Raw genomic sequence first — 288358 nt, forward strand, 5'->3', positions numbered from 1 at the left:
TTGAAACCTTTATCTTGTGAGCACCTTCAACTTTTGAGCAATTTCTCTTGTGGGCTCTTCATTATGCAAGCCCTTTGTGTAGTGAGTCATCATCTTTTGAGCCCTTCATCTTCCAAATCCTTTGTCTTAAGAGTTATTTATTTTGAGAGCCCTTAATTAAGACATTCCTATCCCAAACTCAATGCCTTGCAAGCCCTTCATCTTGTAAGCCCTTTGTCGTACATGGCCTTGGTAACCCTTCATCTTGAGGGCCCTTCATCTAGTGAGTCCTTAAATCTTGCTAGCCCTTTGTCTTGTCAACTCTTCTTCTTGCAGCCCCTTTGTCTTAACTGCCCTTCACGTTACATGGCCCTTCACCTTGCAAGCATTTCATCTTCCAAACCCTTCTTCTTTTTGGGCATTTGTCTAAAAGGATCTTCCTCTTCAATACTCTTCATCTTCCAGGAGCTTTGTTGTGTGAGCCCTCTACTTTACATGGCCTAAACTTAGCATTCCTTCATCTTCCAAGCCTTTCATTTTGCCAGCCCTTCATCTTCTGAGCCGTTCATCCAGCAAGTCCTTCATCTTCTTCCACCTTTGTCTTGTGAGACCTCCATCTGGCCAACCTTTCCTAGCGCTTTGTCTTGAGAGCCCTTCATCTGGTTAACCTTTAACATTGCGAGCCCTTTCTCTTGTGTGCACTTGTCTTTCTAAACCTTTATCTTGTGAGCACCTTCAACTTTTGAGCAATTTCTCTTGCGGGCTCTTCATTATGCAAGCCCTTTGTGTAGTGAGTCATCATCTTTTGAGCCCTTCATCTTCCAAATCCTTTGTCTTAAGAGTTATTTATTTTGAGAGCCCTTAATCAAGACATTCCTATCCCAAACTCAATGCCTTGCAAGCCCTTCATCTTGTAAGCCCTTTGTCGTACATGGCCTTGGTAACCCTTCATCTTGAGGGCCCTTCATCTAGTGAGTCCTTAAATCTTGCTAGCCCTTTGTCTTGTCAACTCTTCTTCTTGCAGCCCCTTTGTCTTAACAGCCCTTCACGTTACATGGCCCTTCACCTTGCAAGCATTTCATCTTCCAAACCCTACTTCTTTTTGGGCATTTGTCTACAAGATCTTCCTCTTCAATACTCTTCATCTTCCAGGAGCTTTGTTGTGTGAGCCCTCTACTTTACATGGCCTAAACTTAGCATTCCTTCATCTTCCAAGCCTTTCATTTTGCCAGCCCTTCATCTTCTGAGCCGTTCATCCAGCAAGTCCTTCATCTTCTTCCACCTTTGTCTTGTGAGACCTCCATCTCCCTTGCCTTTCGTCTTGCAGGCAGTTCCTCTTACGAGCCCTTTTCCTTGTGAGCCCTTCTTTCAACAGCTGCCCTTCGTAGACCTTCATCTTGCAAGCCCTTGATCCTGTTAGCACTTTCCTTTGTGACAACCTCCTCTTTCAAGCCCTTCATCTTAAAAGTCAATCTCACAAGCCCTTCTCTTGCAAGAACTTTCTCTTCCGAGTTTTTCATCTTACAAGCCCTTTATCTTCCTAGCCCTTCATTTTGTGGGAAGTTCCTCTGGTGAGGCCTTTCCCCTATGTGCCTTAGTCTTGTGAGACCTCCATCTTACACGACCCTTAGTCTTGCAAGTCCTTCATCTTCCAAAAATTCATTGTGCAAGAAGTACATGTTGCGAGACCTTCACTTTGTGAACAATACATCATGCCCGCCCTTCTTTTTCCAAGTGCTTTGTCTTGAGAGCCCTTCATCTGGCCAACCTTTCCTAGCGCTTTGTCTTGAGAGCCCTTCAGCTGGCCTACCTTTCCTAGTGCTTTGTCTTGAGAGCCCTTCATCTGGCCAACCTTTCCTAGCGCTTTGTCTTGAGAGCCCTTCATCTGGTTAACCTTTAACATTGCGAGCCCTTTTTCTTGCGTGCACTTGTCTTTTGAAACCTTTATCTTGTGAGCACCTTCAACTTTTGAGCAATTTCTCTTGCGGGCTCTTCATTATGCAAGCCCTTTGTGTAGTGAGTCATCATCTTTTGAGCCCTTCATCTTCAAAATCCTTTGTCTTAAGAGTTATTTATTTTGAGAGCCCTTAATCAAGACATTCCTATCCCAAACTCAATGCCTTGCAAGCCCTTCATCTTGTAAGCCCTTTGTCGTACATGGCCTTGGTAACCCTTCATCTTGAGGGCCCTTCATCTAGTGAGTCCTTAAATCTTGCTAGCCCTTTGTCTTGTCAACTCTTCTTCTTGCAGCCCCTTTGTCTTAACAGCCCTTCACGTTACATGGCCCTTCACCTTGCAAGCATTTCATCTTCCAAACCCTTCTTCTTTTTGGGCATTTGTCTAAAAGGATCTTCCTCTTCAATACTCTTCATCTTCCAGGAGCTTTGTTGTGTGAGCCCTCTACTTTACATGGCCTAAACTTAGCATTCCTTCATCTTCCAAGCCTTTCATTTTGCCAGCCCTTCATCTTCTGAGCCGTTCATCCAGCAAGTCCTTCATCTTCTTCCACCTTTGTCTTGTGAGACCTCCATCTCCCTTGCCTTTCGTCTTGCAGGCAGTTCCTCTTACGAGCCCTTTTCCTTGTGAGCCCTTCTTTCAACAGCTGCCCTTCGTAGACCTTCATCTTGCAAGCCCTTGATCCTGTTAGCACTTTCCTTTGTGACAACCTCCTCTTTCAAGCCCTTCATCTTAAAAGTCAATCTCACAAGCCCTTCTCTTGCAAGAACTTTCTCTTCCGAGTTTTTCATCTTACAAGCCCTTTATCTTCCTAGCCCTTCATCTTGTGGGAAGTTCCTCTGGCGAGGCCTTTCCCCTATGTGCCTTAGTCTTGTGAGACCTCCATCTTACACGACCCTTAGTCTTGCAAGTCCTTCATCTTCCAAAAATTCATTGTGCAAGAAGTACATTTTGCGAGACCTTCACTTTGTGAACAATACATCATGCCCGCCCTTCTTTTTCCAAGTGCTTTGTCTTGAGAGCCCTTCATCTGGCCAACCTTTCCTAGCGCTTTGTCTTGAGAGCCCTTCAGCTGGCCTACCTTTCCTAGTGCTTTGTCTTGAGAGCCCTTCATCTGGCCAACCTTTCCTAGCGCTTTGTCTTGAGAGCCCTTCATCTGGTTAACCTTTAACATTGGGAGCCCTTTCTCTTGCGTGCACTTGTCTTTTGAAACCTTTATCTTGTGAGCACCTTCAACTTTTGAGCAATTTCTCTTGTGGGCTCTTCATTATGCAAGCCCTTTGTGTAGTGAGTCATCATCTTTTGAGCCCTTCATCTTCCAAATCCTTTGTCTTAAGAGTTATTTATTTTGAGAGCCCTTAATTAAGACATTCCTATCCCAAACTCAATGCCTTGCAAGCCCTTCATCTTGTAAGCCCTTTGTCGTACATGGCCTTGGTAACCCTTCATCTTGAGGGCCCTTCATCTAGTGAGTCCTTAAATCTTGCTAGCCCTTTGTCTTGTCAACTCTTCTTCTTGCAGCCCCTTTGTCTTAACTGCCCTTCACGTTACATGGCCCTTCACCTTGCAAGCATTTCATCTTCCAAACCCTTCTTCTTTTTGGGCATTTGTCTAAAAGGATCTTCCTCTTCAATACTCTTCATCTTCCAGGAGCTTTGTTGTGTGAGCCCTCTACTTTACATGGCCTAAACTTAGCATTCCTTCATCTTCCAAGCCTTTCATTTTGCCAGCCCTTCATCTTCTGAGCCGTTCATCCAGCAAGTCCTTCATCTTCTTCCACCTTTGTCTTGTGAGACCTCCATCTGGCCAACCTTTCCTAGCGCTTTGTCTTGAGAGCCCTTCATCTGGTTAACCTTTAACATTGCGAGCCCTTTCTCTTGTGTGCACTTGTCTTTCTAAACCTTTATCTTGTGAGCACCTTCAACTTTTGAGCAATTTCTCTTGCGGGCTCTTCATTATGCAAGCCCTTTGTGTAGTGAGTCATCATCTTTTGAGCCCTTCATCTTCCAAATCCTTTGTCTTAAGAGTTATTTATTTTGAGAGCCCTTAATCAAGACATTCCTATCCCAAACTCAATGCCTTGCAAGCCCTTCATCTTGTAAGCCCTTTGTCGTACATGGCCTTGGTAACCCTTCATCTTGAGGGCCCTTCATCTAGTGAGTCCTTAAATCTTGCTAGCCCTTTGTCTTGTCAACTCTTCTTCTTGCAGCCCCTTTGTCTTAACAGCCCTTCACGTTACATGGCCCTTCACCTTGCAAGCATTTCATCTTCCAAACCCTACTTCTTTTTGGGCATTTGTCTACAAGATCTTCCTCTTCAATACTCTTCATCTTCCAGGAGCTTTGTTGTGTGAGCCCTCTACTTTACATGGCCTAAACTTAGCATTCCTTCATCTTCCAAGCCTTTCATTTTGCCAGCCCTTCATCTTCTGAGCCGTTCATCCAGCAAGTCCTTCATCTTCTTCCACCTTTGTCTTGTGAGACCTCCATCTCCCTTGCCTTTCGTCTTGCAGGCAGTTCCTCTTACGAGCCCTTTTCCTTGTGAGCCCTTCTTTCAACAGCTGCCCTTCGTAGACCTTCATCTTGCAAGCCCTTGATCCTGTTAGCACTTTCCTTTGTGACAACCTCCTCTTTCAAGCCCTTCATCTTAAAAGTCAATCTCACAAGCCCTTCTCTTGCAAGAACTTTCTCTTCCGAGTTTTTCATCTTACAAGCCCTTTATCTTCCTAGCCCTTCATTTTGTGGGAAGTTCCTCTGGTGAGGCCTTTCCCCTATGTGCCTTAGTCTTGTGAGACCTCCATCTTACACGACCCTTAGTCTTGCAAGTCCTTCATCTTCCAAAAATTCATTGTGCAAGAAGTACATGTTGCGAGACCTTCACTTTGTGAACAATACATCATGCCCGCCCTTCTTTTTCCAAGTGCTTTGTCTTGAGAGCCCTTCATCTGGCCAACCTTTCCTAGCGCTTTGTCTTGAGAGCCCTTCAGCTGGCCTACCTTTCCTAGTGCTTTGTCTTGAGAGCCCTTCATCTGGCCAACCTTTCCTAGCGCTTTGTCTTGAGAGCCCTTCATCTGGTTAACCTTTAACATTGCGAGCCCTTTTTCTTGCGTGCACTTGTCTTTTGAAACCTTTATCTTGTGAGCACCTTCAACTTTTGAGCAATTTCTCTTGCGGGCTCTTCATTATGCAAGCCCTTTGTGTAGTGAGTCATCATCTTTTGAGCCCTTCATCTTCAAAATCCTTTGTCTTAAGAGTTATTTATTTTGAGAGCCCTTAATCAAGACATTCCTATCCCAAACTCAATGCCTTGCAAGCCCTTCATCTTGTAAGCCCTTTGTCGTACATGGCCTTGGTAACCCTTCATCTTGAGGGCCCTTCATCTAGTGAGTCCTTAAATCTTGCTAGCCCTTTGTCTTGTCAACTCTTCTTCTTGCAGCCCCTTTGTCTTAACAGCCCTTCACGTTACATGGCCCTTCACCTTGCAAGCATTTCATCTTCCAAACCCTACTTCTTTTTGGGCATTTGTCTACAAGATCTTCCTCTTCAATACTCTTCATCTTCCAGGAGCTTTGTTGTGTGAGCCCTCTACTTTACATGGCCTAAACTTAGCATTCCTTCATCTTCCAAGCCTTTCATTTTGCCAGCCCTTCATCTTCTGAGCCGTTCATCCAGCAAGTCCTTCATCTTCTTCCACCTTTGTCTTGTGAGACCTCCATCTCCCTTGCCTTTCGTCTTGCAGGCAGTTCCTCTTACGAGCCCTTTTCCTTGTGAGCCCTTCTTTCAAAAGCTGCTCTTCGTAGACCTTCATCTTGCAAGCCCTTGATCCTGTTAGCACTTTCCTTTGTGACAACCTCCTCTTTCAAGCCCTTCATCTTAAAAGTCAATCTCACAAGCCCTTCTCTTGCAAGAACTTTCTCTTCCGAGTTTTTCATCTTACAAGCCCTTTATCTTCCTAGCCCTTCATCTTGTGGCAAGTTCCTCTGGTGAGGCCTTTCCCCTATGTGCCTTAGTCTTGTGAGACCTCCATCTTACACGACCCTTAGTCTTGCAAGTCCTTCATCTTCCAAAAATTCATTGTGCAAGAAGTACATGTTGCGAGACCTTCACTTTGTGAACAATACATCATGCCCGCCCTTCTTTTTCCAAGTGCTTTGTCTTGAGAACCCTTCATCTGGCCAACCTTTCCTAGCGCTTTGTCCTGAGAGCCCTTCAGCTGGCCTACCTTTCCTAGTGCTTTGTCTTGGGAGCCCTTCATCTGGCCAACCTTTCCTAGCGCTTTGTCTTGAGAGCCCTTCATCTGGTTAACTTTTAACATTGCGAGCCCTTTTCTTGCGTGCACTTGTCTTTTGAAACCTTTATCTTGTGAGCACTTTTAACTTTTGAGCAATTTCTCTTGCGGGCTCTTCATTATGCAAGCCCTTTGTGTAGTGAGTCATCATCTTTTGAGCCCTTCATCTTCCAAATCCTTTGTCTTAAGAGTTATTTATTTTGAGAGCCCTTAATCAAGACATTCCTATCCCAAACTCAATGCCTTGCAAGCCCTTCATCTTGTAAGCCCTTTGTCGTACATGGCCTTGGTAACCCTTCATCTTGAGGGCCCTTCATCTAGTGAGTCCTTAAATCTTGCTAGCCCTTTGTCTTGTCAACTCTTCTTCTTGCAGCCCCTTTGTCTTAACAGCCCTTCACGTTACATGGCCCTTCACCTTGCAAGCATTTCATCTTCCAAACCCTTCTTCTTTTTGGGCATTTGTCTAAAAGGATCTTCCTCTTCAATACTCTTCATCTTCCAGGAGCTTTGTTGTGTGAGCCCTCTACTTTACATGGCCTAAACTTAGCATTCCTTCATCTTCCAAGCCTTTCATTTTGCCAGCCCTTCATCTTCTGAGCCGTTCATCCAGCAAGTCCTTCATCTTCTTCCACCTTTGTCTTGTGAGACCTCCATCTCCCTTGCCTTTCGTCTTGCAGGCAGTTCCTCTTACGAGCCCTTTTCCTTGTGAGCCCTTCTTTCAAAAGCTGCTCTTCGTAGACCTTCATCTTGCAAGCCCTTGATCCTGTTAGCACTTTCCTTTGTGACAACCTCCTCTTTCAAGCCCTTCATCTTAAAAGTCAATCTCACAAGCCCTTCTCTTGCAAGAACTTTCTCTTCCGAGTTTTTCATCTTACAAGCCCTTTATCTTCCTAGCCCTTCATCTTGTGGGAAGTTCCTCTGGCGAGGCCTTTCCCCTATGTGCCTTAGTCTTGTGAGACCTCCATCTTACACGACCCTTAGTCTTGCAAGTCCTTCATCTTCCAAAAATTCATTGTGCAAGAAGTACATGTTGCGAGACCTTCACTTTGTGAACAATACATCATGCCCGCCCTTCTTTTTCCAAGTGCTTTGTCTTGAGAGCCCTTCATCTGGCCAACCTTTCCTAGCGCTTTGTCTTGAGAGCCCTTCAGCTGGCCTACCTTTCCTAGTGCTTTGTCTTGAGAGCCCTTCATCTGGCCAACCTTTCCTAGCGCTTTGTCTTGAGAGCCCTTCAGCTGGTTAACCTTTAACATTGCGAGCCCTTTCTCTTGCGTGCACTTGTCTTTTGAAACCTTTATCTTGTGAGCACCTTCAACTTTTGAGCAATTTCTCTTGCGGGCTCTTCATTATGCAAGCCCTTTGTGTAGTGAGTCATCATCTTTTAAGCCCTTCATCTTCCAAATCCTTTGTCTTAAGAGTTATTTATTTTGAGAGCCCTTAATCAAGACATTCCTATCCCAAACTCAATGCCTTGCAAGCCCTTCATCTTGTAAGCCCTTTGTCGTACATGGCCTTGGTAACCCTTCATCTTGAGGGCCCTTCATCTAGTGAGTCCTTAAATCTTGCTAGCCCTTTGTCTTGTCAACTCTTCTTCTTGCAGCCCCTTTGTCTTAACAGCCCTTCACGTTACATGGCCCTTCACCTTGCAAGCATTTCATCTTCCAAACCCTTCTTCTTTTTGGGCATTTGTCTACAAGATCTTCCTCTTCAATACTCTTCATCTTCCAGGAGCTTTGTTGTGTGAGCCCTCTACTTTACATGGCCTAAACTTAGCATTCCTTCATCTTCCAAGCCTTTCATTTTGCCAGCCCTTCATCTTCTGAGCCGTTCATCCAGCAAGTCCTTCATCTTCTTCCACCTTTGTCTTGTGAGACCTCCATCTCCCTTGCCTTTCGTCTTGCAGGCAGTTCCTCTTACGAGCCCTTTTCCTTGTGAGCCCTTCTTTCAAAAGCTGCTCTTCGTAGACCTTCATCTTGCAAGCCCTTGATCCTGTTAGCACTTTCCTTTGTGACAACCTCCTCTTTAAAGCCCTTCATCTTAAAAGTCAATATCACAAGCCCTTCTCTTGCAAGAACTTTCTCTTCCGAGTTTTTCATCTTACAAGCCCTTTATCTTCCTAGCCCTTCATCTTGTGGGAAGTTCCTCTGGCGAGGCCTTTCCTCTATGTGCCTTAGTCTTGTGAGACTTCCATCTTACACGACCCTTAGTCTTGCAAGTCCTTCATCTTCCAAAAATTCATTGTGCAAGAAGTACATGTTGCGAGACCTTCACTTTGTGAACAAAACATCATGCCCGCCCTTCTTTTTCCAAGTGCTTTGTCTTGAGAGCCCTTCATCTGGCCAACCTTTCCTAGCGCTTTGTCTTGAGAGCCCTTCATCTGGTTAACCTTTAACATTGCGAGCCCTTTCTCTTGCGTGCACTTGTCTTTTGAAACCTTTATCTTGTGAGCACCTTCACCTTTTGAGCAATTTCTCTTGCGGGCTCTTCATTATGCAAGCCCTTTGTGTAGTGAGTCATCATCTTTTGAGCCCTTCATCTTCCAAATCCTTTGTCTTAAGAGTTATTTATTTTGAGAGCCCTTAATCAAGACATTCCTATCCCAAACTCAATGCCTTGCAAGCCCTTCATCTTGTAAGCCCTTTGTCGTACATGGCCTTGGTAACCCTTCATCTTGAGGGCCCTTCATCTAGTGAGTCCTTAAATCTTGCTAGCCCTTTGTCTTGTCAACTCTTCTTCTTGCAGCCCCTTTGTCTTAACAGCCCTTCACGTTACATGGCCCTTCACCTTGCAAGCATTTCATCTTCCAAACCCTTCTTCTTTTTGGGCATTTGTCTTACAAGATCTTCCTCTTCAATACTCTTCATCTTCCAGGAGCTTTGTTGTGTGAGCCCTTTACTTTACATGGCCTAAACTTGCCATTCCCTCATCTTCCAAGCCTTTGATTATGCCAGCCCTTCATCTTCTGAGCCGTTCATCCAGCAAGTCCTTCATCTTCTTCCACCTTTGTCTTGTGGGACCTCCATCTCCCTTGCTCGTCTTACAGGCAGTTCCTCTTACGAACCCTTTTCCTTGTGAGCCCTTCTTTCAAAAGCTGCTCTTTGTAGACCTTCATCTTGCAAGCCCTTGATCCTAATAGCACTTTCCTTTGTGACAACCTCCTCTTGCAAGCCCTTCATCTTAAAATTCAATATCACAAGCCCTTCTCTTGCAAGAACTTTCTCTTCTGAGTTTTTCATCTTACAAGCCCTTTATCTTCCTAGCCCTTCATCTTGTGGGAAGTTCCTCTGGCGAGGCCTTTCCTCTATGTGCCTTAGTCTTGTGAGACTTCCATCTTACACGACCCTTAGTCTTGCAAGTCCTTCATCTTCCAAAAATTCATTGTGCAAGAAGTACATGTTGCGAGACCTTCACTTTGTGAACAATACATCATGCCCGCCCTTCTTTTTCCAAGTGCTTTGTCTTGAGAGACCTTCATCTGGCCAACCTTTCCTAGCGCTTTGTCTTGAGAGCCCTTCAGCTGGCCTACCTTTCCTAGTGCTTTGTCTTGAGAGCCCTTCATCTGGCCAACCTTTCCTAGCGCTTTGTCTTGAGAGCCCTTCATCTGGTTAACCTTTAACATTGCGAGCCCTTTCTCTTGCGTGCACTTGTCTTTTGAAACCTTTATCTTGTGAGCACCTTCAACTTTTGAGCAATTTCTCTTGCGGGCTCTTCATTATGCAAGCCCTTTGTGTAGTGAGTCATCATCTTTTGAGCCCTTCATCTTCCAAATCCTTTGTCTTAAGAGTTATTTATTTTGAGAGCCCTTAATCAAGACATTCCTATCCCAAACTCAATGCCTTGCAAGCCCTTCATCTTGTAAGCCCTTTGTCGTACATGGCCTTGGTAACCCTTCATCTTGAGGGCCCTTCATCTAGTGAGTCCTTAAATCTTGCTAGCCCTTTGTCTTGTCAACTCTTCTTCTTGCAGCCCCTTTGTCTTAACAGCCCTTCACGTTACATGGCCCTTCACCTTGCAAGCATTTCATCTTCCAAACCCTTCTTCTTTTTGGGCATTTGTCTACAAGATCTTCCTCTTCAATACTCTTCATCTTCCAGGAGCTTTGTTGTGTGAGCCCTCTACTTTACATGGCCTAAACTTAGCATTCCTTCATCTTCCAAGCCTTTCGTTTTGCCAGCCCTTCATCTTCTGAGCCGTTCATCCAGCAAGTCCTTCATCTTCTTCCACCTTTGTCTTGTGAGACCTCCATCTCCCTTGCCTTTCGTCTTGCAGGCAGTTCCTCTTACGAGCCCTTTTCCTTGTGAGCCCTTCTTTCAAAAGCTGCTCTTCGTAGACCTTCATCTTGCAAGCCCTTGATCCTGTTAGCACTTTCCTTTGTGACAACCTCCTCTTTCAAGCCCTTCATCTTAAAAGTTAATTTCACAAGCCCTTCTCTTGCAAGAACTTTCTCTTCCGAGTTTTTCATCTTACAAGCCCTTTATCTTCCTAGCCCTTCATCTTGTGGGAAGTTCCTCTGGCGAGGCCTTTCCCCCATGTGCCTTAGTCTTGTGAGACCTCCATCTTACACGACCCTTAGTCTTGCAAGTCCTTCATCTTCCAAAAATTCATTGTGCAAGAAGTACATGTTGCGAGACCTTCACTTTGTGAACAATACATCATGCCCGCCCTTCTTTTTCCAAGTGCTTTGTCTTGAGAGACCTTCATCTGGCCAACCTTTCCTAGCGCTTTGTCTTGAGAGCCCTTCAGCTGGCCTACCTTTCCTAGTGCTTTGTCTTGAGAGCCCTTCATCTGGCCAACCTTTCCTAGCGCTTTGTCTTGAGAGCCCTTCATCTGGTTAACCTTTAACATTGCGAGCCCTTTCTCTTGCGTGCACTTGTCTTTTGAAACCTTTATCTTGTGAGCACCTTCAACTTTTGAGCAATTTCTCTTGCGGGCTCTTCATTATGAAAGCCCTTTGTGTAGTGAGTCATCATCTTTTGAGCCCTTCATCTTCCAAATCCTTTGTCTTAAGAGTTATTTATTTTGAGAGCCCTTAATCAAGACATTCCTATCCCAAACTCAATGCCTTGCAAGCCCTTCATCTTGTAAGCCCTTTGTCGTACATGGCCTTGGTAACCCTTCATCTTGAGGGCCCTTCATCTAGTGAGTCCTTAAATCTTGCTAGCCCTTTGTCTTGTCAACTCTTCTTCTTGCAGCCCCTTTGTCTTAACAGCCCTTCACGTTACATGGCCCTTCACCTTGCAAGCATTTCATCTTCCAAACCCTTCTTCTTTTTGGGCATTTGTCTACAAGATCTTCCTCTTCAATACTCTTCATCTTCCAGGAGCTTTGTTGTGTGAGCCCTCTACTTTACATGGCCTAAACTTAGCATTCCTTCATCTTCCAAGCCTTTCGTTTTGCCAGCCCTTCATCTTCTGAGCCGTTCATCCAGCAAGTCCTTCATCTTCTTCCACCTTTGTCTTGTGAGACCTCCATCTCCCTTGCCTTTCGTCTTGCAGGCAGTTCCTCTTACGAGCCCTTTTCCTTGTGAGCCCTTCTTTCAAAAGCTGCTCTTCGTAGACCTTCATCTTGCAAGCCCTTGATCCTGCTAGCACTTTCCTTTGTGACAACCTCCTCTTTCAAGCCCTTCATCTTAAAAGTTAATTTCACAAGCCCTTCTCTTGCAAGAACTTTCTCTTCCGAGTTTTTCATCTTACAAGCCCTTTATCTTCCTAGCCCTTCATCTTGTGGGAAGTTCCTCTGGCGAGGCCTTTCCCCCATGTGCCTTAGTCTTGTGAGACCTCCATCTTACACGACCCTTAGTCTTGCAAGTCCTTCATCTTCCAAAAATTCATTGTGCAAGAAGTACATGTTGCGAGACCTTCACTTTGTGAACAATACATCATGCCCGCCCTTCTTTTTCCAAGTGCTTTGTCTTGAGAGCCCTTCATCTGGCCAACCTTTCCTAGCGCTTTGTCTTGAGAGCCCTTCAGCTGGCCTACCTTTCCTAGTGCTTTGTCTTGAGAGCCCTTCATCTGGCCAACCTTTCCTAGCGCTTTGTCTTGAGAGCCCTTCAGCTGGTTAACCTTTAACATTGCGAGCCCTTTCTCTTGCGTGCACTTGTCTTTTGAAACCTTTATCTTGTGAGCACCTTCAACTTTTGAGCAATTTCTCTTGCGGGCTCTTCATTATGCAAGCCCTTTGTGTAGTGAGTCATCATCTTTTAAGCCCTTCATCTTCCAAATCCTTTGTCTTAAGAGTTATTTATTTTGAGAGCCCTTAATCAAGACATTCCTATCCCAAACTCAATGCCTTGCAAGCCCTTCATCTTGTAAGCCCTTTGTCGTACATGGCCTTGGTAACCCTTCATCTTGAGGGCCCTTCATCTAGTGAGTCCTTAAATCTTGCTAGCCCTTTGTCTTGTCAACTCTTCTTCTTGCAGCCCCTTTGTCTTAACAGCCCTTCACGTTACATGGCCCTTCACCTTGCAAGCATTTCATCTTCCAAACCCTTCTTCTTTTTGGGCATTTGTCTACAAGATCTTCCTCTTCAATACTCTTCATCTTCCAGGAGCTTTGTTGTGTGAGCCCTCTACTTTACATGGCCTAAACTTAGCATTCCTTCATCTTCCAAGCCTTTCATTTTGCCAGCCCTTCATCTTCTGAGCCGTTCATCCAGCAAGTCCTTCATCTTCTTCCACCTTTGTCTTGTGAGACCTCCATCTCCCTTGCCTTTCGTCTTGCAGGCAGTTCCTCTTACGAGCCCTTTTCCTTGTGAGCCCTTCTTTCAAAAGCTGCTCTTCGTAGACCTTCATCTTGCAAGCCCTTGATCCTGTTAGCACTTTCCTTTGTGACAACCTCCTCTTTCAAGCCCTTCATCTTAAAAGTCAATCTCACAAGCCCTTCTCTTGCAAGAACTTTCTCTTCCGAGTTTTTCATCTTACAAGCCCTTTATCTTCCTAGCCCTTCATCTTGTGGGAAGTTCCTCTGGCGAGGCCTTTCCCCTATGTGCCTTAGTCTTGTGAGACCTCCATCTTACACGAACCTTAGTCCCGCAAGTCCTTCATCTTCCAAAAATTCATTGTGCAAAAAGTACATGTTGCGAGACCTTCACTTTGTGAACAAAACATCATGCCCGCCCTTCTTTTTCCAAGTGCTTTGTCTTGAGAGCCCTTCATCTGGCCAACCTTTCCTAGCGCTTTGTCTTGAGAGCCCTTCATCTGGTTAACCTTTAACATTGCGAGCCCTTTCTCTTGCGTGCACTTGTCTTTTGAAACCTTTATCTTGTGAGCACTTTCAACTTTTGAGCAATTTCTCTTGCGGGCTCTTCATTATGCAAGCCCTTTGTGTAGTGAGTCATCATCTTTTGAGCCCTTCATGTTCCAAATCCTTTGTCTTAAGAGTTATTTATTTTGAGAGCCCTTAATCAAGACATTCCTATCCCAAACTCAATGCCTTGCAAGCCCTTCATCTTGTAAGCCCTTTGTCGTACATGGCCTCGGTAACCCTTCATCTTGAGGGCCCTTCATCTAGTGAGTCCTTAAATCTTGCTAGCCCTTTGTCTTGTCAACTCTTCTTCTTGCAGCCCCTTTGTCTTAACAGCCCTTCACGTTACATGGCCCTTCACCTTGCAAGCATTTCATCTTCCAAACCCTTCTTCTTTTTGGGCATTTGTCTACAAGATCTTCCTCTTCAATACTCTTCATCTTCCAGGAGCTTTGTTGTGTGAGCCCTCTACTTTACATGGCCTAAACTTAGCATTCCTTCATCTTCCAAGCCTTTCATTTTGCCAGCCCTTCATCTTCTGAGCCGTTCATCCAGCAAGTCCTTCATCTTCTTCCACCTTTGTCTTGTGAGACCTCCATCTCCCTTGCCTTTCGTCTTGCAGGCAGTTCCTCTTACGAGCCCTTTTCCTTGTGAGCCCTTCTTTCAAAAACTGCTCTTCGTAGACCTTCATCTTGCAAGCCCTTGATCCTGTTAGCACTTTCCTTTGTGACAACCTCCTCTTTCAAGCCCTTCATCTTAAAAGTCAATCTCACAAGCCCTTCTCTTGCAAGAACTTTCTCTTCCGAGTTTTTCATCTTACAAGCCCTTTATCTTCCTAGCCCTTCATCTTGTGGGAAGTTCCTCTGGCGAGGCCTTTCCCCTATGTGCCTTAGTCTGGTGAGACCTCCATCTTACCAGACCTTCATCCGGGGAGCCCTTCATCTTGTCAGCACTTTCTCTTGTAAACCCTCTTGTTAGCCCGTCATCTCGCCAACACTTCCTGTTGCGACTCATTTGTCTTGGGATACCTTCATCTTGTGAGAGCTTTGTCTTTGGAACTGTTTCTTTAAGGTGCATTTCTTGATTGCATTTTTATGAGCACTTTCTCTTCTGAACTCTTCATCTTGCGAGCCCTTCATCTTAACAGATTTTATCTTGCTTACCTTCTGTCTTGCATGCCCTTGTCTTTCCTTCATTTTGTGATTCCTTTATCTTGGGGGCAGTTCCTCTTCTTAGCATTTTTCCCTGTGAGCCCTTTGTCTAAAGAGGCCTTCATATTGCAATAAATTCATCTTGCGAGCCCCTCCTCTTTTAATACCACTTCCTCTTGTGAGCCCTTCTCTTCCAAGCCCTTTCTCTTCCGAGCTTTTCAGTTAGTGAGCACTTACAAAATTCGCATCTTGCAAGTCCGTCATTTTGCATGCCTTTCAGATCGTGAGCACTTCATCTTGCTAACACTTCCTCATACAACTCGTTTGCCTATTTATCTTAACAGCATTTTATCTTGCAAGCCCTTCATTTTTGTACCCTTCCTCTTCTAAGCAATCCCTTTGTCTTGTGAGTTCTTCCTGTTCTGCACCTTTATCCTTATAAGCCCTTCACCTTCCAAACCGCGAGTCTTGCTTACCCTCTGTCTTGCATGTCCTTGTCTTTCCTTCATTTTGTGAGCCCTTCATCTTGGGGGCAGTTCCTCTTCGGAGCATTTTCCCCTGTGAGTCTTGAGAGATGTTCATCTTTCGAGAAATTATCTTGTCAACCCTTCATCTTTTAGTACTTCCTCTTGCAAACCTTTCCTCTTGTGAGCCTTTCTCCATGGACTTTGTCTTCCTTTGTCACTTGAGACCTTCACCTTACATGACCCTTAATCTTGCAAGTCCTTCATCTTCCATAAAACTTATTGTGCAAGAAGTTCATTTTGCGAGACCTTCACTTTGTGAGCAATTCATCTTGCCATCCCTTCTTTTTCCCGGTGTTTTGTCTTGAGAGCCCTTCATTTGGTTAACCTTTCATATCTCGAGACCTTCCTTTTGTGTGCACTTGCCTTTGCAGCCCTTTATCTTGTGAGCCCTTCTTTGTTATGCATGCCCTATGTGTAGTGAGTCATCATCTTGCGAGCCCTACATCTTCAAAATCATTTGCCTTAAAGAGCCATTCATCTTGCGAGCCCATCATTTTACAAACCTTGCTCTTTTGAGCCTTTCTCTTGTGAACCCTTCTCTTCTAAGGCCCTTTCGCTCCTGAGCTGTTCAACTTGTGACCACTTTGTCTTGCAACCCCTCTGTCTTGGGAGCCCATCATCTTGCCAGACGTTTATATCTTGGGAACCCTTCATCTTGCCAACCTTTAATCTTGTGAGACCTTCGTTTTACTAGCACTTCCTCTTGCCACCCATCTGTCTTAGGGGCCCTTCATCTTGCGAGCCCTCTGTCTTGAAAGTCCTTTGTTTTACATGCATTTCTTTCTTGATTACCTTTTTTCTTGTAAGCACTTTCTCTTTAGAGCCCTTCATGATGTACTTTATCTTGCGGGCCCATCTTGAATGCTCTTTCTTTTATGAACCCTTCCTGTTGCATGCTCTTCATCTTCCAGGCCCATTGTAATGTGTGCCCTTCACCTTACATGGTCTTCATCTTCCAAGTCCTCATTTTTAAAAGCTTAATCATCTTGAGAGCTCATTATCTAGCCAGACTTTCATCTTGTGAACCTTTCAACTTGCAAGCCTTTCATTTTGCCAACCCTTCCCCTTGCAAACCCTTTCCTCTTTGAGCCTTTCGCCTATCTTGAGAGTCCTTCATTTTACATACCTTTCTTGATTGCTTTTTTCTTGAATGCACTTTCTCTTCAGAGTACTTGATCCTACGGCCACTTCATCTTGCGAGCCCATCCTCTTTTGCACCATTCTCCTTACAAGCCATCAACCTTCCAAATCCCGAGTCTTCCTGGCTCTCCATCTTGTGTGCCCTTCTCTTGCCATCATCTTGTGAACCCTTCATCTTGCAAGCCCTTCATCTTTCTAGCAGTTTGTCTTGCTAGCCCTTCATCTTGCGAGCCCTTTCTCTTGCGAGCCCTTTCTCTTGTGAGCCATTTCCCTTAGAATCCCTTTGTCCTGCCAGCCCTTATCTTGGTAAACCTTCATCTTGCAAGAACTTCACATTCCTAGTACTTCATCTTCCTCACCCTTCATCTTCCTAGCCCTACATCTTGTGGGCAGCTCCTCTTGCCAACCATTTCCCCTGTGAGCCCTTCAACTTCTGAGAACATCTTGCTAGATCTTCATCTTGCAAGGCCTTAATACTGTTAGCACTTCCTCTTCTGAACCCTTTGTCTTCTGAGCTGTTTAGCTTGCGAGCCGTTTGTCTTCTATGCAATTCATAATGCATGCCCTTCATCTCTCTTGCCCTTCAACTTCCAAACACTGCATGTTGCAAGACTTCATCTTCCAAACCCTTCATCTTCCCAACCCTTGGTTTTGCAAGCCCTTCATCTTACACTTAATCTTGCCAGCCTTTCATCTTGCCAGCCCTTCGTCTAGTGAACCTTTCATATTACGGACCTTCCTCTTCCAAACCCTTTGTCCCGCAAGCCCTTTATCTTGCAGGACCTCTGTCTGGTGTGCACTTTATCTTGCTAACCTTCATCTTGCTAGCTCTTTGTCTTCCAAGCCCCGTCTTGCATGCCCTTTGTGTTGTGTCCCCTTCTTGCAAGCCCTTCTTCTTACCTTAAATTTATCTTGCTAGCCCTTCGTCTTGTGAGCAATTCGTCTAACGCGCCGTTCATGTCGCAAGCCCTTTTTGTTGCAAGTCTTCATCTTACAAAACTTTCCTCTTCTAACCAGTATGTCTTACTTGCCCTTCTTCTTGCGTGCCCTTGGTGTTGCGAGACCTTTATCTTGGGAGTCCTTCATCTTTCACACCTTTATCTTTCTTCATCTTGGGAGCATATCATCTTACATAGCCTTCATCTTGTAAGCCATCTGCCTCACAAGCCCTTTCTCTTGCTGACCCTTGATCTTGCTAGCCCTTTGTCTTCAATGCTCATTGTCTACAAAACCCTCGATTTTGCAAGCCATTCATCTTTTCAGCATTTTGTATTACATGGCTTTTATCGCCGAGCCCTTCATCGTGCTAGCTCTTCGTCTTGCAAACCGTTCGTATTGCAAGCACTTTCTCTTGTGAGCCCTTTCAGCCATCTTTCCCTTTGCAAACCCTTCTGCTTTTGTCAATCATCTGCTCAGCCCTCCATGTTGTATGTTCATCTTCTGTACCCTTTATTTTGTATGCCATTCATCATCTTGCAATCCCTGAATCATGAGTGCTCTCCTTGTTGCACTTGGACACTTCTTGCAGTCCTTTGTCTGGTGAGTCCCTCTTTGTATTTCATGTTCTTTAATTTATGAACCATTTATAACTACATGCACTTATCTTCATGTTCTTCTCTGGCGTGCCCTCAATCATGCATAATCTTGGATGCTGTTCATCTTGCGAACCCTTCCTCTTCAATCCTTCATCTTTTGAGCCTTTTATTTTGCATGCTTTTCATCTTCTGTGCCAATAATTTTCCATGCCCTTCATTAATGTTCATCTTGCCTGCTCTCAATCTTGACGCTCATTATCTTGGGTATGCTTCATCTTTAAGCCTTTCACCTTTCATGCTCAACTACTTTTGCGGTCATCTTCTTGGGTAGCCTTCAACTTGCGTACATTAATCATGCATGCCCTTTAGGCTAATGACCTACTTTATGCATACCCTTCATCTTGCAAGCCCTTCATTTTGAGTGTCCTTCATCTCATCACATGGCCTTCATCTCCTGTGCCCTTCATCTTACAAACCCTTCCTCTGGCACGCCTTTTGTCTTCCGTGGTCTTTGGGTTGCTTCCCCTTCATGTTGCAAGTCTTCATCTTGCGAGCCTTTTGTCTTGCGCGCACTTCTTGCAATCCTTTATCTTGTAAGCCCTTCTTGCAGTCTTTCATCTTATGATCCCTTCATCGTGTATGTTTTTCATCTTCTGTCCCATTTATTTCATCTTTCATGCCATTAATTTATGATTTTTTTAATTCTGCATGCTCTTAATCTTGGGTGCACATCATCTTGCAAGCCCATCTTCTGTCAATCCTTACATACCTTTCATTTTTGTGTGCCCCTTCATCTTGAAAGCCCTCAACTTCCTTGCCTTTCATCTTGCATGTCCATCTTCTGTGCCCTTCATTCATACCTGCCGATATAGGACAACAAAAAAGAAAAAGGTGCACTATTTTTACGCACACCACAAAGTCCATTTTAGCCAGGGTTCAGTGCCTGCTGAAGTGCCCTGGAAGCTCTGGGTTTTTAGATGCTCTCTGGTGCAATCTAGCCTGTTTCATAACATTTTTGCATTAAATTTCAGACCAAAAAATGATCAAAAACAATTTTGCTTGAGTCAAGAACATACAAAGAACATTATTGTCTGATACTTCCAATTATGCTTTCGAATTTCCAACATCATGCCAGTACCTGAACTATGTTTTATCTATATTCTTCCAATTCAAAGCAAGTAAAAAAATGTGTTTTCATATACATGTACACGTATATTTTATGGCAGACAGGTATTATGGGAAACTCAAAATTAGGCAGCCACTTTAATCCTAAATGTGCCTAGTCTCACATGACACATGCCAGTCTTCCAATGCCAAATTTATTTTGAGGATGGCGGTGTCTTATTCAGGGACCTGCACACCCGTCCTTTGACTTTGTACAAGCAGTGAATGATTTGCACTGGTGCTTTGCAAAAATGTCAATATAAAGCGATGGGCAGAACTTTGCTAAATGATCTGAAAAAAGACGAGAAGATTTGGGTAAATGTTTATGTATATTAGGAGCAATGCAATGGCTACATATACATGTACCGGTACCTCCTAAATTGCACAAATGGCCGCCCATGAGCAGATTTGTACCGGTACGTGTCAAATCATTCGCATGCAGGCTAAATCCACAGTGCACCTCACACAGACATTGATGTGTCTGTGGCACTACACAGTACTTACATAAAGCTCGTGCCTGTAACCGCTTTACGTCTTCATGCGCTACACTAACGTATCAATACCAGTGTATTAGACAGACACCCCTGTACATGTCCTTGTCAAATGGCCCTTAGTGCTGCCACCTATTAGTCGGGGAACAAGACTACTTTTTCCATCGCATCACATGCGTGAGTACCTCTACTCCGGCCATTTTAAAATTTTAATGAAGAAAAGATTGGAAAAAAGTCGTAATTTCGGGACTAACATTCATAATTCAGAATCAGCTTTGAAGATTTATAATTCCACCAAAATCAGAATGGTTGGTAGATACATGTGTACCTTGATCTTGTACATGCTTCATCTTGCATGCTTATGATCTTACCGGTACATGTTCTACATGTACATTTAATCCCACATCGTTCAACTTCATATGTTTCATCTTGTGTGTGCTTCATCACTTTGCATGACTCATCTTGGGTGCCTTTCCTCTTCATCTTTAAATACATGTACCTTAATTTGCTCTTACTTTTCACTCGCCTGACATCTGGAGTTGACTTTATGTTTCTGTAGGTTGAGAACATGTCACAGTGCAGCTCTGTTAACATGCCCAATGAGTAGTTCCACCAAGTTTAACTTGCATTTAGATGTGTCTTCTTACGTTGTTTCTTCATCACGTAGGATTTTTGGTAATTTGCCTGACTTTTAAAAGCATTTATTGCTCAACTCGGAGCATAAAAGGTCTAAAATTTATCTAAATCTTGCAAACTTGGTGTCGTCTGAAAGGGCACATGCTCCTCTATCTATTTGTACAAGTTTCATATCCAAATTTCCAGTATTTAGGGATATATCTGCAAAAGGAAGTGCGAGTTCTTGTCTGACTGCCTCCTATTTTTGCGTAATTCTGACTTTGCGCTATACCGGTGCTGTTCTGTAAAGAGTATGCCTTCTTAGGTTATTTCTTCATCACGTAGGATTTTTGGCAATTTGCCTGACTTTTAAAAGCATTTATTGCTCAACTCAGATTGTTACACATACATGTCCACGTAACATTGTGTGGAAAACTCGTTCTCATAGGAGAGTTGTTTCTAGCTTGACGAATTATACTGCGGGGGACTCATTTGGAGAGCTGGCCCTCTCGTGAAGTTATCTTCACCAGGATGACAATGGAGGTTGAACTTTTATGCTGTTTTGCAATGAACTGTCTGGCTGTTGGCTGAATACTCGATATCAAAACGAGATACATGTACATGTAGAAATGCATGTGGCCAGTCAAACTTGGCACTGGTGTCTGATGCTATGTGAGATTCTAAAGGATTGGTGGATAAGTGAGAGTCCTGTGCACTGTCTCCTGGTGATGGCACCACATTAAATGAGAAGTTTTCTCCTTGAAGGGTTTTAGCACGGCGTCCAAACCAGGACAGCCTGGCCGTTACTTCAGCACAAAAAGAAAAAAAATTGGCGCTTATACACGGAAGAAAAATGAGGAAAATTAAATTCAGCATACTCAACAAAAAATGGAGATTTACCAGTATGTGCATGCACATTTATAAATGGCAAGTGAAGGCAACAAGCTTTGCAGCCCATTGAAAATGTACAGGGTCACAGATTTCAACATGATTTTCTCTCAGCTTCTGCACTGTTTTCACTTTTGTCTTCAGAAAGCCCACTAGATCATTTTACAGTATAGCGTTTACTTTCTGTCTAAAGGGATTTTACACTGCAATGAATAAAACAAATGAACTTACTTTTTCAGGGGGCTCCTTTCCAACCGTGTGAAATTAAATAAATTTGTACATTCAGGGTACTACCGGTCTATGTATGCAACACTTATAGGCACCTGTGTGATTTAAAATTTTGTACAGCGAATCAGACTTAAAAAGCTTAAAAGGGGGTCATCAGAAATACCGGTAACTTCACATGGATAGGCCCTACCCCCTTGATAGCATTCATCAAAACCATTACTATCCTTCTATAGTTAGATGTTTTGCCACTTATATTTTCGACTGAGAAGGTGTATGGTACCGTGATGTATAGAGCACAATTTGTTGTAACTTGTACAGCTCACATAGAACGAAACCATACTGATTTCTTTTAACCTCATGTACTGGTACTTCGAACAAAAGTTTTCAAGTTTAATTTTCTTCTCCAAAATTTCCTCTCACACCAGAATGTTACTGCTATGATTTCAGAGGGGTTTCTGAAGACAAAAGTGAAAAAGGTGCGGAAACTAGGAGAAAATGTTGAAATTTGTTTCCCTGTACATTTTCAATGGACCACTTAAAGCTTGTCGTCTCCACTTGCCAGGTAAATTAGAAATTACCATATTTGTAAACTGGTCTAGTAGGAAATGCTTGTCCTAATAGCCAAATGTCTGCAAATGCATTTATAAAACAAAAAGGAAGCCTACATGTATTTGGTACCATAACTGTTACAGAGAGTGGGGTCTCATTTACATCCTATGCAAATGAGGTGTACAGATGATAAGTGGTTTCTATACATGTACATTGCACTGCCAGCAATTCATCATCAGTAATGCATGGTTTTGACAGCGTCGGATTTACAGGGTGTCTAACTTGCACATCTGACACCATAGTTTTGAAGAGTTTGAAAAAAAAAGGGAATTATGCTGATGTTTAGGAAGAGGGCGCTTTTTGTGATTTGTAAGGTACGCTTGACACTCTTTTCCCAAAGGGTGTATTGTGGGGATAAATAAGTACATTGGTGTCTGATGTCAAGTACATTTTCTAAAATGATATATAAATACAGTAATATTACATACAATTTCAGAAGGAAAATGGAAATTCATTTCAGTCATTCTTTACTTGCTGGGGCACTCTTCAAACTGGAGCAAAGAAATTTCGATCAGCTAAAAAACAGAAAGAATTTCAGTAAGGAAATTCTTACCCAATTTCTTGGTACCCATATTTAAAAATAAATTTTTAGTGTCAAATGAAAGTCAAATTCTTGAATGTTGTTAAAAATTATGCACACATATGGACGTTTCAAGAAAATAAACACCTAAAATGATATACCAGGTATAACATTTCACATTTGGACCCTTTTGAAATTTTGACCCAGTTAAAATCACTGGTACCCAAGTAAGAAACTCTAAGATTTTTTCTGAATTGATAAATAGTACGTGTTGGGGATAGGCAGTTTAAGCTATTCCATAAAATTGGGCCTTGGTGTCTTACAGTTGATTAGGAGAAACATGTTCATGCACTAAAGATGTGAAACTTGGATGACAATCTTGTATTATAATCATGGACTGAACTGTTTAAAGTTACCATAGTTTGTACATGTATGGCCGTTGGAAGGATCTGGCTCTCAAATTCATACATCAAAACGCCCAAGTGATATTAAAGATAGTGAGACATTTGAATTTTGAGAGGAGAAGTCTAGTGTGTGATCTATAACCCAAGTTATTAAGGCTTTCTTTTGAACAATATATATTTTGTTGAAGTAAGTTTGACAAGTATTGCCCCAAGCTACCAAGTATGTATATTATATTAAGATAAGACTCTGTGAGGGTAACGCGTGTCTCAGTTTTCAAAGAACACCAACATTTCTAGGGATGGACATGTGCACATTTTGGCAGTGGTTTTTCCAAGAATACTTGTCGTCAATACTTTTTGAATTAAAGAATCTTTAATATAAATATTTAATTCAATGTCTTTATTTGTATTAGTAAAGTACACACAAGCAATTTATTTACATTTATGGATAATTTGTTACTGGTTCACAATGTGGAAATCATCTGCATCAATTACCGTATAGTTGTAGAGTCAGCATGGACACTATCAATTGCTCTACTAACACTGACCAAGCGTCATAAACTTTACGACAAGCTCACAATGCCTCAGAATTGTTGCCAGATTCAAAACAAAAACTTCAAATTCTACATTTGAAACTCACGCTTAGCTTCAAACGTCCTGAACATCCGTCGTTTGAATCACATCGTCAAAACAGCGCTGACACATGACTGCCATGCACACAAGGTTCTTTTTCTCGGTGCATGCGCATTGGTGGTATCCCTAGAACTCCTTGTGACTAGTGATGTCGGGACCATTTTTAGGCTACAGGTTCGAGGCAACCACAGTAACTTTCTTTACAACTGGCAACGAATGCCCAGTCAACACGTATTCGACGAATACCATCGTGAAAGTTGGACACATGATCCCATTTGATATACATGTATATATACTGTACATGTACAAAAAAAAAACTAATGTGCCTTGTTATCGTTACTGCTGACTTTGACGTTTGAATGCTGCGCTTCATTTCACTCACGTGTACCGTGTTTTGACATAGCGCCACTAGTGTAGTGTAGCGCTCACACATTAAAATTTCAACTCTGCGCTTGCGCTATATGGCTGGCATGGGCATGCAACGCACAATGCTGCTATATCATGTACATGTTCAGTACATGTACAGCTTGAACAAGCTGGCTCGGCGCAAGTTCCAAAGTTAGTGTGGAATGGTTAAAGCCGATTGATTCTAGCAGTGTGCACGCGGTGGATTTTGCAAACTGGTCATGGATGTCGATCGTGCAATTCAGGCAATCTTTAGCCTTTTCGAGCGGTACGGTTCGTCTGACTACCTCGGTGAGAATGTCACCCAAACCGAGCACATGGTGCAATGCGCAATGCTTGCTGAACAAGAGGAGTGCCCAGTGCCGGTAGGTACGGGTGCGTGGTGGAACAAGGTTGAACGACTTACAATAGAGCAAGGGAAGGGGCGGGGCAGGTTGCGTGCACACAGGATGAAGTGAGGTTGGAGTTGTTTGCCTCCAGTTCACAAAAAACAATCAATGCATAATATTTACTTTTAATGAAAGGATGGTGTATTGTTTTCCTACTTCCGAAATCAATGTCTGTATTTGATTTATTACACCGTTAACAGAACTTGATTTAAAGTGTTCACCTCAAAGTTTAACATGCTAAGATTGATGTACCAGTACATCAGTCTTTAATCTCTACAAATGGAAATGTCATCCATCATGCAGCAAAGCCTCAACCAGTAACAAGCTTTTATCAAGCATTCATCAGTCACTACTCTATTAATGACCAAGGAGCTGCATCACAAATAAACCTCTTGTAACAAAATTACTTTCGCAAGCAGAGCAAGGTGAAATATTGGGGGGGGGTGCACCTACATGTACAACTACCATGTAAAATAAGTACATGAGATTGATGGCATTTTTTCATTCACTGATCCTTAAGTTTGAGTTCATAGTTAAATTTCTGTGAAATCTAGTTTTAAAACTTAAAGCCCCATTTCAAACACGGTCCTATATGCTGATATGTGACTTCAATCAAATTTAATACATGTACATGTTCTTGATTTAAATCCTTTTAATTCAAATTCCAATTTGTGTAATTTTTTTAAGAAAACACATATACACAGCTACATTTGCTTTAAAATGGATAACAGTGCCTGCTTTTCTCTTACTTTTACAACAAAATATTCAAAATCCATTTTAAATTTTTCACAAGTTGATTTGACCAAAACAATCTTTTTAAATAAGAAATTACTAACCTTGTTTAGATTAAAACAAAGAACTGCTCCAAAATACTTTTAAAAATGGCAGAAATAAAAACTGAAAACAGGGCTATAATGTGACACAAACATAAGGATATTACTGGAAAAGTTTTGTTGTGTAGATCTTTAATGGTATGCAAAGTGAAGAAATGTCTGAATGTGTAACACCCATGTCACTGCATGTTTTCACCGTCTAAAGTTCTTAAGACACTTCGCTAGTCATTCCATGATCAGGCTCAAAAGGCCATAATTCTAAAATCATTATGATCAATCCATGTTATAAATGCTCAAACTGGTTAATCTGTTTGATCCAAGGTTATTCTGGGAGCGCTCTTCCATGACATTGGACACTTGGTTGGCCTACAGCAGGAAGCCAAGCACATGGAGACAGATGGGGTGGTTTTGGGTGCCCGAGGGCATGAGATCATCGGCCAAGAGTTCTTAGAGAGTCTCGGCATCCCACACTCCATCAGCATCTTCTCAAAGGGGCATGTGGATGCCAAACGCTACCTCGTCTTCAAAGACACGGGATATTATGACAGTAAGTACTGGTTGGGGAAGATCAACATACGGTGAAACTTTTATACCAATGAGAACAATAATAATGGGACAAGGAACTTCAAAAGCAGACTAAGATGAACAAAAACTTCAGTTGTCTTCATATTCCCCATTGCTTTCTTCTCATCTGTACACAACCATTTGTCTTGGCCTATTCCAGTTAATATTTACCCTTTTCCACTTTCAGGACTTTCTGAGGCTAGCAAAATGACCCTGGTACACCAGGGAGGACCAATGACGGCAGAGGAGGCCAAGGTATTTGAAACGGAGCCGCAGCTAGCTGCTATCCTGAAGATGCGACAGTGGGATGAAAGGGCCAAGGACCCTACCGTCAAGACTGAGCCACTGGAGAAATACCAGGAGATGTGTAGGCAGTTCCTTCTGACAAATGCAACCTAAGAATTTGTTTGACTTCAAGCAAACTGAAACTGAACGTTCATGGTTCACAGATAATGGATGCCAATTGGACAGCAATAGATCTCATATTACCTCCTTGATGTTGCTCGATCAGTCTACTGCAAGAGCAATACACGGGTACACATACCACTTGACATTATTCAGCCACTCTGCCTACATTCTTGTCCAGACTGTAACAAGAGAGACTGGAGCAACACTATCTCTCAGTCACTGTCACTCCTTCATTGAGCACAGATGTGCAGTAGTAACCAAATAATGCCGATCAACATACAAACACTATTACCAGAAGCCACTGTTTTCCTCATAATGATGAGTATCGAGTACCTCCAGAGAGCAATCCATGGCCTATGTTTTGCTCTAAATCAATGCAAATTCATCCAGTAAGGATGTACCCCCTCTTGGCCATGTCTTAGCGAACTACGATAAAGAGAATATGACTGTTAGTGTAATCAATAGTGTTAGTATAATCAATATAATGCATGATGTCCATAACACTAACCTCAGTTACCTATTTGTACTGAAACCCACCAGGATAGCAATCTGTTTGTCAAAAAGTGACTTGATTCATCTTTTTTGAGGATTATGTGCATTTACCTTAAAAGGAATGCTTGATAAATTCAGAACTCCATGTAGCTTCTTCCGAAACATGGAGAATGAAGTGCATCTGTGTCCCATGTCCTCATGGCCTTTTAGACAAAACAAATGTGTTTACACTTACTGATTTATTTTCCCATAACTACACCGGCTCTTGTAAATGGAGCCATTCACATGTACATGTAGTTTGCAGAAAAATCAAAATGTGGGCTTTCTCCGTTATGCTTCAGCAATGTAAGACAAAATTTAAAGGAACCACGAAATAGAAATATTTCTATAAATTTTACTGAAACTCCTTGAGATTGCACCTTTGGGTTTCAATTAACCTGAATTTAAATTTTTCTTTTGCAATTTTAACCTATATTTTGATGCTTTTCTTGTTTTATGCTAATGCACATTTGCATATTCATGAGCAGAACTATGATGTCATCCAAGGCACTGAATCACAGTTTTGCAATCATTTGTGCACAGAAAATTTCTACATTTTTAACCACTCCTATGGCAGATCTTATTTTCTTTGGCAATTTATTGCTGTGTAAGTATATGGCAATAATCCAGCAAAAATCCTCACAGAAATGTCCCCAGATTGCAAATTTGGGATTTACAATTTGAACATGAAAACATGCAACCGGAAGAATGTCTTCCTGGATTTACATAAAAGCAAAAGCGCCATCACTTGTCCAGAATTTTTAATGCTTGAAAAAGTGCACCGTTCAGTTCACGTAACTCAAAAAAGATATCAAACAGCCTTCATACAAGGAAGAAGTGTACAGAGATACACAAAAAGTGATTCCAAGAAAATTCATTTCCTGGTTGCTTGAAGTTTTTTATACCAATGGAACATTTAATGAAGCAAATATATATATGTGTAAATTCAAATAAAACAAAAGTCAACAAATCAGTAATCTGCATGAGTTTATAATTCTTACAATTAGCCAAATGCTCAGAATTTATTATAATACTTTTTTAAATGCTTCAAATACCGCCACATAAAAAATTAATTATTGATTGTTCTTTATTACCGCCACGTTGGGTAGGGACGGAGGTTCACACCCCTCATGGCACCACTTACTTGACTTGAGACAATCAATATTTCACAACTTACAGATATTATGGGGTCATTTTACTGCATGGAATGAAAAAGAAATTAAGAGTGAAACCATTTCAGCTCAATAACAAGCAATTTAGAATACTACAGAGAAAAACGAGATTGACAATATCCTGTACTGCACTGCACGGGGAAAGAAAATGGCCAGCAGGGATGGTGTAACACACCGCATGTTATTTCAACATTTGTCCTGTTCGTTCTCAAGCGTATTATAGCATGCAGTACCATCACAACACAAACAGAGGTTTCCAAAGATGGAGACACTTAAGGTTTGGAATTTACTGTCTGTTTATATGGGGGACATTTTGTTTATAAACTGAAGGCTTGGAAAATGAACATGAAATACAGTCAATTTATAAAGATTTTTTTTTCTTTTTCCTTTTTTTTTTGGAACCCTGTTTTCAACCAGGAATTTTGAAAATTCAATTTCAGGTCATGTCTGTTCACATTACTTCAGCTTTTTAATCAGTGAAAAGTAAAACACCTGTCAAACCTTTAATTATCAATCAATATTTTTTAGGGGGGAGGAGTGGGTGGACAGTGGTGTTGGAGGGAAATGAACTTGACAACTAAATAAGATTTATGCAAAATTCTCATGAGAATTCCCCTTTTTGCAATCTACCTGAGCAAAAACCCACTTCCAACTGGGTCATCCTCGTCGATGGTATAGGTTGCCTCTCCGGTGTAGTGAGCTCTACCTGAGACTTCCACTATCACCGCATCTACAGAGCCGCACTTGGTCATCTTGATGGCTTTACCGGTGAATACTGTACCGCACAGGCCACTTTCAAAGCTGCGGGTCTGCTGAAGGGCTATCTGGCCCTTGGCATGCTGCAGAGCGACACGAGCTGTTACACCAGATCCTGTGGGGCTCCGGTCAACCTTTCAAAGAATTTAACATAGTAGGGAGAGTTAGGTCAAAGCCAACATGAAAAATTACTAGTACTACCATGTCATGTCATACGAGTTGACTTCAATCCTGAAACAACTTATGCGTCTACAATGCTCACACTGAATGAAAATATTTTCATCTTAGGGTCAAGAGCAAACATTTCACTGCTCTCTAGCAAACAAGACTTTCAACCGAGCTAAAAAATCAACAGTCAGTGGGGGTGACCTAGGCAAAGCAAGAGACAAAGTAAGGATTTGGGAAAACCCCAGTAATTACCGCTGCATCAGCGAAGACACAGATGTTCGCAGTTGGCTGGTCACTCCAGGCATCCTGCCCATCGGTCACAATGACACCATACAAGAAATCAAGATCAGATCCCTCGCTGTCGGGATGCTTTATCTGAACCTTGGCCTTGATGGCACTGGCGACAGCAGTTGCAGCATTCACAATATCCTTGACACAGCTCCTCCTCACGTCAAGTCCAAACTCATGGGCTGAGATGAGGGCATAGAAGGCACCACCATAAGCAATGTCCACTTTGAGACTGCCGTACCCCTCAACTTGAACTTCAGTATCTGAACATTCAATTTCAAACAGAACATCGGTTTAGTTTTCATTGATAGATCACTTGGAAACTTATTACGAGGAGTTTTTCACTTTCCTTAACATCCTTAATGGAGTTCAGGTCAGACCATAAAGGCCAGTATCAAAAGCCACTGCACATTTTAGAATTCATTCCAAACTGCAGGTTCAGAACAGAAAGTTGATTTTATAGCTTTTCACAAAATCAGCCTCGTGAAATTACATGGAATGTGCATGCATAGTGGTTAATAGTTATGTTGGCTGGGTTTTTCTTGTTTCGGACTCACATACATGAACATGTAACTTGCTCTCCCCACAAGCTCTGACGGATCCCCCCACCCCTCTCCTTGCCAAAGTCGGTCCCTTCCACCCCCCCTTGAAGTTTTGAAATGTACAGAAAATGCATGTTTGTACAAAAGGTTTGTTTTTAGTGCCCCCCTTGAAAAATGTGTGCCTCCCATACTATTGTTATACTCCAACTATAGCGTCTGTCCCAACTATAGTGCTGCAGTTGGCCCAACTATTGCTGGCTAATGTCTGTAGAAAATTTCTCAACCTTCTCCAACTTTATGCAGTTCACTCCATGACATAATTAATCAAATTAATGACACTTAATCTGTATACAAAATTTCTTCTAAAAAAAGCAAAGTTGATGTAAACAATAGCACATGCACACGCTGGACTTCTGTCATTCTGAGCCCAACAATAAATAGCACACTGTAGTTGGGACTGATGCTCTAGTTGGGGACAGTGGCCTCAGGCTAGTAACTTGTAGAAACAAAATTCCTTAATATTCCTTGCCTGAGTCTTCAAGTTTAGGAAGTTGGTGCACCACATGGAAGAAATAATCAAGGGTAATAAATCATAATTTATTCCTAAACTAAAGTTGCAGATCGCACTACCTAGTGCAAACACAAATGCTGGCACACTGTTGAACCTCACTTGACCGGTCTTCTTCCTTTCCTCGTTGTACTCCACGAATGCCCTGACCAAACCACAAGGACACTGCACGGCTACTTCAGTCTCTGGCTGCTGGGGCTTAACGAAGCCATGATCCACGGCAAATCTTCCCAGGGCAATGACTCCGTGGCCGCACATTGTGCTGTAGCCCTCGTTGTGGGTAAACAGGACTGCTAGATCAGCTCCCGGGAGGTCTGGTTCCACCAGGATAGCGCCGTACATATCGTGGTGACCGCGTGGCTCGAACATCAACAATTTGCGCAGGTGGTCAAGCTTTTCCCTTGCAAAGCGGCGCTTTTCTAGGATAGTTTCCCCCTCAAATTTAGGGTAGCCCGATACTACGATTCGGAAAGGCTCGCCTGCTGTGTGCATCTCGACTGTTCTTAATTTAATGTTCCCAAAAAGTGATTTTTCAACGGCAGACGACATATTGCTTGCTACGGCAGTCAGACAGCCTACGTGGTATGCATGTGGCATGGCATATCACGGCAAACTTTGGGGGTGGCAAATCTAGAGGGTGTACGTCTGAGGCGCCTGTTCTGACTTTCTAGAAGTAAACGCCAGAAATTGGAGTATACAAGAAACTTCAGTCAAGCATAACACCTGTCTCCTATGTCTACTACACGTAGTAATCTAACCAAGTTCAAGTACAGAATCTCGCCAGATGTATGCCCAACAAAGATGCTACCTATCCGCTTTATATACATGTGTATGGCAGTACACGTACGTTGGATCTCGTTTTTTAAAGGGTAATAATACGACTTTTTCAGACAACTGTTGAAAATGGAACTCTGTGTCTCAACCTGATTTTCAATTTATTTCACTACTTAAAAAGGGTATTTTATAAATAAGACTGTCCATATTTACGAGCAAAACTGTTTTCAATGTTACACTGATTTATACTTAAAAAAATTGCTGGGATAGTTTAATATTTTGCAGTCATAACTTTCCTTCTGTTAAAGTTGTGCAAATACATATCATACATAACGGCAAAATCAACAAGCACTGCCCTAGCTTTCTCTGAAATGTTTTCACTTGACAAATTTTGGGTTTATAACAGCAAGAAAAATGCATAACTGAGCAGTGTTTTTCTTGAATGACACCAAAATTAAGAGCCCTCTCAGCTGTGTGTAAAAGTATGAACAATTTCAAATATTTAAAACAAGAACTTTTAAATACAAGTCAAACAATTTTCTTACATTAAAGACAAGTACGGGCTTGCAAACAAGTGCGTTAAAGAAAATTTCATCACTTAAACCCTTGAAAGTTTTTGCGAATTAAGAATTAAATATAGCCTATTCTGGTCAGAGTATATGGACCCAAAATGCAATATTTGTACTGGACCAACAAATACAGCATGCTTGTATGGGAATAGATCTTGAAATCATCAAGCAAAGATACATTTATAAAACCCAATTTATTTGTGCTGCAAAATGCTAAATCCCCGCAAACTGGCTTAGTGACATTTTTTGACATTCTCATTGCATCATGGAACTGGATAGCACACAGGCAAAGTACAGCATCCACGAAGCTATGGAGGAGGTGAACCATTCAAACACCAATTACATGGAATAATTTCTTCAGAATGTTCCAAAGTACCTTCTTAACAAGTAACAGATGAATGCATAGTATGCCAGAAAGGTTTCAAAGTAAAAAAATATGCTTCCAAAAATTGACCGATTTCAAAAGGAAATTAGTTACTCTAGGTTGTAACATGAATGCGATTGGTAAATTGGTAAAAAACGTCAAGTTGATAGTAAATTGACCATTTTACCTTCTTTCCATTAATTTTTAGATTCTGTGTGCACCAAATTGTACAAAAGGAAAATCATTAGTTTGCAACAATCAAACCAAGCAAAAAATGCCTGTCATAACCCAAATGTGATGACTCACAACACTTCAAAGATATTGATGGGGCAACTTAAAACAACAGCAGGAGCACGAGCTCAATGTGAGCTACCTTCAATCATCTTGACACAGGCGGCCTTTAAACATCGTAACAATATCCATCCTTAACCAAGCAAAACGTTGAGTAAACGTCCCTCTCTGCATGCTGTAATGTCCATAATGTTCTACAATTACTTTACAGTTTATAATTTAAGTAAAGGGTGTGTAGCAGGTGGGAGCATCATTCCCTTGTGTCTCTCAGATTCGTATCGTCATCTTCCGAAGAGGAGGAATCAGATGATGACATGGAAGAGGAGAGGAAGGATGACTCATCATTGGTCTCTGGAGGAGACTGGAGATGGTCTGGAAGCTTTTCCAGTGCACACTGAAATTGTATCACATAAAGTAACAGACTTAAACTTCAAGAGAAAAAGACAAAATGATCTAAATAACATCAGTTTTGGCTACAACCCATGAACATCTTTCCAATACAATGAGGACATAACTCTCCCCTTTCTCTCGAGACTGCACATAATGGTCTTCACCACAATACAATAATTACAAATATAGCAGCCTATGAAAACTAAAACAAATTTTGTGCTTGCATACTAAAACTTGCACAGATTCAATTCACTTTTAGTCAAATGCATTTCAAAAAAGTTAAACCGAATCACTTACAAACGTTGTATGCTTTTTATAAGCTGTATGATTTACAAGTTTAAACACAATGAAGCAAGTCGTCAGTAGCAATTTGGGAGTGGTGAGCCATCCAAGAGTGTGTTGAACATTAGATCTTCACTAACAGTACAAAAAGTACTGACAGCTCTGTAATTTTTTCAAACAATTCAACTCTTAGTTTCTGACAATCTGGCAAGTTTTTCTACTTTATTTACAACTTCATAGCACTTGCCATGAAGCATCAAACAAAATTTTCCACACTGTAAATATCATACTAGGGATAAGTGCCATCCATCATCGTTTGGAAATTACCAGTAAAAACTTGATAATTAGTTTTGAAAACTTTGATGTACCTTTGTCACTTTCAGAGCCACCCCTTCTGGTAGATTTCTCTCCACATATTCCAAGAAAACATCTGCTGTGCTTCCAGTTATGTGCTTGAACTAGACAGACAGAAAATTGCAAAATAGCAGCAGTGTTGTATTTGAATCCATCACTAGTGCCTGCAAATCATTCAGTCTTAAACCAGTTCACAAGCTGAAAATTGCAAAATAGCAGCAGTGTTGTGTTTGAATCCATCACTAGTGCCTGCAAATCATTCAGTCTTAAACCAGTTCACAAGCTGAAAATTGCAAAATAGCAGCAGTGTTGTATTTGAATCCATCACTAGTGCCTGCAAATCATTCAGTCTTAAACCAGTTCACAAGCTATTCAAATGAGCTGTGACAAAAGCATTCTTCTGTTACTGTTATGGCTGGCCTTGTGAAGGGACTTGTGAGTGGACTTGTGAAGGGACCAGTGAGTGGATTTGTGAACAGGTGAAAGAACTTGTGAGTGGACTTGTGCGTGGACTTGTGAGTGGACTTGTGAAAGGACTTGTAAGTGGACTTGAATACAACACTGAATACTAGAATTATGAAACTGTGATTGACCGCCTACAATCACAAAAATAATCTTGAAACCTCACCATTAACAAGTGAACCTTTAAAAATTACCAGTTAGAATACTTATGTACATACATGTGCTGAGAATTTCCATATGTGCATGCAGCCTGTTTATTTCAACACATTAAACAGAAAAATGCAAAAGGTTTTCTGGTGAAATCTCAGATGAACAGTTACCTCAAGGATTCTGAAGTGTGTTCGTATCTCATACTGTACTCTGTGCTTCTTGTAGATGTGTCTGGATTTCAGTAAGGTTAATCGCTCAATTTTCCTCAGCGGTTTGGATCTGGGAAACAAAACGGGAGATGTTTCAGAAGTACCCATAAAATTGTAAACCTGCACCATTTTGATTTAGAGTTAATCACATTGTCATGCATATTTCTGAGTGAAATCTTCCTTATCCTGTGTGGTTTTGAAGAACTAAATCAAATAAAAGCTTAAACATTGTTGTGAAAGAGTAGACCCATACAGGAGCATGTAGTTCTCCTAACTACATGTACTTGCAGTGCTTTTTGATATGTTACTTCTGTTCCCACTCCATCAAATGAGTAAACCAATACAAACTGCAGATAGGGTCAACCAGGTGTGAGATTCACCATTTTCATGAAATGTCCATCATGGAAAAAGGTACACAGGAGCAAAAACTGAGCAAAAAAACCCCTTTTTACACTACTGAAAGTACTGATCCATCAACACTGCTCAACAGATATGCTCATCTTATCCATCCCACTTTGAAAGAACATTTAACACTTCAAAATATATTTACACGCTGTGTAGAGTAACCCCAAGTTCCTTCGCTGCCATAGACACAAATGCCTTATAGCTGTCAAGTACGGCTTCATCATGACCTTTGACCTTCAACTCAATTGATTTGTATAGGGTGTCCAACTCTTCAGGCTTCTCCTATTAGCAGTAAGAAATTGTGAAAATCAAGAGACAACAGTAAATTAATGTGAACCACATCAAAAATTTCATTCCTATAGTGTAATTCGACCAGCAGAATTAGAAGCCATTACTGCGGTGGCACAACTCTCGTGGACAGGTGGCACGCACGCGTTACATGCCTCTTGAACCAATAGGGTGTCGTGATATGCCAAATGTACGCACGTGTCAAGTTGAAGAATGTACGTGTGAGTACGGTGCCCCCTCAGTTATGGCTTCTAATCGGATTAGTCTATATTATTTCCAACAAAGTTTTACAGAGTGCAAACACCATATCTTTATTAGCAAGTAAATTTAACCAAAATCACATTTCAAGCCAATTATAATCACTTAATGAACACACTAAGGAAAATCCCCCTTCCTAGAATTTGAAAAAAGTGCATCATCACCACTGGATTACACCATGGACCATTTACCCAGGGATGTGCAACTTAAGCTCAGACCTGGTTCAGTGCCTGTTACGGCCGGCACAATATCAAAGCAGAAATTAAGTTGGATTATGTAACACTTTCTCTCATAATAAACCATATATTCCTGTCTACCACTTTGTTTTCTTGTAATATTTTAAGTCAGGGTACACCCTTTCTAAAAATATGCTGCTCAAGATATTTCATCCTATACATTCTGAGAAAAGTGTACCACAAAACTGGGGAATTTTGCCTCATTAAAACTACGTTTCTCCTTGAAATTGATAAATGAAGAAGATTTATCCATCAAAACGAATAGATTTAAGCACCGCAATGGCTTGTCTTCTCGTCATAACCACGGCTGCACTGTACATGCTGTATGCTGCAACGCGTATCATGTGGTCGCAAGTTTTTTCGAGAAAGTTAAGAGCGCCTGCGGGGGTAATAACAATCCGTAACATGCATGGAACCAAGGTCGCACATGTGTTTGCACTGGGGCCTTTCGCAGTTGCAAATCCCTGGGTAAATGGTCCGTGATTACACAATACATTTCCTCCGCACCAAATCACTTGAAAGCTGCAAATAGCGCTGATGTCGCAATCTGACTCCTTGATCAAATTCAATGAATGTTCACATATCTCCAATGTTCTCCTGCACATCTTCCTAGATGACTGAGTGATAAGATAATTCACCTCACTACTGCTACCCTCTGGTGCCTTCTGTTCAGTTGGGGTACTGAAACATCGACTGCATGGCTGGCAAAAGCTTGCTGGTAAACATGAATGGTTTACTGCAGTGATCACAAGAAAAAAGACTTTCACTTTTGTTAAATGGTTGTATTTCAAGTGAGTATGGTAAATATAAATTTTTGGGCAAAACTAACTAACTAAACACGTGAACAGATGTCCATTCACCCAAGATTCCTGGGCTTTTAGCATGCACCCTTCTTGAATCCTTCACATCCTCCAGTGCAAAGGGAAAGCAACGACCCAAGTAAGTGTACAAGATCCATCAAGCCCTGTGCGAAGTACTAGTGGCTGGGCTCTGCCTGGCCATTCTCGGTTTAATGTGTGTGCCAAAAAATTGGGAAATCCTACGATGCAATCCTTCCTCTCCCTCTGAAATTGGCCCAAGCATATTCCCATTTTGCCATTAATATAAATATACTGACCCCAGTTTAGAATTGTTAATTTTTTCTTTTTAACTTTTTCACTTCAGGTCAGAGGTATAAGAAATGTCGGTTCATGGGTGATATCGGACAGAAACAGGTTTTTATACCAAGTTATTTTCTAAAACCTCTTTTAAACTGGGGTCAGTAATATTAATGGCATAATGGAAATATACCTGGGCCAATTTCAGACGCCGAGAAAGGATGTCAATCATAGGATTTTTTATCAAAAATGTAACTGAGAATTGCCCTGCCTTCCAGACCTCCAACATCCACCAGAATCTTAATGCTGCTTTTAAAAGGATGAGACAGGGCTATTCAAGGTAAAATCAGTAATCAGCAGGGAAAAATTTTAACATTTGTGTAATTCTGTTATTTTGTGATGGGGATATCCGGACAATGTCACCAGAATGCAGTTGCATTTCAGAAAAAAATCACAGGATAAGCCTCATCTGTTCATATGTTAACTCATGGCTCGAGATTGAGTCCATTTAGTTTCAACAATTTTTTGTCGGGGTCAGTTTTCACAGAGTTCTTATCTAATGGCACATCCCAAAACTTTACAGAATTTTGTGAACCCCCCCAAAAACACACACACACACTTGTCACTGCGCAATGTTCTTACACTTTACATGTACAGCACCAGGAGAATGTACGTGTCCTTCGAGTGGAAAGATTTAAAGTAGCAAATTAAAGTGAAAACTGTATGTACCACTCACAAATGTATCACAAAAAAATCATAAACATCAACTTTAAGAGATCAGCTGTTCTGACAGCAATGTAAGATAAATTTTTCTTTACTTAGATTACAGCTGAAATTACACTTACATTGAGATTTCTGTGCTGAGAAGTAGAGTCTACTATGCAGTGTTAGACTGGATGATAAAATGAACAAAGAAACATAAAAAGGATTGAACTGTGCCAACAAATGAAGAGAACGTTGCAAAATGGCTGGCATTTAAACCATGCCGTTCCGGAACAATTTCTCACAGGTTCCCTTTCCAACATGCCAAACATCCAGAAACTCTGGTTTTGTACATGTATGTACAAAAGAGGCATACATGTAAACATGGGCATCGTGGGGGGAAGGGAGGATGGTGACTTGCCCCCCTCCCCTAAAAAAATGAAATGAGGAAAACTAAAAAGAAAAAGGGAACCAATTAGCTAAACAACACATTGCCACTGACCACCCTTTACTACTAATGGCACCCCAGCCTGCATCCACAAAAACCTGGCAACAGCCACACATGTAAATAGCAGCACTACTGTAAAAAAGGTACCTTAAGTTATTCTGATAGTGGCTGCATCTTGACAAAATTCCAAGTACCACAGCTGGATTCCTCCTCTTAGTAAACTGCAGAATATCCACCTGAACAAATGAAGCAAAACATGAGTATGGTTGGTAATAGTTTAAACTTAATACTGATTATCTGTGTTCTTCATTAATGTGCGTAATGGTATAGGACGCCAGGACCCTAATTTTTGCCACCTATTGCTCAGTCTGATTGGTTTTCACAGTACGCGAAATTAGTGCAAATGGTGAAATTAGGGACCTGGCGACTATACCGTCACGCACGTTAGGCATATATCTTATATTTTAAGTTAAACACAGCCTAGCCTTAGGTTAACATGGGCCATGCTATTTAGGGTCAACGAGTGTCAACAAAGCATCAGCAAGTTATTCAAGCATATTTATGCAAATATTTTTTAATCTAAAATGTTAATTAGGATCCTACATATCAAATTCAATGTATTATATCCATCTGAAATATTTGAGTGTTTAAATTTGAGTGACAAAAGTCGGGCCTGTTAGTACAGTCTGACCGGCCGCCATCTTGTTTCTGCGTGGAAGAAAGATGGCGGCCCACCTTTACCCTACTAGATGAATGAATAGGTCTAATGCTATTTTAATAGGCCTACCTAGTACTTTTTTAGTAGTACCCCCAGAACTATGGGGTCCGACGTCCACTCCAGAGCAGACGAAGGACCCCAACGCCTCACAGGTGACAGTTCTGCAGGGCCAAATTTCATAGAGCTGCTAAAGTACAAAATTTGCTTAAGCAAAAAAAACCTTGCGTGATAAACCAGGTAACCAGCCAAAACTCCATGTAGTGTATATTGTTTTGGAATGGTATTTAGCTGTCCTATGGTTAGCATGACAATCACATTGAGTTTGAGCTGGTAACCTTTGTTTATTAAGTTTTTTCGCGCTGAAACAGATTTTGTGCTTAAGCAGCTCTATGAACATGATGAAATTGGCCCCAGGCCTGGGGGTACCGGTAGGCCTAGCTAGGTTAAAAATTACACCACACTGCCACAGTAAACACAGTAAGTTACGTCAATCTCCCCACGCGTGGCGCACAACTAATACAGTTGGTGTGATGTGTCCTCTGGATGCTTTGCCAACAATGATTATACACATAGAGACACACTAACCCTTTTGAATGCCTGAAACATGCGGACAGTTTTCCGCAAAATCAGATTCGGTGCGCTGACGGGGGCTGCCATTTTAAATGATAACACGTTAACATATTAAAAATCATACGATAAATAAATTTAGGCAAAACAACACATTAATAGATAATAATAAATATTTATATCTAAAATTAATTTTGTGAAGAATTTATATGTGAACAAATATTGTAATGCGTTGATGTTGTTGAGCTAAGCTTTAATCATACCTGAACGAGGATGCTATGGTCACCATAGCGCCGAGTGATATTATCCGGTTTAAGTCCACGGTCTGATGGTCGAGTTGACTGGACTGATTTTCTGAAAAACAAGTTCACTAAAGTTTACATTAACTTGACACTAAAACTGAAATGATGCCATATCTATGAAAAATTGATTCAACAGCAGTAGATTTCAGCAGAGGATCGCAGTTGAAGGCAAAATGGTACGTTTAACCAGGCCGAGTTAGGCCTAGGCCTGTCATGCCTGTATCAACTATCAGTATCATGTCCAAAAACTTTTCTCTGGTCATTATGCCCTTTGCTGTCGATTTTTCCGTATCTATCCTGTGTGTGAACTTCATCTTACATTGAACTAGGCCTAACGGACGGTTTGTACATATTGTACATAAAAATGCCTTGGCTTGTTCGTCTTAAAATGTGTTCAAGTGTTTTTGTCTGTTCTCTTCATGCAGGGCCTATTCTGGTTAATCATGTTCCTACCTAGCTTTTTCTTCCAACTATTTCAGAGCTTGAATTTAGTGTTAGGGTCTTTGGCAAGGTCTGTAGTAGGTATAGGCTTCCATAGCATAGGCAGGGCTCGGACAGCTTGACCGTTTGCCAACTCTATGCCTTAAATGGGCAGACAACTTGACCGTTGCGTTGGGACAAATTGTCGCTTAAGTTGAGACAAGTCATGCAAGTGGACTTGTAATGAGTGTGCTTGCAGTTTACAGTCACATCGCTTCCACCTATTCTCAATGTAAAAAGAGAAAGGACTGAGGGATGGATTTACGATCTCCCATGTTGGCAGCAACTGATCATTTCTCGCGGCCGAGGCACCTGTGCACCACGGAATGTCACTGTGCATGCCCCGTCGCATTACGATCATGCACCATGCTGGTCAGGGTAGCTGACGCACCTTCACTATTCCTTCCTTCCCCATGTTGCATTACTGGGTCCCCATGCATGCCATGTAACACACTGATCTGTGATCTGTATTAAATGCCTCAAACTCTGGCATGTTCACACTTTAAGCAGTCAAGTTGTCTTTGTAAATGATCAGGTTGTTCCACCGGTGGATTTATCTCAACGGTCAAATTGTCCCGTGTCAAGTTTGTAAATTTGTCTGACATCTGCTTAGGCCCAGCACTAGTTACAGAAGGATTAATGTCTATCCTTCAAGTTGCCTCACATACATGTACATTGGAAACAGGTTAATTCATATACAGCTTGTACAATGACCAACTCTTTTGCAGGTGGCCAACTTGTGCACATGTCTACTCGTACACAGCCGAATCATACGATCTTGGGTTCACTCATACCCGGGTTAACTTGTATCTCATGGGAGTCAGGTTGGGGTAGTGGTTTTTTCCTCACCTTCCACCTCTGAGGACCAGGTTTAAATCCCATAGCGTTCCACATGTAAATTGGAGTTTCAATCCCTACCTGATTCTAAGGGTTTTAATCAGAACATTCCTGTGGGATTTTCCTCACACCTCTAAAACTGTAACTTCTTCACATTGTCTCCTCTCTACAGGTTTCTTCAGGCTTTTGAGCTGAAGTGCCTATAGGGCACTTTTGAAGAATCCTTGATGTCCTTACCAGAAATGATTAATAGTAATAATATATATATAATGTTACCTAGGTTAAATCATACTCCAATTAACTCATACCTCGGTCAACTTGAACCTGGATTAAGTTGTACCCAGTCAACTCATACCACAGTCAACTTGTTGGATGTCAGACAACTTGACCATTTACCAACTTGACCATTGACCAAGTCGTCCAATATGACAAGTCAACAGTGCAAGGCATGACAGAGTGCGGGCAGTAAACACAGACTGCATATCAGTGTGTTAGGGCAAAATGAAAGTCTGCCACATTTCATTGCGACTTGACTTGCCAGGCATGACGTGCATACATGTATGCAGAGGAATCCGCCGACGTAGCATTCACAGGACCAATGGGTGGTGCATTGGCCACCCCAACCAGCACGCTGTGAGGCCACAGCCACAATGGGGTGTGCACAATAATGCTGCAGTGATCTTGTCCGTTTCCAGTGCACCCGACAGGTGCAAGAATGTAGACGGAAACCTGTCTAAACTTCCGTAACAGCAGCAACTTTAATAAAGCTGCATGCTGTGCCTCACTGACATTGGTAAATGAATAAGGCCTAAATAGTCTCCTTTTCTCCTGGTAATGTCTGTCTTTCATTTTTCCTTCAGTACATGTTTCCTTTTTCTTAATACCAACAGTTATTTAAAAACTATTTGTTGTCAGTTGGGTGCCCTTGAAGAATTGATTGCAAAAAAACTGTTGAAAACTACAGCATACATGTGTGTTCTTACTGTGACCAAAGTTGTGAATTAAAGAAGAAAAGAGACTTTTCTATTTTGTTATTTTGTATGCAGTCAAAGGGAACAACAATAAAGGATGCTCTTGCCAAATGGGTAAGTTCACATGTAATAATTATTGCACATCTTACATGTATATGACCATTCTATGTGTACGTTTACCGCATGACTTTGGTAGGAATGTGATGTGTTCTACATGGGGTGTTGGGGTCAGTTCAAGATTTAATTCTGGAGGGGTTTTATTGACCACTTCATGATTTCAGTGTTGATAAACTATATTTTGCTCTCTTTTCAGGCACTATGAATTGTTTTTGCAAGTAGTTACTGTTAGCTTCAGAAACGTAATATCAATTAAAAAAGGGAAGATCTTCTAATTCTGTCCCATTCTCTTCAAAGCAAATGGTTATTAGTCTTATTTATAGATGTTTCAGACTAAGTAATTAAGAAACGAGGCATTAAACCCAGGGATGATGCCAATGAGGAGCATTCTAGCTGAAAGGTGTGCATTCATGGATGTAAATACGATTGTGTTTGTATTCATGAGAGGCAATTGTATTCCCACATTTCTCTGTTCATCACTGAATTCTGGATATCATTTTACTGAATACATTTATTTCCTGAAAAATTAACCAGTAAACTTAAGATGTATAAGACCTTGGTCCTGATTGTGTTTACCCAGTGAAATGTACAAGAGGAATAGGACGGGCTGAATATGAAATTCTGATTGAATAAATGGTTTAATATCTGGCTGCGGTTACAAATTCATTAATAGGAGTCATCTGTATTTATCTTGATATGTGATCATTCATTCCCACTAGGCAGAGAAGGAGAAGCAAGAGAAAGGAGAAGATGTGAAGGTTAGTGAGGCAAAAGAGGTCAAGCTGTACTTCCAGATACCACCTATTGACAAGATGGATGCGTCCCTGTCTACACTCACCAGTTGCGAGTAAGTGCCATTGGCCTCCATGCTTGAATAAATGAAGGTTGAGTGAGGACTTGATCAACAGATCAATGTTTTTGTCCAACTTGATGAACCTATAGTGTTATTTGAATATGACCTTCCTTAACAAACCACTTTCTGCACTTGCTTGTCATACGTGTACATGTAGTCCGTTGTTCATGGTGGTGGTCATAACCTGTCAAAGTTTTGACTGTTTTATTTTGTTTAGCACATCAAGTAGAAAACACATTTTGCAGTCTTAGTGCTTTGAGTTTGGTCATGTTATTCATGAACCAAAAATGTTGTAATTGGCTAACGTTGACAATTTGGAATGGAATGCTTGTCACAGGCTCAAACAAAGAGACAAAGAATGTACACATATGTAACTTGTAAGCCCGATAATGGCAAATCACTGCATCATCAAAAGACCTGCTATGGTAGATTGTGCCTAACACGTGAATGGTACATGTACATATGTCTTTGCAGGAGACTCTCCTTGTCAACCAACTGCATAGAGAAGATAGCCAACCTGAATGGCCTGAGTGAGTTCTCTACTATCTGTAGTTATTTGGGTTTTTTTTTTTTTTACTCACCTGTGAATCTCTTTCTCTTTACGGGAGCATGCACAATATAGATGAGGAGAACAAGTAACACTCCACCACATGGCTAATGCATCCTAGCTCAAAGTGAGCTTCTGTTCACTTTGGTGGCAGCTGAAAGGGAAGAATCCAAAGTATTCCAGCTGCTGAGAGTTGAGGGATGCCATTATGAAGCCCAGTCATCGGCTCATGTAGATGCAGCTTGTGTTACAGTACATTAAAAAATGTCTGAAAGAATGAGAGTCATGGAATGACAACGTGTGTCCAGGTTTGGCCTTCTGGCTTATGCAAAAGTTATTTTTACTTACAGAAAACTTAAAGATTCTGTCCTTGGGGCGAAATGCCATCAAGAATCTCAACGGAGTGGTAAGTTGACCATACCTCATCATTCTCATTGAGATATAGAATTATGAGGCTGTTTTCTTGGGTTTGTAGCAAGTGGGTGAATCATGCAAACTCATTAAGACAATATCACCTGTCTTTTGCAAATATGACAACTTTTCCATTTGAAGTACCAGATCTGGTAGCTGTTCTGTCTGGTACCTTTGGTCATTTCTTGGTGGAGTTTGTGGGTTCATATTACATTGCGGTCTCAGTCCCTACTGAATTTGTAGTTTTTGCCCCACCCCATTTCCCACAAACAATTTCTAGAGTTCCGAGTTTCCACAATTCCAAAAATCCACATGAAAACATGTTGACATGAAGATGTTCTTCAGAAATCAATTAGTGTATTCTGAATTCTTTCCTCAACTTAGGAAGCAGTTGCCGAAACACTTGAACAGCTGTGGATTTCCTACAATCAAATTGAGAAGCTCAAGGCATTACAGGCACTCAAAAAGCTAAAGGTACAGTAGAAAACCCCAACTTTCATTTTGGAATTATTCATGAGTGATTGGTGCCTAATTGAATCTCACATTTTGTAGAAGATCAGTTCAGCCGGTAAGACATTCCTTGAAATAAAATTTGACGAGTAGGGTTATGATTAACCACTTGCTGCCGGGTGGTTTGAAAAACGCAGTGCACATAATCGGGACTTTTTCAAAATTTTCAGTTTTCAAAATTCTTTAAAAATTCATCATTTCAATTAATGGACGTTTACATCCACACAAATTACTGTCTGGTGGCCACAATAGTCTGACAGACAAAATCTATTGATGCCCGAGTATTTCAGCTAGGCCTGCAGCCTTGTAAAAAAAGCCCAGATTGTGCGGTGTTATGTAACTTCTTTTTGTTCTCGAACCTGGTACAGTGTGCTGTTGACCTCTTTTCAATAGGGGCCAGATAAGCATGCAGCGGTGCTGTGGGGCTCATCGCTGCAGTGGTGGAGTGCTTTTGTCCCCGGTGGTAATCCGCTCACTCTAAATGCCCCAAACAGTGGTATACTGTTTCAAAACAAGGCTGGATTATCTCCACTATTGAGAGTGATAAATGTTGGTAATGCCCAGCAGCGAGGTCTTTTCTTCCGAGTACAGTCTTTTGTTACAAGGCCCAGTTCCCTTTGTCCCGGGCCGATTTCGGAGACCCCAGCCACGCATGTAAACACATGGTGCCCGAAACCGGAGTCCCCGGCAGCAAGTGGTTCATGGGTTGTCTGAGCTCAGGAGTTAAAACAAATGTGGCTTTACCCTTCCCCTTCTCCTCCATTCCACCCACGGTCGCAGGTGCTGTACATGTCCAACAACAACGTGAAGGACTGGGCCGAGTTTGAGAAGCTTCAGACCCTGAGCAATCTGGTGGAGCTGCTGATGGTGGGCAACCCCCTGGAGGAGAAGCACACACTGGATGGGGATTGGCGGGACAGGGCCACCAAGATACTGCCCAATCTCAAGAAGCTGGACGGTAAGGAGGGCAGGCTGGGGGGAGGGGAGTAGGTTGCTGATGGAAAGATGTGGTTGGGGGGTGCAAGTCCTCCAAGGTAGCTGGCATGGGGGGAGATACTTTAAATAGGTACTCTTGCTGACTACATTGTATATTACGTGCAGAATTGAAATGGGAATGAGATGATCCCAGGCTTGCTTCCTGGCTAGAAACCTATGTGTTTGCTAAGTCAACCTTTCAGAGATCAGCAGGTTGATCCATTGAAGCTTTTTAGGAAGAAGCGTTTTTTTTGGGGGGGGGACAGGATGGACTACAGCTATACTCTGCTCTTTGTAACTCTTAAACCTTAATCATGTACCCCAAGAGATGACAGAAGTGGTCCCTATCATAATAGGCCTGGCACTCAAGTCAACATACACACATGGAATGGAGTGCCCATTCTCATGGATTCCCCATCGTCGCACGTGAATATTTACTCGAGTTGACCACTCTGGGTCATACAGTAACTGCTTGTTTCTGTTCCTTAATCTCAGTGAGCATTACTGGGGCGCGAGTGAAGAGTTGAGCTTGCATTACCTTTTCCCTCCTGCTTGGTATTTTTGGAACAGGTGAACCGGTTATTAAACAGGACGATGAGGAAGAACAGGAGGATTAAGTCAGCCACTCTCTGTACTCAACATATTCCATCCAGCTGTGAACTGTGCCAACCTACCTTTGAAGAACTAGCAGTTTCTTCCTATAACTGCACATATGATGCAGTCACTGTGCATGCAAAGGTCTATCTGCATTTTGAACTCCCCAAAGATGATGTCACTGCCAAGCGAGGGCTCACAGTTATAATTTATGCACAGCCTTGTTCCTTTGAGGGACATTAGTGGCACTTAGTTTACCATGTGTACAGTATTGTTGTGTTGCAGATTTTATCAATTTCCCCTTTTTGTTACTTCTGCTGCTTTTTCCCATTTTCAGTCAAAACAATGGTGTGGTTGATTTGTGCCACATTTTATCAAATGCCCAATTCACAGATTATCATGTCAAAACTGCCAGGAAGAATGTCGTCTTCCCCACAGATTATAAATAGATCATAGAATTTATCAGACAGTCCGCTTGCCTTTTTTCCCATAAAAAAGCATTTTGGGGCCCAAGTGTTTTTTAAATCAGAAATTTTCTGTCTTCACGTTGCCTTCACTATCACAGAACAGTCTGTAAATATCTGTACAGGAATGATATTTTGAGGGCTCTACATTGGACTTTTCTGTCGCATTGGTAATGTAAAGCCATTACATTTGAATGAACTTCACAAATGAAAATGAGGAGCATTTACATACTCGAGGTTGCCACTGCAAGCGATACCGTCCACATGGGTGCAATAGAAATGCTGTGTACTAATTGACAACAGTACATGGTGTATACTGTGCGTCATTTGTATGGACAATATACATGTATAGTAGTATGGAAGTACACTCGTTAAATTTTATGGTTTGTAGAATTTGTATGATTATACATTGAAACCAACACAACTATCAGTTAGCAGTTTACATCGCATTGCCTCTTTGCATCATATATCTGTGGAATTGTGATAAAAGTTCTGTTTTCACCATGGCATTTGAAGTTCGCATCGTAGCATTCCATTTCGAAGGCATTTTTAGTTCAGTCACAGCTCTAGTGACGACTTGTTCGGAAAATTGGAGAGCTCGCCAATTCATTATTGAACAAAACTCCAATTCAATCCGTCCTTAAAGGGTAAGATTTGTATCTGTAAATATTAAACAAACGTATTTGGATTCGCGCCTTGTTCCTTGTGTAATAGCATCTGTCCTTTGTGTGTATTAATTAATAAATTTGTGATTTATTCGAAAGCCTGAACGTTAAGGTACAATAAATACATTTGTGTTGAAGTTTATACAGAATTCATGTTCTGTCAAACTACATCAGACTACAGAGGAAGAAAACCAATGTTACTATAAGTGAAGAGTAAAAAATATTTTATTTACGGATTATTCTCTTTAATATGTACAAGGTATAGATATTTAATATAGATATTTCACAGCCTGCTGCTATTTACCAACAGAAGGCCTCAAGAAAGTAAAACAGCTGAAGTATTACAAACTATCAGCAAATATCCTGTCCTGAAAATTAACCGCTTCATGCAAAGAACAAGAATTGAGCTAGAATTCATCAAATCAATTCATGACCTACACCCACTGTTAATTAAAAAATCCTGTTAATGGAAAAACGTGGTTGTTTCACTATCAATTAAAATTTCATTTGAAAATGTTAAAGGAAAAACTCAGTGGTTGTTCCTCCACATTAACTTACTCAATGACTTAAGAAAACAGACTTATGGACAAATTCAGAACAATTACAGCAGGCAAGAACTTTTCCTGCTTTGGCAGAACAGCCTGTCAAATATATGAAAAAATATTTGATCATTCACTAGTTTTGTAATATCTAATGCAGCCCAGGGTTAGGAAAATATCATACTGCATGAAGTGGTCATCTCAAAATAATCCCATTTCTCGAGAACTGTGAGAAGCCACATTAAATGTCTAGGCATCCAACAACCAGCTGGTTAACTTCCATAAACCAACTACAGAAACTTGACTCTGAACACACTTTAAATGAAGGAACCCGTAAACACAAGGCACATCCTGTTCCACGAAGGTATACATGTATAAAGCACCCAAGTCTCCACTTTCAGAATGACTGAGTCACCACCTGGCCTGCTGTGTGTGTTGGTTGTTGGTTTATTTGACCCGTCCAAACCAGAACAAATGCATTCCATTTTCTGTCACTTCCCAAACTCTCCATAAACTGAGCATCCCCCAAGAACAAGGGTTTTATGTCAAAATGAGGCATCCTCTTCCCTGGCCCTCAGTTTTCCCGACAGGGAGGACCATTTCAATACAGCTTGCTCCATCTACTAGAACTCCAACTTGCCCATTTTAAGTACACAGCTGTTGATCCATTAAAAACTGTAAAAAATATTTTTTGAAAAAATCACAAACTAGTCTCAAAAGACTGATTAATTTATACATTGATAGCACTCCATCCCACACCATAAAAGTGGAACAAAAATCAGTTGCTGTGGTAATTTCCCTTAATATCACCTGTACTTTCAATAAAAGTTCAACAAAAGCTTTTTAAAAATCCAGTGACACTAAAATTTCAATAAATACAGGAGGGGGATGCAGAGGATTGTAAGCAAGTACAAAATTAGACCTTATCTCTACAGACATTGGAAAAACTTCATCATACCAAAAAGATTGTGGACTGACACCGTTTTCCCCGACTACATTACAATATCATACGTATGTCAGAGAGTTACAAATATTTTATTGGTTTGGTCCACGGTTTGCACCATACAGCAGAACACCACACTGACAAACATCGCAAAACTGACACTTGATTATTAGAAAGGAGCATCCTCTTCTAATGGGAGTAATTTTGAGAAATGTGCATACAATTTGTTACTACGTGGTACAAAGAAGGGCTGTAGAAATTTTGTTGCTCAAGCCCAAAGGTTTCATTGCAGTCATTGCTGTGGTGTTCCACCATACATGTACTCCTAAGGCAGTGACGCACAGAGGCAGACAACAAAACCAGCAGTTTATACATGTAGAATATAGGATGCAACCATTTGGAGTTTTATGAACACCCTATCACACTCCAATGCGGATCAGCTCTAGATACAAATGTGTGCTTGTCAAAGCGTACATTTATCATTCAGGGCGAAAGCTTTTTTCTCCCTCCACACCGGCAGAGACACAAGGGAGTTGTTAACCTGATAACCTATGGCAGAATTTAAAAATTAAATCCACATTAAGACTAGCAGAAGTGTACATCTCCTGGCAAGCAAGTTGTTCTTTCTCCAGTCTCGACATCAAATCCCAACATCACTGTGAGCCAAGCTTTGGTCTGTATCACACACACATAAGACAGTGATCCACTTCCACCACCACCTTCCCCCTTTGAGGTCCATCAACCATCACAGATTCTGGAACCCAAACCTGTATGTCATTATTTACACTCAAGATCCCTCCAGAAGCCACAACAATCCATAGAGCTGTATGAAATAACTATAGCACTCCAATTAGAGCATCCCTAAGTATGGAATACTTTAGAGCATGCCTAAAGTGAAATTGTACATTGTGTTGGAGGAACACATCAAATGGAATGGAACTTCCGAATAGTTCCCTCTAAATCCTACACAAATAAAACAAACATTGACGATAGAGTATGATCAAAAGCCAAGTTAAAGATCATCTGCAGCTTTTTTGGCCTTGTTTACATAAAATTCACCACTGGTCTGCTGATTTTGCATTCCAATGTTAGGATTATTGGTTTTAATAACACGTTAATACAGAATACAAATTTATACAGATATGCAAAAAGACAAGCAAAATTTTGAGCTTTCAACAGGTTTTGTACCCTTACACAGATTTCTACCCACTTGGATTCAATTCGTACAGGAAGTTTAAAGTACTCTAGTAATATCATAGAGCTCTATGTCATAAGTATCATTTGGCTTTAGGGAGGGGTAAATCGAACACGTCAAATCTTGCCACTGCAGTGTGGCAGTGTCTGGGGAAAAATCATGAAAATTATATTTGACAAGGTAGTAAGTGCCACTTTTTCTTGTCAAGTTTCTTGGACCTGTCTACCAACCCACTGCGACTAAACAATGGCTGACCACACTGAAGAAATATTCATTTCTCTTCCCCCCTCCAACCAAAACCTTTAACAGGTGTGACCTGACAACAAATGCAAAGAAGTGGTCTAATTATGAGATATCCGTGAAGAACAGTACAGATGTATTCAAATGAATAGTGACACAGGACTTCCTGTAACACTGCTCTGTTATTACCCGCAATCAACTAGATTGCAACCATATTTAATCTCCATTGGTCTTCTCTGCCATCACGGCCATAGGTTTCTGCATGTGGGTAAACATCAAATATCGTGTGGCGTAATGCTTTCTGTCAATGCTTTTAGTTATCGCTTGTCTGCGTACTGGGCCCTTATTCTGCCTGGGCTGTAAAATGGACAAATGCCCTTGGCCCCCCTTGCAAGCAAGAGGGGCCAACTCATTTGCAATGAACGTAGCTGCACTCAAACCAAACCAGTTACAAGATTACATGTACATGCAGGGTACTACAAATAGCATCGTGTTGTTCACAGCAACTCTGCACCATCTGATTCCAAACCAACACTTTACAACTATCTCATAAAGAGTACATGTACATTATGTTACACTTCATAATTGAATACGCTCTGTTCTAGTATCTTAACTATTTTTACACTAATAAAAAAAGAGACATTCTCTTATATATTTTTATGAGATAGAGAAAAATGCACATTTTATGCACATTAAGACTTAATATTGTGTATTGTTTTTAGAGTCAGACTAAAAAGATGTTTTCCACAACCGCACAAAAATTTTTTTTCATCATACAAAATAATGACAATTCTGTATATTATTTTATCATACAGTTCATAAACCTTCGATCAAAGCTCAGTTCATATTTCCAATATCACATGATAAAATAGTCATTTGTCTCACACACTTAATTAATAAAAAGGTAGTATATGTGAAGATACTTTTTATTTACAAGACATGATCAAATATTTCACAATGAGGCCGTTATTAAGAATCAACTGAACACTAACACCAACACCCCCCAAAAAAGTCAGCCATCTTTGTCACTGGAAACTCACTGGCTCCTAACACCCAGTGACATGTCAAGAAAATATCTGTCAAAACTAAACCTTTAGGTAGAAGTGAGAGACTGGCATAAAAGTATTCTTTTCAAGCAAATTTTCATTCAATTCTTTTTACAAATTATTTTAATACTGCGGTAATTTTGTAGGGAAGCCAGAATGTGAAGAATAAAAAGAACCAAGTGATTAGTTATGATTGTTGCTTCAAACATCCAACGGAGGTGAGAAGTAGTAGGGCTAAGATAAAGTGGGAAAAAAGGGGAGGGGCCACACTGAAATTTACTTCTTATGTGATACACAGGGTTTGAAGGGACACATGCAGTGTTGCATTCGAGTCCATCAAGAGTCCATCGCAAGTCCCTGGAAGTCCATAACAAGTCATTCTGTCTGAAGCCAATTCACAATCTCTTTAAATGAACTGTGACAAAAACATTCTTTTGTCATTATCCACCGTTACTCATGACTGGTCTTGTGAAGGGACTTATGACTGGGCTTGTGAAGGGACTTATGACTGGGCTTGTGAAGGGACTTATGACTGGGCTTGTGAAGGGACTTATGACTGGGCTTGTGAAGGGACTTATGACTGGGCTTGTGAAGGGACTTATGACTGGGCTTGTGAAGGGACTTATGACTGGGCTTATGAAAGGACTCGTGATGGACTCAACTCCAACACTGGATACAGATACTGCAATTCCATTGCTCAGGAGTGTCCATTATTCAATGGAGACAGACACTGTAATGGACAGCCCCAAATCAGTCTACATGTATGTTTTCTATAAACCATCAGGCACAGTTAAAAAAACATGCAGCACATCAGCAAAAACTACAATTGACCGAGGCAAAGACTGTAAAGCCAAAAGGTGCGAATTTTTAGAGCATGGGGTCGCCCGGCTATGTCTTCAAACAGACATCTTATTTATCTTTTTCTTCCTTTGAAAGAAAGCATTTAGCTTCATTACAGATTGTTAGTTCCACTTTCTGTACCCATCTTATTTAAATGCCACCAAAAGGTTTATGTATTACTGTATAGCACCATCACTTCGGAAACTGGAGAGCACTGATACGTCAGAGAGACTCATACAAGCACGTCATGTCCAACACATTTGGAAGGCAAAAATTTCTTGGGGCATTTACACGAAGCTGCTCAGTCTAAATAAGCTGGTAATTAGCAACACAAATTTCTGTACACACAATTTGCCTGGTGGCCTGTTCTTTCCGAACCAAAAAGAAAGAACAATTTTAATGCCTGTGCTAAGCAGCTCGGCGGTATAGGTCGATGTGTGCCGTGCAGGACTGAGTACTACACGGATTTGCAAGATAACAGAAAGCTATTACAGTCACTGATCCAGTAACCAACATATATCTGCTGGTTGTTCTGTGATAACAGAAATGGCCGCGCTGAACCAGAGTAGCAGAGAGACAGTCGCAACCTGTGGCTAATTTCATGAAAATGGCCAAGGGAGAAATGTTAGCTTAGCAAGAACAGGTTACCAACCTGAAATTCATGTTGATGCATACAGTGCTTCTGAAGGTTTCCCACTGGTTGCTAACCAACCATTCTGCAAAGACGCTCCAAGAAATGCAGCAGCAGCAGTACACAATGAATGTTACTATATACACGTATGGGCTTTTTGGCTTGAGATGAGATATGTGCAGTATTTTGCAAAAAAATCGGTTAAAAACTAGATTGCCAGCTTTACAAAATCATTTTTCAAAAGTCTGTTGGATTATAAACAGAATAACACTATGAGAAAATGTAAGAAAATTTTTAAAACAAAACTGCGCTATGTACTTCTAAAAAAACAAAACTGAGCAAGAAATATTGCACAAAAAGGAGTAATTTGCCTAAAAAAAAACATAAATAAATGTATATGAAGCATTGTGCATGTTTCCCTACTATGAACATGAGCAATCTTGCTGGATGCCTCAGATGCACTCAGTTATCTTCACCAGCCTAAATCACGGAAACCTTGTCATGGACATATTATGCACACATGTATGTATGATGTATGTCATCCCACATCCATGAACTAGAAAACTAAATGTAAAAACAGAGCTTTTCTGAGTCTTACAAGCAACAAACAAAATACCAATGTGCAAATTTCCATCCAGCAAACTCAATTCTCTGAAAAAGTAACTTTTTTACAATCTCCTGACCCAAATTAAATTGAAACAATTTGGTAATCTACCTGGAAGCAATGATTCATGTGATTCTGGTTTGCTCCGATATAAGAACTAGCGAATATGTACTTGTTACTGGAGACTGATAAAACTCGACGGAATTTCAACATATACAGGAGCGTAAAATAAAAAATTGTAAAAAGGAAAATGGCCTTTCCTTTTCATTGTCTCAGGCAGTTTCAAATTACACCTCTGAATGTGCCAAAGTTCACCACAGAATCTTTATGCTCTCAAAGTACAAAGGACACGGCATGCCCTGAATCTGAATTTCCCCCACGCTGGTCGAACCATTTAGCCACAATGCCTTTTATCTGGAATTCCACTCTGGCCTGTCACCACACCACATCCAGCACAGCCTCTCAACACTGACCCAGCCTCTCACTCCATGGAATCCATCCAGGGTACAGCAGGTCGATGCCCTGTCCCTCTCTTTGTCTTAGCTATTGCACAGCAGTTGAAAAACCACGTCCCAGCCAGCTAGGACTCAAATCCCGTCCATCTCATCACACCACCGTGGCCAACTCCCCTTCTCTCCCCTTCACATCCTCATGGGCTCCCCTGCCTCCGAGTTTCCCGACTCTGATTCGCTCTCGCTGCTGCCCCCATCGCTGCTGCTCTCGCTCCTGCTCCGGGAGCGGCCTGTGGAGCTGCCGACGCTGCTGCTGCTACTGCTGTTACTTTCCCCGCCTCGTTCCTCTTCCTCCACTTCATTCGGGTAATCGTCTTCCTCTTCATCCATGTCCTCCTCGTTGTCATCCTCCTCCGAGTCATCTGTGTAGTGGTTCAGCGGCTCGCTGCCAAACTCAGGGGGTGATTCCTCCTGGCGCAACGGGCCAATCGGCTTCTTGATGGCCTCTGGTTTGCGATGGGACTTCATGTGGGCGCTCCGGCTCTTCACTTTGATAAACACCCTGGAAACACAACAGTAGATGTGCTATTCACTTCTACTCAACCTTTTCTAAAACAGATACCTTTATGTGCAGTCAACTTTCATTTTAATAAGTTTGCTACGAAAGAAAATTAGTTCTTTATGGCAGTTGACTGCATATAAACACCAAAAAGTAAGTAAAGTTGACTCTTGTTATAAAGAACAGTTATAACAAAATACTGTTGTAACGAACAAATTCTGGGAATCCCACTTTCTTGAATTCTTATGCTTTTGTTTTACCACTCCTCTTGTAACAAAGTCCAGGTTATTAACAAAGTAATTTGTCTAGTCCCTGCAACTTTGTTATAACGAGGGGCGACTGTACGTGACTTTCTATTGACATCCCTTATTAGAACAAAGCGCATGGAAAACATGGACTGACTACCACATCCATCCTTGCATTCATTGTCAATCTTTTCCTACGCAAAGCAACGGAGTGTGTACCGGGATAATATGCATAGCAATGATTCCCTTTTAGCTACGGCATTAGTTTCCTTTTTAGATCAGGCTTTGCCTTTCAATAATGTAAAAACAAATTTCACAAGCTCACTTGGGTGGGACCTGTACCCATTACCCAAATGCTTGGGTACCTGGCAAGAATGCTTTGGAAGATCCAAATCAGGTCTGACTTACTTGCCACATATTTTGCAAGGGTATGTAGCAGGCTCCGGCTCTATGCTCTCTCCCGAGGAGTCCTCGTCAGTGGACATCCTCCGCGAGCCACCGGAGGTGGAGGTAGCAGACTCTGAAGCCGGGGAAACACTGCGCTGGACCACCGGCCGGCTCTCCTTAGCAGCAGCCGCCCCGGCTGGCTGCTGGCACTTGTAGCTGCCGCCATGCACGCGGATATGGCCATTCAGGGCTTGGCGCGATTTGAAGGTCTAGTAAAAGGTGGGCAGAAGACAAAGTTTTTACAAAATGATCGAGGGAAAAGGTTAAAAATGATAGGGGTACTGCAGCAATGGGATTTGAGGGTGACATACCCCCCATCATGGAGCACAGTCAAATCAAATACAAATCAACATTATTGTGCATTCATGGATCATCTTGCTTACACCCAATAAAGCATGTTCTTGTTGGAAAAAATTACCCCACACGCAAAGTGATACATGTTTAGCATGAAACTCATTATTGGTACCAGATTGCGTGAAGTAAGATTGACTTCAGGCCCATTCACAGTGCAAGAAACTGGTGAAAGGAAGAAAAGGTAATTTTTAAACACACAGTTAACATGTTAACATGGTTGAACACAGTGCTTAAAAATTCATATTGCAGTAACATTCTTAATTGATGCGGTGAAAACTGTAAAATTATATAACTACCAACAGTAGGTTTTTTATACAAAATTTTAGATCTGCTTTCCAGAATACTCAGGGTAAAGGCAGAGTAGTTAATTTTTGTTGTTTTGTAGGTTTTTACATCGAGCATCAAAGTAGAAACAGGAACCTTGTTAATGGGTTAAGCCACGGAGCAGGATCCATTACAGACAACAGATCCCAATGGCTAATGAAGCACTACGAACCCACTGAAGCCCCTTCTACCAAAATGCATATTCCTAAATGGGTCTAATTCTGTCACTCTCGAGTCAAGATAGGAGACTGAACAACATGCAGGACTTGGTGGTTTTTCTTGGAAATCTCTATACCTTTGCGTAACCAGATCAAAATACTGGAGTTGCCTTCGGTCCATCTTGTGGCCAATGGGCTATAAAACTGCCTAAAAAAGTATATTCTTTCTTCGAGTCTCTAACGGAGGAGATTTTTTTATGAAGAGAGCTAACTTGTTCTTGCATGAGTCGCCAACAAGACAGATGCAAGCATGAAGCCATGGGCAAGGTAAACTGATCTTTCAACACTTTGAAGTTCAACGTGCGGCCATGGAAACAAGTTCTCATTCAATTGTCCACATTAGCATAAGTGGAATAAAACACACACTTGTTAAGCCCTTATGGTGGTGGAAATGACATGATAATTTCGGTGTTTTTGTAATTTTTTTTGGTGCTGTAGCAATAGTTTACAATGGTGAAAAAAAATAGGTTAGAATGATCATCATTTTCACTCGTACAAACCACACTGCCCTGCATAGTTTGCAAGATTGAGCTGCTGGGTGAACTGCAGGTAGATCATGTACGTGCATGTACGGGTACAGCTGCTTTTTAATGGGAATCATGTGGTGTGAATTTATTTGAAATCATGATGGCTCTTTGATCAGGAAATACATGTATTGCAAATACTTACATGTATAAAAATACCTGCATAAACCACATGCTCTTTACTCTTCCATGAAATTTGTCAGAATTCATGTAATTATTCCAATGACCATCAAAAGGTCGATGTCCTCAGTTTGGCAAATTTTGGGCTGATTTCACAAGAATGTTCCTTGAATTTCATCTGCACGTGCTCTGATTTGTCAACATCCCAAGAATGTTCCTTGAATTTCGACAGGTGCTATGATTTTGTCGACATATAGCAAATCCCTCATCAAAAAAAAAAAAATTGAAATCTTGCTGTGTGCACAAACAGTAAAAAAACTGGACTATTCACCAGTCAAAAGCATTCAGAAAGTCCACTTTACTGTGAAATTGTGATGCACATTTTCTTACACTACCTATGGTTAGCAGCCAGGGAATATCAGTAGCTGGCTAACGCCTTGTATCAGTGCACTGCAGCTACAGCAACACAACACAGGAGGTGGAACAAAACAGCAACATGACAGGAACTATGTGCAATGCTACTGTCGTTACTCAAGGGTACATTAGATGAGTGTTAGAATTGACAGCAGATCCCTTGGAATCAAACTGTGCTTATTCTCCGATGACTTGATACTACGCTGCCATCGCTTGCCTGGCACTGCAAACCTTAACCATGCCAAATCGAACACGATTCAAATTTCAACCTCTCAAACCTTGAATCGTTTTAAAAACAGGTTTAGTCAGACGACTAGTGACGGATGATCAGTACTTTTTGTTTGGCTATGCTGTGTACTATCTGTATACAAAGTACTCAGCGCACTTGCCAAAAGATAACGCAATTATGTGAATGAGTACCATCAGGAAAGTACACCTGTGAGGTCATCTAATGGACCTTTCCCATGAAATATGCAAATTGGATGGGCGCATGCGCGCTACTACCACTGGTTGGCAAGTGCAGCTGTCAACACTGTCGGTAGCGTAGGCGAGCTGCTAGTAACCATAGCCTGGAGCGTTGACGGTCTATTATAACCGTATTACAGCCTTTTTCTGATACTTGAGCACACTTTTCTCAAAACTAAGTGAAGTTTTCAGTGTCCTGAGCTTGGAAAGTATACAGTTCCTTGTCTTAAGTTTAAACCATGTCAAACTATACTAGCACAGAAACGGCAATAGTGATGCGCGCATGGAGATTTGTACTGTTACGTCAAAGATTTAAGCAACTTTGTCAACCAGAGTAGTAATGTGCATGCACCTGCCTTATTTGCATATTTCATGTGAAAGGTCCATTAAAGGTCCATTATGGGATTTCCAACGCAAACTATGATTGACTGTATATGCAGTACACGTTTACACTAACATCTCCACAGGAGCTCATATGCAAATAGGGAGGACTGCACCACTGCAAGGTGCTTAGATAGCTGTGACCCCCCCCCCGACAGAATGAGATGTTAACGATAGAGAAATGAGAGTGAATGATTATCAATACGCAACACTTAACCCTTGCTCAGCCACACCCTTCAAAACACCTTGCATGTGAGTCAGAGGCCTGTAGGCGAGCAAGGGTTCTAAATAAATAACCATACCTCATACATATTCACGATCACAAGCCCAATTCTCACTCGTCCATTATAACTATCACATGACAGGCACTATCTTTTGCTCATTACAAGGCGCGCACGTAAGGATCCATGCACAAGTCAAATACGCATGCCTTGGAGAATATCGCTCAGGTTGCCTAGACTTTACACTCTACAGCACTTGCCCTTAAGGAAGCCATCATGCTACTACTGCATGGGGTGGCATTCAAGTGTGCACTTGCACAGCTGCAGCTGAAAAGATGGTGGCCCACATAAGTGTTCTCACCCACAGCCTCGTTCAGCACTCTGTGATACCATACGTTTTGAGGTATGGTAAATCAAATATGAAGGATTATTTTGAGTGGACAGTCCACAATAGTTCCCCTCACTACTGTTAGTTGAGAAACCAATTCCTTCAGCTTCGGTGCTAGTTTGACAACGCTGACCATGTTGGCAAGCTAGTACCGACTATCCACCCTAAATAGCCCACAGCACAAGAAGAAGGTAACAGCTGCGTAACTCACCGCGTCACAGTCTGGGTGGTTGCAGGTGAACGGCCCCTGGTTGACCGGTTTCTCCTCCTGATTAGAGGAAGTTTTCACATGATTATTGTTCCTAGTCTGCCCACCCCCTCTATAGTACTTATCGGGCCTATACTCCTTGAGAGGAACATAATCTATGAAAGTCTCTTCCGGATAGATGTCCTGGTGGATGGTGGAAAAACAAGAAATCAGAGGGGGAGGTGAGGGAGAAAAACAAAAGGAGAGAAAGAAATAAAGACAGGAAGTCGGGATACAAGAATTAGTCGGAGAACACACAAGTCTAGCAAAACAGACCAAGATCTCACGTTTCACATTTTCAAACAGGGGAACAATGACTTGTAATTTCTTCCAAGTGTTGACTTTTCAGAAAACTATCAGTTCAGGTTTACACAAGAACGTGACATCTGATTGTGGAGCAAAGACTAGACGGAAGAAGTGCGGCCAAGTCAATCTTTTTGTTTGAATATGAAAAGATCGTTAATGAAGAAAAGTAAATTCAACGTGTGAAACTCAACGTGGTGCTTCCATGAACTGACCTTGCAAATTTGGATGAATTAAGCGGTCAGCATTTAGCTTGGCCTGTAAGCCAAGTAAATTCCCATTCAACTAACAGACAGAGACCAATAATATACAGCACACCTACAGTAACTTGAACACAGTCATATCAAAGTAATTGTTGAACTTGTTGAATTTTGCTGGACTTGGTAGCTAAGGCCCAGGATGATGGTGTTGGATTCTGTGTGAGTTGTGACACACAGGGATCATTGTGTGCAGTGTCTGGCTTGTGGAACCAAGTGTTGAACTATGCTTGATGTTTTCAGGTTTGGTACCACTCAGGTGCAAGTCATCCTATACTGTACAGACCCATCCATACTATATCACTCAAACTCCAATGGGCGTTTGGTACAGTGACCTGCTTGTACGTGTACAAATACATAGACAAGTAATCTATAATTGTCCCTACTGCATCATCTTCGTTCCCACACGTTAAGTTTGTAGAAAATTTATAAAGGGATCTGGAGAATAAGGCTGATTGTCTGAACACATCCAAGGTCTCAGAGATGTACATCAAATGCACAGGAAGTGCTGGGAGAGCTACATGACCCCAGCCTGTGCTTCCATTTACAGCAGGAAACCCTAGACGCACCTCAGTGACCAAGGAAGGTCAACATTTTCTGTTAACTTCAAATGACTCTGTAAAAACTCAAAATGCAGGGCGCAGAGATTACCCAACTTACACATTCACTCCTGCGCATTTCCTCTGTGGGATTAATCCTACTGTGATGGCAGAACTTCTGCATGTCCCTGTTGTACGGAAACAGTTTCTTCCAGCGGTAGTAATATTCCACAATCTCCTTGACTGTTTTGGTTTTGAGCTTCGGAAAGAAAAAAATGATAGACAAAATAAGATCGTACAAGATCAAGGGGTTTGACCTTAATGCTGGTCCGCTAGCCAAATTAGAGTAAAAACCGCAGCGGTCTAGCGAAAGCCCTCATCTGGGTAGTCCGGCAGTCTAGTAAAACAGTATTCTGAAATAAGCAGAAAAATAGTTGATTGTGATGCACGCCCTCTAGCTGCTGCTGGTTTTTGAACCAAAGAAAATAGAACCTTTCGCAACCAAGAATAGTTCGGTCCCTGGCACCAGCCCAGCAGAAGTTATGCTGAAGTCTATGAATGTAGCAGCAGTAAATTGTCTGAAATTTCTGTTCCGAAACGCCTTTGAGGCGCAATCGCACTTTGTGGGCCGTTTACTGTACTACTGCGGGTGGCCGGTACGTCTCGACAATGCTATGACGTGACGTTGGTTTTGCATGCAAGATCTACATCAACACGTGCTTTCATCCATTGCGTCATAGAGGTACATGCAAGTCATGAATATGATGCCTTTTGGGGATTTCCCATGCTCAATTCTAGTTACAGCAGACAATGCATACTTACATATTTCTGGATTTCATGGAAATCTTTCCCCTTGGCTTTGAAGTAATCCCGAAAGATCTTCCTCTCTCCTTGTGACCAGGAAGAAGTGACTGCAAAGAAGACAAACATCATGCCACAGGCTCATTCCACTTAGAGTGAAGTGATGCAACTTGAATACCCCTGACTCTCCGGAGCCTTCTAACTCTAACCAGACATTTTGGGGGATTGGGCAGGAATGGGAAAGTAGAACCCAGACACTCCTAAAGCATGTGGTGTTTAATGCCAATTAAACATAGAAAGAGCAAGTCATTGGGTTCCTTTACTGATTTATTAGTTTACTGCATTGATAATCCCATCAGACATTATGAACACGAAGCAAAATACACTACAGGTAAACAAGTAATATAATGGATCCAGGTAAAAAGCAACAGCTTGTCCAAGACCTGGGGGCCCAGTCAGTGGACCGTGAAAAGTTCAGTAATTTTCCAGCAAAGTACCAATGGAGTTAGGAGTCAAAAGAATGAAATCGGCAAGTCTGAGCTTTCAATTCAAGGTAATTCTATACTCTGAGAACACAACTAGAGACGGCCTCTGTACAGGAATGGCAGAGATCACTGTGTGGACTACTCAGGAGAGCCAGTAAATGAAACAGCAAACTACAGTTTGATGATCCTCAGGCAAACTATGACTTTGCATTGAGCTACTGGTACTAGCTCAAAAGAGTAAGGGGAGCAAAAAATCAGGCAATGCCGCTATTAAACAGAGACAACTCTTGGATTTGGAAAATCTTCCACTGTGCCAACACATTCTGAGAACCTTCTGTGAACAGACTTATCTTGAATTTCTCTAGATTTCTGACCATCCAATATGTCACTCAGTACTCACAATTGTAGTTGTAATCGCTGAATGGATTGTTTTCAACATCGCGGGACTCTGGATTCATCAACATCTTTAAGGCAAGCTAGAAATTTAAAAAAACAGATTAACGTAAATCTACCAAATATAAGGCAAAATGCCCAAAACAGTGTTTGCTGTTGCACAGTGTTGCACATCGCAGGTTTCTTATTTCAGCTGGGGCAGAATACCTACATGTAAAGGAAACCTACAAGGTTCACGAAATGTTAGGAGGGCGACAGAGAGCGAGCGTGTACTCGCTACTCTTTGTTCTACAATTCTGCAATTAGAAGCACTTGATGCTGGTGACTTGTCTACAGCAAGAGAGAGAGAGAATCACAGTTTAAACCTAACAATCCCTAACCAGTCAAACTTCTACACCAGTAAGGTGTTTGAATTTGTGGAATTAAGTCCTGGGAACTTGCTATATGGTGTTGGATTTTGACAAAATAGGTACTGTAGAACTGCACATACCCTGTTGAATTTTGACTGAATGGTACTGCGGCCCTCTCACTTTAGTTATCATCAAGAATTTTAAATGAGGGGAGATTATCTGCGATTATCTAAGGACTGTATTTTTAAAGTTAATGTAATAATAGGAAGCTTCCCATTGAAATAGTAAGTACATGTATGTAAGATGTAATAATCACCATAACAAGGACAAATGCCCATTATCTCACCACAATGATCCCAGCAGTTGGGAATGCATATGCAGCATGATGGTGTGTGAGTTTATTTGATTAGGTACTGCCTGTCCATACTCTTTGTAATGTGCAATGGGCCTGCTGTATCCAAACAAACAAAATCACACAGGTAAAGACCTGTTGGAATTTGTCTGGTTGGGTACTGTTGCAGCAAAAGTACTATTGGAGTCTCTGTGATTGGGTGTGTAACGTAAGAGTTTGATTACAAGGTGTTGGAGTTTGTGTGATTAGGTAGGGATACCACCAACGGTCCTTGGGCAGTAAGAGTTAACAAGTAGGTTTGGAACAATGTGATTTCCAAATTTCTCACCTGTATGTCTCCGTCTGCTTTGTATAGACAGTGATGGGCATACTCGATGTTCCGTGCCCCACCGGGTAAGGCTGCAGTCGTGGCCAACATCAGAAAATTGGTGACTGCCAGCAAAGGTAAAAAAAATTAGCTGCTCATCACCAACTGTGATCTTCTGCCTGCACATTCAAGGCACACTTTGGCAGAGATTCTCGGGCTGACCATGAAGCAGCATTGCAACACTGGTCATAAAAACAGTGCTTCTCTCAATGACACTTTGGAGGGACATTTAATGGCCACAAAGGACACCACAGGGTAACTACAACAGAGTCCAACAGTGAACTCAAGAGACTTTACAACTAAAAACTAACAGTGACATCCGATAATGTCTCAAACGTAGCCCTGAAAAGGGGCCGACGGAGTTTGTGTCTAATTCTCTCTACTCACCTTCGCTGATGGTATACTTGTCATTGACAGAGGGGTCCCAAGCCAGCCAGCCTAATCTGTGATCAGGCTCTAGAGATTCGTCCCAACCCTCTACTGCAAGAACAGAACCAAGAAGGACACAAGACTTGAGAGGAAGAGCTGTGACAACTCAACTGAGCTCAAATTCAACTGAAACTTAAAATTCCCAAACATCTGGCTCTTGCACTCTCCAAACTGTAGATGTGGACCTCCCCCCCCCATCCCAAACCTTCTCAATCCCCTGGCTGGTTTTGGAGGATTTTTGAGGAGACCGAATGGCAAAATGGTGTGGGTGATTGCAATAAAGGCACTGTGTCAAGGTTCTGGGTTAGAAATTATGCCGTTTATGCTTGGCCTTGCATAAATTCATGCCTAGATCATGCATGTATGTAAAGTTATCCCCACTGCTCCAGGATACCATTCACACTGCTGGAACAAATGACAGTACTTGCTAGAGGATTTTGAAGGACTAAGACAGTCGTTACCCCTCTAAGAAAAAAAGAAATGTAACACTGGAACATTTGGGGAGATCTAGGCTGTATCTGACTTGTCCATAAAGTCAACACGATATTTACCTATCAGGTCTGGAATCCTCGCTTGGAATTCTGGACCGACATTGATGTGGCTGATGAGAGGGAAAAAAATAGCTCACTAGCAAATTAAATGTGCATGTACATTATCATCGGTTAACCCTCACGACTGTTATAGTCGAGTCCATCTGAAGACCCTCCAAGACCATCTCAAGTCATTCACTCTCAAGCCAAGTCACAAGCTTTTCAAATGTAGTATGGCCAAAAATCTCCTTTGTCACTTTTCAACCTGTTACTTATAATTGGTGTCGTGAAAGGACTTGTGACAGATTCGACTACAATACGGACCTCTAACTCTCCCAAAGCCTCCAAGATCCACACTTGATTTGTGCTGGATTGGATGGCTTCAGGAAGCTCAAGCCCTGACATCATCATTCTGCATTGAGCCCCCATGTTCCACTTTCATGTTTTAAGAAAGGGAAACTAAGACCAGGCTTAAAGAACAGTGTCTGATTTTGGCAACAATAGAAAGGTTCGACCTACAAAATGTCTCAGAAGTTAGAATTTAGCAGCATATTTTCTCCAACCTGTTCAATTCTTCAATGCCTGCCCTAATGGGATATTTGTTGGCGGTGATTAGATCTTACTGCATCTCTGAATCACTAACGTTTGAACCGAATCCTAAGCTCCTGTTTTTCTTGAGGCATGGAATTTTATGCGCAGAGATGCCAAATCCACAAACTATTTGTATTACCAATGTGGTCAGGTGCATCAAATGATTTACATGTACATGGTCCAGTTTAAAGAATCATTGTCACTTACGGTTCAGCCGAGGAGAAGACAAAGTTGGAGGATTGTTCATCAGCTGCTGAAGCACTACCTACATGTACACCCACAAGATGGAAAGAGAAATGCTGATAACATGAATGACAAAGGCAAACGTTTCTAGAGAATTGTATAACAAGCAGTAAAAACCCAGTACAGAACAGTGAACATAAATGAAGTTGACTTGAGTGTGAGGAACTCAAAAGGAAAATTGAAATGTCACTTACTTCTACGATGCATGGAGATCATGCTTGGTGTCTTCGGAGTCATTGATGGCAACTGAACTGGCCCCACATTGAAATACAAGCCGGGCCCACTGCGGATTGGGCTCAGCATGGGTGGAGGGGTGTACGGCGGAGGGGTGGTCCCAGAACCGGAACTGCGGTAGGAGTGGTGCTGGTACAGCCCTCCTAATTCCCGAGGAGACCTCATCTGTGACTGATAGGTTCCGGGGATGATACCACCAGGTGTTCCTGTGTTAACGCATGAGGGGATGTGCAATGGCGATGGGCGAGGCCGCTTTTTTGTCGGGCTGGGCTGCATGGGGGGTGGGGGATTCCGGAAAACGTTCTGATCTTCAGGCGGTTTAATAGCCTCCAGTCTGGGTGGACTGAGGTCTTGCTCTGCTGCACTGATTGAAAGTGGGGCCTGCTGCATGTTGGCCATGGTTGTGACCAGCTCCGTGGTTGTCATTGGCTCCGACTTCAGGAGTTTCTGCACTGTTTGTGAGGTCACTGCTGGGTAGCTCATTGGGACAGAGTAAGGCATATCCTTGACACGGCTGATGGACACGGGCATCAGCTGAGGGTAAGAGCTGGGCAGCTGCTGGTGGTGGTGGTGGGCAAAGGAGGTCTCAGAAAAGAACGGGTTACTGGGCTTGGGCACACTGGGCATGTTGTGCTCCCGCTTCACCGGGGCACTCAAGTCCATCTGCTGGGGCCGGAGTTGATTCAGGAGGGGCATCTGTGTCACCGAGGGCAGCTGGGGGAGTCCTGGCATCGGCATGGTGAACGAGGGTGCTGGCATGGGCATGTGAAGGGAGGCTGAATGCGTCTGGCCGGGCCCAGTGGCCTGAGTGACAGGCAGGGACTGGTGGTTGGGGAGGGAGTGAGTGGTAGGAATAGTGGCGGAGGACCCTCTGGTCTCGAGAGGAACCCTGGCCTGAGTGGTGCGTGGAGGGGTGGAAGCTTGCTGGCGGGGAAGAACTTTGTTGTCTACTTTCACAGAGTCCATAGCCTCCCCTCGGGCATTGTTGTAACCCCCATGGAGTCTCATATGCCCATTCAATGCTGGCATGCTCTTGAACACTCTCTTACACACAGAGCACTCCACAGGCTGTTGGTTCTTCTCTTTGCCATCAGTACTGCCCAAATAATAACATGTCAATGAAACAAGCTGAGTGGCACCAATGGACTCACATGCAATGTGCGAGCCATGCGACTCTGATCTTTTAACAACGACTGTGGTTCCACAGGAATGCAACTATACAAGAATCAAGCACCAAGTGCCATCGTACGAATAAATAATGTTCAGAAGTGAATCATGATGACAAGGTGAAAGGTGGAATGTTCAATTATATAAAGTGAAGTCAAGTAGAAAGCAGCATTCCATTTGTCACTGATTGAGATTATTCTTTCAACCACACGAATTTTGAAACATTAGCTCTCTTTTACAACATTTGAATAAATTCCTACATCATCTATATAAACACAAGTATATCCTTGCACCGTCTTGGAGTCCAGACATTCATGTTCAAAAAATGTAATTTCCGTTACTGGTGGCACTGAAATTCTCATATTTTACAGTGGCTGTGCCAAGTATTAGAACAAAAATTCAAGAACACATGATGAAGGGTTTTTCCGATCAGGCGAGAGGGGCTTATTCTGGGCACTGTATTGAAAAACACTGTATCATTCATTTCTTCCCCTTACCTCTTCGCAGGTGATGGCCCCCTGGGAGAAGGTTGCCTTACATCTACAGACATGGGAGGGGTAGTTCCTAGAGGACGCCTTACGCTTGGGTTACTCAATGGATTGCCTGACAAAGCAGACATCGTGGTTGACAGCCTGGGGGCAGGAATACCCTCCATGATCAAGTTTCTGGAGTTGGTCAGGCCCTCATACTGGGAGGTTATATTCCATGAGGAGGCCGGCAGCTGGTTGGAACCAGCAGGATTGATTAGGTCTCCAAAGCGTTGCAGTGAGGGCACATCCTGAGGCACAGGCACCGGTATCTGAGGGTTTAGGGTCAGACCTTCTGACTGGTTGCTGGGCGAGGTGGCAGAGATGGGAAGGCTGGTCTGGGCACGCTGAGCGGCCTGGGCGAGGAACTGCAGCGCTGCACTGGAGCTGGAACCCTGGCCCTCAGAGGTTTGGCTGTTTGTGTTGTTCATCCCACCCTGGTGTTGGGACTGTTGTTGTTGCTGTTGCTGTTGCTGCTGCTGTTGCTGCTGTGAAGGCTGCTGCATCAGCCCCGAGGTGAAGTTGTTGGCAGTCAGACTGCCCATGACCGGCATGCTGGACAAGGTGTTGACCGTACTCATGTAGGCGACAGAGTTTGCCGGAAGTCCCGAGGGGTGGCCTTGACCCTGGCCTTGGGTCTGGGCCTGCGCAGCCGCCTCCTCAGCTGCTATGAGTTCAGGATCTTTCTCATCTCCCGTGTACTTCATGTGCTCTTCCATGACCAAGCCATTGTGCTGGGATTCAAAGTGCCTCCGCAATGAGCGGATGTCACAGTAGGACTTGCTGCAATCCGGAACTGTGCACTCATAGGGTTTTTTGCTACGATGCGTCAGCATATGGCCAGCCCTTAAAAACAAGATTAAAAAAATCACTTTAACATCTTACACTGCAGTTGACAAATATTTCTTACTGGATATAAAATGCAATGCTTTCTTCTGTAAAAGCCCCTCTGTATGAAAAAATAGAAACCAAATGATCACGGACATCTGGTTTATACGGCTCCCTGTTTGCCTTTCAAAACACAGAACTGAGGATTTTCTCTGAATGCTTTTGCTTAGGTACAAGTAGGTTAAAGTCTATCATCAGCTCGTCAGGCCAATGTTAATCTCTGGTTTCACTGGCACAAAACTGGAAAAATCTGGTTCCTCCTGTATCGGATTCTAATCTATCACTGGTTACAACCAGCTTAATGTATATCAGAACCATTTATGCTCCTGGGTAAAGAGTGGCAAGTGGAACGTTAAGAGACTTTCCCAAGCAGAGTCCTAGCTGTCATTTGCCACTGTCGTCACATGGCAAATACTGTACTAAGTTTGGCTATAGTCCTAAGCAATTGTTGAGAAAACAGTTGTCTTCATCACTGCACCAAAAAAAAGTAATGCAGCTTCAAACATGTGTTTTTTGCAAAACGAACTGGCTATTATTGAGGATATGCCAGCTTCAAAAATGAAGGACACAACACATTTCCAAGCAGCTGGATCAAACCAAAACAAAGGCCCATGAGTGACAAAATATACAAGTATCCTTCTAATTTTGTAACGTGTATACACCAGATACTGTAGCTACAGGAATTTGTGTTACAAATGTTAAACCATGACCTGAACAGAACACGTTACAGGCTGACAACACTGTGAAGATGAGGGTACACATGTCATCTTTTTTCTTTCATGGGAAACTGACTAGTTGGAAGAGGAACCAAACAACCCCACCTTTGTCTAAACCATATCCTGTCTTTCACACACTTTTGCAGTCCAGTCGGAAATGTGAGGTGCCATCCAATTAGGTTGCAAATTACACTTTTATTTTTGACAATTTACATGTACTATGTGCACATTTACCAACAAATAGAGGAGAGGTCAGAGGTGACTGCAAACATGTGCAAGCACAACTTTTACTTTTAACAAGTACATGTATTTAAAGGAAATAGGCAGTCATATTTGACCTTTAAATGATCTCAGGTCATGAATGTGAACTGATATTGTGGTTTAATTGGGACTGCTTCTAAAAAATCCCATCTACGGTAGCTACTAATTGAAGTACATGTACTTTTGGAACATTCAGTTCAAAATGTTGCACCAGATGCACTATGGATGACGAGCTTCACACACTGGAGATCAACAACTCTCTCTGTCAAAACAGTGAACATAAATCTGCACACTACCGTGTTTACAACAAGATCTGAAATTCATGTTCTTCAACACTACATTGTATCATACAGACAATCTTCATTATCTGAACATACCAAAGGCTGTCAGAATCCTTTCCCACTAATCTTCACCACTGCCAATATGTGACAGTACATGGCTCCAACTACATGTACTGTACATGTACAGTCTACAGATCTTGATGGCCATGAAAGTGTGATGCACAGGTACATGCATAAAACCCTGAAGCAATGCATGGTTGTGCTGGACCTGGCTTTATGCAAATGAAGCACTTGCCTCATTCCACAGACCCTCTTTCAAGATAAACTTCTCTCAGCACTTCATCTACATGTACATGTGCCTTTAAGGCAAGCTATGACCACCAAGAATGTGACTATGAAAGTATGATAATTGTGGTTGTTCATGTAAAAAAAAACCTCTTTCTCTAAGCAAAAAATTAAAAAAAACAGATCAACATGGTCAAAGCAAATTGGCAACAGAATGGTTATCAGCCATAAGCAGTGTGTTCACCCTGGACAGACACATGCATGACCTTTACCGAACCACCACATAATCAATAGGACACAATAGAAGTTCCAACCACAGCATTCTAAGCGCACTGACTGTTACACACCTGGCTGAGGCAGTCCCTAATGCAGAATGGGGGGACCCTGGGATCACAGCGGACTTCCCAGGCAGGAGAATCAATACTGGTGTGTGTGTGGGGGGGGGTGTTATGTAACAATTGAAATGTCCCTATTGTTGTTTACAAAAATAATGAATTCTGAGTTTGACTAAGGAGCTGATGGAAGAGGTACTGGTACATGTAGGTTTGACCTACACAGCTGTGATCTAGGATGTACTGTACATAAACAAGTACATTACAACTGCAGAGGTTATATGAGTACTGCATCATTAAATGCCATAACATCTACCGGTAGACATCTCAAACCTCTTTGGTATGGACAAAACCTCTGGAAGCATCCAGATTTTGAGCTAACAAAGGTTCCCAAGTTTTACACAGTCAAGTCATAATTATACCCACACACACAAAGTACAATATACATGTACACGTACATATACATGTATAGCTGCAACTCACTTCACATTGGCTATTGACAACATTACTGTGGTTACTTTTCTTTTATCTATTCTACAGGTGCATGTTTTTGCACACACATCATCAATTTATTGAGACTTTATGTTTTTACATGTACCTAGAAGTTCAGCAAAAAACAGCCATTTAAACTGTGTACCTTCCTGTGGCAAAGTTTTCTTTCGTGTCATTCACTCTATCCTGTCTATCACACGATGCGCAAGGCAGGTCAGAGGTTTTCACTCACTCAGATTTTCCTATGTTTGGTCATATAACCTTCGCTTTGCAGTCACAGCTGAACACTAGACAGAATTAATGCTTGGACTCCCAATACGCAGGCTACAGCTAGGCCCACAGCAGCAAGCAATTAGGCTAGCTTGAAGGCCAGGTTGTGTTGTGGTTTTATGGAGGTTTAGGTGACAAGTCCACCACAACAGCAGCATGTATACAAGTGTCCCTGAGTGAAAAGATAAACGTACATTTGGTAATACTGACTGTAACTAAAGTCTCATATTCTTTTGACACTTTTTGTGTTTTAGCAATGGCTTCTTTTGGATTTGCCACAAAAAATCTTTGAGGGGCCGAGTAGGCATTTAGAGTTATCGAGGTATCTTTGTACATACAGGCTTATTTGTTTGGAAGGAATAAAGTCTTTGAAAGAGAGTTCTGACTTAACCAACTTTTGAGCTAATCAAGATTTTACTGTACATGTACTTCAAGACTTTTACTCCGATGAATATACAGTATACTACATTTGAAAGTTAACGCTGCGAAAAGGAATGGGAAAAAATGCAAAAGGAATTTGCATTCACATTCGCATTTCGCATTTTGACCACAACTTTTCTCCCTGCAAATTCACAGCGAATTCACAGCAAATCAGACGCGAAAGGGACAAAGGACGTGCGAAAATCGTGCAAAAACTGTGCAAACACATTGCAAAAACAATCAGTGTGCAAAAACAGTGGGAAAGTGGTGTGAAAATTTTGCAAAAACAGTGCAAAAGCTTGCTAAAAAAATGCAGAAACTTGCAAAAACGAGGAGCGTGGTGCAGTGAAATGATCCACACTGGCCCCACACGCAAGACTACTATGCAGTGAAGAGTCCATTCCAAGGCTGCGCTGCGCTTTGGGCCGGGGCCGATTCACCACGTGGAGTGTGCTGTTTGGCACCAGTACACTGTAGTCTAGTACTAGTAGTAGCGATCACACCATGCAAACAAGCACTAGGCCGTCCATGCAGCGCGATCGCAAGCATGTGCTCACCACAGCCAGCCGCGCCCGCGTGGCGCAGTTGTTTTCAAGGATTACCATAAATAAACACTCGTCAACGTCAGAGAATAAATTCTTAAAAACTGGTTCTACTTCCGATAACATGCCTTCAAAAACAAAATCGGTAGGTCAGAATTTTGGGGAAAAGGGGAATATACTTTTGTGCATATTGAATGGGGTAATCAAGTACATGCCGAGACTCTTTCGATTAGTACAGAAAAAGCTAAAGGAAAAAAAGCCAAAAAAGTGATGAAACCTAACCTTAAATAATTTAAAAGGTTCATAATTATTTAATACAATGGAGAACTTGCGTTGCGCATACCCCTGTGCACAACTGCAGTCGTGACAGGAAACTGGCGGATGATGTCCTTATATTGCTACGGAGCATGCGTAATGCAATGTGGGGAAGGCAATGAACCTCGTATTGTGGCGTGAAATTTTGTGGAAACACACTTGCTTCACATGCAAGTGGTACAACCTCAAATAAATTCCTAAACACAGAAAATACACACAGAGACAAACGAGATCAGGTTCTGCAAATTAATTTGCAGCAATCTTTCTCTATCGATGTTTTTTGACCTGCAATTGCAGAACAGAATGCATGTACCAATCCTGGTGGTGTCATAACGCTATTTGGCCAGTCAGATCCAAAGACTGATTAGCGCATTTCCAACATGCCCTCTTTTTTTTTTAGTACACTGTACCACACTACAGGAACCAGTAAAGCATTTGCTTAATAAAGCATTATTACGCATGTGTTTTCATCACAATAGCAAACCCTGAAGGGAAATCGTGACAATGGAAGTTTCTTCTCAAATGTACATGTAGCAGTAAGGAAGCACTTTAGGTTTTTAAGCAAAAGCAATTGCATGAATGCACGTATTTTCCCCATGTACATCATTATAGAGACTTTGCATGGTAGCCAATTTTCCAGGCACTTCTTTTGTCCCACATGGAAACTTACTCTGTGCATATCATGTGAAGCAAAAGAACTGTCCTGCAAGATGGCTGCCATGCAAAGCCTTTATTGAAAAAGATGTCTCTGCCACATGTGACCAGCTGCTTCGGGTACCTACATGCACCAGTATACATCATCTTCTTAAGTTACTCTTGTTCTGTTCATACCGAGTATTGTGTAAAACAGGTGAGCCTCTGGAGCAGGAAAAAGCATGTACAGAACATGTACATGTACTTAACTGCAGACATACGGTACATGTACGTGTACATATAACAAGTACACAAAGTACTGTACCAGTACATGTGCACGTGAAGCTAAGCCTACATAATACAAGTGTGACTTCCAAGATCTGGTTTCCATCATGTAAACATCAACTTGATACTGGTTGTGTTTACATTTTACAACATGGCATATACGTGTAGAAGCTACCAGTAATAATTTAATTTCCAAATTTATTAACAATGCATCTAGGCAGATTCTGCTTCACTGACCTCTGTAGTTTAATAGTGTTCCTTTTTGTACTGGTAAGTTTCAAGACAAAAAGAGAAATTCTTGTCTGTTTTCAACCATTAAAAAGCTTCACCCCTTTAGCTAAAAAAAACAAAATAAAATGGAATCATTCCGGAATCAATCATTCACAAATAGGACTACTTCTGACCAGTTACAAGATTTGTCTGACCCAGCCAGTAGTGCCACGTGTACACAACTCTTACTGTTCTCAGCAAACATTTTATGCGTCAACAACTGATCGGTTATTTCTAGCGAGTCTTCTTCAAAAAAGGTGATTGGTCCGATCTATGACTGCTGGTAACGACGCCCCTTTCTTTGGAGCAACAGTTGAAACCATTCCATAGGATTCTTAATATTGTTTCTGGCCATCAAGTCAAACATATCGGAAGTTGTAGAAGCATTAATGTTTTGAATGTTTGCAAATGTGACCGATGCTATGCTACAGGTGTGTACGCTATTACAGGTGTATGTACCATACGCTGAGTCTGAACAAGCCATGGTTGATAGTGAAGTTCAAGCGCTCAGACACCTACACAAGAAAAGAAATGCAAATTCCACAACACCATTACTTCTGTGCATGCGCCAGTATATGTAATTGACAATGCATTCCATCATCCATGCAAAAACTGTTCAATGAATCAGTCTAAATGTACTGCCTTAAAAGCTTTTCATCCGACAACTTTACAGCTAATTTTCAGAACTGAAAGTACAGGTGTCAGGCTGACTTGAGGGTGGCAGGTCGCAAATTTGAGGTAAAAATATGGCATGTGCACAAACAGATATTATATGTTATGCACCTAATGTACCGGTACCTGGTATTTGTTTACTAGGGAGTGTCTGCTGCAGGCTTGGGCAAATCCATGCTGGAATTGGGTAGAATCGATTCCAAATTGGGAATCAGAGTTGTGATTCCACTTTTTTGAGGAATCGAATCCATACCACCGCCGATTCCATAACCTTGAGATCCGATACCAGGAACAGTCCAGCGATTCCAAAAGACTACCGTATAAAATGATCCGTCGATTTTTTAAGAACTGTGTGGTTTTATACCAAATAAAGGAACCTAGAAGTAAAGCACGCAGCTTTATTTTCATTGCCAAAAATTGAAGTCCATGACGAGACATGGCCCACATGCTTTGCAGAATCATAGCGGCGCTGTGCACGGCGTGCAGTAATCCGACCCATTCGTCTGCAGCATGCACACCGATGGCCAACCGTTGGCTTCCTGCCAATTGCGATTCCTCAACATGCTGAGCATTTGGGTGCTACATTGTGTGCAATGAAAACGACAGTGTTTCCCACACGCCAAATTCCTCGCAATGATAAGTAGGCCTACTTCGTCACATATTACAAAAATTTGCTCAGAACTGAAAAAACCTAAACAATGCAGCCCTTAGCCTGACATTAATTCTTCCTTTACCATGAAAAACTCGAAATGCAAGTAATTGTTGAAGTATTTGAAAATTCTCATGGTGCCAGCTTTTTGAAAATTCCCCAAATCCCACTAACCTTGGCAGTGTAATATCCCATAAAATCAGCAATCCAAAGTTATTTAAAGTCAAGCAGGGTTTCACAACTAAACCTAAACCATTCATAAGAGAGAGAAGCTGGCGAGATCTGCAATGGCAACAGTCTGGGTGGAGATAAGTGTTCATGCATGTTTCTAATAGTCATGCATGCATCGACCGCTCTGCGTTGGTGCATGGACATGTGGTTGCAGGCTGGCTGCAAGTGTTTCTTTGCGGATGCTTCGTTTTCGAGTCTGCAAGATATGCACCACAATTACCGTCATTCACTCTGCTAAACACAAATCTTTGACTACTTTTCATCCTACACTTCTGCCATAACGGAGAGAAATGCTACTCAACCTATTGAGTGGATTAAAGGTCAAATGAGCAATTCTCAAAGTTTTCCATCTCTGCCTTGAAACAAGACTAACGGCCACGTGTTGAAGCTGGTAGTCGGCACACGCATGGGAAGAATGTAGCTTTAGGCATGTTCACCAGCGATTACACGGACAGACGCAAGCGGTGCAGTGCAGCGCGTGAGTAGTCCAATTTCTGATGTACTTTACAATCGAAAGATCAAGATTTGGGGGGGGGGACTTTTAAGGAAATGAATATTTTTAATACCTTTCTGGCAGCATGAAAATAAAGGTATATGTACATACAGTAAGTTTTTTTCTTGTCAAATACACATTTTAGAACTCTTGGTCACTTCTATAAAAACTGAAAAAATTGAAAGACGGCGGGCTACGTAGATTGATATTCTTTTCCCATAATTGGCGTGCTTCTATGAAGTTAAAATTTCCAATTTAAACATTTGTAATGATAATAGATCTTTCACGTTTCTGACGCACTAAACGAGGATAATTTTAATGACACATACGAGTGTTTAGGAAACAACTTACAAGTGTAATTTCGGGCATGCTCAACATGGCATTCGCACAAATATGTAAAAATTGGAATCGCAATTCCTGGACGGAATCGGAGTCCATTCCAAAAATGCTGGAATCGCCCAACACTAGTCTGCTGTAGAAACATTACATGTATTATAAGGAGCTGTATACATGTACAGGTACAGTATAGATGGATAAAGAGCATATCAGCCCGAGAAGTAAAGTCAAGATGATCTGAGCCACAATGCTAACAAAACTAGCAATGGATTTTTCTCTTCTCAAATGAAAACTACCAAGTGACAAAAAGCAATGCCTGGCACTGGCATACCGGTAGCAGAAATGCAATGCGCGTGCTATGTAATAACGTACCAGGTCCTTTGTACCCCCGAAAATGTCACAGGTTTATTTACTGAGCCATGTAATGTTAAAGTACAACAGACAAAGCAATGGCAACCAAACATGAACAAATGTAGGGTGTATGTACATACCGGTATGTGCATGCGTAACACTCTTTGGGGGAGGGGGAGGCCAATTTCATAGTGCTGCTCAAGCGAAAGATTTGTTCAAGCGTGAAAAAACCTTGCTTGATAAATCAGGTCACCAGCCAAAACTTCTTGTGATGTACATGTATATTGTTTTGGAATGGTATTTAGCTGTCTTTTGGTTAGTATCACAATCACATAGAGTTTGAGCTGGTAAACCCTTTGTTTATTAAGCAAGGTTTTTTGTGCTTAAGCAAATTCTGTGCTTAAGCAGCTCTATGAAATAGGCCCTAGATGTTAATGCAATTTATCGGGAGGAGGGTGTCATTTTATTGCAACCCCTCCCCCAATTTTTGTTGATCGGAAAGCACTTCTTTTAAGGCTACACACCAGGTTTTTTTCTGTAAGGTGATTATAAAACAGAAGTGGCAAAAAAAGTCAAAGTGCACACAGTAAATGCAACCACTGCCAACAACCATGCAACAGAGCCTGAAAAAAAACATGTATAAGGATATACCTCACATCCATCTGTATATACATTGTACAAGTACATCCATTTCTTCTACACTTAAGTAAACCGATCTTGCATTGTGAAGTCTTCTTTGTTACAGCAGTCTGATTGTGAAAAATTCTACAAATCACTCAAGTTTCTGTCATCTATGCTCACTTCAATTTTTTATTTTTTTTTTGTTAATGCCAGGTGGCAATGTTACCCCCAAAAACTCTGAGAGCCCAGGTGGTCACTGCAATTGAGGTCAGCCACCCCAGTCAGGGGAAACACAACCATATGCTGGGGGGAGGGGGCACAGGGAATTTATATGTACATGTACAAGTACATGTAGGGGATGTATACATCTCCCCTGACCCCAATCTTTGTTAATCCTAACCCTCCATAATACTACAAATTACTACTTGTAGTAAAATGTAGTACCGAGTGCTGTCGCCTGTAAGAGGACATGACTTTATTGTTCTGTGAAGCCATAAGTTACATTAGATAAGACAATGTACCATACAGTGCTGTGGCACTATGAATGCATGGCTTTATTGTTCTCTGTACAAGTAACAATGGAAGTAACCTAGCCAGAAGTAGTAATTTGTAGCGCCAGGTCCTTCAGGCTCAGACTATTACTTAGTATTCTGTAGTACTGTGTAGTGTAAGCCAAACAACATGCTTGGCGGTTTGGGTTAATCAATACTGTGCTCACACTGCTCACCCAGGGAATACTTTTCTCGGTGTCGCATCGCAATTCACAATGCATTTTCAGCCAAGTCGCAACGCACTTTTTATGAATTGCAGTTGCTGTGATGCAACTAGAAACATGAAAATAAAAGTGTTCGTTTCCGTGGCCAAGAATAACAATCAGCAATTTGACCTTCGATTTGTTGTTTTCCTCTTCACAAAAGCTTGTAAAACGTGGTAAAAAGTAAACAGCTATGTGGTGGCATGTAGAGAACATTTACTGATACATGTAACATACTAGCGTGTATTAAGCACGTGGTGCATTTAGTAGGGCACCTTTCCACACAAGGGAAAACGTGAATACAAATAAACTGTAAAATACCCCTGTGTCTGGGTACCAAGCCCATTGGTTATTGCACACGAGGCGCAGCGGAGCTTTGACGGCCGGCAAGCACAGCTCAAAGACTGTTTCCTGACTTCAACATGAGTGAATTTTACCTGATACATGTACATGTGTGTGTACTTGAATTATAAGACACCAGGCAAAATCGTCGAGAGGTTAAGAAAGAGCTGTTGCTTCAGAAGCGTGCGCACGTTGGGGTGATGTATATTCATGTCGTATTGTGGTGTAATCAATCAATTGGTTGAAGGAAGGAACTTCCTGTCTCTGCGATGCCTACGGGCGAGAAGATGGCACCATCTGCTGGGGTGCTTACTAAAACTCAGCTTAGACCAACTTATTAATTGTGCCATTTTCCAAGTGATATAAAACATTAAAAGACGAACGAATCAATTCAAAGGAAAATCCTGTTTCTCCATAGCACAGTTTGTGCAGGAAAGGAAACTTACATGAATGGGCCTTCAGCTGCTAATCAGTCTCTACTATTTCATTGACAATGTTTATGTTGTAATTGTGTGCTGTAAATTTGCACTGCAATTACAAGGGAAAAAAGGGCTCTACAAGTTTATCCAACTGCTTATTTTGCAAAGCAGATTTGCTTTGCCAATTTTTTGCTGAAATAATTTTGAAGCTGTGACTCTTGGAGTGGGCATTCTGAATTCCTGCAGTGCAAACTGAAAAGAGTTTTCTTTTGTTCAGCTGTCTGTGTGGCAATGGGCACACATTAGAAGGGTCTACAGAAAATGTGCAGTCCAATTGGCAGCTTGTCAACAGAAGAATAAACAACCAGCCTAAAGAATGTTCCCTCCACCAGTTAGTTTCATTTTGTCCCTGGGCTGGCTTAATGGTTTGTGGGAAAAGAGCAATTTGTAAAGTATGCACCTGCCCATGCATTCTAAGCTAGTTCAGGTTACAAAAATGTTTAAACGATGAAAGGCAACATACATCATCTAATTTACAAAATCCCCAAAACGGGACTGCCAAATTATCTTTCAAATATGTAACTGCACAGAAAGTAAAATAAAAGCATCAGACATGGAATCGTATTTCACTGTTCAAGGAAGAGACAGAAATTGAAAATAAATTTGCCAGCCACTATTTGATGCCTTTAAAACATGCACTTTTAGGGGACATGTTTGATCTGCAGACCTACCTCCCCTTTGCATTATCCAGCCAGTCTGGAACATCCAATTGTCCATCGATTTTTGGCAAGAAAAATTACATGCGCTGCACTTTGAGTATTAAAGTGAGCAGGGTTTTCTTTTGAGTTTTCTCTGAGCAATTTACTCCAAAGATGGAAGTACATATACGTAAAAAATGCCCAAATCTGCCAATTTTGAAAAATCCTTTATCTCAGATTTATCTCAGTAACTGGCTCAGTCCACAAAAAGGTACCCTGTTTGCCTCATACATTATGCCATGTTTACTTTAATTGCAAAGTCACAAAGAGATAAACAAAGACATGACAGGGTGAGATTCTAACCTGTGACCTCCACAACACTCTACCGGAACCTGATGATCTATTAACTGAGCAACCCAGCCCTACCGGTATGTTGGAAGTCCTTCACATTAGTCAATATCTTTGATGCAGGGGCATGTTTCCATGACCCTGACCAGAGAAATGTCATGACTTAAGTTATGACTGGGTTAGGTCACATTCTCTACCAAATGAGAACCAAAAGTTGGAGTCGCTTCAGCGCCAGTTCACAATGGCAGAAAATAACCAGCCCAAATTCACTGTTACACGTAGCAAATCAAAAGATGTTCCCGTACTTTATTAAAGAATGTGAAAAGGGACAACAGCACTGGTAGAAAACATGCCAAACACTGAATGAAATTGATGTTCATCAACAAGGTCATCTGCCTTCCTTGATGATGTAACTGTTTCTGGTTCTGCGTTTTTGAGGGTCACCTTAAACATGCTCCTGGTTATTGCTTTGATGTCTGAAGCGTATTTCTTGTTAGAGGCTGCAAACATACGCCCCAGGCACCACGCCACCAATACACGATGCAACCTGGGCAGTGGAAGATCACTCAAGACACTTTAGCTTTTTCATCAATATCCTTCAACAAACCACCTGTCTGGAAACTGACCAAGTACAAAGACTTGTGGTGTTAACATTCTTGTGTGTAGTCTCCGTCCAGTTCCACCCAATTATGTCCACCACGCTGTGGGGGACAGCCCCGTCAGTTTTTCAGAGAAGACAGGAAAGGAGGAGTTACTAAAACAGGAAAAAACCCTACATTTCAGACTTACAAGTGGTCCTGTCGCTTGAAGCTCTTGGCACAGAGCACGCACTTGTGCCGCCGCTCACTGCTGTGTATCAGCTTATGCTTGGCCAGGGCACTGGAGCTGCCAAAGATCTTACCGCAGACCTGGCATGGCTGAGAGTAACGATGGCCAGGGTTGCGTGATGGCGGCCGCCCCTTGCGACGGGGTGGGACATCGGTACTGCAGCCATCATTGTTGACCCCTGTGACACAAAAAAAAGAAAGCACTGTTGACTAGATCAAATGATTAAAACACATAGTTACTACGCTTAGTAATTTACCATGAAAGAAGCGACGCATATTACACTGAAAGTCGGACCTGTTTCAGCAAACATGAGACTTCCTCCCGACTACGGTACCGACGGTCAATTTGGGAGATGTTGGGATTCGTAGGGCATCTGTCATACATGTGCCATAGGAGGCTGTGATTTTGCAAAAATAAAATGCCAGTCGTAGCTTCAACCACTGGTGCCTAACATTTACACCTGCCTAAATGTGCTACTGGTACTTCTGTGGGTCACAGTCACAAACTGTACAATAATGAATTGGCTAACTCCGCAGTACTGCTACATGTACCGGTATATGTACCTTCAAGTACATCCTTTCATTTCGTGGCAAAATGCACATGTATGCAGCTTCACAATCAAGCTTTTACTTCCAACAACTCTAAAACAAAGTAACAAACAGGATGTACTGTACACTGCACATGAACAGGATGTCAAGCGGGCACCTGCATTGACATTTTCAAAGAACTTCACCGAAATTCCACAATATTTGGCATGTAATTTCCAAACAAGTAACAAAACCTGGCAGTCACATGTACACAGCACTGTGGGGAAAGAGACCGATGATTAGTAATAATGCATCATTTGAAACTCGACATCAGAGTACCACTTAAATGACATCAGGAGCAGAGCAGATAAATACTTGTACATGTGCTAGTACCCTTGACACTGTATGTCAATCCCATTCAAATTGGGTTGAGATTGTGAGAATCCTAGGTTTTGGTCACTTACAGTATCATCAATCAACCTGGCGTTTTTATCATGTTAATTTGTCACACATAAGAAGCTTCTCATGCATGGATATTGATCCACGTGTGCATGAACATGTACATGTGTCAGACACTACTCATACTGGTACATAACATGTATGTGACATTTTAACCACGGAGGTACATGTACATGTACATACCCTCCATGTACATGTATTAACTTACATCAGCATGATGTGAGCTTCCTTTTGAAGGAAATATCAAATTTTCCAATCTTCAGTTTGAAAAACTCTGGACAATGGATTACAAAATCTCTAGTTTATCCATGCAGCAATGAATAGGCCTACATGGCACTTCATCCCACCCCTAACAGGATGCACCATACATGCACAAGTACATGTTTTTGACTGCAGACACTACACATTTAAAACCTCCAATCAAACAAAATGTACACCACAACAAATATACATGTAATGAACATGTACCGGTACCTGAGGCCATGAACTCTGGTGTAATAAGTCTCATCAGTCAGTGTGCAAGCCCTTCATCGTTGCAGTCGCCATTACACCCAGTCAGGTATGGAAATCCAACAGCTTTCCTATCTGCAAGCTTCCTGGCCCTCATTTAAAATCCGCATGACACCCACACAACAAACAATGTCAATCACTGGATTACACCACCGCACATACACACACACACGCTGTACCTTGTGACGCAGCACTAATAATAAAAAAAAAAACCTGGGCACATTGGTAGTGGTGACACCAAATGCCAGTCACTTGACTGGTTCACTCACAACACAAAGGATTATGTACATGTATGTAGTAACTATGGTAGAGCTAGAAAAAGATGCAAGGGCAACACCACCGACAGCTTCCTGAGCCTGCAGAGTGCAAAACAACACAATTCTTCCCCAGGATTGCATGTACTAAGTAAGTGCAGGGTGAGGTCACCACGGAGCTGACAATACCAGATCAGATAAAACAACTTCCCGGGGAACAAAAGGATACCGCCTCTGTGGTATGGAACAAGTGTGCATGCGTGTTGTGTAGCAGGTCGACTAAGGCAGTCCAGAATGAAGGGGAAAAAAACCCAGTGGCGATGAACTTCATGTAAATGTGCCGGGGTCATGTAAACAGGGTTTATTCCCCGGCATACCAGCCACCTTGAAACCAGCCCAACAGGCCTTGGTCGGCTGTGTGCGCGCAGGGTCATGTCCTAGACTAGACCTCCTACCAACAGACGGGCACAAAATACTGTTTCTTCCTCCAGACCTACCAAAAAATTTACACCTGCTAAAGCTCTTTTTGTTCAAGCTCTCTGTGTTGAACACAGATATTTCCCCCCAAAATGAATGGATGTCTATCAGTACTGTAAGTGGTGGTAGTTCTCATCACTTTTTAAATTCAATAAAAAATTCAAGTAGACAAAATAAAAACATTGATACTGGAACATATATGTACAGTAGGAGTCTTTGTAAAGCGGACATGTACATGTACATGTACCGGTATGCATACATGTACATGTGTACATGAAATGCCAGTACATGTTTCTGAAGTGATTTCCACATGTACATAAGAAAGTCTAACAAGCCAAGTGCTGCGCCTGTAACATTTGCTTTGGTGGGAAAGGGGTGTTTTCCGGTTTGTTTATACTTTTTCGGAGTTATAAAAAGTATTTGGACAATGCTGGAAAATTGAGATCCACACACGCGTGCATGCCCAGATATGAAATGCCAAGAGAAAATGAAGATCTTGAAGATACACACATAAAGTGCTGTTATAAGCAAGAGCACAAGAATTATACCTTTAAACCAAAACATCTATATGTATTCTTAAACATATGTATTACTGTATCAAGTACATGTACCTGTGTAAAGTAAATTCAAAGACTAAGTTTAGGTTTATCCTCTTGTAAACATAAATCATCCTTCACTTGATCTGGTTTGATAATTACTGTGTAGAGAGGGGAAACAGAATGGTCAGAAAACTTTTCCAGTACAAATTTACATTTGCATGTTCACTCGTCCCACAAAAACAGCCAGGTTGAATAAAGACCTATAAAGACCTTAAAAATGTACATGAATGGTACACGTACCTTTAAGCCAGCACATGTACATGTATCTATGTATCGTAACTGCCAAAAAAATGTGCTACACCAATTGCAGTATTCTCAGCACTATCTGGCTTGACAAACAACTTTTTTTTCTGTCCAGATGCAGGAATGAGCTCACAACAATGGCACAAGGCCAACTGCCTAGGGACGGCTGACATGCACAGGCTACGTACAGAAAGCCCCCCCCTGCCTGGGAAAAAGGGACTTCCTCTCTGCTGTGGTCTAGACAGAATAGCGCCCTCTTGTGATTGTTTTCTAACCAAGGATGCCAAACAGCATGAGTGTGTCAGAATGGTGGTGATGCTGGCCAAGCTGGTCATTAAAGCAATTCACTAAATGCCCTGAAAAAAATTATCTTGATGAATTGGGATGGCTCGTAAAGAAGCTGGGCAAGGATGCTTTATATGTACAGTATCTACACGTAGATGCCACATCCTTGATTATGTACAAAGCTTAGATTAAGAGTGGACAACATTCTCAAAGAACTTTCGACCAAAACTGGAAATACTTTCCAGACTCAGATTGTTGTCTTTTCAATATTCTTGCAGTACATGTAACTGACCAACATATACCGGTACCAGTAAATATGCATTGAAATTAAGGGTGAAGAAAGTCACATTGTCAGTGCTCCAGGATGCAACTACGTGTACTGATTGACATGTGCTACCGGGACTTGTGCGACAGGAATTAATAATGCATGGCTGCTGCGCTTTACACGTACCACATGCACAATGAACAACTACACATACTGTACATCAATTTTGAATGCTACTCTAGTGCATGTACATTTGTACAGGTACATGTACATCTAAAGACGAGGAGTGTTGGGCAGTAATGACGCATAAGACCTCAACATGTTTCACATGTGGACCTGGATAAAAAAAATTCTCATCTAAACAGAGGTACCAGAGTACCATTTCAAGTTCCCATTGGATCTTTCGTTGTGTTTTTTGTAAAACTACTAAGGCTTGATGAATGAATTACAAAATTTAAGTTGAAATGGAGAGTGAATTGATGCCCCGTTAATTTCATTTCACCCTCAAAACAACATAAGCCAAAACTGATCCAAAAAAAATCCCCACAGCCACAGTACATGTAATTTAACAGAGTCTTCAATTAATCCAACAGGAACAGCAACAGGTGCACTAAGATGCCTCTTGTGAAGAATGGTTCCCTGACCCCTTTGTGTGTACCTGTACATGTATGTCCGTGTACATACATGTACTGTACATAATTCAGTACTGATTGCTCTCTCTGCTGGCATGGCACATGTACATTTTCTAGCAATGCAGTTTTGTCTTCCAAAATACATGTATTACGACAAATCTATTTAAAATGGTAAGAAACACGACCAGGATTTGTGACAGTAAAACCAGCATTGGTAGCAGGAAAGAAATAGGATACCGTACATAACATAGCCATTCAAGCAGAATGCTACATGTACAATGTAGTTGAGTTTTGTTACTACATGTACAGGAAGATACATGTACACTTCAGATGTCATCGCTGTGGCACATTGGTCCACCACACACGGAACATTAACATTTTGCCACAGAAAAAAAAGGGGGTGAAAGGGGAATGTATGGAGATTTTAAAAACATAAATGCTAATGGTACAGTCCTTCATCTGTCATTTGTCCACTTTGTTTGTTGAAGCAGCAAAGGGGCTCAAAATCTAAATACTGTTGCTTTACAACTACCAGTAAGCTTACAAAGTTTGAGCTCTATATTCTGATAAAACGATATTTTGGGATCTCAATTTCAAATCAAAAGTTGCAGATTGCTTTCTTTATTGCACCCAAATTCATTTTCCAGTAGATGCTCTCATTCAGCCAATTGCAGCGACATGTATGCAATGCGGTGCATTTAACCAACGAATAATGGCGAGCACTCCAGTGTTTGCATCTGTGTATCATGGCTGGCATGCACTTCGCAAAAATTAAAAACAAACTACTAACGGCAATTTCCAATAATGCGCCTTTAAACACATCGTTGGAAGTTCCCTTTTGGACTTTTTTTGGCTTTAAATATCAGCTTGCCAGAAAGAATACACATACTCCACAGGGAGCTTAATCCCATCATAACCTTTAAAACAACTATCCTTCTCAACAATAATTATGTCGGTTACTTTAAGGAGAGCCGCAAATGTGGGACTGTAACCTTTAACAGAATCCCAAGGGTACAGAAAATATATAATAATGGGAACACAGCTTTACAGCGTATTCATTTACAAAATACAGAGATGCCACAGGGTCTGCCTGAAAAAACCTGAACTTTTATTCGATTCAGCGAAGTGACTGAGCATAGCAAACGAGATCCCAAACATCTCCGAAGGTATCCCTGTTGATTCTGCCCAAAAGGTGTAATTACCATGGGCGCCATTTGAGCAAGCGACACGCCTGGGCAGTTTACGGTAATGCTTCGGCGCAGGCTCACCAGGTGCACATGCCTGCTGCGGCGCCTGCGCCTGTTCATTAATGGGCATTGCGCAGGCGTATCGCTTGCTCAAATGGCACCCACGGTAATTACAACGTTTTACATGTATTCATGGTGAAGTTTGCCATCTTGTGCCGCATAGCAAGATGGCACGATCTTTGCTCTCAACAACCTTTTTACAGCCAAAACATCTGCATTGTTTGTTTGCCTACTTCCTATTTTAGAGCAGAAACGACAGTTGTTTTTACAAGTTACATGTACCTTCAAGGTTCGCTGTCATGGTAAACAAGTGTGTAACAATACCCAATGAAACCAATGCTGTACTGGTTCACACCGCATTATGCATTAAAAATGCTGAAAAAGTCATGAAGGAAATGCAGCAACCAGTCTGTGCATACCAGCCAATAACATGTTTACACCACAGACTTGCTGCACTGCAGTTGAAGGTCGAAAAACATTGATGGAGAGAGAAGATTCTGCAAGTTCATTTCGACAACTTGATCTCTCTCGATGATGCACTTGTACTTGTATAAATGTATTTTGAGGTTGGACAGCTCAAACTTGAAGCAAGTGCATTTCAACAAAATTTCCTGCAGGGGAACCAAGGTTCCCGTAGTGACTAGCCTTGTGCAGTGATACATGTTCGCACACAAACCATATTTTTAAAAGCAGTGTAATTTGAAGCAGAAATTTCCTACTCTTACAGTTGTTAAACCATGTAGAGAGAATTAAACTGGACTGGACATTTCATTACACCTGTATTGATCTCAAAGCTTTTAAAGGTAATACAGGGTATTTTCATGATACTTAGACACTGTTAAACAGCTTGAGTGCCGTTTTTGACAAATTCTGTCCCAAGGCAAGTGTCAAGTATGGTAGGATTTTTTTACTCACACCAATCCCCTTGGGACCATCGCAATTATGCAGAATCTTGTGGGTTCAGCATAGTTTGGGTTGACGATTTCCTAATTTTCCAGGAGATGAATAGCAGGCTAAAGGAAAATTAACAATCGGTTTTAAGGAAGGGAGACTGCTCTGATAAGATCAGGGTTCAAGTGGTGCACGTACATGTATTCATGTTCACCAAAAATACACCATCTGGATGATCACTTAACCAAAGTGACAGCCAAAATAACCACGTGGACATAGCACCTACCATATGGTATTTGAAGAAATACAACATACTGCACACACGCATGTACATGTACATTTACATACTGTGCAAGCCGCATGTACTGGCGCAAGTACATGTGGGACCACCTTATGCACCAGCACACAGTACCAGCACAACGGACGGCTACTTTTACATACATGTACATGTGTACATGTAAATAAACAGCTACCGGTATCATTCAAAAGCACTTACACATCTATAAATCAAACAGTGATGGCATTTCTATTTCTCTTTCTTTTGCATACAGAACACTGAACTGGTACACTTTGCAAGTCCTGTTGGTACATGTACATGTACATGTATGTATACACATGCGGTCAATGTACCTGTATGTGGCTTTTGAAAATGCCTTCTCTTAAATCTTTCAAATGTCACAACCTTTTGCAGAGCTTTCAAATATCTCATTCACTTTGAGCCACAATCCAGGCAAACACTAATTCACACTATCATTTTACACTATTTTTGTATGATGTCTTCGGTGCTCCAACACACATGCACAAAATTTAATGAATGCAACCAGCACATTATATTACAGGGCTACCCTGTAAATTGATCGACGAGTCTGACCGAATACAATATGATTGCAGCTAGCTCCCAGGGTCTCCCAACGGACAGTGGCAGTGACACTGTGTGTCCTGGCCTGCTGAGCTAATACATGTATATGCTTGGTTATCATAATCACTCCTGTACAAAATTCAGCTTTGCAAGGCCGTGCCGGTAAACTTTGATCACTGTCAATATTATAAATCCATGCCTACCATTAACGATCGGGACAATCCACAAGGCACCTACATGTACATGTAGCTAAATCTGACCTTCAGCCTGCTACAAATGTATGGCTGTAAGGTCAATTAATGTTTGGATGCACACCATCATTTCAACCAGCATCTTTCAATGTACAAGTAACCATGACATGCACATTCCCAGTGCAGACAACAGCAAATTACAGTTCCATCAACAGTTTCTTCAGTAAAAATGAAATTTCTAAAACAATTAGAATGGTAACAAACAACGGTAGCGATTTTATCATTCAAACCTTTTCAAGTGCCTCTAAACTGTATAATCTTGATAGTTTTTAACATTAAAAAAGTCAGCAACTCCAGCAATGTTCAAGGAAGAGTCCAATATCCTGAAATGGGTTTCAAAAGATCCACAAACTGCAGAAACTAAAAGGTTTTCATGTCTAAATTTCAGCAGAATCAGTCAAATAATGTGCATCACGTTCATCTGCATTTCACTGTCTAGGGAAAATGGAACCCCAATGGGTCACACCAAGAGACCACAGGTACATGTACATGTACATCTAGTTTTTAAATTAAGCAGTTAACATTGGTTTGAAGGTGCCTAACCCGAGACATCTGCCCATTTTCATAGATCTACATGCATGTTACTGGTATACCAAAAACTCACACAGAAGGTCATTATTTCATTTGTTGGAGTATTTTTTAATTTACTTGTGCATTCTTTTGGAGCAGCACTTTGCAAAATGGACAATAGAATACATACACATGTATACGTGTAGAATGGACAGTAAAAGTGACAGGTGGATTTTTGGTATAAATTTACATGTACTTGAAGCAACTAAACTGTATTTTTGTTTAGAATTCAATAAACACAACAAATACCTCCTACATATAAAGTATATACCGTACTTCACAACAGACCTGTACTGGCCATCATGGCCATGCTGATCCTTACTGATTTGTCTTCATGTGCGCGTTTGTACATGTGCCAACACACATGTACATGTACATGTACATTAGGATCATGATGTCCAACTTAACCAGTACCTGGTGCCCATAACCGCTTAGCCTGTTCATAAGCAGCACTGTTGATACCACTGCATTAGACAGACACCTGTCGAACATCCCACTGTATTGATGTTTGTTGGTATGGGAACCATACCAACTGTTTCCACTGCTTCTTGTGTATAAATTTGGCACGTGTACTTCTGAACGGCAACCCTGGAAGATAGGCTGTTTGGGAAAACCTAGATGAAAGCCTTATCTACTGTCAACGAAGGAGGAACAAAGTTCCTATGATACCGCGGCATTAAGATACTTTCTCAGTTCAATCAATTTAACCATTACCCTCCCATTCCAATTACTGTTTTTGCTGATTTCGTTGGACGCAAGCCATAGCCAGTTAACATCAGATTTTCTTACCCGAAAAGCTGCTGGGGACGGGTTTTTTTAACTCCCAAATTCTTCAACCTTGCAACTGTGCTTTATAATAATAATAACAGAGTTTTATCTAGTGCTTTCAACCAACCTAGATCAAACTGCTTTCCATTAAAATTACCCCTGCTCACTGGGCCCATGAAATATTCCATGTACATGTACCGACTCAGCTCCTTGGGGAGTATACAGCTCGATGCTGCCATTTCGGCACAACAGCTAAATCAACCACAATAACCATCTCTAACCTCACAGGACCCAATTACTCCTGGGTGGAAAGAGGCAATGAGTGAGAAAGTGCCTTGCCCAAGGGCACATGGACTGGTACTATGACCCTAGGCTGGATTCGAACCCACAACCTGCGGCTTTACCCGCCGACTACGAATCTGATACTCTTAATCACGAAACCACGGAACTCCTTTTGACTCAACCAAGCACAATGCGTTAAAACGTCAGCCGAGTAAATGAAAAAAAGAATTCTTAAACAAGTATACAAATATGTGTGTTAACAAGTCATCCTGCATCAGGTGGTTAAAGAACCCTGCCACTAGCTTTTTTTTTACTGTCCTTTAAGGTTAAGCACCTGTGAAAGAAATCCCCAAAATTTGAAGAATTTTCTTTTATTCAAAGCAAGTGTGACTGTGCATTCAAACTGCTAATTCTGTCTCAAAAAAATTCTCTCATGCAACTTGTGGACACAACCTTACATGTGCACGCACACACAAAGTCTTTGATAGCATTTCATGTAGGCTAGTTTTTACATTAACTTTTGTCTTAAATTGTTAATAGGTGGTTATGGGTACCTGGTTGAATATATTGTATCTGGGTGCAGTTCGTGGTATAATCAGTCGAGTATTACCACATACATGTATGGGCATAGTGACCTTTCCCTACTGATACAGCAATTTTTGTCTAAATTCAACGTTAAATATCTCAAGTTGGCGACCACAAATTTTAAATCCCATCGGTACAAACGTGTTTTACAGCTAGTTAATGTCTATAGTCAGGTTTTTTTTGCACAATCAATCAAATTTTTGCAATTGAAATTTTTCGGGGTTTTTTCCATATGCTGCAACGTCTAAGAAAAGCAACCCATAACATGGAAACACCCACACTATCCATTGCAGGCTGCAGGAGCAAACCTTGTAATTGGTCAAATAGCACACGATTTGGCCGTCCAAGTATGGTAATACTCCAGACCGATACACATACATGTACCTGTATCTGATGTGCAACCCTAGTTTCCTACAGTATAAGTCGGAATTTTAGCCGACAAGCTGAAATGGTCAGCGAACCTGACACACTGTTCAGTACATGCTTTGCGGTTTTACTGTGCAAATCCACCATAAGCTAGACCGCAAATGTCACCAACATGTACTGAACCACTGCACACGCACAGCCGTCGCTCTAGCTTCGTGTATGCATGTACATGTATGGCAGTGCACTGAAAAAGTGAAATCATGTAGCGCCTGGCCGGCAAGATGACCGTCCTGAAGTATCGAAATATATGATGCAGCCGTTTTCCTATAGTTTTGGATTGGGAAAGTGATTCAGTCGGATTACATCTGAAAAATGTCAAATTTCAGTGAAACTGGCCAGTAGTCCACCGTGTGTTTGGATACTACTAAACTTTTTCCAAATGGAAGCTTTGAATTTAAACTCATGGGATCGACTGAAGTGACGACGACGCTTTTCCTGCTGGTCCTAAGGCTAGATTGGTTTAAAGCAATTTCAGATTGCACAAGAAACTTTTTCACAAATAAAAAGTAACCATGAAAGAAATCCATTCCTCGGCCAGAACCATTATAACAAGCTGATTTTCCAATGAAGTATTTAATTCAGGGAAAGTTCATTAAAGTATCAGAATTCCAGTAAATTAAACAACACCCACTGAATTTGCGTAAATTTTAACTTGACTTTTTCAGCTGCCCGCATCAACAAGAGACGTAGTGCTGCAACCAAGCAATCGCAAAATTACAACCACCTCATTGCTTTCATCCCAACCATATCATAAATCGGAACGACTGTATTGCAAATAGGTGATTCCATAAATGTGGGACCCAATGTGTGACACTTTTCGTGTCCCCCTTACACGTGGAACAAATTTTGAAGATCGGTTGACACCACAGCAGAAAGACACTTGGAAAAAGGAAAGTGGTAAAAATTACAAGCTTGTGTGGTGCCTAATATACTGTTAAATGGACGAAATATTTCATTTAGTTGTTACAGTATAAGGTGCGAACAAACTGATTGGTTTCATGCGTGAGGAGGACACCAAAAATGTCCCAAGTTGGGTCCCAAATTTATGGAATTACCCATATATTCATTCCAATACAGCTCTCGCAAATGCAAAGCTACAGCCCTTACAGGTCACACGGCATGCATACTTATGAAATTCACATGGGTGCTACTTTGTCCGTTGTGTGCAGCCGGTGCATGCCTCTGTAGCCCCGACTTCGTTTCATTTCAGTACAATCTTTGCCGTTTAGTTTGGTCGTAATTTTGTCACAATCTGAGCAATTTCTTTTGGTAAATTTTCCAGCTCCAGGGTCAAAAACTGATAGGAAAAATCCCCATCTCACATCCAATTTATATGTATATTCACGCGATTTTGAAAATACTGAGCTTGAGTACGGCGAGTATGGCAATAACTTTCTATGAGTATGCTAGGATCACCGCCGTGGGGGCCGTCTTGACTAAAATTTGGCCAACGGACTGGCGAGGTCAAACCCCGTTTATATTTTGTGGATTTCTTACAAAATAGATTTCTCTAATTTAAGAAATATTTGTCATAAAAACTGCTAGTTATAGTTGTCTCGGTTGAAAAATTGGTTTCTCCTTCGAATATTTTCAAAGCCTGATTCAGCAGTTTTAGAAACGATTTAGACATAAAACCACAAATGTCACCTGCATGGTACTTTCAACAATCCTGTATGGCCAAACAGAAAGCTTTATCTTCAAAATAAGTTTGTGATGCCAGCTACATTCAAGGTAAACTACTGACCACATTTCCCTGGCATTTAGAAATAACAAGAGCTGCAGTCAAACTGAACACTTTTCATTATGGGAAACTAGGAAAATGACTGCTTCGGTCAACAACGGTCTGGCTGTTCTGGGGTTTGCGTGTAGCGTATGTATGTTTATACTCAGCAGATCCGATTGTGGTGTCGGCATTCTCTGTTATGCAGGGGTCAGCGTGTCTCATGTTTGCAGTTAACTCTTTTTGTGTCTGTTGGACTCGATACACGCTGACATGCTAAGTGTGTTAGCGTGGCCGCTAAAAATAATTCTAACCTGTACTATATACTGAAACTGGTGGTAACCATTTCCAATGTATGTATGCAAATGTATGCAAATTTGTGACATCCTTTTAAAAAAAGTGTTTCAAGACCATGTTTGTTTAAAATACGGTTGTTTGAACTAGAAAAGGAAAACTAAGCTCTTTGTTTTCATGTATCACTAAGTTTGGCATCCAGATGAAAAAAGGGATGTATAGGTAAAATGTTGGGGTTCTAATTGATTCACTATGTACAAGCTTATTTCTAATGACCTATTAATTCAACAGAGGCTCTGGCAAATTCTGATTCACCAGATTGGGTCAATTTTTAAGTGCTGCTAGGCCTGACCATTTAGTTGTGACAGAAACGCAAACATTCCATGTCAGACTTTACCTGTTCCAGCAGGTACTTTAAGATCTGGTGGATTTTTGCCTCCCCCAACTCCATACCCTCCTCGTTCAACAGATCTAGGTAGACTTGTCAAAGCATCGGTTCCTGACTGGGAGCCAATGCTGGGCAAAGAGGTAGTAACATGCACATCTGAGTCAACATTACCAGCCAAGGGCTGAGGTGAGAGCGAATCAGTCATGTAATTGGCTTCGTCCACATCACCGCCTCCATCAAAGAGATCAAACGTTTCATTGTTCACACTCGGTGGATTGGAGTCCATTCCTGTGAGATTGGAAGAATCAGTGAGACGGGAGCTGCTGGGATGTCCAATTCCCATAGAACTGCTCAGGAAGTTATCGTCCAGTGTTCCAGTCACCGTGTTATCTGTAATCAGCCCGTGCTCCTGGAGGAGCTGGTCCTCATTGTAGTTGATCATGCTCAGCATCTGATCTGCTGAGGTTCGGTACGGCATGGCTGGACTGTTACTGTGACGAGACAGTGAGGCTGGGCTGTCCTGACTGGGCTCTGTGAAGGCAACAGACACGCTCACTGACAATGGCAGCATGGATTTATCAGCCAGGTGGCCTCCCACATTGTCAGAAAGTGCCTGGATGTTGGGAGACGTCTTGTCATTGTTGTTTTCATTGTGGTGTTGGTGCGCATGCACTAAGTTGCCCCTCCCGTCCTTGGTCAAGTGTAACTGTCTCTCACCTTCTTTAGGCTGTTTCCCTTCAAATTCACCCTGTTGTCGCAATGGGTTCATGTTCATGGGGGGCTGTCCACTTGGATAGTGTACATTTTCACGTCCAAATGCAAGGCTCTCGCTGATTTGGAAGCCCAATGCCTTATCCATAACCTTGCTGTAGATGTTTGCAACACTGGGGTTAAAAATGGCCTGGCTCTGAGACATTCCTGATGAGCCTATTGTCGGGAGACTTGCCATGGTGGTTTCTGCTCCCCTAAGCTGCAGCCTCCCCCCTGGCGAGTACCCACTCCAGTCGCCAAGGTGAGGAATTAGATTCCTGACTGGTCGACTCACCATGTTCGGTCTGGGCACCATGGGCTGCTGAAATGTTCCCAAGAACTGCTTAACATCAGCTGACTGACTGAGATTCAGGGGTTGCTGAGTCAGCCCTGGAAACTGAGAGGGACTCAGGTAGTCCCTCTGCAAAAACTGACCTTCCTGAGTGTTGGACTGGCTTGTGGCCAAGCCATCTTCTAGGCCCACTGAGTTGTTACCCAACAGGTTACCTCTTTCTGACGCCGTGAGATCGGCGAGAAGTTCCGGGGGAATCCCTTGACTGGAATCCAAGAGGGGCAGGCTGCGACTGCGCTGTACTGGCTGGCAAGGTGGTGACAGTGAGTTGTTGGCATTGGTGGCTGAAGACATTGAGGCGGGAAGCATCTCATTGTTTCCAGGCAGAGCGCTGACAGGGTTCTGCATGCTGTCCAATGAGGAGCTCCGCTGAACAGCTGCTGGGCTTGCCTGCACTTCGTTCTTCACCAGAGGTAAGCTGCTGTCCATCCCAGATAGGGCCATGCCTGTGCTTAACTGTCCAGTGGTTCATTTGACAAAGCATCCCTTTCTGGCTGCTTCTTCTTTTGATGCCTTCAGGTACTGCATAAAGGTGAAAAAGAAAGATCTCAGTGACTAATGTGAAGCCTAATGGAAAGATTCCGAGTACACACATGCATATTGTCAAACAACAGAGGGATGACTTGCACCAAACTGAATTGTTCACAGTATCCACCATTGTCTGATATGGGCATGGTGTTCATTAGCAGAGGGGAGTGTTAAGTATGTCATGTCACACGCCAAGACGCAGAATTTGGGGACGTGAATCCTAACAAGTGCAAAGCATTTTTACACAGAAACTTCTGAAATTCTCCCCAATTCTTCACTTTGTCACAGAATCCAACATTAGTTCAAATCCATCACTACACCACAGTGTGCCGGTACTTCCCCTTTGGCAGCAGGAATTCTCTGTTTTCAACTCAAAATCCACACTGTACAAAGTGCATCTTGAAGTTTGGTAAGTTCTACACTTGACATATGTATGAGGTCAGCCTCTCCTTTCCTCCCACTGGAGGTAAACCTGGCTAACGTCCATGCCGGCAGACACAAAGTGATCAGGGGATGCTGTAACTTCAAGCCTCATAAAAATTCACTTTTCAAGATGATGTTGGATTGATGGGACCTTACGTTCGTCGTGTCTATCACACAGCACTTTTTCTCTGTGAGGACCATCTATAAATGTACTTATGCATCTATAAAATTCTCCAGAGGAGAATTACTTATACCTCACAAGCTACAAGTACAAGAACATGTACCTCCATGTATAAACATCACACGGGCATGGTACTGAACTTTCAGTTACAGAACACGTATTGAGAGGTAGAAACTGATACCTCTATTTTTCAGTTTGCCATTTCACATGTTCTTTTGTGCTTGGGGCATTCAACAGAACACAACTGGAAGGTGTAACTGACTGTTGCATGCCTTTATTAATACCTGGAATTGACTGTGGTTGTGGCATTGCTCACAATGACTAGTCAAGCACAGTAAATTCCCACTGAGTTTCCAACGTGTCCACACAAGCGGAATATGATGCATTCTAATTACAAGTAGTATGACCATACGTTTTACATATATGATTCGATTGTAACACACACTAGGGGGACTATTTCACTGCGTGAACCATGTGGCTGTTACTTCTTGCATTTTACTGATCAATGCTACATCATAATTGAAACTGTAGATTCCCTTGAAAACCGAGACAAAGAGAATGTAAAAATAAAGGACTGTAAGTTGCCACAATTGGTTGGAATAAATATTCACACACGGTATAAGAAATTTTCACATCACAATGCTCAAACACGAACACTTATCCTAAAATGCTCAAATACAAACACTTATCCTAATGACATGTACGACAAAATGGTTTTTAACTTGTCATTGTACCGGTACATGTATTTGACACTTGTATCTTTTCCAGATTATTCACTTCCTGGTTCTTATCGGTTCATCTTTTGAAGAAAAAAAGGGTAATGCAAGTACGTGGGTTTTCTCCCTTCATCCATCCCTCTTCACGTTTCCTAAATATGCACTCAGCGGAATATGACAAACTCAAGGTACAAAAACACCTTAAACTGCTCAATCTTAACAAAAGATTTGCGTTCACTAATCACCAACTCAAAATTGTATCATCCATGACAATGAGCACCAACATGTTTGTGAAGGGAAACGACGACTGATGACACTGGTGTGAAAGACAATTTTAAAGGGACCTGTCTGTTGGCCTGTGAGCAATTCATGTTAACACCAATTTCCATAACTGCAACAAAAGGGGTGACATCACTGACATGCACACAGCAGAACTGCATACAGCAGAAATACATGTACATGTAGCAGTAGCTGCTTCAAGTAACATAAGTTACCAGAACAAGGAAAGTGTTCCACTGTGCAACATTTTGGGTCCAAAATGACTCAATAACCCTCAAATGCCCAAGGCGACAGATACCTAAAATGTTAGGAAATGACATACTGTACTTAATGAATTCCAAGGGATTTGTTGATGTCCCAGTATTATTATACTCGGAGAGGCATGGACATTTCCACAAAGCATGATTTATTCCGACATTTATTTCCTGGCCCATCATTAGCACAAAGCATAACATACATGAATGTGTCCCGGGGTTCATGAACCGGTATGTGTGGTGCATGCAGTGGAGCACTAAGCCTTCCTTTAGATGTTGCTTTCTCCACTAATGTACCCGTTCAATTCAGTACACAGTTGCTTGAGAATCATTTCACGTTGGGATACATGTTTGTTTCAACACTACTGAACCTGAAGCTTATGGAAAAGTTTGACAAGTAGGGTACATGTACCGTCGCCTTTAAATTTCAAGAGCAGAGAGTGATCTTACTTGGATGTACACGGACAGCACTGGTTTGGGAAAAAAATGTTAGTTCAACCTAACTGAACCGTGGACTATACACACAAGTACATGTACATATCGCTCAGGCTGAAGTTGTACTACCCTGTAAGGTACATGTAAATATATAAATATCTTGTTTGTGTTTTTTAGTGTCATTTTACAGGTAATTCTTTGACGGACAGGACAGGTTCTTCTTTGACAGGAAAATTTGGAGGAGACAGAAACTGCCGGTATGCAAAATCACTTACATGTACATCTGTCTTCAGGACAAGACCCCTTCAAAAGTGCAGCAATTTCTGGTGGACTGAGATACATGTCAATCCATCTCCTAAATTCACCAGCTGTAACCACAAACTTGCACTAAAGAGAGTTTCTGTGAAGTTCAGAGGTACACGTATGTAAACGCACACTAACGACGAGTATCCGCATGCAGTTACACAGGTATGAATGTATGTATGTCAATGGGTCACAAAACCTTTCAGCTAAAACCTGAATTATTACTGCTCAAGCGTGTACAATAAATGTTTCATTACACAAGTTGAAGCCTCAGTCTCAAGGCACTTGAATGTTCATGATTAAGCAACGAGTGTGACATGGACACCAGAGAGCCAATGAACGCACATGTTGGCAGGAAATGGGGAGGTCAAGCTGCAAGGAAACGAAGCTAATGTGATGACTAACGCTCAGATTTCTGTACACACGTACATGTATATGCAGTCTCAACACACACACAGACAACCCTACACAGTTAAAATGATGAGTGGAAGTATCATAGCACAGTGTACACGAGCAGTGCCTGTGTGAGTAAAACAAACTGGTTGAATGCAATGCTGCTATAATTTGACCGGGCTGCGACACCATGCTATATTTGGCATCTAGTGAGCAACGCACAAAATCCCACAGAAACGGGATTCCCAGGGACCAGCACTGCAACTGCTACGCAGTGCATGCACTCTGCGGAGCAACACATACATGTCCATGTACATTCTTGTACACTGTGACTACACATCAGGTAAAAATGGGGAAGTATTGGAAGAAATGCATTCCTCTATGAAGGATGGCTCGAGGCGGGGGGGGTCTACGAAAAACTTGCTGTAGATTTTCAAATTTCTCACATTCACACTTTGGTCTTCAAGTATTAATCACAACTTGTGTACACAAACCTGGCATTACGTTCCTGAACACACTCTATGTACAGAGCAATTTCCCCTGCATCTCATCACAAAATATGACACAGACAATCTGCAAGGTTTTCAAAATGCACAACAGACTTCAGCAACACACTTTGTGATAAATCCTTTCAAACATCTTGACTTTATTCTAGCAAGTTACTGTACTTCCTGATCCTCAGTGACAGCCCTCAGCACACACTGCCGTCAACATCCCTACATTGCCACCCAATGAAATCGTGGGAGACAGCCTGCCCAAAAAAATCTGCTCTCATACACTAATATTCAAAGTGTTGGCAAGTTTCAGATGCAAGACCACCTTTCTTCTCATCTGGTCCAACACTGAACTTGTATGCAAATGTTTAAACATCACTGGGGAATGGTATATGTACATGTATCTATTACTACACAATTGTATGGGGACCCAAAGATGCCACATGCAGTGTACAATGTAAGTTCTCGTACCCCGCACAGGTTTCCCAGTTGATCCGGCAGTATTGGCAGTTCTTGGACACTGTTCCATACTGAACAACAAAATCCCATGGATCTGTAGCACCAGCACACTGTAGAGACTTTTTGTGAGACCAATGAGCTTGCCATTTTTCATGGCAAAAAGAGAAACTAATTTAGGGAGGCATTCAAGAGACAAATGGGCACTCTTTAGCTACCAGCGCCCACTAATTTCGAGCCTTATACATGTACATGTAACTGCCCTAAAATCAGGGTTTCCCGTGGGGAACTGATATGTGTGAGGTGGGTCAAAAATTTTGCCAAAATTTTAGTGCCTAAAACAAAAGCGAGTGTTTTTTAAAAAGCCAAAAATTAATTCTATATAGTCTAATAGTACATTTACTCCAAATTTCTCTTCTAAAATAAATCGATCTTGTATTCTGTGTCCTTATCATTCTGAATGATTTAAAACTGATTTCAAAATATCTAACTTATTTTGCTTTTTCCTTCCATCTTTGTCTATTTTAAGCGCGAGGCGGTAAAATTCAACAGAAAAGCCAGAGGTGGTCACTAAGATCAGTGAGGTGGGCCGCCTCACACTTGAATAGACAGGGGACACACTGCCTGAAATGATTAGCAACGTGCTTTCTAAGGGAATAAAAGTGTGGTGGAGCATGTATAAAGGGGCCTGGTTGCCAATAATGGCCCAACCCACAGGCCAGCTATAAATCACAAATTTATACACAATCCACCACACTTTTATTCCCATTCATAAACACCTTTTTGTTAAAAAAGGGTAAAAAGATTGCAAAAACAGACAAAATACTTCACTTTCATTCAGCAATCTCGGATAAATTTACCAATCCATATGGGGCAGTTTTAAACGTAAATTAGATTATAAGTGGTCTCTAATGTTAAAGCTTTACCCTAAGTTTTCCCTAACTTTTAAACCAACCCACTTTCAGGGAAACATTGAGTTTCTTTGATAGCAAAGTATTTGTGTTTACTGTAGAAACATGACATGCATATGTACATAAACCGGTATATTACGTGACAGTGAACATTCTCGTAACCAGGTCCCTTTTTTACACAGCGGGCATTTTCAAATGTTAATACACCTTCACGTCCCAAGTGTTCATAAATGCATTTCATCTGTAAACAACTTGAGTTTCTGGTTTCTTATAGTTTATTAATTTACCATGCTCCTCCACAAACTTTCCTTTCAATGCAATTTCTCTTACAGAAGAAAAGGTGAACGGTATGTGTTTTGTTACTTTGATAGTGATAACCCTGGCTAATTTCTTATGTTATTTTGAATCCAGTTGGACGTATAAACATTAGGAACAGTGCAACTGGAATTACCAAATTAAGCCTCAAAACAGTGTTTTACTATGTACTTTAAATTTGCTATACAAAACGACTGATTCGATACCCCCAAAAAGATTTTTTGCTATACACAAAAAAAAATGGCATAGCAAATTTGCAATCCAAAACTTTGGAATTTTGCTCACTGTTATAACTATCACTGAAACGAGTGCTGCAAAATTCATCAACTGTAATTCTTCAATCTTCATGAAATTGGGAAATGTGCATTGCTAAATGCCATATGTGAAAGTTTTCAAGGAGATCACGAAACCATACATGTATTTACATAAAAATTACCTGTAACACTGAGATCCTGAAGGTTTAGGATTTTGAAAGATTGTGGGTGATAGTGACAAACCAAAACTATACGTACTTTACAGTGTTTGTCCTGGAAAAACGAAGTATGGTACCTGTACTAAGGATACGTCATTTTTTTTAACTGAGAATTTTCAAGGAGACAGGTACCGGCACATGTACATGTAGCTTTCAGACAAAAGCGCTAAGGCAGTTCATGCTGGATCCTTCAACATTAAATTGAACAAATGAAACTGGTGATTAGCACCAGAGTAAGATAGCAATCCTTAATCCACCTGTATGCCTATTAATCAACAGGGTCACTGAAGTCACTTTCAACAAAACAGATGTGCATCCAAGCATACAACTGCTGTACTACAACTGTACGTGTACATGTTTACATGTAGGTTGATACGTGAATTGAGCACAAGTTCTAACATATATGAGGGTTTGACATTTACAAGTGTTCCATTAACCCTCCTGTTTTAACCGTCAAAAACAGTCAACAATGCCTTCCAATTGATTTCCCCGAGTACACAGACACATATGGGAAATTTGACTGATATGACAACTGTGTCAAGAATGCATCTTAGCATAGGAGGGTTAACCCTTACCCCCTAAACACTTTTTCTAGAAGGCTGACTCAACCCGTCAAATTCCAACAACCTTTTGCTGCTGGGTGGGGTATATGTACTCAATCCACCAGATCCCAACAGTCCACTTGCTATATCAGTGCACAGCCCTACAAACTCCAACAGGCAGTGAACTGTTGGGTTTTGGTAGAGTGGGGATACTTGGTCATATACTATGTATAAGAATGGGGACACAGTGTACTCATCCCTTCAGGATCCAACAACTGCACGGCTATACAAAATTTTATTTGTGGGAGGGGGGCTAAAATTTCTTTGCTTTATCTGAGACTTCTCTTAAAAAAGCATGGCCAACAAATACACTAGTGCAATTTATTCTACTCCTTAAGTACAGGTACATGTACATGACCTAATGACCCCACTGTTTACAGGCACACACACACACGCACATGTAAACAATGTAATGTGTATGCTGAGAATCATGTCTTCGCTGATGATGTTTGGTGGCCAATTTTGGTGAAGTATTTACAGCAAATATGGTCGCCCAAATGTGACACAAATGATTTGATAGCACCACATGTACGTGTATCATTAGCAGGTTTGGGATTGTAAATTTAGGTGCTGTATTTTGCACGCAAAGTTGGATTGATACCACTTTCTCTGGCTTTCTTACGGCTGGGTAATCTGGTAATAAGTTTATACGTTACAGCTAAGACTGACCAATGTTATTTCAGGCATAGGTTGTTCCTTATTGAATTTGTTCAGTACTGCGTGCTGAATGTATGTGTATTTGTTTAGCGTTTATGTAGTGTAACTTAAAGTCTATTTCGGCCTTACTTTGTGCATTGTCAGGTCTTGGTTGCTTCTTTCAGTGAGAAAGTGTGATAGTGGTACTTTTATTCATTATGCAGTACAGAAAATAATGCTAAATCCTGCTCCCAGTTTTGTCATTATCTCAGCTCCAGATATGCCAAAAAGACAGGAATCAAGGACAGATTTTTTTTCCAATTTTGTTAGCGTTTGTCAATATGCACAATTTTGGAGTCGCCCTTACTTATTATGAGCTTCTGCAGTTCAAGAAATTAGCTTTTGTTGCAACAACAAATAAAAAACCTTCACTTACAGGATTTAAGGGGTGGTGGTATAGTACCAGTTGTTTTGAAAACTTTGATGCAGACCATGGCCAACATTTGCATTAGTGAACATGACATGGCCAAATCAGTTGAATACAGCATACTGGTAAATAAAGAACATTACCAGCCATGCCAGGGGTCTAGAACTCCAGAACTGGCAAAAGAGAAAAAAAACTCAGAAGTCTGTTTTGCCCTTAAAAGTGGTGGCACATGGAGTCACTGAAGCCCATAGGGCAATGCAGAGGGGTTTGTCTTTTCAACATGCACTCACCTAAAGAGACCTCCCCAAAATTTAATGGGTACAATACCATGCTTAATTGAGAACAAGGTCAAACATCTAAAGCAAAGCTTCCTGCCATCTCTGGATATAACACCATCAAATCCTGATACACAAGAGGACAGGTTCGAGTGAAGCTGAACAGTTGACAGCTCCAGCTGGACAAGACTTCACCTTGTTCGCACTTGAAGTGATCAGCAATTGTAAAGAGCTCGTTAAAAAGTCATTGTGACATAAGTGTACATGTACATGTATACCCAGATGGGAAAGCTTTTCAGTCAAACTTTCCTAAGGAAAATACGCCTATAATGTGTATTACAGTAAAGCCTTTAAATGTGGAAAAACTGTTTATTAGCCAATAAGACCAATCCCGCAAGAACATTTCCATTTTAAAGTGCAGTGTACCGGTATTGATGCAACAAAGAACCTTGCTTCTATTCTTGGAGAAACAGTTCTATTAACATTTCACTTTTAGTGAATATATAACATATTTAGTTTAATTTGGAACAAATAGTTGCCTTACCCCCCCCCCACAAAAAAGCCCCAGTAACTCAATACCTCAAGAACCTTTTCTTAGTCCAATGATGTGTCATGGTCTTTAGTAAGTTTAGGTAAAATATTGACAAAATTATGGCACTAGAATTAAAGGTTAAATACATTTATCAACAATATTATTGCTCTCTTACATTCAATCTGATATCCAACAAATCATGGTTCACCCCTCAGGCTGCCAGACTAAACACTTTCTGTTAAGTAGTAAGTTTCACATGAAAACAGAACTCAACCCATCAGATGAAGAAATTCTGTAAATGATGGTTTTGCTTCTAGGGAAACTAAATGGGTTTTCAAATGATGAGAATAAATTGTAAGACACACAGGAAAGTCTGAAAGTACAATGGTGGCTTGTTTAAAACAGATTTGCTCAGGCATTGGAAATAACAAGTTGCAATGGTGAAATGGAAAGAATAATTCCACTTGGCTTCGCCTGATGGAGAAGAATTTGATTTGTCACCTCAAGAAATAATTCTTACCATTGTACTCAAACATTCATTATTCAATGACTGGCTCATTATTCATTTACGTGTACCAATTTCAACATGGACCATTACTGGAGGTTGCTCATCTTTGACTGTACCAATACCAGTACATGCGGGCAAGTGTTATCAGGGTTATACATGAACATGTATGATGGAACTACTTTTTGCTATCAAAATGTATCCCTGTACTGACTTCATTAATGATACTAGTGCAACCAGCTTATAATTTGATTATCAGTAGTGACTGTCAAGGCTTCCGTTAGCATGCCTATTGGCGTATTTTACACAATGAAAATGGAGAATACGAAAATAACTTTGCGTAAAAAATGCATTCATTTTGACCCTCAATACTTTAAAACGCTACATTTTTTACTGTAGGACGTCAAATAAGGGGCAACTGTTCAGCCGTATCATGCCACTCAATAATGCCGATACGTCGTCCTCACCACTTGATGGCAATCCTTCCACTCGCTCGACCAAGCGCTCGCTCGATGTCGCTCGGTGAAAAAGCACGGCGACGTGCACGATGTCTCACTATAGCAAGCGTCTACCTATACATGTGCAATACAGTGTGCTGTGGCAGCACGGAATGCAGCTGTTCATGTAAATGGCACCTGTGCGGTGTGCACTTTGGATTCGATTACATCAAATTGGTACTGATCAAAACATTGTTACGCCTTGGGTGTAGCACAGCCTAGAGCAGCATGCAGTGCCGTCCCATGCACTGATAAAGTGATCGATCGTTTGAAAATAGCCCTCTTGCGGCACACACAGCAGAATTAGTGTTGTCAAAATGGCGTAAAGACAACTTAAACTGTCAGAGCTCTTCCGTAAAACTAGCCATGACGACAATGACTCGCCTTCCAATGTCATCAGGAGCATCCTTGTCGATCTTATTGAGAAACTGCCCTTGCAAGCACAACCTAACTTGTTTTATGTTTAAGATGACAATGTAGACCAAATCTCATGTACTGAGTCTGATTTCATAATCATTTACTAGAAGACATAAAAATACTCCTTGCATCACTCCAGGAAGTGAAATACTTCCAGATTCTTACCTCAGGAGCTGCAAATACTCCTTTCTACAAAAGAAGTGAGTATAATGCTCCTTTGTCAAAAAAGTTAATGAAAGCCATGGACTGTGTCAAAATTGTGGGTTTTTTTAAGCAAACATACCGGTATATGCATTATGCAGCACAATGCACACATCACATGTCCAACAAATGATGCACATCCTGGTACATGAATAAATGTACATGTATACACCACCATTGGAACGAGCGAGCTGTCAATATCCTACACTGGTATTTACTGATCATCTCAGGCAATGAGAAATAACTTATAAATTTCATAACTGTTTTGCAGCAGCTGTGACCTGCCTATTTATGCGAGAATCAAACTCCAGTGTAATTTGGTCTAAATCCCAGTAGATGAGTCTCAAGTCTGACAGCAAGTCATGACCTCCTATCCTGTGTCTCGACTCAGGTCCAAGTCATGAAAATAAAGTGACTGGAGTCTGACGCAAGACAGACTACATGTAGATTCTACTGCACATGCTGGAGTGAGGTACGGCTTCCACAGCTAAAACAGACATATGTACATGTACAGATGCATGTACATGCATCATTCAAATGTTACTACTGGACAGGTTTAAACAAGTACTTGTACATAAACAGCAGTCATTTGACCTTTGAAACTAACATGCACTTTATCAGTGTTCCAGAACTGATGCACCTTTTCAATCAGAGTGTCAATATTTCAATTGAAAGGAGCATACAAGTTGACACTGATAATGTGTGAGGACTGCAAGACATGTAAATGAATTTCCAGGTTTTAGTAAGATCTCATGAAGTGTTGTGATCAAAATTTTTTAAAATTCTATCAAAGCATGGTGATGTAAACAATCAAAACAAAACAATTCAAATGATTTAATTACAGAAAGATTTTTCAGGAAAATTATCTTGACTTTTGACCGTCTTCTATACACCTTCTGTAAATCATACAGAATGAACCTACATGTACCAGTATGATTTTCCAAGTCAACGTAAGAAAATTCTTTTGAAATAGAGTTTTACTTTTGAAAGGATCGCTAAAATGTTTAGGCTGATGTTATAAATTCATTTGTCTGACGAATGATTTTGCAATTTAGAATTATGGAGAAGGCAAACATTTATTTACCTTAAAGTTTGTGTCTCTTCCTTCAACAATGCAACACTCTGAATTTGTTGAATACATAACACTTCATCGTGCAGCAAAGTGGCTAGTCAGGGTGCAGCCACACGTGCGCTAGGGATGAGTCAATTCGAGTAATTCACTGTTCAAATATTCAACCTTTAATTTGATTGAATACTCGAATATTCAGTCATACCGACCAGTAGATAGTTGATGAACAAACCATATACAAAATCAGTTGCAATTAATGCACACAGTTGTACATTTCAATCACTATTATAGCTTCTCACGTCTAGGAATAAACATGTATACAGCCACAATTTAGGCCTATAAAAATGAACACAGAAATCAACTGGAGAGGGATTTGAACCTGTGACCTCTATACAGCCACAATTTAGGCCTATAAAAATGAACACAGAAATCAACTGGAGAGGGATTTGAACCTGTGACCTCTGGAATACCATATATCGGTGCTCTACCAGCTGAGCTATCCAGCCCTACAGTGGAGGCTCTTCCCATTTGTCAATACCTTTTTGGGGGGGCACTTTTTAGCATAATTTAGCAAGATTTAAAAGACAAACAATACTTCTTGCCCTGTTTCCATTCCTTTTTACACTTTTTAATGAATCATTTACGTGTACTTGTTGAACAATTGTAAGATTCCTCTCTCTTTTTATTTGAATCTGCTTGACACAAGCCTTCACAGTGTAATTTTTCACATTAAAAACAAAAGAAAAATCTCCCTTCTTTTTCATGAATTTTGCATTCGAATAATCAAATTCAGAAACTAATATTCGAATATTCAATAATCAATCGAATATTTGGCACAGCCCGAACGTGCACATGTATGCATGACCACATGTTCATGGTTTGTGCATGTTACATGTACACTGTACGTATCAGTACGTCAGTCAAAAACTGTCCACATTCTGTCAGTGTACATCATAAGCACTTTATAAATAAACAAGTCCAGTTTGGTAACTACATACCCTTGCATTATGTGAATAGAAGTTATTGCAACTGAAAAACTTCTAAAGACTGTCCATCCGGACAAAAGTTGGAAAAAGAATAAAATTTCTCTTCATTCAAAAAATGACAGCATTCTGGGTAGAAAGATTTCACAGATTGTCTGACATTGTTATTTACTTACTTTACAGTAAGATACATTATCTAAAAAACACTTCTACAGTTCCTTTTTTTAAAGACTTTACAAATGGTGTACACTACTTTAAAATAAAAACCTACCTGCATATATTGCTACGATATAATTACATTACAGCAGATGTCACCTGAACTGGGCACAATGCCAGCCTCAAACTGGATCAATTCAAAGCAATAAATAATCAATAATCAGAGTAACACCTACGTGTATCAATGACCCAAACATACTGGTAAATGAACTTTCGCATCAGTAAATCGTCAATGTTATCATTTCCATCTATACACGTACCGTTCAATCGTGGTGAGGCCTTCAGGTGATCTCTGCCTGAATCTTTTCAACAACGTATCTGCAATGTCCATCCCATACCAACACAGTAAAATCTCGATAACTCAAAGTCGGTTAACTCGAAACTTCGCTTTACTCGAAGAATTAATTCCCGCCCAAAAAATAGGCTTTTATGTACAAAAACATATCCATAACTCGAACTGCTCACATTGCCGGATTCGTTTACCTCGAAGTTTTTGTGTAGCAGATCCAAAAGAAACAGCCGCCAAAATAATGCCATAAAGTGTAAACAGAACACGGGTCTAGTTATGAATCATTTCTGACATGCACACTTCGTCTTTTCACACCGGAACACTTGCAAGCGCACTACAATGATTATCGATCCAGACACGTAAACCACACCGTGACCACAAAATTCGACTTGCAAGAATTGGCCCAATTGTTACCGTGGGCCCATTGTAGCCATTGCGTCGGCAGGCCAACTGATGGCTCTTTGCAGTGGCTGCGGCAATGCACTGGAGATTTTTGAGTGCAGCACGCACCACACGCACAGAAGTTAAGTCTGACACCATTAGCATTTTTGTTTTTACAAAATTTTATTGAAGCACAAAAAGGTGTGCCCTCGTATGATGAAAAAAGTCGTCTGACTCATCGGGAAACCCCACCCGAGTACGCACGTGCAAGGCACTGCGTTGCGGTGCAAGGCACTGCGTTGCGGTGCAAGGCACTGCGTTGCGGTGCGCGGTATCAAAAATGGGACCACCACAATGCATCACACATGCACACCAACGTATAAAATAACCACAATGTCATTTCAAAAGTCATCGTAGGGAGATTTATGGTAACTATGCTTCAGCGTATAGGTACATGTTATGATACACATCGTAATAATGACTTAACTTCCAAAGAAATCGGGACCTGCTTTTAACTCGAATTTCGGATAACTCAAATTTTTGGTCCATTCCTCAGAGATTCGAGGTATCAAGATTTTACTCTACTTATAAATGTAAACTAAATGCAGTCTGCAAGTACATATACATGTATGTAGGTTGATGGCCAAACTGACAACTTTGCATGAGTGTGAAAATGACACAAAAGGGAATTAGAAGTAGCAACAGTTTGCAGAGTAGCCTAAATTTGTTCTTGTACATATAGTCATTTTACACTCAAGATTTCATAAACATGGGTCCTACAGAGCGAGAAGAGAGGGAGTGTTTACATGGCCACAATGGTCTTTCAACAGAAACTCACCACATGTGCACATACATGTAGGTTTACAGGCATTTGCGTGGAATGCTCTAAGCAAGCCTGATCAATCTTTGTGTATGTGCGTGCACGTGCATGTGCCCCGTTGATACACTTTCCACCAGCCTGTCTCTTTCTTGCAAGTGTACATTAGTAGTCATTGAATATATGACTTGCGAAATACATGCACAAGCAAAGACAGGTGTTCTGAGATGCATACCTTTCTCAAACATTCAGGTCGTCTTCTTGTAATTCAGGTAAACTGACAAGATTCATTTCAGTTGAGTATTCAGAAAACTTACAGAATCTGCAACCTGTGGAGTCCAGCAGGTTTACTTATAAAACTTAAGAACCCCCGTACATCGCTGACTGAAGCAGAGTTGCCACAGGGTCTGCTAAAAAAAAAATGAACTTTTCTAATTGTGGCAAATAGCATCAAAGCGCACGACCGAGCATAGAGAGCAGAGTGCATAACAACCAGGGTTCTCTTCTCTTACAGCCGTGTCCTGTTCCTCTTTACATTCCACCTTTGATTTGATGGATTTTAAGTAGTCCGTTCTTTCTAAACATTTTCATTTTTTCTATATTTGGACAAAATCTGCAGCATGATACACAGTACATGTATGAAATCTTTTTTTTAGTCCTAACTGTGCATGATTACATTGCAGACATCAGTTGACAGCTCTTCCTGTGAAATACACATGTACAATTATGATGTGCACATAGTTTGTTCCCGGCTTCTTATGTACAATATTCATATGCATACAGTCACTGCGACTGGGAACCACTGACTGACATGACAGTCTCTAATTCAAGGCTGTGTGATAAATGTGCTCAGCATGCAAACCACCCACATACGGTGCACGTTGCAGCAAGTACATGTATGAAATTGACTTAGATGTACATGGGGTGCACGTTCAGACAGCATTGCGCAGCACTTGGTACTGTACATAGGTGCGGCACTGCTGAAACTCTGGTTGTTTCGATGATCATAAAGACATGCAGGTGCAGGCAGTGCGTGCTGCTTTGCATGGAAGCTTGGCAGCCTCATTGTTAACCCTAACTGCCCAAAGCCTGCCATACAGCAGGTTTTGTGAGGTTTTGGCAGGTTTGGTACCATACCTGATGAACTTCTTGTTGAATTTTGTGAGACTTGGGATGAAAGGCCCAGGGAGATGGTGTTGGATTCTGTGTGAGTTGGGACACACACGGGTCATTGTGTGCAGTGTCTGGCTTGCTGTACCAATTGTTGGACTATGCTTGATTTTGTCAGGTTTGGTATTGTTCAGTGCAAGTCATCCTATACTGCATAGACCCATCCATACCATATCACTCAAACTCCAACGGGCTCATTCTGTTGGAGTTTAATCAGGTTTGGTACAGTAACCTGCATGTACAAGTACATAGGCAAGTACAGAACCTGTTGGATTTTTTTAGGTTCAGTATACTTTCTAGTGCAGGAGCCGAGGGGGTTAGGGTTAAGGCTATTAAAGGACAGAGCTACATGTACACAATGTGCATGCAGTGCGCCACCATCACTGAACTCAAGATGCACAGAGGTGAAATAAACGCATTCCCGTTTGTGTTTTCTTTCCAGTCTTTTCTTTTGAGCCAGAAGGGGGAAAAAAGGAAAATCTGAATTTGGGGGGTCTGTTAAATAATCCGGAAATCCGAATAAAACCAGAAAAGTGGCATCTCTAATGAAAGTACATGTACATGTAACACAGGTAAGATGGCCTGACTTTTTTACAAAACAAAAATCATTCTCAAAGGGTAAGATTCAAATTCAGTCACAAAATGAATTTATGAAAGCCACAAATTAAGATAATGTGAGATATGACAAGTGCTGAGTGCTATATGCAAGTAACTCACAGCGTGAAACAGTGTTATGGAGTGGTTTCAACCCTAACCCTCCTCAATCCTCCAAAATCCTTTGGTCGGTTTTGGAGGATTTTGAAGGATTGAAGGTGAATGCCAAAAGTGCATGGCTGATTGCGAAGGATGCCATGAGTGAAGGTCGTAGGTTAGACCTTGTGTTGTTCCTGCTCAGTCATTCATAAATTCAGCCCGATATTCCTTTTGAATCAACCGCACTGCTCAAGAATGCCATTCGCACTGCCTCAACCTGACAGGAATTTAGGATTTAAGGATTGAGGCAGTAGGCACACCTCCAAATAACATTTTCCAGAAATTTTGGAGGATTTCGGGGGATTGAGGAAGAATCCAATTTTTTTCACCCCCAAATTGGAGGATTCTGGAGGATTGAGGAAGGGGCCTAGCAAAAAGGACCTAGGGGGTTACGGTTAAACTAGACAGGGCCTGATGATGAAAATGGACAGAGCCAAGATTTGGGCAATCAACATGTACACACACTAATTCTCCAATGAAAATCTACAAACACATTTATTTCAACCACTGTCGGTTAAAATACGGGCATTTCACAACAGTGTACTTCCAAGAGTTTTCAATGTGTTGGCTAATCAAAATGCGCAAAATTTGTTGACCCGTTTCCAACCACGCATTGGATTGACAGATTTCGCACACTCGGATTGGCCAACACATTGCAAACTTTTGTAAGCGCACTTTTGTGGATCACCCATATCATCATAGTCTGATCACTCTGATGTTCATTATCTGTGGTGCATTCATTATGGATACATTTATGCAAGTATTCCCAGTGACCAAGTGTTTTGATGAACATGCCTACATGTTCATACGTGATGCACAAATAATGATGAAATTCTAATCTTTACAAGACTGTGTATAGTACACATATTTTCCAATTTCCAGTGGCATAAGTGTGAGGTGAAAAAAAGAGGAAATCAGCTGATCTAAGAAAAAGTTGCAAGCCTGCACAAAAATCAACTCTTGTAATTTCTGGCTATGATTTGAAGGCAGAGGTAGGTCATTTGACAGCTCCCATAGGAGCCCTTCAGCTTGACCATGTAGCAATTTAATGTCCTCATTGTAAACCACATTTGAATATAGAGTCCAACCTCATTAGTAAGAGGTCCTTCGGACTTTGCAGATTACCTTGTTGTAACAGGAACCTTTATTATCAGAACTGAAAATGATGGACATAGGATCAGTTCCTAAAAAATTTCCTTTTTATAAGCAGAAGGTTGTACTAACAGTGCTCTTATTAACAAGGTTTGACCGTTATTGTATGAAATTTGTACTTTATAAATGAATAAATTACTGTTACAATTTTTTTTATTTGGACTAATTAACCTGTGATATACGTACCATATTTACAGCAATTGAGTGTTAACAGAAGATCCAACACGTACATGGAAGCACCTGCTAGCAACAACTGAACTCCACAGTTGCCATGGTTAAAACCCTAAGGGTTTGCAAATGTCCAGATCATACAATTATGCACATCCACTCATTGCCTCGCAAACAAATGCACTGCCAGCCCCAAGGGATGTTGTTGCTGGATAATAAAGCGCCCCCGTGAGTTCCCTGCACCTAATCCACGCAGCAACTCGCCAGCAAACTGGGGGGCAGGGCTAAAATGTCATCAAATACTGCTGCTAATGTAAAAAGTAATCAAATGGCAAATGTAAGCTCTGCATGTGTGTGAAAAATATGCACATGTACAAGTGATTAAACATGTAACTATAACAATTAGCCCTAACCATCCCAGATCCTCCAAAATCACCGGGCCATCTTGATAGATTGGCAAAGGTGCACACACAAGGTGATAAGGATGAACCACTGGTGACCCGCACACTTCTTGATATTTTTGATCACTTACAGCCATTGCAAATGGTGTATACCACCTTTAAACTTCATGCATGAAAGTGTGTTCTCATGTGACTTAGTCCAATTAAAATGTGGTAATGGCAAAAAAATTGATCAAGCTGGTATTTTTGGTCTGACCACTTTTTGATCTAATTTCACACACTGAGGCCCTACCCTGTATGTCGTGGTGACTAGAATGTGCTTTCTTACAAATCAACTAATCTAACCTGACCCTGGGTGGGCACAATGGATTAAAGTAGCTTTTAGAAGGACAAAATACTCCTACACTGTAGCGTCAAGTTAGGATTATACCCACACAGCCTCTCCCACCACAAGACACATAACTATTAATTGGTAGCTTGAATAACTCTAGCTCTAATGCTTCTGACATCGAGAAACCTGCATTTAGATTAGAGCTAAAGCCGAGTACATGCCCTTTGCTATACAATTCACTCAGTTCTCTATACAAAAATCAGTTACATCATGGCACTTTTACACTTTAAAAGATAGCAGCCGTGTACCAACTGTCCAGGAGCTGGGCACAAATTTTTTTTCCATGCTGAAGTAAAATCTTCAACTTACAGTAACTCCTATGCTCCCTGAATGTCAACCACAAAATACTAGGAGTTTTGTTGAGGTGGATATCAAATTTGGAGAAACATAAGGCTCAGCCATGATTATGAGGTCCGACATCTGAGTGAATTCTGCAGCAAATGGTATGTACTGTGCTGGGCTCCTGCCCTGAGCACAATTTTCTGATGTTTTGAGCGTTAGGTTTAAGGTGTAATTCAAGTTAGTTAACTGGAGGATGACAGCTTGGGTTACTACACTGAACTTGGGTTGCTTCAGTGTCCCTTTTATTTAAGTTCTATTACTACACCTTTTTCAATGAAGTATGTCTTTCCTTTCACACATTGTGGGGCATCGAAATTGATAATTTATTAATAGCAAGAAGTAATCAAGCACTGTCGCACTGCTCTTTACAATTTATGATTTTCTAATGTTAAGTGGAATTGTTAGTTTTTGATTTGACATAACTGAGACTGTATTCAAGTATGGCACCTTGCATTCTAATGGTCTGACAGCATGAAGTGGAATTTCACCCCTTTGCACTGAATTAATCCTAACTAGCCCAAACCTGCCATACCCCAAGAGCAGGTTTTGTGAGGTTTGGGCAGGTTTGGTTCCATATCTGATGAACTTCTTGTTGAATTTTGTGAGACTTAGGATGAATGGCCCAGGGAGATGGTGTTGGATTCTGTGTGAGCTGGGACACACATGATTTATTGTGTGCAGTGTCTGGCTTGCTGTACCAATCATTGGACTATGCTTTATTTTTTCAAGTTTGGTACTGTTCAGTGCAAGTCATCCTACAGTGCATAGACCAATCCATACCATATCACCCAAACTCTAACGGCCTCATTCTGTTGGAGTTTATCAGGTTTGGTACAGTGACCTGCATGTACAAGTACATAGATAAGTACATGCACCTAATGGATTTTGTTAGAGTTAGTATGCTTTCTACATGTAGTGCAGGAGCCTAGGGCTAAAAGGCCATAGTGTCCTCATGCTGACGACGAGAATAAAGTTGAGCCATTTGACGGTGATTGTACGACTGGAATTTCTCTAGCTTTATTTAAATGAGAGTGCTTCTTGTCACTCAGTCAAAAGTCACGAGAAGTAGGGAGTCCAGTGAAACAAAGCTTTTAAAATATGCATGTACCATATAAAAAGTCTTTGTAAAGAACTACTCATTAACCCTGTCAGGGCCCTTTTGGCTAAGATACACCCTCAATCCTTCAAAATCCTCCAACTGCCCCCATGAAAAATTAGATCAGTCTCAGTCCTCAAATACTTCTTGAATATGTTCTTCGGAAGAGTGCCCACCAGCTCAATCCTTCAAAATCCTCTGGCAATTCCTCTCATTATGTGGAGGCAGTGTGAATGGTATCCTGGAGCGGTGAGGACCATTTCACATACATGTATAATGTGAGCATGAATTTATGAATGGCTGAACATAAACACGTGGTCTTACCCACAAACTTGAGACAATGCATCCTTCGCAATCAGTAACGCAATTTTGCCATGCAGCCTTAATCATCCAAAACCTTCCAAAAGCGTCCAGAGTATTTTGGAGGATTGAGGATGATCAGGGTTGAAGTAGGCCTACTTCAATTTATTGGAAACTTTCTTTTAAGGCATTATTTGAGTTGTTAAAACACAAACACTTGTAGTATTGAAATACATGTATTTTCAATTGCAACTGAATGTGATAATGTTGTAAAATTGCGAGACAAATAATATGGTGTACCTTCGCAAGACTATTTTGCATGAGTATGAGTGTATGAGTCCGTAACTTAAGTTTAGTGCACAGTATAAGCAATAAGCCTTCTAATTAAGCCTTATTGCTAATACAATGTGGGTGATTTTGCACAATGGCAGAAAGGCATTGTGGCAAGGAAAAGGGAACAATGTTTGCTCCTTTTTCCTTCCCATAATGCCTTTATACCATTGTGCAACATCACTCATGCAGGATTAGCAATAAGCAGGCCTTAAATTTCATTTTTTTTTCAGGGCACTGCCATTTGACATTGGTGGACTGGCTGAAATAAAGGGCACTAATGCCAAACATGAGGGCATTAATGCCATCCCGATTTTTTTTTATATCGCATAAAAATGATTCAGGTCTAAGAAAAAGTAGGATACGCATTATACCTGAACATGTAGGTGGTAAGTGCTGAACCAGCAGCCAAGTGTTGAAAGGCTTCGGCATGTTTTGACTGCAGCCGTTCTTTCCTCAGCATTTTGCATACGTGTAAGGACACAATACTGGCTAACAAAAATGGGACACATAGGTAAAAATTCAATCTAGTGAAAGGTGTTTAATTTACTTTTAAATTATGACAATGGACCACCCTCTATCAGAAAATAGCAATGGGAAGATAATCGGCCCAAGAAATTTTCTTCCATGCAGTGCTTTCTGTAGAGGGGGACCTCATAAGTTAACGTTGGTTACGGTGTCCACTTTGCAGTCAACCATGCAATAATAAAAGTCAAAGAAAAACAATGTGGAGTTGTATTGTTGTGGTTAAGCTTTTCCTCCTTTCTGAAAGTCATCTTTAAAAAAAATGTTAATTGTTACTAATTTTACGATATCTTAATAAGGTGGACACCGTAACTAACGTTAACAAGTGTACTTTTTCACACACAACAATTTTAAATGATTTGCAGTTTGATGACTTGAGGAAAACAGCTGGTTGCGAAGCTTGCAAGTACTTCAAAGAGGACATTATCATTGACAACAAAAGAACAGATACCCTCAATTTCAAAGATCTTTGTCCTGTAGTTTAACGTTAGTTACAAAAATGACACGGACACCAAAAATTTCGAATCAAAGCTAACATTTCATTTGACAAGTTTATTAATACATGCACATGCTTTTTCATTTCTTGGGAGCATCTCTGTGATCTACATATCTGATAAGCCACTTCATCTTATTTTTAGATGCCCTATATGCATGCAAGAAGGTTGCATGTGAGCTTCACAGAAGTTGAAATCTTTGACATTGTGAACTTAAGTACATGTATGTATATTTAAATGTGCACCATTTCCAACATAAAACAATTCTGAGGAACAAGTAAATTGAGTCAATGACTATTTTATTTTTCATTCTAATCTTGTTTCTTAGAAACTGTATTTCATTGTGGAGGCTATACACTGACGATCCCATCTTAAGAACATGGCACATCTCATTAAATGAATTTCATTGAATTTATTCAGTTCGTGCCACCTGGGTGACTTATCTTTGCTGAAAAACTGATGAACTTTTGACTACAGACCTTAGACAAACCTCTGATGACATACTTAGACAAAACTACTTTTGGCAATAAACGTTTAAAAACACTTATTAGCATAGACACTGTATAGTGCATTAATTTTACCTACATGTACTTCTTTGCTGTCCAAGTGAAAGTAACGCAAAGATGGATCTGGAATAAGTGAACTTAGATTAACAACACACAGAATGAATTTCCTGTTAACGGTCAGATCTTTTTCCCAAACAAAACTTTGCTTATTTTTATTTGGACGATCCATGCAGTATATAACTGCCAGTTCATCACTAATGATGCGCTTGATGGCACCTGGATACCATGCACCCTCAAATGCGACTACAACTATATCCCCTGCAGTGAGCTGGCGTTTTCAGGAAGGTCTGCATCATCTGATCCAACCATTGAATCTTTTTCTCCTTTCTGGCTTCTGAAATAAGATAGAAGAAAAATAAAATTTAAATAGAACATAACCGGCAGTGGCTTGATTTGTAGAAACATAAAAAAAACTCTAACAAGACCCCAGGGGTTCCACAAAGGCAAGTTCCCCTATCTGTGTAAACATCACTTGCCTACGTGTTACATCAACTTCGCTCCATTTACTTTTAATTCACTGCGAACTCGCCCCCACACTATTGCATGACAAATGGGGCGAATTTTAATACGAATGGGGCGAAGTCGAAAGTGCCGGTGTGTAACGAACGTGAAACACTGATGATTTCGTAAACTTGGCAAGGCTATTCTTTAAGTTTGTTCATTTTTGTGATGGACTTTAGCTTAAAAAGTGTAAATTATTTGTCGTTTTGCAATTTCAAGCGGGACTTCAGATGTTTACTATTTTTTTCTTCCGTTCGTTAAACATGGACACGATTCACACGAAACCATCCAAGCAGTCCGCTACAAAGCCCAAAAATCACCCACTGACTATCCATTAAAATCTTCCCTTTTACAATGCCATCTGACCTCTTTTCACAAAAAAATACAGAAAATAAAATCTATTTAAGTTGATACAAACCTTTTGGCTGCTCTTTTTCCGGATATTGGCTGCTCTTTTCCTGATTGTTGGAGGGAAAGCTGTCGCGCGCAGCAACTTTCTCCGTTCGTTACAAAGAGACGTGAAAGCGGCGCGCGGTGGACACGGTGCTTAAAATAGCTTTATCTCGGAAAAGACGTAATCGAGCCTAAAACACTTGACCTTTAGGTCATCCATGCAGGGTACCATTGCACGTGTACGACCACTAGTCAGACTGCGTTGATCACCAGTTAAAACATGTGGACATTTTACGTTAGTTACAAAATGGACACGAAAATTATCGCGATCGATATGCTGATGTTTTCTCATCCTCGAGGGTAATTATGGTCTAGCACACATTTTACACGATGTTTATTAAGCTCATTTGGAATAAAAATGGCTTTTACAGGTAAGGGTGAGGCTTGTAAATGATGATTCTGGCCCTTTTCGTCATGGTATGGTGTGGTGGACACGATGTGAAACGAACGTTAACGCAGGTTCAGCTGCCATTTTGGAGCGTGGATTTATTTATTTTTTTTTTTTTAAAGGGCCAAAATATTACTTCATTGCTTAACTCAAAAAATATGACCATTGTGATAAAATACGTGAGCTATAAGTAAAGTAGTTGAGTTCATTAAATTTTGTTCAAGCAATGTCCCATTTTTGGGCGCCATTTTGAACTAAAATTTGCTCTTCAACGTGAATAAAAATTATAGACTCGCATTTACACTGAATTATTTATCTTTATTTATCTCTCAAATACATGTACAACTATAATCTCAAGCAAACATAGCTTGAAAATGGTTACATCATCTGATAAATTAAAGTTCATTTTTTGCATCATGAAAGTTGGCCAGTATTGTGACCTTACACATATACCACAAACCTGGCCTGGCCAGTGATTTTGCAAACACTACATGTTAGTTAAAATACTGCCCTGACCATACAATTGTCCTGTGTACACGAAAAACATGGAGCTCTCGATATACCAATAATGCGTACATGTTGATGAACACTTGTTCGAGACTGACATTATTGCATGGTACATTAAAATACTTGGCTTGGGCATATGCAGTTATGTTAAGTCGCTGGATAGGCCGGCGGGTGTCGCCTGTGCTGTGCTATGCTTGCGATCGTGCAGTGTGCATGGAGTGGGCTGGGCACGCCCTGCTTTATGTGTGCATGCCATGCATTTGGGTGGTGCAGAACAGTGTTCCGGTCGAATGTGAGCAATCAAGGAACGATGTGTATGCCGCTTTCCATGCCCCTTTCCGTGTACCTCCTGAACAGGGGCAGTCGATATGCACGTGTAGGACACTACCGCCAAGAGAAAAAAAGGGCACTGCCATCTTGGCGGTAAAACATGATGATGCATCTCACAAAGCGGGATTGGAACTACGTTTCCCATGCTTCATATGGGCCCTTTGATAATATCTGGTGGCTCATCACTGAAGGTCACAGACTTTTTAACTTTCTAAATTTTTTGTGAGGTAGTCCAGGAAAATGTTATAATTTAGTGATTATGGACAACAAAATGAATCAAACATCACGGTTTTATATATTAAGGCTAAATTTGATATAAAAGAATGGTTTTGTTTGGCATTTAGCCTACGGTTACAAAAGTAATAAAGGACCTTTTTTCTCTTGACTTTCAGGTTAACATAACTTTTTGGCCTACATCTCCAAATTACAAGCATCTACGGGAGTGATTTAAACAATGTAGGATTTGTTTTTTAACCCTCTTTCTAATGATACTAAAATTGTCAGTCACTTCTTGAAAGACCTGAAACTGTCAGACTAGTGCTAGGCCTACATACAACTTTGCAAGAGGGCCCTAGTCTGCTAGTTAGGATTACGCCTCGGCCTACTTAATACTTAGGTCTACCTACATGTACACTGTACTTCACTTGATCTTGAGAAGTTGATGTTAGAACACAGAGTCTGTGTGCAATGTCACCTAAATCATGGTTGTACTTCCAATGTCACACAATCCTTTCCAACAAACATGACAAAAGCACCTTAACCCGTCATGCCCACGTCAATTCAGCCAGTCGCGTGCGTTAGATATGCACATTGCATGCAACAACCACACTTTGACCAGCGCACCACACACAAACACATGTGAGTAACCCGTGAACTATAGACTTTGTACACGAACACCAGATGGTTTAAATTGGTGGGTAAATTTGCTTGCAAAATGCACCATTTTTCCCGAAATAACATGTTTAGGAAATTCGCCCAGTTGCTCTAATGACATTCAAGAATCACACTGTAGCTCAAAATAGTTTGCTTACCAATGCTTTTAGGTACAAATCATCACCGATTTTCAGCATATCACAGATATTTCGACCACGGAAACGAAAGCTACACCAAAAGACAGCTCATTATTATGCATCGTGTAAGACGCTTCACTTTCATAATAAATATTATGTGCATCCGCCAATTAAAGTTGGCCAAATAAATTTCTTTCACAGGTATTTCGCACATTTTATTCCAATTTTCTATATCAATCAGAACAATTCAGGCAAGATACATCTGTGTGAGCAATTAAACTAATTACTGGGATAAACTTGGAAACACTGTACTTTTTGAAAATATTCATACGCCCGAACCGGTGCATGTAGATTTCAGTCCATGACGTCACGGTGCCCGTATTGTCTAGTACCCAGTCGCAATTCCGTGAATTAGCAGCATGGATTTAAGAAATTTGCTCTAGAGCCAGTTTAATATTTAGGCCGCGTCCGAATTACTTTTGGCTGAGGCTTGAGATTACGCATGAATCGAGGGAAGTGGCTGCGGCGTGTGTCATTTCAAGCCGCAGCCAAGTGATTCAGACATGAATCGTGAACATGACATGACATGATTAACTTGAAAAGCTCCCGGTTTTAGTTTTACATGTACATATTGATAAAATTTGTGCAGTGCAATACATCAGAATAATCGACTGTTTTATAGCGTTAGTTTTTAATCTTTTGGTGGGGCGGAGCTAATTGCTGGTTGTGGGGATAACACGTGGAGGCAAAGAGTGCGTCTCAGTACCGGTCCGCGTTCGCCGGTAGATTTGACCTGAAAAGCTCAAGCAAAGAAATCGTCTCTTTTGATTATTAATCTTTGAAACAGGATTGCCTGTGTATTCCAACCATATCATTTCATTAGTTTTACTTCTACGTGTTTTACGAGAAATAATGAATATCAATGGCACATCCCTGAATCTCGCCCCATGGCATCGAGACTGACACTGGTGCCCTCTTCGTCATGAAGAACTCAAACAGTTTGTGTCCAGTCAAAGGTTATTTCAATGGTACCAAACTAAAGCAACTTTAGATTCGACCATAATCGCGTCGGGCAACACATAATACACATTGATATTTCTATAATTACGATGTGATAAAAATAAAGTAACAGTCACGTACAGTCATGTACAGTTATGTTCAAACTTAATTACATGTACTCAAACAATAAAGGAAAACACGCGACACAATGAAAGAAGGAACAGTGATAAAGGTACAAAAGTCGAAGTTTATGGCCAAGACGCCCTTATCAAAAACAGACAATGAATAAAATAGAAAACGAGCAAAATGCGATATAATACATAAATAAAAAAATTAAAAACAAGAAAGAATCTGAACTTGCTATAAATGAGTATGGATTTCAAAACAGAGCATGACCAGCAAAGCGAACAGCAAATGATTCCCGAGGTACAACGAAAAACTTGAACAAAGAAACAAAACCAAGAATCGCTACTGTAGAAAGTTATGTTACGTAATGAGAGATACTCTTCTTGTATGGGCAGATTTGAATTTACCCACGAGAACTGAGAACGAGATGAATCTCACGTCAGGAGTTCTCTGTAAGGGCTTTCGGGATGAGTAAAACAAAACTGCATCCTGAAATAACCGCCTACCATCAGTTCCCAGCACCACGATACGCACTGCATGCACAGTCGCGAGCCACCGTCGGCGGCCGGGTTTTCAAATCGGAGGCACACGGCCCGACCCAGCTCTCAACGACTAGGGGCACGTTATGCAGGGCACCTGGCGCGGCCCGGCCTTTACCTCAAGAGGCTCAAATTCAGCACGAGAAAGACCTCTGCGAGTGGCAAGCCAAGACAAGAACTCATTAAAAAATCTCGTGGAGTTACTCTTTTTTATGTTACCAGCACACTAGTATCTAGTATCCGGTTCTTGATGTTGGTGATAATTTTGTTTATAGCTCATGACTAAAATAATGTGCGCGGAAGCGGGTGGAAATAATAATTATTTTACTTTTAAAGACCACTAAGCAGCCATGAGTCGATCGAGTCCGCAGTTGGCATGTCAGTTATTAGTGGTTGTTGGATCTACCTACCTTTACCTAGCATAACACCCTCAATAGCCCATCGGGCACTGAAATTATGTTAAAACTGAAAATATGTTATACCTCAACGCAGTTCATTCGAGTCGGTCACTGTCCGACTTCTTGTGTAGAAAAGCTTGACCTTGATTTATTACATGACAACATTAACAGTTCACGAAGATCCATTTACCGCCACGGGGGTGCCGGGAAGGAGGAGGGGTTATCAAAGTCTAAGTGAATGATGATTCATTTGATATAGTTCACAGCCCTGTCTTTAAAAACCTCTGGAGTTGGCGTATCGACAATTATGTAGTTTTGGTAAGCTCCAGCCTTTAGGCCTATATATATGAATAAAAGAATGTTTAGACATCCGTCCTCCCAAGGGTTAATTTAATTGTTTTGTACTGCAAGTTGTCGATCTATGTGTTTTTGTTGGTGCTGATATGGGTAATAGATGTTGGGATTCATCAAAGTCTGCTAAGTTACTTTATCGCGTCTCTGTTGTAGCGTATCCCATTCTACATGTGAGTTCGGTCACGCCGCATCTATCTCTGTATCCCATGACCACGAAGAAGGTCTCTCTATCTCTTTCAATCATTGATCCTCCACTGCACTCTGAGAATCAGTAAACTCCAGGCCAGTCCACTCTTTGATGTTGTGTAAAAAGAAATAGATCATCATGTCTCAGTTAACTAAATATTATGAGTCATTTAACTTTTTCTTTTAAATTGGGGGTGATGTTTGCAAATTGCAAGCGTCTACACGTTTTAGGCGATGCGCAGCACTTAAAATGCGCCACCTGGCGACTTGTATGATGTACAGTTATTCATAACTTTAGGCCGATAAAAATAGGCCCTATATAATCTGAATGCACATGGTCCAACTCACGATTTCCATGATGCAAAAATTTATTCCGCTGTTACAGCATTTTCTGGCCCGTGGGAGCTGTAGGGTTTGGAAAGACGAAACGAAAAAGGTGCAGGCCACCAACAGGACTGCCGGCTTGTATGAAAAGGCTTAGGCCTATGACATTTTGACCAAACGAGCCTTCCAAATGGATTACATCGGTGTGAAGGCATCAGTTTCAAAAGGCAAAGGGCATCGGTTTCAAAAGGCAAAGGGCTTCATTGCTTTCTAGGATCTCATCTTCGTTCGAAAATCACTCACCAAAATTGAAAGAAAAAATATGTATGATGAGGAAATGAGCTTAAGTTTGACGCGTTTCTTAAACGCTTGAGAATTTTGTGAGCACTTTTACTTTTCTTGCAAGTAGTAGTATTTATCATTGTCTATAGCAGCTTACTAGTAATTATTGATCTGCAACCTCAAGTCTTGATTTCTTAAAGGCGCGATAGAGGACGTTTATTAGTAAACGGGGTTTCCAGAATAAATCTTGCTTGATTGTGGTATTTTTAATGAAGCATATTGTGCAATCAGAATGGTGGAGCTAGGCTTATCTATAACACGTGTGAAATTTTGCTTATTGATCAGATCGTTTTATTTTTTTACACTACATGTGTGGTTGTGGCCAACTTTCGGGGTTTTGTGATCCGTGATGTAATCTTTCTGCAACGGCGTACAGCTTCATTGAGCTAGCTGGAACCGGAATTAAGAATTAGCGCCCTCTATAGTTTTGATTTAAAAATCTTAGGCTTAGAAATGATCGCCACTCATCACAAGCATCGTTGAAATCAAGTGAGCCAATTTATTTTTTATTTTTCAAAATGCAGTGTGACTGTTTAGAATGTGTAAAGCATAATTTTGTGGAAAGGTGCCACAAATAATTTTGATAACGTAGTTGGTTTGAAACTTAGGATAGTTAGATAAATTGTATCCATGAATTTGCACCTTCAAAATTGTGGCGCAAGTGACTAGGCAGGACAGGTGACAATGCATAGGCCTACACGTACGTTTACGTATATAGGCCGTACATGTACATGTACATTGGCACTGTATCACATGATGTAGTCATGTATAATACACAGGCCCGAGTACGAATAACATCCGGTACAGTTGTGCAGCAAATTGTCGTAGTTGTAGAACTGCAGCTGAAGTACAAATATTACTATTAGTGTACTAGAATAGAATTAGACAATGCTTTTCAATGCTTGAAGAATATAGGCCTACAGTAACATGATGAATTAAATTTGATCATGTTCATGTGGAGCCCATGGCCCTGCCATGTCGGCCTGTCATGCCTGTTTTTGCTTAATAGTACAACTTACCAGGGTGTGTTGGCTGTTGGTGTCTTATTGGTATTAAAGTGTACCAAGTTGTGTGCTGTGCCGTAACCGAAGATTGTATAGCGTCCGTTGAGGTGCTGTACCGGTGTGTGATAGTGCCACTATGGGGTGCTGTACTGTAGGCCTAACTTACGATCTTTGGCCATGTCGGTCACGACTCGTATGCTAATTTTTCCCTACAGCCACCTATTAACCACCTGACAGCAATAACTTGACCTTGCAATAGTCGAATTTCTGAATTTAGAAGGGAAAACATTGAGGTATTCATGTAGAAAACACCGTTTTTCAGACCAGTTTCATTGGATTTGTGCTGGGTGTCAAGTGTGTCTGTATTCATTACGGAACTCTTTCCCATTTTACATGAGTGTAGATTTACATGTATGTGTGATTATCCAGCATGTCCGGAGGAACAGTGATTTAATTTCAAACAACAAAGCATGCATGTACTAGAAAAATTTTGCCAATGTCATTGAACAGATAGACCTACATGTACATGTACGCATGGCCAGCAATGATGGCATACATGTAGTTCAATCACTGAGTCAGATCAGCAGATTACAAATTTTTTTACTCAAAAAAATCCAAAATATCAATTTTCATCTCACGTTTCAATCAAATCCAACATTAACCAATCGGTGCCGGGGTTCCCGGTATTGGGTACGTTGGGTTTGTACGTTTGGTTTTGTAGCTGGGATGCTTGAATCGGACAAAGGATCTGGACGTAACAAAACACCGTACTCAGAACAAAAAACCAAGCTGCTAGGAATTGCCATCATTTTTCAGCTGGCGTTAGCGGAGGTAATCCGTCCTTGTTTTGAAACAGTGTACCACTGTTTGCAGCATTCAGTGCCCGCGGATTATCAGCGAGGACAAAAGTGCTCCGGCACTCCAGCGATGAGCAATGCAGTATTGCTGCATGCTGACCTGGCTGCACATGAAGAGACTCCACTGCCATTCAGCAATGCACTGGGCCAATTTCGGGAACAAAGGAAATTACGCAACACCGCACAATCTGGGCTATCTTTACTGGGCAGCAGGCCTGGCTGCAATACTCGAGCATCAGTGGAGGTTGCCTGTCAGATTAGAGTAGCCACCATACAGTCATTCGTGTGGGTGTAAGCATCCAGTAAATGAAGTTATGAAATTTTGAAGAATTTTGAAAACGGAAAATCTTGAAATCCCGTGGGAACGCATCCCGCGTATGTGCAAATTCCACCCAGCAGGAAGGGGTTAACAACGGGAATTTTTTTGTCTAGCCGCCTCCCGGCGGTTAAAGTGTAAGATTTGTATGTTTTTTGTTATCCATTGCTCTGTGGGATTTTAGGGAGAAAATTCAGAACCACATTAGGTTTGAATTCCATCTGTTGAATACACACAATGACAATCTAAACATACATGTACTAGTAGAGCTGTAGAAGATTGGAGCCTAAAAGTACAGGTACATGTACAAGGTCACACAGCGAGCTTCCAGAATCCATGCGTGGTCGCCTTTGGGGATTTTACATTAGGCCATCCTATCACGTTCGATAATTTATGGAAGAATAATTCCTTGAAACCACCCTGAGAAATACTCAATGCTAATATTTAGGAAAAGTTACCTGGAGATGGGTAAACAAAACCAATTTCATCAATGACCATTCACGTCTGACAATATCGTACCTACTGTAGGTCTCCAAACATGCATGTTTGTTCATGCATGTTTGTTCATGCATGTTTTAGATCTTGTACATGTACCTGTATGTGGGAAAGATTGTTTCATCAAATACACGTGCTGGGCACAACAGACCGTATTTGCAGCGTCGCCAATTTCAGCCGTATTCCTGAACGTACAGTATAAATTTTAAAGCCTTAATGGGAGAGTACCAGGTGATTGTGGGGGTCGGAATGAAATCGTAGAATATAGTCTGGTTCTTTGACTTTAACATTTTCCAATAAATACACTACGTTGGGGAATATGACTAAAATTGAGGACGCCACGAATATGGTCTATTGCTCAATCCACTTCATTATCAGTTGGTCGTGTAAGAAATTGGTCAAACCTGACTGCCATCATTTGATCACCTATTCTTCACGCCTGTAAAAGATGATGTAAAAGGGCAAGTAAAGCTGTAGTCTTTGTCTAGAATTGATCACTCAACTTGATTGACTTTTTGGCATATGCAGTGATCGCATCCAGTGCACGCATTAAGGGGGAAGAAAAATTACATCAGGCAATTACTAGTGCTGTGATGCCAAGCAAGCCTTGTGCCATGACCCTCAGCTCTGGAAAGGTCTGATGTGCCCATGCCATTCTTAGCTTGCAATGAACTTGGCTAAGAAGACAAAGCACACATGCACATGTACAGGTGTATTAATTTGCATGCATTTCAGTGGCATGCACTGTATACATTTACCCTGATGAGCCAGCTCAGTATTTCAAGGTTATTTGAGCACAGAGCACCTGACTGTCTCATGAGTTTGAACATGTTCAGTGCAGGTACGTTGGCATACAACTGCACTGATAGGGCTGACATCGCCAGCAACTGTTCTTCAATAAACCTACAACCACAGGCTACATGTACATGTACTAGAGTGCTGATTATGTACAAAGTGATGCCTGCAGGGCGCATCCATTTTTGTGCACAAACCTACAGGAAAGATTGAAATTTTGTACAGCTTTTGTATGGCCATTTGCATACATGTATCTGCATTCTAAAACGATAGGTCAACCAAGCCGATACGTAAATGACCTGAATGCACCTCAGTAAATGAGCGTTTCATTTTGCTCTGCGCCAGAACACACAAATGCGTGCGCGTATGTGTGAATTTTGCCATGACGTTTTTAATCGGATTTTATCGGTACCCAATGCGCATGACAGCCACTGCTCAAGAGCCGTGAACTCACTTAACACTGACTAAATTAAATAGCTGAACTTAAATTCATTGAAAGACAGCCATCAAAAGGAATGCATACAATTTGCAACAGCAGACAACCTTGGTCGAATGTTAGGGAAACATTCGTTTTAAAATAATCCGCTACGGATGTAAAGAAACATGTGCCACTGCTCTGTACGTGTGCATCTCATTCAACAGATGCACAGACATGTGCACATGTTGCACTTGTACGTTGCATTTAGAATACATTATCCGATATCTGATTTTGAATGTTCTACAAGTACACACATGGGTCCAAAATGTCTGCGCCCAGGATGGGTCAAATTTTCTCCGCGCAAAGAAAGACAAGTTAGCACTCTAGTTTATATAGCTCTATGTCTACAACAGATTTCATTTTGCTTGAGCTCAGTTGAAATCAAAATTATGACCTTAAACAAAGTACTGTATGTGAAGAATCTGTAGACGATGATTGAGAGGACACTTACATGTACATGTACCTAGCCAGGACGTACGGCCATCTACTCTTTGCTGTCGCTCATTTTGTGTAAAAATGGATGTCAGGAAACTGTTCCTAGTCCCTCCATTGTTGCTCTAGCTGTCGCAGGAGTCTTGTGCGGGGAGCCCATAACTGAGCATGTGGGCACATTCAAGACTGAACCTTCCAGGGACCTTCAAAGACAAATTGGTATACATGTACATGTACATGCTAGAGAACAACTGAGTACATATACATACACTGTATGACCATGATGTTTTCTATGAAGTCAGAGAGAATAATAATGAGAGGAAAAAGCACATTATCAGTTTCGTAATTTTGCACTGAGGTAGCCAAATTCCAGTGGACAGGTTCCAGGGTAAACCCTCAAGTGTTTGAGGCCTCAGCTTTTTCGTTCCATTCAATAAGACACTGACCTTAGGCTTTCAAGTCGACATATTGCAAAATAATGTTATTGACGAACGACAAGTTTTAAGATACCTGACATAATGTACATGTGCACCTTTACAGATCTTGTAACCTGTTTCAATCCTTAAATCATGTTATCTGCTCCAAGCAAAAACAAGGGAAAGTGCAGTTTTTTCATCTCCAGGACATTGCTATTTTGGGAGCTCACCTTACCGTATGTGTGCACACAAGTTTGTGCGTATTTTGAGCAGAATGTGTGGAACGTGCACTAACCAATTTCTGTTCGTATGAACAGTCTTCCTGTGCGTGCCAGGATGCCTGGTTGAGCCCAGTTGACAAGCTTCCCACCAGCCTGTCTTCCACCACCTACATGTACATACTGGTACATGTACAGGTTTGTCATTAGTGAGGGTGCACTTCAACTCTCAGTGGATTTCAAAAAGGCAAACTCCTTAATCTTTGTGAACATGTACTTTTTGAAGACGTACATTGTAATTGATTACCAGAAGGCACCTTCATTGTCATACAAACATGTAGCATAATGCACATTCCAGTTAACTGTAGGCTTTTAGCATCAACCCTTAATTAGAAAAGATAAGAAAAACCAGGATCTTTTTTTCTGATAATGGCAACTGGTACATGTACTGTATATATTGTACGTAGATGAACTCATGCAACTGAATGCGGTATGCATCTGCCATGTACACAGGCAGTTTCGAAAACCAGTATTAATGATCTTGTCCAAACATTTAGACACCTGTACATGTAACATATGTTTGAAACTAAACGTGGAGTGACATGCTCGGAATTTTCACGAACTGCTCATGTGAGCTTTTTCAGTACCGGGTACATATCATGTACAAGGACATATCAGTGGGCATGATTGCAAGTACACGTGTACATGTATACATGTTCCATATCTGTGCCTAATTTTATGCCTACTGGTACATGTACATACCAGTACATGTAGTTTACATGTACAGGTTGTGCACATTAAAAGACTGTACAAAACATTTTGTATACAAATGATTTAATAAAAACGTAAAAGGTTTTTTGCATGTAGCATTTGTTTGATGTTGACATGAATGTACTGTTTGCACGTGACCTACATGTACATGTACCTGAATCTAGCGAAGTTTATGTACAAATTAAGGCATGACCTACATGTACATGTACTCCCTCCTGGTCTTAAAGCCTGTTTTACCTTGACATCAACCATCCATGATTACAGAACATGAAGTAGCTCAAAAGGAAACTTGTACTTCCAGTTTAACAGAACGTCAATGTCAAAAATAATGTTATTCACCAAGGTGCCGGTATGTTATACAGTATTGGAATCACTTAGAATTCTATTAAATCTTTACCAGTCTTTGCAAAAAACTCAAAACCCTATTTTTTTTTAGAAATATACGTAAATATTCTGAAGTGCTAAGCATCTTGCCCGTCTCACACTTGTCAGCAGTACATGCATGTATGCTTCCTCGTCTGTCTGTCCATACCGATAGGTTAAGGTAAAGTAATAGGGTACATTTATATTGTAATCCTTCCTTACAGATGCAATGGTTAGTAAATGACATGCTCATGTATAACTGTAGATGATGTTCCCAGTGAATTACCCATTCCTTTCATCACTCAGGCAATCACGTACGTACATTTGGAGGCATTCGTAGTGTGGTTGCATGTCACACTGAGCAGCTTGTACTAATACGGGTACAGGTACGTGTACCGGGTGCATGATACCGATAGGTGAACGTGCCTGCCCACTAGGGAACTGCACACATAATGGCAGTGATGGAATTCATAGAAGGATGGCTCAGCAAATGGCCTAGGTTCCAGGGGTCATGTTTACATGTATAATGCTACTGGAATTCAGCTTCACACAGTCCCCCTCCCCTTGCCACATATAGCATGTTTCATAATTCATTATTCATCTGTCAGCCAAGTATCAGTCTAGACTGATAAACATTTATCAGTTGCTGGCAAAATACTGGGAGAAGTTGGTGAAATAATCCTGATGCCAGTCATACCCGGTTCAGACATATCTTAAAAGTTTTGGTCTGAATGAAAGGAATATATCAGTTTGCCCTGCTTTGTGGATATTCCATAGGAGCACTTGATTAATTGCCATTAATTTTCAAGCATGTTAAGAAGAACAGATGGTGCAGAACACTCTGCATTATAATCTCTTCCACAGCGTCCAGTATACTCTTGATTTTATTGGCTGGGAGCCTGGCACTCGTGATCAGTTCATAATTGTATTTGGTAAAAGCGCCATTCACATCTACAGTATATGTAATTGAACATCTTTCTGGAGGCATGTATACAAAAACTCCCCATATGCAGTACAAGCACATGTAGACTACATGAGTATTTTTAATTTGATTTTGATTCAGTATTTGACATGTAAGGGAGAAATGTGTGTCCTTTATTTACTGAGTGCCACCTGACATCTGTGTTGCAAATACACATGGCTTTTACCACTGGAACCAAAGTGGTAGGCTCGAAATTTGATGCATCATTCTGAAAATATTGTTACCATTACAGTGTACATGTATGTGTAAGTTAATATCGACTCAATTTCGCACACACTGAGGGGTTGAAGGTTGACCAGTGAGAGACTTTGAGATGCTTGGTGGTGGCAAACATACCGGTTCTGAGCATGCGGGGGTTGTCCTGAGCGTGCGGGCATTGTTCTGAGCATGCCTGCATTGTTCTGAGCATTGCCTGCATTGTTCTGAGCATGCGGGCATTGTTCTGAGCATGCCTGCATTGTTGTGAGCATGCGGGCATTGTTCTGAGCATGCCTGCGTTGTTCTGAGCATACCTGCGTTGTTCTGAGCATGCGGGAATTGGTCTGAGCATGCAGGGGTTGTTCTGAGTGCGCACAATGCTGTAAAAAGGACTGGTATGTCTGCTGCCATCAGCATCTCAAAATCTCGCATTTATTTTATTTCTGGTTATGAACCTTGGGCTCTTTAAAGGCAGCTGTGGCACTGTGCATGGTAACTCACAAGCCTGAACAAACAGTAGAGAACAGAAAATGAAGAAATGTCCAGTAATAGAGGTGGAGAAATCACTACAGCAAAATTAGTGTGAATAGTAGAATTATGCTGGGACTGAAAATGCAATCGATGTAATGGCACATGTACAGTATGTATGTTAACCTTGGAAGGATTTGAAGCCGGGCCACAGAGGTGGAAGGCGATGAAAGTCTGTACAGTGCCAGTCCAACTCGAGCATTTCTTGCCAGACTGAGAGGATGTATTCAACTATATTTTGCTTTTTCCTAAATTGAAATATTCGGCCAGAAGTAATACCATGAACAAGTGGCTCGATGTTTGTCTCGCTTGTTGCAGGTCCATCCACCAACCATGCCGCCGATACCAGACACATTTGGTGAGCCGCTCCAGATAGTCACCACATCCGACGGGCATGGTTTTGAACTGAACGAAGATCTCCTGGCCCAAATCCTTCTGGACCAGAGAATACGAGACAAGAAGGTGTGTGTGCTGTCAGTGGCTGGGGCCTTCCGCAAGGGCAAGTCATTCCTGCTGGACTTCTTGCTGAGATACCTTACCAAACAGGTTTGTGTCATAGATGTAAGTACGGTACTTTGAAAAACTACCGGGGGGGAGGTAACACTGCACTATCACTCATTGTGCTTTACTCTTACTTTTAATGTATCAAGTTCCGTCCCTTCATTTCCTTGGTAGACAGGTACACGTTGGTACACGTATGTCATCAAACCTTACTCCGGAATGCTCTCTCTTGATTGGCTGCGGGAGTATCGCATGGATATTCAGTAGTTATACTGCACAGTCAAAAGTATACTTGTACATTGTGCATGTTTTTGAGTGGTATGACACACTACAGAGTTTACTAGTGCAAACATTCTGGTGGTAGAAATTTTTTAAAAATGTTATTTGGACTTTACCAAGATGAAGTGAATGGAACTTATGGAGTACCCGTACATGTGGATCAACTGCTTTCAGTTGTGGTGCATTCAAAAACTAGTTTTCTTCAGTTATCATGAAGTGGTCTAGTTTACAGTGAACATGTATTATAATGTGTACCAGTACATTGGCTTTATCCATGGAAAGCAGAGGAGTCTTTGTGTGGAGTGCCTTAAGGGCTGTAAATGTTTTCCACTTGAGAGACAGTTTTATAAAATATGAAACAGCACAGGCACAGTTCACAGATATCTATTCATGTAATGCCTCATGTACATGACAATCTCACTTACTGTACTCTACATGCATGTACATGTACATTCACTGTACGTACAATAGTATTATCATATATGTAGCCATGCGTTTGGCAGGACAAGTGCGGAAACCATTCATTGCCATCCACACCTATGCATAAAGGAAAGACATGAATTGCATTTGGTGAACCTTGCTTGTGTTACCTACAACGTACATGTAAAGGATAATGAACCTCCATTAATGCTGGCTTTCCTGTTGAGAGGCTAAATGTCGTGAGTGTGGGATATACTGCACATGTACCATACACATGTCTCCAAAGCTTGAGAGCAAATCAAGAGTAAATCAACAGCAGAGTGAAAGCATCAGGTTTGATGGGTGTCCCCACGGCGTTGAATTCCTGAGGAATCTCTTGCCACCGGGGATGGAAACCATATTTGCCTTGATGTAATGTTTCTTGATGTACAGTGTACATGTACTGTATGTCTGTGTAGGTGTACTTGCTCATGTGCAGTGCACAGCAGATGGTGCTCTGAAGAAGGATAGTGTATGTTGTAAACCCTAGGCCCCCAAGGGTAATACAGCTATTTGATTAATCAATCCATACAGTGACGCTCTTCTATTTGATTAATTAAAATCCAATTTGTGGAAATAAAGGTTTCCATTCTTCAGAGGGTACAGGTGAATAAACAAAATCTTTAACCACACTGTCATAGTTTTGAAAAATATTCTACCAGTTCTGTGTTTAAATATGTGCGATGTCATCCTTGTAAGTACCGTACATGTGTAACAGCAAGACAATGGACCAGTTATACATGTACATGTATGGTTTGAGCAATTCCAATGCCATGTAGAAAAGAGTAAAAGCAAGTACATGTAAATGAATTGACTATTTTGCTTGGAATTTCTTGCAACACCCTCAACCGCCGCACATCGCATTGACATGCATACACCTGTACACTGTAGGCCCTACATGACATAATATGCTTTGTACTACGGTACTACATGTACATGTATACAGCAGTTTTTGATTTCCCAGTTTTTTAAGAAAATGAAATATTACATCTCCAAGTATTCTGAAAGACCGGTAAATGTGACATTTTAGTGGACAACAAAAACTTCAACTTTCAGTAGATCAGTTGGCATACGTGTACATTGCATGTAGGCAAAACAACCCAAGCAGTAAGTCACCATAAGCTTCATTGTTTTGTTCCAAATTGCTCTTAAAAAAATGGGCTTAAGGTCAGGCAATTTTATTTGCACATTGCATTCTAGAGTGGTTTTTCATGTTGAAGTACCGTAAGTGAAAGAATAGAGTGGAAAGTTCAAGTGTGAGCCTGTGAATTTTCTTTCCATGGTCATCCAAACCACACAGTAATACTGAAAGTTCAGGTATAAGGTTGGACGAGGAAGAAAAAGTTGGATGATGCAAGGATTATCGATATCTCTTCAAAGAATTGCTGTAGTATTATCATCAATTTTTTGTCTGTCCTGTTTGGATGGCAGGGTGTCCCTGATTGGCTGGGAAGGGAGGACCAGCCCTTGGATGGTTTTTCCTGGCGGGGCGGATCAGAGAGGGAAACCACCGGTATATGGATATGGAGCAAAGTATTTCTGTGCCCCGGACCCAATGGAGAACAGGTACCAGACCTTGCTGTGTGTTACCAATGGTGTAGGGAAGGCATTTTCTTTTAGGGCATGTACTAGAGTCAATTTGCTGACTTATAACTTGATCCCTAACCTTTGTAAAATTCACAAAGTGATCCACAGTACATGTACATGCATACTACATTTTATGCTTCAGGGGAAATGCCAACGGCCAGCTAGTGTATGTTGTTTATATATTAATTTGGATTCATTTGCCGACCAAAGCTGTATTTACTGCATGGAATTAATTATTGGGGGCATCCCCCTGTCGTTACACCCCTTTGTGGTACGGGGAAGAGGAGGTTGGATCGGATGGTTTCTTCTCTGGATTTGGTTTTAGGCTTCAGTTTCAAGAAGTTAATAAGAGTTTCAAGATGAGACACCATTGCCCAAAAACACTCTACACGTATTTTCCTTCTGGCAAAAAAAATTGTGATCACATGTGACATGAGCAGTTTCATTTGGTTTCTACACTAACTGTATAATTTGAAAATGACTCTGGAGAGCGAGAGGAAACTAAAGGTGGAGAGCTTTGGCAAGTAGGGCAGTATGAGAAGTAAATTTATAGACATGTACGGTATGAATGTGCGTATGCAGCTCAAGCTACTACACTATTGTGGTCTTGGTCAGCCAAAAGTGGCTACCGTTGATTTGGGACAGTACATGTATTTTGTACATGTTGCTGCTTTGCTCTGACCAGATTTCGGACATCTTTAGAAATGAAACCTGTGAGTTTCAGTTGTATGCCTATACTAGATAAATGATGGCGGTTGAACAGAACTGCCCAAGTTAGATCAGTGACCATGGGTCAATTTTTATCTGGTACTCAGGATGTAATTTATGTAATGGTGATTACTAAAGAGAATTGACCAGTGGTTGATGAATGGTTACCCATTGAACTTGGCCTGTGATACATTAAATGTACGTATACTTGAATGCATGTGACAGTTAAAATTTCTTGTTCACCATAGGGCAAGTTCTATCACTGGCCACATGTTAACCACTTGTTAATTATGCCGGGCACCTGTTATAACATTATATTACATGTACACGCATATATGTGGGGTACCTGTTGAAATTGACCACTGGTTGACAATTTATTGCTGATTGAACTTGCCTTGAATGGCACATTCTATTGTTTTGTATGTGGTATTTTCACTGTTGAGACACGTGTAGCGATCAGTGTCATTTTCAGTGTGATGTAATATCAGTTCCTCCGCGGCATTTACTTGGTAAAGCTTGTGCTTGCCCAGTTAACAAATGATCTTTGATCAAAATTGGGTACGACTGTACTTGCAGTTATCCCTTGAACTGAACAGCACCAGTGCCCCAAAAGACCAGCTGCAATGGTACAAGAGCAGTTCAAGTTTGCAAGCTCTCCCCTAACTGTGTTCACTGTTTTCTGTCTTCAGGTTGCCGTTATGTTAATGGACACCCAAGGAGCATTTGACAGTGAGTCTACTGTCAAGGACTGCGCCACCGTCTTTGCTCTCAGCACCATGACAAGCTCTGTTCAGGTACGTATATGATGGTAACGATTGATATGTTAGCCTTCCCAGACTTTTGGTGTGAATCACTGAGTGCATTCAATGTGGGCAGAGTTTTTGTCTGTAATAGGGGAGCAATAGTGTGATGGAGAATTTGTAATCTACTCTTTGTGACACCTGGTGCGCATAATAACCTCAATCTATAGTCTGTCAAGTGGCCTTGTCTTTCTATAGATACCTGCATGTGTTACTGCTGGTCACAGCCAAAACATTTGACATTGCCTTACATCAAAATCAGTGATATACACTTGTGTTAAAATGTGCATCGTTGGTACAAAACGGCATAGGAGCCCACTACATACTACATTATAATCGCTATATAATACTATATACTACTTGTATATAATACTCTATAATACTCATATTATAATCGCTGATATCCACCGAGAAATCATATCAATCTGTTCCATGGGAGAGCAAGAGACTGCATGCGTTTACATACAAGTAGCATGATGGGAACTCACCACGTGTGTCCCACGTTTATGCGCACGTAGCACAGGATACACTGATCTCAAATGACCAGTTGATATTGGAATGTATGGTCTCCATTTGTTTGGCAAGCTCTCAGATGAACCTGTCCAATCTCTCTCTGCTTTGCTGGTGAGCAGGTGCTGTTTGCAGGGTGCATAAAAGAGTGTGATAACTCTTTGAACGAGGGAATGTAAAACTGAATAGGGCCTTCTGCTGATAATAGGCTGAGCCAAAGTCTGGCTAGTGGCTGCAGCAACTTTTCATATAAAGCTAACACTTCAGGACATAGCTTACATCAAACGAGTGATAAATGTTTGTTAAATCCAGGTCTCTTGTTTTTATGCTGCACAGTATTTGCCATGCCCACTACATACATGTACATTTATTGTGATCGGTACTATCCATTTGTAAAGGACAGTGTGTTACTGGCTGCACTCAGGCACCTTTACGTCTCACAGTTTGAGAAACCATCCTCGACATTTCATCCCCCTCCATTTGTTCTTTTAGGTGTATAACTTGAGCCAGAATATACAAGAGGATGACCTGCAACATCTACAGCTCTTCACAGAGTATGGTCGCCTGGCCATGGAGAACAGCAGTGACAAGCCATTCCAGGTGGGTACTAGACCTGTGACCCAAGACCTGCTTGCCCAGATTTGTGTGTAACAGAAAGAAGACTTTTTGTCCAGTCATCTGGATTCAGCTGGGAGCAGCACACAGCTAGAGGAAGTAACTGTTGCCAATCCGCTCCAAGCAAAACAAGAGTGGGCATGTTTTTACATGGAAATGATGGTCCTTTTGGTGGGCGCTCACTGCGTAAGCGTGCAGGTTTATACCCATTTGGCACAGGGCATACCGAGCGCACGCAGCCAATTTATGTTCGAATGTATTGTCTTCGCTTGTGTACTAGACGTGTGCATTAGCTCAGTTCAGAAATTTCCCACCAACCTGTGTCTTTGCCTATCAGGGTGCACTTCAGCTCAGGGCAACGTCCATTGGTACAGGTACATGTATTGTCTTTCAGCCGGTCGTGGCATTCGGATGCTGGTTTTGTCCAAAATTCTCATCACTAGGTGTACATGTATGTACATTGTACATTTCCAAGTTTCAGGCCAATTCATTTATATAATAGACTATTTTAAATTGGATGTCATTTGGACAAATACATTTTCTTTGAAAGAGACCTTTGCCGGATTTCTGCTGGCAACTTTCAAATAATGGCCACTTTTTTCATGCCAAATACACAGGATTATAGCCCAAATATGTAAATACTTCACTAGTTGGTAACTGGGAGCTGACAGCTGAAACCCTACATGTACTTAATAATGGTTTATTACATTGGTTCATATGCAAAGTACGAATATTCATGAGTTATTGAGTTAGCAAATGATCAGAAAGATCACAAACACTGGCAGTCCTTACATGAGCAGAATACAGCCTGGGCTAAACTTCAAGCTCAGTTGAGTGTCTGACCTGGTTCCATTGCCAACTTAGTCATATTTAGGTCATGAATTCAACAGAAGGCCACATGACACTAAATACTGCATGTGGACTGTATGTGTGAACTTTCACAGATGGCCACAGGGCCAAAGCTCGGTCCAGGCATATTATGGCTCTTTGTTGTCAAATTACATGTTACTAAGTTCCCTGCGGAGTGTGCATGGGGTAGTCTGTGACATAATTGCAGTAAATCACTTCCCATTATAGGAGGCTAGCTTTAAACATATTGCAAGCAACCACAGGAAACTTTGTTTTACAGCGTTGCTTTTTCATAACCCCTTATCTCGTCTAGAAGCATCCAACAGAGTTCAATTTGTGCTGAGTCTGAGACTTAAATTCGCAATATTTTGGATAAGCTTAGGGTATCACCAAAAGGGCAATAAGTGTAGAGATCTGTGATGTATGTGCACAAAATGTAAGCCAAATAGCAGATTTGTTGTGTATTTTGAGTAGTCTTTTAACAATGTCGTCCTCTGAAGTCGTCGTAGGATTTACTGTCTTTTTAATTGCATGGATGTTCAACTCCCAGGTGTAAGTTATAGCCTGGATTTGTCTTATTGCAGTAATGTCAACAAAATCACACAAATGACAGCCTGGCTCTTTTTTTGTAAATGAAATAAGTTATGACAGTGTGTGGCGCCATGTCTTTGTTTAAACTAAATAAACTTATGGGATAATTTTGTTCCCTTTTGGTTTCTAGTCTTTAATGTTCCTTGTACGAGATTGGAGTTATCCTTACGAGTATAACTACGGCGAGCAAGGTGGAAATCAAGTTTTAGAAAAACGAATCAAGGTAAAGTGATTGTTCTGCTTTCCGTCTACATGAGTCAGAGATGCCACTTTTCTGGTTTTATCTGGATTTCCATTTCTTTATAAAGAAAATTCCTGAAATTCCATTTTTCCTTTTTTTTTTCCCCTTCTGGCACAAAAGAAAAAGGCCAGAAAAGAAAACACCAACTTGAGTGCATTTATTTCACCTCTTTGCCTCTCATGTTCAATGACAGTCGTGCACTGCATACATGTATGCGCATAGCTCTCGTCAGTAGTCTTAAAACAAGGCTGTTGGGCTTGCATGCGAAGTGGAATGTGCTCCCTGCCCCTGCATGCCTTTATGATTGTCGAAAGTAGTTTGGTTTGGTTATCTCTTTGCTCTTTTTCGTTCCCCCAGCAATGTGGGAACAAGCACGAGGAGTTGCTGCAGGTCCGTCGTCACATCCACTCCTGCTTTGAGAAGATCGGCTGTTTCCTGATGCCACACCCGGGCATGGCCGTGGCGAGGAATCCCAAATTTGACGGGCGGTTGTCCGGTGAGTCCACAGGATCAGTCTCATGGGTGCAGTGGGTTGCTGGCCTGCAGTGACAAGCTAGAAATCGTTTTGTTTGTTAAGTTTGTGAGGGGAAGGATTACATAAAATCTGATGTCAGTACATTTATGTGTCTACATTTCTGAGGGTATGGATTCTGGAGTTCAGACTGAGATAGGTATGGGAACTTTTCTGTTTTGTAAAGCCAGGCATAAGTAGAGAGTTGAAATTCTATTCTATCGCTTATACAGCAATTTAAAGGGTGATACTTAGCATGCAAGTAAAGACATTCATTATGAATACATCTGTGAAGTTTTATTTCAATTTAACCCTCCTATGCTGAAGTCACTCTTTGGGTCACTTGGTGAACAGCTCAAAGATGCACAGCTGAGTTGTGTTGTGCGCTGCACCAACAGTCCCTCACAGGAATATCAGATTGCACTTTTGTGCTGCCCAACAACTGTGCTTCACTGTTTCATGTGCATAATTGTCCAGTAAACCAAATGCAGTGAAGAGGACTGCACAAAAGACCCTGGGTCATTTTGTACTGGCAATCTACTGTGTACACACTGAACCTGTGCATGTTTGAGCTCCCTATAGAAACTACATGCTCACCAGTGACTGTGGGCATTTGTGCACATTTGTGCTGTAAAACCAAAGGAGGGTTAACATAGGGTTTTGGTTTTCTGGTCATTAAGAGTTTACACCCTTATTTGCGTTTGTTTTGAGCACGTCAGAGGGAAATGTTTAATTTGGGGGTGACTTGTCGCGAAAGAATGAGCAGTTTGTGTGAACTGTACGCCCAATTTTCTCAGAATCATCTCGTCCCTGGCTCTCTCCTGTGTCTCTTCAGTCCAAACAAGTCTATGTTTTCTAAAAAACAAGAAATCTGCCTTTCCTAGGCCCTAGTATGTAGCTTCACAATAGCATAGAAATTGAAAAATTGTATGCCATTCATGTCTCTGTATAACCTTTTGTGTCTGTGTAGACATTGATGCAGAGTTCAAAGAACAACTGCACTATCTAGCTCCTCTGCTCCTGTCCAGAGAGAACCTTCTAATGAAAGAGATCAACGGCACCAAAGTCACATGCCGAGCACTTTTAGAGTACTTCAAGGTACATGTATGTAGAAAGGGGAGTGTGGCCTAGTGGTGAAGGTTTGTGGCTCCTGACCAGAGGGTCAAGGGTTAGAATCCTGCCACTGGCCGTCGGTTGTGGCGTTGGGCAACCCCTACTTGCCTCTGTCCAACCAACTAAGGAAGAAGAAATATATTCTCTGTCATTTCATGCCAAGAAAACCAAACATAAACACTGGCCTAATGAACTAAATTGGCTCAGAACTGACGTGCTTCTGTGAGTGAGTGGTAGTGGCCTTCTCTGTTCCATCTGTAGCCATGAAAGAGTGGATACCATAGAATCTCCCACAAACTTTTTGTAGTCCTACCCCTTTCCTTTCTCTATGTTCATTAATATATCTTTTTTGTGTTTGTAGGCTTATATGAAGATTTATCAGGGGAACGAGCTACCTGAGCCCAAAACCATGTTACATGTAAGTTCATATCATCATGCACCTTCCACAAATTTTGGTTTTAGTTGATTTCATACTAGTTCTTGTCTGGTAAATGGAACCAAGGATTCTTCACCCTAGGTTTGAACCCAGGTCACAGAAGTGGAAGGCAAGGGAAGTACCGATTTGCCAACCTGACTCCACCCAGCATTATGGCTTGATATACTAACTTTTCCTCTGTATTTGAGATACTAGCCTTTTATCAAAGGCTTCTTGCTTCAGTCATGGCCTCTTGTGAATTTGGTTACTTTCTTTTCACTTAGGCAACTGCCGAAGCCAACAACCTGGCAGCTGTGGCTGGTGCTAAGGACAAGTATGTCAAAGAGATAGAAGAGGTGAGCACATTGTCACTCCCATTTGCCCAGGGTGTCAAAGGTCATGCACTCATCCAAAGTTGAAATTAAGATGCCAATGGTTGTATCGCTGACCAGATTCAGATGCGTAGTTTCTTTAGGTGTAAAGCCCAAAGTCACATAACTTTTGAGCTCAGTAAGCTCAGCTTAAATCGGCTGGGAACCCGTCGCTGACAGTACAGTCTTTTGGGCCTTTTAGCAGAGTTTGAAAAGTAGTTTTTGCACATGTAGATTGCTTTAAATTGTAATGCATTTACTTTTTGACACCTGTCCTTTTAGGGTGGGAACAAGAGAGGGCCTGCTTTTAAATGATAACAGTCCTTTGGTGGCCCTGGTGGGAACTCATCTTGTGGACCTACAGGTTCATGCCCGTTTGGCTCAAGGCATGCTGAGCATATGTGACCAATTTCTATTTGAATGCATAGTTTTGGTGTATATGCCACTGATGCACAAAGCCCACTAAAAAAACTTCCACTGGCCTGCTGGAAGTGTATGTCAGTGTCCAAATTCTGCGCCTGAAATATCCTGGGCAGACGTTTACTGTGTTAAGTTTTCTGCACTGGCTACTGTCTTTGAATTCAACTCCTGTGGCTGAATGTCAAGGTTTTAATGTAAGGTTACATCATTTTAAGCAGCTGTGGTCGTGTGATTTTGACAGGTTTGTGGTGGAGAGAAGCCCTACCTGAGCCCAGAGGAGTTGGAGAAGCACCATGAGCGGATCAAAGCAGCGGCCCTGGCCCAGTTCAACGAAACCCGCAAGATGGGCGGGGAGGAGTTCAGCCAACCATACTGCGACAGACTCATGGCCGACTTGGACGAAACCTACGAGCAGTACCTCAAGCACAATGACAGCAAGAACCTTTTCAACGTGGCTCGCACCCCCATCACGCTGGTGGTCACCATGCTGGTCATGTACATCCTCTCTGGCCTCTTCGGACTCGTTGGACTCTATTCCATGGCCAACATGGCCAACACACTGCTGGGTCTGGCACTGGTGTGCGTCACAGTCTGGGCCTACATCCGTTACAGCGGAAAATATAGCGAGGTTGGGGTGTACATCGACAGCGGCGCAGAGTTCGTCTGGGTGCAGGTAGGCATTTCATTTGATTCAGGATAATGGATTCAGTGCAGGAAGTGTTAATGCAGGTCCTAAGTATGGACATGTCACGTGCATGCACCAAACAGCTTGTCCATAGAACTTTCCACAGAAAAATTCACAAACCCATGGTATCAGCCCATGAAAAAATGCACAAATCCATGGTATCTGCCCATAAAGGAATGAACAAACCCATGGTATCTGCCCATAAAGGAATGAACAAACCCATGGTATCTGCCCATGAAAGAATGCACAAATCCATGGTATCTGCCCATAAAGGAACGAACAAACCCATGGTATCTGCCCATGAAAGAATGAACAAACCCATGATATCTGCCCATGAAAGAATGCACAAATCCATGGTATCTGCCCATAAAGGAACGAACAAACCCATGGTATCTGCCCATGAAAGAATGAACAAACCCATGATATCTGCCCATGAAAGAATGCACAAATCCATGGTATCTGCCCATAAAGGAACGAACAAACCCATGGTATCTGCCCATGAAAGAATGAACAAACCCATGATATCTGCCCATGAAAGAATGCACAAATCCATGGTATCTGCCCATAAAGGAATGAACAAACCCATGGTATCTGCCCATGAAAGAATGAACAAACCCATGATATCTGCCCATGAAAGAATGCACAAATCCATGGTATCTGCCCATAAAGGAACGAACAAACCCATGGTATCTGCCCATGAAAGAATGCACAAATCCATGGTATCTGCCCATAAAGGAACGAACAAACCCATGGTATCTGCCCATAAAGGAATGCACAGATCTTTAGTATTTGCCCATTAAAAATTATCATTTCTATGACGCACCAAAAAAATACATCTTTGAATTGTTGTGCGTGATTCAGCATTACATGTATATTAAAGTTTTTTTTATCTTTCAATTTTGTTTGTTGGTAAGTGACTTTACTCAAGGCATTGCTACTGTATAATTTGTCTACGCTCAATTCTTCTTTTTTTTTCAATCTTTTCTTTGATATTGTGATTGCTATTTCATTTCCACAGCAGGGAATTGTATAGCAAAGAGCAGTCAAGCAAAGACATTTTTTAAGTAATTGAAATTTTTTGTTGGTGTTTTCCAACACTCCTCGAAATACATTGTGTTCAGGAATTCTCTGCATCATTTTGGTGAAGAGGGGTCCTGTTATAGGGTCACCATTATAATTGTAAAAAATAGTGTACAGCTGTATGCACATTTAGGCACACCTACATGTACATACTTGTATCTGGTGTGCATGTAGAATACAGTCAAGACAAGGATAATGGTTACCCTGGTGACAGAGTTTGACAGTTTCTGGTAACATCTCAATAAAACAACCTCCATCAGAACATAATTAAAACACGAAATGCCCTTCAAATTAATTTTCAGAATAACTTGCGCTCCAATTAATTGTCTGGTTATCGTTGGATTCACAAATTGAATTGTGAAGCAGTTCAGTGATTTCCCTTATTTGACATCATCTCTTTTTGTTTTGAAGTGTCATAAGTATTGACTAAGTTCCTTTTTTCCTGAGGTCAGAGGAGCAATCATGCAATACTTAAAACTTACTGACTTCATACACTTGTTTCATAAAAGTTCATTATATTTTTGTGTCAATCAATTTGTCATGCACTTTTTGTCAATCAATTTAGCAAGTCTTTCATTGCTTGGTACGGCTCACTGAACATTCCTCAGGTTTGCGCTAGCACCATCCAAAATATATCTTTTGTGAGTACGTGTGGTTCTTAAAAAGAACATTTTTGTTCTGAATTTTCCCGAATCCTGCAAACTTCTTTACCCCACAAGAATTTAGTGGCAAATCCTTGCAGTTTGCTCTGTTACTTCAAGGGGCATCAGGTTGTCCAGATCCTTTGGGTTTGGGGACTTTGTGGGATGACAAAAGGGGCAGGGTTAAGAGTAAAAGACCATCTAATTTGACTTCCCTGAAGACTGTCACACTCTTGAAGTCATTCATTTCTCTGTGCATTGTTTGCTTTTACTTTGAACAGATTTTTGGGCCAATCTACAAGCAGGCCATGAGTCAAAAGAAAAAACAGGATAAGAAGAAGAAGTAGACAAGGAAATCTCCACCCGGATGGTTTGGTATTGTAGTCTTGCCTTGTCGTAATACATCAAAGGCTCAATGACAGAGATTCAGAGTTGTTCCCAATCTGACACAACATTTGGTGGTTAAAAGGGGGCTTGTAGTAGTTGCTGCCTTGCTTGCAGCATTTCTTTAACCCTAACACTCCTCAGTCCTCCAACAGGTGAAGGATTGAGGAGGGTTAGGGTTAATGGTGATTTTTGCCATCACTTGAGCTTAAAATACTATAATCACTTCTACAGTTGGATCATTATGCACGGTGTAAATGGAGCGACACCATTTTTTCCCCTTTTGTTATATAAAAGCACCTTTAATATTCAGTCAAGAATGAAAGTAACTGTTTGTCCATTCATTTTTGACTGTGGATGAGAGTAAAATGGATCAAAGACAAAAAACTCTGTAGTTTCACGCCAATTGTAGCCTGCAAGCTGATTGTGGGGAAGTTCAAATGATGGCAGAAATTTGTAACCACCATGAATGTACACAGAGATAATGTGACTTACCACCTGTATCAAATTTTATGTGTCTTGTGCATGCAGGACACTAGCCAAAACAGAATTGCATCAAGCCACCTGTCTGCCTGTCGTGGGAAAGTGCAGAAAGTATTTAGGACAGGCACTTTTTGCTTCTACCAAAGTTACAAACCCCCAGTTATTTCATAGATCTTTAACACTGGTAAATGAATCTTTATTCCAATCGAAGCATTCAGCACATTGGAAATATATTTTCTGATAGCACCAGTGGGGTGACAGTTTGCTGGGAGGGGACTGCCAGGTTTTAACATTTATGAGAATGGACAGGCAGATATTGTAATCCTAGATGAAACCCTGGGCCGAAGGTAATCAGCATTGAAACATCTATTGAATTAGTACAAATGAAAGGGAAACCCCTGTAAAGTGTTTGAAATAACAGTAACCTGCATCACAGCAAGAATGACCATGAAATCTCTGTGATGGATCCTTGAGAGCTGCACACTACTGATGAGATTGTTTATCAATTGTTCCAAGTCTAGCACAGCATGGACAACCTTGCTGTGTTTGCCTTCAGATAGTGAATTGATATCTGGCTTGAGTGCTTTCAACAAGCTTTGGTATGCTATTTTTTCAAGTGCAGTGCAGTGCATCTTTGCCATACTTAAATGGCACAAAGGCACCTGACATGTCTGAACGTTTCAAAACCCACATCCAGTGGTTTCTTGTGTTTGCTCAAAATCACTCGACACAGCGACTGCATACTTTGATACATGTATATGGAATTCAAGATTTGAAGGTGCACCCGTACTCTAAAAATGACAAGTTGTCCAAAGACTCCAAACTGACTGTTGACTCTCCTCAACAGGTCAGCACTAACAAAGCTTGGAACACAGCCGACTTACAAACTATCAACAGTAGAGGGAGGTCATTTCTGAGGCATTTTCATGACAATGCCCATGGTTCATTAAAGTCAATAGGACCAGACCTTTACGTTACCCCCACTCCCTGAAGTGACTGAAAGGGATCGGTTTTGATTATATTGAGAAATAAGCCAATTAACTGGAAGTGTGCAGCTTCTGTATGAATGGTAACAAGATCTCACCAAACCCATAGAAACAAGTAACAGTTAGGTGTTTAATGATGAACTGATAACAAAAATTATTTCTTACATTTGTATGTGTGGAATTTTGGCAATCTGCCATTGAAATGCGTTTGCATCTTTATCAAGATTTGTTCCATGTTACACAATTGATATATTTTGAATTTCTAATTCACCTGGCCTTTCTTGTCATGTATGTATTTTAAATTAAAATTTAATTGCTGTTGCAAACATTTGTTGTTTATGTTTTACTAGCCCCGAGAGCTGGAGTTTAATTAAAGCGTTCTTCCAACTTGTATTTATTACACTGAAGGAGTGAGTATGCCGGATGCTGTATCATTGAACTCTGGCAAACTGTATTCATCTGCCCCAAAATAAAAAAAACATTGGGTCTGTAATCACATCCTCATTTGGGTTTCACGTTTTTCAAAGAAGGTGTTCAAGTTGGGCCATGTTTGTTTCACACGGATCTGGATCACGATCAGTGATCCATCGTTGGTTTACGAACACCAAGACCCGCATAGTAGATGATGCGAATCTACGTTGGGATCACTGGTCAAGATCCAGATTTGGTGAAACAAACCAGCCCATAGGTATATAGACTATTCTGATCAGACGCCATAACTGGGGTGGCACCGCACTCACACGCACATTCTTCAGCCTGACGCGTGCGTCCATCTGGCAAATCACGACACCCTGTTGGTCGAAGAGGCATGTAACGCACGCGTACCACCTGTTCGCGAGCGTTGTGCCACCGCAGTTATAGCTTCTAATTCTGCTGTTCGAATTTCACTATAGGGAAAATCATTCTTGGTATTGTCCAGACATGGCAGAAGCGCATGCACGCTGACGTGAGGTGTGTGTCATGTTGTGTGACTGTGTGAAAGCTACATGTAAGTACAAAATGTAGGGCTCTGGAGAGGTCTGTACAGTAAGCCTTTTGCAAGTTAACTTTGACCCAAATCTGGTACACTAAGTTCTTTAAATTTACGTGAACAAAACAACTTGAATTCTCCATGCTAAAACTACTGTTGCTACACCTCGTGATTCGGGGCAAGCTTTTCCTTAGTTACATAAGAGACGCCTTGCAACAATACACTGTTCTCTATGGATAAGAAGGGCACAAAGGAACCAGTCCATTTCAGAGATGGCGGTCACCACGTGAAAGCTTACCCCGAATCACGAGGTATAGCAACAGTGTATTTAGTCTGGGGAATTGTAATTGTTATGTTTGTGTGCAATCAGATAACTCAGTGTACCAGATTTTATTCAAATTTAACTCACAAATGGCTTATTGAGTACATTCACGTATGCAAATCAGCCTTGTGGTGTTGTTGATGTTGTGTAGTATTGATGATCACATTAACTTTGCCACAAGATGGCATTATAATCTGATTATCGGCATCATATGTGGCTTTGAGTTGTGAGCGAGACAAAAAGTCAGATCAGCCTGTTATCAAAATTCTGATTTGTGGAAAACACAACTTGCAATCATGAAAAACATGAATCGTTTACAAAAAGTACTTGGTTAGTGCAGGTTTTGGAACAAATGAGCAAACTCTGTGATAGTATATCACAGAAAATGAAATCCAACCCTAATGCATTTTGTTTGTGAAATAAGATACTGAAAGATACTGAATGTTTACACACAACCTATAGACAACTCATGGGTATGCATGTGTGCATAATAGTGAACTGCCGTAACACTGTCACGTGTTAAGTTCGTAGTAGGCCTAGCGCAATACACATCACATCATGACCTCTTTGATGTGACACAGAAGTGATGTCCTTGTACTCCTCTCAGTGGAAAAAAAGTTGTTCAGGCTATTCACCCTTCATCTCTTCGTTCTGGTTTTTGGGTTAATAATGTGTCTTCTACCCAGATAACCCATTTTTAAGCTTAGAATCAGGACATCAAATTATTCTATTCCGGGTACCCAGTCACAAAAGAATTGTCTGAAGTAGTGAAGAGTGCATGAGAAGTCATATTGAGTCGAATATTATTTCATATACTTCAGGCAAAGGATTAATATTTTTCTCACAAACTTGGGTTCAAGTTAAGGCTTTTGTCCATTTGAAATGGTGATATCTGTGCCAAGGATATTGGTTGCTGTCTAACAGTTACAGGTGTTGACCGATGACGAAATGGTATATCATTGTTGTGAGCTCAAGGGAAGCTGTGTATCGATGTAGCAATCATATTGTGAAATTGACAGGCAGTGTGTAGAATCCCGAAGTAAGTTTCCTTGGAATCTTTTTTTTTCAGAATCACTGTATATGTTTGGTTGTTGACGTCAGACTTATACATACCTAATTTGTCACTGTACAATTTTTGTGTATAATTTATATATATAAATATGCATGTGGGGAGGACTGTATGTATTCTGTTAAAACAGAGTTTGACCAAGATTTTTTTTTATCACAGAAGAGATGAATTTCTGAACCATAACTTAGGCATCATCTTTTTGTTTACGTGGATGGAATAAACTTTCAAGTTACACAGGGAAGAGAGATAGAATTTCAGGTTCAAAGTTTAAACCCATTTTGTTGGCAGTAATTAGTTGGTTGCACATATATAGTCAGTGTTAAATTGGAACCCCTTGAAGTCAGTATAAATCTGAATCTGCTTGCCCTGAAGAAGGTACATGTACTCAGTTGCCGAAAGCTCGGCAATCACATATTTCAGAGCACTGATTTGATATTATATTCTCGTTGTAAATCTGCAGGGTCTTGGGTGTTAATTAAAGCCCCCTCCCATCAAATTAAAACTGCCTGTAGTTGTAACACAAAAGGATTTTTTTCCAGTTCTTATGCAATACATGTATATTGTGACCCCGCATGGTGTTGTTATGGTAGGGGTCAAGGGCTATGACTTTGGGGCTGTAAATCTTAGCTAAATGGAAAAGTTTAGGTGGAGTTCATTCATAATATTTGGATCACAGTGCTACGTTTTGTGTTGCCATTTTGTTAAAAATTTGAAGCTAGTAAATTTTTACTGAAGTGTTTCAGCGATCCACGCATACCATGTACTCTCATTTTTTTGACTGGTTAATAAAGCTGTAATTTATTACACAGTAGAACCAAATTAAACATCACAAACATCATCTTCTTCTAGAAAATACCTGCAGCATGCCCCCATTGTTATTCTGGAGTACAAAGTTAGTCACAGTTGAATGATACATCTTACGTCTTAGGGGTACGACATTAAATAGTACAGGAGCATATCATCAGAAATCTGATATAAAAAGACAAACTCGGACTTTCGAAATGACCACACAGAGGCAGCGAAAGTCAGCAACCACCTCAACCCCGTTTGAAATACATGCGTTTCGTTTTCCACTGAAATATATCCTGCCCATTGAAATATTTTCTACGAACTGATTAGCTGAATTCTTCAATAGTGACTCTGTAGCCTGCTGATTTACAGATAACCGCTGATTTTTTGTTCCGCCAAGGTACCTTGAAGCAATTTCCAACAATATGTTGCTCATTGTTAAATTCTGTGGATTCCACAGAGAAGGAAACCAGCAGACTAGTGCCAGGGGTTATTATTGGTCAGATTTTCAGGATCTTTTACTTCTGTACATAGGCAGGCAGTAACCGAAAGAATTGTATGCTCTTCACGCACAATAGATAGTCGAATGATAATTGATCGCCTAACAGGGGCATGTTTGTATATGCTGTGTATTTAAGTTATGAATACGGGCGTACACTTACTTTTGGAACCAGTCCCGTGGTCCAAAGTTCTTTCATTTTTGTGGGGACATTTAATATTTCATCAGTTTTATTTCTCGTGGGGAAGCCCAGTACACGCAATTCAAGCTTTCCATGCATGGTAGACTATAAGTAGAAATCAACTTCATCTCTGACAACAGTATTATTTTGATTAATGTCTGCGCTGACGTTTGTTATTTGTACAGTTTATTCAATAAAATGATTTATAATGTTCACGGAATATATACATCATGCTCAGTATTATTAGTTCGCATGCACGTAACGTCTTGAATCACACGTCATGATCTTTCCCATCTTTCCCTATGCATGTTTTTTTCTTGGTGAATGATACTTGGCCCCCCCAAAAAATAAGAAACCACATCCACACATTGACATTTGTTGCTCAAACTTGTCATCCAACGTTGGTTGGAACCATCAACTTTGTACAGTTTTGGGTGGAGCGTCCATTGAGTTGGTTAAATATTTACTTTGGTCAACTGCTAATTTGGTAATGTGTCTGAATAACAAATGGTTTCCATTGCGCAGGTCATTGCAATTGACGGATTGCATCCCCTCAACTTTTCCCATAGGATCGCCTCACGTTGAAGTACGTCTCCATTCTGCGTTGGTCACAGTATCTGAGGGAACACAACCACCACCTAATGTGACACAACAGAACTTAATTCGACCAAACTATCTTAAGCAAAACGAACACAGACGGATAAACAATATTCATTTATAGCATGCAAACATGAGTTCATTTACCCAGGCATTTTGTTCCGCAGCATGTCGCCAAACGATTCACGGTAAATTACAACAGAGCATATTACTTTACCGACTGAAATTTTGTGTTTCTTTTCCAGCCCATTCCGACACATTAATATTACGTTGCATGAATTATAAGTAATCCATCAAGTCTGCGTCCCCTGGAACCGATTAACAAAATTATACCGTACAACGTATAAAACTTGCACAACTTCTTTCACTTTTCCATAGTCTATTTGCCAGTTTGAGAGGTTGCATGGGGGGCAAAATAAATTTCTATTTTTCGAGTAAATTTGCTCTGGCACCGAGAAGAAAAGTGAATGAGTAATGCGTGTTGTAAGTGTTTCTACTCTTTGAAGGTTCTCCATTAGATCCGCTCGGTACTGTAAGTAAACGGCCATCTAATCTGAGAGCAAAGTGCATATGTATTCAGGGCAGGAGATTTTAGCAAAATGACCCATCAGGTTGACACCAGTTTGTAGGAATTATTTGATACGGGAAAGGGGAATCGACTTATGAGTAGACGACATGTATTTTGCAGTTTGTGCGAATTCCAGGATTTTGTCAGGTTTCGAGGGAATTTAATGAAACTAAACGGCACCAATATATAATGTTTGCTGTTTAACCGTCTTCCTGCATAGCTGTCTAAAGTGAATTAAAAAATAAGTGATGGTTTAATGATGTAGTTTTATTCAGCTGGAACAGTAAAGTGCTATCTTCGAAACTATCAATTAAAGAGCACCTCTAAGGAAAATACGTTTTCTCTTATTTTATCTGTTCAAATAAAGTTGGAAGCGTCCATATTGAATGCAGTGTCATTTGTCCTCAGAGCTCAACTATAACAAGCTTAAATGGGTTTTTTTTTCTGTTCATGCCAAGATGCGAGTTCTGAATGTAGATTGCGTCATTCTGAGAAAGAGAAAAGGAGGAGGAACCCTCGCCCTGTGTTCGCAGTGGATAAACCCTTGTGCATGCCGAACAATGCATGCGATTCCAAGTCGAATCAAGTATACATTGTTTAACGACCAGGACAGAGTAAACAAAAACTTGTCAATTAAGATTAATTCGAACATGTAATATGATAACACACAATAATTTCATGCTGTACACGATTGTCAGAGGCACTTGCTTTTAAAAACACTTTCACACACCGCATCTCCCATTATTGCTTCAGGAATGAACAATAACACTGAAGTTCGTAATTCTGGCTGATAAAACGTGGAATGACTTTAAAGAATGAGAGTCAGTAGACTAGCTTCTAACAAGTACAAATGCACATCTTGCAGGCACAGACGTCAGCACAGACCAGTTTGAACAGATGAACCCTAAATTGCCGGTGGAGCACAAAGGCACATCGCTGAGTATCTTTCTTTAAAAATCGCCAATTGCGGCGTTAGCATATATGTGCAGTAGTTTAGTGTACATGTACAGTACATGTACGTCCATAGGACGCCTGGGCACAGTTCAAGTGACTATCCGATAGCAAGATTCTGCTCTAGTCTTTCCTGCTGAGGGGATGAAGTCACGACGTTGGACTGTATCGTTAACAAGCTGGCAGACTTGTGTGCAGTCTCAGCATGGGAGCTTTTCTCAGTCCTTCCGATGTCCATGTTGGACATGTAAAGGCTGATTTCCTCTTCAGAGCTGTCCAAGTCTGATTCGGAAAGGTGGTCCCCCCGTTTCAGAGTCCTCCTCTTCCGCAGGAGTGCACCCTCGCTGGACTTGGTCCTCTTCAGTAGGCGCATGGCGGTGCGTTCGACCGAGCGGAGTTGCTCGTCCCGTGGACTGCCCATGGACACCGCGCGCCGCGTGCTGTCTGTACCGCCGCGCCTGGGCCGCTTCTTCCCGGACCCGCTCGCCGGGGGCAGGGCCTCGTCTCCACTTTGTCCGGAGTCGCTCGAGCTGCTGTCAGCCGACACGTGCACCTGCCCGAGACGCTGAGCCAGTTCTCTCTCGATGTCTGTATTGATGTTGTTGTCTTTTACAACGACATCCGTGAGTGTTCTCGAAAAACCACTCAGAAGTGTCAGAAGAACCTAAAGACAAGAGCACGATATCAAATTCAGACTGGCCCGTTTGTTAATTTTTAAATCCATACTGCCTGTAGAGAAAGTAGTAAAATATGACAACCTGAAGGTCGTGACCGCGTTTTAAATTTCCGAATACCAAAAGGCACCGTCATGTTCGGGTACCCATCAAACTTGCCTGAAGGAAACGTCAGATGCGGTCACACACCCAGGTAAGGTCTAACCACAGCGCGGTTTGTGTACTGACTTAAATCAACCCCGCAGTGTTTCAGAAAAGATTTGAACTTCAGTCACCTGAGGTGTGTGGCATTCAAGAACCACTGCGGAACAGCTTAAAAACAAGTGGTAAGCTGAGTCTACTTTTACAGTGACAATCCATCATCAGAACGTAAACACAATACAGCAAAGCAGCGCCAAAACAATTAATGTAATGAAACAATAAAATGGCGTAAAACAGATCTGGCAATCGCAGGAGATTCCAACTTACCCTAGCTCCTTGGTCGGATGCTCCAACGCTCTCCAAGTCCATCACCTCCAGGGTCTTGCACGACGCCGCCGACACCGCTAGCATGCAGACTCCGGTATCCCCGAGGCGGTTGTAGTCGAGATTGAGAACTCTCAGGCAGCTATCGGACGAAATGGCCACGGCTAGGTATGCCCAGCCCGCTGGGGTAACGGCAGGATTGGCGCTAAGGGTCAACTCCTTCAGCCCTACAGGACAACATAGTGACGCAATGTATAATGAAACATTGAACGATGTGCCAAAGTGGTGCGTGATTAGTTTTGGATTTCTTATAGCACAGTTACGGCCCTGATTGATCACAAACATCACTTGTTGGGGCTCAACTAAGCATTCGGTCTATTCCGAAAGTGCCCCAGGATTTGATCCCAATGGACGAACCTACTAAAGAAATAATACATCCGATAGTGCAAGGTAATTGAGTTGCAATAGAGAATACCACTAACTGGTGTTAGTTATCTATCGGACCGTATAACCGCCTTTCAAAATGGTTGCACTCAAACTTCCTTGAAAATGCTCATTGCTGAAGCATTATGAGTGGGGTAGCCGAAAAAATAGGGTTGGCATTTATAAATGCAGGCTTCCATTGACTTAAACCGTTGATTTTTTTTCAAGGCATGGCAGCAACTGTATTGGTCAGATCCTTCAGATGCGCCTTTGCGGACAACTCCAAAAGAATCGAATGCATCCGTAGCGGTGGTTGTATTCACTACACGCACGAGGCATTAATATCAAATATGTTTTTCGCAACCCTTGCAACAGTTATGTTGCAGCACAAAACAGAAATATGATGCGTGTGCATGTAATCGAATAAACTTACATGTTGAGCCTCAGGGTATTAAAAGTACTAAATACCAATTATTCCATTGTACATCAGCCACAGTGCAGCTGCAAAACACCGCGGTCTGGTTCCAGTGTGTGTATGGGTGCACTCACCTGATCTGGCGCCTCTCGTCGGAAGGAGACGACATAACATCTGGATGCCTCGATCGCCAAGGCGACAGTCTCCAAGATCGAGGGAAGTGATGCCCGGATGCAGAGACAAGGAATCTATTAGCAGAGCGAGACCATCGTCCCCGAGTGGGGATCCGTGGAGACTGTGTTGGACAGAAAAAAACATGTTTGTGTTTGAATAAAAGATGCATTTGGCACAAGAAACAATCACCAATAGGAGTTGCTTATACTAATACTTATTATAGAAGCCAGAAGGACACCAAGCTTAATTGCAATTCTTTACTGCTCAAATTCACTCCTCGGGAACGCACACTGCGATCATGCATGCGATAATGGGCCAGAAGTTGTTTCTGTTCTTTTCAAACACAGTTTTCGGATTATTGCTTTTCGGTGAGCATAAAGAAATGATCAACGAGGGGAGGGCCTCATGTCAGCGTTGAATCTTTTTCTGACGTTCCACTATGTAACACCACAACGATGTCGACAATTTCAAAACATGACTTTCAATAATGTACAATCTAGTGACGTGCTAGCCTATATTGTTAAACCAATGCTTTGATATTAAATGTTCAGTTTGAGGTTTTGTGGATTTTTGATCACTGGTGTATCAGTTGCTATTATACGGACTGAATGTTGTGTCTGGGTCAGGGTAATAACGCTTAGAGACTGCGTGGAAGCAACTGGTGGATTTTGGCGTCCGTCTGACAGGAAACACCACACAATGTAATGGTCCGGCAACTGACATTCAGGCTCGTGTGCCAGACATGATTATACGCAAACGTTCACAGTAGGATATCATCCGTGTTAGATGGAACTACGCAGTATTACTTTTTATGTAGTATTTAGTAGTGTTTGGTGTTTCGATGGCTTCGAGAAAATAATGTATCCTTTTGCTTTTATACTGACGGCCAGACACAGTTTAACCAGTGTCACCAAACTTACAACTGCCATGTAGAATGAGCAGAGCATATTTGACCTCTCGGTTTACTACATGTCTACATTTTTGACCCCGTTCTATTCATCTCAAGCCCATTCAGTAGCAATGTCGGGTTCATATCGACGCTTGATGCGGGTTGACTGTGACGCTTCAGCTGGCACTTTCACGGGCAACAAACCGTCATATGTAAGCCTATGACGGTAGGCAAGCAAGCCGTAGCCATGGCAACGAAGCACATCGCCGGTTAGTTGCAATATGTTAAGTATTTATGAATTTATTCGGGCTCATTACGAATCGTTAATGAGTTTTTCAAACGGCCAAGATGCCCATGTGAAATATGATAGCTATTTCCACGGCAGTGTTGGTCCGAAGTGGGTTGTTTTTCGGTCTAAGCCTCTAGTAATAAGTACTCTCCAGTGTTATGTCCGAGTGACATGCATTCAACGTACCGGTACACGTAAACTAATAATGTAAAGCAGCAACGCAACTTCCAACAAGAGGGGCAACATATATATATGTCTATTTTACATAATATTAAGTTGCCAGACATAAAATTTGCCTGTGATTTGGGAAGAAAATGAGAAACGTGGTTTGGACCTCACACACACGTATAAGTGTACATGTAGTTTAAAAGCTCGTCTGTTTTAATTTCCTGGTTAATTTAAAACATAACGCGATTTATATCTGTTATTTGGTGAATAGGGTTGCTTTGTTGAGGCCCCTTGATTGATGCATTATTGTTGCGATATGACGTCCGCGGGCATTGCGAAAGTCGCAGCTTTGTATCAGTTTGTATCATTAAGTCTTCCCGTTTTGTAAACGCATGTTGCCTATATTTTGACACGCTTTCCCGGCTAAACCACATCTTAATTACGCGCTTTTGTCTGTCTTCTTCGTATTCTATAGTTGGCTCAATTACTGCATGTTTAGCACTTGGATTTAATGAGGTTCAGCAGGTTATATTCCGCCATTTTATGCAGGTTACTTATTGATTTGTTGAAAGCCAGGGAATGAAACATTCCGCTAGAGAAATAAGGGTTATGTAAGAGTACACAAAGGCTGGGTAAACTCTTGCCCATCGATTCGCAAGTCGAAACAGACGTGGGTGATCCGAGTGGGGTTTTCTTGAGGGCATGGGTGTATTTCCAAAACACAATGTAGCAAAGGGTGCTGTCCCGTTTCTCTGCCTCCTCCTTTTTGTCAAAATTTATCGAGGGCTCGTGAAATCCCGAGGGGATGGGGTATACATCCCCCAATTTTTGATGGCGGTAGGCTATTGAATCCTCCCCCCACACATGTGCACACAACCTTTTTCGCGGTGAAAAAATAAAGTGGATTGTGAAGATGTTTTCGGACTTCCAAACAACCAAAATATATTTAATAGTATACTCAAAAAGGCGGAACGACCAAAAAAGTCTTAAATATGCCGCTTTGGTGTTAGATTCTGCAGAAGTGTAATACATATTATTACAAATGTACATCTGTATATCTGTATCAGGAACATTGCGCCCTATATGGTGTCAGCCCCCCCCCCCCGGTTTTTCAAATGTCCATGGCCGGGCAAGTCACACCACCCATTCCCCATCTCCCCCAACTTCCGGCACAATTTTACGCCGCTGCTCCGCTCCTCTGCTCAGTGCTTGCACCAAGATACAGTAATGATCCAGTGTGTTAACTTTAGAAGTGAGGTGGTATTTATGTTCCGAGGTGAGGCGACATGAATTTCTCTTTTGAAAACAGTGTCAACTTGGGAGCATTTTTAAGTATTCATATTACATTTGCCTTTTTTGTGTGTGTTGGGTTGGATGTAAAGCAGTTTTCTGCTAACTGTACTCTTAAGGGAAAAGGTCAGATTTGCTTAGAATCTGAATCCAAATTTGCGCTCTCCTTTGCCGGGTCAATTGGAATTCTTATCTGGGTCAACGCGACATTTTCCGGCTCAAACTGACCTAAAAATATTTTGCAACCCGGGAAAGAGTCCAGCAAAGCATGATTCAGATGCTGCATGGTCAATTTGACCCACCTGTTTCACGAGGAAGATTAGGTTCATGTAAAGCATGGGGGGTTAAGATGTCACGTGGACTCGCAGCTGATAGACGTTTGGAAATTGGGGTCATTGTTTGGCCGGTTTTATTTGGAACAGTTTCGGTTTGGGGCAGAGTTGAAATTTCATTCTATTTCAACAAGTAAAAAAAATGCTGGGCGGGGAATGGGATAATGCTCCCTGAAAAGTGGGAGGACATTTCCAGATGCCACAATTTTTGAATGTCCTTATATTGGACCCATTTTTTCTTTAATTTCTTTGAACACAATTAGTTGAATTAAACATTACAAGAAAAAAGCTGCATACATGCAGAGTCTACTTACTAAAGTCCAGTCAGAGACTTGTTGGTAGTCAGTGCCGAAGCAAGAAGTCTGACTCTCTCTCGGCTGCACACCAACCCCAGATTGAGGTTGAGTTGGGAGATAGACCTGCACTCGGCCACGGCTTCCATCATCCGACGGTAGTGCCTGTCGGCCACCCGGCAGCTCCTAAGCGACAGGAGCTTGATGGAGTTCTGCTGGAGAGACTCGCAGATGTCCCGGGCGTCTGCTGACGAGATGTTCTCGCCCGACAGTTGGACCGTCCCGAGGAGCATCTCGGAGATTGGTAACACAAGGTCTCTTTGTGAGTCGAGGAGCAACTCTGTGTGATCTCAGATAGCCCAAACCTTTTGGTGTTAGAGCGCAGTCAGTCTAAAATGAGCAAATATCTGCACTTTTTATGATCGAGACCAAATTTGATGTGCAACAGTGGGTCGATTAAAAGTGCAAAGTGACAAGTCAGCAGTGAAATGAAGAATTGCTCCTGTTTTATCCCATCAGGGTGTTGATACGAGCTAACAAGTAACGTCATTGACACCAGGTGTACATTCAGCAATGCTAAGTGTCAAAATGATGAGCCATCGGAATCCCTTGAATGCTGACAGATTTGGATGTTCCGAAACACGCACGATGGGAATCGGTCTGAACAGAACACCATGCAAGCAGCAAATTAAACCATCCCAAAGAAGCTGATCGTTCTGATGTATGTGTACATCCTCAGTGTTCGTCCGCAGTGTGTTCCAGCGAACGCTCGTGCCATCAGTTTATACTAGGCCTACTCCTATCTTGCTTGTCGGTACACAACATCAATTCGCCCACGGGTTTTCACCAGTATCGTTATGCCGTATTTCCAGCCGAATGAACACATTGTTGTCATCACTGCACAGTCCCTAAGTCCAACGAGCCTCATGCTCCGCTAGGTCGATATCCGTGCGTCACCGACACACGAGGTGCCACAGAACAGTCAACAAGCGGGTATTGATTCTGGGGGGTATACAAGCTTCCATATTGTATCTACAGACGCTCAAAGAGCCAGCGTGCTCAATTCATTGATGCAATAATAGTCCATAATGAAATACACAGGAATGGACTGTGCTACACAACCCTATGGCAAGAGAAATCCAGTTTATTAAGTGGTCATGTGATGGAGATACCTCCAACTTTTGATCTTCTCGTGATGGACACAGTATCCCTATAACACCCATTATGCACTGACACAGCAAAGGTCTATCTTGGCACACTGGCTTATCCTGAAAAGTGGGGGGCGGGGACTGCAGGCATACCACTCCCCCAAAAAGAAGTGCATTTTTAAACATGTAGAAGCGACTTTCTCGTCTAGTTCGTTTCTTTTCCTTCCAAAAGCCTGGATAAGCCCCAAGATGTTATCCCCAAACCCCATAGTTCTGGGGGTACCCAAATGTAGCCTTACCCCTCAGAAAAGGCCAGGGGTGTCATTATAAAAATTCCAATTTGGGGGCCTCCAAAAACAGGTTTGCCCCCCATAAAATAGTTTTTGATCCGCCTTTGCCTTTTCACCCTCTTGTCAACATGACCGTTCAAAGAAGTAAATTAATTATGAAGAACGTTCCCAGAAATCTTATATTGAAGTTAAAAAAGAAATCACCAATCTAAACCACCGGCAAGAAATACACACAATGTACATTTACAAGTTTTATCGTGAACAGTGCTGCCTGGTGTACTACCCCACTTCCTCGAATTTCGTGAGTCCGTATTGTCTCACGTTTCTTCTACCACCACACCCTAGGACCAGCCGGGGGCTGTAGTAGAACTACCGGGGACAAGCCCCCCCCCCCGAAAGTCCGTGCCCCTGAAATTTAACATTTGAGATGTACGCAGCCAACTTGAAGGTACATACCGCAGTTTAATTTCACTTTCAGTGCCCCTTGAAAATATGTGCACCCCTGGGTACCCCCCTCAAAAATTTTACCTTGTATTGTTAATTTGTTACGGAACTGGTTGGAGGGTGCACGCATACGCGCAGTTTCGTCATGGGCCACTGGAAGCAAAGGAACTGTGACTTGTGGGTGTTCTTTTTTTAAAGATTTCAAATGGGGGTGACTGACTAAATGGGGAGACTGATACAAAATATGATACAAATCAATGGCCTTGCAAAGAGGGGTTGGATGAAACATAATGCATCGACACATCCCTGCATAGAAACATCCCTCTTTCGACAAAAAGTAACACTTGACGCAACTCCATCCAATATAAACACTGCAATTAAAAAGGGGGAGTCCCGCCACTTTCTGCAGTTAAGAGGCATGGATATTCACAATCTCTTCCGAGAGCGAATATAAACAATGATTTTAATTTTAACCTCCTTACGACAAAGTAATGTTTAATTCTACATGTACACTAATGAGCTGAAAATATTTCTCCATTCATGGCAGCTAGTCTACCTTGTCACTGTAGACAGATTTCCCCCTTTCAAGGTTAGACCAGGGACAGAATGTTTTTTTCTTTTTGATGTCAGGAACCAACAGGTCCGAATCATGTGTTCTTATTCCTCCATAGTTCAATCGAACTTTCGGGGTTCCATAACCCTGAAAAGGTTTGCATCGTACATTGCTCAATACCCGCCTCACAAACCTATTTCCACTGAAGTTCAGCGTCGGAGATCATTGGCATGATTTGCTGAGATGTTAAGTAAAGTTAATGAATAACCGTAACGTGACGAGATACTGTTCACGGTACATAAATTATTGCATCTATGAGTAGATCTATATTGGAAATATATAATCGCAACCAGCCGTCGAGACATACATTCAATGGGGGTAATCCAACGACTTTGGCGGTAAATTTCCCTCCTAAGATAATCACCCTACAGCATTATAAAAGTGTCCAGGCTATCTGAAACGAATCACTATTTTCAAAAGTGATATTAAATAACACATATAACCCAGTGGCGTAGCTAGGATTTACTGGGGAGCACAAAGAGGGCACCAGCATCTTATGGGGGCACCAGCTTTCAGTGGTGTGGTTTTTAGGACAAGTTTTGCTAGCCTTGTTCAATATCATTCGTCCTTTTTTCTTTGGGGGGGCACCTGGGGGCACTGGGAATTTGAGGGGGGGCACGTCCCCCCACCCCACCTCCCGTATACGCCGCTGATACGACCCAGTTTCTTCAAATTTGGCAGTAACACAAGTTCGTGGTCCTGTTCATAGCTTCCACCCCTAAACTGTCCAGTTCACATCGCCCATAAGAGCAATAAATTATAAATCTGTTATACGACCACCGTATAAAACTGCCCCGGTATGTGTAAAACAGTAATAATTTGTCAACGAGACTAGAAAAAGATAAGATTTTTCAGTACTACTGAAATATTCATGTGTTTGTACGTGTTTTGCATAGGCCTATTCTTTAATGCTGATAAGCTTAATCGAGAGTCATGGTTTGCACGCCGCGGGCCCCAGCATTGCAGACAAAAATAAGGCGGTCCACAGGTAGACGTTAAAAGAAATTTTCATTGAGAGCCTATGCTTGAATTCTCGTAGTAAAATCTTGATTTGTTGATTGTTCGTTGCCCGATAGCCACAGTAATAGCTAAATTAAATAACAGACTGTTAGTATTTCTTCAACTGAATGATCGGATACTTTCAAGTGGCCCGACTATCGAGCTAGAAAAGTTTAGCCCCAAGAGCCGTACTCCAAGGTATGGTTTTGCCCCAAATTCACCCTTTCGACGTGGCGCCCTCTATCAATTGGTGCCAGGCGCCCTCTATCGATTGGTTGCACAAGCTTGTGGCACTCACACACGTCACAGAGGCCGAGGCCGTACGTATGTATGTACACGGTTCCCCGGCCCGAATATACGTACACACGTGCATGAGTTGAATATGGCAGAACTACCCAAGGTTTCGAAACGAAAAAGGGTTGCTAAAAATCGAAAGAAAGCATGGAGAAAGTACTCCAATATTCAAGACGTTGAAGACTTCCTGGAAGAGCAGAGGCAACAGTTGCGTACCGGGTAAGTTACCACCAGACGACCGCGACATCATAGTTGCAAAACGCCAATTTGACGTCACGTACGAATTTGTACTGTGCATGTATACGAAGTCACGTCTGAATATACACACATCATACAGTCAGGTGGGCAAAACAACATGCTTTTAATTAAATCTTGAATGTCTTGCTACAAAGTATTGAAGGGAGGCTGTGGATACAAGTTTAAGAAGTCTCCCTCTCACCCTTCATGCCCTTCCAACGCTAACACTAGTATTTTGGAGCCAAACAATATATGCCTGTTGCAAAATATTTAAAGCATGTTCATCCATGTTCGCATGTTTATTTAACATTTTTAGCATGTTTCCTACACTTTTGCATGAACAGGAAAATCTTTCAAGTGTTGAAAGAGGTTTTGCCTCTCAATTTAATGACCCAGCTAATGAATGATGGAAAGAACACAGTTTATCATGGTTTATATTTCTTTTTGTTGTCATCTGTCAGCCAGACATTTTGCTTAATTTTTTTTGTGCAGTGGTTTGGCATCCGAGAAGAAAGATCAAGACCTGTTCTTTGAAGACAAGAAAGCTCCAAAAGCCGTCAAGAAAAACACAGGTTTGGGTGTGACCATGATTGCAACTTTCCTTGTGTAAAGCATGCAACAAATTACTTTGGATACTCAACGTCCCCTGTTCACATTGACAAATTCACATTGAAATTAGCTATCGAGCTGGAGACTGGCTTAAAAGAACAAGGAAACGAATTTTCGTTAGAGTCACTTTTTGTGTATTTCTGTATTCTCCTTCCATGTAATAAGACTGTTTGACATTTTGTCTAGTTACGAACGATGCACTTTTTTTCAAACATTAAATATTGACCAAGCATTTCTGGACAAGTGAGGGCACTTTTGCTTTGATGTAAATCCAGGAAGACATGGTTCAGGTTGCATGTTTTCATGTTGAAATTGTGAATCCCAAATTTGCTATCTGGGAACATAGCAGTGGTTTAAAAAATCTAGAAATTTTCTGTGCACAAATCAGTGTAACATTGAGATTCAGTGCCTTGGACGACATCATAGTTCTGCTTATGAATATGCAAATATCATTAACATATAAACCAAAAGAGCATGAAAATATGGGTTAAAATTGCAAAATGAAAATTTAAAAATCAGGTTAATAGAAACCCAAAGATGCAATTTCAAGGGTTTTTAGTAAAATTTATAAAAAAATGTTCTTTTCCTGGTTCCTTTAAGTGGCCAACCCCTCATTAACATTATTAGACAGGGACAAATGGACCCAACTTGTCATGTTATCATGAAAGTAAATCAATGAAGAAGGAAGCAGGAAGTCTTTTCATACTTGTATTGTTGTGTTGAATTGAATATTTGGTTCCCAATCACCCAAAATCACAATATATTGTTTCCTTCGTGCCGTCTCATGTTAACTTAATCTGAAAATATTGGAAAGTTGCTTTTAAAAATTGAATTGAGACCTCAAACTTGGCTGTTGAAATAAAGAGGAACATATCTTTGCCTCTTGAAAATTTGTAGAATTTTGTCAGCTATGGACATTGAGTGAGTGAAGTTGACCTAATTTATTTTGTATTTTATCTGCAACCAGAATATTTATACTCCGTGGTAAATTTTCCTTATTCTAAAACCACTGTTGGATTTGATTCCATAATAAGTCCCTTCATAAGTCTGCGAACAAGGTAAACAGACAGCTTTTCCCAGTTCAACCGATTAGCTTGTGACTGGAGTTGTAACCGGATGGTTTGTGATGGCCTTGTAGTGAACTTGCAGAGACTCAACTATTGCTCGGTCTGTTTTTGGTTGAGTCAGGGTGATACAGCCCAGTCACCCTTACCTCTATTTTTCTCCTTAAATCTTCCCAAATCCTCCACTGTGTAAAGTTAGACCAATAACACATCCTAATTTAACTTTCAAAGTTGTTGCTAGATTTCAAGGGGGGGGGTTGGGTCACATGTAGAATCATAATGGCTTGCAGGCTGGGCTCTACAAGTTCATTCATCAATCCTGCAAAGTTCTCAAAATCTCCTGTTGGCCGTTGAAGGATCTACCAGAAAGTAGGGTTAGAGTTGTACATGTAGGTCATAGAATGTGCGTTAGTTTGGTTCCCTGCGCAGTGGTGGTGCTACATGTACATTTATCAGTAAGAATGTGCACCTCTTTGAGGTCATTCATTTTTCATTCACTGGCCCTGACCCTCCTGGATTCTTCAAAACCTCAGACCTGTCTGTAGGGTTTTGAAGATTTTGAAGGACTGAGGAGGGAATAGGCCTGCATTGTTGATACCCTATGCAAGTTAAAATGCTGAGAACATGCAGTGTGTTACCTGCAGTGGAAGAATCGTGAGGATTCTTGGAGGTTTCTAACCTCGTTAATAGGGTTAGAGGTGGTTTGTCTTACATCTGTGTTTTCTTCGCCTGTCAGTCAAGAAGAGAGGTCCTATTCAGCACAAGGTAGACTGGCGTCTTCTCCCAAATCCCAGGGTCCCGCCTGCTCCAAAGTAAGGCTTACCATTTTTTACGCGGGTGCATCATTCGCATTTGTGAGAAGGTTGAAATAGGACTGGGTTGGTGAAAACTGACCCAAACTTTCGGTACTGTGCCTGACTTTTCACTGATGCAATGATTAACCCTGGCAGTTTTCAATCCTCAGATTTCAATATATGAATTTACCTACACCCTAAGGGGTTTGGGTTAAGTACTGTACGCTTGATGTTTTCCAAAAGCTTGTAAGTGACAAACAGAAAACATGTGCTTACTTGGCTAGGACTCGCGGCATGCCCATGACTTTCTGCTTTCTACTGCAGACATTTCTTTGTCAGTGTTGGCGGGCTACCTTAACATGTAAAGGGGACTTCATTGTTTGAAGGCAAACCCCAGTGTTAAACTTGATATTACCCAGTGCAATTTTACATCATTATCTGGTCAGGCATCTGTTTAAAATTAGTAGAAAAGTAATTTCCATAGGATTTTGGCAGATTTGTGGAGGTCCAAACAGGCCAACAATCCAGCATTACGATTTTTGTACCTCCCCCGACTTTTTGAACAGAGCATTTCCCCGTAAAGCTAAAAGGCCGGGCAAGCGTGTTTTAGAAGTCCGAGCCAAAGAGAGCCAGGGACTCGTCAGTGCCAACAAGCGAAGGAGACTCAAGGAATCAGAGGAGCAGCGCTCATTGTACCAGGAGACGCGGCAAAGAGAGAAGACGAGACAAGAGATTGGCCGAGCGACGTATGACGTCTGGGGTGAGTTCAGGGACAATTGGCACATGGTATCTGCATCCACTGGGATGTTTTTCAATTTTTTGGATTTGGCCAGCCTCCTCTCATGCTGTAGGCAGGGGTACATGAATCCTTGAACATCCAACTGACAACCTTGTCCCATTGGTATGATGACAGAGAATATTTCTGAGAGGTCATTGGTCGGTTTATGTTATGATGACCATTCTCTCCTGCAGTGTGATTGGGTGGACTGTCACCAGTGCAGGAAGCAGAACCTGTGTGTACTCCATTTCACTTGGAAATTATCTTGACCTAGGACTGTGACTAGCTGTCAGAGAAGCGAATGTCAGTGATTTTGATGGCCACTCTGCTTATGAATGGCCATGAGGGGTCATGTTGCATTGGTATGGTCGATGTGCCGTTGCCTGTAATTGAGGTTTTGCCATCATTTTTGTCCATTGCCTTCGCAGGTGACAATGCAGCCAAAGTGATCAAGAAGGGAGGTATAGAGGCAGACGAGCACTTCCTCAAAGTGACGAAGAATAAACGAAAGAAGGTGACTTGTTGAACATCAGGAGAAAAAGAAGAAGATGGCTTTGTAGGAAATAGATAGGCCATAGCAGTACTACAGTACATTGCAATTGATAGTTGACCTGGGAATGGGGAATGCTATTCACCCTTGTTCCCTTCCCAGGCAATTCATTTTCATTTCACGAAATGTAAAAACAATTTCTGATAGTGGTTAAACATCATCACACCTTTTCACACAAGTTGGAAATCATTTTCATACCATTTTTAGACAGATAAACGATGCGTTGTTCAGAAGTGCTAAGATAATTTCCCCTCCATTGGAAAATACAGAATATGAGGGTCTCTTTCATCGAGTCTTTTTTTTTAGGGAAGCAAAATGATTGAATTCCGTTGAATGTCACTGGTCTCACTCTTGCTTCGGATTTAAACCGACAAGTTGACCCAGACAAGCTTGGGGGTAGAGTGGTTAAGACGTCTGCACTAGCATGCACATGGTCGTGAGCTCAAGTCCCACCGAATAAGCTTGTCAGGACTTTTTCTGAACATTTAACCATCTCCATTGTTTCTTCCAATTCACAGCTACCGCCCAGGTACCAAGACAAGCCCAGCAAACTCCCCGCGGTGGAGATCGTGGCCCCTGGTGCCTCCTACAACCCATCGCTGGAAGACCATCAGGTAGGCGTTGAAGATGGAACATTATTACCGACAGCCACTCTGGAGAATGGGAACATCTTAGCAATTGGAAGTCCCAACAATTTGGACATTCCGTGGGAGAGTATGATTTCCAGCACTCATAGATGCGAATGCCTAGAATTTTTCGGGTTGAAAGCAGACTACAAACACTTTTCTGGCCAGGATTGGGCTGTTCCAAATGGATCATTTCAGTAGGAGTGAGTTTCAAATGCTCTCCATGTGTTTCGCATACATTTCCCATGTTTTTTTAAATCGTTTTTTAAATCACAGTGTGAACTCAGCAGATGGCTATTCAATTATTACACACGTTTACTTTGACAGGCTCTCATCAATGCTACCTACGAAGAGGAACTGAAGAAACAGAAGGATGAAGATAGGTTAGAGCGATGGCACAAGATTCCAAAACTCACTGCTCAACAAGTGCAGGTCAGTCGTGTCAGTATTACTGTTTTCTTGGAGCAGGCAGAACAGGTTCAAACGAGATTAAATGGACATCAGTCTGAGAATTTCTGAGCATGTGCATTCTGTTAGCACTCTGTTGCATGGGAAATGCATAGAAATGATTCAAGATCTACCGCTATTTGGGTTTATAGTGGAGTAACTGGAGTTTATTCATTCTTCCAAGCATTTACCTACTCATTCCATCAACTCTTCTTATCCAAACTTGTGGTTTTATTTCTACTCTATTTTCTCGGCACCTGATAATGGTTTCAGGTTTCTGAACAAGTTGTAAGTGGGTTTATAATTGCCCAGTTTTTGATAACCACAAATGCTGATCATCTTTTACTGCATCAGATATTTCTAGGTTGGTTTTCTGAGCATTCTTCCCATGTTTTGGAAGTTAGAAAGTGCTGCATACAAATTGGAAAAAGAGGCCAGGTTGTGTTCCCACTGTGATGATAATATATTCTCATATATCCAGAAATGTACAGTTTGATTTCCAGCCAACAGTTGCATTCAGATGAAGGATCTTTCTGGAAAGTAAAATAAATGTAATGCTTGGATCAAAACATGCACTTTTCACAGAAATGTCATTTTCTGTTCATAAAATAGCAATACATTGATCAAATTTCAGGAAACTTTCATCAGTGAGATGTCAGCTGGTCTCTTTCCTGAGGAGGCAGATTGTGGGACGGGGCCTGTGACAGCCGGAGGGGAGGGAGACGATGTCCTCCCAAACCCACCAACAACATATGAGAACCGTAAGACGAAGAAACGGAAGAGAAAGGAGAAAGAACTCAAGGAGAAGGTCAGGAAAGTTCCTGAACTAGGTTGGGAACAGTCCCTTATGATGGCTACATTTAGCGGGAAAAACAACTGCTTTTCTGTAGGATTTTAATACCAAAGTGTGCCTTGACCCGTTTAAAACAGTAGCCAGTCTGATATAAGACGATTTGACATGGTCACTGCACATTCAAGTGGAGTCCTTTTCAGAAAGGAGATAAGTTTAGATAAGTGTTGTTTGAAGCTTTGCATAGTGGAGTTGTGCACAGAGAAGAATGTTTGTGGGTAGGTCATAGGAACAATGTTTTTGGGAAGAAATATTGACATTTATGACAATATTGTATTTTGACTTTTGTGGGTTATTTGTTTGTATCACATAGCAGATACAGTCTTAGAGTAGCCAAGATGAAAATGGGCAGTTACATCTCCCGTAAAAGGAATTTTACGTGATTTATAGAAAAAAACATTTCCGTGAAGGTAAAATGGTGCCAAAGGATAACTTGCTTTCGTCTGAGGCCGCGTCTCACTGCGCTTTGCTGCCCCCATAGGAAAAACAAGTCAAGGCGGAAAAATTACAGAGGATACGACAGAATGAGGTATATCGGCTGCGCAGCATCAAGAAGGAGATTGCCGAGGAGGCAGCCAAGTCTGAGGCTGAGAGGGCAAAACGTGAGCAGAGGAAGAAAGAGATGGAGAATGTACCAAAGGCATTTGGCCATCACAAGTATCCTTTTGTTGTGAATTCTGCAGGTGCTGGACACCACGTTACTGTACAAGGCACTTATGATGATGAATGTGTATGTCTCATGTACACGCGCGTGTATGTGACTTGCATGGAACTTTCCATATATGAGAACGGAGTCTTCAGAGTTACTGCGCCGTTTGTTCCTTGTTTTTTGCCCCTTCCCCAAACTACACCCATGCTCTGACTTGTCATTTAATCATCGTTTCTATGTTCACCTGGTGAGAATGTAAATGGAATGTAGGAGTTGTCCTTATCGTTGCCGCTTCAGATTGGAGGAAGAGCCTATGGTGATTAAGCTGAGTGACGAACTCGTGGGCAGTCTACGGGAACTCAAGGTACGCGCGGCTAAAATGTATCAGCGGTTGGGTCACTGTTTGGTGTTGCTCATGGCTGTGGAATGTCTTTCATGGAGACAACACATTCTTTTCTGAGATTGCATAATTCTTTCATAAGAATGTGGGCGATTCACAATAGTGCGCCACCAGGAGTTTGCAACGCGTTGGCCAATCACAACGCGCGAAATCTGTTGACCCTTTCCAAACGCGCATTTGGTCGACAGATTTCGCGCATTGTGATTGGCCAACACGTTGCAAACTCTTGGTGGTGCACTTTTGTGAAACAGCCATACTGTAGACAGTTTGGAGAGGAGTGATGATATTTTTCTCTATAAGTAAAATGTTATTTTTGAAAGACGTCATTTGTGGACAAAAATGAGCAATTTTATGAAACATGGCGTTGGATTTCATTTTGGTTTGTCATTGAGTGAACTGGACAATTGTCGTAGTGTCTTTTTTAATCTGTTAATGATCTTTCAAGATTGATAATGACAAGACATTCAGCCACATGTACATGTAAATTTCAGTGCAAGCTAATTGTATTTCATATCTAAATATTACACTTTGTAGTCTCTAATAATTATGTGTACATTTTATTCCTCTGAAGCCGGAGGGCCATCTACTCAGGGACAGATACAAGAGCTTCCAGAAGAGAAATATCATCGAAACCAGAACGTGGAAGAGGTGAGTATGAGCTCCCCAATCTGTGTACGTTGATAGGACACTGCAGTTATGGCTGTAGCATTGCGGCAGCGCTTGCCTCAGTGTAATTGGGTTACAGGTGCACATGCTTGGATTTATGTGGATGTAATCTCATTCTGTAGTCAGTACTGAGAAGGAAATGGGAGAAGAGCTTTAACCTTCTGTTTGGCCTGAAGTGTTTCCACAGCCTCTCTGTCCACTACTTTCTCCTGCTGAATGGTCAATGATGAACTTCTTTGGGGCACTCATGTTCCTTTAGGAGCATGATTGTTATTGGCACTCTGGTATTGTAAAGCCATTTACAATGCAGAGAGGTATTACCAGCGGCATAAAATCCCAAATGGTCCAAGTCTCTGAGACATTCCCTTGGCCAACAGCATGTACAGGACGCCCAGAAATTAAGAACACACCAGTCTGTCTCTTCTCTTCCTCATGTTAAACAACATTCCAGGCTTTAGTTCAAGCACTATTCCCATGCCACATTCAGTGGGTTGATTGTTGGGTATGAAAAAGTGTCTTCCCTGCCAACAGTCGATTTAAACAAACAGTCATTTCTGTTTGCTTTGCCGGCATGCCCGAGAACAAGTGTCTACAGCCAAATGTTAAGGGAATTTCTTTTCCTTGCATGGTATTCATGACTTAGCTGTTACCTTTTTTTTCTCCCAATAGGGGTCAGAAAGCACAGTATAAAGAGTATGAGAAGAAATCGCACAAGGAGATCACGTAAGTCAAGACACTTTGGCGGTTTGTGTCAGTATGACAGCTTACAAGCAATAACGGAAGAACCTAGATTGATTCTGTAAAATGATGCTACCTATGGATGGATTTATTGGTCAAAATGGATTTAGTGATAAGAAACGTGAATGGATATTTAAATTCCACCTGCAGAATGCGGCAAACAACAGCCAATAAAAGAAAATTAAACAAAATAAGATGCAAAACTACATGAACTTCAAAAACTAAAACAGTTCTTTCAAGTTAGTAGAACACTATCATTTCATTTTCTTTTAACCCTGTCATTTGCTGGTGTTCGTGCAAATATGAAGTATCATTTCAATCACATGCAATATTTCAGTGTGTCAAGTTTATCTGTCTTCTCTGCATGTCTTTGCAGAGCTTAATCACCAGGAAGTGGGTCAGTGAGGTGGTCATCAAGAATGCTCTGACCTGTTAAAGTCAGTGGAATGACATAAAGACAGAGAGTTCTGAAGTCAGGGTACCATACCCCACCAAATTATCCACTGCCCGCTGAACATCAGAGGGAACGTTAGTTGAACGTTGAGAGGATGGAAGTTGAACATCACCTGGAATTCTAGTTCAGTGTAGAGAAAACTAACGTTCAACCTCTGCAAGAACTAAAGTTCGACTCAAAGAGGGAACCCAAGTTAAAAACATTTTTAGGAAGCGAAGTTCGATACAGGAAGACTTGAAGTTCAAATCGAGCGGGGAACCAGAATTTACCATTTAGGGAACCCAAGTCGAAATCAGTTTGGAATCCAACTTCCGTATTGAGGAATTGCTCCTCAACAGTGGTAATGGATGCTCAACATCTTTATCAGGAACGAAAATCCATCAACTGCAGTAACTTGAGTTCAGTCTCATTTGGACCTCACACAGAGGGAACGTGCTCATTGGTAGGAGCACACATGAAACATCAGAAAGAACTCAACTTGTTCTTTCTTCCCACCTTGAATATCAGGACCACTCTTTCAGAGGCTGACAGTCATCTGCAGAGTCCTGGCCTTTCAACATGTTGAAACCGATCTGGAAATTCCCACAGCCTCAGTTTTCATAGAGCAGCCGAGCCAAAATATTTTTTAGTAAATGTGCAAGGCTAGCAGCAGTCTTCTGGGAACCAGTCACAAGAAGTGCACAGTGCTGAACATGTTGGATGGTAACCTGCTTTCACTGAGGTTTTCGGTGCCTATCAAATTCTGTGCTGAGCAGGCACATCCAATGAACCCTCCATCGTGACACATTCTGCTGTTAGTGACTGTGCTTATCAGCTTATAGTTATGCTTTTATGTACACTGACCCCACAAGATGGCACTTCAAAAACTGTTCTACATATTTTCCATTTTATTTTTCATCGCGTAGGCCTGTGATCGGTGTATTGCAGTCTACCAGACAAAATATAATGCTATGTGGGACAGTGAACAATCCGAAAATAACACTTTGGGATGTTTCTCGTTTAGTGTTTCCAAGTTTTGTTGACGCAAACATGAGAAGTTGTGTTTTAAGGCATTTCACAATAGATCTTACATGTACATCTCAGTATGTCACAATTCCAATTCTGCATGTTTACCTACTAGCCTATGGACGATAGGCGATACTAGTGCTAATGGTTCAATTGGGCTGAGTGCAAGGGAGTCATTGAAATCTTGACCCAGGCCATTTTCAGGTGACTTGAATCCAGTTATTAGGCCAAGATGGTTAAAGTGCTCACAAATGAGTAAACTGTACCGTAACAGTTGCAACAATAGTACACTTCAGGAACTTCAGCATGATAAACTGTTTACTTGTGTCAAGTCTTCTCATGAGGGAAATTGTACTCGAGACCCAGACTTTAGAAATTGCGACAAGTTGAACTCCACGTTTCAATTCCGTACACACAAGCTATAGCTAGTCACAGTAACACTGGAACAACACAAAAGAACTAGAGAGTCAGTCTCGCGTTTTCAATATCACTTTTTTAATATTAATTTTTCCTCTTTTTGAAATAGTTTTTCGGGAAAATACAACACAGTTGATGTTATTTCAAAAGTACAAAGCCCAGAAACTAATGGAAAAGAATAATAAATAAAGACTTCTTTTTAAAAAAAAATCACGTAATTAATCCATTAATTATTGTGGCAGTTTGTGTTAAGAACCCTGATTCAACCAAAATGTAATGATAATAAAGAATGTTCCAACTGAAAACATTATCCAAGACAAAGCAACAATGTGGTATGTGGGGAGTGTATAATTTTACCAAAATACTTGTTCGGGGGCATTCTTATGGCTGTAATGGTATGATTTAGGCTAACCCATTTCCAGTGGCATAATTATATCGTGACAATGGACCAAGCCGAGGATAGATAGGAACTCTCTCTGCAGACCCTTGCCGACTCACACAAGTAAACTTTCTTGTGCTCGTTTGATGTGTCCACGACTTTAAATCTGGGGGCCTGTCAACATTTTCAGAATAAACTCTGAAATTCTTTTCAATTTTTTTTCCAAACACTGGCTACTTTTTACATTGCTGACGGCATTGCATCTGTTTGATTAATACAGTTATGCCTGCCGTAAGGTGCTTAGACTAACTCATGGTCCTTCAGTAAACTGACAAGTTGAAGGACAAATTCAACTCGAACCAGTGTCGAGCATTGCATAATTGCTTGCTGTGACTTGAGTCCGGAAAGAACTCACAGATCTCGTCTGCAGTGAGCAGGCAGTAATACAGATGTTATTTCAAGAAAAAAAAAGGAAAAATACACAAAATTGTCTGGAATCAAATGCAGAATAGCATACAATCTGTCTAAAACAATCACCAAGAAGCCTGACTATTGTACACAGCCTCTTCCAAACAATATTTGTTTCAAGTTCAAGAATGACTTAGCTAATGTATACAGATACTCTTGTCTGTTCCATGCACATGTGGCTTGGGTGCAAGTTCCTGTGAATGAGCGATGCCAACTGGAGTGGCAAATTGAAAAAGAAAGTGAATCGATTCGAAATACAGCAAATGCATTTTCTACAAAGGGACCAAATGTGCTCCATTCGAATGACTTGGAAACTAACAGGATTAACTTCCGTTCCAACTGATGTAACGTTACACCAGTCATCAATTCAAACCTGGTTGCAAAAAACTCTGTACAGTAAACTCGGATTGGAGTCCATCTCAACTTGTCCCTAAAAGTCTCAAATCCCTCGTACTCTCTGTCCATCTCTCCAACATGCTACCCTCATACTTCTAGCCAAATACATGTTTCACCCATTTGGGATATCTCCATGCATATCTACCAAACGAGTCTGAAAACAGCCTGACTACACTCTGTTTTTGTTTACAGCTACAACAGCTCTGAGACAATTCACAAGACTCCACCAGAGGGGGAGAGAGGCACTCTGGATTTACAACATTTCATCAACTCATTTCTTGACTGGGTTATCTGAGCAAACTAAGGTAGCCTCTAGCACTGGCACTACTCCAGTGGCGAACACTTGTATTCTGTGCTCATGCATAGATGAACAGCACTGTCCAGATAGACGAAAGTCTTGAGACATGCACATTTGAGCAACATGCATTTTTTTGTATCTTGAATGCAACTTTGTCACAGTGAGCAGGCTTTGCAATCATTAGAGAACACCACATTTGAAGAAATGATGCAACCTTGAAAAAGTATGAATTATATGTTCATCAAACACGTAAATCTCTACCTTTTTTCACAGTAGTGGATAACATACAAATGTAATTACTGGCATTAAATTTTACCCAAATGTCCATACATTTAACGGTACAGAAATGAATGACTTCTAAGCATCAAATGAAGATTTCGGTTTGCTATCTCCAGTTTCATATTCTGAGTTGTACTGTAGTACGAAAGGAAAATATATTCAATGGATAAGTGGCTACAAAAACTGCTATTTCAAACCTATTTTATGAGGGGAAGATAATTACATGTGGATGTAATGATTCTAACGAGGTTTTTCTTCAGTGGTACATATACAGGGTTAGTTTTCAAGATGTCAAGTTATCTGGAAAATGTTTCAAAACATTCTTCTCTGCCTGAAACAGATATAAGGCATTAACAACATGAAAACCAACAAAATAAAGGTTATGTTAAAGATGAACCACCTTACTACGTAATATCTGCCACAAATAATATTCTTTTAAAAACAGTCCTGCCCTTTTGAAGCTCTAATGGGACAATTCCACAGTAGAACAAGCCTGTTATCTTCTTAACTAGATCCTAAGTCTAGATGCCAGACCATGAGAACGCTTTACCCTCTTCTTTGGCATGCTAAGTCTACAGCCCAAAGTGAGGCCTTAAAATAACAAAATGGTCTGGTGCCACAGCAAGCTTTGTTAGTCAGTGCCCTCTAAGCCAAGCCAGACAAACATGGTGCCCTTTTCAATGTATAATGTACACCTCAATGCCCAGCAGTGCACTATGTTCATGGACCCTGGCACCGATTTATCCCAAAGCAATGAAATACTGTGGAATTGCCTCTCAGAAATTAGTTACTGAAGAGTTAACTAGTAATTCTTGCATTACCAAATACAATTTGCAAAAAACATTGATTCTTTCGGTAAGTAACATCATCTTGTTACATAACGCTTTACAAGAGTTACCATACTACTGCTAGGCATTGTCATTTTTTTCTATTTTACAAGTTAACTTTTTTTTAGAATTTTCTTAGCAAAGCAAAACAAAAAATGTTTCGGCAATCCTGTGATCATACAGGCTAGCAACATAAGGTGTTCCATACCACCTTACTGGAAGACCAGAAAATAATTAGCATATTCAAAACACTGTCCTGTGTCTCTACTTGCAGGTTATTACACAAAGATCAATTATGCAAAGAAAACTGTTTTAAAATAATAAGCACTGCTAGGTCAAAAATTTGGCTTCGCTTTTAAAGTTTGTGTTCCAATACTTTCAATCGACACACACGGTACAAAGAAATTCAATCCTTTTAATTTGATACGATTAATGCACTTTGCACATGCCGTTCAATATGCACACCTACATATGCAAAACATGCATTAATTATGCATAATTTACAGTCACAATCAGGCCAATTGGAACCACATCATATACCACTACATTATGCATACGTTTAAACTTTCTGTTATTTCACCTATATGAGAAACCACAGGTGGTTTTTTTTTTTTGCTTTTGTTTTCCAGCGACCCTCCCAAAGCTAACTTCATTCATCTATCCTTTGTTTTTTATCTACAACCATTCTTTATATATTTAGATACAAAAAACACCGACCTGTTTAAAATCCTTGGAAATAGCAGAGGAAACACACACATTGTGTGACCTCCGGTCACGTCTTCTTACAAACCATTTCAAATACACTAAACCATTCCGGCAAATATACAGTATTGTAACAAACCTAAATGTAGACAAATACATATTAGTGAATAGTAGCTAAAAACAGGATGATAAACCTAAAGAAATAAAGAACACAAACCCATATATAAATGAAAAGCTAATTTAAATAATTTACAAAGACAAGGAAAAAAAGTTTGCTGCACTTAACAAATACACATCCAATTTACTAAAAGTTACTTCGGGATAAACCTGGCTGGTAACCAACAATGTTTGTTGCATGCATGGTACCAGTGATCTAGGAAAATAATCCCTTCTAAAGTATAGCAAATAATGTCTGTGAATTGCCACTTCTATTAGGAATTCATTTTGAGTAATGGATTTAAGTAGTTAAGTAGTTTTTTAATATTAAATAGAGTAAGCCTGTTATATACAATTGTTCCAAACAGATGTTTCTGTTTTTTTTCAACAGAATCTGCAAGGGTATATCTGAAATGCTCCAAATGGAATTTTCTCCCCAAATCATGAAATTTTTCACACTGAAACCAATTTTATGTACAGGTACATTTGCCTACACATATGCCCCCCATGTCTTTGCATTTGACTCATGTTTATCTAACTAAATGACTGTTAAGACCTAAATTTGTCACAGAAATCTGCTGAACTGATTAAGCGAAGGGTGGACTTTGATTTCACCAGTCTCAATGCACTTGCCAAGTCACAACTATGCAATAGTCCATTTGATAGCTACTGCTCACTTCCTTGGGTTTCTCGAGTTCAACCAGAGACAATATCAAGCTCATGTTCCATAGTGTACACCCCGCCACAAAATTCAGATTTCTGGCACCATGAGGACAATGGAGAGAAATGTGGATTTCTTGGCAGAGAAGTTTGATACCTGGGCGCAGCATTTCTACCACTGCATGCCCACTTTCATTGTTGTATGCCTGTATTGGTACCCTGAAAAATGTCTGGAGAACCAAAGCCGATAAAAGGCAGGGCATACAATATCCGACTTGTATGCAGACTTGACAAAGACAGAACACTTAACACTGGTGAAATTGACTTCTTTTTTTGCTAAATGAGCATTTCTTGCACTGTGGTTGGAGACATGGCTTCGTAAAACAGCAAAAATCTTTTGTACAGCCCTAGTCAGTACCTACATGTAGACTACCATTACCAGTAATTTAAACTTCTTAAATTTACACCAAGGCAATAGAGTAACTTGTCCAAATGAGGGCTGTTTTCATTCACCGTAGTACACTTGGCTTTAACTTTTAGTTTCCTTTGAATCAAACACATCGACCGGTAGACCACACATCGAGAGGACATAATGTGCCTTGTCAATGCAATGGCATGCATGGTACCCACAGCTCCATTGTTAAAAAATTCAGTGCAAAACCAACATGCTTCAAGGGGTGATGGTGCGCAGGGGACCTAACTAAATTGGGTGAAAAAAATGAACAGGTGCCTTCTATCTTAAGCACAATTTTAGAAAACTGTCTTCCTTGTTTTGTTTCAGGGCTCACGTGGTTTACATCCAAGTGAGCTGCAACATGGGATAGTAAGCTAGTTTAGACACTCACGAACAACATTTTTATTTGGCTAAACAGCTGTACCACAGAGACAAATCTTGCTATCATGAAACAACATTGGAGAAATTAGTACTGTTTTCACCAGTGAACACCTTCACAAAGCATTCCATGTCGTTGTATCAAACCTCTCTTATTTTAAAAATATTACTCTATGCTTTCCACAGTACTCAGCTTATTTTGGCAAATGCTGATTCTAAATGACACACAGGACTGAGGAAATAAAAGAAAGAAAAAATACAAAAATAAAATGAATTTTGTGCCTAAACGAATGGAAAAATCTGCTAGTCAACTCAGACAGCTAGTTGATTTGATACCAAAATGCTGGGCAGTGCTTTGCTTGGCAAATTCACATTTTGGACACAAAAGGGTTTTTAAAATCTGAATCAGAATCATGTCAGAAGTTTCCTGAAAGAGCATTCAAGCTAACAATAAAAATTCTGGCACCTAAGTTGAATTGGAAGAATTTTCCACTCAACAAAACAGAACAAAATTATGTTCATGTGCATGGTAATATTCTTGATGAGTTTTTAAGGATATGCTACAGACGGCAATTCAACTCTGCCTGGTTAGAATGTCCTTTTACAAGTAAATTGCCACGTGGGGACCAGGTGGGTTCAGTGGTATGAAATTCAATTTTGGACACTTTGGAAACTGCAAATTAACGGGAGAGTTCTGCGCTTACCTTGAATGCTCACTCAAAATGATCAACCTAACTGCTTTCAGCTAAAAAGCTCAGAACCTTGATATGAATCTCAGAACCTTAGAATTTGATTCTTTAATATTGAGCCTGGATATATATTTTTTTTCCACATATCTGATCCTTTTCAAAACACTGCACTTTTTTTTCGATCTTATACAGATTTGCTAATGAAACAATGCATATGCATGTTTTAAGGGCTTTAAATACACCACATCCATCTCAGAGTTACTAAAATTACTGGGAATTTTTGAAATCACCATTTGACAAATGTAACTACCAGCAGAGGTACGAGAAGATAAAACGCAACCCTTAAAAAACAGAAATTTAGCGTCCAATAACAACATCCTATGGTTACAGGTTCTTAGATATTACAAATGTACACTATGTCAAGGTTTGTTTTTATAGCAGAATGCCCCATCAATCTTAAGTACTCCTCTCAACATATCCATGGAGAAAGAGAACACGTGTATTCATCAGCCTGTGGTACAAGAATGTTCAAAAGCATGCTGTGGAGTGATCGGACCAAGGACCATTGGTCAAACTGGGGTTTATCTCTGCCTGCATGGACAGAGTTAGTCAAGCCTGAAGGAGTTCTAGAGCGTTTTCGAAATGAGTGGGTTGGGCTCAGACTTCGGTTTTGCTGGTTCCAGTCAGAGCTTGAACATGTGGTTTTGAACTCCATTCAAAGTGGCTGGAACCAGCGAAACTAAAGTCTAAGCCGAATCCACTCATTTCAAAAACCCTCCTAGTCTCCACCTCAGGTATGTGTCACTGCCAAAATGTAAAGGTCCCGGTGTCCTGCCAGGCTCTGCAACACAAAATGGCTGCTGATAACCCATGATGTAACCAACCTCTGTGGGCTTGGCAAAATTAACTAGACATGGCTAGACCAATCATCCTCAACTGGTCAGCGTAGGCATTCTATTAAAGTCCAACCATGATTAATCCGAGTTCTGGATCAAATTATTCTGGCTGCATAACGTGATCCCCGACGTGTTCCATCTTGCAGCAGAAGTCAACACTTTGTGACTTCTTTCCTCGTTTCAACACAGTGCAGTGGTCAAGTCCGTTGCAAGTCTGGTCACAAGCAAGGCCCGTATCAATTCACTACACTGTAGTCCGGTCACAAGAAACAGGGGGATGAACCTAAAAAAATGCCCTTGGACACCCTTCGCTTAAATACCATGTCTCTCGACTTCAAGGGATGACTTGCAATAGGCCAGTGCTGGACTCGACCATGACACTGTTGCACAATCTTCATGAAAGGGGAGCATGCTGCTTTATATGCAATTGGGCCGTACCAGAAACCAAGAAGACGAAAGATTGTAACCACCTGTGCCTGTTCATGTGTGGTTGTAAAGGGGCAAAATATTCTCTACACTATTAACTGAATGGGACTGCAGGTGACGTAAAACTGAACACATGCACGTCCCGCGCTCTCTGCAACAACCTAAGGTTGAAGCTACCACCATGAGCTCCTTGTGTGACAAGCACGCTAATCCGTGAGCGGAGCATTTCATGATGCTTTCCTCTGTAAGCTGTCATTGTCGTAATTTAGTTACCAGTGAGCGATGACAACAGTAGTTAGTACGCTGATGTTCCTTTGGCTTCCCCGTCCCAGCCCCCAGACCCACCAGATAGCTGATCGGGCTCCACTACACTCGTCCGGTGCGGTGTGGGAGGAGTACTGGAACTAGAACCTGCAACCAAACGAGATTACACCGCAAACGGATCACACAAATGCTGGCTGCTATTCAGTCTTCCAGATTGTTCACCCGCCTTTAAACTTCAAACTACTGACACATATTTATTGCTTAAGCAGCGCCATGAAATTGGCCTCTCAGAACTAGATGCCTACCAGCCGGAGGAGGTAAGCACGGAATGCCTCTTTGGTAGGCAGGCTGCTAGTAGGTGACTCACTAAATGTTGTGCAACAAGTGGTGTAACGGCCTCTCATCCAAATTACCTATACCGATGATCTATATACATGTACACTGACTGGACAGTGCATTGAGAGTGAGGGCTAGAAGTCACTAGGTGTCATTTTAGGAGGCCTAAGGTTTACACAGGTGAGTGTTGGGGACTGAGAGAGAGACCGGAAATCTTAGTCACAGTGGGCTGCCACATTATGACTGTTACAGTTTACTTTGAGACAGATGGAAGTCTTCTTTGGAGGCCCTCAAGGAGGCTTCATTTGTTTGTACATGGCAAAAGGCACACAAGCTATGAAGTTAATATACAGACATCAGTGGTCTATAAAACTGGAATCTTAAGGCTGATACCCACCTAATGAATGCCTCGGTGAGTGGCTGGACGGGGGTGGTGAATCATCACTGTAGCTACGCTGCCCCCCATCATGGCTCCCGCTGCTCCCATCGCTTGCTGTCAGCCCCGAGCCTGTCGGCAGTAGGCTTCCCCCGCCGTTTAAGTCACCTCGGCCAGCTGAGTGCATGGAAGCAGCTCGCTCCCTAGAGCTCTGGCCCCCAGCCCGTAGGCCAGGCCCTGTGGGCTGGAACATGCTGCGCACCCGCTGAAAGTCACGACCTAGTTGCTTCTCCTCACGCAGTTGGATCTTTCGCTGATGGGATAGCAGAGAAACAACCATATCAATATAAAAACAAGGAAAAGAAGAAAGAAATCTACATTTTAAGTAATTGCCACTCTCTAGGCCCAAGTTTTGGTAAAGCTGCCAAGCTGAACACATTGCTAACAAATTTATGCACTAAGCAAAAATTAGCCGAGTACTAGTTGAGCGGAATAAACAATGCATGGCATTTTGACTGGTAGCCTACAGGTAGGTTTGCTGAGCAAATATTTCAAGTGCTTAGCAGCTTTATGATGTAGGCTCCTGAGCATTTCTGCACAGCTTCTTGAATTCAACAGCATCCAGCAATGCAAAAGACCAGGCCTCTGTACTGATGATGTCACTTTGTTTACATGTACACCTTTGTGTGGGATCACCGGGAGGGCCTACAGTCTACTGAGTACCACAGGAAAGCATGAACTGTAAACAGAGCGTGGCATCATCAGTATGGAGGTCTGCTGATCATTGTTGGTACATTGCTACAGAGCGCTCTTAACCACTTGCTGCCGGGTGGATTTTTCTTGAGCAAGACAAGATGACGGCTCATTTTCAAGATTTTCCGTTTTCAAAGTTCTTCAAAATTCATCATTTCATTTAATGGCCGTTTATACCAAAATGAAGGACTCTTTGGGCACTATTCTAAAGCTGACAGGTAAAATTCATTGACTCCTGAATATTTTAGCCAGGCCTGCAGCCTTGGAAAAAGAGCCCAGATTGTGCAGTGTTACGTAAGATTCTTTTCTTCCCATAACCGGCACAGTGCACTGCTGACCTCTTTTCAATAGGGGACAGATTAGCGTGCAGAGGTGCTGTGTGGCTCATCGCTGCGGTGATGGAGAGCTTTTGTCCCCGGTGGTAATCCGCTCGCTCTAAATGCCTCAAACCATGGTATATTGTTTCAAAACAAGGCTGGATTTTCTCCACTATTGAGAGCGAAAAAATGTTGGTAATTCCCAGCAGCTCAGTCTTTTGTGCTGAGCACAGTCTGTTGTTCTAAGGCCCAACTCTTTTGTCCCAGTTCCGGGCTCCCCGGCTCTGCATATAAAGCCTATGTACTCGAAAACGGGTTGCTCGGCAGGAAGTGGTTAATGACCCGCTAGAACACAAAATCATGTGATTGAGCAATTGGCTGCTCGACTCAGAAAGTAACAGACATGAAGACTTTGGTGGTGCATCTTGACTATCTTCAAATAAAATGCATATTTTTGGCTATTTCTGTCAGTACACACTGCTGTAAACTGCAAAAAAAAATACTCAAAAACTTGCATGTGGTTGTGAATCTTCATAAAATATATGATTGTTGTGTCATCTATAGTCAGTGCACATCACAACTATCTGCCAAAATTACTACCAGAACTTCCAAAACATCAACAACACTCTGGATGAACATTACACTAAATGGCACTGACAGGGTTTATTGGGGCTTGTCCAACTGTGCTACACCAGCACAAATGGAGTTTTACGTATGATTCTTTCTTTACACATTCTGCTCTCGGTTATGGGCATCTACTCATGTTTACAAGCAGTTTGTCCGATAAAAAAAGTCCATCCTGTCTCCTACCCAAGCTGCAGTTTGCCTAACTAAACTGGGCACTGTCACAGCAATAAGCCAATCCATTAACTCCCGCCCTCCTCCTACCCACCCCCCTGCCCCCGCCCCCGCCCCCACCTCTGTCCCCCCTCCCCCCCCTTTTGCTCTGACCAATCTTGGTCATAGTTTATGTGGAACAATCATGCACACCCTTGTGACACCTGATCAACCAGTGTGGCATTGCACTGGGGAAGGAACGTGTGTGCAGTGGGCGGGAATTACTGGATCCCTCTACAAAGATGAGTCTAAGCTTTGCAATCAACATGATTTTCACCACAGCACCTTTGCCGAAATGTGGCAAAGCAAGGGAAAAAGGGAAGAATGGAGTGTTCATGCCAGCAAACACCCGTGCCAAGTTGTCAGTGTAAAAAAAGATGCCGCAACTTACCATGGCAAGAAATGGACAGCCAATTCAAGGGTGCATTGAATAGAATGAAATGAAATGATGGGAACAAATGAGAATGCAGGAAGATAAAAACCTTACAGCCAGAAATTCCAATTACAAAGGAAATCAACCACGACTTCAGCTCAGTAAAAATTCACCAGGCTGGCCATTCTGGAACGGGTCTGAGGCCACGTCCCAATGACTAGATTGCATCTGAATATACCACCCATGCCTATGGAAGCAGCCTGCCAGTGGCTTCATGCATTTCCCAATGGAACTCTTCTTTTTCTTGAGCCGTAGCCAAGAAATTGGGCATGAACTTGAGCTGCATCAGAACCGGATGCATGGCTTTAGGTTTTGACAGTAACAAGTTAAAATTATAATTTAGAGCAACAAAAAAGGGCATTTTGGATGTGGTCTCACGCAATATAATCATATCCCCCGTGCCTATGACGTAGTCAGAACCCATTTGGGGATTTGAGCCAGGTCTGTAGATACTATGCAAAGAAGCCACGCAAGACTCCAAATACATCATTCTTTGCATGCTGAATTGAAAAATCAATGCATTTCAATCATATGCTGAAACGAAATGCAAAGGAGGTTTGAGAGAGGTTAGACATTTTGTTTCAGGGAGGCAGACAAGATCGGGGTTGTCTGAGATGCGTTTAGGAATGTGAAATGCAATCATCCTACTGGTGGCAGAGAATGTTTCAAACAAAACTGAATGCAGAAAGCACGCCCAGACAGAACACACAGCGCTGTGAATCTGGTTGTTTGGAAAAGATGAGAACATAACCTTGAATTTCAAGGTTGCACTGAGAGTAACATTACAAAGGGTTATCAACATGTACATGCATGCACCAAGAGAACGAATTTATAGATTCGTTCAAAGACAAAATCATTGGGGAAAAAATCTCCGTGTTCATGTCTGTCTTGGCAAATCCTCAGAGCAACCGGAAGGCTGAATGAACCAAACAGACGAGACACATCTACTGAGCACAAATGCAAGTGGAAAGAAATTCTCTCACAAAAGAATTAAAATGGTAGGTTGAAGGTCTAGCCTTGCTTTCTGTTTCAAACAGTTGGAAGTGAAGATATAAACTTGCGAGACCAGGAGTGGGACAACCACTGGTATTTGTGGCCCCTACTGACCTCATTAGGTTCTCGGGTAATTTGTCGTTACCTCAGTGGGGAAATTGTGGGCATTACGGCACGGCTATCTACTCAAAAGTATGAAAGACGTGGAAGGTCAACTGTATATAGAGTAGACTGAACAGAAAGAGTTGGCAAATTGTCCTCTATGAACAATTCAATCACTGTGCGTACATCCAACCCAGTTGATAAAGCTAGGGGTACAACACAGGTCTCCACATTCCTACAGAGGCCAGCTACATGCGTTGAGAGTGATAGAAGGTCAAGGGTCAGTCCATGGGGGTCAAAGGTCACCTACCTGCGGCAAGTCCTTGAGCATCTGCAAACCATCCCCTGGTCCCATGTGGGTTATGTGGTTGAAGTCGGACGGCCCTGATATCATAGACTTGCGATCTTTTGTCCTTGGAGTTTGGAGGTGAAAAAATAGGGTAAAACATTAATAAACTTGAAGAGCAAATATAAAAAGGAGAGATACTAATTGAGCCGAAATTGCTTTTAGTTGGATATGTATGGACATTTTTTAATTTTAACCACTTGCTACTGGGGGCAGTTATCAATGCTGATGATGCTGGTCCGGGATAATTATCATTTTTTTTTTCTGTTTTCAAAATTCTTTAAAATTCCTATCTTCATTTACTGGACACTTACAAACATGTGAAGGACTGTCTGGTGTCCACTCTAGCCTGACAGACAAAATCTATTGACACCCGAGTATTTCAGCCAAGCCTGTATTCTTGTAAAAAGAGTCCAGATTGTGCGGTGTTATATAACTTTCTTTTGTTCACGAACCTGGCTCAGTGCGATGCTGACCTCTTTTCAATAGGGGCCAGATTATCGCGCAGCAGTACTGTGTGGCTCATCCCTGCGGCAGTGGAGCCCTTTTGTCCCCAGTGGTAATCCGCTTGCTCTAAATGCCCCAAACCGTGGTATACTGTTTCAAAACAAGGCCGGATTATCTCCACTTTTGAGAGTGAAAAAATGTTGGTAATGCCCAGCAGCCTGGTCTTTTGTTTAATACAAGGCCCTGTTCCCTTTGTCCGAATTCGGAAACCCCGGCCACGCATATAAAGCAAACGTGTCTGGATCCGGAATCCCCGGCAGGAAGTGGTTAAGGGCTCCTTTGGGAATTTTTTTAGGACACTTCCATTTTGCAGAAATTTCAACACTCAATGGAAAATTTCACAGCTAATTCCAAGCCGAGACGATCCAATGAAGTCCTTGACCTCTGCAGCTTGAGGTTGCATTCCACCAAACGGCAAAGTGCGGGTCATGAAACTCAGCACAACTCTGGAACTTCCTGAATGTGGCACAACCATTCCACGACTTAAACAAACAGCCCTTCCAACTTCCAACCTGGAACTGGGCAAAGGGTCAGCATTCATTCTGGTGGTTACTGGGTCTCAACTTACTTCTTGATTTCTTCCCTGTTCTTGAAGGAGAACCTGCCTTTATCTCTCTTGATGTTCTGTTTGTTTGCGTGTGGGATCACCAGGTCGTCCTTTTCTGCTTCAGAAAGGAATCCAAATTGAAAGTCATTTGAGAATTAAAAACAAGTTTACTTGGTCAGGATATTGGTATTTGTTTTGAAAAATGCACCATGACATTGGAGCGTTTCAAAATGTTCTGGTTGCTCTAGAAGGTCCCGTTAGGCAGCAAAGGCGAGATTAGGGGGTGAAGAAATATCATGCAAACATCCAGTCCCCAAAAGGTTGTCTCAGAGACATAGCCTGACTTTTCAGGGCTGTAACAGCGAAAAAGACGTGAGTTCCCATTCCAACAATGGCTACGGATATGTGAATCTTGTAATGTGCTTTTGACACAAAGTGTCAAACATTAGCAAAACTGTAATGAATACATTTCTAAAAATCAAGTTTCTTTTTGACAGTCAAAAACCCTGAACTCCAGAAAAACCCTTGAGCAATCGCACCCCTGTGGTACACAACACCATGTTTGAACAATGAGTGGACCGTACCAGAGGCAGCACACCAAAGAACAAAAGGGGGCAAACACAGGAACACAACTGGTTTTAGGAGCTCTACCCCACGTCAAAACAATTTGCCAACTACTAACAGGCAGAGCTCCAATCTTTCCCTTGTTTGAGACACTTTCCCTTGAGAAACCGCCAAGTTTAACACAAAAGCGGCAACACTGTCTTTACTGGGCACCTTTTCGAACTGTGGAATTCAGGTCAAATGGGCCCCCAGTTTGTAACAGTCAACTCAATGACTTATTTTGGTGCTGCTTTGGTAGGGGACCACATTATTTGATAGTGTTTTACCTCCCTCGCTGTCGTTGTTCTGAAGGTACATTAGCCTGGGGGTGTGCAGGTCGGTGACGTAGCAAAGGTTGAAGCTGCCATCGCGGTTCAAGGGATGCGTCTGTGCAAAGCAAAACCAGAGAGGACTGAACACATCAACAATTCTTTCAACAATCACTCGTCAACCCTAGCTCTCCAAGCTCCTTCGTAACCCTAGAGAACTTTTTGGGGGATCAAGGAAGCTAGAGCCCCAATGTATCTTGTTTACATTCAAACCAGAGTGCATGTACATGTTATATTTAACAGGCAGTCAAAGTTCTGGGGCAAACATGTACTCCGTTTTCAAGTAGACTTTCTCATACGCTCCACAACTGCTTACATTTCTCTTCACACCACATAGGGTTATGCACTACAAGTTCCTCACCCCTTTGATTGGTATTGTCTGAAACCATTCCATGTGATTAACATCGACAATGTCGAAAATGTCCACGGAAACCTCACTGTAGACCACAAGGTGGGGGTGGTTGTAACCTGTACCAAAAAATCAAAAAATGTCAAATAAAAATGACTCACCGAACAGAAAATTCCAATCACAATTAAACAGAATTCACGGGAGACCCATTCAAACAACTCTGATCAGAGAGATGCAAATGAAAACAAATCAGGACAAAAAATCCCAGCATTGCACGGAACTGAAAAACCTGCATCTGCTTCAATGTACATGGGTACACCGACACCCCAGGAAAAGTGGACAGGTACTAAGTTTACTGCACAGAGAGTTGACTGCCGTGGAGGAAAGGGAGGAGTTAGAAATGAGATGGGGGGGGTATGAGTCCAATTTCAGACTACTTGGATCTTTTCTCCAGGAACTGGCTGCACTGTGTCTGCTGACAATATGCTGTCTTCCTGGGAGAGGCCATTTTCAAAGAAACAGTGAAGAGCAGTACCTGGACTTATCAATTTTCTCGGTGAAACCACAAGATCATCCATTTCATCAAATTTTGACCAAGGTAAGTGAAGGTGCTCATACAATGAGGTAACTGACCAGTGTCGGCCATTTATTCATTTCACTCACATATAGCAGTGGGTACAGCAGGCCACATGAGTTCTTGTTTTCTCGTCCGTCGGCCTTGGTAGTCCACATACACACCAACGGCTACAGGAGAGATTCCGTCAAGATTTAGTTTTAAACCAGCATGTCACGGGTAATTGTTGTTTCGCTTAAGAAAGTGCAAGGGACACGTTATGTTACTTGGGCACTGTGAGAAAATCTGGCCTTTTCTTTACTTTTATAACATCTCCAAAGCAGTCGGACAAATTTTTCTGATTACTTTCATTTCCCTCAACAATTTCACAATATGAACGCTCCAGCACTTTCCAAGCTAGACAGAATGTATAGGTGTCTTGTTTTTTTAACAGATGACTTCCAACACAGTCAGACGCATGAGTATTTTGGATGTCGTGACACACATCAACTGTGCCATACTTCGAAGCTGTTTGGCTCAAGACACGCATGTATAGCATGTATTTTCACATACTGAGTGACAAAGGCACCTGATGGCGTTGAAAATGCAGTAGTAACTGTCCTGCAAAGACGATGTCCTATGAGAGAGACCCATACTCCATTATACAAGACTGGCTCCACAAATACGGGAAAAAAATGCACTACGTGAAGTCCCCATGAGGCTAAAGACTGTTTAAAAACATAAAACTCTTCTAAGAGCCCCACACCCTGATGCCTATACTTACTCATAAAGCATAATAAATATTCTTTATTGCTGATCTGTACGGCAGCCAGCGCGTCCACTGGTGTTTTCTGAAGGTAGGACAGGGAGGGATCATCCACATTCAACAAGGCTGTAAAAATGCCAACAAAAGGAGTTGACACGTCAATAAAACACACCTTTTCATTGCTGAGTGCAACGAACGACACTCTGAGTAATGACAGGATTTCAAGTTGGAAGAATGTGCAGACTCAAGAAATCAAACCAACTCAAGCGTGTAATTTGAATTTCAAACATAAAACTCCAGTACTTTTTAAGGAGGGAGGGGAGGTGAAAGGCTCTCGGAACATCTACCCCTCCTCGACCCCCGCCCCACGCATTCAAGCTGGTTCCACAAGGTCAAGAGAACTTACGCTGGATGTGCTGGCCATCCCCTTGTATGCTGAAGAGGCCGAAGCCGGACGTGTAGCCGGCGCACAGCCGCTCTTGGAACAGCTCCAGGCAGGAGCAGGGTGCCGGCAGGGTCAGCTCCTTGATCTTGCGGTGGCGCAGCTTGGTGCGGTTGAACTCATAGACCACAACGTGGCGCTTCATGGCCACGCACAGGCACATGGTGGAGCCCTGACGGATGCGGCCCGTGGTGAAGAGGGTGCTCCCCTTGGGATCCTCCACTTTGATGGTGTTGGTCTCCTGGTCTAGGGCCAGGATGGGGATCAGGCGAACGTGACGACCCCTGCCTGCAGGTTGAATTCAATGGTGAGAAATACAACCAGTAAGATTACATCCATGTACATGTATCTGTGAACGTTTGTTGGCACATAAATTTTCAAGTACATATTTGCTGCTTACTGCAGCTAAGCAACTGGGAATTCAGGGGAAACAAGAGGAAATTCCAACTGCATTTTTGTAGAGTGTTTCCAATTTGTAATGGTACAAATGAGAAAAAAACATAGAAGGAAAACAACGAAAGCAAGGGAAAGTTGCGAGCCGGTAAGAAGCTCTATAAAGATTGCTCTGCACTCTTCTACAAAGGTTCACTAATAACACCTCTACATCAGAATGCCAGGCATTGCTGGAGTGTTTCTTAATCAGATCATATAGTATTCCCACTGGATTACTCACTACGTTCAAATTTTTCCTTGCTCTATAAAGAGCCTTAAAACGCCAAAGATGAAGATCCACAAGGTCCACTTTTTCCTCCCACAAGGTTACGGGCCAAGAAAAACAACCAGAACGTAGACACCCTGAGAGAGTGAATAGCTCTCAAGGCGACTCACCGACACCTACCTGAGATGACAACAATGAGCTGTTCGGTGGGCACAATCTCAACCTGGAATATCTTCTTGTTATCTACCCGCACAATGAAACCGGTGGACAGCTGAAGGCAGTACAAACCCTCGTCCGTCCCAAGCACAAACCTGTCCGAATCTGCACCACCAAAAGACATTGAGTTCCAGATGAGTCATTCCATGCAACAGCTCTACCAGCACTTTTCATATCTAATGATTGTGAGTAAGATCTCTTAGGCCGTGTCCGAACGGGCTTCCAGAGCTACGACTAGGTCTACTGTCTACGCATCTCCACGCATCTTCTAATGGAGCGAAGACCTAGACCTAGCTCTAGACCAGAGATTCGGATGCAGCCTTACTTTGTTGGTTGAATGCTCATGCGCTCACTATATCACTCAATTCCCCAACACTCCCATGTTATTGATTTATTTGATAGCAGTTTTATTATGAGTTCTTGAATTTGGTTCATACTCCTATTTCTGTGTAACTTATGCATCTATTATGTCTATTCTCAGTTAAACCTGTTCAGAACACATATGGTCAGTTGACAGAGCAAAGCAAACTGAGACAAAATGAAACGGCGTTCAGAATTTCTCTGACAGGTTAAACTTGTGGGGTGCAAGACTAACCGATGATATCTGCACAGTGAGCCATCTTGATCAGCGACATGCTGGGGTCGCACACCTCCTTGGCCAGGAAGACGGGCTTCTCTGGCCGCTTGTTGCGCCGCAGAATGCGGTGCAGCTCGTTCAGGGCGTTCACCCACTTCCTCTTGTCGTTCTCGCTTGAGGCCAGGAGGAGGAACTGGGCGGTTATGCCTGGGGGATTCAGCTGAGATGCTGCCACCTGTCAGGGGCACAGACCATTGGTTAACAAAGACATGTCATCATGGATGCCAACCAAAAAAGTTACGATTTTCCTGTACTGCTGTATTCCATAGGAAAATTTACAACTCAAATCACAAGGGTCCTTCTTGCTTCATTTCAAGTGACACCAGGAGGTTTTGAGGTTTTCCAGGACCACTCATTATTACTTGGCCTTGGCCTACTGACCTTGTAACTAAAATTTGTGGTTTACGAGCATGAAATTAACAAAATAAGAGCTATCTACACTGGAGAAAAAGTCCACTACTCTCAACAGGATTTTTTGCCATGAAGACAGAATTCCTGCAATTAGTAGGAAAGATACAACAGTTTGAAATGCAATTCAAAGCACATATATCACTGCTCAGTATGACCCTCACCTTGAAGATGCAAGGAACATCCTTCCGATCAGCATGAATTACATCTGACTCTTTGACAGTGCTGACCTGGAAGTCCTCATCCCTAAAGAAAAAGACAAACGACATTCTAGTCTTCGATTTAAAAAGGAACATGAGGCCCAGAAATGATACTCAATTTCGAACACTAATATCTAAGAATTAATACGCCCGAGACAAGAATCACAAGATCAGAGACAGTTGATTACAAGTAGAATAAAGGAGGAAGCATGAAGGATGTCCAGTAGGTGCTACCTATCTCTAAGTGGAAGAAAACGCCACGTCACCACAGTCAACAATAGACAAATACCTTACATGATCAAATGCAAGCTTTTCCAATACATCGCTTTTGCTTCTTGCCATCCGCAATTTCATTTTCAAGTTTTGGACTGAGAATAATTACTTCTTTCTACAATCCATGAAGTACAGGCTTTGAGCAAAATCCCACCTTCAGTGGCAGGAAGAGAGAAAAAAATACTGCTGTTGACACTGTGCCTCTCACAGGATGTGATAAGTTCTTGCACTTTCAGTCAAATATTGGTTTAAAGAGGTTAAACCTGAATGTAGGAACCAATGCCCACATGATAAATGGCCTTTCTTGGCCCTCACAATGCACCACCCACGATCCCCCCAGAGAGCCCCTAGTGCCAAGGGTGGCCTCCCCTCACCTCATGTCAATGATGTGGGAGGGCTCCAGATTGCTCTGGTTGCTCTTGCCTTCCACCATGTCAAACAGGAAGAGCTTGAAGTCGCAGACCACGGCAAACTGCCGCATCCAGCCCTTGCGCACCCCGCCGGGCTTGGGGATCCTCAGGATACCCTCGTAGGCCGTGCCAATGCCCCGGTTGGGATCAACCCCCAGGGGCTTGGCGACTATGGAGGAAAAACAAGGCAAAACAATGACTGGGTGCAAGGTTGGATGCAGTTGTATGAACGAATCGTTTCACGTGACATTTCCGATGGCCCCCTTTAATGGTAGAAACATTGCATTGGGTTTTGTGTGGAACAAGCGTCACGGAACAGTGGCAATGCACAATAGTTACAACAGTGCTCACTGCCATTGCTAGGGACCAATGCAACTGATCAGCAATACTGTTTACCATGATTACTGGATTCATCAATAATATTATGGTTCACAAACATCTCCTTTTGAGTGTTGACCAATTATTTTCATGCAGGGTCCCCTTACTTTCCTCAAAACGCATCCTATCCCTAAGCATAAACTTCAACGGCTTAGAGGGTCTTACTTTGATCCGCTGGAAGGGGACACACCGGAGCGGCCTTCTGGGAGCAGGAGACATGACAGGAGTACTGGCACACTGCAAGAAGCAAAAAGGGTTCAAATATTGAGATCATTTTAAAGGCTATAAGCACGTGTCAGTGTTAACCACTACCAGCCGGGGACTCCGAAATCGGAGCCGTATGGTTTATATGTGTGGCCGGGGTCTCCGAACTCGGACAAAGGAAACAGGGCCCTGTAACAAAAGACCGTACTCCGAACAAAAGACCAGGCTGCTGGGCATTACCGGCATTTTTCACTCTCAAAAGTGGTGATAATCCAGCATTATTTTGAAACCGTATACAAGGGTCTGGGGTATTTAGAGCAAGAGGATTACCACCGGGGACAAAAGCTCTCCACCACCGCAGCGATGAGCCACATAGCACCACTGCATGCTAATCTGGCCCCTATTGAAAAGAGGTCAGCAGTGCACTGAGCCAGGTTCGTGAACAAAAGACAGTTGTATAACACCGCACAATCTGGGCTCTGTTTACAAGGCTGCAGGCCTGGCTGTGAAATATTTGGTCGTCAATGAAGGTCACCTGTCAACTTAGAGTAGTGCCTAAAGATTACTCCGTGCGGCTATAAACGACTGTTAAATGGAATGATCAATTGTTGAAGGATTTTGAAAACGGAAAAAAATGATAGTCATGCCGGCCCAGCATCCTCAACGTTGAAAAATGCCCCGGCACGAAGTGGTTAACCTTCTACACTATTGGGACTCAGGAGTGGGGTGAAAATACTGCTGCTTCTGCTGTGAAAGCCCACGCTACATGCCCCATGACTTTCCCTGTTCAGACAAGTTTCAGAGACTTCTTACTTGTCACTTTCACTTGATAATGAAGACTGTGACACAATGATTCCTTTCTACCCAAACGCCCCACTGAACCTGCAGCTCTAACCCCAAATGCCATTGTTTATTTTCCAAATGGCCTGCACGGAATCCGCCCCGAGTTGAAGTGCACCCCCAAGTGGCCAAAGAAAGACAGATGGTTGTAAGTATTCCAAAAACACGTCCTCTTTTGTTGCGCTCGGAGCGGATAAATCAATAATCCTTCTCGTAAAGATGGTTTTTGATGCGTGCATCTTTCAGGATTAGATCTGAAAGAGGGAGTCTCACATGTAGCACTCATGACAGAAGCACCTTTTAAGAGGTTTACTAACCTAAGCCCTACCAGGGTCCGTCAGCATACAACCACAGGTTTAAGACGGTTTTGCAGAATTGAAAAAGGTACAGATGGATTACTCTGACCATGCATGTTAAAGAACAAATATTACGTTGTTAGTTTTGGAGCAAGTTCTAAAAATGTCTATGGAGTAAGGATATACTGGGAAAAAAAAAATCAGCCCTGTACTGACCTTCACATCTCATTCCCTGCCTGATACGGCCGAGCATCAGGGATGTACAGTGGGCACATTTGAGAGGCACGCTGAACGTGCATATGACAAATCTGTGGGGCTTGGGTTTGGGCGCAAGAGGCATGACTGGGGTGACAGTGGCTACCGGCTTGGGGCTGCTGGCCTGGTCCACCTGCTTGAGTGATCACAGAGACATACCCCAGAGGTTAAAATTAAAAACAGCGAGCTTTGTTTAATTGGTAAAGGGCACAGGGCATGAATCTTACCCGAGGACCATATTTAGCGCGACTTTCTAATTCTTCTGAAATGCACGAAAATTGTGTGAGGTTCCTTTTTGGTTAATCTTGCGGAAGTGTAACTTTCATTTACCACATTTTTCTTGACAAATGAGGGTGAAGTTGCTGTGATGTATCATTTCAGGAAGGCATTATTTATTACATGGAGTTTTCTGTTCAAGATGTAAACCTACAGCGTGCAAATGAACATAATGTTGAGAAAATTTTTCTTATTTGCCGACCTTCACATACTGCTCAAACATGAATTAGCAAAAAAGTAAACTCAGCATCATCAAAGAAATTCTGATGTATGCTTTTGCTGAACTAATTGTAGTAATGAGCTTTCTTCCTGGAATGACACTACACTTTTGCTCATGAATATGCAAATTTTCACAAGCATAAAAACGCTAAACCTAAAATTACCTTCAAAATGGAAAAATGAAAATTAAAATGGGATTAAATGAAAGACAAGGGTGCGTTTACAAGGACTGCATTCAAAACATTTATTGCATGGAATCTACGGATGAAGTTCAGGGAGCTGAGAAGCACAAAAACTGGCTAAGTGCAAAGAAATTTTTTCGGGGTTCCCACAGAAAACTGGAGACCAAATTCCAGAACTTTTCCAGGACTTTCCAGTGCTAAATTATCCCATTTTTCACGACATTTAATGACACTATGCAGAGAAATATGTTTGGTACTATGAAAAAGAAGACTGGCATAACCACAACTACAGATTGACGACGATGCAACCTGTAAGTTAATTATCATTCCCCTATCACAACAAAGGTACCCCATCAGAAATAACTCCAGCATGACCTTGATTTGCCACGACCTTTTCTACAACTTTTCTCGCCTCTCACAACAGGATTCCAGGGCACATTGTTTTCCCCCTAATTTTCCATGACTTTCCATGACCACTTTCCCTTCCCCCCCTCAAGATTTTCCATGACCTTGGGAATCTTGTTTCTTGCCTAGCACGAGCAGGGTATCAGCCACAATGCCGTGTGATGCATACTAGCTGTGACTGGTTCTGCTTTACATGCTTGGTATGCTCAACGGATGAGCAACAATTTCTGCTGAGAAGCTCAATGAAATGAGGCAATGCAATTATAGGAAGCAACAGAATGTTGGGGAGATATTGTGTTTACTAATGGAGCAGGTATGGAACTGGGAAGCTAAATGGGGTAAAAAACAAGGAAATTCCCAGCTGTACCAGACTTCCCACAGACTTCCAAGTTTGATGGCATACACGGGAAACATAAATGTTGAAGACGCCAAGTTTCGAGGTCCGACCATTCAGTTCTTGCTCATACTTTTGCACTTCATCGAAAGCGTACGATTACCGAATCACAGCCCTCTGGGAGGGAATTCAGGCCTTGGAAAAGCTTTACAGAGTCACTGCGTTCTGTCACCTATGTATGTGACTCCTTTGTTGGGTGTTTTGTGCTTTTTTTCTTCATTTTGTAATCTGATCTGAGAAATGTAACAACTAATGGAGGGTTTGTACATGTCAGCTTTTTATTGGCACCTTGGGATTCCAGCTTTAGTTTTATGGATTCTGGCTTCCAAAAGATTAAAAACCTGCTGCCAAAAGCCATTCAAAAAAGTATCAACTTTGCAAAACTTTATTTGTAACGGTGCACGTACAACTTAAGTCTGGTTTGACACCCCTGAGGTGAAGCCAATGCTCGACACAAAAAAACATGATCTTTAAAAAAAAGTCAGCTGATATGTATCTGGTCTGGCACACTGAGCATTTTATGCTTGAATTGCATTACATTGATGATGGAAACTAGACTACATCCCTGACAAATATAGCTTTCTTCTAGTGAGGCGTTGCACATAACAGGTGGGGTGCGATTTCAATGTAAAAAAAAGTACTGAAAATAGTTTGGTGAAGGAAAATAGCCAGATTGGTGCATGCTAGGGGCTACTTTCTTGCAATGGTCAGAAGTTTTAATACCTTGGCAGGTTGCTTACGATAGCGCGAGTTTCTGTCCATTTGTCCTGCGACATGCTGCGAAAAGGCGAACATTAATGCACACACATAAACATCATGCCTTGGACATAGCTTTGGACGTAGAATATGCCAACTGAAACGATAACAACAGACCTCTGGGACAACAGGGAACAAGGGTGGGCGGTATGGGCTGAGGAGTTAGGGATGGGATAGGGATGGGTTGATGGGGTTAGAGAGGCAGGTGTACTCACCTCATCTTTGTAGTTCTCGGTGTACTTCTCTTCGTTCACATCATCCTCCTATAAAGACATAGAGAGGCAAGGTCCAACTGGTTTGAAATCTGAATGAATTTCGAAACATCTATCTTCTCTTCATGACAAATTGTGAAGAGATGCAATACAAGCACAAAACCAGTTCTGGCTTGCATGTCCAGTGCAGTTACATAAAAGCTCTACAAACTTGTGAGGGATGGATTTTTACAAAGCAAATAGAATGTTTGACTGTCTCAGGCCATGTTGCTGTTGGGCCACTGGATAAAAACAATAAACCAGAACCTAGGATGAGGTGCTTTTCCACGATCTGTGTATTTCAATTCAAACTTTACCAATTTAAATTCTTCAATGTCGGTCTTCAGATACTCATCAAGGAAGGACAGATGTGAGAGTTTAGTGCCTGCGGTTTCTGAAACGCAACAACATTAAAAAAACCAAAATGATCTAAAATCCTGAAACAGTATCGTCGGTGAGAGAAACAAGACACAAACACTCCAGTTCAAATTTCACAGATGTAAACAGCAGTGCTGTAGTCAAGACCAAAGATTATATAGCGCCGCAAGGATTGGTAATTCGGCCATAAAGGTGTTATCACCATGGGCGCCATTCGAGTGTGAACGTTCATGTATGTGCGTGCCTGTCGCGGCGCCTGCGCCTGTGCATTAACATGCACTGCGCAGTCGTAGTCCAACCAGAATGGCGCCCATGTAATAACAACGGTTTACGCGTATTCATGGTGAAGTTCCCCATCTTGCGCCACTACACGGCGCTATACGATCTTTGGTCAAGACTGTCGCAAGGTCAGTCACATGACCATTCACAAGACCAGTTTCAAGTAACGGGGTAAGTAATGAAAATGGAACGCTTTTGTAGCAGTTCCTTTGAATAGCTTGTGACCTGAAGTCAGACTGGAGGTCTTAGAATGGTCTTAAGAATATTAGTAACCAGGTGAATTACGCATGTTAACCACTGGTATGCTAGACAGTGTTGAGCATACAGAGCTCACAGTAATGCCTATTTTGGCAAAGTTCTGGGGGTACCAAGCACGGTCGGTCCAAACTACAAGCCCATTCGAGGTCCATCTGGAGGCACTCACGTGAGCTGCAGTCTTCAAGTTTCTGCTCCATTTCTTTGGCTTGTCTCTCCAGCGCTTCAACTTTATTCTCCAACTCCTTGTTGCGGGCTTCAGCTGCTTTCAACTTGCTGCACGGTACAAACAAATAGTACAGAACATGTGACTCGGGTACAATCAATTTTTTTTTTTAAATGTATCGGTAGCGTTCTCAATCAGTTACTCAGAAGAAGGCTGCATTGGATGAGAAATATGCATTTTCATTGCCCTTTTCAGTCCAAAACAAAGGATATCCCAGTTTTTACATTTCATATCTTCAAGTCCAGCATCCACAACATCCTAACCTCTTTGTACTTAAAACACGTGATGATATGTCTCCAAAACTGAAGCTCCAGTTAACACAATGGTTCACGTCAATTGGAATTTGGTTCAGTCTTAGCAACAGCATCCATCAGAAAATGTATAATTATTTAAAGCCTTGAAGGAGATCGTAAATTCATGAATGAACATAAGAGTGAGTGAAAGCTTTGAGGAGCTCGAGAAATTTGGTATTATGTAATGAAATATTCTGCAGTGCCAAGAGAAACCACTACCATGAACCATTATGGAGTGCTTTCTGGTCAACACCAATGTTCAATGCTTTACAATCCTGGTTTTGTGGGGTGTTGACGGTCTCACAGCTGCCTAGCCTAGAAATGTACTTCACACTGAGCTCGATGTTTCAATTTTCAATTAAACACACAGGGAAGATTCAGGAAGAATGAGGAACCTTAAATGATAAAACTGTCTTTGGACTTTAAGTTAACCGGATGGGTCTTTCAGACCCAACTGCTTACTTCTCTGTCTGGACTTGGTCAGCCTTGACCTTGGACAGCTCCTTGTTAATCTGGTCCTTGGCCTGCACTTCGCTCTGCAGGTTGGACTGCAAGTTCAGCAGCTCCATTTTGTCCATCTTCTGCGACCGTCTGGACTGCCAGTCTTTTTGCTGCGGAGACAGGAAAACAGAATCATCATGCATGCCGTTTGGTAATCGTCTTCAGTCAATCTTGCCGCCCTTTTCCCTTCCGACCCAGTTGGCTTTTCACAACCATTTAAAACAAGTGCCATCGAACTTGCAGTATTTCAACACAAGCTGCACGTGCAACTTGTTCCTACTTTTAACCGCTTCACGGCAGGATTATTTTGACCGCGACTGCTGGGCTGTGGTATGCCCTGAATGGAGGGCTTTGTCCAGCAGCAGGCCCCATTGAACCAGCAGCTGCATGGTGAATAGACAGTATGTGTGGTATGCACTAATCCTCACGCAACGGTGCGGTAGTAGCCGTCATCCGTAGCGAAGGGGTTAAAATTCTTGACTCTGTATCATAATTGGCAAAGACACTTCCACAAATGAGAGTGGATTACTCTTACCCTTGCAGCACCCACGAGTCCTGACTTCTTGACTCCTTCCAGCTCCTCTGTCATCTTTATGGCCAGTGCCTGGAGATAGCCCCGAGCATCTTTCTCATCACTCACCCTGGCAAAGAACAAGATGTCAGACTAATGAAGACAAACTACACACTAACCTACTTTACTTTGGCGGACAGTACTTGGTCTTGCCTAAGGGAAGATTTCATGGACTGACTTCATGGGAAAATGCACGGCACTGAAGAAAAACTCTAAAAACTTTGTTAATTCTTCCAAACTGGTTTTACTTGAATAAATTCTGCACTTAAAACTAAGATGGCTCTTAGTTGTCCAAAATACTGATGTACTTTTTTCATTGATAAATGAACTTCTTGTTGCCATAAGGAGAATTGCTCACCATCAAAACTAAATAAGTATTAATGCATATCTGCAAAAATGAAATATAAACTAAGGAGTGAGTGCCACTGACAAAAGTCTTATTTCAGTGCATTGGATTTTGGGCAATGGTAAAACATACAAGCATGTATAGGAGAGTAGACCATGGAATCTGGTAACCCAGCCTGATATGTGCCAATGTCAATCAATTTGAATACTGAAGACATGCCAGTCACAGATTCGGGTTCGTAATTCTCAGTTTGTTTGGTTTTGGGATCTTGCGTCCGCTGGGTAACTTACCACTGGATGATTTCACTGATCTGGGCCTCCCAGTGGGCCACGTTGTCCTTGTCTGACATCTCTCGCAGCTCCTCCTCACGAAGCTTCAGCTCCCGACACTTGTTGTCATAGTCAGACGACAACTGTGCGGGAGGGGGGAAAACAAAAGTTTCAGCTGGTTCGCAGTGGGCCAAACGCGAAGCAACGTAAGCTTTGAAAGGGGTGCCCAGCTCTGCATTTGAGTCTCTTCAGTCTGCGTTCAAATTACAAGTGATGTCATCGTTGTCTGCAGCTCATGCTTAATTTAACAGCCCCATTTCTGAATAGACCATGGTCACTTCCCAAATCGTACCTGCGTCTCTGTCCTAAGCTCAATCAGACTTATGGGTCTGTTTCGCCACACAAATATCAAACTGACTTACATGATGCCAATCAGAAGGCCGACAAGTTTTATCAGGACTAGCAACAAAGGCAAGGCCGAGCCTTGAGAGGGGCCCTTTTTACATGACATAAATCTGCCAGAACATTTCACATGAAGAACACACAGGGAACTGAATTCTGCATTTAACAACCACGTACCAGTTTTCTTTCCATTCCACAGCTTAACAGCTGCATGACACAACCGTTTTTAAAAGAACTAAATATTCCAAAATGTCCTTAAAACATCTACCATAAAGCGCTTCCAACAAAATCTGAATACTACAAGTCAGGGGTAATCTGCACTTGTGTACCACACCTGCTGCAATGAAAGCAATACCTATCAAGGTTGGGACCTCCAATGATCTGAGCTCCTTACCTTGTCCACTTCCAGGGTGAGTCTCTTGTTCTCCTCGTCCAGCAGGCTCTTCTCCCGTTCCAGCTTGCGCCGCAGTGACTCCAGGTCATCCTGCTGGGACTGGGAGCTGGTGGCCTCCCGGCTCAGCTTGTAGTTCAGAGTGCTGACCTCTCGCTTCAGGCCGATGATCTGCTGCTCGTTCTCTGATATTGTCTCCTTCAGGCCCTGCCAAAGCAAGACAGACAACCAGGGGATGTTCAGATGCAGTTCCCCTGTTGTCGTACATTTCACAAGTACTTTTTGCTAGTTGTCACAAGTCCAGTCCCTACTTACAGTAGACGGACAATAACAAATAAATATTAGGTTCACCAAGAAGCCCTTTGGGTATAAATTCAGGCTGGGGTAACTAAACATATGAGGACTTGTAAAGTAGAAGTGAGGACATGCAATATACTCAGGTGTGCAGACCTCAGTGTGAGTACTTGTACACAAGTACAAGTATTTGGACTAAGATTCTGCATGAATTACAATGAAAGATCTCGCAACTTCACTTTGCATATTTTAACTGGCTCCTTAACTTATTTGTGCTAGACCCCAAAAAATGGCAACTGGCCTGACCTTTTCTTCGATGGTGTGCCTGGATTTCTCTTTGGCCAGCGCCTCATCGTAGGAGACCCTTTTCTTCTCCAGCTCGGCCTTGAGCCTGGCAATCTCCTGCTGGCTGGCATCCTGAGTGCTGGACTGCTGCTCCACACGGCCTCGCCTCTGTCGGGGGGGGGGATGGGCAAAGAAAAATTTAAAAAACAAGCTGGAATGAAAAAATTGAGTTATCTACAGTAAACAGAATGTGCCGCCAACTTTTCTGAATATTTCCATGAACATTTGAGGGTTTTAAAGATTCAACTGTACCGGTACACTTTTTTTATTATTGCCAAGTTTCAAAACTTGGGGGTATATTAATCAACGCTGAAAATCCTCCAACAATTCCAACCCCTTCTAGCGACACAATCATGTACAAAACTTGATCTATTCAATTTCAATGTACATCCATTATAGAACTACAAATATCAAAAAATAGCTGGAGTTCTTACCCTGACCCTTTCCAGCTCTTCTTCCCGCTGTTTGACCAATTGCTCGCTCTGCTGCCTTAAAAACTTCTCCTTGTTCAGCTCAGCTAGTTTATCTTCCAACTCAGTCTCAAGCTGATAAAGAAACAAAAAGAAAAAAACATTCACCGAGGTCTACCCAGGAAAAGAGACCACAACTGCTACGCTGACTACAACAGAGATGCAGCAAGGTGATATATCTTGCCATCGTGTCTTGCTATTCAGAAGTGTGGGCCTCAGTACCCAAGTCCATACTCAGGTTTTCCATTCCAAAATTGTTGCTGGGCAAGTTCATCTTGCACGTACATTTTCCTGAAATGTTATTTCCATCAGAGACAGATGTCATTTTTTGCCATAGCTGGCAAGATTGACTATGTACACATTAACAAGAAGAGAGGCGGGGAGCTATCCACAGTCTCTGAAGGGAGATGGACTTCCCTGCTACTAACCTCTTTCCGGATTTTCTCAGCTTTGCGGATATCCAGCCGTTGCACTTCCACCTTCTGACTCATGGCGTTGTATTCCTCTTCCCTGTCCCGGAGTTCACGAGTCAGCTTGGTCTTCTGTGACCTCAGATCCGATAACCTAAGTAAGGGAATCCAGGAAAAATTTTGGAACACTAACATTTTGCCAGTTAGAGAAAAACCGGACATTCCATGACCACCTCAGGAAGCCACTTTAACAAGCACCGGCGTAAAACACTCAGTAACAGTCACACTTGATCGTCATCACAGCAATACTGCAATGGTTTCCATGCAGAGAGTTGAGAAATTTTCTTATTCTTGACAAATGCACATATAATTACTTGGGTCTCTATTTTTTTTCCTGGAGATCAACGTTCGGCCTACCTCTCATTGATCTCTGAGAATTCTTGCATGGTGAGTTTATACTGCGACTTGGCCTCCTTGAGTTCTTTGCCTTGCAGTTTCTGCCTTTCCTGCAGTTCCATCAGCTCTCGCTGAAGCTCCTCTCTCTCTGCTTTCAGAGACCTGGAGGGAGGTGGAGAATGGAAAGCAGTATTAACCAAGAATTTATATGATGGTAAATGTGGCAAATCAAAAATTATTTTGAAAGAAAGTTACAAAAATCACTACTTCACAATGGAGAAAAAATTATACAAACCAGGGACTATCACTATTATGTCCAATCTTGAACAGATTTCAGAGTTATTTAAACAGAAATCAACCTTAGAATTCATTGTTGGAAGGCAATAATGGCACAGACTGTTGTCAGCAGTAAAGGCTAAAACATGAGCAATTTTGGATAGTACACAAATACTGGAAATAACACTTGCTTTATAGTGACCGTGGTCACGAGATAGAGGACTCACAACAGAACCGCTTTAAAAGTAATGCTGGTTTCTTTTCTCAAAGCCTTACTACAGAAGCGCAAAGTGAACACATACACATAGCGCGGCCTTACATGGGGAAAAGTAACAGATGTCAGACAATATACATGTGACTAATTCTCATCTGCTGTGCAAAATGATACTGATAAAAATGACTGCCGAAATAAATAGTATCTTTTTAAACAGAAGCAAATGCCGAACAAAGCTTTCTCAATTAAATGTGAAGTGGATGGTCAACTGATATTCAAATTGACATGCAATTGCTTGGAGTCAACTTGAGGGATGTTGCGGACATGGCCAAGCAGAGGAGAGCCATAGGGAGAAAGTAGGCCAACCAAGAACAGACTGGAAAATGGCCTTTAAGATGATGATGAAAAGCATTTTTCAGAAGGTTTTTAAGAGTTTGTCTTTTGGTATGACAGTCAAAAAAGTGAAAACCACTCTCCCCCTTTGCAGTAGTAGCTGTGAAAACTCTCTGAGATGCTAAAGCACAGGTACCTGTGTTGTTTTTCTAGTTGCCTGATCTTGGAGTTCTTGTCCTCGTCATCTTTCCTCATGCCAAGAGCCTCTTGTAGCTCCTTCTCCAAATGGTTGTTTGCCACTTGGGCATCTACAGTTTAAAAAAAGAGTTTTCCCCATTTTTTGAAGGTAGGTTTGCAGAACTAACATATCTGTCAGAGCTCTTTCTCAGCCTTTTCACAAAAGAAGCCTCTCTATCAAAGACAGAATTGGTTGGCTCACCTGTAAACTTCTTTGACAACAGTGCAATCTCATCCTTGAGATGTTTCACTTCGTTGTTTTCTGTGCCAACTGATCTGGGATCTTGCCTGTAGCTGTCAGCACCTCTTCTTGTTGCTTCTACAAAGGATACAAAGGCAGAAAGAGGAGGGCAGGGATTTGAGTCGGATAATACACTGCTGTTTGGTCAAATGGTAATCAATAAGCTCTTGAATTTAATCATCAGAAAAAGCACAGGCTTTGACTTTTTAGCAGATTTGATTGGTTCATTACACAATGTATCAGGTCAATACTTGATGAAATATGGCAAAAGATATCAAAGTGATTGTCGGGATCTGGGTAGCATGTCTAGGATAACTGTGCATTGAATACACCCCAATGCAACTGGTGAAGACATCGTGCAGTATGGTCAAACACCAATGTAACCAAAAATGGTCAGATTTACTGACAATATTCACTGCGGTGGTTGTGCCACATAATGATCGATTTGTTCAATCAAATTTTCTTTGACCAAATCTGATCATTGACCATTAAGTCTCAAATGGAAGATCAGCAATGTGCCTTGTACTTGTGTGTGAATATGGGAAATGTATATGAGCCTCGGTCAAACTTGGTTTGAAGGTCACAAAAACTTAACTCTGACTACCTGTTGCATGTTGCAATACGCTCAGCTTCTGGTGACCAGCAATGCCACCAAATTTGTAAAGTCAAACTGACCTGTCAAACATGTTCGATGAACTGGAGATAGTTTGATCTTCATTACCTTTCCTCTTCATAGAAAGATCTGTGTTGGTTTCTTAAATCCTGGACTCATGTTTGAATGACCCCCCTAGCTGTACCCCTTCAAAGTAACCTGCAATTTTGTTCCCATCTTTTAACTGGATGACTATGGATACCTGATAATTTGTGACTCAAGCTATTCTTCTCAGACTCTAGCCTCTTGATCCTTCTCTCGTAGGCCTCCATTGTTAAACCGTCAATGGAGTCTGATATGACCACATCCTTGGCTTCGATCAGAGAGCCCAGGTCCGACAGGCAACTTCAAAATCAAACAAAGTCAAGCGCAGAATGAGCTACACTTTTCTTTGGTCACACACTTGCAGCAAATCTCTCTTCAGGGGCTTGCCAACTTGTGCCACGAAAACGAGATCATTCTTGGCAGTGCATCTTCAATCATGGGTGGAAACGGGGGAATTTATCTGATGGGTTCATGTGCTCTTTCGAAGGGCACATTGTTGCTGACTGCATCCCCCCAAAGAGTGAATGGGTACCCCACAAGGGCAGTTGCAGTTATTTTGTTTGAACATTTTGAATGAAAGTATCAAGCAATAGACAGCTGAGATGATTTTTCCATTTTTTTTTTCAGCCTGATGACGGGTAATTGACGCTGTGGCACTTTGTGCACCAAAAACAGACAGACAGGCTCCTCTCATAAATACGCATTAATACATGCGCACCCATCCATCAAACTTAGGCCCCGGGATCTTTATGGTTGCAACCCATTCACAGGGTTGTCATTCATACTTAAGGATGGAAAAAACAGGAAGGGGACGATATACATCATTGGGACACCATATTTAAATTCATGTAGTATTCTCTGTCCTCATTAGAGATATCAGAAGAGGGACAACAGGTGCCCATCTCACCTGTTTCTTGTGAATGAAAAGCCTACAAAGGGGAGGTGGTTGCCCGTGAAGGCTGCATGGGTGTTGGGCGGTACAGTCTCTGACTGCTTGAGGTCTGTTTCATCCACGTCAAAGTTGGATGTATCGGTTGGACTTTTGACATCTGGTTTGTATGGTGGAGTCACTGCCGAAAAAAAAAAGTAAAACGCGTGATATTATCAGATAGGTTTTCGCTTGTCAACATATCTGAACGTACATGTAGTTAGTGTTTCATTACTTTGAGCAGTCTGTGTCGTCCTATGCAACTTTCTCTCTTTCATGCATGTAAACAGGTTTTTCGGTTTTTACCGAATCATAGATAATTGAATATCCTGAGGAAAAATGGCTGAGCAGGTGCTATTCAGGTGGGTTCCCACCATATCTACAATAAAATTAACCAGGTGATGTTTATTGCACGCTGCCATTTTGAATACGCTGCTGGCACTGGTAAACTATGGAACAGGCGATAAAAAGCTTGTCAAGATAAATACATATTTACTGGCGTGATCCACAGATCAAGTAACAATGCCATTGCCTAAGTATTACATCCAGTAAAAACTTAAAAAAAACAACATTTCCCCCCCCCCAAAAAAGGGTTTATATTGACAAACATGAGTGATGTCCTTCATTTTTGCCTGAAATTTCTGGCAAACAGAAAACATTCATGCCTGCACATGTATGGTGCCAGTGTTCTTTGTCTTAAATTTGAAGACAAAGAGCCTGAATCGGGCTATTGCAGGAGGACTTACATTGTAAACCCTGAACAGTACAACGAAATGACGGGAAAGCCCAAATTGTATGTCTTGTGGAGTCATCAATGATGTTTTTACCTCCTCCCCGTCCCCTCCATCCGTCTATTTACTTACTTTCTCTGATGTTGTCCCAATCAATGCCACTGAAGAAGGGGTGGTTCTTGAAGTCTTCCAGCCCGTTGATGCCCAGACGCTGATCGGCGCTGCATATTAGCTTCCCAATCAGGTCCATGGCTTCGTCTGACACATCATCAATATCAGGCGGGAAGGCAAACTGGTCCTGGATGGGAAAAACAGGGTCGGAGAGTTATTGGAAACATTTTGTTTCGTTGATCGTAACCATCCTGGATCCTTCATAATCTTGGTAGAGTTTGTAAGATTGTTAAAGGATTGAGGAAAAAAGATACAAGTCACTATTACTTCACAAGGGACTTGACTTTTGGACAGCTAAAGCAAACACGATGGTTTCCTGTGTAGTGGAAGATTTGGGAAGATTCTCAAAGGTTCCTAGCCAGAATGTTTAGGGAGTAAGGGTAAATTCTAACATCACCACCATGACCACAACTGGTAAACATCCACAAAAAGTGCCAGTGAATATAATGGCAGGTCATTCTCAAAGAAGCCAAAATAAAGGCTGCTGAACATCTACACAGTGGTTTCTCTCCATTTAGCCAGGTTAACGATGCCAAAAATACTGTACTACCTGCTTAATTGAGGGAATAAAAAACTTGGGTCAAAATACCCAGTAAGGTACTACTGTTGGGCATGATTGATTGATCACCATCAATCTTGTTGCAATCTAGTTGCACTTCTAGCCTAATTTGTATGAAATCATGGACTTGATTTCTCTTTTTTTAAAACAATCTTCCACAATCGCCAAGTAGAAACAAGGCGATATGCTGATAGCAGAATTGTAAGCAAATTGAGTAACAAGATCAACAGCTTGTGCAAAGATCAAGCAATTTGGCAGACCGACCAATCGCTCCCAACAGCTCCATTTTTCTTGTTTTCATTTTGTTAATACGTATTCCCGAGTTGCTTTTTCTATTTGCTCCTTCATGAACTTAAGACCAACTCAGGGAAACATTAAATCAGATGCCATCCACACTTTGAGCCGTGTTCCAGACTTTGTCAGGAAAGGGATATATTTTAGACACTGTCCGTTTAATACTGTCACACGGCATTACACCATTTTCCCATCGTATCAGTCAAAATGCAGGTTTAATAAGGACCAACTGAGGCAAAAGTGCGAAAATTACATTCAAGAAGAAAACTGGAAAAACTTTACAGAAAAAGATCTTATTGGCCATACATTGACCACAGAACCTTAGTGATTGCCCAATGACAAGCCAAAGACTGATCAACAGCCCTTTATGCAGTCTAGGTGTCTCATGTCTGTCTTAGAGTTAAAATCTAGCTTTTTTTTTTTTTACTCTTCGGTTCCTTTTTGTAGTCAACATCACAATTGGGCCTCCACATTATCAACAGCCTCGTGTGAATATCAAATGTTATATAGAATATCACATTGCCACCTGATATGAGTACATGTATCTGGCTTTTCACAATTCAGTTCCCTCTACGGCAAGAATAATCCCCTTTCTAAAGTTGCCCCAAGATAATCCGTTTACCTCGATACCCATTTTGGCAGTATCTCTGATTGCAAAAAAATGGAGGTGGAATTTTCAGCGGAGCAGAAAGCCAAGCTTTCTACTTCAACATTCAAAATAATGGTACATACATGTCAATGGGGAGCCCAGCCCAAATCAGCAAGATGAGGGGGGAATAGGGACAGACTACGCTGTAACCTAATGCCAGTGTGAAAAAAACCTAAGTCTTTGCATAATGCCTGCTAAACAGCCCACCCATGCATTCACATGCAGTCTGGATATCAGTATCACTGTTCCACCATTTCCACAGTATCTGGGGCATGCACAACAAATGGGCCAGTGTCTGATGCACACAACAGTTTCACTATGCAACCATTCTCATGTTCAGAAATCAATTCTGAGAATCTTTCGCCTGTCAAGAGACAGTGATTTTTGTTTCCTTTGGAAAAATACTCATTTCCCAACTGAGATCATCCCATATTCAGTTTCAACCGCTAAAACGATGCAGTGTCATCTCATGGCAGGTACCGGTACATGTAATAGATAAAATGTCAATTTATGGGGGAAAAAATTACTTGACAGCATTTTCCTGACAGTTTTGCCTTAGATAATTTTACATGTGTCGGTACATCATCCTGAACTGTACACAAACCCAGCAACTGGCAAAACAGAACAGTACTTGTCAAATTTCTATTATTTTTTAAGTTTCCTTTGTTAAAAAACAAGCATTCGCTTCAGAAGCTAAACTGTTTCAAACTCAGCATTCAATTCAGTTAAATTTCCACCAGCAAAAGTCACGAACCCTATGTTGTCCATTTTTTTTTGGTAGGCAATGCCAGGGAAACTGCTCTGCCAAATTGCAAGATTGATGAGTTTTGTGATTTAGGGGGCTTTCAAAATCTAAGCTTTGTCTATGTCCCGTGCTTCACTCAATTTTTAAATCCCTCACTTTGGGGTTTTCAGATCAAGGAACAGTCATGTCTTGCTGGAGCCGTATCAACATGTCTGTTATCCAGAAAACAATGAAACTTTTTTCAAGAAGTTAGACGAGTACGTACAGGCCTGTAAGTGGTTTCACGGTGGGTAAAGATGCCCGAGACAGCAGCAGGGCCGAGATCTAGATAACAAGAAGTTTCCGAGCACAACCCTGCATACATGTACCGGTATGTAGTACTTTGCTAACTTCATCCTTTCATCATGCAGTATAAACCTCTAAAGTGCCTTTCAAAGTAAGGTTGATAATCTCTACTTTAAGCAATTTTTAATTGAAGTCTTTTCTTTAAGTTTGAAATCAGCTTCACCCGCTCCTGCTCAACGGCAAATTTTCTTGGCATCCCCTGTTATTAATTATTATTAATAGCTGTTATTAATTACCCTGTCACTGTAATTCACTTAACATTTCCAAATAAAATTGGAATCACGCTCCTGTTCTGTGTTACTGGCAGCCTTCTTTCTACATGTATCTCCTGAAGTACATGTGCGTAACACAAGCGGATACATTGTTGTACTTGTTCCAAGTTTACAGCATGTACGGTACTTCAACACACCACGTGAGTCATACATGTACATGAACTTAACTTCCTTACGCAGACATGGTAACACCAGACGTCATACCCGGCGGAATGTGCATATATTTTACTGGGTTGACCAGCTGTTCACACATTTTGCTCTATGTGCACCACATTGATATACACTGTACCCTGATGTACGAGTATTTCTCATTGTGTAAAAAAAGCAAAGCAAGCCTGGTTGGCAGGCCATTGATCAAATGTTACTGAACTACATGCACATGTGTGCATCCCAATTCAATGTTAACAGGGGTAATATGCCACACTGAATCAAAGTTCTATTCCAAGGGAAAAGGACTTTCCATTGCACAGTCACAAGAAATTTCTGATCTCTTCAGTGATGTGGGGATTCATACAGGGTTTGTCAAGCACTGCATGAATAAATAATGGTTTGCATTGGTAAAACAAACAAAAAAATTGGCAGGCAGATTGTTCCTTTGTCATTAGTAAACGAGGAAAGCCCACATGTACATGTACAATGTTAGAACCATCATTAAATGTATCTGTACAAATGTTGTTTGATCCAATGAGTGTGTCCATTCTGCTGTAAACATACACTACACATGCAGTCATAAATACCGTACATGTATATCTATGCCTCCTTCAACACCAGCATCTTCCCAAAACCTAGACTTTGAATCAGAAGATAATTTCTGCTCTTCCCTGCTCCACAGGAACTTTGTGTAATAAACATGTACTAGTCTGACCAAACCGAATTTTTCTGATAGTCAACCCATCCAATCCCCCTTTCTTCTTGTACGCTCTGAGGGCATTCATCATTATACTTTCAGACACTAAGCACCATCCTATCTGGGTTACAAAGTCTCCCTATTCAGTGAGGGTTCCCCCCCCTCCAAAATATAAACAAATGGATTGGGGGCTGGCGTTTGTGACTTTGGCCCTGTTAGGGTTAGGCAAGGGACCTCTGGCAATCGCACTAACAAAAACAGCCAATGTGCTTCATCCTTAATGTTAAACAAACCTGGGTTTGGATTACCAGACCAGCAGAAATTCTAGAGCTCCTGACTTGTGCCCAGGAACTCTAACGAAAATATATACATGTATTATAGATTGCACCTGCTTCTGGTCAGGGAGAAATCAGGGTGAATATGACTGGTGAAGTGGAAATAACTTCACACAAACAAAGAGCAACCTAAACTGTGCATGGGTGGACGCAGCAAGATGCTATGCTATGTCCACGGATTATGGAAAATCCTGACCCGGAGTGAAACCAGGCACAGAGCACAGTCAGTCGTGCTTTGTATTAAGACAAAACCGACAGACTTCATTCAATGTTATTCGCCACTGTGTAATGCACCATTCAAAATGGCATAAACTGAAAAAGACATCAGTGTCTGTCCACGCACCTGTAAATTCACTTTCTGATTTTTTTTTTCCATACATTTTTTACAATGTGGAGCAGAACAGTTCCTTACCAACAAGACCTGATATTTACAGTTTATCCAAGCAAATTCAAACCCTTTGCATGACAATGCATAAGTTTAAGAGACTGATGAGGTATCACATCCCAATCTTCACCAATACACTGTATATGCAGAGGAGTTATTGCTTTACGACTAGTGTTAAACTTCAGGGATTGGGGAAGATAATTGACAGAAATGCAGAGGAAATAGGGCTGACAAGCATGGACAGATGTAAACAACTCACTACCCTCAGACCTGGCAGCACTGTGAAGCAGATGGATCATTAATGGGTTTTGGTCTGATTTTACAGGGCACTCTCACTGACTCATGTGACTCACCATACCGGTAAGTCTGCCACTTTCAAAGGCAAAGACTGAGACATCACACAGAGTATTTTACTAGAAGGCAAGCCCGCATAGCTTTGGCAAAATGGCAGAGAATGTAAGAAAATCATGGAGCCAGCACCCAGTAACAGATTGGTACGATAACAACAACTGCACACCGCATTACGTAGTGATCGATAAGCCATTCAATAAAGAATTCGGGTTAGGGTATAAGAAAAATAAAGGCCTCACTGTCTAGTTTACAGTGTTGCTAATCACATGCTTGTCTAAACTTAGTGGCGACATGGTCCTCTGACGGCCTTTGATTGGGCCCAATTTCATCCAAAATTTTCCTACCTTGTGGTTCATGATCTTGCTGTAGGTCTCCACCAGTGATTCTGCGTAGAACGGAGTCTCTCCAAACAGCATTTCGTACATGCAGACACCCAGGGACCACCAGTCGCACTCTGGCCCATATTTTCCCTGACCGTCCTCCATGGCCTGGTAATAAACAGATTAAATAACCCTCAGCTGATATCCTCCTGATCACCATTTTGCTTTAACTGTCAAAAATAAACATAACTTTTCTGAGCAGCTTGCATTAGTAATTATCTAAATCAGGCTTATCCTTCTTGGACTTAGTCTTTTCTGTGGGCACCCCTTTAACTTCCAACAGTCACGGCTGCTGAATATGTAACACTTGGAAATGCACTTTGGGGCATAAATCACAAACAGAAAACCCTGCTTATGAAAAGACCAAAGAGTCTTAGCAATCCTTGCGACCTAAAAATTCAAGTACCCTATTGGGATTTTAAAAAAATTCACATAAAATACGGTGCAAGTGGGAGTAAGTGAATTATTCAAGAAAAGAACATTTTTGGCCAACTACGATATGAGCAACTACTGGGAACCTTTCCAACTGTTTGGGCATCAGAAAACATCTTGATGTGGTACTCTCTCGGTGATGACAAAACAACTTGTAAGGGAGAAAAACATCACTCGACCACAGCTCTGTAAAAATCCCCTGATTAGAATCCTTTGGCTCCAGTGTTTCAAGACTCTAGTCAGCACAGAAGACCCAGCATGATTCCTATCTTCAGCCCATTTCTTCTGGCAGAGCAAATGCTACAGCAGCACAAAGGGTATACTGATTACCCCCCAGGGATGGATTTAGTAACTAACAGCTTACCCTGAGAATCTCAGGAGAGATGTAGTCTGGTGTTCCCACAGCTACATTTGACTGAACCTGAGAAAGATTTTTAAAACAGTGACAGAAGTTGCAAGTACTTTGCTCTTAAGCATATAAACTAAGTCTAAACCTGTAAATCATTTGAATTATTTCCGTTTTTAATTTGGTCTATTTTTACTTAATCTTGAAACACAGGTGTATATAATTTTCCTCAAATTTGTGAGTCCGGTAATGTTAGAATAAATATTCTCACAATTACTAACAAATTTTCGAGGGAATACTTGAAAGTGCCACACTTCTATATTTCTATTCTTCGAAACCTTACAGCAAAATAAAATTAGCGACAGGATTTGACTCCTTTAAATTTTGATTGCACACATTGTGATTTGGGAGCACTTGGCTTCGATAAGTGAGACCTCACTGAAGACCTTTCTGACAGAGGGGGAATAAATTTGAAGAGGCATCTGATCTGACCAAATGGCGATCCTCTCTCACCGAGCCATCCTCCTGCATCTTGAGGCAGGAGCCAAAGTCGGCTAGCCGTATGTGGCCGTGCTGGTCCAGCAGCACGTTGTCTGGCTTGATGTCCCGGTGCACGTACTGCAGCTGGTGGATGGAGTCGATGGCCAGCACCATCTCTGCGATGTAGAAGCGGGCCATGTCCTCCGGCAGCCGGTCCTCAAATTTGCTGAGGAGGGTCAGGAGGTCACCCCCGCTGTAGTAGTCCATGACAAAGTACTGGAGATCGGAGGAGAGGGGAAGGGGAGAAAGACCGATACACGATGAAGCAACATCAAGTTGTGTCCATCATATGTCCAGTCATGAGCACATCACGAGTCAAAATGACTTTTTTTTTTACTTCGGTCACTAGTAACTCCACAGGTCTAGTCACAAATAACATCGAGTTACATGTCTACATTTCTGACAAGGCTTTTGCTGAAAAATGGAAACACTTAAAAAATTCTACATTGCTAGCAATAATATGCTGAATGCTTTACAGACTGATAAAATCAAGATGTCTTAAATCTGCATGTCTGTCTCTGTGCCAAGTTCTGAAAATGTGTCCTTAATATCACCATCAATACAAACAGGGTAGGGGTGCACCATTTTGTGGTTCCCACTTTGTCCCCGCAGGCAACTCACCAAATAGTCATCATCTTGAAAGGAATAGTGTAGATGGGTTATCCATCTGTCGTCACCTTTCACAAGGACATCTCTTTCTTCTATAAAGCAGGCAGTCTGACAAAAAAAAAGATTTAATGTCAAGATGCGTCAATAATTTGACAGAGAGGTCATGTCCAACTTTTTCTTGCAATGGCTGGATGCAACATGTCGCTACGGAAGTCTTTAACTAGCGGCTACTGCCACTCCCCATAGACTTGTGTGTTATTGTCAGCCAGAGCCATGTTAATGACCTATCCACTCATACATTGTAATTAATGTTCAACATATTTCATTCCCAAAGTATATTTCAACAATTCATTTACCAGTAGTTTGCAGTATTTGTTAATATTTTGGATCAGCAGGTACTTTTATTTGGTTCAGAGAACAAATACCATCAACATATTAGACTTCAGGAAAACATTTCCATGTATCTATGTAGAGATAGTCACAAAGTTAGATCAAGTTACAGCAACTGTACTGTATGTTTAAAATAATGCCACATGCATGTAATTATGTGCTAAACAAGTGCAGAAGACAGGACTCTCCCTGCCTGAATCCTGCAAAATCCTCCCAAAATCCTGGTGGATTTTGAAGGATCTATAAGATCTATAAGAACTGGGACTGGGACTAAGGGATCTAGCATCTATTCAATGGAAAATTCACAGATTTGCTTTTCAGACAAAACTCTGTAGCAGGTTGTCCATTTTTCATAAGCTCCACCAGTGCATTTGCAAGTAGCAAAAATAGTTTACAGAAGAAGCGATTTAAACCTGTTTGATATTAACTACGGTAAGGCTTTAAATGACCCTGGGTGGTTTTCACGGCACTGGTGGGAAAATTAGCCTTAAAAAACAATGAAAAGAGTGTCAAAAGCCTTAGTATTTCCACTCCCCTTACTTAAAAAGAGATGGAGAGAACAAATTTTATTAAGTTCACTCCATCTGTAATACCTGTAACCTGTTCACTCAACACTTGAAATATTTGGCGCTAAAGACTGACCTCTGCCCTCTTGAGCATTTCCCATTTGTTGAGTAGTTTCATGGCAAATATTTTGTCACTGTTCTTTAACCTCACCACAGCAACCTGTAAGACAGAGCCAACCAAAAAAAAAATCTCATTGGTTTCATCAAACCAAGTCAAGCATGTGCGACAACAGATGGTGTAATGGCTTGTGTTTGGTAAATGTGCAGTTAGATGCAATGGGATATCTAGATTCTAATGAGATCTTTTCTTCCTAACAAGACTCCCAAAGGTTGCAGGAAACATTCAGGTTTAAAATACTGCGGAAACAAAAACAATAACTAGTGTTAATCTAATTAACCAAATACAACATAAATTAATTAGTCACAGCTGTATGCCACGCATGTAAATTGTTTATAAATTTATTTTGGACATGTGAATGTAGCTGCGGGGTGATTGAGCAGTAATTTACGTTGGCCTGCAATTGCTACAAAATATCCAGGAATTGACCTTCCTAAGAAGATCATATATCATTGGAGGGGAAGAGATTTTTGCTGGTAGTGGAGGAAAAGTGGATTAGTACTGACCTCACCGAAAGCTCCTCGACCAATCACCTTGAGTGTTTCAAAGTCATCTCTGCGTAACCGCAAAATCTTGACCTTCTCTGCAACGGGTTTTGCTGTGTCGCGGAAAATGAATTAGACATGAGTTTGGGATTTTTTTTACAAAATATGTGAATGCTTTTACAAAATAAAAAATCAAAGTGTGCCAATCATATAATCTGTCAAGTTTAGCACAAAGTTGTTCTGCATGCAGTTTAGTTTGGTAAAACTTTGTTTTGTTAGCTTAATGGGCTGTCAAAGTTCCGATTCAAGATATGTAAACATATACAAGAGCATACAAACTGCACGTACAATGTACATGTCCACACATGTATACATGTATCGGTAAGTACATGTATATTCAGGGGAAATGATGTTGGAATCAGGTATTAATTAATGTAGCCCATGATTAACATGTACATGTACGTTTACTGGTATGTTGGCTCTCTGAAAAGGAGAAATTTGACAACAGTAATTGTATACTGGCAACTGAACTTGAAATCAAGTCTGACATCCTGCCACAGCAGGAATCACTTCTCTGTCTCGTTTATACAGATTCAAGTCCCGCAGGGAACTTTGAACAACTGAAGCTAAAAAATACTGAAATAGGAATACAGGCAACAAAGATAACCCATGAATTAAATAGGTACACTTGGCAAATTTCCTCCCATCACGAATGACACATACATGTACGTTCATATTATTTATTGTATAGCACATGTACATGTATACGTACAGGTATACCGGTATGTACATGCACCATGTATGCACACCAGTAATCCCTAGTATTTTGACAGGGATACTTCTTACATTCTCCAATATGTACATTGACACCACTTTGCAGAAACCCAACACATTCTTTGTACATACATGTAGGTACAATGTACATGTACATCAACTTTCAGGGAGCATCAAGCCAATACAAGCGGCTGACAATGTACATGTACGTATTCCTGAACCCTACAAAATCTTCCAAACCACCCAGGGTACTAGTACCAGTACCTCAAAGGAGCTGCAAAGGTCAGAGTTAAGGTGCCTTTCCATATGCACGTCAACACTTGCATCAAGCGTTGCATATCCGTCAAAGTCGCTCTTGATTTTGACAGCCGAACGCAACTCACACGTGTTATGTTAATAGAGTCTACGTGAAAGTGAATCGCATGAATGCATTGTGTACGCATCACACCAAAAATACGTTAATATGGAAAGGCACCCTTACTTGTTCAGGAATGTATGTGCGCATTGAAAATACAATGTACAATGTACACGTAGTTTGCAATACCACACTCTTGTAGCTACGCTCTCCTAGAAGAATCCTTTTTTTTAGTGTTACCAATACACATCCATTAAGACTTAATAAAGATGGAGAAAGGGACTGCTTTCTTTTAATGCTTACCGGTACATGTATAAGTAATGCAGCTGTGATATTACTTGGAGAAAACATTTGGTTCACAGATTAGATGCACGTGGCACAGGCTGCACAGGTGTCTGAACACATTCTTATGCATGTGCTGCCAACTTACTGCATGTAGTACTTTGTAATAAACAATGCAGTTCTCAATGCACTCATGTTGAGGTACAGTAAAGCACAAAAAAGACTGAATGCCAATGGATACAGGCAAAATCAAATTAGTGAAATCCAAATGTTATAATTTAATTAAATTTTTCTTGCATTACTGTACTGGTACAAGGAACACCATTTTTTTCAACAGCATTTTAAAATACATACATACATGTACTCGGTTATATACCAGTATTGTGTACATGTACATGTACACATAGCAACTCTACAATGTACATGTACATATGGTACAAATGTATGTGCCGGGGTAATGGAGGTCATTTCAAAGTGGCAACCACACAAGATGATTACACCTGGCATTCACATGTGCTTTACTCATTCGCAAACATTAAAATGTAGTCAAGGGATTCCAATACAGTGTACACCCATTTGCTTTTTGTTACTACTAGTGTCTCTGTGTTCTACATGTATGAATGAAAATGCTTTGGATAATCCAATGCGATTTTAAGCATTTGAGCAAAAAGAAAATGAATCATTCTAGTACATGTACATTCTTTGGAAATATCCAGCGAGGGGAGTCAGGTTGGCGTAGTGGTTCTTTCCTCGCCTTCCACCTTTGGGGGCCTGGGTTCGAATCCTGACCCAGTCCACATGTGGATTGGGTTTCCAGTCACAACCTGGTTCTGAGGGTTTTACTCAGAGTATCCCCCTGCAGTTTTCCTCCCAACTCTAAAAGTGTACATGTACATGTAACTGCTTCTCATTTTCTCCGGGCTTGCGAGCTACAGTGCCAAGGGCGCTTTTGAAGAATCCTTGGTGTCATTACCAGAAATGATTAATAATAATAATAAAGTTGGTGTGATGTTTCCTGATGGATGCCTTGCCACTCTATGATTCGGATTCAGAAGTCTATTGTTTGAAATGTAACATTTATGTGTGTACATATACATGTACATGTGTACTTGATTTTGGCCTCCGGTCATTTGGCTCAAACTAGCCATGTGAATGATTCAGGCATGCTGTCTCTCAGGATGTATATATTATATTCAACAGCTTTTAACACAGAAATCAACACTTTTATAGTAGGCGAACTGCCTCATCGTCCTGGGATATTCCCAGAGCTTCAAAATGCCAATAGTTGTGCATCATCGTGAAGAACTGTTCACTCCATGTGACAGTTGTTGTTACTTGTTGCCCTTTACAGCCGATGGTACTAGTAAACACCGGTACGTGCATCATGGAGTAGAGGAATACTGTACAACAGAAAGCCCCTTAAGTTTCTGCTTTGACGGCTAGGAATTCACTAATGCTCAAAGATACATGTAGATGTACATGTACGATCAAACTTTGCCATGTTGATATTTATCACCAGATGTACAGTACCGGTCCCTGTACCTGGGCAGACGTTGGTCAACAGGCAACAGATGCTAGCAATGATGAAGACTTGACTCAAGTTTGGGTCTTCCGTGTCGTTGTCTGCATTTATACTTTGCATGAGGAGGCCGTGTGTCTTTACCTGCTTCACGCCCTCTTGTGTCCACTTATTACTGTGAGTTCAGAAATCCTGACTTGACGAATCTGCCAGCCGTTTGTACACAGCAAAACAGGTAGCAGCCAATCAAATTGCTAAACTTGTTTTTACATCATTCCTACCTTCATTATGATGAACGAGTCTACATTGTACAAGTCTGACTACTTTGATTGGTGGAAATTCCGAGTCTGACCACTTTGATTGGTGGAAATTCTGTATACATTAAGCAAGATCATGTCGTTCATATGCAATTATGAATAACTACATGTACATACAGCACATGTATCACTGACTGGGGATCTGATTGGCTTATACATCAAGTCGGACTTACTGACTGGTGACACACATTGTAATGTATAATCTTTGTCGTTGATGCCGGATATTGCGGAAAAGCTATCATATGAGGGTGTTTTATAAGAAGTTATGCAAGTGGCCGAGTGCAATGACCGTGTGTACGGTATATGAAGGGACGGCTGACTGGGGGAGAGCAACACAAGTCCGACTTGATTCAAGTCTAGCAATGACACAGAATCGAGCAACACAGCACAGAATAGGCTGGACGGTCAGCAAAATGGTTTGAATACAACGTCAGTGTGTACCCAAATAATCAAGGGTGGAGCCTGGCACTGTCAGGCCATTTCATTATGTATACCGGTACATGAGCACTCACCAGGTTGCTGATGTGTACATGGACATGTGTACCGTACATGGGGATACCTTTCTGTGTACCTTTACCCTCATGCACAAACATGTACAGGTACATGTACAAAATGTACTTCAGTACTCTGATATTTCTCTCTCCAATGTTCGGACAGTTTTGGTGGGAAAGCTTCTCCCTGATGCTGCCCAAATCTAGTGCCACATTACATTGTACATCAAAATTGGGGCATCGTATCTTATACCGTACCATACGGGTGGCTTGCTTTTAACACACATGTAGGTACATGTACCCTATGCAATAAAAGCCTTTGAAACGACATGTACATATGAGAGCTTTGCAAAGTGCAGTAGAGTTAGCTATGAAATATTTCAACAAGTACATACATGTACACGTATGTACCGGTACATGGTACACTGTACATGTACATGTTTGCGCAATCATTCCATGCTAAATTACACGAAGGGCTCAAGCAGTGTACACGTCCATGTATTATATTCAGGGAAGTTTGACCACCCATGCAAAAAAGACAGAAGTCCATCCAGGAAGGAAGTATCCCATGTCAGAGTATCTCCAACCAGTTGTTCAGCATGTTCAGTGGGATGGTTGCCAAGCAATGGTTAAACACAAATAGAGTTTGTACCCTGTTAGCTCTGAGTTGATTAAAAAGCCTCCAGCTTGGTTTTTGTGCTCCAGCACCCAGTTGTTTATCAACTGGCATTTCATGGTTGTTTAGCGAGGGGATTTTATGACCCACAAATGTACTACTATATTTACCCCAGTTCAGGGAACCGTATGGAATGGTAAACAGTTGGAACTGTTTGGAAAGTTGCTTCTATAAAAATGGCCAGAAATAATGCAAAATTTGTATCAAAAACTATCCAATTGGTGAACAGTTCTGTGTTTTGTGTGGTGTGTGTACCGGTAGTTGCAGTGGAAATTAGACTGTTGTGAGAATGGGAACCGCTTCAAAACTATTTTATGTAAGGCACAGTTTATAAGATGCTAAGACGCTGAGAAATACTGGACACCTTGAATTTATAGATTTGAAAGTAATCCCAGCGACAATTCTGAGGACAAATACATATTTGCAGGGTTCCCTGGGTCTGTGGTATGGAAACTCTTGGAAAAATTTTGTCCCAGAAAGTCACGGAAAATGATGAACAAAATAGGATGTCATGGAACCCTGTTGTCAGAAGTCATGGAAAAGTCCTGTAAATCAAGATCTTGCAATGGTTTGATGTGATAATGGAATAACGACAGATTCACAGGTTACATGTATATGTATGTACATATGTATCCTTGTTGGTCTATAGTAGTGGTTATGGCAGTCTTTCATAACAGCAAATAATTTTTTTTCTGTAAACTGGCAGTACACGTCACAGACATTTTCACATTTTAGTCTTGGAAAGTCACAGAAGAGTCATGGAATTCTTGTTACCAGATTTCTGTGAACACCCTGATGAGGTACACTGCATGTACATGCGGCAGAATATGTAAAATTGCTTAGCAGGGGACCAATCACAAACAGCCTACATGTACATGTTTTTACTCAGCATACACTGTTTTTATTCAACAGATGTTAACTTCTGTTCTTATCAGCTCTGTGAAGAAGGTGCTTAAGACTTTTTTCAACTGGTATTCACTAACAGGAGATCATTTATATAAATCTGTGTCTGTACACGTGCCAAGTGTTTTACTTTTAAACGTAAAATATTTGTATCGCTTTTCTGTGAATGCATGTGTTGGTACATGTACGTGTGTGTTTGCCATGTACTTGCACAGCAGCAATCACACTGTATGATACCGGTACGTACATGTCAGAGTGATATTTTCATAATCGGTCCAGCCTGATGCACTTCAAGGTAGAATTTCAAACAGCCACAGCCATAAACAACATCTGTCCTCACATTCCCGGCGCTAAATGCTAACTTTGTCGGATACTGATGGAGACTCGTGAAAGGGGGCCATGTGAGCAGATCGCTTGTTTGTTCCTTTCATGTTTTGCTCTTGCAAGAAGCACTAGCTTCCTTCCTGCCATTTGACTGATAGGCAGCTGTGTGTGCATGTAAGAATCCAGTACATACATGCACATGTGATATTCATGCACATATTCACAGCCAGAACTAAATTTGACCTAGATCATTCATAACCAATAATAATTCTCAATAATGGTCCTCAATCCTCCAGTTTCAATTACGATCTTACATAGGGGGGTTGGGTTAATGATGATCATCAAAAACCCATCGTAATGAAATGCAGAAACAAATAGAGCCTACCCCTGCAAAAAAAAAAGGACACAGAAAAAGAACAAGAAATAAAGGGTTCCTGCTGTGATGCATGCATCTCCCCCGTATGAAATGAAGACGGGCACTGATTAACTGACAGATGGAGTAGAGAATTACGATAGGCAGTCATTAAATTTGGCCTCCCAAATCAATAACCCAGCAGGTTACCAGACCTGACAGGGTACCAGCCAACATGATAAATGTTTTCATTGACAGACCAACAAAAATGTCAGTACGTGTCGGCCTTCTTGTGTACACAGCCGACCATTTCAAAGTTGTTGTAGGGGTTTAAAAAAAATGAAGCAGCGGCCTCCTCCTTAACCTCCCCCCCCCCTAAAAATTAATTTCATTTTAACCTTCAGGTACATGACCAAGCGACGTGGGGAACCCCAGCAGTCTGATATGCCAAGAATGCACAATGCATACAGATGTAAAGAACTTTGGTTCACATGGAATTTCCTTTATAAAGGTCAAAGTTGACAAGACAGGCAACAAACCGCCCCACCACTGGTCTGGCTGGCCGACACATGCCATGTTCCCGTACAGGTACATGTACTGGTATAGTGTCTCATAAGCTTGTTATGTGGGGAGAACAGCCAGACAAGGAGAGACAAAAAAAGTGGCACTGCAGAGCACGGACGAGCGATGACTACTGAATGTACAATTAAAAGAGATACATGTAGATGTTACATCAAGTAGGCTAGACTGTGTGGCGGTTGGGTAAAGTTTACACATTCTGATAACCATTATTCACTGCAATAAGAAAGGCGCAGTCATGTACATGTAGCCACAGGCATGATTCTATGGGCCCCTACTGTTTCTATTTTGGTCAGCGCTCAATCTCTGGGGGCTGTTTGTGACAGTTAACATGTACTTCCATTAAAAGTACCAGTATTACCTTAAAAGTGAACCATTTAAAAAAAATTTCAGTCAGCAAAAATGTTGACAACAATTTCTAAATTCTAGCTAAAATCCTGACGGTTCATGAAGTTGTAAAAGGCAGCTAGGAAAAACACAAAAATTGGGAAGAATCAACACATACACCGTATGTTAATCTCTCTGTTGTTTGTTCTACCGGTACGTGTACTGTACATGTATGTACCAGAACACATACATTGTACATGTACTGTCTTGATGGACTTCCTCCAACAAAACAAATTGTTGCAAACTGCTTACTGGCTGGAACTGCCTGAAATTTTACACATGTACATGTATGTTAACAGCCCAGGAAGGCCAGGCACTGATACTAGCAGAGTCATTCTCTGTGGATGAAATACGATGATCTTCCTGCAATGCAGTATGATCAATCACAAATTGGAAACTGTATTTCAAATGTTGTTTACCATTCCACATGGCGTGATTAAGGTAACTTTTTCCTTTTAAAAACAAAATCCAGAGACCAAATGAAACATGTACATGTACGCATGGTTACTGTATACATGTACCTACACGTACATACATAGCTATCTGGTGATCCTTGGAACTGAGACAACTGAACATAAATGCAGCCTGAATGAATGCTGAGTTTCCAATGAACAGAGTCACGAATGGGTGAACCCATGTAATATGTGTACACACAATATTCTTGCAAAAACAAAACTGCAGTTGTAAAGGCCCTGGCATAAAACATAATTGACAATCACAGATCACAATCTGTTCTAACCATTTACAAGTACGTGTACAGAACTAAAGAAAAATGAGATGCCACCTTCATGTACCAGTACATGTACATGTACAATGTTCATGAACATGTTCAATGCAGTACAGCATCAGTGTTGAACACGTGTACATGTATCGAAAATCCCCACGTAAGGCACAAATTATAATAGAAATTGCACATAAGCCTTGCCCACATGTCCACAGAGATATCTACATGTACATGTACATGTGTACAGTGTCAGATGCAGCCATAGACTTGATTAATAACATCGGCGACTCATTCATTTGTGATAGATTGAGTCATCCCCACCAGGCAAAGCCCAGCAAAAACAAACACGTACACATAGATGGCCTCCCTATTGTTCTTGGACACCAGTGATCAATGCTTTGCGTACACACTGAATGCCCATCATTTCTGGGTTTCTTTTTTTTTTTTTTTTAGGTATTAATATTTATGTCGCATGATGTCTCTGGGTGAGTCACTGCCAACCAAGCAACGTCATGGGCACACAAGCACACGTGCTTGAGAATATACAGCCCATTACGACTATGTGTGTATCTAGTATACATGTACATCTTATGTGAGGGAAAGGATGATAGCAGTCACATACATGTACAACATGTAAGAGGTACTGGTAGGAGGGTTTTGGGCAGGGCCATATACCGTACATGTTAAATACAATCAAAAAGAACTCAAAATTTGTCCAGAGAACACAGTCAAACACAGCCTCAGGGCTTTTTTTGGGAGGGGGTCAAAAGCTGTATCCAACCACAACAAAAATTCCAGCATGCTTGCCAAATTTGCTCCTGGAAAAACCCACTTATGGTAGCTGAATAAAAGAAAAACCCACAAAGTTACATGAAAGTGATTGCTCATGAAAACTTAATTTCAAATTTAAACTAATGAATTTCCTGTAAAACCTTCAAGTTTAAAACAGCCAAAAGAGCTTCTAAGCAAAAGTACACATATTGATGTGAGATTGGCTTGGTGATACATGTACATGTATATATTTCAAAGCCAAAAAGTACTGCAGGCTGCAGGGTTCTAGCCAGGCATTCAAAAGCATAACGAGCCGATACACTGTGAAAAAAATTGACACGCTGTCATTCCCCTGATACGCAATCGATACGCTTCTTATTTTCTGGTAAAGAGTTGCTAATATTGAGTTTAAGAAACATTACAATCAGAGATTGGAAAAACTTCTTTGAAATACACTGACGAACAGTTACAAGAATATTGATAAAATGCACCGAAATCGAACGCCCTGGCAGGCTGGTTCGTGTACCCTGACCTTAAACATGTTAAACAACTTTGTACACGTATCTACTCATTTGCAAGTTTTCTACGCACAGTACATGTACAGTACGTCTGAGCATCGAGAAATAAATCTTGGGTCGAGGTACCAGTACATGTATACAAATGTACATGTGCATACATGTACATTTGTACATGTATACACATGTACATGTACATTTCTTGGGTCGAGGTACATATACACTTGTAAACACAAACTTAGAAGTTCCTGAATGTCACCATTCACCTACTGGTATACACAGGACTTTCTGAGATTCTTTTCAGCAATAAGGAAAAGTGCTGTAATACTCATACTCAAGCACCTTTTTCTGTACTCATACTCATGAAAAGTACTCGCACTCTCAAGAAACCAAATTCCCCATACTCGTACTCAAAGAAAAGTACCCTACTATGAGTACCATGCAGATAGGGAAACATGCATACATGCAGTACACACAGGTGAATTAACTAAAGCCAGTGCCTTTCCAATACCGTAATGTGCCAGTATCTTTGATCCATCATTTTTTTCAATTGATGAAATTTCTCTAGGAACATGTGTGCCTATAGTTATCTGTAAAAATTCCCTTCATAGGAGCTTCTGACAAACTAATATTACACTCCATTAATACGATTAGGTAATCACATGTGTAGAAAACTAAACTGCATGCAGCGCTGCACACACTAAACACTATGGTGCCTGTTCTCTTGGTGCAACCCTAGTTAAATGTGGATGGGCCCCGTTTTATGCACGCAATGTACATGCTGGTGACGCCAGACCGACACACGGCACCAATCTGCAGCCTACATGTACATGTATGTGCATAGCCATCTTCCCCCTTAGTACCAATTAATGTTATTTTTACTTGACTAACTTCTCACCCTCCGTGCAATTTAGCCAGCCAGCAGCCAGGCTGTGGAAAGAAACAAGCACTGGGGCTTGTGGAAATAAAATAGTCGCATAATGTGATTAAATGGCGAGTCACCACGGATATATGGCATACAGGATTAAATTTCAATATGAACCGCGCTACTTTGGGACTAACTGGAGCATCTGCCACAACACTGGAACCTCAAGATGGACGAGTATTGTTCAAAGTACATGTACATGTACCTGCGATTCTGAACAAAGAAATCCAACTTACATTGTACAATCTTTACTGAGTTTCAGTACATGCATGTGCTCATGCCTGAGCACAAAATTTATACACATATCAACACCCATGCATTAAAGCATCATTAGCAAAATGACTGTAAGAGAACGTCATGATGAAACACATCAAATAAATGCTATTAATACCGGTGTGTGCGTTTTAAAATATAGAATAAGAAAAAAAATGCAAAGTTGATCTTTATTCCGATCCTGTGTTAACATATGTACATCAGTAGACTTTTGCAGTTGCCTTCTGATGTTTCCAGCTGACATTTTTGTGTGCATGAGGGCTGGTAAAGCCAAGAAATCGACGGCATTATGGCAAAGGAGATTTTCATCACGTTACATCATATGTAAAATGTGAAAGGGGAGTACATGTATTGGTAGCCCTGTTACTCTACACGTACGTGTAAGCATTTAAAATTCATTCTTGATAAGTATGCGATTTGATGTGTGCAACATCCAGAACGTAGCAGATAATTTAAATGTGTTCATGCTTTCCTAAAGTTGTGTTCTCAAACCTGAGGAAATCCAATCCGCCTTAAGCTAACTGAAGCCAAGATTATCAAACTGAATACCTGTGTACAAAGGCAAGAACACAACTTGTCTTGTGTTCTTCCCATGATTGACAAACACGACACAGAATTAGCAGATCGTTGGAAACTGGTAAATTAAGAGCGATTCCACTGAGAAATTTTATTTGCCCTCCCCAAAGCCTATGCAATCAAAATGTAAATATCACTGTGCCATGTGCATACATGAACATTCTAACTTAGGACAGACCTACATGTACATGTACATGATGCAGGTGCTACATGTAGATCTAATTCAGTTACAATATGCAATGCCAAACATGTTTTTCACAAGCATCCTACTAATAAACACAGTCAAATCATTAACATCAGAATATGAATAGCTTTTGTGCAGAAAAATGGCAGACTCCATGAAAACATCATCAGCCCCACCTCCCAGCATACTTTCATTTCCCGAAATTCTTATTCATTTGACTCTGAAGGGCCAACTCCACTTAAATCATTCTAAAGTGACAGCCCTTTACTTAGTCCTTTGAAGGTCATCTAAAAAAATAAATGGCAACGTGTTTACTGGGAAAGGGAACCAAGCACATCTCTGAATGATCGAGAGCAGGAGTTTTTCTCTGTGGATTTATTGGGATACTTCCCTTAGAGGTACATGTACAGCATGCCTGCTACAGTGGGAAATAATCTGATAAGTGTATTTAAAATGATCATACATGTACATGCACTTTATTTTTAACTGTGTGTACAATACATGTACTTATAAAAAAAAGTCGAACAGAACAGAAACAATGAAATCTTTACACGTAATCTCTTTGCACATAAACAGAGTGTACACTGTTTCACAATGCCTGCAACTCTACCAGTAGCTTCATGACAATCTGTGAATACAATATAGAAACTGAAACCTCCTTATTACAAGCATTGAAATGATCATTTCATTTCACACCTGTAAGTTATCAGTTGCATATGCAATGTATTGGATACAAGCCTACAACCAACCTTTTTGTACATAACCGGTACATTTACATGTATGTACATGTACCAGTATACAGGTACATGTACATGTCCACAAAGTCACAACCTAATGTGACCTTTGTATCTGGGAGATGTACATGTACAGTTTGTACACATTTCCACCAGAACTACATGTAAACGAGTATATGTCAATTACATGTATACAGACTTAAATGTACACGTATGTACATGTACATGTACCAGTACACTGCATCTTCATAAAACAAGATTGTGAATTCAACATGTTCAGTGTGAAAAATAGTACCCCATCAAGTTACGGGGCTCTACCAGTATTCTCTACATCATGGTGCAGAAGTACAAAGGCATTTGAACACGAACATGTACGGATGACATACATGTATACATGTACATGTACATATACACAGGAACTGATGGACTACTCAAAATAATGATAAACAAGTATGCTTCCACGTATGTGCAAGCATGCATACGTACTTATCATAAAATGCAATGTTCCCTGTGATTGTGATCATAATATCCACAACAAACTGGTTGACTGTCTGCTCTTTCAATGCTTGCCTTTGTGATACCAACGTCGGGCCCACATTTTGGTCACATGATTAAACAGCAAAATAAATACAGAATCACAATCAAATTGTTTATGATCCAGAGATGTACCAAGTTGCAGCCATGGATACACATTTATGCGCACCAAGCAACAATTCAGCATTCTTCTCTTTGGAATGTTAAAGAGCGTGAATCAGAAGCAACACGGGCCCAGACATGGATCCCGAGGTATTGCCAAGCCCATATACCGGTCCTCCAAATATGAACCCAAAAAAAAGGGACAAACTCAGAGCAAACAGTGCAAAGGTTAAACAGCGGAACTGACACAACCACACTGGCTGTTAATGGGTCCGTGTATTAGCATGTGGGAGCAAGTTCCAAGTGGGGGGGGAATTGGATTATTTGCGGCTCAATGCAAAATGGGATGTTCTTGGTAATTTTAAGTACATGTAAGCTTACCTCGTACACAGCAGCTGTATCAAGGATACAAGCACATGCGTAACAGCAATCAAAGTTTAAATCACCTGTGCGTGTACGTGACTACGTGTGCACAGTGAACAAGGTTTGATCTCTGACTTCACAGTTTATTCTGATGACCTCAACTCGAGCACGTTTGTGGTATAAATGTGAGGACGTGCAATGTCCTCACATGAGATCACACTGGTTATAAGACCGTACTGGTAACTACAGTATGTGCACTGGCCTTGCCCCCAAAAGAACCCATACACACACGTTGTGTGATCAAACAGTGACATTTGAATGACAGGCCCCCACTTCAAAAGTCACAAGGACTGACGTGCCTCATTGTTCTCAGACTTTTTTCTTGAGGAGGCACCAAGGCCCTGTTTGGACTAATTTGAATGCCCAACTCTACTAAATTATTTGTTTCCTGCAATTTGGTGCATGCCTTGGGGTATATTCGAGTCGCATTGTATGCATGTTCAAGCCGTTCAAGGGGACTACCTGTACATGTGTTGCAAAGACACATGGAAGTCCCCACAAGTTGGGCCGAGTTTTCATTTAATGTTGCGCATATACATGTACAGTCAATACAGTTTCACATGATGGCTTATCAATCATGTTTTGAAGTACTGGTACATACATGAAGGAATATCAAAAATTCAAAATATATTTTGCTTAATTACACAATGTAATAGTCAATATTTCTTCACTCCAAAACCATCAATCTTACAGGACTGGTCTATTGGGTAGTTGCTCTTCAAATTATGCTTGTGGAAGGCAGTACCTAAAATCAAAATGTCCATGCATGTGTACCAAAGCCTTGAATTTTCAACTGTCTTTACTCACCATATTCCAAGAAATCGGAGACGGATTTCTCCCGCCGGAGCGTGGAATTGTGACACTCGTTGTACAGAAGTAGGAACACGTCCAGCAGTGTTTCAATGCTAACAGCTTCCCCACAGCTTTCCTGCACACCGCTAAGATACAACTTCTCCAGGGCTTTCAAACGGTGCTCAGCATTGGACGTCATGGCGACGGTCTAATTTCAGCCTCTCTGAAAAGGCTTGCTTTAAGTGCATAGGTGTTGGTTTCTTTTCTTTTTTTTTTCTTTCTCTCTCTCTCTACTCAGCGTTGTGGGGGGATGAGCCATCTACATCTGCATGAGTCTTTGGCATGTTCATTCAACTGCTAACAAAGAGTGGGTGCTGGCTGCTAACACCTCAGGAAGAGTTGACGTTACACAACATGTAAATCTGTTTTCTTCTTAAACAGCGTAATTGTTGTCCCCTACGTACACTGTATGTTCGTGAGAAACATACATTCCATGCTTCATGTGACTTCAATGTGTTTGACTGTTGTGTCATACATCTGAAATTGCATTAAAAGATGATTATGAAAAAATACACTTACGCATATAAGAAATCCAAAGCAAACCCCATATCCTGAAGTCCTTGTGTTTTATTGGGTGAATGTACTAATAAGCCAGTTTGGTATTCAACCAGCGCAAGCCCAATACGAAGCATGTCCGAGGGTAATTGGACACGTGTACAGGGTCTGCCCCCTCAGTGTTGCCTTAAGCGGACTCACAGGCGTGCCTTTTTCTCCCTAATGACCTTGCTTTCTTGAAATACTGAACTGGCTCATTGCATACAGACCCCTTGCGTTAAGGCGGAGTCAGAGGCTATTCATGGAACAGCGTTTGAGACGATGAGGGGTCAAGTGACGTAATGCTCAACGACCTTATTTTAAAGATGGCGACTGTGAGAGTGGGCCCGTTAGATTGAATGAATGAAGGAAAAAAGACTGCAAAATACCTGAATAACGTGAGTGAATTCATTCAATAAATGGTATTTAGAAAACGGAAAGGTCAAGAATCATGTTAGTGTGCAAAAGAAATTGCGCCCACGATTATAAGTTGGTGCGCCAAAAATGTTCATTTCGCCGACACGAAATTGCGCATACGGATGTGTGGCTAAGGATAAATAGGGAGTGAGAGTCCGTGCCACACTAGTGGGGCTAGTTCTTTTCGCCCTGTGAACAAGATGGGCCATATTACCATGATTACCGTGAAGCTGCTTATGAACCCTAACAATGCTGAACCCAACAGAATCCAACAAAGAATTCTTGCTCTTGTACATGTGCGTAGAGTTCATCATGCTACATGCATCACGTCTGTTGGATGTCATTGGGTTCAGCAGTGCATAGGCAGAATTAGGGTAGAAGGTTATGGTTAATGAGTGACTAGCTAATGGCAAAAGTAGCACACCAATTAGTTAAATTTACAATAAATCATTTAAAAAATACAGGCTTGTTGCCTGTCAATTAACACCATCACTGTAGCCATCAAGGTCTGTACACTGTTACAGGTATGTGACAGCAATGACAAATTGGCAGGACGGAATGCAGGTATATGGATCAGGCAACTCCAAGGTGAACAACGTAACAGTTGACAAAGCTGGACATGTTTAACAACATGCTCGGCGCAATCTGTACTCTAGCGCAACTTTATTGTAGGCCTAGGCCTACTCCCTCCTGAATTGAATGTCCTATAATGGTATGAATGGATTTCATTCAAAAGGCAAATCAACTAAACAATTTCCACTGACTCTGACTGAGTACATCGTTAATTTGTGCAAGATTCAAAAGTGCACAGAACAGACATGTTGGATGTCATGATGGCTGGCCACATCAGTGTACAATGAGCAAAGATTTTTTTTAACAAGAAGATTATTTTTATTAACTATTAAGGAAATGTTACAGAAAAACAAACAGGAATGCTGATGTAGATAACGTGACGTGAGAAGTGCATATCGACAATAAAACCGATGACGGTCAACCACTCAGCGACCATGTCAACTGGCTCACTTATTTGCTTATGACTACACCGTCATGACCGTACGTTACACGATGTAGGCCTAGGCCTACATAAAATTACTGCATAGGCCTACATCAGTACATGTCCATTGACAATTACTCCCTTCCGTAACACACCTAGACTACAAATCAACCGATTTCGCAATCATACAGATTAACTATATTTATGAATACTAAACTTTCTGTTTTGTTTTCATAAATTTTAGTCTTAACCTATTCAAAAACATTTACCTCGAAAGTTTCGCCCGGTAGCCTACATCAGTTTTTAACACTTCCGACAGTGCTCAGTAAGATGGCTGTTCATCATATGCGAAGAGCAACTGAGTATCGATACGAGGCGTTGCAATTCGATATTCGATCTGACCACCATGAGAATATACCCAGGTGGTACCCATCACTGTTTTATGTGCCAACATTGTCATGATTGTGGTTTCTGCTTTTTTTTCTCTTATTTGGTTCACAAGTAACATATTTGTAGGACCAAACCCTATGAGGGGGGGGGGGAACAAGTTCAACATCTTTTTGGCTGTGAAAACTGAACATACTGGTTGGATTTGATTTTTTTAGCAGTTTCTCCTCTCTCACTATGCTCTGACATTCTGTACAGAACATTTAGAAAAGTATCCTGAATTAAAAAACATTTGGGGGGAAACTTTATTTATCAAAAAAGGGTCTTTTTACTAGGAGGAGAGACAAAACTCCTGGTCATACCAGTCGTCGATTGTGAGATTTCCTCCTGCATGTAATGTCAGGAAATCTTAGTCTATGCCAAAATATGATAAAACTTAATAATCTTTTCCTTTGTTGATAAATTCAGTTTTTAAGGCACAAACAACTTACTAAGCGCAGCAAGCAGCAGCAACCCTACATGTACACATACATGTACATGTACAGTACACTGAACATGTACTGTACATGTACACTCCGTCTGTGAATTTCTCGATACCATTTTTCAAACTCTACTATTCGCAGTATTCGGCAATTTCGAGCTTTTGCTGCTGTACGCTATGCATCCTGGGAAAATTCTCCAGCGCAGCTTTTTGGATATGCAGATGTCAAACAGAATGTGCATGCGCAAATAAATTCTTCCTGTTGACGTAATGGCTGGTGCGGCTAATAACATGCATATGCATGTTATTGCACGAGTTCAAGAATTGGTGAATGTGTTTTTTCCCTTCTAACTTAATTTTCTCTGACATATTCGTATTTTTGAGATACCATATACAGTACAATATACATCATAAAGCCTTAGTACTAAGGCTTTATAAGGGTTACACTTAAGCTATTCTTATAAGCCTTAAACTTTACTTTTTTTTCATACAAGGAGAAATCTGTCAAAACTTTTATTACCGGAACTGAAACATTAACTGATTTTTCGTTGTTCACCATTCCACCGTAAAAAAAAATCTGTATTTGCATATGCCCTTCAACTGACCATTTACTGATCGATCGTGCTTCAATCAGTTGGTGGATTGGGAAATTATTTCTCACGTTGTATTGATACGTTTGTAGCTTGTGTACTTTTTTTTATTCAAAGATGCTTCCACCTATTTTTTTAATGGAGGTAAATTTATGTACTTTTGTTATTGGTGTAGATGCATTTGGATGTTTTGACTTCTTAAACGTTAGAGGAATTGCTATTTATATGGAAATAGGATACAATGAAACAAATGTTGGGTCATATCTTAACTTTACATATTTCATCAAGTTGTTATAATGCTATAGTTCCAGGCTGCTAAGCAGAAAATATAGCTCGGCAAATTAACATGCTAAGAAAAAGGAAAACAGCTAAGACCCAGACAAAGATTCATACATGTATTTGTACATGTACATGATGCCGGGGGCTTAATATGTGTGATAATGCGGCTGGTGATCTGTTTTTACGGACGCGTATATAGGTCCTGACTGGAAAAAAAAGGGCCTGCTATTTCGCCCAGGCGGATTAGTATTTCGCCGGGCGAAATACTAATCCGCCCGGGCAAAATGGCAGGCCCAATTTTTTTCAGTTATGTTCTATATACGCCTCCGTAGTTTTGCTATTAAGCAAATGCATTATGCATCAAAACGATTTTCACGTAAAGAAGGTGTATGCGGCTACGGCTGTGCTCCTCAAAACAGACGTAGCCACTTCCTGTGGCTAAAATCACACAAGAGTGTTAAATAGTTTTGAGCCGCAGCCAAATAATTCAGACACTTAAGCCATAGCCATATATGTTCGACGCCATATGGTTGCACTACACCAATACGCGCCCATAGAAACAGAGCAAAAACGGACCGAAATAGCGCCGCCTGTTGACTCTCGTGAAGAGGTTGGCCTCCAATTTTTTTACTGGAAATTCAAGATTATGGCCAGAAGATTACCTTCCGTTTCAATTTCATGGGGGTTAGCCACAAAGATCGTTTTTTATTCACCTTTCGAGGAAGATACCCCAAAACAGCAGTAAAACAAGGTGCTCATTTCTAAATGTAGCCTCCCGCCTCTATCCAAAATAGGCCCGTAATTTGGGGATTTTTGTGAAAGAAATACCCCAAACTGGAAACTACCAGTCCAAATTCGGGATTTATAGAAATATTTCTATGATGCCTCCTGATCATGGCATGTCTTATTGTAAAAACCCTGTAGGATCACAAAATATTAATGAGCTTGCGCGCAGAAATCCAACCATTTGGTGGAATATACCCTTTAATATCACCTCGGGGCCCGTTTAGTAGTAAAAGTGGATCAAAGCGAAGAAAATCTATCCGAAATAGAGAAACCAATTCTGAAAACTGAATACACTTTCTTATTTTTCTGAAGAAGGATAATACAGCTTGTCTGTTGCCACAGAATGCGGCAGTGTTTTGTGCGCAATGGCAATCTTATTCTGTAAACAAACGGAGAAATCAAACATCCTCTGCAAAACTGCGGGACTCAGAAAAGAAAAACTACCAGAAAGAGGATGAGCAGACGGAATTGTTGATTGAACCTTTCTAATTTCTGTTTCCCCGGCGTCCTGGGGGCAGTTTTTTGGAAGAAAAAATGTGGGGATTTCATGCCCTCTTCTAGTTATTATAGGACAGAATAGTCAATAAGCCCCTCCAAGAGACACGGTGAACATTCCTCTGATCTTTGGCTATAAGCGTTAATGTTTTGACAGCTTCCATAGACAGAACAGTTCATTTTAACCGCCCGTAAATAAAAAGCGCTAAAAAAAGAACAGGGCGCCCGCTTTTGGTCTGTTGCTATAGACGCCGCCATCTTGTCTTTACAGGTTGCACTACACCATGTAGTCGCCTTAAAAAACAGTGCAAAATCGGACCATAATAGCACCGCTTGTTGACTCTTGTGAAGAGGTTGGCCTCTGGTTTTTTTTTTAATGGAAATTCAAGATTATGGCCAGAAAATCACTTTTCGTTTCAATTTCATGGGGGTTTGCCTTTCGAGGAAGATACCCCAAAACAGCAGTAAAACCATATCAGCCGCCCGCTTCTATCCAGGCCCGCAATTTGGGGCATTTTGTTAAAGAAATACCCCGAACTGGAAACTATCAGTCCAAAAATCGGGATTTATAGGAATATTTTTTGATGCCTCCTGATTATGGCATGTCCTATAGTAAAAAAAATCACACAAAATATTAATGACTCGCGCGCAGAAATACGGGTGAAATGCACCCATATATTTTAGCTTTGGAAGAACAATGGAGGGCGCTATGTACATTTTGTGGTGAGGGCCGGCTAGGGCCGGCCGGCCATGCATATGCGCCAGCGCAGTTGCTTTTGGATGGCCTGCTGCGCTCGCGTAAGTTGCTGGAACCGTTGATTTCCTACTCGACCGCATTATTATTTTGCTTCTCGCCTGTCGCGCGTACAGCGTACACGTGAGGATTAACGATTAGGAAAAACCTAGCCCACAGATGTCATACTTAGTCGGTCTAAAAATATTTGTCCATATAACTGTAAATCAGTAGGACGATTTTGACGTAAATTGTGGCATGCTTATATATAGCCTTGGCCCAGGGGCACGGCATCAATGCAAGTGGTGGGCTAGTAGTATTTGTGAGACCATCAGCATGATCAGGTAGGCTGGAGGTAGGCCTAAAAAGATATGTAGGAACTGCCAAAAGTGGGGATGAATGGTTCTGGGACTCAGTTCAGTCATGGAGGGGTGTATGTTTTATTCCTCCATTTTTCATTTCACATTATTTTCCACATATTATTACTGTATAGAAACAGTTTCACAAAGTGTATCTAGAAATGTGGATGGGGCCCCCAAGAAGCAGTGCTTGTTGAGTGGGGGTCCCCAGTTACGAATTAACAAACTTCCACAATTAAATACAGCACATGTACATGATCATGTAGCCTTGCCCGCTGCAACCCTGTGAGAAAGAAATTAATCATTACTTAAATAGTTAATCAGTAATTTACTTTTATATTTGTGTTTAAATTCTGAGAGACTAGATTCACATCTCAAGGAAAAATCAATGGAACTCCATAACTTGGGACCTGCATGTTTCACAGTAGATGTAGCGAGCTTAGTTCGTGCTAACTAGCGATGAAATTCATCACTTTGCCTCGTAAAATGGTGATGAAACTCTTCATTTCTTAAAAACATTGAGCAAATTGATTGCAGTAGCTGAGAGTTATCGAGTTGAAACATTAAAGAGCCCAACTGGAAAGAGTAAATGTCCGTGATTTTTAGAGTATTACAATTGTAAAAAAAGAAGATTACTTTACTTACAAGAGTTAACATTATTAATTATACATAAGGCCTTTTTCTGTAATTGTAAAATTTTATTAACCCTAACCCCCTAGGGTGTATGTGATATCGTATTGAAATTGGAGGATTTGAGACTGTAAGGGTTAATATGACCGACACCACTATTGCCCCATGCAAGAATTCCATATGAAATGTATGGTAATATAAGGGTGTTGTGTAAAACCATTAATACATCATGGGGAAAGAACCATTTCAGTTTAGAGATCTTACCTATACTTCTCGATATAAATAGTGGCACTGTGATTAACATGCTGCTTCCATGTAAGACCATCAACAATGTATACACCCAAAAATTTGATACAATTCTACATCCACACTAATAACAGGAAGTTCCTGATAATGCCTGTCACTAAAAAACATGAAACTTTTTCCATTCCTTGGTTAACGGTATCGAAAAAAACACATTTATATCAAGGTGGCTGTAAAACAGATTACTATCACCAGCAAATAAAATGAAAGATAGTTTATTATAAGATGCATCAGAAAATACATACATTGAAAATAATAAAGGTCCTAAAATGGAACCCTGTGGTATGCCATAGAATATACATGTATTACAAGGAAGAGATTGGGTACCAGGAACAGATACAAATTGCTGACGGTTAGACAGGTAGCTTCTGAACCATTCCAAGGCCACTCCTCTGATTGGCTACCAGGAACAGATACAAATTGCTGACGGTTAGACAGGTAGCTTCTGAACCATTCCAAGGCCACTCCTCTGATTGGGTACCAGGAACAGATACAAATTGCTGACGGTTAGACAGGTAGCTTCTGAACCATTCCAAGGCCACTCCTCTGAGTGGGTACCAGGAACAGATACAAATTGCTGGCGGTTAGACAGGTAGCTTCTGAACCATTCCAAGGCCACTCCTCTGAGTGGGTACCAGGAACAGATACAAATTGCTGACGGTTAGACAGGTAGCTTCTGAACCATTCCAAGGCCACTCCTCTGATTGGGTAGCAGGAACAGATACAAATTGCTGACGGTTAGACAGGTAGCCTCTGAACCATTCCAAGGCCACTCCTCTGAGTGGGTACCAGGAACAGATACAAATTGCTGACGGTTAGACAGGTAGCTTCTGAACCATTCCAAGGCCACTCCTCTGATTGGGTAGCAGGAACAGATACAAATTGCTGATGGTTAGACAGGTAGCCTCTGAACCATTCCAAGGCCGCTCCTCTGATTCCACAATACTCCAGTTTAAACAAAAGTATGTCCTGATCAACTGTGTCAAAGGCCTTGGAGAGGTCCAGAAAAATACCAATTGTTGCTGAAGAATCATCTAAATCAGTAGATATTTTATCAATAATTTGAATAATAGCATGTGTAGTTGAATGATTTGCATGAAATCCATTCTGGTCATTAGATAATCTAAGAACTGCATAGTGTGTTTGTAAACAGCTCATTTGATGATTTTAGAAAATGAAGTAAGTACAGAAATTGGTCGGGAATTTTTGACAAAAGTGGGATCACCGGTTTTAAAAATCAGGGTGATCCTAGCAATCTCCATGCGATCAGGTACTACGCCAGTAGAGATAGAAGTATTTATGACAAAGCAAAGAGATTGCACGGATCACCTGTTTAATCAATGAGCTATTAATCAGATCAAAACCTGCACTCGTTTTGTTAGGTAAATTACTGACAATATCAAGAACTTCAATTTCTGTGACAGGAGAGAGGAATAGGGAATTGGGGTTAAAATTATTGGAGTCAATAGCATTTGAGAGTTTTGGCCGATAGTGGTAAAATAATTATTGACATGATTTGCAATAAATTCTGCTGTGTTAAAAGAGGTGATTTGTAGAGTCCTAGTTGGTCGAACTATGATGACATTCATGGTCGTGATAGTCATGTTTGTTCATCAGGTTGTTGTGACTTTGTTAGTGTTGGCGCCATACCAGTGAGCACTAATAGACGGACCTCAAGATGGAAAAACATGCAAAACAGCAGCAGGCCCCATGACCATGATATGCATGTACTCATGGAGGCTAGCCATAAATGATGTGCTCAACATTATACAACAAATTGCCTTAAGCAGTTGTCTGAGTAGTCCAGCCATGTCTAAATGTTAAAAAAGGTCATTCGTAGAGTCCAAGTTACTCGGACTTTGCGAGCAATGGACTTTGTCCAGTCATGCCAGTTGATACACACTCCATATTTTATGCCTCAGCTTAATTTATTTGTTCAAATTCAAAGATTTGTACAGGTAATGACTATTATTATAAAATTCTGCAGAACCCAAGAGGACCAGTGAGTGGATGGACCTGATCATAGACCAAATCTGTGAGTGAGAATAGAGATGGCATCATCCTCGTCGTCTGCAACCTCGCAGGAGGTCTTATCCCAGGAGGCATTGCTCGTAGCCCTGTCGGATCGCGTCACCAAAGCTGAGGAGTACAAAGCCAAGGGCAATGCACTGTACAATGCCAAGGACATTCGTGGGGCCATTGGGAAGTACCACCGGGCCTTGCTTTTCATCCGGGGCCTAGACGCGACCCTCCAGAACAACAGTTTGCAGTACCAACTGGGGCTGGGTTTTGGAGGGGTTCTGGAAGGACTCTGTGGAGCAGGAGGGGCCTCCAGCCTGACCAGCCTGCCAGAAGAGATGCAGAAAAAGGTGTCTACCATCGAGGAAGGGTGCCTCAACAATTTAGCAGGTAATGATATCCATTCAGTGCCTGTTGGTCAGAAACAGCTGTGAAATCCTTCAACATCCTTCACAATGCAGAAATCATTGGTACATTCTTTGGAGTTCAGCTTCCGAGGGATGCCAAGTCCCCTGTTAAGTATTAATGGCTCAGGTATCTCCCCCATACTACAATATTGGTCAAACTTTCCCAGTGAACATGCCAAGGATTTAAGAGAGGAACAGGTGAACCAAACCATTCACACACTTATATTACGGGTTAGGTAAGATTGGTCAATGACTGTGCTGTCAGTCAATAGTGCAGCATCTGTCAATCCCTTTGCTGTCAGCCGAGCTCTTTTACTTACCAATGGACTGTTTGTTAGGGAAGATTGTTCGGAAAAACGGAAATGAAGTATATGATTTCCTTCAGGATCCACTGATGGCCAAGATATCAACAGACCGACTGATCCCACCCATCACTGTACCTACAATTTAAGTATTCTCCATGTCCTGAATCCCTTCCCTTTTACCCAGCCTGCATTCTCCTCCAGGAGGAGCCAAACTACAAGAGGGTAGTCTCATACTGTGACAGGGTACTAGCCTCCAGCCCAGAGAATCCCAAAGCCCTGTATCGCAAGGGCTGTTCCCTCTACCACCTGAGCTGCTACGAGGAAGCATACGACTGCCTGAAAAAAGCACAACATATCTCAAAATCTGGTATGCAACATGCGTTGAAGTTTGTGTGTAAGGAAACATTGTAGAGGAGTGCAGTGTTGGAAGATTGAAAAGAATGGGAATGTAAGTCACATCTGAATTGAGATGAAAACATCAACTGAAAACTGGTTGAAGAAGAGCTGGTTTTTAGCTGCCTAATGCCAACTTAAAACAAACATTTCTGGGGAGAAATGGTCTTTAAGATGAATGTAGTAGTATTTGGTCACCATATTGTGATTCTCCAGCATTTGCCTTCCCTAGCATTGTCAATTTGTTTCCCCTTACAGATGGAAATATTCGAAAGTACCTGACCATGACCAAGGACAAAATGGCAGACATCGACAACGCACAGCGGTCCATGTATCAGGGAATGTTCGACAAATCATCAACGCAATCTGATGGCTGATTCAATTGAATTTCTTGTTGAGTGGGATGCTCGCTTACAAAACAAAATCCAAATGACTCTCAGTACAAAGTTATGTAGCGGGATGTAGCATTATGGCTATTTTGTGGGAGATGTTTCATGTCCAGTATGCAGAAATTATGATGAAATGTTCCACGGGAGCTCAAATTGTACGTGTAGAAAGACAAGCCACGCTTTACACTTTAGACATGCTTAGGACATGCATTAAGTAGAGAAAGAAGGTTGGAAATGATGTGAAGAGCACATCTCTTTCTCCTGTTTTTCTAAATTAAAAAAAAACTGTTTTGAGAAAGTGCTGCATATGTGAATAATTTGTCTATGTGTGGGCATTGCATCTTTTTCCACCAAGTATGTTGCTTGTCTTCATGTTTTTTGTAATTATTATTACTTATCAAATGTACATGCATTCAGTACATTAAAAGTTTTACAAAATGACTTTTACCCAGGAAAATATTGTGTGCAACTTTTTTCTCCAATTCCAGTGGTTGAAAACTATTGTGGATCCCTTTTTGGCTAATAACATGTACTATGAAAGTGCTTTTTAAGAATTTATTTGTTTTTTGATCGTCCATTTGTTTCTGACAAATTAAGATGCTTTTGTGATCTCTCCTCGGGAAGATGCTATTTTTATGAGGTTTGGGGGTTCCAATGATGAACCCTAAATGTACTCTTTGAATTTTTTTGCAGAAAACGTTGCTCTCTAGCTTTTCGCAATTGTGGTGAAAAAAAAATAACATTTAAGACTGCAATTTTTCAGATTTCAGGCTTTTTGTGCGTATAACAGCTGAGGTTTTTTCCCGGAATGACAGCAGGCTGATTCTCATATCATTAACATAAACGCATTGCTCTTAAAAGTGCCAACATAAAAACAGCAGCAATTTTTTTTTCTAAATACACAAGAACTGAAGATTATATATCTTTTACTAACAAACTTAGAAAAAAAATTATCTTGTAAAACCGAAGTTGAAAAAATATGCTTCAAAAAACCAATTTGGGGAAAAAATGTACGTCCCTTTTGAAAATATATTCTTGATGACACTACAAGGCTTTCATAGTATCGAACGTCGATTGCTTAATAGAAATTGCTGCGTCGTCAGTTCCGAAGTTTATTTTTGTCTAAATGTGTGCTGTAGTTTACGTGTCATTTCTTGCTCGTAGCAGAAGCTCCTTTTCTTGGATTTGCCCGTAAATGTCACTAATTATTTTTTAAACGTTGTACCAGTATCCGGTTTTTGGAATGTGAATTGATTTTGTAGAACACGAATGTGTCTATTCTGAAGATCGCCCCGAGCACTAATTATGTCCACAAAGAATTTAGACTCTTAGATCCTTACCCGTTAATACGCTCTAGAAATTATGATGGTTCGCACGTAAGACACGCTGTGGACACATCTTGGACATCTCAGAAGATGCAAGGGTAAATAACGCCACTCACGGCGGTACTCTGTGCAACAAACGTCCTTGTCAGTGGCGTGGGAGGGGGATGCAAGGGCCCCTGCTTGAGGCCTGTACACCCCCCCCCCAAAAAAATAGAGGAGGAAAAAGTCTGGCAAAAGTCCGCATTAGTTAGTGCTTCTACTGTAATCGAATACATGTACATTGAATGCCCTCTCCAGAAAATGAGGGCCCCAAGGTCCCAGAACATATACCCCATTTACGCCATTGCTTGCAGTGCATCAAAATGGCAGGACTCATTGGTATCGGATGAGATGCCTGAAGGGCCGAGAGCTTTTTCCAGAAGTGTCTATTTATCTCGTCCTCCAGTGTTACACGTTCCCAACCAACTGCCCCACAAAAATGTTCGAATTTATTTGAAACCTGATTCGTATTTGCGAAAAGATAGTTAACATTACGGAAAGGAACAAATCAGGCAATGGTTTCACTATATAGCGCCCTCTGTCAGTCGTCGGAGACGAGAGGAGTGCCGCTGTCAAAGTTGTCGTAGAGGTCGAAGAGCGTTGTCAATGTCGTGTCGTTGACATATCGTTATGTAGCAATAGCCCCCTTCACCCTCGGCAGGCACAACACATATATGTATATGGTGTCAAACAGATGTATCAGGAGTGGATCCAGGATTTTCCCGAGGGGGAAATCATACATGTTACCCCCACGATTTACAAGTTTGGTGGAGTGGAGTTCGGCCGCCTATGGCTTAGAAAATAAGGGAAACTGTTCTGTGCAAGCAAGGTTCAAGAATAACTGGTCGATATTAGCCTTTTGCCGGGGGGGGGGTGTCAGGATTATTCTACGAAGATTGTTGCAGTGAATTAGATTTTTAAAGAAGGGAGGGGTGAGATTTATTATCAGCATCAACAGAGCCAATCCCCACTCTGTTATTACTGTTTTATTTTATACAGCTTCATGGACGAGCTGTCTGTTTGCTGACGTATTTAAGCAGTTTTTCCAGGGGGTGGGCATGACCGAAAGTAGCAAATGCCCCGCTAGCGCGTTGCACGAAGCATGCACTTACGGCATGGGGTCTGGGGCACTTTTGGATTCTGGGCGCTTTGTGGTGTAATTTTAGGCAGTATGGTCACTCTCTTTTTCTTTCCCCTCTCTATTTTTGTTCTTAAAAAAAATGGGGGGGGGGTGTCGCGCGCCCCCCACGCCCCCTGGATCAGCTCCTGTGTATGTCTGTGTGTGTATGTGAGGGTTAACGATTTCAAGAGGATGGTCCAACTGTGCGATCATTTGGAGTCCCTCCGAACAAATACATGTATTTAAAAAAAAAAACCTATCGACATGGTTATTCAAGTTTTCCCGTGTTATTCTTTTTTCCCTATTACTTCTGCAATGCAATGATCGATCGAACTAGGCTTAATTGAACAAACACCCCCAAAACCTCATAGTCCGGATTTCCTCTCTGAGAAGACAGTGACAAATGAAACCGAAAACAGATACGATAACTTTACGATTGTTTTTAAAATGAGTTGCTTGGAATACTTATAACTACTGGACAGCAAAAGAAACTTGCCACTTCTGTCAAAGGCCACACATAGAAATGCATAGAAATAAACAATTTTTGTACAATAAGCTGCAATACTCCTTACTAATCACATGCCCAAGGCAAGTGATTATCTTTATAACTAAGAAGAAATTGACATGCACAGCAACTTGGTTACTGAATCAAAAGTCACACACAAAAGCACTCTCCACCAAACAAAATGACCCATAAATGGACAACATTTTAAATAACCAATGACAAAGTGAACACCTGTTGTGTCAAAATGATGCGCATGAGTGGTTTCTGTACAGGGATGCCATCCTTACTGACTATGCATACATTGAAAAGTAATGATTGTGACTTCTTTATTTCGTCCTGTGACCATGATTTCTGTTACAATCTGTGACTTTTGATTCAGTAACCAAGGTGCTGTGTATGTCAATTTCTTCTTTGTTATAAAGATAATCACTTGCTTTTGGGCATGTGATTAGTAAGGGGGTATTGCAGCATACCTGTGTACAAAAATTGTTTATTTCTATGGAGTGAATTTTCATGTGTGGCCTTTGACAGAAGTGGCAAGTTTCTTTTGCGGTCAAGTGTATTTTCTCAAAGCTCAAACAACAGAAGTCATAACCCATACACAGTGAAATTATGAGTCATGAATCCCGCGAGAACCTTTGCAAGAGAGCTTGCGGAAAGAGTCGCCATGACGTCTGTCAATCTTTCACAATCACGGTGTACACCCTTATCGAAACCAAATAATTTGTGGGATGTCATGTATAACGTCATTACCGGTTTAGTTTTCCCGAAAACAAAGCGACCCCCACTGCACGTAGTTACACTTCTGCGGTTATTCACTACACCACGTGTTACCATCATCGAATTAAACTTTGTCTTGCCGAGAAATAAAACAGTGGGTACTTCGAGTTAACTGAGACTGAAATTATTGTGTTGTTTCAAAGATAAGTCTTTAATTGTATACTAAGAAAAATTGTTTTAAAAAACTTTAAACGTGTTTGATTATATTTATTTAGAAATTTTAGTGCTACTTTTAAAATTCAAGGAAATGCTAGTGCCAATTTCCGGAATTTTGGCAGAATTTCAGGCGTGAAATATTTTAATACTTCCACAAATTGCCTACTTGAATTCTGCAGGGAGAGGGATGAACTGCTATAAATTTTGTGTTTTGAGGGATCCACTCCTAAACCTTGTGGGAAATTTCAGACTGCAAAGAAAAAATAAACATGGCTGGATCTGTTGCACTATAACAACCAAAGTTCGTTGTTGCTTTTACTGCCAACTAAGTGGAATGGTAATATGAAATCCACGTGTCCGATAATAAATAATGACAGTCATTCATATTCATCGCCATGCTGTGTTATGCAGAGTCGGATGTCTACCGCTGTACGGTTTTGTACAGCCACAGAGCTACGGACGGCATTTTGCAAGCAGACTGCCAGTGCATTGCTATGCCGCGACGCATCAAATTGATTTCGGAAGTGACGTCACGAGGACTGGAATCATTCATAAAAATATTACAAGCGCACGCACTGCGCCACTCCTGTGGTCCAGCCTGACCGATCGAAATGGGGTCTTGTTTGTTCCGAATGGTCCAGTCGTATAAGTTTGTAATTAAGTCAGAGTTAATGATTGCTCGATTTGTAAGTTGTGAAGTGAAATTCTTGCATTGAACAGGAGAATAAAATAAATTAGCTGATAAAAAGACATGAATTGAAAATGAGGTGACTTTTAACAGAGCCGATTAAAAAAGCCAACGTCAATTATGGTTATTACAGTTAGTATAATTCTTTAGAAAACGGGGTGTATCGACGTACCATGAATAACGAGGTGCCCCACTGAAAGTATGTTCGATGTCCCTGTGCCAAAGTTGCTTTTGCTAATTGTCATGCCCGTTTCTGCATGTGGTGTTTTCATTAGCCCTTATTTTCTGGGCTAAATCAGCCTGGTGTATTTGCGGGTTTGAAAGTAATCCCTAAATATTTCTATGAAATCGAGAATCAGTAAGATCAAGCGAACAGATGGACTCATTATTAGACTCAAAATATAACTTAAACGGCGTGGTTAGGTTTCCTCAGTCTACACATGGGGTAGACCTGATTTGTTGCTTTCGACATTAACACTGCACTTGTACTCCTATGTGTACATGTACGTTTACATCTACAATACACTGCGTACTGGTGCTGCTAGTAACCGGGCCTACGTTACACCGAGTGTACATGTACATGTAGATTTACATGTACATGTACTGTATGCTCGGTGCAACCTATGCCAACCTACGGCAAGCTAGGCTAGACAGAGTACAAAAATACTGTCTATATGGTACACAACATATAAATAGGTGCAGTGTTTAGTTTGGCTCAACCCCTGAGTCGACCCCGAGGCGTTGGGGTCAAAGCAAACATCCACTCTTTTTTTCTCCCCTTCAATTTCCCAACAGTGATTTGACTGCGCTGGCTGATCGTTCATGTAGATATGTGTACTGAACTAGGCCGGTGAATCGAATCGGAAAGCCGATATTCTACAAGGCCACAAAGAGGAAATGATTTGCATATGAAAAAGGTGACATTGGAAGGGACTCGTTAAGGAAGTTGATCCGCTAGTTAATGAACCTACTGTCAAAAAGTGGTTCAAATTGACTTGTGAAATGAGTTTTGTTGACTTCCAGGACGTTTTGATCGGAAAGGAAAACAGTGAAAAGTGATAAATTCAGGTGTGACGTTTGGTGGGAAGTGGATGTTGGAACTACTTTATTGCTCCGCAACATCCTCTGCGTGCGTGATGAGGAGATCATTTCCTCATGTGTGAATCACCCCGCTTATCCATGCATGGAGTTGATGATAATGTCGGGGCACGAAAATCATGGCTGTAGTCCCCCGAACTCGAGAAAAATGTCCCAAATAACTCGACATGATCGGAATAAGTAGCGTGGAGGATAACGAGGAAGATGGAGGAGAAACGTGTAGACGAGTGAGTATTCGGTGTGGATACAGAACTTGGAGAATTAGACCTTAAAACCATGTCGAAAGTAGGGGGTCAGTCGTGGGTCCAGAATGTGGCAGGAAAGTAACATAAGTTGGTGCATACGGGTTACAGTGTGCTTACCGTACCTGCATGACCAGTGATGACAGTCAGACAGTGCTCACATGGATGGAAACCTGAGGCATGTGCCCCCAATGTTGAATGGCGGTATCAGTTTTAACACTGCTTACATGGCCTACAGACTTGAATATTACTCATCATAAAAAAATGAGATTCAAGAGTACAGAATTTAAGACTTTAATATTGGGGTTGTCATTAAGAGTCATGATCATGATGGTATTTCCGAAGGCCTAAACAGTTTCAGTTCGGATCAGTCATGTCAGTCATATGTCATTGTACATGCTGTGTGTATTAGGAATGGGGGAAAAAGTTGGGTTGAAATATGTATATAAAACCAGAGTGTTAACTTGTCAGTCTTTGCACGGAGAGAATTTGACACTGTCCTGGGTGTTGATTAAATTATAATCCATGTGCATGCTTGCAGGACATTCAAGATCAGATGGAATGAGTAGTAGGCCTAAAAATGTATTCAAAATGCAATGCACATGTACAACGTAAGCGAACGTCAGCACGTCTTTTGAATAAGATGCACACATACCGTACAGAGCAGTGGCACATGTTTATTTACAGTCATACTGATAGGCAGCTGATTATTTGAATATGTTTAAAATGAATGTTTTCGTAATATTTGAGTAAGGCTGTCCGATTTCGTATGCATGTCTTTCAATGGCTGTCTTGATGGATATGAATAAGTTCAGCTAAATTAAAAAGTCATTCCCTTAATTCAGTCAGCGTAAAGTGAGTTGACTGCTTTGGAGCAGCTGCAGCGGGTACCGATAAAATCCATTTTAAAAAGTCACGGCAAAATGAATGTGCAGTGATGCTCGCATGCATTTGCGGGTTTTTTGGGTGTAGAGCAAAATGAAAAAGTCATGTACTGATCATGAATTCAGGTTAATTGCGTATTGGCTTTGTTGATGTATCATTTTAGAAATACAGACGCAGATATATAGCCATACAAAAGCCGTGCAACATTTGGAGTTTTCTATAGTTTTGTACACTTTTGGATGCACCCATCAGGCATAACTTTGTACACGAGTCAGTGCTTTAAAGCTTTGTGAGTTTCAATGACTTTTTGGGTGCATGCTGTCAGTAGGTCTGCTTGGGTTACATACAGTAATACTCACTAACAGATAGTGACCACATAGTAAGTTTCTCTTGGCTAGGCTTGATGAAATCATTGGAACATGTTGGAGCCATTTTCCCTGTTGTGCACATGAGCACATCTGTGTCATGTGTAGACAAAGGCCTAGGCCAAATGGCAAGTTACAAATGCCACCAATATTAGGGCTTAGTCAATTTGAATAATTCACTTTTCGAATATTTGACCTTCAATTTGTTCGAATATTCGAAAATTTGGTCTTACCGACTGGCAGATTGTTGTTGATTATACAAAATCAGTTGTAATAATGCACACAATTGTACATTGTAATCACCAGGAGTAACTCCAGCCATGATTTAGCAAGATTTAAGAGGTGAACAAGATTTCTTGCCTTGTTGAAAACTTCTATTCCCTTTCAATTTTTAATGAATAATTGACTTTTTGAATCATTGCAAGATTTCTGTTGCTTTACATTTGGATCTGCATGAAACAAGCCTCCATAGTGCAATTTTCCTCATTTGAAACAAAAGAAAACTTTCCTTTTCACGATTTTTGCATTCGAATATTCAAGTTTGGAAAATAATATTTGGTTATTCAATAATGATTTAATATTCCGATATTCAGCTCAGCCCTAACCAATGTGTAGAACCAGATTCGATCTGATTCACAGTTTTGATATGCCAAAGAACCCAAATTCTTTTGTACCCTCCACATATCTAGTTTTTGTCGGGTCGTATGTGAAAAATTGACAACATATTAAAGGAGTCCAACATGTACTTTCATTCTTCCCATCTTGATTGATTCAAATGGTTGGCAAGACTGGAAAAACTATAATCTATTCTAAGGTGACATGTTACCAGTGGCACCTTTTGAGACTGATCAAAATACCATGAGCCATAAAGTTTGCAGTTTCTTACACCATCCCTCTTTTTTGTTAAGTGTCGTTCATTAAAAATTAAATATGTAAACGTGACCCCATTGGAGATACATGTACACGTATATGTCAGAAAACACAAATTTAACTCTAACTCGATTTTGTTGAACAGAAACATTTCAGTTTTGTCAGAAAATGTAAATATTCAAGACTCACAGTACACCTTTTAGACAAACTGTGACTTCTGAATGTTAAGCAGTGGCTTGGACAGTATTGCAGGTATTACACTGTGGTATTTGTGATAAAATACTATGATATTCTCTAACACCATGGTATTTTTTGAAACGGGGTATTACATCCTCAAGTAGCAGTGGTGAAAAGCCAACATTCACTGGGACTACCAACAAATATACGTGTACATGTATGATGTAGGCCAGCATGCAGGTTGTTGTCAATGTGGAAAAATCCCCCGAACTGAAGAAGTACAATTATTTATCAGTTCATTTGTCTTCAAATAAATATTATTTAATAAATAGCAAAGATTAGATTTGCTAATATTTGAGGCAAGAATTCCAACACAGTCTTCCATCACAGGAAGCAATGAAGTTTATGAAGTGGAAATGACTGAGCAAGTACTTGGGTTATAACACACACCCCTGTAAAACATTGTTTGGGACTTCCAGTCAGAAGCTACACCAAAATGGACAATTTGACGCTCTTCCTTTATTTTATAACGGTTCTGCAAGCATTCCAGGCACATTAGCCAGAAAACGACGGTAAGGAAATTCCACATTGAGTTTGCTGGTATTTTGATATGGATCATCAGTTGGTATTGTTCAGTATTGGAAAACAAACCACCACTGTTCAGTCATACCGTAGTGCTGTCCAAACTGGCTCCACACCTCTACATGTGGCACACTGAACCTTGATGACCAGATGACAGATGGAATTCCATACCTGGACATTACTCTACACCTCGTGCACAAACCGTGTGAGACTGCTCTGAAAAAAATGTGCTTTTAAAGTACATGTAAAGGCTTCAATATTTCTCTGCTATTAAATATTAACTTTTTTGATACCGGGGTACATTGAACATATACTGGTATGTCATTGCTGTCTGATATGTCACTGCAGGGAAAAATAAGTGACGACCATATGTGGAATTATTCCAGTGTAGTATAAGCCAGGGTAATGGAACCCAACTTTCCCCGTACATCAAGATTTGACCTTCTGCCCAATGGGAGTTTAAAGCACTAGTTACATGTAACAAGGGAGTCAGGAGTTATGTGACTTGCCCAACTCCACACTGGAGCCAAAATTGACAGCATTGTTTTACAGGGTAATGTCCTCAGTATAATACACAAACGTCCCTCGTGGCACATTTCCCAATTTCTGAATAATTAGAAACCCAGGGATCATTGAACCTTTCATGTACGGTACATGTTCATGAAGCACTCTGCAGTACTTTCAGTCCTTAAGAATTAACTTTTTAACGTAGTTTAATTAAATAATTCCAGTTGGTCAATTTAGAAATCTGTTTGTCTTCCTATGACAACATCTGGAAACCAGTTGATAATTATGGGATTTCATACATTTACTAGTAACAAAAACAAGGCGCGTATTCTTGCTGAGAACCCCCCTGAAAACCCTCCACCCCCCCCAAAAAAATTCTTCACTCTGCAGTAAAATAATAGCTTACTCTTTTGACTTGTACTACAGTATCATATCAAGGGAATTGAAGCCCCGTGTAAGCTACAACAGCTGGCTGCTACACATACCTTCTCTAGTCCTGTAAAATCTTCAGAACTCCTGGTGGATCTGGAAAGACCTGTTAATCCTTTTACAGGGTTTTCAGAATTCAGTCAGATATGCTTGCACTCCATGCAGTCAACTTTTTATTCTCAGTGACCTTGTGTCCGATATTTAGTCACAACTGACCGAAACTGGTGAGGATATTTGGTGCAGTTCCTCCTCACCCATGTAACCCAAATCACTGACAAGGTTGACTGACCAATGTTACAACAGCCTGTGTTCATGCCGACATGTGCATTGCTTCTAATGTATCTTGACATAATGAGGGATGGTTGATCTTGTTTGGCAGACTTAGCTGTGATGGAGCATGTTGTATGACTTGATCTTGCCACTCAATTCCAGCTGGCAGCTGCGATTAAAAAAAAAAAAGAACAAAAACAAACAACACCACACTACAAGTAGACTCCTTACTGTTATAGAATTCAACCAATCTTCAAAAAATACAGTGCGTATCAAATTGAAAAAACAATCGCTTTGTTGGTTACATCGTTAGGCAATGGCATTCATATGTATACTTGTACATGAAACAATTGTAATGACTTGAGTTGGGCAGTTTTGAGTTGGCCAAAGCTGTCAAAAGTATTTTGGGCTCTTGGGAGAGTGGAGGGCAGTGTTCCATCAGATTCTTGTTATTTTTGAGGGTTTTTTGGTGAAACTGCCCTGTTCACTGGCGCCCTGCCTGGCACTGTGTGTTTTCAATGCAAAGGAGAAAAAGGTGGTCTGCAACCAGTTGTTGCCGTCAATGTTATGACTAGACGAGCGGCCCTAGGCCCAGCACATTATTATGTTAAACAGCACTTTCCTTACCTCAGTGTCGGGAGGGAGGGAGGGAGAAATAATTTCTTCAGTGGGGAGTTTTTCCGGCTTCATGCGGAGCTGATTAAGGCCATGGATGTGTTAATTTTGGGAATGTGCTAATGATTGATCTCCTGTCAGACCCACAGCAAAATGGCGATACCATCTTGCATTGCTTTAATTGCTTGCGGCAAACACAGCCGGTGGGTGAGCAGTTTTGTACCCGCCTTACGATGTCTGTTCTTGTGAATTTATGAACGAGGATACCGGAAATAACATCCCATACTTCTCTCTATTTAGCGGGGATGGTAGTGTTGTGCCGTTGCCAGCAGTCAGCTGTGAAGGTTACATCATTTACATGACAAGTCAGACTCAACAACCAAGTGCTCCTTTCCCCCAAAGTGTATTTCCAAGCCAGTCATATTGTTTACAGCAGATCGTTTATTAAGTAAATAATAACTACAAGCTGGGGAGTAGGGGTTTAGAGTTGCAAAGTATGGCTGGAAAAGTTTTTGCAGCTGAGAATTAACATTCGAGTATGAAGGCTTTTAAGCCTTGTTGTACAGTGTACATCACAGCAGGCTCATCATCAATACAGAAGGCATCTTTGTACTAATTCTTGGACAATTTGAAATCAAGTCAAGAGAACTTTTGTTCAAGCTGAAGATAATTTTTTTCTTTTTTGACAAACCGATTGACTACATGTAGTTGTTTTCATGTTTGGAGCAGACCACTTTAAGTGAAACAACATGTTGGAGTTAATTCAACGATTGAAAGGCTGCAGTTTCAAAGGGTAGTGCTGATTGGACTAGTTACACTTTGCAGTTGTAAGTGGAAGATCTCTGCATGTTACATGCATTGTAATTGGAGTAGTAAGACAAGTACTGTACATACATGTACTTTGTAGCACAAACATTGATAATTTTAGCCGATAGTTCTAGTGAAACAGGTGACCCTTGCCCAACAAAACTTTCGCTGTAATTGCTCTGAGGGGATAATATTTGAAAGACTGCTATGAATCATGCCGGCATTGCTAAAAACACAAGCCGGAAAAGAAAGATTAGGTGAATGACGCACTATAGTAGATCGAAAGTTCATGTGGAATAATGAAAGCATTTCTTAGGTCATTTAAGTTGAAGTGTTGATGATATAGCATTACTTTTGTTGTGTCTTAACAAACTTGTACACTTGCCAAGCTACATGCACATATAGGCATTTTGGTAGCTATGCCGTAAGTGCCCAGGGAAACCTTTCCTCAGTAAGGGTAAATATGTGCTCACAGACGGGCACCTCAAAGCTCTATTATTTTGTGCGTGTCCTAGCACTGTAACATTAATTTTGGAAAAAAAAACCTCTGTGATCATAAAACAAGACGGGGGACTTTCTGAGCTTTATGTAGTTAATATACTGTACTAGAGAATGTTTCCTCATTACAGAAGTACAACTCCTTCCCTAATTTCCCTCAGTATTGTATTTACTTCCTCAATGTCAATAATAAATGCACACTACATTGTACGTGTACATCAAGTTAATGCATGAGCATTTAGCAAGTCTCAGTTGAATTTTGGTAGTTGAAGGGTTTCAGTTTTCTTGACTGTTTCTTTTTTTTCTTGTTTTGTTGTTTAAAAGTCTAGTTCAACACTCCCAATTGCTTGTTAAAGGGTTACATTGACAAGAGCGAGATGTAAGGATCAGCTTCCTCTCAACGTGGGAAACTTGATGCAAATATAAGTCTTTGATTTGACACCTGATGCGATTGTGCTACAGCTGCAGTTGCGAACCCACATCATATCTTGTTTATACACTACACTGTGCAAACCCTTCGTGGATCCATGGAAGCAAACAAACCTCAGAGGGTCACTCTCATTCAGTTCCATGAATACGGTCAGTTGCTGACATCCGGTATTTCCGTTGTTCAGAAGGTGATATTTCATTTTGATTTGCATTTTTTCCCCCCTTTCTTTCCTGCAGAGATTCCTGTCTCATACGCGTTAAAGCCCAAGTGATGACGCGTACTGAGGAGGGGTGGGGGCCTCTTGGCAATGGGGGCTATGGCATTGTAGGAATCTACAGGCTGAGCCCCGAGACCAAAAAGGTGGAATACATGATAGTGGGCACCAACTCAGCCAGGGATACGGTAAGTAACACAAGCCTTCTCCTTCCGCCCCCCCCCAGCACAATCCCTGTTCTGTATGCTGGTTTTTCCAAACCTCGTCTGACTCGGTCTCCAATACTGAAAGTGTTTCTAGTCTTGTCAGCTTCAAAGAAGCAGAGATGGTGCTGCCTCACTTTCCCTTAAGACCGATCTCAGTCTGACCTTTCTTTTTTTCTCACACTAATGAAGATCATGAACATTATAGCTGAAATCATTGATGATGAGTTGGCTGGCCACCCCTGCACTTTCTTACTGCTTACAACGTGAAAGAATTATCCAATTTTATTCCCACCCGTGACCTTAGTATGAGGCCACTTCTTTGCCATGGCAACTTATTATTGTCTATCAGAATCTTTGTACTTGCAATCAGGCTCATTTATACCCAAAGCGGAGAAATCCGTGGAATGTTACTTTGGCAAACATAATGGCCATACATCACAGTCACTTGGCTCACTGCAAATGCATTGCTACATGATATCCAGTTCAGTTTTCCATAGCGCTCCCAGTACCACAGTGTCTTGCCTTCTAGAAATGCCGGACTTCCTGAAGAGTGCCCTTATTTGATAACTTGCCACCCAAAGAGTGGACTTGGTAGATCCCAATTTTGGGTGATTGCAGGCAATTTCACAGTGCGTGGCTACCCAGCGCTCAACTCCGCTCAGCCAGCAACTGGTCACATCTTGGGAATGCTGGAGTTAATTTGGGGACTAAAGTGTTACCCACAGTGTTTGCAATGTAGCCACTAATTGGGCCTATAGGCAATTTTTGTATGGGGGGGTGAGTCAGGGAAAAATTCTGCGCAGAAATTTGATCGGCACACTGGTCCACACAAAGTCAGTTCCTGCCCTAGTCCCCAGTATACACGTGTGTCAATTGATACCAATCTCTTTTTTTTGGCCCTCCAACAAAAACTACACGTACATGAATGTTGATTCAGACTCGGTGAGGCATTAATTCACTAAATTGCACTTCAAAGTTGCCCACTTCCTGTGTGCAGTTGTTTGTTCAAATCATGTGTATCGAAATTTTTACAATCTACCAGTACGGTACATGCAAATAATGTCCTGTATAGAGGGTTTCCATTGTTGTGCACGTCATGACTGAAGATCATTCAGTTCTGGACATGTCAAACCCAGGCATCTGGCTGCTATGTGGGCATGGTTGAAAGTGTGGTGTGCAGGCTTTGAACATTTTTGACCTACACGAATGTCATGCATACGAAATGCAGATGCCTCGCCATTTAGAAAAGGCTGCACGAAGGTGCACCACAAGTAGATACTTCCATTTGGTAATCATTGACTTCCTCCCCAGTGTATATATGCAGCTCTACCTGACCGAAGCTAAATAACTGTGTGGCTGGCATTTTAGATATTGCGGTGCCATAGTCCTCACTATGCCACTGCACTTGCACATAATATAGCTGAGTTATGGAGCATGGGTACCTGTAGGCATGGGGGAGGGGTGTTTATTAAATTGACATTTTTCCCAAAGTGTTGTTACTAATGTACGGAACATGTTTGTATAATTTGCAGAAACAGATATATGGGTCTGTGTCCCAAGTTTCTAAACAATGTTTTGTTTCCATCATGAGGTGTACATGTACATGTCCCCTACATATTTGTAACTGTACTGAAGTTCTTTATGTGTTGAAGATGATCCAGTATCCATATGCACAGTTGCTCAAGTGATCCTTTGAATGCAACAGAAGAATAGTAATTGCAAAAACTCTTTCAAGAATGAAATTGTTATAAAAGTTTTGTGCTGCATGTTGTACATACAGGACATACACACTGTGAATACAAAGTGTACAGGCTTTGCATGACAAGTGTTCGTCATACATGTATCTGTGAAGGGCTGATAATGTTTGAATTAAACTTGGTGAAGAACGTCAGAATTGAACTCTGCTCAGTTCCTCTGGGTCATAGTGGCTTGTTGCACTTCAGGCAGATTTGTATTATGTAAATTAAGTTATCTGTATATACAGGTACATGTACATCTGTATGTAACAGTGTTTGCACATACATGTAAATGTGCTGGGCACGATTCAACCAGCCATACTGTACTTAGGTGTGATGTACATGTACATGTGGGCCTATGGGTTGTGTAGTTTCATTGCATAGCTACATGAAGTCTGAGCTACCATAGTGCATTAACCTGTCTGCCATCATTATACAGTACACTACTCAAAAAAAGTTCAGCACCTCTTTTATATATGAGATATTTTATTGCTGAAAATGTACATTTGATGTTTTGAAACATTTTAAAAATGTCTTATTCCAATGAGAACACCACCAAGACAAACAAAGAAAGGAAAGAACTAGATCCCACTCATCGCTTACAGAATAACTACAAGTTAACAAAAAGTTTTCCTTAACTTTTTTGAGCAGCATAGCTGCAGCGTGATTTTTGTTGTGTTGCTGAAAGTGATTAGGCCCGTACATCTTTTTAAACGTAGGATTTGCTCTGCTGTGAGTGTGTGCAGTTTCTCTGCTTCAAGGCAATAGTCGGTGTTGTTGGAATATATTTTGCGTGTACCACTAGAGGGGTTACTGGTATTGATGTACTCATGCTGGCCACGTGTGCACAGGACTTGTCACTGAACACTTCTTGGCAACCGTGGCAAAGGAAACCGATACCGAAGCACAATTTTTTGTAATGCCGACTTATGCAAAAGAATTCTTGTGGTTTTATGGAAAAGGGACCGAGAAAAACATGCAGACTTATACGAAATGACGACTTATAAATGCCGACTTAGCAATGAAATTTTCAATGGAAATGCATTGCGGACGATCATTACAGACGATCCAGATAGACGGGTCAAACGGCCGACTTGGACAATATGATGGGTTACTCGATGTCGACTTAGTCGGAGTTTACTTATATGGGTTGGATTTGAGTATGACAACACGAATTTCAAAACTCTCTATGTGTGTATGTTGGAAAATATTCCTTGAAGCGTTTACACGTTTGTTTGATAACAGTCTGTGCCTCACTTTGCATTCACTGTCCTTTTTTGGGGGGAGGGGGAGGGATGGAAGAATGAATTGGTTTAACACCATAGGTTCCTGTTAGTAGATTCTGATCAAAAGCAGTGATTGCCTGACTGCCTCTGAATGGGACCTCTTCCTGTCGCCCCCTTCCAGTCAAAAGAAAGCAGTGGTGAGGCAAAGCTTAGGGACATGAATGCCTCCATTGTAATCCAGTTGAAGTGTGGGATGGTTAAAAGGCCCCCAGACCCTGGAAGCCAATACTTGTGGATTATTATTGGCAGTGTGGTAATTCACACAGGAAGAGTCACCCCATTCTGTGGTTCATGGCCCTTTTCATCACCTGGAACAGTTATAATCCCACCTGGTACCCGCATGGGTTATACATGTGCATGTGTACAGTATGTGGCTTTAATAGAACAAGAACGTGTACGGGGTATGTGAATTTAATTAAGGAAATTCTGACATGTAATACTGTACTGTATTGCAGTGATGTTAATTGTTATACAGAACATCAAACAATGCATAAATACACAAGTCTCAGATGTACATTCCGTCCATGTACATGTATACCCACCACACATATTTATACACTGATATGCATGCCGTTACTTACATACTTGGACATGTAGCGCAAGAAGTTCCAATTTAACAAGGCGGGAACTATAAATGACCACTGCACCGGCACTGTAGCACTGGTACATGTAGCTACTGGTACATGAATATTACGTGGCCACCTCAAAGACGTGTTAGGCACTTTGGAATGTTGATCCCACTTCCCATTGGTAGCATTTTGACTATTAGTGTACAATGCATATTCATGCAGAATTGCACATTTGGGTCGACACTTTGATTTGTTGAGCAGCATAGGAAAGTGTACCTACATCAGCGTAAAAACCCAAGCCTATTAAGAGAATGTCATTTTCATGGTGAAATGTACCGGTAAATTGAGAAGTCATGGCTTGAGAAGTACAAACCTACAAACGTACACATTATAAACTGTAGTGCACATACATGTACATTGTTCACATACATCAAATCCTATGGCATGCCAAAAGACTTTGCCTGTTCGTATCCCACTCTGTACATTATCTGTTCTTTGCTTTTTTTTTTATTTTACAGTAATCAGATTGCATCAGTCTGCAGAGTTGTTTGGTTAGATCACACAGAAGAAACATGAACAAGTTTTTAGGTTAATCATAACGATTTATAAAATCAGTGGAATCAAACATGTGAATGCTGCCCATATTCTGTACGTGTATGTACAGTAGTATTATATGCATAAATGTCATGTATGCTAGGCATAAACAATACTGCATTGCTATCTGAGGCAGGTATTCTAGTCAAGGCAACTTAAGTCTTATACATGTACTAGCACAACTTATGTCATCTCTTGTTACTGTTACAATATACATGGACATGATGGAGGATCAATCAATCTGGCTCACACTGGGAGGGGTGTTTTAGGTGGTGACTTAAGACTTGTGGGGGGTGACTGCATCACTTAGCACCTAAAGATACAATATACAGTCCTTTGTTGTGTGTTCTGTATTGTCTTGTCTATGAAAAGGGTAGCACAAAAACTGCTGGTAGACAGTTTTTTTCATTCGTTATGCAGGGAGACATACAGTACATGTACCAAACACAAAAATTGTGAATGGTATAAAATAGATAAGCTGTCATACGTGTAACTCTAAAAATCATGTTTATTTCCATCTGTCAGGGTCAACAGAAAGGATAGAAGCAATTGCACACTGAAGTAGGAAGATAATTTCAAAACAAAACAGAATCAGTCAGGTTGATGAAAAAGAATTTTGAAAATTTGAAATGACAAAGTTTATATCTTTTTTATGTGGTTAACACTTGTTATTGGGGATCCTTCAGTTGGCTATCAAGACACGAAAAGATGTGAACATTGTTTGTGGGTTTTCGGAAGCATGACCGTTTGTCCTCTTTTTTACTTTATCTAATTCATATTGGCTCTGCATCTAAAATCACCTCTCTTTTCTTTTCTTTACAGAGGCTCATGAATTGTCTTTTACGGCGTGATGTAGAATACAACAAACCGACACCTACCTTCCGACACTGGAGAACGCAAGACTCCAAGTTTGGGCTGACGTTCTCCAATCCCTCCGACGCAAGAGCTTTTGACCGGGGATTTGCCAGAGTTGTACAGGAGCTGGACGATGGTTTGTACACATCCTTTGGGTTTTTAGACATACATTTGTTTTTCTGTGAGTGTAAATGCGCAAATCCTAATGTAGACAATTGCTGGTTATTCAGTACATGCCATTGTCAGCTTTCAATTTGATGAGGTAAAAGGAAACAATTGACATCAGCAGCAGCAAAAAGGAATTCAGGCGGTGCGAGTTTCATTGGGCTTTTTGTCTCCAGTCTCTTTCACACAATTTGGATTAATCTCAGTCGTGGCTGTGTGTTGTTACTGGATTTTGGGTCACTTTAAACAGCTGTTTACGGAATCATGTGGGAAAAGACGACATTTTGATCGTACCCATGCAGGTGACTTAGTCTGTGGCTTGGAATGTGCAGACAAAGCACACTCGAGGTGCTACCAGTCTTATCTGTGCTTCAGTTTGATCATGAACTTGTTTGCTTGGGGGGGGCAGTAAGAGTTGGGGACAAGATGGCCAGTGACATTGGAACCCTATAACCCGTGGGTGCAGTGACTAATACATGAATACAGAATCAGGTGTGGGTTTACACAATGACCTATGTAAAAAATGTCACTTCCACTGTGGCCGAGTACCGGTACATGTAAGTGTAATAATGTTTTTAGATGCATCGGTGCTGTCAGTGGCTTTCAGCAGTTTGCAGTAGTTCGCAATTTAACCGGTGTCCATTCGAGGACAGTTTTCATTCATGTACATCCCTAGGCAAGTCAGCAGCAGGAAATAGATGAGAAAAACCTAAATTTTGATTGTACACATACACACCGTGTACTGTACATGTGTAGTGATGTACTGCTACTGTGTACACATGCAGAAAATTTGGGTGGGCCAAAATGTGATGTTGTATAGACCTGAACCAGCTTTGCTCCCTTGTACTAGTGTGTGGCTTGTTACTAGTGTGCAGGCATGGCATACATAGTGTGGACCTCTGCACAAAAGAAGTCCACGAAATGCACGGTACAATGGCGTTGTGTGGGCTCGCACACGTCCGCACAATGTTTTCCCCTCTCTGAAAAAAAGCATCAGAGGGATTTTGGGGTCAAGGTTATCATGGCAAAATGAAGAGGAACAGTCCAGGAAATCATCAAAAATCCAGCTCGAAGGAGTTATCCCAGTGGGAGAAAAAGGAGCATTTCCCCAAGTTTCCTTAACCACAGGAACACAAAGGAATGTCCACACTTTGGATGTAAAGCAGGTATATGTATGTGTGGATAGTTTGTGTCAATGTGCTGTTTACAGACTTCCCAATTTTCAGTTAAGGGACAAAGTGGATTCAACCATATCTAGTAGAACTATTTAACATGTTCAGCCTAGCCCTCATTGAAGGATGTTTATCTTGGCGAGAAGAAAAAGATGGATCCTATTGTGTTGATTTGGCCCGGTACAGCCATTTTTACAGGCATGATATTTCTCCTATTTCAGTAGGATTTCATTTTTTTCTGTCCTTCCATTTCCTATCTGTTCTCCCATTTTCAGCATTCTCTACTGTACATGTTACGGGGGTCTGCAGGGAGCCTTTTCCTAGTTATCCTTCAGGGTCAAATATCATGTCTGTTGTAAGAAGTCCTCAAGAGAATCCCCTGAAGTTAAGAATCTGTCACAGTGTTGACTTTTGTGGAGTGCAATAAATGCATGAATATATGCTAATACCATACAAGCACCGGCACTTGTACATGTACAATGTACAATGTACGGTACAAGTGGTTTATACATACATGTACATGTACTTCATGGGGGGTTGACCTACATGTACATTGTACATGTACAAGCACATGCATGTGATGACCTTATTTTGATGCCAGTGTAGTGTACGTGTAGATGTTGTGTCTTCAGCTTCTACATTTTGTATTCAGTCCAGGAATTCATAGATTTCACACTACTGTGGTCTAAAAGTTTGCTTTAGCAACAATTTGATTCTCTCAGATTTCACCCCATTTACTGACATTTTTTTCAATTTCCAAGTTCAAGAAAGAACACCTACCGTTAAGAGTATCTCTTGCCCTGTGTCCATTTGACGCCTGTACCGCTATGTGTACACAAAGAATCAGTTGATGATGCGGTAAATGTACATGTAGCAGATTATGGGTGAAGAAAACTGCAGAAATCATTCACATTGGTGACAAAACTTTTGAAGTGAGGTTTTCCATTTGCTCAGAAAGCATCCTTTGTTGCGATAAATGTACATGGGTGTCCTCCATACGGGGATATGTGTGATACATTCATTTTGTATTTTCAATTTTGTCCAACTGCCAATCACATTTTAGATGTGTATCACACATGGACAGGTACATGTATGCATGTGACATGCACACGTATTTTAAAATCTGGAGAGGGAAAAAAATATGCAGAACTTTTCATTTTCTTGAAGGTTCCTTGGTACATATTTGTATGTTCACAAAAAGCAGTCATATTGAAGACTGTTTTAATTTACATTGAACTTCAGTTTTGCTGAACTGATTCAGTGTCTTTTCAAAGTGGGATGTTTCAATGTCTAATGCAACACACATTCAGGTGTTGTCATTATTCATTTATGCAACATTAAATGTTGTGACAAATTACCACTATTGTTGTGTAGCATCAGTTATATGTAGGGTAGTAGCAACATCTTTTGTTAACCCCCTAGGGACCATTGAAATCCTGCATAACCTTGTTGGGTTCAGCACGGTTAGGGTTGGGGCTGATAGTCATTCATACTGGCTAGATCTAATGTCCAGTCTGATATCATACTTGTACATAACACATCAAATATACCGTAATCTTCCCAGTCATTGTACCATGTTTATGCTGTTTAGAGAGAGTTGGCATGACTGCCATTCTGCAGGGCAATTTTTGGGTTCCACAGGGAAACCTTTGTGCTTATCCTGTGGAACAAAAGCACTGGCCTGCAAGATGGCTACCGTGCAAAGCTTCTATTGGCATGCATGTACATGTGTACATGTACATGTATATAGCTATAGTTTTACCTTCGGCATACTGAAATCAGTCATTAGAAAATTCAGTCCTACAGGTACAGGTGTGTATTGGTTAGGTAACCTCGCCTCATCACTATTCATATTACAGTTCTGAGAAGAGCACAGGAAGAGAAACAGTGTTGATGTGCTCCTGTCACCACAATCTTGTAATTAGACCTGCCCAGCGGAAAGCTTTTGGGATTTCCAACAGTGAGAATGATAGGCTCGTGGGGTTATTAGACAGTATGCATACAGTTGTGTAACACTATTATGGCCACATGTACATGTGTCTTTGCACCAAAGCACCATATGAAGCACCATATAAAGTCCATGTACCTACATGTGTATTTAAGTTCATACATGTAATGTGTACATGGACATAATTTACTGTAAAGAGTAATGTAAATAACTGTAAAGAGCACTGAGAATCTCTCAGGACTAAAATGCATACATTATATAAAAACATGTATGAGTACATCATATTTTCCTTATTTTTACATGTGACAGCTGTGTGCACATACCGGTGTGCATGTGTACATGTACATGTGTACGTTAAATTTTAATTTGATTATACCGGTACATGTACATTGGCCTATAGTGATGTAGAAAATGAAGTCTGTGAATCATCTTTCAGGCATTCACATATTATGTACACCTGTACAGTGACTTTAAAAATTCTAGTTAGCACAACCTGTGCAGTGCAACGATGGGGAGTGTGGTGTGGCTGGTGAATTTGGCAGTGACAGCGGAACTAAGCCGCTGCCATGCAGCCCGGGGAGCGAACTGTCGAGCGGTAATTGATAAAATGACTTGTGCAGCAGGATGTTCATGGTCAGCTGCCAAACCTGCACGTCAAAGCCTGCTTCCTGTGTCTTGCGGGTGTGCTCTGCGCATGCGTTTGTGGGCTGTAACACGGAGGGACCAGTGCCTCGGTCTGCATTTAAATAGCACTGTCAAAAGGTCAAGGAGACAAGTCAAACAGTCGGATTTCCCCCCGACTTCCACCCTGTCTCCCTCCACCCCTCCTGTCATCTGTTGCATCTTTTGCCGATGAGCAAGGAATATCAGGAAGGGAATGGAGTCTTTTTTCCCCCCAATTTTTGTCTCGTGCCAACACCGGAGTGCACTGAACAACGTGTTACAGTTTTTGTCCCTTAGGGTAGCTGAAGCAAAGTACGATGCATAAAGTTGCCATGCACAAAAAAATTAATAACGATTAATTAAAAATTAATAGTGATAGAAAAGTGTTAAACTACGAAGCTCTACAGTAATACAATGTAACTAACAACACCATTAAATAGGGCTGAGGTTAGGCCAAATCTTGCAGTTTCATCACAGCGAAGGTACTAATTAGTGCTTTCACCAATGAGTCCTCTCCATACATAACACTGCAACTGTCCTCATAAATTGTAATTCAAACCAGACCTCTTGGACGCAGTCATATGGGTAATTCCACAAATTAGGGGTACATTTTTTCAAGTCCCTCTCACATCTGATTATGGTTTGTATGTTTAGACCACGTTGTCTAGTTTCAAAGAGTGACGAATTAATGCAGAATACCTGCCAAACAAATAGTAATAGTTTGGAATTAATTCTGGCGATATTCCCACGTCAAATAACAAAGGTCAGATGTAACAGGGACACGAAAATGTCACACTTTTGAATCCTAATTTCTGGCATTGCCCATATGCTTTCATGTCCTTGTGCTATATACAATGTACAACATACACATACATGTATACATGTACCATGTGTGCGTGTACAAAGTACATATCCTTTCGTTTTCCCCTGACGTGTAGGTACAGTACCAATAGGTGTGCACTTACTGCTTGTCATTGTTCAGTTGTCACCTAAATGCACAACTGATAATGAAGGTATAGGGTGACACCAGACTCACATGTTTTAGTACCAATGTGTAATAAGCGAAAAACCTGAATATAAGACTTTGTCAAAGACCTGCATCCCCATAATTGTTTTGCATGGACTCGGAGAGGTATATGTACTCAAGATGTAGTGACCACAGAACATGTACATGTAGGTTGTGTGGCTCCATGACTTGATTCAAAGACACAATTTATGGATAGGTGTGGACCGTTAGAGATTCAAGTCTTGAGATCTTCCTTTCCTAAGTATGGCCAATCCAACAATTGCACCAAACTCAACAAACGAGAGCATTGTTCAACAGACCGCAGCATTGCATTATGGTTATTGCAGCCGATCTGCCCTTTGTATGGCTTACACCAGACTGGATTATATTGTGTATGGGACGGTAGGGTTTCAGCTGAAAAATTAATCACATCAACTTGATGTTGAGGGCAGGTCACGCAGCACTATGTAAAAAGGTCAAAGGGATTTTTGTTTGTCTGTGTATTTTATAATTGTGTTTATTTTAGTGGTGGACCGTGAAAGAGAACGGCCTGGTTTTGTTGTTTTCATAAGTGAAAAGCCTGAAATCCAGTTGTGATCCTACCATTACTCACTGTGCTTGAATAGTGCAAGCTGGTCAGGCTCTCCCTATTACATGTGCTGGTACTGTACCGGTACATGTACACAAATAAACTATTGTGTTTGGAAGAGGTTCCATTCAAGTGGAAAATGAATTTTGGAGTTGTCAATGTACCGCATGAAGGGGCAACCAATTCATGTTCTCTGGGACTCAAAACAGCAGCACGAAAAATGTTCAAATTGTAGGGTTGCAAGCAAGGTTCCCTTTCACGCTAGGGGCCGTTCAGTAATGGGGTGGGATGGGTTAACCCAGCTTTTTCCTCCACTGTGCCAACTTTTCCTTTGTGGGAAGAGTCTGTACGCCGCTCTGGAGAAATTTGTTCATTTCGACGGGGTGCCATCAACTCTCCAGTGTTCTGTACAGCTCTTTGTGTCACATGCACCCCGAGTACATGCACCCGCAAAGCACACTGGTGCCAAATGCATTTAGGAAGTTGCGAGTTTATAAAACTTGGTATCTGGAATTGCTATCTGTGTTTATGTTTCCCCAATCAGGATGAGGATGCTGAACATTCTGGAAGTGACTTTTTCCTCTCCTTGTTTAGTGGGGAGCTGACTCTGAATAGTTTAGCAGGTTGGGCTGGAAGTTTAAAGGGGCAAGCGTGCAATTTGTACTGCTCAGACTTTTAGTCATTGCGTCAACACTGAAGATAAAGACAATAACACGTAACTGGATTTCACATGAAATGTTACTTCAACTTTATGCTCTGGTTAAGTCTTTTTAGTAGTGGGGTTATTTGATTTTGAAGTCATAATCCTTTGTGTTTATACAATGCCACATTGTTTGTCTAAAAACTGAAAGTTACTTGTACAGTACAAACAAGGCTATTGTGTCTACAGTACATACCGGTATCAGAGGAGAGATAAGAGAGAGGAACGGGGAATGGCAGTATCGGAGTATGTTGAATGTCATGATTCAAAGTGAAACTGAGGACATGCCATATTGTGTAGGCATCACCAGGTAATTTCAGTTTCATATGACTTCCGTGAAAACAATCTATACATGTAAATCTTTTTAGGGAGTAATATGATTGTCTTTTGTCCAGTGAGATGGAGGGTTCACATGGAGCTCTTTTTTTTTTTTTTTTAGTGGAATGCTTTTAAGAAAATGGCTGAGAGACATGAACATCAGGCATATCCCTGAAGTGGCATATATCCTGTGACCACTGCTGAAGTTCATGCTGGTCACTGTGTGTACATGCAAAGTATGTCCATGTGTTTTAACATGGGCAATTTGTGCCCTGAATATTCGGAACTCTAACTGTTGTATTACCCGTGGAAATCTCCCTGTGGTCCAGCCAGCGACTTGTTGCCAACACCCCCAGAGACAGCCCCCCCCCCCTTATATCAGGAAGACGGTTCATTTGCATTGTCAACCAATTAGATTTCCCGCTGTCCTGGGAGACGGACAGACAGACAGACAGGGAGAGAAAAAAACACTGCGCCAGAACATTTCAGAAATATGGCCTCCAATCACCCGGGGGCTTCACTGCTTGGAGTCTTCAACTGGAGACCGAAAGAAAAGGGAGGGGTGGATGACTTTGGATGTAGAGTTTCAGTGGCCTGCAGGTAAACATTTCTCCTGCATCTCGGTCTGCCTTTTGTCAGGTATCTGGAGAACTTTTAGTGTAGTAGGCTGCGCTAGCAAGTGGAGAAGAAACTGCCATTAGTCTGCATTAGGCTACACCAGAGGGACAGAAAGGGAAAGAGAGTGAAAAGGCCCAGTGTAATTTCTTAGAGGTTTGAGGGGTTGAGGTGGGGCCAGGCAAAAGCGAATAGCATCTACGAGTACAGCTTTAGCCCTCCGCGGGTATTAATGACATCTAGCGGCTAATCAAGCTAAGCAGTGTGTAGAATGTTACGGTTATGGTGTAAGATTTGTACGCGGTCTAAATTTTGTGCTACTCCACATCGCTGTTTGAATCAGTCTAATAGTTTTGCTGTTTAAAAGTTTTAACCCTTTTTTTAGTCAGTAGGGTGACAGCTACATGTAGGGCCGAGTCAATTCAAATAATTCACTATTTGAATATTCGTCCTTCAGTCGGATCGAATATCCAAACATTCGGTCTTACCGATCGGCAGAGTGTTGATGAAAACACTATATATACAAAATCAGTTGCAATAATGCGCACAATTGTACGTTATATTCACTGTAATAGCTTTTCACTTCTAGGGTATCTTCAGTCATGATTTAGCAAGATTTAACAAACGAACAGTACTTCTTGCCATGTTGAAAATTTCTATTCCTTTGAAATTTTTAATGAGTAATTTAATTTTGAATTGTAAGATACATTATTCTGTCCCCTTTCATGTGAATCTGCAATTTTTCTCATTAAAAAAAAAAAGAAAGAAACTCCTTTTTCGTGACTTTTGCAATCAAATATTCAAATTTGGAAAATAATATTTGAATTTTCAATAATTGATCGAATATTCAGATATTCGGCACAGCCGTAGTTACAGCTGTTAAAAGTGTTTGTGTATGTACATGTACCATTCTGTTACAAGTAATTAAAAACATTCACCTGTATCTTTATTTCCTCAGAATTTGGTGTCTATTTGAAAAACCTGTCGTTTGTGAACAAGCATCCTGTGTTCCTAAAAAGATTTCCCTTAATGTTTGCCGTGGACTTGGTGCTGCATGTATTGAGTTGGCCACATTTTCCGTTGACAGTGGTTGCCAAAATTAACCTTGCCAAGAATGACTACACCAGGAAAAGATTTTTTCTGAGGTTCATATGGACACACATCATAGCCCTTGCAAAACATTTTTTTCAAGTTAGAAAAGTCCTTCATAAAGTTGTACACTAAAAATGTGGTGCAACCAGGGTTACATGTACACCTTTTTGTAAAATTTTATAAAGTTTTTGAACTGGCTGCAGGGCCATTGCTGAATGTTAAATCATGCCAAGTCCACCACAGCTTCCATCAAATGAAAAGACCCGACCCAGTTTTACCACTTTTCTTTTCCCCTTTTATTATTTTCCTTCAGGAAAGTGTGCTGGTATTCACTGCACCACCCGCAACACAGATCCTTTCAGTTGAGTCCAGGGGGATAAAAAAAATACCTTGTCACTGATTTGCTGGGCTTCCTTTTTTTCTTTGTGGTATTTACACAGGTGCATCGACAGAATCCTCACTGAACCAGTCAACGGACAATGAAGTTGACGATGACCCAGACACCTTCCCGCCCAGTGTAAGTAACCCAGGATTGGCAGAAGAGAATTGGAAAGTCTCCTCACAATAATGCATTGCCACCCCTCTGCCCTTCTGCTTTGTATTTCGTTTTTCAACAAAGATAAATTTACATGTTCACCCTGTTTTTAAAGTAAAGTTGTGCATGTGTGGGAGTGGAAGGTTTATATATTGATATGTTTCAGCTTTCCCGACTTAAGATTGAGTAATACGGAAATAAAAATGTGAGAGTATAATGCTCACATGTCAAGTTCCCTAATAAAATGAGACATGAAAAGTGATCAACAAAACAGAAGTGTTTGAGAGGATATGCCAGTTTAGGATATTACTCTTAAGTTACTGACGAACAAAGGTCGGAAATGCAGGAGACAAATTTCTCGAAAGATGCAGCCAAATGTACCGGTTTAACTACCCTGGTGAGGAAGTTGGCTTCTCAAGTCTTTCTTAGTGGTGCACATGTACATGTCGCTGTAAGTCGACGGAGTCACTGCAATATGTTTAACCCTCCGTGCCCTTTTTTGTTCTAAGTTCATATTCGGCTCATGCTGTTTTTTTTTTAATTGTTTGGACTTGATGCTTCACCTTTGAATAATCTTGTCCAGTGTTCATGATGTGTATCATTGAACAGTATTGAACTCAATACAAAAAAGAGAAAGATAGACCAATTGAACCAACTAATGTACAGTGGGAATCAAACATTAACAAACATGGCGTCCTTCCGTAGCAAAGTGGGTGTTGTTTACCAAAAATAATTCTAATATTAATGTTATGCCAGTGACCCCAAAACATTTTGGGGGAGATACAGTTGTAAACAGTGTGTATATATTGTAGCAGAGGCCAGCTCAAAATGTTAAGTTTTTGCTTGTTTCTTGTATACTATGTTGATTGTTCTATCCATCAAGTTTAAGTGTATGATTTGCTGTGTTTTTGTCATAAAATAAAACATACCCCAGTCTTGTGCACTTTGTAGTTTCGGACAGGAATCTCATACATGTACTCTGAGACTTGGTCTCCACATTTTCGTGCAAAAACATGAATCGATCATTCCCGGACAGAGCATTTAGGGTAAATTATAAACCGTCCCGGTTGTCGCAAATGGAAAATACTGTGCCGAAGATTTTTGAGGACTGTTTGACAAATATCCAGTGTCTGCAAAAGCACTCTGAACTCAGAAAAGTGACGCATAAGCCTCGCCGACTGCTTGTGTTGTATTGCATCTGCCGGTATGGTGTATGTACGGTGCTGTGCTGCTAGACCACTGCCAGGTTTGTTTTTGGGACCGCCACAGCACTGAGCCCCGCAACACTGCCAGGTTGCTTGCCGTCGTCCCCATTCGACGACCAGTAAATGGTTACTTTCATAGGAACTGAATCTAATCACTTTCACAAGGAGACTCCTATATGTGTTTATATCTTTTCCTTCGACACATTGAAAATTGTTGGATTGGCAATAAACAAGCCCGCATGCTAGTCTTCTAAGACTTAGGTTGCACGTTTTTGCACACATCACAAGGTACATGTAGCCTGCGATTCTGGTCTGGGTACTGACTCCTACGCTGACCTCCTTATTATATGAATAGTCTGTTCCCACACTGCACATGAACACAGGTGCACTCTGCACCTTCAATGTCTCGTACTCCATCATTTCTGAACAAATCTCACAATTATTTTGACCAGCTACTGTAAGGTTAAGATTTTAGGTTTATACATCTTAGAGATTTATGTATAATATTTTGCTTTTTCTTCACGCCATCAAAACTCATTTTTATGAGTTCCGGGGCCATATTGATGCCAGCTTACATGTATCTTCATGCATGCTTCATGCATGCCTGCAGTGCCTTTTTCCATCATGACATCATCAACCCAACATAAACACAAAATGACCTCGCGTGTTTCCGAAATTGGCCCAGTTGGTTGTGGAAAGGAATCACCTCTTGTTTCTGTTGTGTTGATTTTCAGGAGATAAATCCATTGTATACTGGTTTTTGGGTGGCCAATCTACCTCCCGAACCCTAGATGTCGAAATATTTGAAGCCTTTTTATACCACTTTAAGATTCTACAGAATTTTTCTCTTTTCGAGGTACCGGGTATGTTTATTTTTCTAGTTCATTGAATTTGAAGGCTCAGACAAGGTTTGCTGTGTTCTTAAAAGTAAAGTGTGTATTGCATTTTTCTCCGTACAGCATGTTGGTGAGCCACTCTTGTGTGATCCTAGTGCCCACGAATACCAGAACACACCGGGCAGTAACCAAAGAGAGAGTCTACGAGACATTCTCATGCAGCCCACCCAAGCCAGAGACTTTGCCCCTCAGTTCAACCATCACAGCAACCAGCAACGGCTCCACCGAGTCCACTATGTGTCACGCTCCAAGTCAGTCAAAGACGACAAGGAGCGGCGGCTGTCCAACTCCAACAAGAAGTATTCCTCAATTGGACACGAGACGATATGGACAAAGAAGGCCACGGAGTTCCAGTCACAGCGTGACAATGGCCTGACAGGGGAGAACGGCAGCAGCGACCCTTATGTCAAGATCCTGAAGAAGCCGCCCCACATCCACGAGTACGTCTATCCAATGGTGCTGGGATCGGAAGGGGAGGACGATTTGCGCAAGCCCCGCCACCACCTGAAGGTGGTGACCAGCCAGCCCAGGCCACCCTCGCCCCCGGTCAAGGCAAACAAGGTCCCCCTGCCACCGGACCGCGTCAAGTGTGTGCACTGCCAACAGTTTTTCAATCCGGAGACGAACAGGCGGGGGGCGTGCCCGGACGCCCCCGATGAGACAGACCGCTGCATTGGCAAGGTCAGCTGCATCCAGGCGGCGCAGAGCATGATGTACCACTGCATGGCGGATGCCGAGGGGGACTTCTCGGACCCCTGTTCCTGTGATGCCAGTGCCGACACCCACTTCTGCCAGCGCTGGCTGGGCCTGGGGCTGCTTTCTCTGTTTGTCCCCTGTCTATGGTGCTATTTACCACTCAAATGTTGCCACTTGTGTGGCATGAAATGCGGGTGCTGCGGGGGCAAGCATAAAGCTATATGACGCCCCTCAAAAAAAAAAGAAAAAAAGAAAAACAGTGTATATTGATGCTTCATGGTGCCGTGTGTATTTAGTCGGTAGGAATACGACTAACTGTTTTTACGTCATCTTTGTGAAGGAGAGACGGATGATAATATTTATGCATATCATCTGATGTTAACGTGCATGTGTCACGTGACAAGTGTGACCTTTGGACGTTTTCTTGCACCACTGATGACCTGATCCTGGCCACTAGTTCCAAGTGAACCTTGCACATCCATCACAGAGTCTTTTCATGGTACTGGTTCTTGTGGAATCATTCATCCATGAAACCTTGAATCCTTAGACAAGATGTCCCAGTAGTCTTTGCTCCTCAAGGTGTTGTAGTAATTGCATGGAGTCATGTTGCAACAAGCATAGTTTAAGCGTAGTCCCAATAATCCAGACTAGCGTCTCTCTCTGGGGCACAGAAAATGATACATGCAGCCAATTTCGCCTGAAGACGAACAGAGCACACTGTTCGAAACGTCGAGTGAACCCCGGTTCTTTTCAGAACCACACACACTCAAAGAGAGAATTTGATTACATGGTGTCACCGCAAACTTCACATAATTTGGGGTATCCTGAGTATTTGAGAACAGAATGTGAATTTTTTTTGTGTGTGTGTTTTTTTTTCTTTTTAAGATGCAAAATGAATGGAACCTCAAGGGAACATTTAAGCAGGAAGTTGATGGCCTCTTTCTCTCATATCTGAAGGAATTCAGGGACAGTAAATGCCCACCAACCACATGCGAAGCGTATCTGGCATTAATCTTGCTTCACAAAGTCCCTGTATCGTTTTCAAAGAACGCTTTTGCATTTGTTTTTTTTTTCCCCCAGCTCACTGAATGCTAGAGGAACATGGCACTCGGCTATCCTGTCAATTCACAGAGCTGCTAAACGCTGAAATTTGCTCAGTTTATGGTAATTGACTTAAAAATGTCGTGCAGCGTACGTATTTGCCTGTGACCCTTCTCCGCTGATTTTGCCGTAGAGCTTGGTCGATCAGTTTGCTGAACAACAAATGATGTGCCTCATCACTATGACACTGCCCCCTGGCAGCTGGGCTCCTTCCCGTTTTTGGCAGGGGATCAGCACGTAAAAGAAGGCAGGGAGCCACTGGAAGTTTGCTGCTTCCTTCCAGGCCTTTTATCATTTCATACTTGGGGACATTGCAACCGGGCAGTTCGGAGGCACTTCACTTTATGGATATTGCTGAATATACAAGGATTAGGAAGCCACTTGGAAGTTAAGCATTGACTTTTCCAGAGCCCTTCAGTTATGATGGGAAGAAAACACTTTAAGTCTAGGTCATTATTTTTTTCTTCTTCTGTTGGACTTAAAAGAACCAGGTAATTCAATTAAAGATCTCCCTGTGGGTGGAGCATGTGCGGCAATTTGTAGTCGCGTCCTGACTGGGTACATTTCCGGCCTTCTGCACGTGGTGGGGAAGTTGACCGGTCATTGGCAGTTACATGTATCTGTGGTGCAAGGAGAGGCAAGATAAGATACCAGACTTCAAAACGGACGGATTTGAAGGTTTACAGTCGTAAGCTTACAAAAAAGTTCTTGTGTCCAGTGAGCACACCAAACAGAACTGTTGTAATATTTTTTGTGTACATTTGTAAAACTCTGTAAAATATAGCAACTGACTTACATTGTAATTGAAATGTACGGACAGCAAGACCTATAAATACGCTTCAACACTTGCGACGTATCTTTGCTTAAATTCTCCATTTCTGTTTTTAAGGATTTTTTTTAATCTCACAGAGGCTATACAAATTATGTAATAATGTAAAATACAAACGTGTATATAAACTATAGATAAATTAGATGCATTTATCATTGTAAAGCTAGATTTTAATCAGGGGAGTGATAAGAAATGGATGGGTTACCCTTACTGTGTGCAGCGGCATGTCTTTGTGTTTGCCAAAGCTCTGCCAGGGAAACGTCCTGATTTTTTAAGGGTCAGAGATTGTCAAGAGGTAAATTGTCAGAAGCATTTGTCATGTTTGGATTGTTCAAGACTTCTGGGATTCACACTGAAATCGGGTTAATTGTACTTAAGGTTTGGGGCCTGTTAGACATGCACCTGTCCAGCTTAGGAAGGGTGAAAACAGTGTAGATTTGTTTGAATTTCTTTTTTCTTTCTTTCAATCTCTGGTTGATGGTGATCAACACAAGATTTGCATATTTGTTCGTACATTGGACAGGAACACCTTCATTTGTGTGTAAAAGCACCCGACATGTACCAACATGTTTAAGCTGTATCCTGCCAGAAACTTGATTTTGCACTGAAAGTGAAAGCAAAAACATAGCAAAAAAAAGCAAAACAAAACCAAAAACCCACCAAAAAACCGCTAAGAAATGCAGACAAAATGACGGACATTTCACTGAGGATGCCTCGGAGAGCTTGACATCCAAATCTTCTATAGTGAGTTTCCTTGTTCTTTTTCCTTTTTTTTTTTTTTTGGGCTGAGTGAAGATTTGCCTCACAAGTGGGTTTTCACACTCCTGATGTTACACGTGTACAATGGCAGATTGTATGCGTATGCTTGTGCTTCCATTTACTGTCCTTGGTAGCATTCTTCTGTGTTTAACGTGCTGCTCTTTTTGTGTTACTGAACTTTCTTCCTTGACTGAAAAAAAATGCAAATCTCAGGTTGAAGCTGCCTCAGTGAAAAGTGGGAGTTCTTGCACCTTTTGCATGTTTATAGATGTGCCCCACCCGCAGTTACTGCCAGGCTGCTTGAATTTGTATTTTGGGGGAATTTTAATCTGCTACATTTTTTTGTGTTTTAATTAGTACAGAATGTGAAATGTCCTTAACTTTAGTTTGGTTCCATTTCTATTGGTCAGCCCCATGTTCTTGAGGATGAGTTGTTTTTTTCTGAGAGTACGTTGTAGCAAAGTCCCTGAGAGAGGATTTTGCAGGGTTTTGTGGCTGAATCACCCATCACCCTATTAGCCAAGTGTGTGTGAAAAATTACATTGTGATTGAATAATTCCAAAGTTATCGGAGTTAGACCATATCAACATTTCAACAGTGCAGTTTGCCCACAACTTTTGCCTACCCCTTGAAGAAGTATTTCAGCAACTTCGCTGTCTTGTCAGCAAAACAAAAGACGGATAGTTCCATCTCTGAATCTGTTTCCGCTTTTTTGCTGTGCCAGGAAATGAATGGCAGATTTTGACAGCCCCCCCACTCCAGTGCGCATGAGTCTCTCTGTTGACTTCTCGTCAAAAGGGACACCACAAAGTCCTGTCTTGCAAGTCTGACTTAAATGCAGTCGTGAATGATTCTAATTTGCTTCCACGTTTACCTTAACTCATATTTGGTGCGGTTATTTGAATTTTTTCATTACCTCAAGGAAAAAAATTACACTTCAGCCTTCAGTAGGGCTCATGCAGATGTTTGCGTTGGTGCCTAGTCAGACACCAACTCTGCTGGTTGGGGATACTATGAGCCCCTAGTGTAGTTCATATCAAGTGTTCTGTGTAGGTGACTTTTGCACCACTGAATTTTGTACTGCCGTGCATGTAAACACTCTTCGTGTAAAAATGATGCATTTTTTGTTTATAGTACACCGGAAGCTCAGCAGCTGTACATTTACTTTTTGGGGGGGGGGGCTCTCCATGACGAGTATTTCCATTGATACGGTTTGTCAGATGTAGGGCATATTTATGGTTCACTTCCACTATTCCTGTTCATCTAGTAATGATTATGCTTTTTTTATTTTGAAGATATGTAGCTTGTGTCAATTTCATAGCACTTGAAGCAGATTAAGAAACCTTGATTTTGCATATTTTGTTGGCCCAGAGTCTTCAGATAATCCTCTTGTAAGCAGTTGTCCACAGTTGGATCCAAATTACCTGCTACAAAAGGGTCTGGTTTTGGCTCATATGCTTTGTTTATTTTTCAAAATTGCTTTTTAGATTTTGCTTTGTTTTGAAAGTTGAACTGGTTTGTTCCGGCATGGAAACCTCTCTCATCATCATTTGGGGCTTCACGCCCAGAGCATATATGTTCTCAGTCATTGAGTCACCCCGATTATCAGTAATGACAAACAAAAGTGTTGGTTCCTGCAAACTCTATGAGATCATCACTGCATGGGAAACCAGTGCATCCTGCAAGGGCTGCACAGTTCAACAAAAGAAAGTCTCCCTCTGGCATTGGCTCTTGAGTAATTCCAGCTCCCTACTGTTCAGTGAGACTGCATTTCAGACACTGTTGTGTTGTGGCCGAAACAGCCAGCTTGATCATAAAATTCTGAAGGAAACTCAAACATTTTATTTAGGAGAAGGGGGGCATATCTCAGTAGGTTTTGGGGAGACGGGTACAAATGAGTGTGGTCCAAACAAAACTGGAGAGTGCCATTTTTTGTGTGCACATGGTAGGGTTTTTTCCCTAGCAGAGACAGATTTTCGTATGGTTAAACTGCAGATTATTCCTGCAACGAGTTCAAAAACTAGAGGAAGTTGGGAGTAGTGTCTGGGTGAAGTTGATCTTGTTCATCCGCACACCTGTGGCCAAGATCAAGCCGGTTGTCAGCATGGCCCAGACACTCTAAAGACCAGTGTACAGAGTAGTCCGCCAAAGCTAGGAGATACTGTAGTAGCTGACAGACAGTACCAAGCAAACTGTGGCACAGGAGTGAGACTTGACTTTATCCCCAAGTACGGATAAAGCTTCTGAAAGCAAATGGTAGGAGAGAGAACAATCCTAGATATCACAGAATTATTTTTGCTTAAACAAAAGAGAAATATATATATATGTCAAATGTACAGAGATATTTTTTATGCTGTAACATTAATTAAAGACTGAACTTTAAGGTGAAAAAAACAACAAAAAATATGCAAATTTACAAATTACTAACTGTTCTTTAATTACTGGCAAATGATCCAGACATCACCTTTTCAAATTGTATAACCTGCATTTCAGGCAAAAATTACAAGTTCGTAATCATCGTACCGTACATTAATCTGTTATGCCTTTGCCTCAGACAGTTTAGATATTAAATTCTGTCCTTATACAAACCAGTGTGAGAGGCAGCACACAAGTTTGTAGTTGGTCTGAACGACGCTGGTCTGAATCTTTGATTGTTTATATTGCAGGCAATGCACCATTTATGACTGCTGCAAGTCAGTAATATGTGCCACCTTTTACTGTCGGTCCTGAAAGTATTCTGGTGCCCGGTATCCCAGAAGCCCATTTAAGGCTACATCTTGATAGTATTGGCTTCAACAGGGAATGGCATACATGTGGGTCTATGGGAAGCCACTTTCTAGTGGCTGTGTCCTCTCGTAATGTAGACTTGTGTGTTACTGCCAGTCTCCGCCTCCAGACGGAACTTCACATCAGGCCTGCTCACTCATACCCAGGGTTCGGGGGGGGGGGACCAGGGGAGTCGGTCTCGCTCCCAAACATTGTGAAGGAAATGCAAAAACCATTGTTTGTGGTCTTCATCCCAAGTCACCGGTTAAAACAACCAATCTGGGCGCATAGAATGTAGCTGCCACCAGCATCCTTTTTGTGGAACAGTGGGTACAAGTGAAGTGGGCTTGATGTGATGATGAATTCCTGTGCTCTTTGACTGGGGACATTTACATGTAATGGCTGATTGCACTTAAGTCTTAGGCTTCCTGCACTGAAATACTCATCTTCAAAAGTTTAAGCTGTGCTCTGTAAACATACTTGAGCAAGGTTGCAAGAACTGCAAAATGTTGGAGGTTGTTGAATCACTGTTAAGATTTTTCTCTAAATTTCTCTTCTTCTGGTAGCCTCACCTTGTTAAAGAAATTTTTTGGACAGAAGCAACTACTTTTCGCAAAAAACCCCCTTTTTTTTAGATGGCTCACAACAAGTGGGACATTCCCGCTGCCACCCTTGATCAGAGCTTGAATCATACTTTTTTTTCTCTGTGCTAAACTCGAGCTCCTGGACGGCCATTTCTGATAAGCAGTTGTTTGTCCGATTGACCGTCTTTCCTGCATTTATTTTGATATTTCCTGAGTCATCTCCTCCTCTTTCCTGTATTTAATTGATCTTTTCCTCATTTTTTTGCTACATGTGCTTGACCCCTCTGCGGCCAAGCGTGCCTGCTGCACAGCTGCCAAGCAGCTCACCTTGTAACTTTGCTAAGGATGTCGATATTGGCTTGCTGTAAATATGTTTCCTGTCCGTACATGAGGTACCTGTCACCCATAATCTTGCTGAAAAGTGTCACCCCCTCTTTTTGTGATTTCTGTTTGATTGGCTCTAGGATAGTAAAAATATATACCATGAGACCTCATGTTAAGTCCAGGTGCTTGTAGCATGGCAGCAAAGTCATGTTTTCCATGTACATGAATACAGACAAGCCATCAGATTCGCTCCTTGGCCTTGACTTGAGGCTCGGGAGAGTGTGTTCACAAGCAAAATTGCAGTTAACAGAATTGTAGTTGAGCTGCCATAGGTGCTTGTAACTTACACCGAGTAAAGGTACTGAGATCACTCGAAGAGTTTTCACTGCATAGTTTTTCCCACTGCCTTTGTTTAGAGAAATGTATGTAAAATGGTCACACAAGAGATGGGATATCCTATAATGAGTTCACCACTGAGGAGTTTTATGCTGTTGGTAATTTTCGTTAACCTTGTTTCTGAGTGTTTTTTTTTATGTGGGGTATTTAACACGTCTGTGCGCTCACAGGCAGAGGGAAATGGGAAAGTTTACTGTGAAATGTAGCAGTTATGACATTATCTAGTAGACCTAACCAAGACGATGTGTACAAAACATGATGAACCTGTAATGATGACGTCATTTACTAATAATGGCAGTGTTTTCTACAGAGTTTTTGTTTTCCACCTACACTTCAAATTTTGATAAAGTTTCTGGCAGCAGTAATTTGAAATAAGAAAAAATTAAAAATTAATTACATATATATATATATATATGTATGTATGTGTACTTGACTTGCCTGTATTTCTGATTTTAAGTTAAATGTTGGAAAGGTAGCTTTTTAGATGTGTAGAGGGTTCCATCTCAGTAAAAATTAAGTATCTGTATATATGATTTTCAGTTTTCTTCCTTTTTTTCCTTTTCTGATTTGCAAGTTAAACGGCATGCCAAATTTGTAGTTATTCCACCGTGCTTACTTCTTAAGTGTAGTCGTCGCTTCTCTCCAGTAGTCAGACTGATGGTCAATTCTGCCTGAATGCTCAGGATCTTTTGTGATAGATTCTTACTTGACTACACAGCTGCATTATATCCTTGTTTTGTTTACAACATTATGCAAAAGAACAAAATACTGGCTTCAAGGTATGTTGCCGTTTGTGTTCACTGTACATTACCATGAAAATTATTTTTGTTATGTACATTTTATTTAGGTTTAATCTACGCATGTACATTGTCCGTTTTATTTTCTTTTTTTCCTTTTTTTATGAAGCTCAGCACGCAAATTGCGTGTGCGTGGGCACACACGAATGTGTGATTTTATTTCACAATGCATACATTGTGCATAAGTATATATACTGTAATATAAACTATTCATATATAGAACTATATGTCATTTCATATACGTAAAAGAAATCAAGACAAATTTTAACTTTTTACTCAGCAGGCTTGGTTTTTCCTTTTGAAATAGATATACGAAAAGAATCAAAAGTCCCCAAAAGAAAAAACTTGCACTGTTTGAAATTGTATTGTTATCAGGAAAAGAAGGAAAACAAGAACATTTGAAGTTAAGAAAAGTGTTTGTACAACTATTATTTAATAATAAAAGTAACATGCATGGAACAGCCGTATACATGTAAAGAAAAAGAGGAGTTCGTTGTCTGATCTGTTCTTGTTGCTGACATTTTTCTTCCGCAATGCCAAGGAAACCTTTGTGACATTTCTTTGCTTAAAGTACAGCTGTACATGCTTGTGAAAACACTGTCTCTGTTGCATTCAAGTACATGAAGTGGCCACTCCATCCTCAGCACACATTTGTTTCCTGGCGTGACATCATGAGTTATTAAGTCCAAAAATTGTCAAACTAATCCAAATTTTAAATGGGTGGAACTTTGTTTTGGTTATCAAACGAACCTCGTTCTTGAACCGGTCGTTCTTTGACCAGTTGTGTGTTGCCCTATCAGACCCCGTCAAACTCTTCAAAACTTATTTTCATCAATAAGCTGACTTACCAATGCAAGGGGGGTTTGTAATTGCCATGTTCTCGAAAGCTCTTGACAAATTTCCGTCACTCATGATGTATGCATTTATTACAGAACTGAACTGTACCCGAAGATTCTGTGCCATTGGAAAGCTCTTGGTCAGCATAATCCAGAAATGAAAAAAAAATTGTCATTTACTATACTTGGTCTGACTTGATGCTCATTTTATGGGGACAGCCAGGCCCTTTCGATTCATGATAAATGGCCATCATATTGGTCTATTACTTTTACTTAATTTTATTTAATTTTCCCAATTAATCTTTGGTTTCTTGTGTTGGTAGCAGTGGAGATTAATATTGGGAGTTTTCCCAAAGAGTTGCGAAATCTGGGGAAACTCACCTGTCTGGTATAACTGTTGGTATATAACGTTTCGGCAATCATGAAAACACACATCCCAGCTTTCATTAGTGGTTAACCACATCCGTTTTTTCTGTATTTTTTTTCAATATTTGCCAGGGGCGGTTTGCAAAATGGCACGTACCAGGGTGAACGCATCAAAGGTGTTTTATGTACTGATCAGTTTTGACCTGGATAAAATCCCTTCTGAGGTACTTGCCACAGTGTCTACAAACGACACCCTCATAGCTCCATGCTTGAATCTGCTTAGAACAACTCGGACCAAGTACGACAAGGGGCTGTTGAATTACTCATATCTTTTCAACCGTGCCCAAAAAGTACGGAAGCGTCTAATGACCATACATATACAGCGTTAACGAGATAATTTATGATGGAAACACATGAAAAATTGTCGTACAAGACAGAATTCACTCATGTGAATTCTCGGAAAGACATTGATTCCGAGTAATCGCACCTTTGAAAGACAGCATTGACCGATCTGAAATCTCGGAACGACATGATTCCAACTTATAGCATCTTGGAAAGAGGGAATTCACCGATATGAAATCATGGAAAGACAGGATTCTGAGTTATATCTTTGAAATCCTTGTTTCCACGATAATGTATAAATGAATTATGCATACGAAGATGTGATAAATAGTGTTAGCGAGTTTTCCTATCTTTAAATTCATGATTTCCGAGCTGTTGTATCCAGGCAGTCTATATAAACAGTTCCCAAGATGCGATAATTCGGAATCCCGTCTTTCCGAGATGTCATACTTGTGAATTCCGTCTTTCCAAGACGCGATAACTCGGAATCCTGACTTTACAAGATTTAATATCAGTGAATTCTGTGTTTCCAAGATAAGATAAATCGGAATCCTGTCTGTCCGAGATTTCTACGGTGAATTCTGTCTTTCAAAAGATACGGTAACACGGAATCCTCTCTTTCCGAGATTTAATATCAATGAATTCTGTCTTTCCAAGATGCGATAGCTCGGAATCCTGTCTTTCCGAGATTTCGTATCAGCGAATTCTGTCTTTCCAAGACTATCCAAGATTTCATTTCAGTAAATGATGTCTTTTATGATAGTCTTTCATGTGTTCCCATCATAAACTATCTCGTTAACGCGGTAACGTGGATGGTCATATGCGTTTCGGTACAAAAGGGCTTCTGGCGCAACGGCTCCAGTCAACTGTCAGCATACTAGCTTACAACATACCATTGTTTTCGCAGCCGCCGATCTCTCATATTGAACTGCAAATGTGACATGTTGAATTGACAATCCGATTATTCAATATGTACGCAATACGCATCATCAAGATAAAACAAGAATATCTGATAACCCTTTTGGGGGGGGGGGGAGTTTGGAAAGACAGTTTAGCTGAGTTCAGTGGGGTCCCTCAACCCTCTGTGCCGACAGTTTGACATTTTCACTATTAGCGGCATCAAGGAAGTAATACTCTGACTTTTGGGAGTCTGCATGGTGACGACAAGGTCACTGCTGCCGTCTGACCGACGGGCTCAGACAAGATTGATGAAGATAAACGCCTTATCTGCTACGAGAAGCCTTCAAGAATCCCCCATCTCCAAGTTAGTTAGACCAATGTGGAGGGTGCGGAGTTGTCAACTGCCCTATATGAAGTTTGAATATAGCTTGACAAGATCAACGACCTTCGGTCCACACATTTTTGCGGTCGGTGAAACTTTTAACACATGGCAAAGGGGTAAATTTACCCTTCGTGCTAGCTATTCCATAATGTACATAATGTACAGAAGTTCCCGGATGTACGTCCGACCGAGCGAAATATCAAGGTTTGATTCTGAAATTTGAACGAACGCTGCCACCATAAAATGAGATTTATTCCACCACGAAATGAGCCACTCAAAAAGTGTCCCACTGGTTCATCGATCTTTCTAAGATGATTGCTCTTTTGGAAACGTTTGAGTTTTCCATAATCCACGGAGTGATGTGTCGAGATTTATCTGTTCTCTGGTTCTCTCGTATAGTCAAATTTTTAGAACTGATCGATTTTAGCTGGTGTATTCTGTGCACGAAACATGATAGCGTCTGTCAAAATTCACAGGCAGTCTCCCTACAGACAAGGCCACATTTCACCAATTTATTCACAATCACAAAGACTTGCTAACTATACAAGTACTCAATTATGAATCACTGTCTGTGAACAGCGAACCCTGGATTTGTCGTGGACGGGGGATTTCAACCCCCCCCCCCAAAAAATTATGCCCAAGCCCCACTCCCGTTGCGCCACAAGGGACTAGAATGTATGATTGTATTAGAACTTATAGATGTACATGCACACGTAGGTGTAAGCATATCTTCGTTTTTTAGGAAGTAAAAAAAAAAGAAAAAAAAAGGCTCAAGCACCCTCCCCCCTTGGGTATGCCACTGATTGTGACTGTCACTCAATCGATTAGATTTTTAAAACCACAGCATCAACACAAGAATATACTGAATGCAAATTTTTAGTAAAGTTTTTAATAAGTTTCTGAACACTGTAAATCTTTTATTTACACAAATTCAGTGCACAACTTTTGTAATAATTATAAACATTTGGCAACTGCACAAATATGTTTCTTCATTCAAAATTGAACATACACAAACAACAAAAATACTGAAGCACTCTTGCATGAATTTTGAAGGCTGAATATATAATGTTAATACTAACACGGGCAAGAAAGGCATGGAAAAAAAACAGAACCGGAGTGACTTGCAATATAAAACTGACTTCAATACTATTCAAGTTGCATCGCTTTGAAAACCTCTCAAAGCATTTTAGAGCCAAATAAAAAATTGCTTTTTTTCTATGACAACTAGGAAGATCATCAAGAAAAGCCTAACAGAGGGAACAGTTCATTTCTACGAAAGCCAGGAGTTCTTTCACACCCATCAATTAACACTCTTAGTTTCTGTTCGGTCAAACCATCTGTGATTCTGTTTCTCCACATGTAACATCTGATTCTCCACCAATTTATTCAGTCAGCTTGAGTCAAGCCATTCAAATTAATATAAAAAGGCCACATCCGTGTTGGTATGATCCCCTCATTAAGGTGTTCTGGATTTAACATCTGTATTGCACATATACAGCAAAATGACATCACACAACCTTTGCAAGTCGCATCATCCTATACATATGAAGCACCTTTGTGGGGAGCAAAGTTTCCTCACCCGCCACAGTTGTGTGGGTTTTATGCTATGCAACAAAAACCACATAGGAAAGGAAAATAACAAGTTTTAGTACTGAACATGTGTGTGAAATGTGTGCAGTGAACTGGGGCTATTTTACAAAGACTCTTGGATCACATTCAAATGTTACTGCGGGAACCAAACAAAAACACAATTTGGCTTCAAATTTTAAGCAACTGGTTTTTTTTCCACAAAACTGGGGCTACGTTGAACCAGGGGTAGGTGGGGGGGATTTGACACTGAGGTTTGAAAAATGCCCTAGATTGGACAAGTATGTGTTTGGATCTGTTTTTTTGACTACAAGAATTTTCATTTGTGGCAGTTACATGACGTAGGCACAGCATGTGATCTGGACTGAATTTTGTGGCTCTGCTCAACACAAGGAATGAATCCTTGAGGATGCTTACTTACATCCTTCATGAGATCAGCATTTAAAGCCACTTGAAAAAAACAGAGAAAACAACATGAAAGAGGCCTGCTTGACACTTGATCGTTAGAACAATTGTGATTGATCTTGCACATGGGGTGGAAGTGAAAAATGTGCTGCCTCCTTTAGGCTACTGGGACCGGATGAGAACTTACTCATTTAGCCACAGAGGACAACATGGAGCATTCCAGGGGTTAAAAAAGAAAAAAGGTAGGAATTTCAAATTATTGAAATGGACTTCTGTGTCCAATCTACCTTCCTTTTCACACTTTACCTTCTAAAGGTGCTACAGGACCACATCTCATTTTTGTGTAAAAAAATAATTTTTGTGATTTATTGTATATGTCACACTCTTTGGAAGCAAAAGGTCACTAGAACTTTTGACAAGAAGCTAAAGTTAACTCTTTCCCTTTTTCTTTGTTTGACTTAGTGTATGGCACAGATCCAATAAGGAAACAGCTCCAGAAATAGTTACAGAAAGCTTAAGTTTTACAGAAAACCAATGAAGATGAACAGTGCCCTCATGTGTCAAGAGATAAAAACAAAACCTCAATCAGAGGGTAATAATAAAACGTAATAACTGGTAACAAAAAAAGATGGGCAATCCATTAATTTCACATCATTCAGTAGTGTGGGCATTCAAGTGTTTGAATATGCCCTTTAATCTTGACATAAGGAAAGGAAACTGTGACAGCAGTCCCTCCCACTTCTCATCTCTCATATCCTGCTTATTCATAGCTCATTGCCACACTGGCTACACAAAGCTTGGTATTCACTGGTACTCTCATCTGGCGAGCTTCACCGGTGCAACAACGTTCCCTGGCAAAGAATCTCTTTTCCCTCTCTTCCCCCCACCCTCGACACACTCATAACTTGGCAAGGTGGGATGCATGTAAACTTCTGAGGGGAAAGGGGCTGCAGCCAGACGGATCTCTTCCAAATGTCGAGTGCTTTTGTGCTTGGGTTTTGCGGGCGAGGCATCCCGGCACCAACCTGTGCCAGGGATTTTTGTTGTGGGGAAACTACTGGAAATTCAAAGGTCATCAAGTTGGTTGGAGGGAGGGATTACACATTCATTTGTCCCTGGTCAAGTTTTTTGTCTCTCTAGTTCTTGCTGTGGAAGGACCGCTGGCAAATGCTGGTTGGCCAAGTTGTGTGACCATGCTGTTTTAGGGTGCCCCAGTAGTCAGTGGAAACAAGCCCCCTTTTCTCCCCTCAGCAAACTCAGGCCAAGGAACAGTAACCTGAAGTTTGAAGTGCCCCTCCCACAACCTTGCCCTGCCAGGACTTTAAGCTAACATAAGGGTAATTTTAAGTTTTAAAATAATAAAGATCTGAAAGTCACAATTTGCAATCCTCTGTTACTTTTTCAAAAAAGTTTGATAAAGACCATCATAGTTTTAAAAATTAATGGGAGGATGAGACTTAACTTTCATTTGTAAATAAACAGCCTCAATGAAGCACAGGCACTTTTTATCCATTTTGCTATGGGCACATCAACCCCAATGATGCAAATTCAAAGCTTCAATTCAAAGACTTCCCACTTGGTTCTGATAATACCTTCAAAAAGTTCTTGGATAAGAGGTGAAACTGGTAACACAGGTAAAATCTAAGAAATGGCAAATGGCTGTGTTGACATCTCTCCCTGCTCCAATTATAATTGTATATGCTGCACATTGAAATTAACAGAATTTGTGTCAAAAACAAGGTTTAAAACAGGGTTTCCATTGCAATGCCATTTTTAAAGCAAACTCACAGTAGCCGTGCTGACTTAAACACTCTCCTTCAGCATTTGATTTGGACAAGCTACAATTTTATCAGCAGACGCCTGTCACTACATCTCCAAAACATCATATATCCCCTTTTGGCAGTTCACAGGTCAAATCTGCTTTACAGGTATAACAAATGTACAGGAAACAAACATTCTTTTGTCAAAAGCCTCGAGGTCTGCTTTGGGCAACCTTGAACCTTGCCAAAAAAATTGTCTGTGTATCACTCTTGGCAATAACTTGCTACTTCAGCAGAAAGGTGACTGAGCCTACCCATTTTTAGTTTTCATTGAAGAAAAGTTCACTGTCTAAGACCTTGTCAAACCAATCCTCTCCAAGTGTTGACTGCAAGACCTGTATGCATGGAGACAGAGCAGGGAAGAAACGGGAACAAAATAAGGAAACCATTGTCTGAAATTTTAATGATGCCATATAAAGCCAAGGAGACTTCCCACATTCATCATCGCTGTGCTATCTGTATCTCAGGATGTCTCTCTTCATCAGACATGGTCAGGCATCTAGTAACTCGAAGCACCCCCGTTTCTTTTGGAACGCTCCAATGGGAGTGATTCGCAATACAGTGCATCCTAAAACATTTGGCTCAAAGTGACACCTTCTTTGCTTTCAGGGGTTGGTATCTGTCACATGTTATTCTGCATTTAATCTTCAGTTTTTCACTGCTTCCTGCAGTATCACACAAATACAAATACACATGGAAGCCTCGCCACTTAAGTCATAGTTAGTCACTCACAAGTTCAGTTTTAATCTTGCAAGTCCAAAAAGCTGCAGAGTTCATGCATAAAAGGAACACTGTTTAGTATTTGCCAATATGGATTTTTTCCATGATGCAATGCCTTTCCTCTGTGGAAACCTCTTAGTGGGGTACCTCTATGTGAATAACTCCTCACAGAACGCCGCACATTCATGCTGGGAGAAGGCAGTGTCAACAGCTGTTAGTGGCCAGATGGCAAGGGACAGCTAGGAAAGGGGTATTTCAACAAGATGTTCTTGGAGGGGTCCTGGGAGTATCAATCCAAGGATGATAACTTCAACTGCTATGTACACTCTCAGTGTACAACTCATTTTTGTTGACGAGATTGTCTTCCTTTGACCATAGCACACATAGTCATGCATTACTTCCTTTTTCAAGGAAATTCCCCCATACAATTTGAAGCAATCAGATCACTACAAGCAAAGACACAACTAACTTGGACAAAATTAAAACTACTGTGTTGCAGTCCAGTCCTTCTGCAGTTGTCAGGAGGAAGGAGATCAGTCCGCCAATTAAGGAGGGTTGGAGACGCAAAACCAGACAAAAACTGGTCTCAAGGCGACTGCGGCTTGATTCCCTTTGATTTATTTCCAGGTGCCAATCAGCAATGAAAGTGTAACCAAAAAGAAACGAAAAACCCTGGCATCCAAAAGTTTGCCAAAATAGGTATGAACACTAAAGCCAATGGGAAAGGGGCTAAAGTTATCCCCAAAGGAGCCATCTTCCTGTTACCGCCAGCCCACCAAGGTGCAGGTCTCAAGCGTGGGAACTGTCATTGAGAAAAGCCCTGAAACTTCTAAAGTCCTGCCAAAATGTAATACAATGTAAGCGACTTCCGGCCGAAAGGGCGTTGCTTTGATATAACAAATTAAGTCTGCACACTGCAAGGAACCCTCATACCCATGCACTGATCTCATGCCAGAGATCGGTAGGACAGAGTTCATATTCACATTAAAAGTAATTATCTCACCAAGGATCTCCCCAGACCCCTAAAACTACAACAGTGCAAGGTGATAAAACCAAGCTTTCTCACATATTCATAATATACTTTATAACTTGCATTGGAATGATTAAAAAATATGCCTTTTGGCAAATGCATACCCGTCGGCTTGGGGGAGGGGAAGCACTTGAGCCTCAGAAGACAAGTTTCCCTGACACCATCTTTTTAACAGGAAGTGAATACTTTCTACAGGACGACCCATAAAAAAATGCAACAGTTGCAAAAAACTGTCATTGTGAAAATCTATTTTAGACACATAAAACTGGTATCATAAAATGCACCTGGGCTTAAACTTTGTTTGGGTACCACTTGTGAGTTGATTACTTTCTGTATGACTGGGCAATGAATATTTCCCTGATGTGATGTTAAATAGCTGCTGCATGTTAGAAGCTATGAACAGTGAAAACTGGTCCTCAACTTACCTTTGAAAACAAGCCTTTCATAAATGTTTATTCAACAGGAAAAAAATCCTTATTCATCTTTTAAAGTTGTAAAACAGCCTTTATACCCTGTCTACTGCCTTGTCGTGTGGCCAATAGATCAATCCAGTAACTCAGTAAGCCCCGCCCACTATTAACATGGGCACATAACATGTATTCTTCTCCAATGCCATACCACATGTTTCAGCCACATGCATCATACGTGCGCGGATGCATGTCAGACTTTTGTGCACACATGCCGGACACAAATCATGGTTGTGATTGGTCAGAACACAATCAGGTGAGGCTTAATGGATCGGTCTAGTCTCCAATGCCTTCCACATGTCTACCGCCTCGGTTGATGTTCACCTGTCGGTTGATGTTCATCTTTATCTGGGGCTTGGGTGCGTATTATCTGTTACTGCTAGTCTAATTAGATCTTCAGATTTCAGCATAGTCCATCTTTCGCAGCTTCCATGTACATCTGCATTTCAGGAGGGTTATCCCACAGGAAGAAGTCACACAGCACAAGGTCAAGTAAGAGTAGTGGCCATCTGTGTCTCAATTAGCACGACCACCCAATTGCGAAAAAGTCCATCCATCATTTGTACCCACCAAATGCAGGAATTAAGCAATGGGACAAATCTCATTGAGCTCTAACCACTACTCACCAGCAATTAAGCAATGGGACAAATCTCATTGAGCTCTAACCACTACTCGCCAGCAATTAAGCAATGGGACAAATCTCATTGAGCTCTAACCACTACTCGCCAGCAAAACGTGCAACACCTCACTTAAACTGTCATTGCTCATTCAAGCAAAAAGGAATCAAACTACAGTTGGTTTCTAAATCAAGCACAAGCGTAGCCCATTTTATGATGCCAAATTTATGTATTTGTATTGTGGATTCTCATAGTCACAGTTTTTGTAACTGCTGTGTTTTGTGGGACACCCTGTAGAGTAAAAAGAAAAATTACAGTTCCACACTTAATGCCCCACCAAGTGTTTGATATGAGTTCAGCGCTTTCCAAAGTTTTCTTTTAGACATAACTCTAGTCAAATACTGACGTTAGTTGCGACAAATGCTAATTACGCTCTCCAGTTGGAAAAAACGGAAACAGCCCATTCTGAAGCCCAAATGTTCCAGATGGAATTATAACTCCATTTTTCGATGAGTAACTGCAGGTGCCTCCCTGTGAGTAATCACAGTCCATATTGATTGGAAAGATGGAAAAAAATATGACAACAACTGATTTAATTCACTTGCAGACAAACCACTCTTTACCGGGATCGGTGTAATGAAAGTGAGTAATCAGACAGTCTTATCAGGACCACTGATAATTAAGGCCGCGTCCGAAACGGGCTTCCAGAGCTATGGCTAGGTCTATTGTCTACGCGTCTCCACGCATTTCCAATAGAGTGAAGACCTAGACCTAGCACTAGACAAGAGATTCGGATGCAGCCTGAGTTATGCGCGGACAACTGCCATTAACAAACCATCCATCAATATCTATGAGAGATTTCAAAACAGTTTAGCCATGACAATGTGAAAAGGATGGCAACAGACACCTCACTGAAGTTGAGTGTCCCGTCTGCCAACATATCTCATTTGTACTAGGTCTTCTGCAGGTCGCAAGCCAATACAGTCATTCTAACCGTCCACTGAACACTAAATGTGTCTGCGGTAAACGCAGCGTTTGAACTGTGAGAGAATTCCATGATAAAAGGACACCACGTTCCCTCGTCCCCCTCCCTCCGTGTTGTTTCAAGAGATACTTGAATGGTAACAGTGGCGGTTTATGTAATGCTAGCACTGACATGAAGCTAGCTATGACAGATTTTGTTCACATTACGATGAAATTGTTTGCGTAGTTCAACTCAAGCATGTCCCACACAGTGGAGCTCTGACGTCTGGTTACCGGGAGTGTAGTTGAGGCCATCGCAAGTCCAGTCACAAGTCATGTCCTAAGTAATAGGATGAGCAGCGTTAACAATGAGTTGAACATCTTCAGGCTTAGCTTAAAACTTGACGACCTGTAGTAGGGGTTAGGACTTGTGACAGACTCAACTACAACCCCAGTGGTCAGGCTGTGTCATGTTCTGTTTCTCCACGGGAGTCCACAAACAGCTTCACGGCCAACCTCTGTTCCGTCTTTTGAGATGAACCCTAAAGTTGCTCTTCCGCACTGCACACAAATTCCCATACATCAAAGTACACACTCAGAACTGCACGTCCTTACAACCATATGCACTACATGCTCTGACCCATGACACAGGCAGAACAAACAAGACCCGCATGCCCTGTATGTGAAATATCCAATGATTAGAAGTCCCTCAGTGACATACATGTAGGAAACCTTTTGAGTGGCACATCAGTGTATTTTGGTAACAATTCCAAGAGCTTAACTGGCCAAGTGCCAATTCTGCAAATTTCTTTATTAATGTCTACTGGGAATCCATTACTGTCTACAGAGCTTTACAATAAATCTCACGTCGACTATTTTTTCCTCAAGATTCCAAGAACATGAGCACTTAAATCTAAATGCAGGATGTCACAGAAGCCAACCTGTGGATAGTAAGGGCTACATGCGTCAAAGAGAAATTCTGCTTTGTCACCTAGCAACAATGCCCCGTGAGACCCAAAAGCTGTGTGCAAATGCTTGTTTCTATATATGTTGGGCATGGTGTACGCATGATTCGATTGTTTAACCTGGGGGAGGGGGCTGTATGGGAACCTGACGTACAGCAGGTAAGGGTACTTGAGGGGTTGATCCAACCTCTCTCTGTCAACAGGGAGGACATACTTGTGTCCACTGCACAGAATCCTTAGATCAATCCCAGAACAAGATTGTCACACCTCAGGCCCTAGTAATGGCAGAAATGTTGGCTTAACAAAGTAAGGCCGAGCTGTTCTGAACATTCGCTGGCTGCATGTTTCCACCACAGCTGATGGGGCGAGGTGGAAGATGCAGATTGCAGATGTGTCCTTTCTAGAAATTCACAAGCCAGGCGTAGTCTCAGTGAACAAACCCTGTGTAATTCTGACTATGGCACTGACTCAGCCCAAAGATTACAAATATATGCATGCGCAGTGCTTCGGAATCCAATCTATCACTTGACACATCCCTCAGCTGGTTCTTGTTAAAACACAAATTGTGACAGGGAAAAAGACTTCTACGGGGAAGTGTCTATTAGTCTTTTTTTATCCAAGTCACATTTCATCAATACTTTGCTGTGGGTATTCCTGGGTGACAGCAAACGATCAAATGGCCTTGCACTTTTTGAACCTCAGAATGTAAAATTTTACAGTAACAAAATGATCTTGCACGGTGGTATTCAGGATATGCTTCAAGAGCTGATTTATTCCACTTTTGAAGAGGGATTCTGATATTTTTGTCTTCTCTGTATCTCTACAGATGAAAATACAGATACCGTCAGAATACCACTCGCATTGTCACTAAAGCTACTGTGCCCCAGCGAAGGTTACGTGTACATAAGTGTACAGATGTTGTGAACTGTGGCTAAGACTGAAAATGTAGACGGAAGTGGTAAGCATACATTACCTCGACTGACTGGAATGAATCTGTAATTGATGACCCTGCCGTTGCCTCTTCCCCTACGGGGGCTGGTTGGGATGTCTCCAAAGAATTGGTTGCATTGTTGCCCTCGAAGAAGTCCAACTCTGAGAACTCAGTGAAGTCATCCTGATGTGTCAGACAAAAAAATTAAAACAACCAAAGCAAAATTCACAAAAGGATTATCTTTTTAAAAAAATCAGTAAATAATCATAAAACAAGACACTTTTGAAACATGGAGATTGTGCTTGCAATTTTGAAATCCTGCAGGTGCAGACACCGTGTCTTGATTAACACAAAGGTTGTCATTTGACATTCACTGCTTTTATGTTCACAACACTTCACGAAGAAAAGACCACAACTGCACTCTTTGTTATGCCGCAATTAGAGAGTTCTGGCTGTGGCTAAAAATAATACAAGCGCCTATGGCAGCCGCTGCTTAGTGGCTGAGCCATTCCCCATACATGTGTCAGTTACTTTCAGTCACAGCAGCTACTTCCAGACACACCTTAGAAGTACCAAAAATTGGTGTGCAGAAATAATTTTGTACAAAAATCTTAAATTGTTTGACTATTATACATGTATATCACATGAGGTCTTGTGACTGTAAAATCAATTGCCCTTAACTAAAACCTTTGTTTTGGCCAGAAATCTTGCTCAATGAGACAACATGTATTGGTTATTTACAAGAGATACAACCAGATCTAACATGTCAAACCCAAGGCCAAACAGCATCAAAGTCTGAGGCAAGTGAGGATCCAACAGAGACACTGTTTAACGAGACTGGGCTCCTGCTGTCTCTGTATTGACAGTTATGCTGTTGACTCTTTGATGCAACAAGGCCCCACAGATTTGGACACCTATTTTTATGTTCAGCAGCGTAAAGATTAAGGCTGAAAGCAGCCTGACAAATCACACAACACAGAGCTACAATTCCATAAGCCTGGCCCGCTTAACACTGGCTCTTTGTCTGAGGAAGGCAGAAGCTCTTGGCAATGAACCAGGAGCTTGTTGCCTGTGAACTAAACCACAGATCCCTGATCGTGATTCAGATCCGTGTGAAACAAACAGGTCCTAACATTAGCCAGCAGATGCCCATGGATCAAATCCCATAAAATCCTACACAACTTACATGTACCTCAAAGCTAACACCCTCTGCTCCTATGGACTGACTGAGGGGTGTATGCTGCCCGTCCTGCTGGCTAGAGGCTGACTGGGAGCTGGTAGACATTAGCTTCTTAGAAGACTATAAAAGATGACATGAGATACATAAAACCCTTTTCAGGAGGAAAGCCTTTAAAATCCATTCTTACATGAAAGGAAAGGGTAAGGATGTGTGTACAAGCATGAATATCAAGGATAAGAAAGCAGAATCTGAGAACTGTTGTAATTTGCGAGCAACATCCAGGAAGCAGTGTTTAGTCACAACAAAACCAAGGAAAAACATTTTGAGACGATGTTCCATATATGCATGAGTGAAATGATGGAACTGCAGCTATGCAAGATGAGCAGTCCGCAGTTATTCTGGGAATCAGGTGGACAGTGGGCAAGTCAACCTTAGTTGGAAAAGAAGAGAGTATCACAAATGGGCAAGGAACAGGCTCAAAACTGTCCCAATATGAAGGAAATTCCGTGCAACTCCGAAACAGAAGAAGATGGCAATGTAAACTCCGACCAACAGTCAGAGTTGGTGAACTGAACATCAAGCCTAGCACCCAGTTACCTCGAGAGTTGAAGTCGCAGCAGGCAGTGTGACTCCCATGTGTTGGTGAGCGATGGAATGCAGCTGGGAGGAGAGACTGGATACCAAACCAGTTGAGTTTGGTACCTACACAGTCATACAGTAATAAGTAAAAGTACATTGGTATTATCTGAAAGGTGCATGTGCTTCAAGTGATGATAACATATACAAAGGGTTTTTATGTCAATGAAAAACTGTGCATGTAGCAGAGGAATGAGGGAGAGGCTGATCAAAAGTAAGGTTAAATGTGGAGAGGGGAACAATAAATGAAGATGCTGAGAAAACCTGAACTCATCCGTACTTTTCACCCACCTTCAGGAGTGAGAAACACTTCTGTCTGAATTCATCATTGGAGCTGTGACTCACAATTGTGGAGACAGCCTCAGTGATGTTGGCAACAGAGCATCGGATGTTGTCCTCCTTTGCCTTTAAATTCTAAGGCAAACAAATCAGTGAACACAAACAATTTTATGCTGAAATGTTCACACCAGAGGAAATGCTTGATGCTGCCTTATCACGAATTCCTTTCAAAGAACAATTTACAAACGACAGGAAAATTCACTATACACATTTTTTTTCAATGAAGGCTCATTTATGAGATTGCTTCTCTTATCATTCACTGCTGTGTTGCACACAATCCTGTAAAACAGACGGAAACAAAGAAAGTACAGTATAAACATACATATTGACATGTATGGCATGAAGAATTTAATTGGGACAATGTTTCACCACACTACTACCCTTGAGCTATAAGGTTCCTCATTCTACCTACTGTGGAGTTCCACAACTCAAGGGGTACTCTCCTACTTTCAGCCCAGCACCATTTCTAAAACACAAATCTGAAAGTTTTTTGACGGAGTGAGAACCACCCATTTGACGACAGCTTGGGTCACTCCAGCTCAACCACCCATATGACGAGAGTTTGGGTCACTCCAGCTCAACCACCCATATGACGAGAGTTTGGGTCACTCCAGCTCAACCACCCATATGACGAGAGTTTGGGTCACTCCAGCTCAACCACCCATATGACGAGAGTTTGGGTCACTCCAGCTCAACCACCCATATGACGAGAGTTTGGGTCACTCCAGCTCAACCACCCATATGACGAGAGTTTGGGTCACTCCAGCTCAACCACCCATATGACGAGAGCTTGGGTCACTCCAGCTCAACCACCCATATGACGACAGCTTGGGTCACTCCATTCCTCAACTAACCCAGCACACCAGGATTGCAGTGACAGTGTGTGCACTAACTGAGTAATCGCAATGCCTTGCCGATGCATGGGAATTGAATTGAGATTGACAATGATAATTGTGCAATGCTGTTACTACAGAACTTAGAAGTCACATTACACTTACCATAACTATAGATGGACGTACATGTAGCTTTTGCAACCTGAGGTCACAGTGAGGTGAAAACACTGTTAACTTGTCGCAATGTAGCGGTTTGTATTCACCACAAAAGGTCACAAAGCTCCCAGATGTCACAAAGAGTTGCATCTATCTATTGTATAAATCGACAACTAGAATTAGAAGTCATTACTGCATGCATGATAGGTGGTACACGCGCATGACATGCCTCTTTGTAAGTCTTACTGTCTTAGACTACTAGGGTGTCGTGATTTGCCAGATGCACAAGTGCGTCAAGCTGAAGAACGTGCGTTTGAGTGAGGTGCCACAGCAGTTATAGCCTCTCTCAGATTAGTCTATTGTCACTTCGACAAAAGAAACATCATGGAGACCATGCATAGCCTTGGTGACCACTTTGCAGAACACTTGCACAGTGTGCGCCAACACCCGGTCTCACTGTCGCATAGCACTTTTCCTCACCACCGCATATTCTCCGTGATGTAAGCATCTACATCCTTCGGAAAGCGCCATCTGTTGTACAGAGTAAGGAACTGGAGCAGAGCGTAATCTTCAAACTTGGAATGCTGCATCGAGGTGGAATGAACGTGGATTTTTCTGCGTTCATTCAGAACTGAATCTGCTTGCCCTGATGAAGGTACACAGTTACCAAAAGCTCGGCAATAAGATACATTAAGAGCACTAGTAACTGTATTTATTTCTTTCAGTATTCTGATCACGGTGCTACGTAGGCCTTCATATTTCTCAATAAAAGAAATGTATGAGTTATCTGGGAACAGGTCGATTCGTACCTTGGACAACTCGTACCTTGGACAATTCGTACCATCAACTCGACTTAATTGCACCAACTTGTACCTTTGCAAAGTTGTACATGTACCTTGGCCAACTTGTACCTCCAGTATAGACAACTCGTACCTTTGGTACGTGACAACTCGTACCTTGGTCAGAGCTTATTACTGCTGCAGTCATCATGAACAGTTTTTGGTTTCTCAGTCACAAGTACCTTGCTTAGAGCTTATTGTTGCAGTGGGGTCAATAAATTGGTTTCTCAGTCACCTACTTTGCTATTTTCAGCTAGGCCTACACTGCTTCCCGTACACTCTGGGAGGCCGATATGCTTCGACGTCGTTCATGTGTGTCAGGCCTAGGCATCTGAGGCAGAAATCAATCAAGGCTTAAATATAAGCCAATTAAGTCAACAGAGAAGAAATGTCTCTGAATGAGAGAGTGCCATCATTTCTCAAACAAAAATATAATAAATAATCAGTGCTCTGAATTATGCAATTGCCAAGCTTTCAGTAACTGGGTACCTTCGTCAGGGCAAGCAGATTCAGTTATCACGCTCAGCTCTTAATGTAGCCGGCCGCCTCTATCCAAAATAGGCCCTCAATTTGGGGCTTTTTGTGAGAGAAATACCCGAACTGGAAATTTTCAGTCCCAAATTTGGGATTTATAGAAATATTTGTATGATCCTTCCTGATTATGGCACGTCTTATTGTAAAAACCCCCATGGGATCACAAAATATTGATGAGCTTGCACACAGAAATACAACCATTTGGTGGAATGCACCCATCGGGTTGTTTGACATCTGTCACTTAAACCAATGGCGCACAAATGCCCATGGAAGGATAATATGCAGAAAATCATGCTGTCACTGTGTTTCTCTCCAGGAAATTTATAAAGGCATTTCCTTGATATGTTCCTTAAACATGTCAACAAGGAAAAATGAGAAAGTTAAGTGAATTGCGAACCTGAAAGTACGAGACGTCTTAACTCATGGTACGAGTTGCCCAAGGTGCGAGCCGTTCAAGGTACAAGTTGTCCAACAAACAACATGCCCAAGGTACGAGTTGACTCGAAAGCAGTTATCCTATGGAGGAATACCTCCATGGTTGTCCCAGCAACATCCATTAACCACCCTCAGATATGTCAGACACACCCCATCACCCCCCCGGGACCCCCCAGAACTAGAACTGTGGGGTCCGACGTCTGCTCCTCCGTCTGTCCGTGGGAGCGGGGCGGACTTAGGACCCCACAGTTCTGGGGGTAGGCCTACCCCCCCCCGGCATTCAGCAAGAAAGGCAGGTTAAACATATCCCTTCCATCCTCCTTTGATACAGTAGCGTTCATATTTTTTTGGTTGATGTGTACTACGGTCAGACACAAATAATGACTGATTTAGAACAGAAAAACGCAGTATCAAAGAAGCCGGTCATTGTTTACCATGATCTTGCATCTCCCACATGTCTCTGTCCGTTGACATGGTTGACATCCATTTTACATGCAAGGTGAAAGAACCAAAGGTACCTGAACGACGATTAGTGTGTTACAAATTAAAACCCATTCCGGTGGGAAGAACGCGCTAAAAAGGGACCAGGCTATAATTTCGCTGGTCTTTTCAGGGTACCAGCCTTGGGGATTTACCTTTTACAAAATCTTACCCCCAACTCATCTAAGCTGTAATTCTCCATATACCGACTGGGTGTCCGACTACGGATGACCTCAAACGTTAGACCCCACGTGATAAATGGCCAATGAGAGCGAGGGACCCCCCATGATAATGTTGTTGTGACATGATGTACAATTTACGCACGGTTTACGCACGTACGTGCGTACCCACGTATTTTAGCCGTACCGCTTGCACTACCAGCTGTAGTCTTTGGGACCTGCGTCCAAAATGTTTCCTGATTTTGCGCCGTAAATTCCTATAATTGGATTGATAAGAAGAGGCGGTTACGTAAAGTTTCCTGTCTGTAACTGTGGTTAGAAGTCCTTTGAAATCAAAATATGGTAAGGTCATATTCTTAGCATAAAAGAAGGTTAAAAACGTTCAAAAAAGCATTAGGGGTCTAACCATCACCATTTTCATTTTGTTTCAAGTTGTCAGTAACGTTAACGCGAATTTGCGCATTTTGCCGCAACGTGACAAAAGATGTTGCAGTCGCTCTGAAGTTAATTGATCATGTTAATATAAGGAAGTATGTATGACGAACGAAGAGGATTGTGTGCAGTGTTGCCAGTTTTTATATGAAAGCAGCCGTCTTTTTGCAAACATTTCAGCATGTCAGAAGCATGATGATCATGTGGGG

The 288358-nt window shown here is 41.3% G+C and overlaps 13 protein-coding genes across 38 annotated transcripts in view; 7 read left to right on the top strand and 6 right to left on the bottom strand.

Annotated features, from left to right (window-relative positions):
- Window positions 1–17782: 17782 nt before the first annotated feature.
- On the bottom strand, window positions 17783–30822 carry l3hypdh (trans-L-3-hydroxyproline dehydratase). 2 transcript variants are annotated; one of them, XM_022233305.2, is made up of 4 exons: window positions 30055–30822; window positions 28847–29145; window positions 28301–28560; window positions 17783–18676 (listed from the first exon to the last, which is right to left on the bottom strand). In XM_022233305.2, the coding sequence occupies exons 1-4, from the start codon at window positions 30587–30589 to the stop codon at window positions 18667–18669; spliced, it is 1104 nt and encodes a 367-aa protein (XP_022088997.1). In that variant the 5' UTR covers window positions 30590–30822; the 3' UTR covers window positions 17783–18666. The 2 variants fall into 2 exon arrangements, with proteins under 2 accessions (XP_022088997.1, XP_087001796.1); XM_087145670.1 differs by lacking the exon at window positions 17783–18676 and having other exon boundaries at window positions 24268–28560.
- On the top strand, window positions 23866–25958 carry LOC147800569 (uncharacterized). The gene is made up of 3 exons (XM_087145693.1): window positions 23866–24138; window positions 25317–25542; window positions 25747–25958. The coding sequence occupies exons 1-3, from the start codon at window positions 23995–23997 to the stop codon at window positions 25956–25958; spliced, it is 582 nt and encodes a 193-aa protein (XP_087001819.1). The 5' UTR covers window positions 23866–23994.
- A 67-nt stretch (window positions 30823–30889) lies between the features above and the next one.
- On the bottom strand, window positions 30890–38650 carry mrps10 (mitochondrial ribosomal protein S10). Its single transcript, XM_022233306.2, has 8 exons — window positions 38575–38650; window positions 37419–37507; window positions 36967–37013; window positions 35663–35760; window positions 34388–34524; window positions 33799–33907; window positions 33031–33120; window positions 30890–32384 (listed from the first exon to the last, which is right to left on the bottom strand). The coding sequence occupies exons 1-8, from the start codon at window positions 38644–38646 to the stop codon at window positions 32241–32243; spliced, it is 786 nt and encodes a 261-aa protein (XP_022088998.2). The 5' UTR covers window positions 38647–38650; the 3' UTR covers window positions 30890–32240.
- Window positions 38651–38827: 177 nt separating this feature from the next.
- Window positions 38828–46431, top strand: LOC147800570 (dynein axonemal light chain 1-like). 2 transcript variants are annotated; one of them, XM_087145688.1, is made up of 8 exons: window positions 38828–39034; window positions 41222–41260; window positions 41983–42110; window positions 42591–42646; window positions 43014–43069; window positions 43459–43548; window positions 44365–44542; window positions 45130–46431. In XM_087145688.1, exons 1-8 carry the CDS (start codon window positions 39032–39034, stop codon window positions 45174–45176), a joined length of 597 nt encoding a protein of 198 aa, XP_087001814.1. In that variant the 5' UTR covers window positions 38828–39031; the 3' UTR covers window positions 45177–46431. The 2 variants fall into 2 exon arrangements, with proteins under 2 accessions (XP_087001814.1, XP_087001806.1); XM_087145680.1 differs by lacking the exon at window positions 38828–39034 and having other exon boundaries at window positions 41216–41260.
- Window positions 46432–46489: 58 nt separating this feature from the next.
- LOC110978412 (uncharacterized) lies at window positions 46490–116629 on the bottom strand. 5 transcript variants are annotated; one of them, XM_087145638.1, is made up of 16 exons: window positions 116519–116601; window positions 104394–104451; window positions 90521–92135; window positions 77941–78157; window positions 65218–66093; window positions 63514–64649; window positions 63284–63341; window positions 62507–62556; window positions 61914–62006; window positions 61488–61591; window positions 60465–60540; window positions 59601–59689; window positions 58900–59037; window positions 57644–57823; window positions 53985–54232; window positions 46490–53334 (listed from the first exon to the last, which is right to left on the bottom strand). In XM_087145638.1, the coding sequence occupies exons 3-16, from the start codon at window positions 92055–92057 to the stop codon at window positions 52962–52964; spliced, it is 5175 nt and encodes a 1724-aa protein (XP_087001764.1). In that variant the 5' UTR covers window positions 92058–92135; window positions 104394–104451; window positions 116519–116601; the 3' UTR covers window positions 46490–52961. The 5 variants fall into 5 exon arrangements, with proteins under 5 accessions (XP_087001764.1, XP_087001782.1, XP_022089088.2 ...); XM_087145656.1 differs by lacking the exon at window positions 104394–104451 and having other exon boundaries at window positions 57644–57700; window positions 116519–116629; XM_022233396.2 differs by lacking the exon at window positions 104394–104451 and having other exon boundaries at window positions 116519–116629.
- A 3553-nt stretch (window positions 116630–120182) lies between these two features.
- LOC110978391 (atlastin-2-like) lies at window positions 120183–144954 on the top strand. Of its 2 annotated transcripts, none has more exons than XM_022233353.2 (12): window positions 120183–120254; window positions 127937–128179; window positions 130289–130423; window positions 131842–131946; window positions 132955–133062; window positions 134648–134740; window positions 135116–135254; window positions 136240–136367; window positions 136744–136800; window positions 137082–137153; window positions 137830–138261; window positions 140276–144954. In XM_022233353.2, exons 2-12 carry the CDS (start codon window positions 127952–127954, stop codon window positions 140339–140341), a joined length of 1563 nt encoding a protein of 520 aa, XP_022089045.2. In that variant the 5' UTR covers window positions 120183–120254; window positions 127937–127951; the 3' UTR covers window positions 140342–144954. The 2 variants fall into 2 exon arrangements, with proteins under 2 accessions (XP_022089045.2, XP_022089047.2); XM_022233355.2 differs by having other exon boundaries at window positions 127937–128164.
- Window positions 144955–147475: 2521 nt separating this feature from the next.
- On the bottom strand, window positions 147476–154429 carry LOC110978410 (leucine-rich repeat-containing protein 73-like). Its single transcript, XM_022233394.2, has 4 exons — window positions 153227–154429; window positions 149905–150065; window positions 148936–149159; window positions 147476–148457 (listed from the first exon to the last, which is right to left on the bottom strand). The coding sequence occupies exons 1-4, from the start codon at window positions 153496–153498 to the stop codon at window positions 147894–147896; spliced, it is 1221 nt and encodes a 406-aa protein (XP_022089086.2). The 5' UTR covers window positions 153499–154429; the 3' UTR covers window positions 147476–147893.
- A 2582-nt stretch (window positions 154430–157011) lies between these two features.
- Window positions 157012–167582, top strand: nop53 (NOP53 ribosome biogenesis factor). Of its 2 annotated transcripts, none has more exons than XM_022233433.2 (13): window positions 157012–157212; window positions 157723–157808; window positions 159640–159715; window positions 160264–160457; window positions 160904–160989; window positions 161544–161639; window positions 161979–162083; window positions 162733–162906; window positions 163430–163605; window positions 163895–163961; window positions 164569–164645; window positions 165333–165386; window positions 165778–167582. In XM_022233433.2, the coding sequence occupies exons 1-13, from the start codon at window positions 157082–157084 to the stop codon at window positions 165782–165784; spliced, it is 1329 nt and encodes a 442-aa protein (XP_022089125.2). In that variant the 5' UTR covers window positions 157012–157081; the 3' UTR covers window positions 165785–167582. The 2 variants fall into 2 exon arrangements, with proteins under 2 accessions (XP_022089125.2, XP_022089127.2); XM_022233435.2 differs by having other exon boundaries at window positions 157723–157802.
- LOC110978355 (serine/threonine-protein kinase MRCK alpha-like) lies at window positions 167334–224596 on the bottom strand. 6 transcript variants are annotated; one of them, XM_087133485.1, is made up of 40 exons: window positions 224485–224596; window positions 222226–222747; window positions 208720–208811; window positions 208172–208255; window positions 207152–207247; window positions 206504–206746; window positions 206009–206065; window positions 205177–205320; window positions 200012–200177; window positions 199128–199290; window positions 198378–198520; window positions 197485–197601; window positions 197242–197353; window positions 196244–196384; window positions 195845–195980; window positions 195381–195491; window positions 194908–195054; window positions 194311–194514; window positions 193536–193657; window positions 192864–192969; window positions 192290–192438; window positions 191478–191584; window positions 190714–190790; window positions 190361–190408; window positions 190113–190166; window positions 187875–188046; window positions 186484–186555; window positions 185905–186109; window positions 185222–185303; window positions 184608–184824; window positions 183977–184117; window positions 183103–183426; window positions 182715–182822; window positions 182041–182121; window positions 181390–181496; window positions 180987–181086; window positions 180118–180214; window positions 179007–179109; window positions 175283–175574; window positions 167334–174696 (listed from the first exon to the last, which is right to left on the bottom strand). In XM_087133485.1, exons 2-40 carry the CDS (start codon window positions 222407–222409, stop codon window positions 174581–174583), a joined length of 5220 nt encoding a protein of 1739 aa, XP_086989611.1. In that variant the 5' UTR covers window positions 222410–222747; window positions 224485–224596; the 3' UTR covers window positions 167334–174580. The 6 variants fall into 6 exon arrangements, with proteins under 6 accessions (XP_086989611.1, XP_086989609.1, XP_086989615.1 ...); XM_087133483.1 differs by having other exon boundaries at window positions 180118–180211; window positions 187875–188049; XM_087133489.1 differs by having other exon boundaries at window positions 175283–175568; window positions 187875–188049.
- Window positions 224597–227562: 2966 nt separating this feature from the next.
- Window positions 227563–233886, top strand: LOC147800571 (tetratricopeptide repeat protein 9C-like). 3 transcript variants are annotated; one of them, XM_087145269.1, is made up of 4 exons: window positions 227563–227586; window positions 231246–231667; window positions 232174–232356; window positions 232641–233886. In XM_087145269.1, the coding sequence occupies exons 2-4, from the start codon at window positions 231310–231312 to the stop codon at window positions 232757–232759; spliced, it is 660 nt and encodes a 219-aa protein (XP_087001395.1). In that variant the 5' UTR covers window positions 227563–227586; window positions 231246–231309; the 3' UTR covers window positions 232760–233886. The 3 variants fall into 3 exon arrangements, with proteins under 3 accessions (XP_087001395.1, XP_087001390.1, XP_087001389.1); XM_087145264.1 differs by lacking the exon at window positions 227563–227586 and adding an exon at window positions 227961–228031; XM_087145263.1 differs by lacking the exon at window positions 227563–227586 and adding an exon at window positions 227983–228310.
- A 4654-nt stretch (window positions 233887–238540) lies between these two features.
- On the top strand, window positions 238541–270258 carry LOC110978356 (sprouty-related, EVH1 domain-containing protein 2-like). The gene is made up of 5 exons (XM_022233294.2): window positions 238541–238709; window positions 245396–245561; window positions 250587–250755; window positions 259328–259404; window positions 261587–270258. Exons 1-5 carry the CDS (start codon window positions 238687–238689, stop codon window positions 262442–262444), a joined length of 1293 nt encoding a protein of 430 aa, XP_022088986.1. The 5' UTR covers window positions 238541–238686; the 3' UTR covers window positions 262445–270258.
- Window positions 270259–273944: 3686 nt separating this feature from the next.
- On the bottom strand, window positions 273945–287616 carry LOC147800572 (uncharacterized). 7 transcript variants are annotated; one of them, XM_087143692.1, is made up of 7 exons: window positions 287493–287616; window positions 285260–285404; window positions 284214–284336; window positions 283884–283988; window positions 283293–283406; window positions 282149–282289; window positions 273945–276748 (listed from the first exon to the last, which is right to left on the bottom strand). In XM_087143692.1, the coding sequence occupies exons 2-7, from the start codon at window positions 285398–285400 to the stop codon at window positions 276674–276676; spliced, it is 699 nt and encodes a 232-aa protein (XP_086999818.1). In that variant the 5' UTR covers window positions 285401–285404; window positions 287493–287616; the 3' UTR covers window positions 273945–276673. The 7 variants fall into 7 exon arrangements, with proteins under 7 accessions (XP_086999818.1, XP_086999821.1, XP_086999820.1 ...); XM_087143695.1 differs by having other exon boundaries at window positions 285260–285296; window positions 287493–287560; XM_087143694.1 differs by having other exon boundaries at window positions 283299–283406; window positions 285260–285400; window positions 287493–287532.
- Window positions 287617–287886: 270 nt separating this feature from the next.
- Window positions 287887–288358, top strand: part of LOC110978342 (uncharacterized) — a 22625-nt gene continuing 22153 nt past the window's right edge. For all 5 annotated transcript variants that reach the window (XM_087134159.1, XM_087134167.1, XM_087134173.1 and 2 more), the window contains exon 1: window positions 287887–288059. In XM_087134159.1, the coding sequence (XP_086990285.1) occupies window positions 288057–288059 (3 nt within the window). In that variant the 5' untranslated portion in view covers window positions 287887–288056. The remainder of the gene's footprint in view (window positions 288060–288358) is intronic.

This window comes from Acanthaster planci, linkage group LG01 (genome assembly GCF_054643075.1).
Source record: "Acanthaster planci isolate LZ-2023a linkage group LG01, COTS_SCS, whole genome shotgun sequence".
In the NCBI taxonomy this organism is placed as follows: Eukaryota; Metazoa; Echinodermata; class Asteroidea; order Valvatida; family Acanthasteridae; genus Acanthaster; species Acanthaster planci.

What these genes read in the sequence shown, in the direction of transcription:
- LOC110978356 (XM_022233294.2), top strand. Translation starts at nt 238,687, where the DNA reads ATGGAGGAGAAACGTGTAGACGA. An exon ending in GAGGAGAAACGTGTAGACGA is followed by an intron (nt 238,710 to 245,395) that starts GTGAGTATTCGG and finishes TCTTTCCTGCAG; the next exon opens with AGATTCCTGTCTCATACGCG. An exon ending in CCAACTCAGCCAGGGATACG is followed by an intron (nt 245,562 to 250,586) that starts GTAAGTAACACA and finishes TTTTCTTTACAG; the next exon opens with AGGCTCATGAATTGTCTTTT.
- LOC147800569 (XM_087145693.1), top strand. Translation starts at nt 23,995, where the DNA reads ATGGATGTCGATCGTGCAATTCAGGCAATCTTTAGCCTTTTCGAGCGG. An exon ending in AAGAGGAGTGCCCAGTGCCG is followed by an intron (nt 24,139 to 25,316) that starts GTAGGTACGGGT and finishes GTTTGATCCAAG; the next exon opens with GTTATTCTGGGAGCGCTCTT. An exon ending in AGACACGGGATATTATGACA is followed by an intron (nt 25,543 to 25,746) that starts GTAAGTACTGGT and finishes TTCCACTTTCAG; the next exon opens with GACTTTCTGAGGCTAGCAAA.
- l3hypdh (XM_022233305.2), bottom strand. Translation starts at nt 30,589, where the DNA reads ATGCCACATGCATACCACGTAGGCTGTCTGACTGCCGTAGCAAGCAAT. An exon ending in AGCATTTGTGTTTGCACTAG is followed by an intron (nt 29,146 to 30,054) that starts GTAGTGCGATCT and finishes TTGAATGTTCAG; the next exon opens with ATACTGAAGTTCAAGTTGAG. An exon ending in GTGTCTTCGCTGATGCAGCG is followed by an intron (nt 28,561 to 28,846) that starts GTAATTACTGGG and finishes ATTCTTTGAAAG; the next exon opens with GTTGACCGGAGCCCCACAGG.
- mrps10 (XM_022233306.2), bottom strand. Translation starts at nt 38,646, where the DNA reads ATGGCAGCCCCCGTCAGCGCACCGAATCTGATTTTGCGGAAAACTGTC. An exon ending in CTCAGCACAGAAATCTCAAT is followed by an intron (nt 35,761 to 36,966) that starts GTAAGTGTAATT and finishes TGATCACTGCAG; the next exon opens with TAAACCATTCATGTTTACCA. An exon ending in CAGAGGGTAGCAGTAGTGAG is followed by an intron (nt 34,525 to 35,662) that starts GTGAATTATCTT and finishes TACTGCTAATAG; the next exon opens with GAGAAGCCTGAAGAGTTGGA.
- LOC147800572 (XM_087143691.1), bottom strand. An exon ending in TACGTCCATCTATAGTTATG is followed by an intron (nt 284,337 to 285,259) that starts GTAAGTGTAATG and finishes TGTTTGCCTTAG; the next exon opens with AATTTAAAGGCAAAGGAGGA. An exon ending in CTGCGACTTCAACTCTCGAG is followed by an intron (nt 283,407 to 283,883) that starts GTAACTGGGTGC and finishes CATCTTTTATAG; the next exon opens with TCTTCTAAGAAGCTAATGTC.
- LOC110978355 (XM_087133481.1), bottom strand. Translation starts at nt 222,409, where the DNA reads ATGACGTCCAATGCTGAGCACCGTTTGAAAGCCCTGGAGAAGTTGTAT. An exon ending in GCAAGATCATGAACCACAAG is followed by an intron (nt 200,178 to 205,176) that starts GTAGGAAAATTT and finishes TTTCCCATCCAG; the next exon opens with GACCAGTTTGCCTTCCCGCC. An exon ending in AAGAGCTGGAAAGGGTCAGG is followed by an intron (nt 195,055 to 195,380) that starts GTAAGAACTCCA and finishes CCCCCCCGACAG; the next exon opens with AGGCGAGGCCGTGTGGAGCA.
- LOC147800571 (XM_087145269.1), top strand. Translation starts at nt 231,310, where the DNA reads ATGGCATCATCCTCGTCGTCTGCAACCTCGCAGGAGGTCTTATCCCAG. An exon ending in GTGCCTCAACAATTTAGCAG is followed by an intron (nt 231,668 to 232,173) that starts GTAATGATATCC and finishes CCTTTTACCCAG; the next exon opens with CCTGCATTCTCCTCCAGGAG. An exon ending in ACAACATATCTCAAAATCTG is followed by an intron (nt 232,357 to 232,640) that starts GTATGCAACATG and finishes TTCCCCTTACAG; the next exon opens with ATGGAAATATTCGAAAGTAC.
- nop53 (XM_022233433.2), top strand. Translation starts at nt 157,082, where the DNA reads ATGGCAGAACTACCCAAGGTTTCGAAACGAAAAAGGGTTGCTAAAAAT. An exon ending in AGCGACGTATGACGTCTGGG is followed by an intron (nt 160,458 to 160,903) that starts GTGAGTTCAGGG and finishes TTGCCTTCGCAG; the next exon opens with GTGACAATGCAGCCAAAGTG. An exon ending in AGAAAGAACTCAAGGAGAAG is followed by an intron (nt 162,907 to 163,429) that starts GTCAGGAAAGTT and finishes CTGCCCCCATAG; the next exon opens with GAAAAACAAGTCAAGGCGGA.
- LOC110978410 (XM_022233394.2), bottom strand. Translation starts at nt 153,498, where the DNA reads ATGCTCCTCGGGACGGTCCAACTGTCGGGCGAGAACATCTCGTCAGCA. An exon ending in AAGTCTCTGACTGGACTTTA is followed by an intron (nt 150,066 to 153,226) that starts GTAAGTAGACTC and finishes TGTCCAACACAG; the next exon opens with TCTCCACGGATCCCCACTCG. An exon ending in GACGAGAGGCGCCAGATCAG is followed by an intron (nt 149,160 to 149,904) that starts GTGAGTGCACCC and finishes GTTGTCCTGTAG; the next exon opens with GGCTGAAGGAGTTGACCCTT.
- LOC147800570 (XM_087145680.1), top strand. Translation starts at nt 41,216, where the DNA reads ATGCAGTCAAAGGGAACAACAATAAAGGATGCTCTTGCCAAATGG. An exon ending in AGGATGCTCTTGCCAAATGG is followed by an intron (nt 41,261 to 41,982) that starts GTAAGTTCACAT and finishes CATTCCCACTAG; the next exon opens with GCAGAGAAGGAGAAGCAAGA. An exon ending in CAATCTCAAGAAGCTGGACG is followed by an intron (nt 44,543 to 45,129) that starts GTAAGGAGGGCA and finishes TTTTTGGAACAG; the next exon opens with GTGAACCGGTTATTAAACAG.
- LOC110978391 (XM_022233353.2), top strand. Translation starts at nt 127,952, where the DNA reads ATGCCGCCGATACCAGACACATTTGGTGAGCCGCTCCAGATAGTCACC. An exon ending in CCGGACCCAATGGAGAACAG is followed by an intron (nt 130,424 to 131,841) that starts GTACCAGACCTT and finishes TTCTGTCTTCAG; the next exon opens with GTTGCCGTTATGTTAATGGA. An exon ending in ATTTGACGGGCGGTTGTCCG is followed by an intron (nt 135,255 to 136,239) that starts GTGAGTCCACAG and finishes GTGTCTGTGTAG; the next exon opens with ACATTGATGCAGAGTTCAAA.
- LOC110978412 (XM_022233396.2), bottom strand. Translation starts at nt 92,057, where the DNA reads ATGGCCCTATCTGGGATGGACAGCAGCTTACCTCTGGTGAAGAACGAA. An exon ending in GAGGATTCCAGACCTGATAG is followed by an intron (nt 62,007 to 62,506) that starts GTAAATATCGTG and finishes CTGTTCTTGCAG; the next exon opens with TAGAGGGTTGGGACGAATCT. An exon ending in AAATGCGCAGGAGTGAATGT is followed by an intron (nt 57,824 to 58,899) that starts GTAAGTTGGGTA and finishes ACCATCCACCAG; the next exon opens with GACATCTATCCGGAAGAGAC.